The sequence below is a fragment of the Chionomys nivalis genome, chromosome 12 (assembly GCF_950005125.1).
Source record: "Chionomys nivalis chromosome 12, mChiNiv1.1, whole genome shotgun sequence".
Classification (NCBI taxonomy): Eukaryota; Metazoa; Chordata; class Mammalia; order Rodentia; family Cricetidae; genus Chionomys; species Chionomys nivalis.
This window is the reverse complement of record NC_080097.1, coordinates 18,203,473-18,491,830: the sequence shown is the minus strand read 5'-3', so window position 1 is coordinate 18,491,830 and position 288,358 is coordinate 18,203,473. Positions and strand designations below refer to the sequence as shown.

The 288,358-nt window shown below is 41.0% G+C and overlaps 1 protein-coding gene across 5 annotated transcripts; it reads right to left on the bottom strand.

Annotated features, from left to right (window-relative positions):
• Window positions 1–116,753: 116,753 nt before the first annotated feature.
• Window positions 116,754–274,040, bottom strand: Tbc1d4 (TBC1 domain family member 4). 5 transcript variants are annotated; one of them, XM_057786155.1, is made up of 20 exons: window positions 272,859–274,040; window positions 179,053–179,637; window positions 176,773–176,862; window positions 172,383–172,487; window positions 167,058–167,190; window positions 162,201–162,292; window positions 161,864–161,974; window positions 159,903–160,022; window positions 150,988–151,062; window positions 149,065–149,291; window positions 147,176–147,340; window positions 136,903–137,063; window positions 134,803–135,012; window positions 131,059–131,217; window positions 130,335–130,493; window positions 127,463–127,707; window positions 124,590–124,749; window positions 122,175–122,344; window positions 120,651–120,827; window positions 116,754–119,001 (listed from the first exon to the last, which is right to left on the bottom strand). In XM_057786155.1, the coding sequence occupies exons 1-20, from the start codon at window positions 273,354–273,356 to the stop codon at window positions 118,768–118,770; spliced, it is 3,876 nt and encodes a 1,291-aa protein (XP_057642138.1). In that variant the 5' UTR covers window positions 273,357–274,040; the 3' UTR covers window positions 116,754–118,767. The 5 variants fall into 5 exon arrangements, with proteins under 5 accessions (XP_057642138.1, XP_057642139.1, XP_057642141.1 ...); XM_057786156.1 differs by lacking the exon at window positions 147,176–147,340 and adding an exon at window positions 143,703–143,726 and having other exon boundaries at window positions 131,059–131,220; XM_057786158.1 differs by lacking the exon at window positions 147,176–147,340 and adding an exon at window positions 143,703–143,726.
• Window positions 274,041–288,358: the final 14,318 nt, after the last annotated feature.

Here is a 288,358-nt window from a genome sequence, read left to right as displayed (position 1 = left end):
TCTATTTTATTTATTTTTTATTTTTTTATTTTTTTTACTTATTTATTTATTTTTATTCTTTTTTAATTAAAATTTCCACCTGCTCCCCATTTCCCATTTCCCTCCCCTCCTCCCAAATATTGCCCTCCCCCCACTTCCCTCCCCCTATCCCCACTCCTCTTCTCCTCCCCCCACTCCATTCCCCCTCCCTCTCGATACTGAAGAGCAGTCCAAATTCCCTGCCCTGCGGGAAGACCAAGGTCCTTCTATCTACGTCCAGAAAGGTGAGCGTCCAAACAGGCTAAGCTCCCACAAAGCCAGTTCATGTATTAGGATCGAAACCTAGTGCCATTGTCCTTGGCTTCTCATCAGTCTTCATTGACCGCCATGCTCAGAGAGTCCGGAATCAACCCATGCTTATTCAGTCCCAGACCAGCTGGCCTTGGTGGGCTCCCAATAAATCAGTTCCACTGTCACAGTGGGTGGGTGCATCCCAGTATTTCTTACCATAGACTGTTTGCTTGGGATTCTTCAAATAGCCCCGTCTAGTGGCAGACACACTGGAGAAAACACAGAAGGAGGATTGGTGGGAACATCACCTGTGAATTCTGGAATTTGATTTAACAAGAGATCAAGGCAGGGTACGCGTGGCCTGTGAAGGACAGACTTGGTTAGCTTCCGTGTTTTCCTTTGGAAAGTAGAGAATGCTATTGACTATCTTGGCTGTTGCAAAGACTGAATGGACAGTGACTAGCAAAGTTAGGGCTCCAAGGATGTGATCTTTACTTCCTTCCACTTACAGAAATGTTACCATGTCCAAAGACATTCTCAAACTTGAAAGTGTTGGGCAGGTGATGATCACTGTGATCGTGACAATCATTAACATTTATGGAATGCTTATTATATTCCTATCTCTGTCATAACATTTTTGTTTTGTTTTGTTGGTTTTGTTTTCTTGTATTTCTACAGAGTCTGAGGTAGCCTCAGCCAGTCTCCAACTTTCTGTGTAGCTTAAGAAGACCATGAAGTTTGAATTTTCCCTCCCTCCCAAGTGCTAGGATTATAAGCATGTATCACTACACCTGGTATGGGTAGTACTGGAGATTAAGCGCAGGACTTCTGCATTCTTAAGCTACATCCCCTACCCTGCTGTCTTAATTTCTTTCTGTGTTACCTCACTTCCTCCTCTTCATCGTTCAAGGTAAGCAGTAGCATCAATCTATCCTATAGATTTGGAGACTGAAAAACAAGAAGTTGCTCAAAGTTACAAACTTACTAGTGACAGTGCTAGGGTTGGAACCCAGCTTTGAAATCCAGATTAATGGTTCATTAAACATAGCACCATCTTCCTCTGTGGGATAAAAAACAGAGAAAGCCATGGAAAAGAAAGAATTGGTCCAATAAATTCCTATTTAGAGCACCGATGATAGAGCACAATGGGGCATGTGGAAAAAATAGTCAGACTGTCCCAGCACATTTATCAAAGAATTGCTCCCAAGAATCATTTTCCAGCTTGCTCCTGGCACAGAACTCTGTCAGCACAGGCATGGCTGGGCAGGGAGTTCAAGGCCAGAGACTTCATGTTATTAGCGTGAGCAATGGTGTCCTATGGCCAGCCTCACTGCTGGCTATAGCCCTAGGTGGTGCTCAAATACAACTAGTCCCTCCACCATCCCCCCCCATGTTCTGTGAGTTACGGAGATGGCCAAATTCCATGTATTCAATACTAGTACAACCTATCCACAGAAACTTCAGTATCAACCTATGCCCCCAAGGAGCTGCGAAATTGAATGTGGATTCCAAAGGCATCTATTTGAAAATATTCTCCATGGTGATTCATCAAACATAAAACAAGAAAAATAGAAGGAAAAAAGGAGCATTTTGACACAGGCAGTGCATTCATGCTATACTTGGAACACTCCAATACGATTCTCGTCAGTTTTAATAGGTAATGCATGGTCATTGTAGATAAATTAGAACAATACTTGAAAATATTACCACACAGGGGTGATTATTATTAATGCTTTCTTTTTTTTGTTTTTTGTTTGTTTGTTTTTTTTGTTTTTTTGATTTTGTTTTTGTTTTTTGAGACAGGGTTTCTCTGTAGCTTTGGAGCCTGTCCTGGAACTAGCTCTTGTAGACCAGGCTGGCCTCGAACTCCCAGAGATCCGCCTGCCTCTTCCTGAGTGCTGGGATTAAAGGCATGCGTCACCACCGCCCGGCTCTATTAATGCTTTCTTATTTGGCCTTTTGAAAGGTTACTCTTCCTAGTCATTTAACTTTTAAGACAAATAGAAACTCATTTAACCTTTTTACTGTGTGCTGTGTAACTGTCTTTCTCATTTAATAAGACCAGTAGCATCATTCCCAGTACATATGGTACTATATTTTAGAGATCTATTTTATTTTACTTAGGTGTGTGTGTGAGTTTATACCATTTGAGCATAGATGCCCACACAGGCCAGAAGAGGGTGCTAGGTTCCCTGAGACTGAAGCTTTTCTAGAGGTTAGGAGCCTCTAAATGTGAGTGGTAGAAATAGAACTTGGGTCCTCTGGAAAAGAGTCATGCCCACATGCAAACTTAACCACTGAGTCATCTCTACAGCTCCATAGTGCTATATTTTAATGAGTATTTAGATTTGTTTTATTTATTAATTTGCATAATTTATTTCATCAGGTCTCAATGATTGGGTATCTCAGTTCCTCTCAGTATAAATTACATTTAGCAGATTAATCTGTTATGTAATATATAATTATTAATATTTAGTTTCTACTTTCCTTGCAACTTTACATGCAAAAAGTTGCTTTTAGTATTTCTAAGATATGCCTCCTTTTTAGCCAGAGTTTAAATGGAGTTCATGAGATTGATGATCTTCCAGCCTCAGAGTCCTGCAAGCTGGAATAACAAAAGGAGCCACCACATTTGGCCTTCTTTAAAATTGTTGTGTACTTACATTGCATGAGCAATTCAACTGTGAATTTATCATTTAGTACCATTTTTTAAGACTTTAAAAAAGCAACCCTTTCTGCTAATTACAGAAATATTCGTGGAAACATTCTTCTGATACTTCTATGGCAGTGGTTCTCACATGTAGGGCACAACCCCTTTGGCAGACCTCTTGCTCCAAAAATATTTATATTATGATTCATAATATTAGGAAAATTACAGTTATAAAAAAGTAGCAATGAAAAAAATTTTATGGCTGAGAGTCACCACAGCACGAAGAACTGTATTTAAAGGGTCACAGCATTAAAAAGGTTGAAAACCACTGTTCTGTGGCATTTTTCTTTCTTCATTAAACATTTTTGAAAGTGCACACTCATATAATCTTGATAAATCAGATATTATAAACTGACAATTTGTTTGTAAAACAGTGCAGGCATGAATCTGTTTTGTTGGGCAAAGCTCCTATAGAATATAAAAATTCAATTACGTCTGAGTTTCCTTTATAAGACAAAGGGCTAAGTTTACATCGTCTTCAAAGCTGATACTGTTATACAACATAGAAACACAGAAATGGGACTCTGGTATTGACATCCAAGCTGGGCTACCTCTCTTTAGCAAATGTATCCAGTTCCTTCCACAGGTGTTAGCACTGGCTTCAGTCCCGGGTGTGGAAGACAACACTGTACCCTCCAGTAGGTTCTCTCTGGTTTAGAATTAACCATCTCCCTGGCTTCATACAAGTCCTTTTTGAGTCCCTTGGCCAAAAAGAGAAAGCTAAATGCTTCTGCTGCTACTAGTACCAATTTCCAAAGCATGTAATTTGACTACAGAGATATAAAGAGGGTTTTTTTAGTAGCAGCTAAAAATCTGACATGTTCTGCACAAATTACAAAGCCTTAACAAGACTCTGCATGCCTTTCTCCTTTGCTGATTTTATTTCTAATGCAACTTTTTGAGGTCATACAATGCCTTCACGATTAAACGCTAATAACTTGAACATTTAGTCATTCTTTCCTGGCCACGCTTTGGCTTTCTGTTAGCGATATCTCCAGACTGGTTTCAGATGCTTTCCCCTTGGAAGAATCTGTTCGTTATAGTAGTTAGCAAGCACTCGGTTAGCAAAGAGCCCCTAAGACAAGGTAGGGAACGAGTTAATGGAGTAACAAATCAGTTGTTAAGCTAAATGGTCAGTTTGCACAGTGCGTTATTATTGCTTTATTGAACCCAACTTAAAGATTTACAGCAGTTACATTTTATTCCAGGTACAAGATGCACAAATGAAATACAGAAGGATGCAGGTTTGCTTTGTGCAGCTTTCATTAAGGACCCAATTGCACGGCCAAGTCAGTTAGAATATATCTCGTTCTGCGTGACAGCCAATTTTCCACCAAGATTGGAAACTCTTGGAGCTTTTTAATCCTTGATCTCACTCTGAGAGTGCAAGAGATGAGAGTTAGAGCATTTTTAACATTGTTTAAACCAAAGCTTCAATAGTAAAAAGCACTTGTCCCTGACTCCTGAACAATGGAACTTTCTGGAAGAATGGAACACGGTTGTGATGCTGCGTTTCCTTTGATGAGAAAACTGTCTAGGAAATACCTGTTGCCAAAAATAGAAAAGCATTTTTCTCTGGTGAATTTTTGCAGAGAAAATATGTAGTGTTATAAATGCATTTGTTACCAAAATAACTAGTTGACAGAGCAAATCTGATTGGTTTAGCACACACAGCTGGTCTGTTAAATGACTCATTTAACAGGGGTTGTTTGCACTTTGGTTTGGGAGTTGAGGTTTGTATTGTGTTTTGTGTTTTTGTTATTGGTGTTTGCTACGTTCTGAACAATTTCAAACCTTTCTCTGGGCAACGGCTGGTACCAGTCCTTATGGGGTTCATATTCTTCCAAAGAAGATAGGTTTTAAAAACATGATAACTATAATGAAGGAAGATACTTGCCAGTAATAGCAAGAAATTTTTTGATAAAATTGCTCAAGTAGAGTGGCAGTGTGGACTCAACTGCCGTTGTAAATGATTGGACGTTTGTTCTTTGGAGAACTGTCAAAATCAATCGGGTTGACTGTGGAAAGAAAACTACGTACTTCACAGAACGCAGATGAAACGCCTTCTGTAAACTTTCACAGCCTTGCTTGTTACTTTTCGGTTTCTCCTAGTATACCTTTCCATTAGGCAGAGCTACAACGGATTAAAGCTTAGAGTTTAACCAGTGTGTACTCAGCAAGCTTGCTCAGTGTCTCCACTCTATGTACAGAATACTTTTCAGAGTAGTCACAACAAAAATGAGAAAGGCCGGAAGAGCTAGGGTTGGAAATAATTGCTTGGTTCAGATCTATAAAAAGCTATTAAATCAGTCCACAGAGGATGCTGTAGTTGGCTGCTCTGCACCTCAGCTCACCGTTGTTTAATGTATTATGTCTATAGTGCAGAACCACAAACTGACTTTTAATTTCTTTAGTGACACTAAAATACCAAAAGATAAACTGTTAGACTATGTGTGTGTGTGTGTGAGAGAGAGAGAGAGAGACAGAGACAGAGACAGAGAGAGACAGAGACAGAGACAGAGAGAGAGAGAGAGGTGTAACAGCATCTGGCATCTAACAGCTAGACTGATGACTTGCAAGGCTGAGATTGAGAAATAATGTTCAAATTTCAATGTTTTAGTGAAACGGGGTTTTTAAGTGTTTTAGTGTCCCTACATGCCTTAGACCTTGGGAAGATCATTCAATGGGCATGCAAAAGTAAAGAGGAAGAAAACATAATGACAATTTCTACTGATAAGAAGGCAGCCACTCTGACGTGCCCTTAGAATTTTAGCTGTGAAACTGCCATCGCCCACTGCGACAGAAGGTTCCTCAGTATCTCTACCTGACTCTAAGCTCTTTGGAGGGAGACAGCTGTTTCCTTCCCTGCAGCTGTAGGGACGAACTCTGGCATCATATTGGAAGACTGCATCCTATGTGTTGGGAGAGACAATACCAGGGAATGTCAATAAGGAAGCGTCACCAAACATGGTACTTATAACCTGAAAGCACACTTCAAGAAAGAAAGCAATGACTCTCATGAGCCAGATGCTTACACACACTGGAGTACAATTCCCAGCACCTTGAGCAAACCCCAGGAAGGAAAAGGCTATAATGAAAACGGACAGCTGTAATTAACCTAGTATTATCAATCTGAGGACAGCAGTTGTCCCTCAGCATCCACAGGAGACCAGCTCCATGATGCTTTGAACATTCCAACTTCTTCAGGCTGAAGTCTTTTATGCAAAATGACGCAGGATTTGAAACTATGCATATATTCCTGTGCACTTTCAAGCCATAGCTAGATTATTTACAACACTTAATTCAAGGCAAATGCTACATAAACAGTTGCTGGATGGTATTTTAGAGGATGGTAAAAGGAAAGCCGGATACAATATGTTTCAAATATTTTTAATGCATGGTTGACTGAGTTTGTTCATGTGGAATCTGTGATTGCGAAGGGCCAGTTGCCAGCATAGTGACTTACTGTAGATAATAGATGCTATGGTCTGAATGTGAAATGGTCCCCAGGAAATTTGAACAACTGGTCTCCAGCTGATGGTACTGTTTGGGGGAAGCTGTGGAGCCATTGGGACAGTGGCCTGGTTGGCAGAAGTGGGTCACTATGGGCAGGTCTTGAAGGTGAGAGGCACTCTAAGGGCATTTTGTTTCCTGGGGACATGCAGCAGCCACACCTTCTGCTGGTGTGAAAAGAACAACCGGAGATGCCGTGCCTTCCACCACACAAAGGACTGATGTGGCCTGAAACACAAGCCAGAACAACCCTCTCCTCTCCTACATTGTTTTATTAACTACTTGGTCATAACAATTTGAAAGCGATCTAATACAGTAGGAAGTGCAAAAACTGTTGTCTCTCACTACAATTGTAAACTTTGAGAAATACGTCTCCATGAAGAACTATAGTTTAAAACTGTACCAAAAATGGCTATGTAATAAACTATAAACACTAATTAAAAGCATTTGATTAGTTCAGGTCCACATAATTTTGACGTTTATTTTTCCTAGGTTAATGATAGTCTTATATCAAAAACTCTGACTGCAGTAGGTCCTTCTGGCCAGAGCCTAAATAAGCACTAATATCTCTCTACCCTCGCGCTAGCCCAGAACAGAACCCAGGGCAGAGATTGACATTCAACTGGCACACAAAGACCTTTTTCCTCATTTCTTCATCATTGACTTCAATTACACACCCAATCCTCTTGGTCAGATGAGGGGCCCTAGAAGCAAATTACAAGTGGCTCAAGTCCTTAGAGTAGATGAAGAACTCTGTGAAGACCCAAACTTGCAAAGGAGGTGAAACAGAAAAAAATGAAGCCACAGTTTTGACAAAGGAAGTAGAGGTGTCTGGTGAACTTGAAGTCTCACACAGTATAGAAAAACCTATCTTACTGATGAGCATGATGATGATGATGATGATGATGATGATGATGATGATGATGATGATGATGGAGAAGGAAGAGGCAATGGAGAAAGAGAAGGATAATCAAACAGTACTGTGAACTTTCTAATAGAGTTCACACACAAGATTTTGGAAAGCTGGTGTTAAATCCCAAGATGTTTCCTCCTTAATCCTCAGTATTCCAGTTTTAAATGCAAAACATCACAGCTTTTCTTCTGAACACTGTAGAGTCATTCTAGAGACAGGCAGCCCTGCAACCCTTTTGATTCCACTTTGAGACCCCTGTGCAGACGCATTGATCTAAGCGGTTGGATCTGTTGCAAATATTTGCATGACATATGCTTCAAGATGCTGTCTTCAATCGAAAGCTTATGGCTAATGAATGAAGATTGCATTTGATGAAGAAATGATCTTTGCATGCTTGTTTCTTGCTAGTCCTGAGATATTGTTAGGTATTATCTAGCCCTAGAATCTTAAAAGCAAATGTGACTTTGCAAAAAAGACAAATGGCTGCATCAAACTAGAAGGAGGCTGACGTGAAGTGAATTCTCACAAAACTTTTCATCAGACTGACCAAGCTTTTCCAAGTTCTTGCAGGTACTGGACACAGAAGAGATGGATGACATCTGATAACCAAACGTTGTTTTTGAACAAGTTGGTCTCTACTGTCACTATGAGTTTTTGATTTACAAAGAATTGGCACAGAGAAGTCAGATAACTACAGAAAGTGGCCATAGCCAGCATGGGAACAACAGTCAGTAGCAACGGTGACAGTGCCACTGAATTGCATCAGGTCACTTCTTTATAGTCACAGGCCTGTTTTCAGAACTGCTATGATAGACAAGCATGCCTGTCACATACAAGAGCAGTTGGTCTCATCAAAATGACATTTGTCACAATTGAAGTCTGCTTTAGGCTACTAAAAACCCTGTGCAGTATCATTTCCTTATAGAGAATCCCTGATATTTTCTCTCCAAAACCACAATATATAGTTGCACAACATGATGACAGATTTCATGCCCAAAATTGGAAGAAAGAAAACAATTGTACTTGCTTCTGAGTAGTTTCAAATGCACACCAAGGACACAGGTGAGCTTTCTGTTGCACAAGGATGCTGGTTGCTTTGTAACTAGTATTTGAAGGCCACAAGCAGGGGACCTGCATTTTTAGCCATAGAAATTATTGTTGGTATAAATTATTTTCTCCTTAATTGACACACTGTACAATGTTCCCTAGAATCCAAGGAATTTTTGGAGCTTTCTAGTAACACAGCTATGAAACTTGAAAGTTCTTTCTGACTTTGTTATACACACACACACAGTCTTTAGTTTGCAATCACAAAAATGAAAATACCAGAAGTGGTTACTAAAAACAATCTTGAGTTTCAGAGAAAAGAAAAACACTGCTCAGTAAGACTACTTTATTAAAGGTTCATAGTTAAATAGTACTTTCTGGATTTTTTTTAAAGTTTCTGAATGTGTTTGTTAGTTTTCATTAATTCTTAAATAGATGAATCTCATGTTAAATACTTACTGCAAAAATAAAAATAAAAAAAAAAGAGAGATAACTTCACCAGAAGAAAATGCCTGTGGAATATTTACCTTGATTTAAAAAAAGGTACCCTTTCCCTCACCCCTGCCATTTCTCAAGAAGGGACCCTATAACACTGACACACTAACAGATAAGAGCAAGTGCCTCCTCGGGGTTCCATTGAAGTCTACTGACTCAAGATGTCATTCTGAGTTCTCATGCTCGACTGTACCCCCTCTACATATCCCATCCAACTCAAGAACTGCAGTCACAAGCAACCATCACCAGGAATTAGGCAACAGTGCCATCTACATGAGAGAAGTTCTAAGGAAGTATAGTACAGATTTCACAGACTAAAGCAAAGACCTACCAAACAGTAGCTACCAGGGATGATGCACAAGATAGAGGAGGAACTAAATGAAAGCATCTCCTGGGCCAGCTGCATGGCTCAGCAGCTAAAGGAGCTTGCTGCCAAGCTTGGTGACAGTGACCTGAACTCACATGGAGAGAACCTACACAAAGCAAGTTGTCCTCTGATCTAACATGTCACACACACACACACACACACACACATGCTGCAGCCACATATACAAAATAAATAGATAAATAAACATTTTTAGTTTATTTAGAGAATCATTCATTCTGACTCAGTGGTCTTCTTCCTTAACCCTCAACTCAAAAAGACAGTGAAGGAAGTTATTCGCTCTTCAAAGAATACAACCAATTGTCCCATCAAATCTCAGGGGGTAGCAGATCCTAGAACCCACCAAGATTTATGCAAAGTGTATCTAGCATCCACGGTGTATAAATAACTGGTAACTTGAGCAAGCAGGAAGCAGAAACCTTTGTTTTATGAGAAAAAAAAAAGATGATTTGTGTAAAAGATAATTGTGTTGAAGAGAGTAAGAAAGGACCTTCAGTAACAACTACAAAGAAATTATGTCTTGATAAGTAACCCAATGTTCTGTCTAATCACCAAATGATTGCATATTTACCCTTAAAACTCCCCAAAATGGCAGCAAACTTTACCTAAAGTAGGTCAATTCACACTTGATTACCCTTGAGTCTCCCACATAGCAGGTTATTTGAAAACTTATTTGGCAATGTCTGCTGTAAAGCCCTGTTTTCTCATGTGTCTTATTGTATTAGATGCTTGTCCTGTAAGTTTCTTGTCTTAAATTCGCACGTGTTATTTCATTTGAAAAATATGAATTCGGTACAATCATTCTCTCAAACTGCTCTTACAATAAAGCAAGAAAATACAAAGGGAATACAAGTTTTTTAGTGAGAATGGCTGAGAGTTAATCAGAAAAAAAAAACAGAATTATATGTGATTTTATTTGGGGGATGACATTGTGAGCATAGGAAGTCAAATCCTTCCAAATTCCCCTTAGATTGCAACCTACGAAAGTGAGCTCATAGGTAAAGAGCAGAAGAGTAGTCACTAAGGCAGAGAGGTAGTGGGGAGATACTGGGTGTCAGACCCAGCAACCAGGATAATAAGTTCATGTGGTTTATTGCCCAGAAGGGTCATTATGGTAAGACAATATTGTACTGTATAAATCAAACTAAGAGGCAAGATTATGGATGTTCTCATCGCAAAGACATGGCAAGTGTTTGAAGTAATGGGAAGGATCTACAGGTTGAGATGATCATGACATAAAGTGTAGATATGACTCTGTGCCCCAAGACGATGAACATCTAATGTTGATCATTTTGCATAATCATAAAAGTTACCTATCAAAGATAATAAATTTAATATAGAATTGGTGAAAATATAAAGACCCAAATCTAACAAATAAGAAGAATTCATAACACTCGAAAATACATAGATGATATTAACAATGTTGTCAAAGTGTCTTCAGCAGTTGTATATGTCTAACTTGAACATTTTAAGAATTACTAATATTACAGTGTCTGCAATGTTTAAGTACCCATAGCAAAAGAACAAAACAAAGCAAAAGGATTGAATCAGTTATCCTTTTACTTAACTGGTTAACCTCGCTGCAAAATAAATAAATAAATCAGCACACCAAACAAACAAACCATAAAACAGAGATATTAAGTAACTTTAAATATACGTTAAATATGTGAAAATAAAATATTAATCGCTTAGGAAATGGAGATGTTCTGACTGATAGCTTTATGGTTAGTGGAAAAAGTTTATCAGCTGTTTGGGACAACCAAACAACTCAGAAAACGTAAAAAATCACTTGAACTTCCATTATCATGACAAGAGTGCTCTTAATGTTTTGGTAAAAAACCCTCCATTTTCTCTCTAGATGAATGTGTGCATGTGGTCAAATGCAGGAAAGTTTGTGGGAGAGGATACGTGTACATAATATGTTTCAGTTGAGAGCTTTATTCAAATATGTTCACACACATTCATCCATGTCAATAAGTATAGATCTACACTATTTGCCATGTCACAGATGATTCAATTATACTTATGTGCTGTAATTCACTAAACCAGTTTAATGGGTACTTGGGTGGCTTCCAATTTGGTGTTATTATGAATAGTTCTATGATATACTCCTTGGGCATAAATCTCTCCCCATTTTGTGATTACATTCCAAAAGAAGGATTGTAGGATCATGCAGCAAACATATTTCATGTTTCTATTACTAGATGTTCTCTCAGAAAATTTAAAGCTCTTTTTTTTTTGTACTAAGAGCTATATGAAAGAATGCTATGGCCCCACTCTCAAATCAGTTCAGAGAATTGTCAATTATTTAGCATTGAATAAATAATGATTTGATAGAAGGCCAGCCCCATACTAAGTTTGCTTGTCACTCTTAATGTCTGTTTATTCAACAAGTAAGTATAGGTGCTAGTCTCTGGGCTAGGCACTGGGGAACAAAAAAGAAGTGGAATGTGGCCTGAACATACATCCATACATGCATACATACATACACACATTCATACATACATACATAAATAATCATATTAAGCCTATAGTGTACCTGGAGAAACAGTTCAGTCAGCAAAGTGCTTGCAAGTGAGTTCAATCCCCAGAACCCATGTAAAAAGCTAGACATACTAGCACTGGCATAACCAGAAGCAGGCAGATCCTACCGATCACTGGTCAGAGCCTAGCCTAAGGCAAGCCTTGTGTCTCAGAGGGACTTTGTCTCAAAGATCAATGTGAACAGCTCCTCAGGAACACACAGGTTTGACCTCAGACCTCTACTTGCACATACTTACACACACATGAACGTGCACACATGTGTGTGCATGCATGCACACACATACATCTTGCATATTTAAAGAATTAATGTTTCTGCCTGTGATTAAAATTATATATAAGGCGAAGTGTGTTCCGGATAGAGGAAATGGTGAGAGACATAGTGTAAGGCATGAAAGACTTTGGTGTGTTCAAGGAAAGAAAAGTGAGCATCGCTAGACTCCAGCTGAATGAAAGAAGGCCTGAGGGGGGTGGAAGGAACAGAACATGCTCAGGTTTGGGAATCACAAAATGAATTTTGAGCTGTACTAGCTCTGTGGAGAAACCCTGAAGGACTAAAACCTTGCTACAATCAGATGCAGCTTCCTGTTGTCTTCTATCAGTTCTGTGAAAATTAGATGCTGTCAACCTTGACTTAAGAAGAGGGGTTCATAGTGAGGCAACTCACTAATCAGGGGACAGAGCCTTGGATGAGAATGGATGTAAACATAGATGAGAACTGAGAAATCAACTTGGTGAGTCTTAGGGTAGACACCTTCACATGCATGAGACAGCCATAGGGAAACACCTTACAGCCAGATGACGTAACTCTCGAGTACAATGAAACAAACGGCACATGCGTTTGGGAGTCTTCAATGCAGGGTGGGGAATTCTGAAACTAGATAGGTCCTCCTAGGGAATGGCTAGCGTTGAGAAGAAAGGCTTTTTTAAACTGAGAGCAAAGCAAGCAGAGAAGAATTGAAAGATAAAGAAGTGAGGAAGACAGTTCAGTTGGGAAGTGCTTGCTTTGCAAGCATAAGAACCTGACCTCAATGTCCCACCAACACCCATGAAAATGCCCAGACTGGTATCGTACACACTCCTGGGGCCTGGAGAGGGTTGCTCACTGGGCAACCTAGCCTATGTGCTAAACTTTAGGACCAGTGAGAGACCTTTTCTCAAGAATAAAGATGGGTGGCTCCTGAGTAAGGACACTGAAGCTGACCTCTGGCCTCCTCTCTTATGTGTACACACACACACACACACCAGAGAGCTTTTCAGTGAAAAACAATTCAATGATGTAACACAAAAGCATCAAAAGGGGGTCAGTGGCCATCATGAATAACCCAGGGACACTCTCCTCATAAAGAAACACTGAGACACTTCATATACTAAACTTGACTGCTTGCTTTCAACTTTGGATGCCTTGGAACTGTTGGGGGAATGGGAAGAGGGGACCACTTCAGCGGCATGGTGTAGTCTGAGCACTCAGAGGGAGGCCAGCCACACCTGAAAGTCGACCTTCACAGTAAACAGTCTTCTATAGCATCTCCCCAAAGCAGCATATACCTTACAGTGACCATCGGCATCCTGTGTGTGAAAACAAACCCATCTTTCCCGCCGTAAAAGGAGGCAATGGTGCCACCAGGCATTTCAGCTCCACTGGAGCCTTCACTGGAATGGCCTTATCCTGTTAAGAATGTTACCGCTAATTGATACTATTTTCCCCCTCTTGACATAGAATTGAGAAAGAAAAGTTCCAGGAGAGATAGCTGATAAGGAACATTAGCCTGCATCGTAATATGATGTAACTAGAGATGATGGTCCTTGTCCAAGCAACTCTAGACATGGTAATACAACGAATTACAACATTCCAGCCAAAACAACATTTAGATAATGATCAATTCCTATTACACCGGGTCAAATACAAGCTCCAAAGAATGGAAGATAAATTTATCTTTCAGTGGCCTGTGTAAATTCCTTCATCAAGGGATGGGGGGGAATGAAATATCACTAAAAAAATCAATATCATTATCGATTAATCAAGCCACTGTGATTTATTGGGTGGTCACTCATTTGTTTGTTACAGTCATTTCATGCATTGCCTCTGGCTGTGATAAATGGTCTGGCCTCGGCTTTGGGAAGGAGGGGGACTTTTTAGCAGTACTCCCCCTAGGTCGAGCCCTCTGGGGGCTGGCATATCTGCTTCCATGTTAAATGGAAGTCTGTAAACAGCTGGGAAGCATGACCTAGAGATTGTCAGCCTCAACTCGTGGGAGAAGCCCCAGCCGCAGAGTACGCACTCGAGATTCTTCCAAAATGGCGCCCTAGCCAGGTCCTAAACACATGTGTGAAATTCAGGACATGCATGATGCTGTCTAGAGGAGCAAGGATGATTCTTTTTCTTCACCAATTAAACGATAAGCAAGAAGGGTGTAAGCAGAAATCTTGGAAGTCCTGTTAGAGGCACCATTTCATACCTGGAAATAGAAATTTACTCTTGGGGTTCTCGGCCTCATTAATAATACTAATTAAGAAGAAACTTAAACAGAAGTTTGAGGACAGTTCATGATACTCTCAAAGAAAAATTCCATGACAGGCAAACTGTAAATCTCCCAGCTGCGTGAAGGAGGAGGACAGGAAAGGTAAGATTTGAGGCATAAGTGTGGATCTACCTTGTCTCCATATACACTACAGATTGCCATGAAGACATTAGGAAGCCCCACCACTGATTGTAAAGACAGAGCATTGGCTGAAGTTGGTCCAGAAGAAACTTGTCCCTAGAACCTAAAAGAGAGCCAGAATAGTTACATAAGACACAATGAGATACTTTCATCTAGATCTTCATAAACAATTTCTCTTCCCTAGACTAATAATTCTCAGTCCTCTCCATTTTACATCATCCTTTGTCTCAGTAGAAGCTTTGAAAAAAATGCCTCTGCTTTGAAAAAAATGCCTCTGCTAGCTATTCTTTTTCTGAAGCAGCTGGTAAAATAACTCCATTATTACTAAAGTGACATGTGGGTTTCTGGAACTAGCTTGCCAGTTCCTTTAAAATTCTATCAAAGGCAGGAGAATTTCTTGGATCCATTTTCTTTCCAGAGACATGAATCCTTTAGCCACCCAGGCCCAGATTCACACGAGCTTCAGTTTGAGCCATCCCCTGTAGCAACTCAAATACCCAAGCTGCAGCTTTCCAGACATCCCTGTGAAAAATTTCAACTTCTATTCTGGGCTTGTAGCCAAACCCCCATATTTCATGACCTTGCCCCTTCAACCCTGAACATCTGCTCCTGCTTTGGGATTGTTTCTACAGGGAAGATTGCTCAAATCCTGCCAATCAGAAACCACGATTTCTTGGTCTTCCCAAGCTGTTTGCTTCTGCAAAGGAAAGACTCCACACTGCTCTGTAACTTCCTACTTTGGCATGGGTTTCATGTGGCCTCTCCAAGACCATCACACTCACCCTCTCGAATCTACTTAGACATTATTTGGGTGTGTAGATCTTCCTAGGAAGCACTAACAGAACAACAGAATTATCTAAAATTGAAATACACTACAATACTTCAGGCCACAAACAAATTCAGATGACCTCAGTTTTATATATGAGGTTATAAGGAGAATGATCAAGAATAAAGAGTTGGTTTCATTCCATATGCTGTATGCGCAGCCTGATGAATCATGTTCCTCCAACCAACATGCACATAGGTAGATGCCATAGTGATCCCAACATCCAGCTCTAGATGGCAGGGCAAAAAGCAAGGACCTCAAGAGATGCCCTGTTGTGATCCACACACTGCAATCTATACAGAAAAGTAAAATGTCTTTTGCAAAAGAGCATTGTAAAACACTGTAAGTAAACTTAAAGTTAAAATACAGAGGACCACAGAGATTTGACTTTTAGGTGGCACTGTTCACTGAGAGCCTCTGGATCTAAAATAAAATGAGTGTGTGGGGGGGGGGGGGCGGCAGCCCATGGTGCTTTCCAGTGTATTTAATCCAATCTCTGCTGCTGATTTTACACATACAGAGATTCCTTGACTATCACCCATGGCCAGACTCTGCCTTATTTTTTTCTATATTTCTCTCCCTATATGTACCCTTGGCTGTAATTATTTATTCAGTGCAGTGGACTTGACTCTATAGTGGACATTGGGCTCAGGAACCATATTTGTGCTGGCTTCTGCTTTGCTCCCACTTCCTGACAAATGCCACAAGAACAACACTATTTGATGAATGAGTGAGAGAAAGAACTGACCAAACCAAATGATCGTGTCACCGTCATAAACATTCAAGGTGTTTGAAACAAATGTTGACCAATCATTTGGATTTGATGTTACACAAGCAAGTAATTCGCCATTTAATTGATATCATCACACTCAAGTGTTGGATCTTTAAATTTACACATACCATCAAATAAAATAAATTATCAAAACAAAAAGCTCATGTGAACAGCATGCTAACTGTGCCTGCATCCAATCTACAAATATTCAATTTACTCACTAGCAGGGCTTCTTAGACATTTTTCCACTCACAATACCTTTCTGTCCAAATCTTATGATGCAAATCCAGGAACATAAAGATAGGTTCACAAATCAAACATCTACTTACAGCAAATCATAAGTTAATTTATTTAAAACAATTCCAGTAGAACTAAGTATACTGACTGTTTATGCCAATGAAATAGACACAATTGTTTATCTTGGCAGAAGAGTAAAATCTTGGTTGAATATTTGGTGCTACAGGATATAAAGTTTCTTCAGAATTTTTCATGGTTGATTGATATTTGATTTTATTTTTATTTTATTTTATTTTATTTTTTTTGCTGGTTAATTTTATTCCAATTTGAAACAGGTTACAATCATGTGATAGAAGGGAACCCCACTGAGAAAATGCCCCCATAAAAACTAACTGTGGGCAAGCATAGTTATTGATGAGGAAGGGAGTAGACTATTGTTGGAAGGGTTTTCCCTGGGATGGAGGTTCTGGGTTCTATAGGAAAGCAGACTCAGCAAGCCAGTAATAAGGATCACTCCATCACTTGTGCCTTAGTTCTTTTTTTTTTGACATTTTTTATTATTAATTAATTAATTTATTTAATTATTAAAGATTTATGCCTCTTCCCTGCCACCACCTCCCATTCCCCCCTCCCCCAATCAAGTCTTCCTCCCTTCTCAGCCCAAAGAGCAAGCAGGTTTCCCTGCCCTGTGGGAGGTCCAAGGACCACCCACCTCCATCCAGGTCTATTAAGGTGAGCATCACACTGTTCAGCAAATAAATAGGCCAGTGAGTAACACTAAAATTCTGATAACAAGTGTGTTCTGTCCCACTCATTTTAGCGAAATATACAGTGAAGATCTGTGGGGCTCATGCATTAGCCTACAAGTTGGCAGACATACTTCCTGTTGCCATATGGGGCAGTCTTCAAAAGGCAACCTTAATTTATTTGAACAGATTTATGTCATTGTCCCTCTTAGGAAAAGGAACCAGAAAAAATTACTACTTTTGTTCAAATGTATTCCCTTCCCTCAGCCGCACTTGAAATTGACTAAAACGCTGATCATTGGTCTTTAAGGATTAAAACATTGCTATCCAAGAAAGTGATCAGTAACACAGCTAACACAGTGACAGAGACTACTTAAAGTAATTAATAAGCCTTTGTCACCAATTAGTACATTATTGGAAAGTAGGATCCAAAGAAAGGAGCATTAGTCTGGGATGTGGGAAGAACCAAAGGGGATGAGGCCACAGGGTGGAAATTAACAAGGGATTCGGTAATAACAACACCTATCAGCGCCATGACAGCCATTATTGATGAGGACCCATGATCATTAGCATTCTTCATGCCTTCTCCTAATAATATTTTTACTTTCAAAATGCCACAAAAGGTGTTTTGTGGGAGGGGGTGTGTGTACACACCCACACCCACACACAAACTCACTCACCACACACACATACACAATTAACATTGGTATAGAAAAAACTCACAAAATATCCTTAAGAAATAGGTCATAGCATCCCATATGAGCATGCTATGAAGAAGGCACACTGAGGATTTGGTGACTAAGCAATGCCTCTGTCATGTTTATGAACTTGATTGCTAATTCTGTTTCTGACATCATAATAGTCCCATATCCATGAAGCAGGGTACTGGCTATGAAATGTAAGATAAAGGCAGAGCCAATATCCATATGTACCAGAAGACCTGAGTCTACCAACTCCTCTACTGGAAGTAGTCCACCTTCTGCCATTCAAAATTCAGGACTACACATCCAACTGGTCCAACCCAATTCACACTCACAGGCTAGAGAAAATATTAATATTTAACTTCTGGTAACTTTAAACAAGAAGAATAAAATGCAGATTAAACGGTCCTTTCAATAATAAGCCGTACACCAGATAAACAAGATACTAAAGAAAATATATGAATTTTATATTTTTAGAACAAAACGTCCATGTTTACTTCTCATTAAAGAATTTTAAATCAAAACCAGCAGAAATACAGTGTTCTATAATTTTAACAATATATCAATCATTTAAAGACCAGTAAGATGGGGGTATGTAGATAAAAAGCACTTGCCACAAAAGTTCAATGACCTGAGTTCAATTTCCAGGTTCCACAGATGAATGAGAGAAGCAATTACCAAGTGTTGTCTTCTGATCTCAGCATACATACTGTGGCATGCACACACCTGTGTTGGTTTAGATGAAAATTGTTCACATAAGCTCATATACTTGAATGCTTGATTCCTTGACGGTAGAACTGTCTTGAGAAAGATTATGAGCTGTGGCCTTGTTGGCAGAACTATGTCACTGAGGGTGGATTTTGAGGTTTCAGAAACTCAGCAAGGCCAGTTTCAGTTTCTAATTCATTCTCTCTCTCTCTCTCTCTCTCTCTCTCTCTCTCTCTCTCTCTCTTTCATACGCATCACGTGTAAGCTCCCAGCTACTGCTTGAGTGCCTTCCTGATACCATGCTCCCCACCGTGCTAATCATGAACTCACCCTCCAAAACTCTTAACAAGTCTCCAATGAACTCTCTTCTATAAGCTGCCTTGGTCATAGTGTCTCTTCACAGCAGCAGAAAAATAACTAATACTCACCAGCCAGAACTCACACATGCATTTTAGGCAGATGCATATACCATAACAATAAACAAAAAGAAACTATTTCTTTGGCAGCACATATAATAAAACTGAAATTATACAGAGACAACTAGCATAATATGCAGATTTGTGAGGCATTTTATATTTTTCAAAATAAAATATATTCACATATAAAAAATAAATCAATTATTAAATTCTGAAAAAAATGCAATGAGATAAAAATGGTGGTGTACTGTAAAGGAATAAATATACTAATATAACCTGGAAAACAGTTTGGCAATAACTGGTAACACTTTTTAAATTATTCATTATTTCATTCAGCAATCCTGTCCTAGGAACCTATTCCTAAAGAAGAAACATGATTTCCACTTTAAGAGCAGAAATGTTGGCAATGGGAGAGAATGACTATAATTGTGAAGTATGAGAAGGCAGAGAATAAGTAGTATCTAACCAAAGAGGGGCAGACAGAAAGAAACCTTATGTCATCTAGGCCACAGGCCTCTGCAGTGAGTACTAGAAAATATTCAAGTTAAAATAAAATAAAGGATAAAAAAAACTCATATAAAGCATGAAAGTTATTTTTTAACTCATAAACTTCATGCGGCAAAGAGAAAGTACCAGAAGAAAGCGCTAAAAGTTTGAATCTCTGGTAAAGGGAAATGCAAGATAAATTTTCATCATTTTTTTTAGTTTTCCCTATACTTCCAAATATGATATAGAAAGACACATTCCTTTTAGAATCTCGAAATTTAAAACAAAAAAAAATTGTCACTTAAATAACTGAAAGTCATCCTTTAAGGAATTAAATGTTTCCCCTCTGCCTTTATTGTTGGAAATGTGTACGTTTCTCTCTGAATGAAGAGTTTAATTGCAGCTTGTAATTGGAACTCAACGTGCTTTGCTTCCTAGAAGCGTGGTTTTTAAGATGGGATGGGATGAGCTGAGACATGGCAGAAACACTGTCAAGTTTACACCTGTGCATCTTCAGCCCTCAGAGCACTGCGACCCCTCAGTCCCCTCAGTGTGTGGCTCTCTCACATAGCAGAGTATGGTTCTCAACGGACATGCTTGGATTTTATGTTTTTCAGTACTCGACACTCTGAAAAGTGAGCAGGGAGTCTTTGAGGAAAGCGAAACAGAATGATGCAGATTCTTCATTGATGGGGAAAGTATTTCCTCTTACAATGAAACTACCATGAAAATATGAATCCATGCAATGTCACATTTATTTAAAAAATCTTTGTGATGGCAAATCTTGGTTACCAACTTGATCACATCTGTAATCAACTAAAATAAAAGCAGCTGGGTGTATATATGTGCAGTTCTCTTGATTGGATCATTTGAGGTAGGAAGACCCATTCTAAATATGGCCATCCTTTTTGCTGCTAACTCACGCAAAAGAACATGGAAGAAAAGAGCTTTTACTTTTTGTCTGTTTGCCCTAACTCTCCTAGGCAAGTTCATCTGTTCTGTAACCGAGATATTCCTCCCATGGTATTAGAACCTATATCTTTAGGATTCCAGCACAGGCTCAAATCTAGCAGTTCTCTAGGAATTACCTGGGGTTACAACATCAGATTGGGACTGCTGAGACACCCATCCTTATGAATTGAACAAGTGCTAGACACTTTGCCTTTCCCTCGGAAGACAGTTATTGTTGGACTATCCAAACCACAGCCTGTAAACTGCTCTAATAAATCCATATCTGTGTATGATATACATAAATCAAATATATATTCATTTACATATATATACTTTCCTTCAGTTACTTCTGTTCCTTTAGAGAACCCTGACTAATACACTGTTTAATTTTGTCATATTTGTTCTTCTGAGACAAGAATATGGAGTACCCAGAGTTGTCATAAAGACTAAGATCCAAAATGACAAGGAGTATTTTCCTGTACAAGATGCAAGCTAGCAGCAGCAGAAGCACTTTCCTTTTTGAAGACTTTCCACTCTGTTCATCTTGCAATCACTGGATCCTGTGCCCCGTTCCTATGTCCTCTACAACATCGAACTAGGTATGCCCACACACCTGCTTCTCACGAGCTCTTACCCCACAACTGATCGGGCACACTCTACCTCACTCCTCTACCCATCCAAGTCCCTGTTGCAGTCTGCACTGCCCCTCACCCCAACCAATTATAAGCAAACCTTTGTGTTCAGCTACATCTTTGTTATATCTAAAGTCTTCCCTGAGCTCTTTCCAGACCTTATCTAGGTTTTGGCCTCTTATCGTTAATTTGATGCCAATTAGTTCACATATCTAAAAGCAACCTGAGAACTACAAATTAAATGGCATCCAATTAGCTTCATTTCATCTTGCTACTTTCTTTTAAGACCTCTCCTCATTATATTCCAGAGACGCCTGGCACTGGAGGTGGCTCAGTTCCAAAAGACACAGAGACTCTGTCATAGCCTCAGGACAAGCTGGACAAGGTTTCTCTCGACTTTAGGCTCTGCATCAGTTCTGCCCAAAATGCTGTTCGTGCCAAGTCTAAAAAAATTGTCAACTTCATCTGACAAGTCGCCTTTCATAAAAGCTGAGATTCTGTTCTCCGTGTTTGGTGTTACGCATGTAAGGCAAACCACGAAGCCTTCAAATTTTCACTTTTTCATTTTCTTTTACTCTTGAATTAAACCATCACAGTTTATTGATCAGCATTGCTCTAACCACTTATGAACAATCATAACTAGATATTGGTACACTAATGGAACACAAACCACGGGGTAGATGCATTGGAACGAAAGCAGCTTTTCCTCATCGTGTGGATTTTACCTCAATAATAAGCCTCTGTGCATCAAATTGATTAGATTTCTTGTAAAAGAATAGCTGCCGTTGCAAATCCAAAATAATAGATGGTTGACATGTGACACTAATAGTAGCCAATAAAACAGCAAGAGGAAAATTTTCCCAAATGCTTTGTAAATTGATTATCTATAATACCCTGTGATAAATTGACCCATAATGTCATTTGATGGCTATTTATTTAGACAGAAATTCAGTCTGGGAATTTGAGAAACAAAATCCCAGCACCGTAAAGATGATGGGAATATATTTCACCATCTTCCAGAATGGCAGGCATTAGCAAGGTTTAAATAAGCTTTGTTTTTGCCCATGTGCTTAAAATAAGACTTTTACTGACATTACTTTGGACAAGTGATAAAACAATTGTGTGTAGATGTTTGATGGGATTTTTAGTTGCATCTCAAATCTGATTCTACGGAGGAGCAAGAACACAAGGAAGCGGGAGGATAAAGGAAGGAGAGCAAGAGAAAAGAAGAAAGGAAGGGAGGGAAGGAGGGAGAAGGGAGGGCTTAGTGGAAGAGAACAGGAGAAATCAAGTAAAGGAGGGGAGAAGAAATTAAGCTTTCAATTCCTGTATTTCTTTAACAGGATTGACATTGACCAGATAGCCAGATCAAAATGAATAAGACACAAGTTCTCCTTTGTGGTTAACTTAGTGTCCCATCGTTACCAAAACTAGTTCATTCTCTCTTCTCATTGTCTCTTTATGTGCCCTCAACCAGCAGATAATCTGAGTCAATGTCTTCTTTCTCTGTACCACTGCCCTCTACCACATGACCACTGTGCGTTAAGCCTTCTTCTCCAGCCTGGCATGAGTAGACTGTGCATTCTCATTCTAGTGACTGTTTCTCGGCTCATAATGCTTTGGTGGGTGTCTGTTACTAAAAATAGCAATTTTTAAATGTTTCTCTTCTGTTTTTTTCTTTTTTATTGATTTTTATTGAGTTCTACATTTTTCTCTGCTCCCCTCCCTGCCTCTCCCCTCCCCCTCAACTCTCTCCCAAGGACCCCATGCTCCCAATTAATAAGGAGATCTTGTCTTTTTTTTTTCCCATGTAGATTAGATCTATGTAAGTCTCTCTTAGGATCCTCATTGTTGTTTAAGTTCTCTGGGATTGTGGTTTGTAGGCTGGTTTTCTTTGCTTTATGTTTAAAAATTATTTATGAGTGAGTAATTGTGATAATTGTCTTTCTGTGTCTGGGTTACCTCACTCAGAATAGTGTTTTCTAGCTCCATCCATTTTCCTGCAAAATTCAAGATGTTATTTTTTTCTGCTGTGTAGTACTCCTTTGTGTAAATGTACCACATTTTCCTTATCCATTCTTCAGTCGAGGGGCATTTAGGTTGTTTCCAGGTTCTGGGTGTTATATATACGCACCATACAAACTGAAGTATAACACTTGGAACCTGGTTGTAACATTCTGCTCTTTACATGGTGGTTCCTTGCTGTAAAGGTTTGTCACTCATATTGGTTTAATAAAACGCTGATTGGCTAGAAGCCAGGCAGGAAGTATAGGCAGGGCAACTAGGCTAGGAGAATTTTGGGAAGAGGAAAAGCAGAGACACAGTTATCATCCAGAAGCAGAGGAAATAAGATGAGAATGCCTTACTGAAAAAAGGTTCAAGCCACATGGCTAAACATAGATAAGAATTATGGGTTAATTTAAGTTGTAAGAGGTAGTTAGTAATAAGTCTAAACAATAGACCAAACAGTTTATAATTAATAAAAACTTCTATTTGTTTATTTGGGACTAAATGGCTATGGGACCAAGCGGGACAGAAATTTCCATTTACAGTCCCTTGCCTATAACTACTGAAAAAAATGTTATCTCTCGCCAGGCAATGGTGGCGCACGCCTTTAATCCCAGCACTCAGGAGGCAGAGGCAGGCGGATCTCTGTGAGTTCGAGACCAGCCTGGTCTTCAGAGCTAGTTCCAGGACAGGCTCCAAAGCCACAGAGAAACCCTGTCTCGAAAAACCAAAAAAAAAAAAAAAAAAGTTATCTCTCTTCTATTTGTTCCTATCTTATTTTACTCAGATATGATCCATTGCTTTTTGTTATATATTGACTAAATTGACCTGCCAGACACAGTCTCCACCTCTACACACTGGGACCACTAAACAGCTTAAGAGGCAAGAGATGCAAAAACAGGACCTGAAGAAGGACACTTAAATCCCACACTAGCTCATAATTGAGAATAATAGAGGATTATTTATTTTGGGATAGACTCACCAATCAGAATCCTCTGCTGGAATGGAGAACAGCAACCGAATCCAGCAGCTGGAAAAGAGGCTGAGAGGGCTTTACATCGGCATAAATAGCAGTAGAGGCCACGCCCAAGTGAGTGGGTTACTTAAAGACTACTGGTGGTAAGAATTCCTACAGCAAAGACCAAAGCCTAAATACACTTCCACAGGCCAGACGTTGGTCTGGGTTAAACAACCAGGAACTGAAGTGTAATGGTTATTTGGGGATAGGTTGCTATTTGTTCCTTTGTTTATTTTCTTGTTTGTTTGGGGACAAGGACTCATGGTGTAGCCCATGATAGACTTGTGCTCATCGCAAAAAACAGAATGAACCTGAATTCTCCTCCTTGAGCCTCCCAGGTGCTGGAATCGGAGACGTGATAATTAAGCCTACTAAACAATGATTTTTAAAAAGTTCAAAACTCATCTCACCAAGAAAAGGCACAGATGAGATACATTTAAATCTATTGTACTTTTATTTCCCTCTGAGTCTTTTGCATATCTTATAAATATCCTTTAATAATCTTGCTTTCATTTTTATTTTCCTAAATAGACTAGATTATTGTTTGTATGTTTCTGTAACAATTCTATTGATTATTCTCTACTGCTTTTCTTACAGACAACTTTTACACACTGCTGGTGGGAATGCAAACCAGTCTATCCACAAGGAAATCAGTGTGTAAGTCCCTCGAAAACCTAAAAGTAGATTTACCCTATGATCAGCTATATCATTTCTATATTTACTGGGAGGGTGCTAAGTCAGTATAACACAGACATGTTTGGATATCAGTGTTTATTGCCACACTTTTCACATTACCTAAGCTATGGAAACAACCCAGGTTTCTGTCAAGACAGAAATAATGTGAGTGTGAGTGTGTGTGTGTGTGTGTGTGTGTTTGAAAATAAATATATAGCAAGAAAGCAGAAGAAAGGAAGAATATACACAAAGAACATTATATTCATTCAGGAAGAAGCCCTTAGGAAATGCAGTACCAGGTACAAAGACTTTACAGCAATTGGAAAAATATTAGTCTTAACTAAGAAGCCAGTCTTCAGTGATTCCCATTTCCTGATACATTTCAGAATGCCCTTCTATTGCATGTGCACTATACCCTGTGAGTTGCCTCTAACAGTACCAATAGCAAGCACAATGAGATTCCATCCCATGAGTCCATTCTTAAATACTGTGACTTCCACCTCCCAGTAACTTCTCTCTATTGCTTTCTCACTTTGGGTATTTTGAGGAAGTAAGACACTTGCTGTGTTAAATAAGATACTGAATAGATGGCAAGAACTGACAGTAGCCTCAGGCTAAACACCAGCAAAGGACTGAAGCCCAAGCACAAATAACCCTTGAGAGATTCTGAATGCTGCAGTTAGCTAAGGAGTAAATGTAGAAAAGGATCTGTTGGAAATCAAGCCTTCAGGAAAGGCCACAACTTGGGCCGATGCCTTGACTTTTAGCCTTGTGAGAGAGCCTGAATCACAGTGGCTTTAGAACTATGACTGGAGTCCTCATCCACAGACGCTGGGAGACCAAAATGTTTTTAAGCTGCTAAATTTATGTGGTAATTTATTGCACATAAGTACACCATCACATATTACCACACCTGCTTATCTATATAGCCTCCTCAAGGCAGATTCTAAATGGTAAAACTAGGCCAATATAAAAGTCAACACCTAGTATGCTAATTGGCAGTCTGATTAAAAAAATGACTGACTTTACTGGGCCAATTTTCCAGTTGCTGCAGAAAGTAAATATCATTTACCTTTCTCCATGGAGCTGAATTATACATAGTTTATTCTAACCTTTCGTACGAGAGGCGGTGTTTGGACTTTTGCTTGTGTCTCCTGTCATTTACATTTCCTTTATTGTTCTTAGAAGAAACACCTTCATGTTATCTTAATTTCTTTGCACCTAAACAAAGGGGTATGTAAATCAGAATGATAAACAAAAGAAAATGTAGATTTGCTTTTTAACAATGATGCCAAAATAAATAAATGTTTCTTCTAGAATTAATATATTTATCCTTATGATAAAAGGATAGAGATGCCATTCTTGTCACTTAAAAATGCTTTAAGCAGAAAATTACACAAAGATGAAACTCACTTGATTCTTACCAAGAATGTATTATATATTAATAATCCTGTTGACTTTCAGATTAGAGCTTTAAGTAGATAATCAAGAGTCATTTCTTTTCCCATCTTACAATCTCTTCTTCTCAGGGAGATCTACCATGTAACAATATGGCTGCTGGTGTCCAGATATGACATCCTGACACAAGAACATCCAATAGAAGGAAAATATCTCTTCAGGGTATTTCTTTTTAGTGCATCCTAATGACCAAAGCTAGATCTTGCAATATGTCATGAATTAAACTGTGTTAAGCAGACTAGAACAACATGATTGCTAGAAGAAGGGCTGAACACTTGAACAAAAATGAAGCTGCAAAATGTTCATTTACAGCCACAAAAGATGACATACATGTAAGAGCATGTGATAGACTGACTGCAGAAATGTGGCTATGTGGCTTCAGCAGAAGGGATAACTCCTGTCACATAAATGATTTGAGACTGCAATTAAAGCCTGACAAAATAGAATAGAAACCATCATTCATCTACACAATCATCCATTTTCCAATAATCCCCCTTAAACTCTGCAACTGTAGCAACCTAACCCTAACCTGAAAATTTTGGTTTTCAGTTGCTCCATTCTAAAGCACAATATTATGGCCTTAAAATCAGCTCTTGAAACATGGCGTGAATGGAGTCATGAGAATTCATAAAGTAGTGATCAACTGAGAAACATTTATGTTTTATTGAAAGGCGTATAGTATAAGAGAATGACTTCCCTTTTATTCTGTGTACCCTTTGTTGCATGGGCTTGTACAGGTTAAAACAAAAGAACAGGGCAGCCCCTGGAAACCAATGTCACAGCTGAAAGGCTCTGGAGGAAGCACAGCCTAGGATCAGATAAGTAGCCAAGTTCATTAACTTGTCTCATTGCCACACAGTGAGAAGAAATAGATCATGGTTGTTAAGAATGTGAGATCTGGGGTCAAACCTAGCTTGAGTCTGGGCCCCACATCTTATTTGGGATGCCTGATGAACCAAAAGGTCTTCATCTTAAAATGGGGATCATCGAGCAGACCTCACAGGGTTGTTGCAAAAATTCATTGAGAGAGTGTCCGTGAGCTACTTAATCAATGTAGCTGTCCACCACCATCACTACGTAAACTGTTCTTCAAAGCACTTCTCAACCCCATCTGATCAACTGATGTCTTCTGTCTTCCTGAGCCGAGCTATGAAGTAAGGCTGACAGCTAGACTCCCCACATGCGTGGAGCAGTGGGAAGGCTTAAAAAGGTTCCAGAAGCACTGTCTGACTTCAAACTGGGTTCCAATCAAACCCCTCCTCTCCTTCAGGTCAGGAGAAAAGGCTATGCAACACAGCCAGCCCCTCAGGGAACATACTTTTTATGTAGGTCCCCCATTCAATCTCCTCTAGAGAGCTCACGCAACTTTACTGACTGCCATGTTGGTTTGTCCTTCCAACTGAGGCTCTGTGTATTTATGCAGCCTTGTTCACCTGGTTCTCATAAAGCTGAAAACAGTGTTAAAATTCAGAATATATTTCAACCCATGATTCCTTGAGCAAATGTGAATAACCTCATAGAAGACTGAGTTAGGCATAGAGACAAAGATTTAAAGAGGCATTTATTTCTTTAGTTTTTATTCGGATTTACAATTGGCTTTTTATACTTGATGGATGTGCCCTGGTGAATCACCTTTACTCTACTTTAAAGGAATCTAAATTCATTCTCAGCCCCCTCATGATTGCAAAGTCAACCTGTTAAATTGTTTTTCCTCATCACAATCACAGGGTTCTGATCTTAGCCACCTACTTAGTAAGCTGTGAGGAGTGTGAAGCCAGGCTCATGTTATGCAGGGGACATAATCTCCAGACTAGATACAAGGTGACATTTTCTGGTATATCTTTTCTATTTTCATTCTATTGTTCTGTTTTTGTTGTGATCCCAACACAATTTCCCTATTACCTTTAATAAGGCTGTGTTCAGATGTTTGGGTGTACGAGATTCATCACCACCCATTTTCTGAAGTGGAAAGTAATTTTGCTTGTAAATACAGAAAGAAACATAGTAGCTTGGCATTCTATTAAAAAATTATCCTCCTTACTGTCATATTGGAGCAAAAGACCTAAATTTTCTTAGGCATTACATACTAAATTAGCAGAGTAGCAAAATTTAAAAGAATGGAAAATGAGAACCCAATGGAGCTCAGACTAAAATAAGAGATTCTATCCCCCTTTTCAGATCAGTGAGTTTACGCAGTTGGGAATATTCACTGGAAGCATTCGTGGTGGTAGACAAACGTAAAGATGGAGTACTGTCTTGCATTTAAACTGTGCTTCCTCCTGTCCTCTCTATTTAACAGAAAGGGACAATCATTTGGATAAGTTTTAGCCGAACCCTTAAGTTCACTAGAGGGTAAAGAGTTTACTTTACATTACAGAGGGTAGCAAAAGATGAATAGTTATCCCCCCATGAGACAAAGCAAGGAAAGCTTTGGTAGCTGAAGCACTCCTCACCGGAGAGACAGTAGCAGTGGAAGAGAAAGCCATGTGGTCAGAGATGTGTGAGTTCGGTCCTAATACTTGAGAGCCTAGACTCTGACTATTATTTCAACTGACCTAACCAGATGACAGAATTGAATACACACTGCGATTTAAACTTCCTTTTCATATGAAGTCTTATCAATTGTTCACTTGAATTTATCATACCCACTGCGTGATTCATGTCTAGTGTGTACCTTCAGGCTGTGAAAATCCAAGAATTTTAAGTAGAAAACCCTTTGGGCTTCTTTAGTTTCTTCATACCAAATTCTACACACTTGAGAGAATCCCTGCCCCTGAGCTTTTAACCCTTTCATCTGTTATATTTCTATCATTATTTAAGGCAAATTTAAGAATAATTGGTGAAATTACTATCCTTCAGATCCCAAGGAGCCAATAGCAAAGAGATTTTCAAACCTGCTTCCAGAAAAAGTGCCCTAGTTTGAATCAGTAAAAATTCATGTGTCACTCAAATTTTTCCCTACTTCATTTTCCCTCCTAATATTTATTTGAATATACCATGTGAAAATACCAAAAATAATATTCTTCTTGTTGTATCCCCATTTCCTTACCTCAGAGCTTTTCCTTTAGCAGGAAAGGGGTAGGATATCTTATACTTTATAATTTTGCATAGTTCATTTTTTTCAAAATGTATATTTTATATATTCATAGATGTAATTTAAATTGGTGACAGCTATAACCAACACAAAAGATACAGAAGGATGGGATGAAACATCTTCCTTGAGATTGCTCTGAATAGAACATGTGTGCTTTGTCTTGGTTATAGCACCTCCTAATCTAGAAAGTCTGAAGAAGGAATCAATGAGCAAATATGATTATAATATAAATATGACCATTAGGTTTTGACATTACTAATTCTCTGCATATATACTTCTAATCTCTGTCTTCAGAAATGCGTTTCCATATATAATTAAGTTACAAAATAAAATCAGTCCTTAGAACACTGTTGATAGTAGGAGCAACAATCCAATTCTGACAATCACAAAGTCAACAGGGTGAGTTGTCAGAAGTTTATTACAAACCAGAGGAAAGCCAATGGTTGAGTCATTTTCTTTTTTATTTACTTCTGTCTTTCAGGTCCTAAATTCTGTTTCCTGTAGAAGAAACAGCCATGTAATGTAAACCAAGTCTTTATAGTTTATGTAGGATCAAATGCATTTCCAGGACTCAAAAATGTAATTCACCACTTAATGCCACCTGCAGTGCCACCATGTTACATAGTTTGACATAGCTCAGATGATTATAGCTCTTACAATGCCAAAATTGTGTTTTAATAATTTTTCTTACATATTAACTTCATACATTAATTCTTTCTTGCTGTCCAAGACCACACTAATGTAGACAAAATCATGTAGAATAAGAATTATATATAATTGCTCAGAGATTTCAGAAAATGGCAATTGCTTTGAATAATGCCAGGTTCCTTTCTTGCATGCGGCATGTCTGTGGCTTGCATAAATCTCAGAATTCTTCATTTTGTGTCAAAGGCCATCTCAACATCTATTTGCCTCAAAGTTACCACTTATCCATTTTATATTTGGAACATTTTGAAATCTTGTAATGGCTTTAAGTACTTAATGGTACATTTTGAGAGACTAGGATGCAGCAAGAGCTGCAGTGAGAGCTAAAGAAATACACCAGACCCAGCTCTGCTACTCATGGACCTCATATTGTACAGATGGGAAAACAGATAGCAAAGAAGTAAACAAAGAAGCAAGCCAATTTTCAGGAGGTAGCAAGTGTTGCATAGTAAACAAAAACAGAAGCAATTCAGACTGGGAGAAATGCTTGGGTGGGGCTGGGTAAAAAAACTAAGGGCTGAGTGATGTAGACGCTGATACTTTGCTCCTAGACATCCAGCCTCTATAACAGTGTTACTATTTCTGCCCTAGCAGATAAACACAGTTACGAAATCAAACACATATTTCACAAAATAAAGGAATATCTCCCACATTAATTCCAAATCATACTTGCTCAACATAGGATTGAATTAGACTATTAATGTCAAAAGGGGTGACAGGATGGGTTGATAGGTGGAGGGGGGCTTGCTGCCAACCCTGATGACGCATGTTTGATCCCAGACTCACATGGAGGAAGGAGGGAACCAATTCTCTCGTATTATCTTCTGATATCCACATATGCCCACAGCATATATGCATTCAGCAAATACATATACATTCATGAAATTTGAAAGGAAATATAAAAGGAAAAAATCTATACACTCACCTCTACAATAAAACAACCAACCTAAACTGGTTAAGAGCAAACTACAAAGAAATATATGAAATATAATTCGTTTGTTTCCCTTTGATACATAGGAAGTATAAATGAAAAAGACAAAACAGTGGGATTCTAGCCATCAAAGGAGAATAACATATTTTAGATTCTTTAAGTAAAGCAAAAATTATGATCAAGAAATAGTTTCGTGTTGAAAAATGAAAATTAAGACATCATGAAATGAGTTTCTGCTAAAAACAGCAGCCATTCTAGAATAACTGGTGTGAGCTCGGAAAATGTGGTGCTCAGAACTAAAAATAGTGGGGTGGCCTGAGGCAGCCTGTGGAAGACCAGATCCCAACATTCAACAGAAGCCATGAAGGAGCTTGTATCACCTCAGCAAGATCATTTCTCCTGAGAATTTCAATAGAGGCAAAATAACATAAATACTTCAAAGTTTATGCAGAATTATGCATTGAATAAAAATAGAAATTAACCTACATCCCTAATATTAATTATATACCAAGGTGACAAAATATATGGTCATTGAAGTTTATATAAGAATTTTCAAAGGCCAACTGTGGAGTTCATATCACTAATAGCGGCACTTGATAGGCTGAGATAGGAAAAATATCAATTCAGGACCAGCCTGGGCTACATTTTTTTCTTGTTCCTTCTTTTGCCTGCAAATTTTATGTTATTTTTGAATACTTAATCCCTAGCTACTGGCTATATTTGGGAGAAGTAGTGGAAATTTTAGAACGTGGAACCAAGCTGCTAGAAGTAGGTCACCAGACTGGCTCCACGGGAAGATATATGTCTAATACTAGGAACCTGGTCAAAACCCCATGACATGAAGAGTCATAAGCAGCAGGAAGAACTGACTTATTTTTGTTTAGCAAACGTCACTTGGTGTGAAACTTCCCTGTAAATAATTATGCAGACTCTCAGCCTTAATCAGCAAAGCCCCTCTTTCCAGTGAGCAGTGGTGAATGCAGAGACCCATGGCTGCACAAGGTACTGAGGGTAAGTGATGATGTAAAGTACTAAGTCCTAAACTAGTCACTTACAGCATCCCCTCCAGGACTACTGAATAACAAGGGACATAAAGACTGTAAGAGCCAGAATATAAAGAGCAGAGTCGTGAATCTGCAACTTGACATCTGGGCAAGGCACAGCCCTTGCCATCACAAATGCATAACCGCTGCAGATGCCTGCACCGGGTCTGTGCAGGAATGACCCTGTCAGTAGTCAGACGTGAATGTGGGGAGGGGCGGCTGGGGACTCAGGAGACCCTACCCCTCACTTCTGAGCTAATTACTACTGATAAGAGTCACAGACAGAGGAAACCACGGCCTTTAGACATGTACCCACTAATGACTCCATCAAGCTCAAAGAGATAATTCCAATTCAGTTGTCACACAGATGGTCCTGGTTAAACTAAATAGGTCACAAAAACAAAACCAAAAGTCATGGATCCAGAAAGAGACTGGTAGCGGTGGGGGAGGGGCAGGGCGGCACAGATGGGAGGGAGATAAGAACAGAATGTAGGGAGAGAAGAGCAGAATGTATTAGATGCATGTAAGAAGCTGTCAAATAACAAAATTAATCATTTTCAAATGAAGATTTTAAAAAGTGATGTAGGTCAAATCCTTTGGAGATTACTATCCCCAGCCTTGCCTGCCACCCTCTGTGGTCCCTGGCCCTTCTGCATATGGACTGGAGTGTTCTTCTAACTTGCCCATCAAGAGCCAAAACCATAAGCCAAAATAACCCTGTCCTATTAGCTGTATTGAGGCAACAGAAGGGCAATGAATACATGAGCAACGTAGAAGCCTTCTCCATGACAGACTGCAGAGCAAGGTCTGAATGCAGGTTTGGGTGACTAGGAAACAGTGCCTTTACTAATCCCTTTCTGCCTTTTCTAAGTGTGTTCTTTCACAGACAATGTTTTGCCTCACACATTTACAGAGGAGGGACAAGTAGTTTTCATACGATTACTGGGATGCAAATCCCTACCTTGAGGAAAGAAGTGGCTGCGCCAGGGTGCTAATGGAGTTCAGCAGGAAGCCTGTCACCCAGTATCCTGCCTGAGAAACCCTCAGCTGGACAGCATGAGAGCCCAGATGCCAAGTTGGGGGCCTCTGTCTCTAGGCAGCACCATCTGCTTCCCTGGAAATTTCCCCGGGCATTTAGTTGGAGATTTAGGGTGGCCTTGAGGTCAGGGTATGTGTGATGCTGCAGGGAGGCTGTCTGGCTGCTCTTTCTACTCGGAAACTCATTTTCTATCATTTGCTACAATTAGCGTTTGATGAAATTGGCTTTCTTTAAGGACAATAGTAATGGAGGTCTCCTTAGTAGGAACTTAGCAAAAAATAAAATTGGGCTCAATTATCTCTCACTGTTCAGAGAATTGTGTTTCTTCCTGAAGACAGCCAAACACAGGCTTTTCAGAATGGGTGGAAGTCCTCAAAGTGGAAGTTTGCACAAAGGCACCAAGTGGGAAAAACAAAAGAAGGAAGGGAAAGGGTCCGGAGGGCCAGCAAGTGTGGGAGCCGCTGCACAATGCCGCTCCTGACAAGCTCCCTACACACATAAGCACCATCACGAATAAGTAACCATTAAAATCAATCATTTGGGTGCTGGGGCAACAGCTCAATTCACAGCATAAAGACATAAGGGCATAAGGACCCGAGTTCAATCCCTGGAAAATGTAAGAAAGTGAGAAAAGGGGAAGGTATGGGGTGGCGCATGGGCAAACAGGGAGAATTCCAGGTGTGACGGCCAGCACTAGGCAGGCACAGACAAGAGGATCCCTGAGAGGTGCTGGCTGACATAGACAACTTGTCACAGTCCGGGCCAATGGGAAAGACTGTCTTAAAAAGGTAGATGGCTGTACTTGGGAGATTTTCTTCCTGCCGCCATATGTATGTACATCCATACACATACGAACACGCATTCACCAAAACCAAATAAATAACTTTACCATGATGTAATCCACTATTTCCAAGAGTTTGGGAAATAGCATTTCAATTTAACACTAAAAGCTTACAGACTGTCTCCCTAAAGACAAGATGAGAACACACCAAGCCCCGTCAGTCATCCAAGGGGCTCCATGGACTAGGGGCAGTACTCATGAGCTGCACAGAAGGAAAAAGTGTACTCTATTTTCACACGCTCAGTAGTTGTCAAAACACCACATATACTTCAGAAGGTGGAGAGAAATCATTTATTTTTATTTTTCTCATTTAGGCAACTATCAGCCATGTCTATACTGACACTATCAAAGTATCAAAAAATGTGCACCAGAGCCTAAAGATGGAGGAGGTAAAAAGGCACAATACTGATAAGCGCACTATATGCAGAGTATTGTGATTTTAATAAAAGTAGTTCCCATAGGTTCATATATTTGAATGTCCAGTCACCGGGGGATTAGAAGAATTAGGAGTATGGCCTTGTAGGAAAAAATGTGTTACTGGGGTGGACTTTGAAATTTCAAAAGTCCATGCAAAGCCCAGACTCTGTCTGTCTCTCTCTCTCTCTCTCTCCCTCTCCCTCTCCCTCTCCCTCTCTCCCCCTGTGGGTCAGGATGTAACACTCAGTTATTGCTCTAGCACCTTCCTGCATGCTGCCATGATGATAATGGTCTAGGCCTCTGGAACTGCAAGCCCTCAGCGAGCTTCATCTCGTAATAGTTGCCTTGGTCATAGTGTCGTCTCGCAGAAAGAGAACAGTGACTCGGACACACAGCCACTTGCTCGGATCTATGCATCATCCATTCTCAGTGCTGAGGACCACCTCCAGGTGTGCTTCTAGTAACATACTGCATTTCTAAAATTAATCACATAAACATTCTCTCTCAAATCAGACCTGGGTTCCTATCTGTCACTTTTCTTACTTATTCAAGAAGTTGTCTTAAGGACTAAAAAGATAGATCAATGCAAAAGAGGGCTTGCTGTGTAACCATGGGGACCAAAGCTCAAATTCCTCACACCTACAGAAAAACTCAGGTACGAGAATGCCTATGAGCCCTGGGCTGTGGGTTCAGAAACAAGAGGAATTCTGGGATGGGCTATCTGCCAGTCTAGATCCAAGTGAGACATCCTGTCTCTTGGAGATAAGGCAGAGAGTGATGGGACAGGACACCCGACATCCTCCTCTGGCTTCTCTGCACTCTTTGGCACATGCTCAGACACACACAGATGCACATACCCTACACACATAGACATGTACACGCACCCTCTCACTCACCAGAGAGAACCATAAAGAATTTGCTCTGAAATTCAAACATCTCAGTGCCCGATTAGTGGCTTGTCCTCTATGTCTGTCTTTGTTGATGCCCCAGGTTCTCCCCTGCTTGCTTTAATCCTATCCACCTGTGTAAATGAACATGGCCCCATGTTACTCCCAAATTCACACAGATCATTTTGATACTTTCGTTTGAAATCTTCAAATTGGTTAGGAAATCAGAGGAGGGGAGAAAAAGGATGAGAAGTAGCAAAGCACAAAGATAAAAGCCATGATAGCAAATTAGTAAAGTAAATAGATCTGCTTTACTTTCAAGATCCATTGCTCTTCTTTATTGCAGTATGTCTTCTGCATAGCACATTCTAATAGGGCTATTTTCCCACAGAGCCAATGGGATTGCCCTTCAATAATATCATACATATGTTATTATATATGCTTATTACATATGTGTATATGATATATTTGTACATATATCATATTATATTATGTTATATATGTATATATTATGATAATATATATAATTAACATGTTATTAAATGCCTGATATAATACTGATAACTCCTCCCATTAAAAGATACACACCTGTAGTTAAGACAGTGCAAGTTGGTTCCCTAGAACTGAAGGTTGAATCTGAATCTCTCAAATGCAGTAACAGAAATGGATTGTTTAGCTGATACATTAGTGATCTTGCCAAAAAAATAAAAGAGTGTTCAATAATTAATCATTTTAAGTAGTTAATCAAAGAAATCAGGTTTACTATTCTTAGCAACCTCTGTGCCGATGCTGATATCTGGGAGACACTGGCTAAATGCAGGCCTTGTGTTTATATTCCGGCATCTCTAGAGAGTCGAAGTCTGGTTCAAATACAACGCCCCCTCCCGTTTCACATGAAAGGTGGTAAGAATCATTGAAGTGTCCCAAACTCAGTCAGCAAAAAAAGAAAAAGCAATCAAAGGTTCAAGACCCTCCTTGGAGCTGGAGAGACAGCTAAGAACACGGGCAAGCCTTACAGAGGACTTGAGTACAGCTCTCGATATCCACATCAAGAACTCACAAGCACCTGTAACTCCAGTCCAGGGGATCCAGCATCCTCGTCTGGCCTCCACAGGACTGCACACTCACAGCTTTTCCTCCACAGAGACATACACATATCCATAAAAGCTAAAATTAAAAGTAAAAGCTAAATATTTTCAAAAGATTGTTCTTATCAAGACAATTTTCTCACTGAAAATCTGAGAGGAGGCTACGTCCGAAGTTTTTTAAAATGACCAAACGCCTTTATGTGTTTCTATGGCTGCTCAAGGGTGTGAGGAACAGGCCTCCTTGCTGACTGTTATATGGAAGGGCTAGGGCTACAGAGTTAGGTGTCTCTCTGGTGACCCCTAAGGACAGACAATAACTCCCTTCTCCAAAGAGACTGCGCTGAGGATTTGTATTTCCAGGAGTCTGTATTTCCAGGAAGACAAGGAAAACATCCAGCTTAGTCCCTACAAACAGCAGTGCTCCTGGGCCTTTGTCAAGGAACACCGATTGGATAGAGGTTCCAGTCATGTGTAGCCACCTCCTGCTGGGTGATTGATGTCACCACTGTGTGCTTGCCCTGGCGGGCAGAAAGTCAGGCAGGAGGCTGAAGAGGGACCTGAAACTCCCCATCAAGCAAGGATGTGGAGCAGGATGGATGCTTGAGCAGAAAAATATGACAGTTGACAACTGGGGGGGGGGGGAAGAGAGGGACAAGAGAGAGAGAAAGAGAGAGAGAGAGGGAGGGAGGGAGGGAGGGAGGGAGAGAGAGAGAGAGAGAGAGAGAGAGAGAGAGAGAGAGAGAGAGAGAGAACAAATAACCAGACTGCTGGTTGAGATGAATCAATGATGACTCTAAGCCAATTAAACCCTTGCTAAAAAGGGGTGAAAAGCTTTTAAAGTACCCCAATCTAAGAGGCAGCTGAAGGTTCAAACTGTTAAAGCACTCTTGGGTGTTTTCCCAGCCCCAGCCTCATAATCTCTGTGACAATTCTCTCCCTGCTTATCCACTCATCTCATGCAGCAGGTGCTGGCCTTCTGCTGTATAAACAATTGCCTGGAGAAGAGAAGTGGAGCGGGGTGGAGCTAGCTACCTTTAACCTGTGTCTGTGGGCTCTGAGAGGATCAAGAAACTAAAACCCCTGGGTTGCCAGGGCCCTGCTCAAACCCACACAAAGCAGCCCACAGACATTTTTACAGAGAAATAAATGACACAAATACTATGCAGTCGTGGTTGAGGACCCTGCCCCTTCGTGTAGCTGTGACCACATAGTCATCTAACATACTTCCTTTGCCCCCAAAGGTCTATTTTCAAGACACTAGATAAGTGCATTTAAAAAGGAAAAAGACAAAGCAACAACTCTGAGGACCCAACACTTAACTCCCTCCCCAGTGGACACATAAAAGCCACTTAATAACATTCTGACTTGATTAATATGCTACTTTAACCTGACCTCATGATAGAGACCTTTGTTCTTATTAGAACATGGGAGATCACAGAGGTAGACATGATGGATGTTTGACTGAAACAAAAAGAAAAAAAAAAGCTCTGCTGTTTCCATCAGACTTCACAGAATTAGGAAATGATGGCAAACAGATGGGAAACATGTCCCTACATGGTCCTTCCTATTCACGGGGACCCTCAGAATATTAGAATTTGTCCAGTCTTAGGTTCCCAGTTGTTAGCTTATGGGGAGAGGTAGCTGGGAGGTCTCAGATACTCACATTAAAAAAGGTGTGAGGACAGAAAAGCAGAGTGCTGAGGCTGGGCTGTTAGGAGGACTCTTACTGTCCTGGCCCCACTGTGTCCACCCTGCTCCCAGGGTGCTCTGTGCGGATCTCCTCATGACATCTGATCTGCTGCAATCAAGTAGGTCAAACATGTGCTTACTTTTCTACAAATCACGCTTCGTCCAATTACTCAGCTGATGAACACTGATGTGTGTCCTCTTAAACACTGCAAAGATGTGTCACTCAAATCTGTTTAATAAAATGCTCATTGGCCAGTAGCCAGGCAGGAAGTATAGGTGGGGCAACCAAACTGAGTATGTTAGGTAGGAGAAGGGAAAAGTGAGCAGTCACCAGGTAGACACAGAGGGAGCAGGAGATGGATGTGTCCTACTAATAAAGTTATTGCCACGTGGCAGAGAGTAAATAAGGAATATGGGTTAACTTAAAACATAAGCACTAGTTAGTAATAAACCTGGGCCATCGGCCGAGCATTTATAAGTAATATTAAATCTCCAACTTAATTATTTGGGAAGCAGCCGCCAGGTATCAGGGAATAATTTCTCAAATTGAGAAATGTCCAATTATAGAACTCAACAGTCTAAGAAGTAATTATTTGGTATTTTTACCAAATATTTTACCAAATACTGAGGAGTTTTTTGTTTGTTTGTTTTTTGGTTTTTTTTGTTTTTTGTTTTTTTGTTTTTGTTTTTGTCACCCCATGTAGACTTCTGCTCATGTATTGTTTCAGTAGGGATTGAACATATAGAGTCATGTATGTCAGGTAAACACTCTCGCACTGAGGTGCTTCCCTAGCCTGTATCTTTAGAAAACACTTTATTCTGAGAGAGGAGCTCACTAAGTTGTCCATACCAGCCTTGAACTTGTGATCATCCTTAGTGTTCAAGTAGCTGGAAATGCAGACCTGCTCCATCACACCTGGTCAATGTAGGAGTGGGTAGAGTGTTAAATGAGCTGCTAAAGACACCACAGCTCAAACGCAGCAGAGAGAATACAAAGACTTAGGCTCTGATGCTTGCTCCAGGATGGTTTCCACTACAGGTTAGCCTTCCCAATTCTTTGCATGATGATTCACAGGAAATGAAGACGCTAAACCTCAAAATCACCCTCAAGAGGCTGAGGCAAGGACACTTAATTTGCTGTCTATTGCCTGATAAGAGATCAGCATTCAGATAAAGCTTTGTGGTAAATGACTTATATCATTGTCAACGGAATGGGAGCTCACCAAACATGTCCATCTCCAAAGCCCAGAACTTTGCTATTTTAATTCACTTTGAGGTGTGATGAAGCTGAGTTTTCCAGGTGGATCTCAAGCAACCACAAAGGTCTTCATAAGATGTAAGTGCAAAGGACAGGAGGCAATTCCACTACTGAAGGAAAAATTGGAAAGGCAATATGGCTACAAAAACAGGCTCAGAGAAGGCAAGGGAGCAAGACCTATAGTAATGACTTTAAAGATAGAGGAAAGTGGCTATGAACAAAAAGCTATTCAAGAAATCTCAAGAATATAAAAAAAGAAAAGGAAAGAAAGATTATGAACAGTCTTCAAACTGGACCTAGAAAACTGTGCGACAATACATTTATTTAATATTAAGACACTAACCTTGGAGTTTGTCACCGAAGCAATAGGAAACCAGGAAACAAAGGATCATATATAAGTTTTCCTATTTGATAGCTTCAAAATGTATTTTTCTGAAAGTCGTTCCTAATTTTCTTTTTGTGGCAATAAAATTTTAAGTGCTAAAGACAATTGTTTTGTCAAATAGAAAAATAGTAACTACTGATATTCACTGTATGTTTGTTACATATGACATGATTGTACATATCTTGTGTTTCTCTGTGTGGAGGAAGACATGCTATCTAATTTAACCACAAGTCACATGCTTCATTTCTCTCACTGTAAAATGAGTATGATAAAGACATATTTCATATATCCAAATATGGCAGCTAGCCTCCAAAGTGCCCATCAATGTACATGATACCTTTATGTTTACATTGTTATACCAGGTACCCTGTATACATGGTGTAGGCTGATATGTAGAATCAAAAAGATATTGAAATCAAAAAGATATGGCAGAATGTTCTTTCCAAGGTTAGACCATAGATATCATATCTTCTATTACGTGTTGATTCACTAACTCAGAAAGAAGTCAACTTCCAAGAGCCCTAGTGAGGGATTCATAAAGAACTCGAGCCTCCTACCAACACTAACTTGTTGGTCATGAAGTGAGAGAATCACCTTGGAAACCTTCAGATGACTGCAGCCCCAAGTAGTATCTTCATTAAGACCTCACGAGAGACCCCCAAACCACAAGTTTGTAACACACTGTACCCAGATTGCCAACAACTCTGAGACTTACGAGATAACTGCTCCATCCTGAGCCACTAATTTGTGGGCTTATTTGTTACATAGCAAGAGATAACCCATACAGTTGTTGTGCAAATAAAATAGTACTTAGAATACAGCAATGTATTTAATAGCTATTATTTAAATTGTTTGTGTATTAGTCAGCTTTCCATTGCAAAGTATCATTTCTGAGATTTTTTTAACTTCAAAAGTGGGAACATTAGTTTGACTCTCATTTTTACAGGTTTCCACGTAGAATCAGGTTCATCCATCACTTTGGAGCCTGTGGCAAGGCAGTGTGTCTTAACTGGAGTAGGCAGAAAACAAAACAACAAAAGTGACAATAAAAGCCTGTTCCCCTCATGGCCAGAAAACAGTGGGAGAAGAGTAGGGTTCGCAATCCCCTGCAGCAGCTTGTCCCAGTGACCTCAGGAAATCCACTGGACCACATCTGCTAAGGGTCCTACCACCCCCAAAAGCGCTGCTCTGGAGCAAGCATAGAGACCAAGTCCATAGCATTAGAACTGTGAATGATCGACTGTGAGGTGGAGCTTTGTGAGGAACGGGATCACATAGACGACACATAAGTGACCCTGCCATCACCTACCTTCAACTCGAGAGATGAAAGGGAGGAACAAACATATAGAGAGCTAAAAATGAGTACAGGCAAAGTGTAGATTTACTAAGCCATCATGATATGTACATTTCAGCACGTATGTCAACATAAAATGGCATGATTAGAATAAATGCGCCCAGTGGTTTAATTTTTCTGTAATTGCTTGTTTGTCTGTTTTCGCTTAGTTGCTTGAATGAAGCATGCACCAAAGGAACTAAGAGAAGATGCTCTTCATTGTAATTGTGACTTGTATCTCGTGATTAAAGGAGCTTGAATATTAAAATTGCTCTTATTAATGTAGCCTATTAGTTTGTGCATTCTCTTTCTTAGCACATGTGTTAAGCCATTAAGCAAATATCCTAGACAATGAATAGGAACAAAAAAAATCTTTTTAAAGCAAATGTTTGTTCTTTGCTTTCTTTTGCATAAGAACCATTTGAAAAGTGAATGCACCATACCAGGTTTATCAAGGCAATGCTGAAAATTAGGGACAGTCAGGTTTTTTTTGTGGAGCATGAATCAAAAACCGTATGAATGAGTCTGAATGAGGCTAAAGTACCATGTCCATATACCACTGCTTTTCTGTGCTGAGATACCCAGCAATTTAGAACAATGATATATGCAGCCATGGTTTAGTTATTATGATTTTTTTAACATATGCTAGGGGGTTTTCATTACTTCACGGAAATTCTATAAGTGATAGACACAAAACTAAAATATTCTTAGCTACTAGAGAGTATATACCTGGCATCTATTTTAGAAAAATTCTATGGAAAAGAGGAGAAAGAGGGCACCTGCGACTTCAAGGACAATCTTCTGTTTCATGGAACACTAAGGATGTAGGAGCTGTCGGTTCTTATCACACCTGCCTGCAGTTAATGTGACTTCTCTGCTCAAGCCAAAATGAATTCATAAGCAAGCAACCCAGTGCTTTCTATCTTATTAAATCAGTGAGTAAGTTATTCGCTCTGCCCTCCCAGTCATTCTCACTAGCTTCACTCCTGGCCCAAAGGTTTTAATTACATAACCAGCTGTTATTGTCACTTGAGGCCCTTCATGGAGTAATTAGGAAAAAAAGACTCTAAATCAACCTAAGAGAACTGGTAGAATTATACATTTTTCCCACAAACTTGCATAGAAACAGGGATACATACATGCATAATGGAAGATGTAGAGCTAGCCCCTAAAGATACACACACTCCCTCAGATGCATTCAAAGATGTGCACTTGGGAGTGGAGGTAATTCCCAGTTGGAATGTATGGATTCATCACGTGGGATGTATCACAATTTTCATATACTACTAAACACAAGAACAACACAGACTCATGAAGTCAGGTTGTCTGAGAATCATAGGTAAGAAAGTCTGGGTGGGAAGTTATAAAAACTCAAGGTACAAAAATATGTTCTCAACAGGACTGTGATAGGCTTACATGTGAAACTAAGGAGCTAGATCCTAAATCAAATATAATGGCAAGGTGTGTGTGTGTGTGTGTGCGCGCGCGCGCACGCACACATACACACACGCTTACAGATAGGGGTCATGTCTTGAAAAGAAACACTGACATTGGACACACCATAAGAAGACAGGAGGAATGCACAATGAAAGGGATTAGCAGTCCTGACCTGACTACTAACTGGGGTGCTATTTTAGTAACTAGAAATAAAAACTTTATTAAGTACTTGTGCTAATAAAACTAAAATGGGTTTTATTGCATTGTAGTTAATGAGGATGGAAAGAAGGGAGGGCGAGGGGAGGGGAGATGTATCCAGGTCCGAAAATGACATACATCTGTGAAACTCAGGAGGAAGTGGAAATGAGAGGAGTTTGATTTAAGAGTAGGTGAGAATACAGAAGACAAAAGTGAGGCCCTGGTGGCTCAGTTGAGCATCCGTCTAAGAGATGGTGATACAGCATGGAGACATGTAGCCGGAAATAAGAGGCCAGGCCAGAGGGGAGGTAACAATTAGACAGAAAGATCTAGAAAGCTATGGTGATTCAGTTGTCATTTACCTCCAAAAATGCTGGAAGAATTTACCCATTTTGAAGTGTGAATTATTTTACTTTAAAAAAGCTCATTAGTTAAAAACAATGATTTTCACAGCTGAAAGCTTCGTTTCAAGGAAATAAAAGACTGACTCAAAACCATATAGCTCTCAAGTCAGTGACGTGGTGTCCAAATATCAGAAGACATGCAGCCTAGCTGAGGCTTCAGTCCATCTAAGCACTTCAGAATAACTCTGTCTTTGGCCTTCAGGAGGAATAGATGTTGATTAAAGCAGAGATTGTTTAAAAATAGATGCATATTTCTCTTTGCCCGCGCACACACACACACACTCATAGGCACATCTACCAGTCTTTTCGTATGTCAAAGAATTCTTCATTTCCAGGTTTCCACCATCAGAGATAAGTAACCCAATGAATCACACACACAGACCATACCATTTCTTCAAATCATGTGATTTCTAGTTTGCATTTCTTAAAGGGAAAACAGATTTTAACCCATTCATTGTTCAAAGAAATATGAACATAGACAGAGTTCCCAATATGTCTCTGTTTCATTGGCTACAATTTGACAGCAATATTTAGGAACTCAGTTTTCTTAAAACTTTGAAAAGAAAAACAGCCTTCTCCTTTCTCATTAAGTCCAATAACTTGCTCAGTGTTTCGATAAATGATGTGACTACAGTAATTACTCTTCCGAAAAGTGGCTCAAAATAAATACAAGTGTGTAGGTAAGAAAACAAGATGACGATTAGACTATTAGTAGAAGAGTACACTACTGCTTATGAAAACGGTTAGTTGTGTCCAAGGGATGATCATCATCCCCAGGGTACCAGTCCTTATGCCCTAAAAGGAAAGGAGAGCATGGTTAACCTAGAAGTCCTTGAAACAGAGATGTGCCCAGAGATTCCATGTTTCTGTCAAGAGAATTATTCTTTGGAGTGATAATCCCAAATTACATTTTCAAGCACATGAATCATTTTATGGAACAAAAAAGAAAAGCCTCGTTCCTTTTTCTTAAAGAATTTACAATCTAGTCTCTAAGCTAAAAAGAGCTTTTTATATACAAAGTGTAAAAACGGCTATTCATTTTGTGACTGCTTCCTTATTTTCATTTTGTTTTAAATATTGTACCTATGCACTTAATAGTAATTATGAATGATAATGCTTCCCACGGTAGAGACTATTAAGATATTCACTAGATGTGCCAGAAAACTACAGCATGGGGTTGACTAGTTTATGTAAGATGACCTATTTGGTAAGTGATGAGCAAGTTTCAGATTCTGGCTGTCTAAATCCACAGCCACTCTAAGCTATAAACTAGCATTATAGGTTGATTGACATGTGCCAAAAACCACATGGTGCCACTCATCTATTTTTCTCTCATTTTGATCCTCAGATTTTCCAATTTATGTACTTATCATAACTTTAGTTGTATGCCATCTCTTGTATGTATCTTATACTATAAGTATATACATTCATGTCTGTGTCTCAAAAGTCTCATTTTGCATTACAGATATATAACAGATATAATTCAAATGAAAAATAATATGACTTTACTTTCCTTGTTTCTTACACTTCTGATGCCATCTTCCATTATTACTTACAATTAGCTGTGCTAATTGTCCCTGAAGACAGAGAAGCAAACAACTTTCTATCTATGTAACTCACTGGGCCAGCTAAGATGCGTGATAGAGTCACAGGGTATCATAATAGTCAGACTCGTTACTCCTTTTCTAAATAAAAAGACTGAAATTTTTCATGCTAAGATAATAAATATAATTGGAAAAATGGTTCAAAATAAACACAAATCTATTCAGTTTTTCTAATACGTTTTTTTCATAAAAAAAAGTGTGATAATGAGAGAAAAAGGCACCCATCATCCCATCATTAAATATAATCTGCTAATATTTTCTTGCAGGATCTTTCAAGGTTTTATGTGTGTTTACGTGGGTACAGGAATTTCTTCACAAGTAGGCTATTTTACATGAATTGGCAGGGAAGCTCTTGACTGTTTAGAAAACTTCACTGCGTCATGCGGAGGAACATTTTGTGGCTTTGTGCTTTGTTTATCAAATCCTTTCCTTGGCTTTCTTCCTATGTCCTCTGGTCCCTGCTGCTTATTTTTCTTGACTCAGTTCCCCTTCCTCTCAAACAGCTAAACTCATCTCCAAGCTGAGAACTGAGCACCCAGTTCTCTCTGCGTTTTTCTCCTTAGTGCTCGCCCGCACTCCCCGAGTTCCCAGATTTGCTTAGTGTTCCCACGAACTCCGAGTCTCTATATTCCCTCTTGGATGTGTCTTATCTGTAATGCTTTGGACTGGAAGTGTTTCAGATTTCTGAGATATTTGTATTTTCAAATATTTTCATAGATTTTGCCAGTTGAACATTTTTCACATGGAAGCCTGAAACAAAACAAAAACCTTCCAAAATCAGAAACTTTTGAGTGGAACTGACTGCAGATTTTCTGATTGGTTCCCTCAATCCTACAAGTGCTACGATGCCTGCAACTTTTGTGTTCTTGTTTGTTGTCTTCTGGGTGTGAGGTTTGACATCCTTAAGCACAGAGTTGATCCATCTGCATAGATTCGTAAAATCCATCTCAAAATCAACACCTGATATGCCCTCTTCACACCTATTTCTCCTGTAAGTGGGGTGTATACACGTGTATATTCATGGGGGATTTGTGTGCTCTGTGCCTGTAGGGGTCAGAAGTCAATGTTGGGTGTCTTCCCTGCCACTCTCCACCTTGTTTTTAGAGTCAACCTGAAACTCCATGATTTGAACTCTGATTTGACAAGACCAGCTGGCAGGTGAGCTTCGGGGTTCTATCTGACCCTGCTGTTGGGGTAATAGATACTTGGCACTCTGCTGAGCTTTAGCATGGGTGCTGGAGATTTGATCCCAGATCGTCATGATTGAGCAGCAAGCATTTCATCCACTGAACCATTTACCAGTCGCCTGCCCCCTCCTCTTGTCTATCCTCACCACTGGGAACACCAAGCTGTGAGAAGCATTTGTGATCTGTCCCTGTCGCTCACATCGCATAGCCAATCTCTCACCAAATATGTAGGAAATCTCTGATGTCTCCCTCCCACTTTGCCTCTCTCTTGCCTTTGAGTTTGTTCAAGGAACTGGGACTTATCAGTCTACTCCTTTCTTTTCAGCTTTAGCGTGTCCTCTCCAGACAGAAACCAAAGGGAGTGCTAGAAAATCAGGAAAGGATAGGGTGCCCTCTGCTTACAGGGTGTACATGGCTCTTCATTGCACCGACAGAAAAATCTGATTCTCTAACATAGTCTGCACCTCCATTTCACTCTGTGTGCCTTTAGTTCAATTCTTTTGAGATCTCATTTTCTTGTTCATCAAATAGAATTGACCCTCTTCTATCCTTGGGTTCTGTATCTCAGATTCAACCAATTTGGATCAAAAGTATTGAAGGGAAAATGTGTCAGCACTTAACACGAACATATATTTTTATCTTGTCACCATTATAAATATTATATATTATGTATATAACAATTATGTGTACATAAAATATATGTATATGTTTTATGTATATATGTGTGTATGGTATATGTATATATGCATATGTATTTATATAACTTCTGTACTAGTTTGAAGTTTTTTCTGTGATAAAACACTCACCAAAGCAAACTTGAAGAGGAAGGGTTTATTTGGCTCAATCATTGAGGGAAGCCAGGGCAGGAATTCAAGCAGGGACAGAGGAAAGCACCAGGAATGAAAGCTGCTTGCTGGCTCAGTCCCCCTGACTTGCTCCGCTTGCTTTCTTATACAACTCAGGACCACTTACTCAGAGGTAACCTCACTCACAGTGGACTGGGCCCTCCTATAGCAACCAACAATCTTGAAAATGCCCCCTTCAAACATGTTTATAGACTAATCTGTTCAATGCAGCTCCTCAGTTGAGGTCCCTTCTACCCAGGTGTCGCCAATCTGTGTCAAGATGACAAAAACTAACCAACAACTGTCATTTACATAGGATTTATACTGTATCACGTGTAAGTAATGTGAGTATTATTTAGAATTAAGCACATGAGAAAATAAATGTCACTTACATGTAAACGCCACACCACTTTATAAGGCACTTGAGCATCACTGAACAGTGACATCTCTGGAAGAATTTCTGGAACCAATTCGCAAAGTATATTAAGGTACGATGGAATACTAGCGTGTCTTCCAGAGCAAGGGAAAATGAAGAAGGAACCTTGTCAAAAGCCAAATAGTAACTTTCATCTAGACAAATGTTGCACTGTTAAGCACTGCAAACCTTAGAAATAATACAATAGACAACAAAAGAATGCTTAAAGATGGAAGAAGGTTAACATGCTTGAAACCACGAGACTCAAGGAAGAACATAACAGTCCCCCTTTCTACTCACCAGAACTTAATACCTCACTGAGATTCATGTTTTCAGACTTCCTAGCGTTAGGTCTCAAACCGGGACAAATGGCTAAACAGAGGTGCCTATATAACACACCAAACTGAATCTAGCCACCAGGCTCCCCCAGCAGTCTTCAGTCTCTATCTGCTACAGGGTATGGTTGGAATACCTCACCCCTACCCTAAACTCTTCTGCCTAGGAGCTAAACTGCCCTTCCCTATAAAATCTAGCCATTGTGATTAGCCAACCTCATTCTACCCTTTACCATCCTGGCCTCTCAATTTCCTGGTCTTCTGACTCTCCCCTCTCTCCTTTCATGGTCCAACTCAGGGTCATGTCCACTCTGGACTTTCCTAGATGTCCCTGCCTCTGGCTGTGCTGTCCCTTTTATCTACAATAAGCTATGTCTTTCACCATACTTAGGAGAATCATGTCCTTCCTTTTTAGTTCTTTTTCCTCATTCACCTACATAACAACAAAAGCTGGGCTACAGGAAACTCCTTTCCTGTGGCTGCATAGAAGACAAGAAAAAGACATAAAAGGATCTACATAGAAAAGGACATTAGTGGTTCCCTCTTCTAGATCCATAAATAATGATATATTGAAAATCGATTTTGCAATGCAAAGTAATACAGTCATGGGCTTTATGGATTAGAACAAAGAAATCTTGGAGCAAAGAACATTCTGCTTTGGGTATCAATGCTTTGGATACTTCTGTATCATAAAAACCTAAGTAAATCACTCTGAAAACTATGCAAAGTTAATGTCAGAGCCACTATGAATAAACTAAAGGATATACTAAAAAAATATTTAATTGACCCACAAGATGCACACAAAGAAGAAAATGAGAAACAAGAAAAAGAGGAAATATAACAAAATATTGCAGACTTAAGCATTAACAGTAACAAAAATCTCCTTATTTAAAAATACTCTAATCATACTAACCAAAAAATCATGATTGGCTAAGTAGATTTTTTTTGAATGACTCAATGTACACTGTTTACTTGTTTTGAACTCAATGAAATAGTTTCACTGAAAGTGAAAGGGTAGGAAAGGTTACACCGTAAAAACCATAAAAAGACCAAAGTAATAAAACAAGAATGGTTATATAAAAAATTGATGAAGAAAATCTCACAGCAAAGAAAATGACCAAAGATGAGTAAGACATGAAGACAGGCACAGGAAATGATGACACGCAGACCAACGAAGCTGAGAATCGCCAACAGCCACCAGAAGTGGAAGAGAAGAGTGGGAGAATGTTCCCAGGAAAGCCTCCAGAGAGATCATGACCCTGGCTAAATCTTGGTTCCAAATTTTGGACTCTAAAGTTAATTTCTGCAGTTTCAAGATGCTGAATCTGGGTTAATTTGTCAAGGAAGCACTAGCAGATTAATGTGCAATATTAAGACTTGTTCTATGGGAACAGTAATGAAGACTGAATGATGCTGGCTGAAAGATAATGACAAAGATCTATGGAACTTAACAAAGCTGTTGTGATTTTAAGCGTGCCCCTGAAACATGAAAACTGAAATGCAAACCCTATTGTGAGGTTTAAGAGGGGGAAGTTTAATCCTATGATCTTTAGAGGTGGAGTCTTTGGTAGACAAATAGGATTATATAAGATTCTTACTCTAGAGCCCCCATGAGTGAATCCTAGTGGCTTTATAAGAAGAGAATGATCAGAACACACACATGCAAGCATACATGCGTGCACGCACACAGCACAAACAACACACCTGTCTTTCCCTCTGGCTCTCTTCTGCCATGTATTACCTCATGACTCTGCCGACATGATTTCATCCCATGAATGGATTCTTCAACTTTCTACTACCAGAACAATGAGCCAAATAAAACGTTTTCTTCATAATTCACCCAGTCCGTGGTTTTTACAACTAGCAACAGGATATGTATTAATTCAAGAATAGAACCATATAAATATGCTCAGCTGGTCTTTTTGAAAAAAAATATAATATCAATTTAGCTATAGTAATAATAAACCCTCTTCAGTAAATACTTTGGGAACAATAACACTACTGGGGAAAAGAAGAATCTGGACCCAAACCTCACACCAGAGACAAAAATAAATTAAAGGAGTTCATGGGTTTAAATGTAGAACATAAATTAAATTTTTTAAAAAAATAAATTAAGATAAAATATTCAGGATTTAGGGTCAGGAGAATTCTCACATTTGAGACCAAAAACACAACCTATAGAATGACAATTAAGTGAATCAAATCTCCTGAAAATGGAAAGCTTTAGAGCGCAATGGAACGTGTGAAGAAGATGAAAAGGCAAATATAAGTTTGGACTATAGTTATAACTAGCGTGACTGATGAAGAACTAGTTCTGAGAACATATAAAGAGCCATCAATGTCCAAAAATTTCTAAGTGTAAGAGGAGGTCAAAAAAATATAAATGACATTTATCTGAAGAGGATGTTAGAAATGAAGTATAGACAAAAGTTTAGCATAATTCTTCATCAGGGAGCTGCAGCTTTAAATGACGGGTTACCATGATATAACAATTAAAATGGCTAAAACTCAAAGAGCAACACCATCAGATGCTGTGGAGAGTGGGGAGGAAGTGGATTACTCCTAATTGTTGTCAGGGTTTATGAAAAAAAAGTGCCTTCATTCTGGAAAACAGTTGAGCAACTTCTTGTCAAGCCAAACACTGAGCTGACAGACCTGCTGCAACATGGAATTCTATTCTCCCTAAATAAAAATGTGAGTCTCACAGCTACCTGAATGAATAGGCATAAAATCTGTGTGCCCAATAGCCCCATACTGGAAAGCAACCAGGTGTCCTGATAATGGGGAATAACAATACAGCGATACATCAGCTATATGGGATTCTATTCAACCAAAGAGAAGCAAAACGGTAGTAACTGGGTGGTTCTCCAGGGAATATAATAAGGAAACATGGAATTTCTGAAAATTACATGCTCTGTGATTCCACCTGGAAGCAAAATTTCTTTAAATGGAGCACAGCTTTAGCCTCAGGAACGTGAGGGGTGTGGGTGGGTAGTGGAGAGTCCATGGGCAAGGAGGCGGGAATAGTGATAAAAAGGTGGAGTTAGAAACGCTGGGGGAAAAGACTTAAAAACAAGCAGAAACTTGTGTTGTTAGAAGCAAAATGTATGCTGGGTTGTTCAACTCTTCAGTGAGTATGCTGAGGTGATTTGTCAGTCTATGTATATAAATGTTTTAAGATCGTGAGAGCCAACTACCATTATTCTTTAGGGACAGAGTGAATTTATATGAGTAAAATGTCTTCTAATAGATGTGCATGCTCTCGAATACAGACAAATCTAAAATAAACAGCATGAACTAGAGCACATCCATCAGAAGCTCCCGTCCATTTCCAGAGGGAATATTAATACTGTGTGCGTATTTCACTGCATGATACTCTTCATTTAAAATCAAATCGAATAAAATATCTTTGATTCCTGCTTCTGCAATTCATACAACTCTTATAATAGATCTGGGACTGCTCATAGCTCCAGGAAGCCTGCACTATTTCCTCTGGACTAGAACAATGCTCAGGCACATATCCTGTAATACACTTGTGACATTACTAAGTCAACATCAGTTGTTTGGAGGTCTTGAATTACTGAATAAAAAATGCCCTGCCTTTATAGATACCAAGACTTCTGATTGGTTAATTAATGTGACTCTCCTGTCAAAATTCTAAACAGAGGTATGCCATCTTAGAAGTTTCCTATTTAAGCACCCACTCTTCCCAAATTATATAAAATTTTGAAGCTTCTATGTTTTCTAATGTAAAATAAAATCTCATTTCAAAATACTCAAATAAAAATATTTTAATACAAATAAGTACACCATTTTTTTCTAGCCTTGGAAAGTCACTACAAACACATTTTCTATTATTCTAATTTGTTCTTATTCTCCTGTGTGTATGTTTTGATACTTACTTTCAGCAAAAATTCATAACTTCTTGTGTAAGATTTGATCATTTGGCTTCTGCTATGATTTGAATATGTAGTCACTAGAAGGCCAATGAGCTGAATGCTTGAAGCCTGGTCCGTGGCAGCTGTAGGTTATAAAACCTTTAAGGTTGCATCCGTGTGGAAGAAGTTTAGATGAGTCAAGAAACAATCTCATCCCCTCGTCTCCCACCACCAAGACTGGGCTGTCGCCTTCACTACACCCACAGCCATGACAGTTTTACCACAGGCTCTAAACAATAGAACTGAGCGGTCATGGACTGAAAGCTCTCAAATCATGAGCCAATAAACCTTGACTCTTTATAAGTCGTTTACCTCAGATATTTCTCCAACGCCATAAAAACTGAAAGTTTAGAATCTTTCCATTCAAAAAGAAATATTTATGTGCCATCTTGCTAACTTACTGAATTGAATCCCTTCCACAAATGCACTAATTACAAATTGTTGGGTATTTGATTTTTTACCAAGAATTAAAATTAAGTAGTTATATGTCATTTTTTATTTCCTTATGATACACTACCCCTAAAGTTGAATTGCTTTATACCTAGCTCTACAATACCTAATAGAATATGTAATGATGTACATTACCATCCATCAGTTATTTTTCAAAAAGCCAGTGAAGAGGGAGTGTCTTAGTAACATAGTTAGGATTACTATAGCTGTGATGAAATGCCATGACCAAAAGCAAAATGGGGAAGAAAGAGTTTATGTCACTCATAGTTCTGTGTAACAGTTCATCATCAAGAGCAGCAAGAGCAGGCACTCAAACAGGGCAGAAATGTGGAGGCACGAGCTGAGGCTGAGGCCACTGATGGGTGCTGCTTATTGACTCCCCATGGCTTGCTCAGTCTGCTTTCTTAAAGACCTTTGCACCCCCAGTCAAGAGATGGATCCTCCCACAGTGGGTTAGACCCTCCCACATCAATCACTAGTTAAGAAAATGCCCAACAGATTTGCACACAGCTACACAGCCCAATCTTATGGAGGCTTTTTTTTTTTTTTTTTTTTTTTTTTTGAGATGGGGTTTCTCTGTGTAGCACTGATTGTTGAGGAAATCACTCTGTAGACCAGGCTGGCCTTGAACTCAAAGAGATCCACCTGCCTCTGCCTTCTGGATGCTGAGATTAAAGGTGTGAGTCACCCCTCAAAGCCAAAGTGGTGTTTAGATGTGAAGTGAAATTTTAATTGTTGAAGAAGGCAGATAATGAGGAAGGTGGATCCAATAATTACATGAAAGCCATGGAAGCTAAAGCTCAGCTGTAGGCATTTTCTTAATGGAGGTTCCCTCCTTTCAGATGACATTAACTTGTGTCCTGTTGGTATAAAGCTATTCAACCCAGGGAATGATTGTGACTATATATTTTCTTTGATTCTGATGGTTTTGAGCATTCTCCTGACATCCTCACTGGTTATTTCATCACCTTTATATTTGTCTCATTGATCCATTTTTTAAATAACTGTGTTTTGTAGAGAGGCATGATGGATCATGCCTGTAATCCAGCATTCAAGTATGTGATACAGAAAGATTGCTGAGTTCAAGCCAAACTGGATATAAAGAACCTATCTCAAAGCATATGCTTTCATTCCATTTTATTTTATTTTTGGTGTTTCAAGACAAGGTTTCTCTGTGTAGTTTTGGATCCTGTCCTGGCACTTGCTCTCCAAATTCACAGAGATCCACCTGCCTCTGCCTCCCAAGTGTTGGGATTAAAGGCATGTGCCACCACCTCCTGGCTAAAGTATATGTTTTATACAATAATAATATAAACTATTGTCAAATATTGTTAATCTTTAATTTTTTAAGATTTTTTATTGTTTGAAAATTATCTGTGTGTTTGTGTATGTGTGTCTGCATGTGTGTCTGTTGATGTAGGTGTCCAAGGAGTACACAAAAGTACATTTTATATCTCCTGAAGATGGAGTTATAGGTAGTTGTGATCTGCCAAACATGGGTATTTGGAACTAAACTCAAGTCCTCTACAAGAACAGTACGCACGCTTAACACTGAGCTATCTCTCCAGCCCCTTAATTTTCCACTAAATTGTTCGTATTTGTTTACTGGATGCACCACTATGTTATAGTTTGTGTTGTGAAATCTATAAACTTTTTTTTCATTTTCTCTTGGGATAAGGAACATTCTTCCTCATCTTTAGCTTATATCCTTCCCTATATAAATGAGGAATTAGAAAGTACACTGGGATGTTATATAATTCAAATTCTTTATTTTATAGGTAGAAAAAGTGGGATTCTTGAGCAACTTCATTAATTTCCTATGATCACATCACTCATTTCTATGATTTCCAGGCTTTGGCACTCCCTCAGACCTTAGAAATTTAAGCATATAAACAATCCCCTTTTCTTCTTAAAAAAAAAAAAGTATGAATGAAAGATTTTAGACAGAGAACTGGGGGACTCTCCTGAACTGACTTCTCATAAGGGCCACCTGAATTCTGCTCACACTTTCTAGTCTTCTGGATAATGCCTGATTCAAAGAACCTCAAACATGCTATTCAATAGCATTTGAGTGAAGACGGGATCTTTTAGAGGTCATGTGTTGTCCCAGTTGCCTGGATATGTGGGTGTGAGTTATAAGGGATAACCAATACAGACCTTGTTAGGGCGAGAGTAGCCTTGCTAGTAGAGATAACCATGTGTTTATTTTAATACTTAATGATGACAGAGACAGCAAGAAATTGGTTCATGGAGTTAAAGAAGTTCATTATAGAAGATCAGTATTTTAAAGAGACTGGCAGAAATTTGATATCTTCTTCATTGGTCAACACATTCTCATTTGAGTCTGGTAAGCTGTTTCTTCCAGATTACAAACCACTGACCTTCCTTAAGCTTGTCCAGTGAGGAAATATTTCCAAGTTTCTGCTTTCCATGCAGCTATTGTATTGAAGCTGGAGCTCCATCCTTGGGCTTCAGAGATTGGCAGGGGCCAACTTTTCTCTGTCGCCCTTGTCAACCAGCTACCCAAAGAACACTGTCCAAGGACCATGCAATGCTTTAAAGACAAGGAATACATTAAAACCCAATTCAGTCCTAGTTTTCCAACCCTGTCATAGAGCAATAATGACGGATGTTTCTTTTATCTGTGTTAGGGCAACTCCTTCGGTGAACACTGGAGGAGCCTGAGGATAAGGCATCTTCAAGTCACTGCTGAACATTTTGCTTCCTGAAATCAGCCACCTCGGAACCTCACAGCCATTTCAATATTCTGCCGAGAAGGCTCACACTGTCAGAGCAGACATATTCCCGCTCATCAGGATTAGCCACCACTGCCCGAGACCTTCACTTTGAAGTGCTTGATTATTCCGCCAGAAAGAGAGAAATTCTCCCAAAGGTTCTACAGAGGGAAAATGTTTTCACTATGACCTGGCTAAAAACTAAGGTTGGATACAAGAAGTTCAGAAGACAGTATAATGAGCTGCTGAAAAGAAACAAGGGACCAGGTACCAAATAACTATTTAAATAAAACAGAATGAATCAGAAGTTAACTTTGCTCACCATATTTACTGTGCATATTTATTTTTAAATGGACAAATATCTGAACCAAACTAAATTATTTTCTTGCCTTCAAAACTTACATTAAAAAATACCCTTCTTAGACCCATCCCCGAACGTCTAATTATAGCACACACTGCTCGGTGATGGGCTTGCAACCGTTTTAAGGAGACTGAGATTCTCTTTGTGCAGTAGGGGAGGGGACAAAAAGGTCTATTTTTTTTCCAGGAAAATATAGATTGTCAAATGAATGTGACTTGAAATCCAATCTGCTTTAACTCTGCTGGAAGTGAACCCCTTGACCTCTGGCTTCCAGTCTCCACCGCCACACCCACCAGCCTCCATTTCATGTTTCACCCTGGCGGGTCCCCAGGATGCCAAGCTACAGAACTCCCTCCCATTAGCTGCAGGAATCCAGAATATCCATGGCAACCGGTCTCTAACCCCAGGGAGAAGGCAGCAGAATTGAAAGGCTCCATTCTGCTTCCACATCCACAGCTCAGTGAATTGACAGCTTGGTGGTTTCCTTCGTTCCATTAGACTAGGATGCACTCTTCCCTCTTCCTTTGTATCATCTTTCCATCCACAGAGGTAGATCCCAGCCACGGTTTAGAATTTTTTTTTTTTACAAAGGAGCATTATCCCTCCTGGTCACCACTTCTATACCATCAGGAAGTACAGCCTCTAAACAGACCTAGCACTACACGATTTATCCAAAGAAAATAAACCATAGTTCTGCTATTGGTCTTTCTCCCCTCCTATGCAAACATCCTGTGTTTAGTGTGCATGTTTTACAAATTACCGATGGGTATCTGATTTGGAGCAATGCAAGTCATGTGTGTGGCACGATTTTATAAAAGCTGGCAGAGAGATAACAGGAGACATACAATTTTATCATGAGATTAAGTTGTAGCATCAAATAACTATGATCATGTTGAAGTCATTGTTTGTGCCGCAGATATTTAGACAGCATAACAGATTGCACAGGGCGCTTGCTGTTTGCCAGTGGGGCCTGAATAACTAATTTGCACTCTATGCCCTGTGGAATGGCAGCTGAGTCCCCAGCGAATATGGGGAGAATGAGACAGAAGCAGACCATTTGGTCTGCAGAATCAAAATGAGGCAGAAATGTTATGTACCATACATAGTCTACAGTCATATGCTGAGCCCACAGTTGCTTGACTATTAGGGCTGCTAAAGGAGGTCAAGCTGTCTGTCAGTACTTCTTAACCCTTTGGGGGTATGGGAAACATTTGTAAAAGATAGTAAGAGTTATGGGATCTCCTCTTGGGAGAATATAGTAACATATGAATTAGGGAAGCAGACATTGTACATGGTTATAACTTCAGCATCCAGTAAGCTGAGGCAGGGACAGAGAAAGAGGGGAAAGGAAGAGGGAGTGGGAGAGAGAGAGAGAGCCTCAAGGTAAATTGGGAAGAAACACCCTCCTTAGTGGCACACACCTTTAATCCCAGAACTTGAGAGGCAGAGGAAGAGGCAGGCAGATCTCTGTGAGTTCCAGACCAGCCTAGTTTACAAAGTGAGTTTCAGGACGGCCAGTGTTACACAGAGAATCCCTGTCTCGAAAAAAATCAAGAAAAAAAAAGTAACTATAATCCCAGTATCCTTCGACAGTAGGACTTCCATGAGGAAGAATGGACTGAGAGGGTTTTAGCAAATAACTTTGACATTCTCAACGTCCTTAGATTCTTCTATTTCAGAAGCTATCCTCCTTCAAGAGGAGCAAATATCTCACCCATCCCTCATTCAGTCCTGGCATTTTGTTTGGTTGTGAGCAAACCCATGCTTCCAGATAAAGGGACGAGAGATCTATACCTGCTGGGCTGCTGCCCATCAACACACAAGGTTTAACTCCTACTGTTTCATGTGAGGGGGAAAGGACAGAAAGGCCCAGCTAACAGAATAAAGGGAAAACAGGGGGGGGGAGGTAAAATATCTTCCAGAACATTGCTTTAGAGTTCGTTGTTAAAAAACATAACTTTTAGTTATACTTCTTTTTTTTTTGAAGTTTAATGAGTTTTTTTTTTTTAATTTACCTGACCAAAAGTCTTAACCACAAGCACTTTTTAAGAAGGGGGCAGATAAGAAGGTGGGCAAAGAAACTTATTTATATTTCCCAAAGCATATATGCATACCTATGCCTGAGCCTGGCATTGTCCCAGCTCTAGATTTATATATTTAGTGTTATATTTTTCAAGATATACTAATAAGAAAGGATGGGTCCTGTACTTCCCAATGAGAACAGGATGAATTCTTGGCCATGCCAACAAACTGGCAAGCATTGCCAAACTTCCCACACTATGTTTATCTCCGACCACTTTCTTGCTGAGAAGTGAAACTGTGAACATGTTTTTCTATTTTATTGATTTTTATCAAGCTCTACATTTTTCTCTGCTCCCCTCCCTGCCTCTCCCTTCCTCTTCAACCCTCCCCCAAGGTCCCCATGCTCCCAATTTACTCAGGAGATCTTGCCTTTTTTTTACTTCCCATGTAAATTAGATATACTTGATAAAGCTCAGTTAGAAACACTTCAGCTGGCAGAGGTTTCTGTACCACCCAGTCTCACAGTCATTCAGTCCCAAAGAAACACACAAAGGCCTACATTAATTATAAACTGGTTGGTCTATTAACTCTGGCTTCTTATTACCTCTTATAACTTATATTAGCCCATAATTCTTGTCTGTGTTAGTCATATGGCTTGGTACCTTTCATCAGCAAAGCAATCTCATCTTGTTTCCTCTGTATCTGGAAACTACAGACTGAGTTTTTCCTCTTCCCAAAATTCTTCTCTTCTGGTCTCCCCACCTATACTTCCTGCCTGGTTACTGGCCAATCAGCATTTTATTAAACAAGTACAAGAGACAAGTCTTTTTTTTTCTTTATTGATTTTATTGGGCTATACATTTTTCTCTGCTCCCCTCCCTGCTTCTCCCCTCCCCTTCAACCCTCTCCCATAGTCCCCATGCTCTCAATTTATTCAGGAGATTCTATCAAGAGACAAATCTTCACAGGGTACAAGACACAACATACTTTATCTAAGTGAAAGGATGCACAAAACAGTCTCACAGTGAAGACTGAGTTCAACTCAGTGTGCAGTGTGAGCAAAGAGTTTATAACCTCAAGTCAGAATGGATGTTGGTGGATGAAAACCATCCAGAAGGAATATCACATTGGTGGTAAGAAAGACACTGGCTAAGCCAACCTAACAGAAGTCTCTGTAGAAAGCAAGTCATGTAAAAGATGGAGGAAGAAGCTGGTCAGACATCTACAATTGGTAGTTCTTATCACACTGAGAAAGCAAGGACTCTTTGTTACAGCTAGATCTCACAAATTGAAACACAGATGGGCCCAAGAGATGCTTAGCCTGTTATGTCTGGCCAAAGAATCTTTGCCGTTATTAAGGAAATAGTTTTGATTTTTGCCCAAAAATGTGGACCAATCTTAATATTTAATTGTTGTCTATTCTTATTGTCCCACATTGATGACTTCTTAGCTACAACACTTGTGTTTTCTGGGTTTGCTCGAAGGAGAAGCACTGAAGATCTCACTGAAGACAATGCCTGTGAGTTTGTGGTACTTCTGTGTCAGCCCGAATGTGTGCTTGACCCAACACTTTCTTTCATTTCTGCCATCGACTGCCTCAAAACTAGAAGAAGTGGGAAGACAAAGAAGGGGGGTAATAATGGAGGGAAAGAGAAAGAGAACAGGGGAGGAGGAAGAAAATGAAACCACAAGAGGAAAAAGATGAGGAAGAACCTCTTTTCTCCCCCTAAAAAGCTGTATTTCTGTGGCTGTAAAGAAGGCTCAGCAGTTCAGAGCACTTGCTGGTCTTCCAAAGGACATCAGTTTGGTATCAAACACCCATGTCTGGTGGCTAGCAACTAGTTCCTGACATTCTAAACCTTCTGAAATCCATGCCACCACACACACACACACACCTCACATACTATACACATGTGGAACACACTCACCAGACATAAACAGAAATAGAAATACATCTTTACAAAGTATATTTATGATCTTAGGAACACAAAATATACTTTCTTGTAAGAGAGCCATGAAGGAATGATACTCAGAACCAGGAGGCTGTGTTCTCAAAATAATGAGATATGGCCCAGATGATGATGGGCCCCATATGCCTGCTAGAGAAAGCAAGCTTAAAGTCCAAAGAGGTATATCTTACATTTCCCAGTGTGAAGCCATTTCTAAAAATGCACAGAAGTATCCAGGGAGAGAAAGAACCAACTTTGATACTGTGTCTCTTATAGTCAGAGTATCAACACAAGAACAAAAATTAAGTAATTTTTTTTGTAAAACCATTTTCCTGCTGGGTGATGGTGGTACACCCCTTTGATCCCAGCACTCTAGAGGTCGAGGCAAGCAGATCTCTAAGTTTGAGGCCAGCCTGGTCTACCAAATTCCAAGACAGCCAGGGATACACAGAGAAACCCTGTCTACAGAGGGGGAAAACACTTCCTTTGTAGGGGAGGGGGATGATAGTCATTAATGGCAGCTAGTAAACAAAGAGAAGCTACTTTCCCCTCCCAGGAAATTCTACTTGGGTACCACTGCGGATACATGGGAGCAAAGGGGGATGGGTTTAGTTATATATAATGAACCATCACACACCTATGAACACATGATTTTTTTTATAAAGAAGCATGCATACAGTCCTAAATTCAATCCTCCGAGGCGGTGTGGGAGGAGTCCCTTTTACCAGTCATCATGGTGGTGTGAGGTTGTAATCCCAGTACTCAGGAAGCAGAGCAGGAGGAAATCAAAAGTTGAAGGCCAGCCTGGTATACACAGTGAGTTTCAGGTCAGTCAGGAAAATATAATGAATTTTTAATACCTCTTAAATAAAAGTAATAAAACTACTGTCATCTCCAAGATTTAAACCAAGACACAACATAAACACTGAAAACACAAAACACAAATGGACCTCACAAGGAAATGTGAGCAAAAGAAACAGCTGGGTTCACCATCCTAACATCTCACAAAATGTTTGTCTTCTGTTAGACAGACAGTATGGCCCAAAGCTAGGACTACATCAGATCTATTCTATGACTCTTTGTCTCCACTATAGGATCCTGGCAACAAAACTTTCACAAGCTGACCAAGAGACAGTAACTCTCCCATGTGCAGTATATCCAACACCAACAGTCTAGCAATATATGAAGATAATAGTCAGATGTTGGGATATTTCTACAAAAACAAATCTTTCCATAATTGCTGCATATTGTCCAAAACCCCCTTCTGACAGTTTCTCAGAAATGGCTGTGAGGTAGTGGACTCGTACCAGTATGTCTGAGGAGAACAGAGAAGAAGGAGTGAGATTTCCCAGTCCTGTATTGCTCGTGCGCACAAAGAAAGACACACTTACAGGGACAGACTGTATGCTTCAATATACAGAGAGCCCACCAGGGACAGACGAAAGGCTAGACTCGTAAAATGTGCTCAATGCCGCTAAATATTGACCACTTAGCTGCTGAGCTACAGCACACAAAAGAGGCTATTATGTCACAATAAACTGTTGGGTTTGAATTACACATCTCAACAGAAAAGAAAAATTCGAAAGCTAAACAGAAATATAAGTCTCGCATCTTAAAAAACAGAAGAATGTTACAGAAATACTGTAACATTCTTTATAACTCTCTTTATAGTGCAGAGAGAAACTCATGTGTCCTGTCACTAGCACCGAGACAGCAGTGGGTTCAAGACAGAATTGTGCACTGCGACATTATTGACAGAACAAGTAAACATTTCTCACGGAACCAAAATTAACTTTAAAAGAAATCAGAAGTATAACTGCTAAAACCACAAATCCCATATACACTGTAATTTTGAGACTTCATAAGATTAAGAAATACACCTTTGGCCACTTGTAAGACACTATTGGTCAAACATCAAGGAATGAAAATTTTTACTGTAAAAATCCACTTAATGTTTCCAGTGTCCATGCATGTGTCAATGTACAGCTACCATTTTTCAAAAACAACCAAAGGTTGTACGCTGCCTTTCAAAAAGTTCCTGCTTCTGGCCATGCTGGGTGGAGCTGTTTGCAGGATTGGTTCGCAGATGTTTTCCCTACATCAGCAAAATAGCCTCAAGTTTTCCTTGTCATCAAAGCAAATTGCAGTCCTTCAGCATAGAACCCGTTTCCCCCTTCCCCTCCCGCCTGGAGTGAGGTCATCACCATACTGTTTTATGATGCTGCAGTCGGTTGCCATGAAAGCGATCGTAACACCATGAATTCAAAATTTCAACTTTACGACAGGATCAAGGTGGGAAAGATGGCAAAGCTGTTCACTTCATGATCAGGGATCATGGACTGGGAGAATAAACACAGAGCTCTGAGGCCAAGCCCTTCTATGTAAGCCACAAAACTGACTCCTACCACACCCATGAAGGTTTCAACACATGGCCACTTCTAATAATAATTATTGTGTGCTCAGGGGGAGATCAAAGGACATCTATGCCCTTTTTGTACCGAAGTACCTGTTCTTTGAGATCAGTACCTGAACTCTGCACCAAAGCTAGAGCTGAGGCAACAGTCAGTACTCAAGGTGCTACTGTTAAGGGTTTCCTACTATCTAATGGGGGTGTTTTAAATCTTGCGCTCATAAGGGTTTCCTGCTATTTAACGGGGGTGTTTTAAATCTTGTGCTCATAACTCACTTTAAGGAGATCAGTGAAAGTCAACTCATTAATTTACAGATAAAAATTCTATGGTCAGAAGGAAAGCACTTGGATCCTGAAAAGCAAACACTCTGCATTGAGCTGCCCTCCTCGATTGATGCCATCGGTTTACATTATCTCTGTGTATTATAGAGAGCCTGAGCCACCTGCAGATAAATGGCCACACCCTATCCACTCCAGTGATTCAAATGTACCTTAGATTCAACTCTTCCGTGCCCTTGTCATAAAACTGGCCTCCTCCCACAAACTCAGCCTTTTTCTAGGAGTAGCTTGCAGCAGATGCCACTGCCTCACAAATCAGAAGCCTTACCATAGATCATGCACCCACCATTGTGATTCCATTACCTTAATCACACCACATGACACTATTCTGACAGCACCAGGAAGAGGAAACATACTGACCTTTATAGCCAGCTATCACCCCCGTTTTCTTTTCTCCTCTGTGTAGCAGAAACCAGTTCAGATCCGTTCTACACTCTTCCTGGATAAACTCCTTCGTTTCTTTCCAGGTTCTCTTAAGCTAAGGTCCCATCGGTACTAGAACCCAATGGTCCTACATGAACTAACTGGTGCCCATTCCTCTTCAGTTCCAGTACCTGCACTTTCTCATCCTCAAAGGCACCTTCGTATTCTTGCCTCTTACTTACAATGTGATTTTCCCCTCTTTCTGAAATGCTGTCCCCATCATCTGTCACCGTCCAGCCTCCAGTTAGGTTACCCCATTCATCCTTTATCACCAATGGCCCGGCAAGCCTTCCCTGACTCTAGGCTTGGAAATCCACTGGCTTTACTATTTTTTAATATATAAAGTCACATCTTTTTTTCTTCAGAACACATATGTCAATGGATAATTACATAATTATTGGAAGAGTTGCTTAATTAACATCTCACACCTACCCATATTATAAGCTACATGAAAACAGGCAAGGCACCTAATTTTTTTTAGTTTCCACTGTAGTTCTTTCTTGGCATAGTAATTAATAATACTATAAGTTTTAGAAAATTTTGAATCTTTGTCTGAATCTTTGTCTGCTATCTAATACATTGAGATTATATCACAGACTACATTTTTAAAATTCAGAATACAAGAGTAAGCATAAAATTATATCTGCCCCACTACCCAGTAATTCTATTTCTTCATTATTTTTATGGTAGTTTTATTAACAATAGAAAATAAAATGGAAATCCTAGAAACAAGTGATTGTGCAACAAATGGATAAAGAAAATGTGAACCATCCATGTGAAAAATTAAGGTTCAGTAGCTTCATATCTCAAAGACGTATGTCCTACCCGAAAGATATTTTCAAAAGAATGAACAGTGATATAAGCAATAAGAATACAGCAATTCCCAGAATCTTTATTCTGAATGGGAGGATACAGCTACGGCAAAGACGCCCTTCCGATGTCGCTTGTGTGGATTGGAATGTTGATAACTGGCTGGCAACTGAAGAATTTTAACCAGGAAGGTCGTAAAACCGGGTCTGAACTTTTTCAAATGGCCTACACTATGAAGAAAAGAATACAGGGGATGAAAGATAGATGTATGAGGCCAAAATTTGCCTATTGGTGTAGATTGTAATGGTGGAAAACATGTCGATAATTAGGGGAGAATGAGGAGAGATGCCAAAGGAGTGTGGTGACACTTGAGGTTGATAGAAATCATTATCATCCTGAGTGTGGTGATCATTTCACACATGTGTGCCTATGCCAAATCAGGACATCCTGGAACAGCGATTTATTGATTGTCAATTCTACACTGACAAAAAAAAAAAAGCATACAGTGTATATACATTCAATAGAAATTACTGAGATTTGAATTCAGCTGCTGCAGACTTAGCAGCTATATAGAAGCATCAAAGGCTGGTATAAAAAGAGGGAAAAAGTTTATTTATTTCACAACCTGATCTTTCAAAATATGTCCTGTTTCTTCCTTCAGAAACCAGGACTGTAAACCAATTTTAAAATCATAGAACCATTAACTTAAAAGCATCTATAAGAAAACAATATTCTCTCTCAAGAAGTTGTAGGTAAATTAATAACAAACAAAAAAATACTTTTTCTGTCCTGACTTGCTGGCAACCGTTGAAGAATGTGATGTTTTAAGGCCCATAATCCTTGAGGATGTAGTCTATGTACTATCTGTAGAAACGGCAAGATCAGAATTCAAAAAAAAACATCAAGAGAACTCTAATTCTCAATTCAGTATTCCTCAAAATAACTGGAGTATACAATTCTTCTCCATTTACCTTCTCTCTGCTTTATTTTTTCACTGGAACCTGACATCTGGGTGTAGGTAAATGCTCTGAGCACTTTTTGTTACAGATAAAATTTTATATTCTCTTGGTTCTGTGAAACGGATGCATCAGCTGTTTCAAATTTTTGCAGACTAAATAGAATATTAATGGCCCTAATGATTTTTAAATACTATTCGCGGGGTTGTTTAAAATGTCTTAGCAACAATCAATAAGATAATGAACGTGAAAATACTGTGTACGTGGCAAAACGCTACCCCAGCATAAGTGAGGAGATTATAATATTTTTTGAAATTACTTTCTATGGAAATCAGTTGAAGAATAGGATAGATGGTAAATAACCCACAACTTGTTCAAGTAGAGGAGTTTATAACAATTAATAAAAACACAGAGACAAACATTGGGGTTCGACCTGAAGGTCAGAAAAGCAAAATAGCCAGTCCCTGGCTCTTACCCCACATCAGTTCAAAATCGCCACCCTGCCTCCAGGAATCTCAGAATGAGACTATGTGTGAGAGCTGTCTCCTCCTGTCCTATATTCTTCTCTAGGGCTGGGATTAAAGCATGCACCATCCGATTTCTATGGCAAACTAGTGTGGCTACTGGGATTAAAGATGTGTGTCACCACTGCCTGGTTATAAGGATGATCATTGCAGCTGTTTTACTCTCTGAATTTTAGGCAAGCTTTGTTTACTAAAATACAAATGAAATATTGCTACAGAGGAACATTAAAAATAAATCCAGACTGCCACAGATCCCTAGACAAATTGGAAACTCACACAGTTTGTTGTTTTGAAACAAGAAGACATAATTTTCCATAAACAGGAAAATAAACCAACCCAAGGTGTGTTACTTTTTTAAAGTGTCCGGAGCAAAACGTGTTTTAATTGTTTTTTTTTTTATTTGTTTGTTTGTTTGTTTTGTTTTGTTCTAAAATCCTTAAATCCAGAATTAAAATATTTTCATACAAGTTTTGTATGTAAGCAAAGAGAATTCGGGGTGGGGGATTGTCATTAGGGGACAAACACGGGCTGGAGCGAGTGCCGCGCGAAAGGATATTGAATGCCGAGGACGCCCATGTCGTCCTTTCGAAAGATGGCCCCATCTGCTTGATTAGTTTTCCAAAAAGCCCAGAGTCTAGCGTGGTGAGTGGTCAAACCCTTTCAGAAGAGTGTGTGTTCAAAATTCCAGAACCCAAGTAGGTGGGGCTTGGGGCATTGGGGGCGGGACAGTGGACGGACAGACACGACCTTGTTTAATCAGTGAGAGTTGATGAAAAGGTGATCACTGATTGTTGATGTAGCACGTGAAATGAGAAGGAATTTGGTCACAGAAAGTTCTAGGAAATGTCTATTCTAAATAAAAGAACAAATTGTGGAAAAAATAAAACCAGCTAATTGCACTGGTCAAAAAGCCTGGTTTGTGTGCAAAACCAAATCTTTAATTAAAGCAAATTCTAAAACACAGAGGAAGATGAGAATAGAGGGCACAGGAAAGCTACAGGTGAATGCTTCTGAAACTCTTCCCATGACTTCCAGGAGTGCCTCTGTGCACACCCTGGGCGAAATCGATCCTGCCTGATCCCAGCACAGCTGCTTTACCATGCACCAGTCTGTTCCTGGAGGCCCCACCCACACCCCAGTTCTCCTGCTGGAGAAGTTCATGATTTCAGAGCATCACAATAGAAAATAGAAGCTCTGCAAACTTATACTCAGGCTCAGGGCTTTTGTGTATGGCTGAGCTTCAAAAAACCTGGCCAAGGGAACAAATGGGTCTTAAAAAGCCAACTGCATGACACTCAGCATGTGTGCCCTCAGATTTGGGCGCTTCAGCTGAGCAAAAAGGAGAGACAGAGACAGATACATAAAGACAGACACAGAGAGCAGAGGGAGAGACAGAGACAGAAATATAAACAGAGAGACAGAAAGAGACAGAGACATGCACTTGGTGTTTGCAGAGCCAGTACCAACCAGACTCTTCCACAAAGAGCATGGTTTTTCTCTTAACTCTTGCACCCAGAGAGAGCATCTTCTCCTAATTCTCACAGTAGCATTCTATTGCATTCTGTTAGCCAGCAGTTGAGCCCAAGTTCCTCCCGCCCTTTTCAGAGAGTGGCTCTTGACTCCAGTGACCTAGCAAGACCAAATAGTTCAAGCACAACCTGCAACCCCAAGGGTGAGAAAGCACCTCATCCCCTTTCTTCACCTGGATAAAAACGTTGAGAAAACACAAAAATCAAACCATTGTTGCAGATCTAGGGCAGGCTCTGAGTGGGGCGGTCCTAGACCCAGTATCATCACCTTTGTCTCTGCCACATAAGTCATTTGAGGGCTGACTGGCTGCTGACAGTGGGGAAAGAGAAATGTCTTTAGAAAAAGTGAAGAAGGCTAGACTGAGATTCCAGCTCCTGGTGTCCTCCAGGCTTGAGGACAGTATTTTTATAGGAGTTAAATAGCCCTGGTCCTTTAACTTGCCACATTGTATTTCATAAATCACGACTTCTTGAACTATATAAATTTCAATGTACTTTCTGCAAGTTTAAAGTCCTTTTTAGGTGTGAAATAGAGAATTTTATAAGTGCTTTACTAAAGGTCTGAATCCTGAGATTCATGAGGGAGAATGGCTTGGTCATTTGTCTTGGCTTATGCCTGTTTGCTGTCCCTGATAGCAGGTACACCCTAAAACATTTTCTCATTGGTATTCTCTTTAGCTCCCCATAGGAACCATGGGAAATAAGCAGGCTCTTTCACCACAAAGAGGAGAACTTTGTGAAGGGGTGACTCCCTCCAGTTACTCCACAAATTCATCCCTATTCCTGACTTCTGAATGAACCTGAATACTATCTGGCATTCCCCCAACACTCAGAATGATTTTTTTTTTTTTTTAGGGAGAGGAAAGCAAACAAAAGATTCAATTAGATATGACAAAGCAATCAGCTTTCTCCAGCCCAGGAAATTAAAGCACTGTCATTCCGTGTGCCCGGTCTATGACAGAGCTCAGGAAGGAGCTAAGCGAGTGTGTCCAGAGCTCTTGAAGCACCACTTGAAGACAGTGAGGTACTGGTACGGAACAAAGGAGCTCAGAGAAAGAAAGAAAAGACAGAGGAAGGAAAGATGGAGAGGAGGAAGGGAGGAAGTGAAGGAGAAAGGGAGGGAGGCAAAGGGGGAGAGAGTAATGAATCTAATTTGCCCCAAGAACCCAATCTTCCCAGACCAGCATAGAATTTCCCCAATCTAAAACTGTGGTATGGAAATACACATAAGAGCAAAGTGAGACATCAAAAGGATGACCACAAACTTCTGACAGCACAAATGACACCAGGAAGACAGGCAGGCAGGGTCCTCTGGATCCTACTTCCTATTCCTTCAGAGAAGTGTGAGGATTTTTTTCCCCTTAGCTGAACACACATTTCTGGTGATTTCTCTGTGTGCCAGGACCCTGTGCCTTCGAGGATGGATGGATGTGCAAGGACGCCTCTCCATCGAAGAAACAAAGCTCACACCAGGACCGTGTAGAAGCACCCTTGCTAGATTTCTCCCCAGCAGCAGAGTCCGGGCCACTTGCAGCTCAGTCCTTTCCTACATGTGAAACAACCCTTCCTCCCAGCAGAGCAGGACCCATTTGATGAATGGTGGCAGAGGGCTAAGGTGAGAGCGGGTTTTGATTGCTTTGATTGCAAGAATCCAGGCATTTAAAATGAACGAGACAGCTTAACTCTTCATCTGTCTGTGCTATAGCAAATGATAAAAACGAAAGAAAATTTTGTATGGTCACAACATAAAGCAGAAGATGAAGCCGGTGTTTCATTCAGTGTGTCCGACATGGAGAGATGAGACGTGAATTCTTCAACATCTATCTTATTACATGAATAATGCATTCATATACTTCAGCAAAAAAGATTCAAACACTATAGAGAATAAAGTAAGACAGGTTCATGCTTTTAGCTTTACATACGCCTATTGTTCTCCCCAAAGGTAACCAAACCTAGGGTAATGCGAGTTCAGTCGTTTTTCTCTATATTAAATGAACAGCAGATTATTTTTATAAATATGAGTTTTTACCTATTGCTTTTCTTTTTCTGCTTAAGCTCACACCTCTGAAGTACCCGCTCCATGCTGGGACACAGTATTCTGCTTTTCTTTCATAGCTGCAGCTTCACTGTGGTTGACATAGATGAACATTATAATTGCGCTTTTGTGGGATAACAGGAGTTTGAAAGTTTGTGCAATACCAGGCTGGTTTTGCTGCAACTTTTTAAAGCATGAAGTGTTGGCTTGCAAGTGCATGCTTAAGTCGTTAGTCATTGGAAAGCCATTCAGCGAAATAAATCACACTGCTCCCTGTTCAGGAGCAGCCTGGAGGGCGTTCTGCCTCAGAATCTAGCTAGTGGTCGGCAAAGCTCTTGGTTCTCTCTCCCTCTGGCGTAGCGACTTGAAACTGGTCACGGTCAGAAATTCTCCAAATCTGACTATGTTTTGTATGAAAGCTGTGTTACCCTGTGACTCTGTACGCTTTTTAACACAGCAGAAGGATGTTGGGAAGGGGACAAAAAATAGGAAAGAGATGAGCTGAATTGCTTCAGGGAGGTCTCTGGCTTATTGTTTACCTCACACCTGATTGGCTGGGAGGTGTCTTACTAAACTCCATGTTGGTCCTTGGATGACTCACCTCACTGCTACATGGTCTCTCCACTGTGAATGGCTACTGTCTGACTTTTAGCCAGTGGAAGACTCTTTAACCTTTTCGATTATCAGTTTATTGGCTATTGTGCCAATAAACAGGCATCATTGGAGGTTTTCTACCATCTTTTTCCCTTTAAGAAAATGAAATCAGCCAGAGATTTAGAGACAGGGAAGAATATTAACAGTATGTTGCTCTCAAAAGCTTAAACTTTTAAGACAAAGTGTGTTTTAGCTACTCCCCAGGAGCTAAAAACATGATCATTTCATGTCAGCTTGAAATGAATTAGCACAACTCTTTGATCAAAGCCATCAAAGGCTATCAGCGGCACCAATATTACAGATGTTAGAAATTTTTGCATTGATTAAATGCCTGAAATCAATCAACCTTTTACCGTCCTCTCCCCCTCCCTCACTCCTGCAGAACTGAAGTGATTCGGATGAATTCAAATCCGAATCCATACAGCATCCCATGAAGGGAAAAGGGAGAAACAGGATTAGCGGGCAATCTACTCCTCAACTACTGGATCTGAATGCACCAGAACCCAAAATAGTAACCTCAAGCATGTTCCTTCCCCATGGACACATCAAAACCCAATGTCTGAAATGCCTGTGTTTATAGAACTTCCTAGCTGTGCTTCTTGTGGTCTACTGTGGTTCCTCTACGGCATTGCAGTCAATAGTTAAAGTCTGAATGCAGCGCAGGCTGGTGTCCTTGTTCTGCTTGTTCAAGTAACTTTTCCAGGACTCTGCAGTCAGGCCAATTATCTCAGAAACAAGCAATTATAACCACATTCACAGCTCCTAGAGGGATGAGTGCATTCTAGCAACAATTTCTCATGAAAGAAAATAGTGATTGAAGGATTGGCAAGGCTATTGCAGCAGATTAAGACCTCGCTCTTGCTCTCTCCCTCCCTCCCTCCCTCCCTCTCTCCCTCCCTCCCTCCCTCTCCCTCCCTCCCTCCCTCCCTCTCCCTCCCTCCCTCCCTCTCTCTCTCTCTCTCTCTCACACACACACACACACACACACACACAGAGAGAGAGAGAGAGAGAGAGAGAGAGAGAAATCTACACTATGTACTCGTTTTCCCACTGGAGAAATTGGTCCTTTCCATCCAAACACACTAAATACAACCTACAGGCAAAGAATACATAGCCCCAGTGAAAATGAGGAGTTTGACATTCTGGATTCTGACCATGCTGAAGTCTTCGATATCTGTGTGTTCATCTCTTGCTTACACATTGTTGAAGGTAAGCCCCTTGTAAAGCATATGCGGTGTTTGCTCCCCGAGGAAATACATGTGGAGGTGCTTTAGAAAGGCCGATTAGCCTGCCGACCTAAGGTAAATCTAGTCCTTTGGGGAAATAATTCACATCTTTATCAGTACAGCATAGTGCAACTCAAATCAAGCATAGCGAGTCTTCGAGGCACCCAAACCACCCTATATTCATTGATAGATACCATACTTTGGATGTCTAGAGAAGACCTCAGCCTCACATGAATATAACATACCAGCACACAGCTGCAGCCCAGATAGAGACATTCAAATGCATGTCCACACTGCCTTAGCTCTATCTGCCCACAGTTATTTTCTTGAACTGCGTGCTGAGGTCTTTGACATTAAGGACTTATCTTTGCATCCCCCACAACACGGAATAAAAGCCTTTCTCCATCATCCTAGTCAGTACCTAGTTGTTACATTGATTAACCATCATTCTTGATAGTTTTTCAGATATCGGTCCTCTGGAATGGCAAATAAACACACACTTGTGGCCAACGATTGAAAGTCTTGTCAAACATTTTACCCAAAGGAAAGAAAATTTTGCTTACTGGTATTTATTTATGCCTTTCCTTTGGATAAAAGTAAATGTAGACTATATATGACATTATTCTCATCAGTTTGTACACACACGTATGCCTGCATATATATTGGGGCAGTGAGACCACTTATTCCATTTGCTTCTGGAAACAAGGAAAGCACATCGTTGTGGGGGAGAGAGCAAATGTCTAGCCGTGCTTTGTTTTTCATGCATCCTACCAGAGTATTAGAACAGAAGGGAGACAAAAGGTAATTGAGCTGGGATCCTGGGGAAGCATTTTGTAAGTGAATAAAAGGCCACAGTGATGAGTTCAGTGGCAGAGGGAGTTCCCAAGCACATCTCCAGAGACTCCGGAGTGAACCTAAAAAGAAAGGCTTTCTTTCTCAAAAATGCATGGAATGTTAGGTTTAATATTTGCCTCTTGCCTGCGCTGGTGACATCCCTTTGGGCCTCAGAACTCCTCCAATGCTACACAGGGCTTGACGCATGGCTGAACGGAGACGGAGCGCCATCTACTGGCGACGAGAACAGGGGTGTCCTTAAGTCTCCAACGCTGCTTCTGGAAGCAACCCTGCATCTTTTATAGTCCTACTCCTCCAAAAAGGACAAACTGCATATGCTTCTTACCCCTCCCTTAGCTAGCCTCTCCCAGTTAACCTTAAAAAGAAAGCACAAAGGAAAGACACTATAAACATTCTTAGAAAATAGAGTAGCAGGGATTTTGTTCCTTTGAGGAGGAGTATGGCCTGTTTTTTACCTATTTGGTAGGGCTCATGCTGGGGACTTCTTATCAATGCCCTAAGATCCTCTGACTAAGGTTGCTGAATACCTGGAAACTCAGATGGTGACTGTACGAAGGAGTGGTTTTCCAGTCTGGCTCCCCTGCCCAGCAGCATACAATCACTGGATGTTCACTAGCCTTGCTGTCCTCTTGATTTCTGAGGAGGGTGACAGTGATTCCTGAAACATTGCCACATAATTCAAAAAGCCATGGGATTACCTGTTTCTAAAAAGATAGCATAGCTAAGGACGAATCCACTCCAAGACCCTTACTAGGAACATCTTAGTCACTATCAAATTGGAATAACAATACAACATAGCACTTTCTGCGAGGTTGCTGATGTGAACTCTGCTGAAATAAGAAGCCATTTACAGATAGCACCTGCTGGAGAGTGCGACATGGACACAGTGCTTCTCATGGTGTCTCCAATGCACCCTTCCCCGATTCGCCTCCCTGGGGAGTCCTGCCTCATTCACTCTGTTTCTCAGCAAAGTCCCAGGAGGACGTCTCCAAGGCTGAGTTTTTCATGACCACCACAGACTAGGGCAGCCATTTTAAAAGGATAAGAGTAGTTAGATGATGATAGTGAGGGGGATGGCAAGAATGGTGATGAAGATGATGAAAGTGATGGCAGTGATGGAAATGGTGATGGTGACAATGGTGGTGGTGATAATGATGGTGATGGTGATGAAAATGGTATGGAAAGTCCTGTATATGGGTTGTTTTTATTGGTTAATGAATAAAGCTTTGACCTATGGCAGGGCAGAATAGAGTAAGGGAGGAATTTCAAGCAGATAAAGGAGGAAAGAAGGCAGAGTCAGTGGGACACTATGTAGCTGCCAAATGAGACAAACATCCCAGAACCTTGCCAGTAAACCAAGAGCCTCATGGTCATACACAAAAAATAGAAATGGGTTAATTTAAGATGTAAGAGATAGCTAGAAATACTCTTAAGCTATTAGTCAAACAGTATTGTAATTAGTATAGTTTCTGTGTGATTATTTCTGGTCTGGGCAGCAGGGAAACAAACAAGCAATCACCATCAACAAAATGACGTACTATACATGGGTCAGTTACATGGACATAAAACTTGAGAGAGCTTCGAAAGGATTTCTAGATACACACACACACATACACACACACACACACAAAAGAAAAAAACAGAGTTAAGCATGTCTTCATGACAGCAGCATTTTCTCAAGTGTGGTCTATTTTCTAGAAGCAAGCAGAGGTACGATTCCTTTAAAAGAAGGCTTCCTGGCTCAGCAGTGCAGCAAAACTTGCACGGCTCCATGAAGAAGGCTTCCTGGTTCATGATAGTTGCACTAACAGCTCTGGTTCTTTCAAGAGACCTAACACTTGAATGGGGTTTGTGGGGAGCATGCTGCAAGTTACTTAGTGGCAGCATAGGCTAACTGCTTCCCAGAATTGAGGTAGTAAGTGTTGCTCCCTCCTGGTAGTCCCAGAACTGGTGGTGCCTCTACTATGTTGGATGGGGCTGAGCAAGCACGCAGGGCTGCAAAGTTGGTCCTAGCCATGCCCGCTTAGAATTTAAAAAAAAAAAGAAAAGAAAACAGCAATCCTGGTCAGAAAATAATTACAGATACGCATACAATAAAGACAGATTCAAATGAAAAAGACCTCTAAATGGGTCACAGTGTTGGATAAATGTACATAGGCTTGAGAGAAAGAAGAAAAAGACTATAAACAGTTATAATATAAAAGAGTACAGATAGTTGTAGATTAAAGGAGAAATAATAATAAAATAAATATTACACTTGTAGAAAATAATAGAGTAAGAAAAATAAGCCACATAAAGATACACACAGAGTCTATATTTTATATATTATTATGTTTTCTTTCAATTTTTTGACTGAATGAGCAAAGTACAGAGAGAAACTTCATTGTACAGACTGCTAAGCTAAACCTACATACATATTTTAAAGGTATCTTGACTTCAAAATTTGGGTCTAAGGATATATTTCTTTGGAAAAGAATTTCTGTTTTTGTTTCCACAGAAGATAGAAAGCTAAGGATTCACTACTGGCTAATATGGTTTGATCAAACCAGATCTGTTGTAAGAAGAGGACTGCTCATTGGTTTCAGCCACCCAGCCATGAAATAATCACACAGAAACTGTATTAATTGAATCACTGCTTGGCCCATTAGCTCTAGCTTCTTATTGGCTAGATCTTATATTTATTTAACCCATTTCTATTAATCTGTATATCACCACATGGCAGTGGCTTACCAGCAAAGATTCGGCATGTCTAACTCTGGCAGCTCCATGGCATCTCTTTGACTCCACCCATTTTCTCCCAGAATTCAGTCCAGTCCTCCCCATCTACCTAAGTTCTACCCTGTCAACAGACCAAGGCAGTTTCTTTATTCATTAATTCACAGCACACAGAGGGACTCCCACATCACAGATCCTCTGAAGCAATGCGCCAGATGGATCAATATCCATGCCAGCCTCAGGACTGCTGGCTGAGATGGACCTACCACACAGGATACCCCATGAAAAAACCTGATTAATAATACCCTCAATAAGCAAAAAGTAGTTCAGAGAACAATGCCCATCCCTAAATGATTGTTCATAAATATTTGTTTTCATTTAAAGGGAGATATGATATAGAGATGAATACTTTTTGCACTGGTATGGATCTTGGTTTATTGATACAAATTTAAGAACAATTTTGTTATATGTGTATTTCCACTTTTGTTTAAGGTATTTTGTTTGTGCAGCTCATTTTAAAATGTAATATATAGTTAAGAAATACAAATTAATAGATAGTCACCTATAGTTTAATCATGTTAGTTAGGTTTTCTATATGTACGGAAATATATTTATATGGATGAGTATTCTTCAAACCTTTCAATGACTTGCATAATATAGCATTTAAAAGGTTTTAAAAACTTAGACCTTTCATGACAATGAGACTCATCTGCTTCTGGAAGCACCAATTACTTTAAGAGGATGATGGGCATCAAAGAGGCTCCTTATAGAGTTTGTTAGCCAATTGGGCAAGAAATTGTTCTTGCACAGACTGCTTGATAGCATGCTGTATGAACTGGACATGCAGGAGACACAGAAAAAAATGACTGCTGAACTTGCCTAAAGATGAGACAGTCCTTCAGGATTCTTGCTTCATGAAAGTGTCTGTCAGACATTCTGCAGGATACAGAAGAAAGTGGCTGACAAACTGCCAATATAGGCAGAACTGTCTTTGAATCCTGCTTCGTGGAAATGTCTGCCAGATACTATGGGCCTGTAGGCTGAAGATGGATGCCCCAATGTTACAGAAGAACTTTGGATAACTGTCCAGGTAGCAAGATGCCTCTGTCAATTATAGAGTTTTAGAAGTTACTTACTTCCTATTTACTTAGGGTAATATTATAACCTTCTGGTGTCTTTGATGAAGTTGAAGAAAGATAGTTATAATTATAAAAGATAAATTGGATATAAAACTTTATACTCACAAAGATAGAATAAATAATATTTTCCTTAATTTGCCAAATGTAAATGGACTAAATAATATAACTATATTTCTTGCTTGAACATATTTTGTTGTGTGTAATTTTACTATGTTAAAGTTAAAACCTTCCTTTTTATTTGGATAGAAAAGGGGAAATGGGAAGTCTTTCTGTATATGTGTTGCTTTTATTAGTTAATGAATAAAGCTTTGTTGGCCTACTGCAAGGCAGGATACAGTAAGGTGGGAATTCCAAGCAGATAGAGGAGAAAAGAAGGTGGAGTCAAAGAGAGGCCATGTAGCTGCCAAATGAGACAGATGTCCTGGAACCTTGCCAGTAAACCACAAGTCCCATGGTAAAACACAGAATAATAGAAATGGGTTAATTTAAGATGTAAGAGCTAGCTAGAAATACACTTAAACTATTGGCCAATGAGTATTGTAATTAATATAGTTTATATGTGATTATTTTGGGTCTGGGTGGCTGAGAAACAAACAAGCAATCTCCATCAACAGGTAATGATGATGGTGATGATGATGATGGTGGTGGTGATGATGATAAGGATGGGGAGATGATGATTCATGATAGTGATGATGATGGTGGTGATGATGGTGAAGGTCATGATGATTGTGATGGTGGTGGTGATGGTGAAACAGAAAATCAAAAATTTTTTTTAAAGTAAAAAATTGATGACAAAATTTTAAAGAAATCAGACAAAGTACTCTGCATTTTCCAGGTTATCTTGTAGGATCCAAATCTTGGCTCAGAACTTCATAGAACAGAAGTTCTCAGTGGTGCTTTGCTCTTCATAGTGTAGTCTACCTCGATTTCCAAGATAATCCACACTTCATATGGAAATATGGAACGTATTTATCTTCAGTGAGGCCTTAGGTGGCCATCTCCAATACAGAAGCATGTAACGTGAGCAAGGCGAGAACAACCACCTGCTCTAGTTCTCACAAAAATATTATCCCTAGATGACTGACATCTTGACCTATAGGGATATTGTCCCTTCTTCCACTACCGTCCTCCAGATGGCCCTTGCCATATATGGGTTTCAGCTATATTTCCAGAGCAAGACTGATAATTCCAAATCATATCTGTATTCCTTATGTGTGAGGAACAAGTGTACCCTTGTATGAATGAGCATTCATAACAAGAACATTGCCAGATTAAGGACACCAAAGCCTCAGAACCATGGAAATAGAAAGGTCTTACCCGGATTAGGCTCAGGAGAATGGCAACGCCTTCCCTGTGTCCCAGTCCAGATTCTGACAGTGTGTGAAGTGTCAACCACAACTTGTTCCTCTGGGATGAAGATAGCCTGAGATTGCTCCCCCACCCAGAGTAGCTAATCTTCCTCCCCACTCAAATGTACACAAAAAGCAGTTTGAGTTTTCGGGCTGTTATGCCCCTCCACCAGAGTGCAGAGCCCATCAGACCTTAGTTTTCCTGTACATGAATTTACTGTTCATTTCCTGTCACTCCAGTCAGGTCTATTCCAAAGCCCATGAAGGTCTAGGTACTCATAGGCACAGGCTTATTTTGTACTCATTGTGGATCCCTGAGCTCAATTCCTGCACAATGATGGATACCTGCCTGCCTGAACTGCTATACACTGGTGTTCCCTCTGCTTGGTTTGGGCTCCTTGGGCTTTATTTAAATCTCACTTTGAACTCTTGGTTATAAATGACTTTTCTGCTTTGAGATTTCTGGCTCACTTCCATATTAATTAACCATCAAGACAATCAATTCCCCAGAGACATGCCCATAGTCCAATATGATGTAGGAAATCCTTCTGAGATGACTGTGAGCTATATCAAGTTGACAGTGAAAGCTAACCAAGACACTAACCAAGAGAGAAGGCAAAAGATACTTCAGCAAAGGCTCAAACATACACCGAATATGGAAGTACAGATGCCATGCCACCTAGTTCATTCACCTATTCTGTGCCCCATCAGAGGCAGTTCATTTGGACCTGGGAGAGATAATGGAGATCCTTCAGCTGAAGGGGAAGACTGAGGTAGTGGAGAACCAAAGCAAAGACAGATTGGTGAGTAGCGTAAGAACTGAAAGTGATGGATACAGCAGGTGCTCCTGAGGTGGGGCAGGGGAGAAAGAGAGAAAGAGGCTGGAGAGATGGCTCTGTCAGTGGACCACCTGCTGTGCAAGCATTGGGACCAGGGTTAGGATTCCTATGTGGTGAGACTTGAATCCCCATGTGGGGAGTAGTAAACGGGAAGGCAGTCAGGAACGGCTGCTGAACTCATGCTGTTTGATTGGGTGAACGATAATACCTTCAGCAAAGTTTTGGAAAATAAACTCAGGAGCAAGCTTAAGTCAGAGGGAAATGGAAGTGATAGCTTACTTCTCCTTGGCTGAAAACACAAAATGATTAGCTATGCCATGCCCCTTGAGCACACGTGCACACACACACACACACACACACACACGTAAACAGTAGAGCCTTTACAAAATTGCAAAATGATCTGAAAACAGTTCAGACCTTCTGAAATTTCCCTTTACCTAAAATTTGGTTATATTCTCCTCACAGGATCATCCAAATATATCACTGAATGCACAGCATTACTGTCACTTAAATGATTTCCCATTCTAACTCACACATGGACACAATTAGCCCTCCAATAACTGGGGCTGTCCTTCCAGGCAGCAGAGTCCATGAGACAGGGGCCCATCTGTACTCCAGATTCCTGTTTGTCTCCCCAGAGGCTTCCAGGAGACCAGGCTGTGACAAGAAATTCCTGCCAGGCAAGTCCCAGGTGTGGGAAACAAGCACAAATATGGTTTGTACCTTATGTGTGAGGGAGAGGGCCAGCTGGGCCTTGTTCAGAGGGATTTAGGACTGAGACCACAAGCATGATTTAAAGCAGGCCACTTCTGCGGTAAAAGAATCGCAGGCTGTAATGTTGGAATCATGAGTGGAATGATTCCCTAATGATGGAAACATGTATGAGATGCTTCCTACAACCTCAGCTGGCTGCCAGTGGGAACAGCATCAGATATGACCTGAGAGGGAGAATTCAGAGCAGCTCTAAATGCGACGGGAAATACAAGGACAATGACAATAAACTTCAGACCCACTTCCATGGAGAGAGTAGCCTGAACTGGTGGATAAACAGCTTAGAAACACACTCAATTTTTAACAGGTCTTTCTTTCCCTGTTCCAGCCCACGTAAGAGACACACCCGTGGAAACACTCTTCCTGCTACGTGTACCCAGAGCCATTGAATAAAGAGCCCATCCTAGTGTTCCGTGCCACTTAAATGAAGCTAGGAAGTTAGTTTTTCTAACAAAGAAAAGCGATCCTTCCAGTAAAATCTGAATTTGATATGAACAGTGATTTTTCAATAGCTATATTGAATGCATAGACATGAGCTTATTGTACAAATTATCTTTTATAAACATAAACATCAAATATAGTTAGCTATTAAGTGTTTTAGTTCACAATTCTGCATTTTAAATTCAGTATTTTTCTATTTTGACATATTTGACACATAAAAATCAACTACACGATTCTAACATGAGTTCTCACATGAGTTGCAAGAAAATAAAAAAAAAATAAACAACTTGCTGCTAAATACAATTTTATGGAGTACTCCAAATTCCTGTACACTGAAATGCTGCCAGAAGCTTCTCTTCCTATCTCCTTATCTTAGCAGTCACTAATTCATCCATTCACTCTAATAGATAACCTAAGGAACATTCTGGACTCTACTCTCAGCCCCTACACTCACTGGTCCACAAATCCATCTCTTCACTATAAGGGACTCAATGGGCTACCATATTCTTCAGTGGAGAGTTATTATACATGTATCTCTTCATAGCTCAGCATCAAGTGATACAATGTTGGTAGCTCAAATGTAGCTAAGGTAGGGGCATTTACACCACAGCAATCAGCAAAACTTAAAAATCTAAGCATTGTTTCCTTTGTGTGTCCGTTGTGTGTGCGTGTTTGTGTATGCACATATGGAGGCCATAAATTAACACTGGATTTTTTTCCTCTACCGCTGTCCACTTTACCTTCTGAGGCAGCATCTCTCACTGAACTGGAATGTCTCAACTGTCCAGCAAATAATCCTTTTGTCTGGAACAGGTGTGATCCCAGAACTGCCACACACAGCCTTTATGTAGGTGCCAGGGGCTCAAACTCCGATTCTCGCGCCTGCATAGGAAGATCCACACTGAGCCATCCTAGACACCAGCTCAAGCAGTAGGAATAAATCCTGATCCCACTGCCTGTGGCCCCACAGACTGCTCAAGCCTAACAACTCTCCCCCACATTCAGTAGACCTAGTTTGGTCCTGTGCAGGTACCCCCATTATCAGTCCAGAGTCAGTGAGCTCTATCTTAGGACTTTCTTAGAACACAAGGTATTAGGATCCACCCCTAGACATACTGTGTTAAAAGTTCAGGAGTTGTACCAATCTGTTATAAAACCAGAAATTCAGCAGATCTGTGCTCACCAAAGTTTGAGAGCTAGCGACTTCAACCCCATTCTCCAACTGTAGACTTTTATATTAACTGGGGATCTTACTGAAACACAGGTCTAGTTTAGCAGTTCTGGAGCAGAGTATGAGCTTCAGTGTTTCTAACAAGCTCCCTGGTGGTGCCAACACTGCTGTTTCCCCAACCACATTTTGGAGTAGCAGAGATTTCAACCACAAAGAAATGTGTAATTTGTTTTAAAAGTAGATCAGAAACAAACAATTCAGAGCTTGTTTGTGGCTCAGTGACTTCATCATACACTTACTCCTATGCTTCTTTTCCTTCCCAGAGTCCTTGGCAGAGTTCTCAAAACAGAGAACTCTGAGAATTCACAAATATCACAGAACTCCTAACACTAGTTCCCCTCTGTCTCTTTCTTTGGCTCTTTGTGTCTCTAATGAAGGCTCATCTCTCAAGAAATCAAAGTGGGGTAATTTCCCTTTAAAAAAGAAAGTAAACAAGCAATTGGTTCCTCAAACTAATATGAACTCTGTCATACAGTTGTGGGCATGGAGGGCTATGAACAACACATGATGGTCAGATCGTAAAAGGTCTTAAAGACCATTCCAAGGAATTTAGAGTTTGTAACACTGATCAATAGTTCCCAAACTGATGATCCATAGGACTAAGCCCACAAGAATGACTATATGGAATAAAAACAGGGATTGTGAAGAGGGGTTCTGAAGGTCAATAAGAATGGATGCCATAGTACCCAGCAGCTAATGCTGGATACGCTCAGAAGCTCAGAGTAGAAACAAGCACATCTACAACTCATTTATTTCACTTGTTCTTTGGTAGAAGGTCTGATGGCTACTTATGCCTTGTGGTTTTATATTATGCTCTCTGATATCTGCAAATAGAAACTTCTTTGGTTGTTTTACTTTTTAATCCAGTATCATCAAATCTTTTAAAACATTATGTTGTCATGCAAAATTATCATATTTTGTGGTGTTTTAACAGTATATTTTAGGAAATGCATTTAAGGATGTTAGTTACAGATTTGGTGAATAAAGTTGCCTAAAAAAAAGAAAATTGTGTAACCAAACTAATAGACTTGGGAAAGGAAATTGCAGTTTAGAATGCATTGAAGAAAAGGGCAAGAGAGACCACCAATAAGAGAACTTCAGAATGTTCTGAACAGATAATGTATGCAGATCAGGCAAGGAGGAAGGATGAGAACAGAAAAGAAGTCTGAAAATTGATAGTTACGGTTGACAAAGGTTTCTGTTCCACCTGGTGCCACAGTCATTCAGTCCCAAAGAAACACACTGAGGCCTACATTAATTATAAACTGGTTGGCCTATTATCTCAGGTTTTCTTATTTACTAGCTCTTATATTATATACTAACCCATTATTCGTGTCTATGTTAACCACATGACTTGGTACCTTTTATCAGTGAGGCTTCTCATCTTGTTTCATTGTCCCACAACACTTCTCCCTGCTTTATAAAGCTGTGGGACAATGATCTTATACCCTGTAAAGTTTTGTCAGTTGTACTGGATAATAAAATGCTGATTGGCCAGTAGCTAGGAAGGAAGTATAGGCAAGGCAACCAGAACAGGAGAATTCTGGGAGGAGGAAAGGCTGAGTCTGCAGTCGTCACAGAGAAAGCCAAACACAGAGGAAGCAAGATGAGAATGCCTCACTGGCAAAGGGTACCAAGCCACATGGCTAACACAAACAAGAATTATGGGTTAATGTAGGTTATAAAAGTTAATAAGAAGGCCGGGCAGTGGTGGTGCACGCCTTTAATCCCAGCACTCGGGAGGCAGAGGCAGGCGGATCTCTGGGAGTTCGAGGCCAGCCTGGTCTACAAGAGCTAGTTCCAGGACAGGAACCAAAAGCTACAGAGAAACCCTGTCTCGAAAATCAAAAAAAAAAAAAAAAAAAAAAAAAAAAAAAAGTTAATAAGAAGCCTGAACTAATAGGCCAACCAGTTTATAATTAATGTAAGCCTCTGTGTGTTTCTTTGGGACTGAACAGTTATGGGACCAGGTGGGACAGAAACTTCTGGCAAAAAATGGTGCCCAACGTGGACAATTATATCCACATAAAACCTTAGAGAGCTTGGCAAGTAATTCTAGACATGAAAGAACAGAGTAAAGCATGGCTTCCTGGTAGCAGCATTTTCTCAGGTGGGCTCTGTTTGCTAGGGGAAAGTGTGTCTCATTTAAGAGAGGCTTCCTGACTCAGTTTTAGTGCTAAACCTTGCAGCTCTTTTAAGAGGCCCAGCCACAAAACACTTAATGTTTATGAATAGCCGACAGCATGCTACTTGGTGATGGCAGCAACTTTAAAATGCCATAGAGTTGTGGCAATAAGCCTGGCTCCTGCTGGTACCTCTGCCTTGAAGCCAGATTCTCAGAAAGCTAAGGAATAGGGTGGATCCAGCTGTCAGAGTCATGGCTCTAATCATATCACTTAGCAAATTAAAGACTCATGTGGTCAGAAAAAAGAGAGATATACAGTAAAGTTAGATTCAGATGAAATAAATGTATAAACAGTTTACAGTGTGTTTAAAAATATATGTAGGCTTGGGAGAGAAAAGAAAAAGGATAAAGTCCTTTTTTAAAAAAAAGGAAGAGAGTGGTTGGGTATGGCAGCATACACCTTTAATCCCAGCACTTGGGGGGCAGAGGCAGGCAGATCTCTGTTGAGTTCAAGGACAGACTGGTCTACAGAGTAAGTTCCAGGACAGCCAAAGATACACAGAAAAACCCTGTCTCAAAAAACCAAAAAGTAGTTTCAATGCGGAATTCTACCAGAACTTCCAAGAAGAGCTAATACCTATACTCCTTAAGGTATTTCACAATATAGAAACAGAAGAGTCATTGCCAAATTCCTTTTATGAAGCTACAGTCACCCTGATACCAAAACCTCACAAAGACTTAACCAAGAAAGAGAATTACAGGCCAGTCTCACTCATGAACATTGACGCAAAAATTCTCAATAAAATACTGGCAAACCGAATCCAAGAACACATTAGAAAAATTATCCATTATGATCAAGTAGGCTTCATCCCAGAGATGTAGGGCTGGTTCAACATATGCAAATCTATCAATGTAATCAACCATATAAATAAACTGAAAGAAAAAAACCATATGATCATTTCATTAGATGCTGAAAAAGCATTCGACAAAATCCAACACCCCTTTATGATAAAGGTTCTGGAGAGATTGGGGATACAAGGGTCATACCTAATTATAATAAAAGCTATTTACAGCAAGCCGACAGCTAACATTAAATTAAATGGAGAAAAACTCAAAGCCATCCCACTAAAATAAGGAACAAGAAAAGGCTGTCCACTCTCTCCATACCTCTTCAATATAGTGCTTGAAGTTCTAGCAATAGCAATAAGACAACATAAGGGGATCAAGGGGATCCATATTGGGAAGGAAGAAGTTAAACTTTCATTATTTGCAGATGATATGATAGTATACATAAGCGACCCAAAAAACTCTACCAAAGAACTCCTACAGCTGATAAACACCTTTGGTAATGTGGCAGGTTACAAAATCAACTCCAAAAAATCAGTTGCCTTCCTATACACTAAGGATAAGGAAGCAGAGAGGGAAATCAGAGAAGCATCACCTTTCACGATAGCCACAAATAGCATAAAATATCTTGGGGTAACTCTGACCAAGGAAGTGAAAGATCTATTTGACAAGAACTTTAAGTCTTTGAAGAAAGAAATTGAAGAGGACACCAGAAAATAGAAGGATGTCCCTTGCTCTTGGATTGGGAGGATCAACATAGTAAAAATGGCAATTCTACCAAAAGCAATCTATAGATTCAATGCAATCCCCATCAAAATCCCATCAAAATTCTTCACAGATCTGGAGAAGACAATAATCAACTTTATATGGAAAAACAAAAAACCCAGGATAGCCAAAACAATCTTATAAAGGATCATCTGGAGGCATTACCATCCCTGACTTCAAACTCTATTACACAGCTACAGTATTGAAAACAGCTTGGTACTGGCATAAAAACAGAGAAGTCGACCAATGGAATCGAATAGAAGACCCGGACTTTAACCCACAAACCTATGAACACCTGATTTTCGATAAAGGAGCTAAAAGTAAGTATACAATGGAAAAAAGAGAGCATCTTCAACAAATTGTGCTGGCAGAACTGGTTGTCAACGTGTAGAAGAATGAAAATAGATCCATGTCTATCACCATGCACAAAACTCAAGTCCAAATGGATTAAAGACCTCAATATCAGTCCGAACACACTGAACCTGATAGAAGAGAAAGTGGGAAGTACTCTACAACACATGGGCACAGGAGACCACTTCCTACGTATAACCCCAGCAGCACAGACATTAAGGGCCTCATTAAATAAATGGGACCTCCTGAGACTGAGAAGCTTCTGTAAAGCAAATGATACTGTCACTAAGACAGAAAGGCAACCTACTGACTGGGAGAAGATCTTCTCCAACCCCGCAACTGACAAAGGTCTGATCTCCAAAGTATATATAAAGAACTCAAGAAACTAGACCGTAAAAGGCTAATCAACCCAATTATAAAATGGGGCAAGGAGCTGAACAGAGAATTCTCAACAGAAGAAGTTCAAATGGCCAAAAGACACTTAAGGTCATGCTCAACTTCCTTAACGATCAGGGAAATGCAAATCAAGACAACTTTAAGATACCATCTTACACCTGTCAGAATGGCTAAAATAAAAAACACCAATGATAGCCTTTGCTGGAGAGGATGTGGAGAAAGGGGTACACTCATCCATTGCTGGTGGGAATGCAAACTTGTGCAACCACTTTGGAAAGCAGTGTGGTGGTTTCTTGGGAAATTCGGGATCAACCTACGCCTGGACCCAGCAATACCACTCTTGGGAATATACCCTAGAGATGCCCTATCATACAACAAAAGTATATATTCAACTATGTTCATAGCAGCATTGTTTGTAATAGCCAGAACCTGGAAACAACCTAGATGCCCTTCAATGGAAGAATGGATGAAGAAAGTATGGAATATATACATATTAGAGTACTACTCAGCAGTAAAAAACAATGACTTCTTGGATTTTGCATGCAAATGGACAGAAATAGAAAACACTATCCTGAGTGAAGTAAGCCAGACCCAAAAAGAGGAACATGGGATGTACTCACTCATATTTGGTTTCTAGCCATAAATAAAGGACATTGAGCCTATAATTCATGATCCTAGAGAAGCAAAATAAGAAAGTGAACCCAAAGAAAAACATATAGACATCCTCCTGGATATTAACCTTCATCAGGCGATGAAAGGAGACAGAGACAGAGTCCCACATTGGAGCACCAGACTACAACCCCAAGGTCCAAACCAGGAGCAGAAGGAGAGAGAGCACGAGCAAGGAACTCAGGACCGCGAGGGGTGCACCCACATACTGAGACAATGGGGATGTTCTTTCGGGAACTCATCAAGGCTAGCTGGACTGGGTCTGAAAAAGCATGGGATAATACCGGTCTCACTGAACATAGTGGACATTGAGGACTGCTGAGAAGTCAAGAACAATGGCACTGGGTTTTGATCCTACTGCACATACTGGCTTTGTGGAAGCCTAGGCTCTTTGGATGTTCACCTTAATAGACCTGGAAGGAGGTGGGAGGTCCTTGGACTCCCCACAGGGCAGGGAATCCTGACTGCTCTTAGGGCTGATGAGAGAGGGGAAGTTGATTGGGGGACGGGGAGGGATATGGGAGGCGGTGGTGGGGAAGAGACAGAAATCTTTAATAAATAAATAAATAAATAAATACAAAAAGTAAAAGTAAAAATAAAAAAATAGAGTTTAAAATAAAGCCACATAAAGATGGAAAATACACAGAGAGTCTGAATACTGGATGTTATTGTGTTGTCTTTGAATTGTTTGATGAATGAGGGTGGAGCAACATCTGCTAAAGGACATTTGACTATAAATGCTGCTGGATTAATCCAACATGTGTATTTTGAAAATGCCTTGACTTCAAAATTGAAGTCAAAAGATATTGCTTTGGAGAAGATGTTTTGCTTTTATTTCCACAGAAAATGGGAGGCTGTGGATTAATCCTGGGGTAAGAAAAATCAGGCTTGACCAAGGAAGACCCCTGAGAAAACTCCAATAGGAGCAGATGGCCCAGATGATCAACATTTTAGAGGACTTCCATTGGAGTTTCCTCTGAGTTCTACATCAAAAACAGCCTCAATACTGCTGGTTGAGATGGTCAAGCCTCACAGAATACTCCAGTCAGGACTTGATCATAATTCTAAATTTTCTTTAGGTCCAAATAAGATAATCAGCACCCCCAATCAGCAGGAAGTAGCCTAGAAAACTACGCCCACATTCCCCCTCAAAAATGAATTATGGATGTTGGTCTTTGCTTAGAGTGTTGGTTACAAGTTGCTATGGATAATGATCAGGAATAGCTAAACAAAGATTAGATTCAGAGTTCTTGCTTTGGAAAGAAAGAGGGATTACTGTGGGACAATGGTCTTGTACCCTGTAAAGATTTGTAACTTGTATTGGTTAATAAAATGCTGATTGGCAAGTAGCCAGACAGCAAGTATAGCTGGGGCAATGAGAACAGGAGAATTCTAAAAAGAGGGAAGGATGAGTCTGCAGTCGTCACAGAGAAAGCCAGACACAGAGGAAGCAAGATAAGAATGCCTCACTGGCAAAAGGTACCAAGCCACATAGCTAACCCAGACAAGAATTATGGGTTAATGTTAAGTTATAAGAATTAATAATAAGCCTGAGCTAATAGACCAAACAGTTTATAATTAATGTAGACCTCTGTATGTTTCTTTGGAACTGAATGGCTGTGGGACTGAGTATGATAGAAACTTCTGGAAGCAAGTCACAGTGTATTCCAATAGGAAGAAATAACTTACTGACTGAAATTAGGCAAAAAAGGAGATTTTCTTAAATGAGTAGCAAGTTTCTGATTATAAAAATTATGTCTGGCTGGGATAAATTATTAGAGAGTGAGGGTAGATTTGATTTCAGATGTGGGTACTCTACATTCATGGCCTCAGAAAACTAGTCTCTTGTTTCTCTGTGTGCTCCCTGTATTATCCCCATGGTGACATTTCAGTGAAAATCTTTTACAAATGAAAAGGGCTCTAACATTAAACTTCAGTAAAACATGCAAGAAAGATGTGGGGATTCATTTAATCAGAATAGTGTTGACCTTGTGGGAAAGCTCCAGAAAAGTTAAAATTGAATCATCTTGGTTTTTGCACACCATCTCATTCTAAATTTACACACAGAATGGGAAATTAAAGGTCTTGTAGCCAGAGAAAAAGATGATGGAGAAGGAAGGCATCCCTCTTCAAACCCTGGGTTGCATTCTAGACAAGATAAATGGGAAAGTCAAATAAGCAAAGGAGATAAAAATAGTCATCAGTAGTGCATGGGGTGGGACAGAAAAAGCTAACACAGTGATTGAAATTATGTCAAGAGGAAAAAATAGAGAAAACAAATGCCGAAATGCTTGATGTGGGCAGGAATTTTAAATATATTTTACATGTGCAATATTTGGGAAGCTTATCATTTTTTTTCTATGTGAGAAAAAAAAAACTCCTCCTCAAGAAAGAGGGGGAGGGGAAACACTTTTAAAATTGTTTTAGGCAACCTATTGTCTGCCAGCATCAAACATGGTATTTATTTGAGTCCATATTCAGCCGTGTATGTTATTTCAGTACTGCCACCTAGTAATCTAAAATGACAAGAAAAATAACATAATGGGTGCATGCCTGATTTCTCTCTCTCCCCTCCCACAATAAGGGTGAGGTGCCAGGAGACTCTTGATTATTGTCTCAGCAGAAGTTGAAAGAGACTTCTGCATGAAGAAAGAGGATTTGAGTTCCATTTGGATGTTTCCCTGTAGGACCTGTAATATGTGTATTCACTCTGCTAAAAGAGAAGGATGTTCTAAAGCTATGCCTCCAGAATGATGGGCTCGTGGTGGCATGGCCTGAATATTTGAGTTGACATATCAGGAGGTAGGGAGCTTGACAGCTGACTAGGTTCTGATAAGAAAGCTATTCTCATAAAAGAGCCTAGGGAAAATTCTTCCTTCCACCTTGTGAAGAAACAAAGGGAAGTCACTGTTTATAAAGTAGGATAGGCACTCACCAGACATTTAACACTGGCACTTTGATCTTAGACCCTGTGGCCTCAAGTACAGTGAGGAATATTCCAGCCATGCATAATCCAGCAGCTTGTTTCATTTTGTTACAGCAGGAAGAACAGACTCAGACCAAGCTATCTTGTGTTTCTGGTTTCCCCACAGGGAAGTGTTCAGAGTACTAGGACCACATTTACCCAGGTGATCTACCCTAGTCACTGATGAAATGCTTTTAGAGAAACTAAATGAGAACCCTGCTGGAGCCCAAGTCTTCATCATCCCCCAAGCTCATGTTCTACTGTTCTTGCCTGGAGTTTCCTACCTAAGCAATGGATACACTCACAGTTTATGGAAAGAAATCCTAAGACTCGGGCTCATTCTTTCTCCGTGTCTGGGAATTCTTCCCACTACCTGGGATTCTCCTTTTTGCCAAATTCTGTCTTCTTTGGGAGACATATATTGTTCACCACCACCCAAGTAAACCTTACCATTCCACCATAAATGTAAGACATGGAAAGTGTTCCACCATAGCCATGAGGTGTGCAAAGTGGTCCGTCATAGCCATGGGATGTGCAAAGTGGTCCGTCATAGCCATGGGATGTGCAAAGTGGTCCGTCATAGCCATGGGATGTGCAAAGTGGTCCGTCATAGCCATGGGATGTGCAAAGTGTTCTACCATAGCCATGAGGCAACAAAGAAGAGAAGAGAGCTAAACTTAAAAGGATATGAGGTTGATAATATATAAGTAAATTGCAGCTCTTTGCTTTAAAAGAAAAATGTTGGTACAAAAATGCATGCATGTACACATACACTCAAATGCATATAAACACAAAGATATATGAATCCAGACTATGATAATGACTGCTAACATCAAAAGAGAAACATTCTTTCAGGCTGTATCAATAACCACCACCTATGAAGTATTCTCACCAAAACACATTGGTCCCAAAGGTACTCAAGGCTCATCTTCTGAAATCTGTCCATAAAAATCACTGACCACAATAGCACAAGGATATTATCAACAAAATTCAGATTTTAGAAAACTGTACTAGACAAATAATGACACTTTGTCAATGATGTGATTATCAGGAAAATAGAAAGGATGCTGAGGGCAGTTTTTATGAAGAGACTTGATATAGCCATAAATTGCAATGCACAGACCTTTAAATCTTAATTCTAGCAAACTACTTGAAAATAAAATCCCCAACTACCAAAGCAAGAGAAATTAAAAATAACAGTTGTTGTCACACCAAGGCAAGTTGGAGAAAACTCCATAGGTTTTATAATTCCTAGAAATTCAAACTCTACATGGGACCTCATTTTTATTACAAAGGCTGAGCTGGTGACACTAGCATTAGAATGCCTGTCTGTAAATACCTAGTTATTTTTAAACATGACTTTTTTCATATATTTTCCTCCCAGAAACAAATGAGTCATATTCAAAAGATAAATATACCCAATAAGCAGATTAAGATTTCAATCAAAAGAAATCTTCCACTGCTGATGGATATGTTGTAAGGAGATATTAACAGAAGCTCCTCTCTCATTCAATTAAATACATAGTATGATAAACCTTGAGAAGAAAAGTGGAGCTAGGTTAAGAGACATAGAAAGTGGCCTGTGTTAGACTGAGTATTCAGAGGACAAAGTGGCTTTCTTGCTAAGTTACTTTTCTTTTGCTTTAATAAGATACCATTTCCAAAGCAACTTGAAGAAGGAAGAGTTTATTTGGGGCTTATGGTTCCAAAGGGTTGGAGTTCATGACTATCATGCTAAGGAGCATGGCAGCTGTCATGTGATGGAGCAGTAGCAGAGGATTCACATCTTAAGATACAGCCATAAGGCAAAGAGAGAGAGGAGAGAGAAAGAGAAGACTAGGAATGGTTTGAATTTTTGAAACCTCAAGCCTAGACCCTAGTGACACATCTCTTCCAATTAGACCACACCTTCTAATCCTTCCCAAACAATTCTACTGACTGGGAGCAAGTGTTCAGATATATGAGCCTATGGGGTCCATCTTCATTCAAACAATCACAGTAACAAATGGAGAAAAAGAACAGGCCACGGACTACCAAAAAAGAGTCTAACCAAAAAAAAAAAAAAAAAAAAAAAAAAAGAATAATTATCTCAAAACCTTTGTTACAAGTGCTCAAAATAAAAAATAAAAGGAAAAAAAAACAACAAGAGCAAAGGTATCTGGAAAGGCCAGACAGAGCTAGGAACAAGACGAACAGGATGGTGTGGCTTACCATGTGTTTAAAACAGAGGCTTATGTGTTTAATGGAATGATTGTTTAGCATTTGTTTTACCAGCCCTGTAGATGTGAGTGGACCAGGACACAATGGAGTTGGTGAAAGATTTCACAATGCAACAGAGTCAACACATTTGTTGATAAGCTAAATATACAACATGAGGGAAAGAGTCAAGACAACTAGACGGTTCACCTGGAATTACCATTTGTTGAGAACCATGTTTTAAAAATGCATCTTGTCAAGAAAACTAGGAGTTTTAAACTGTTAAGTGGGTGTTGGGGAAAAAAAAAAGTTCTGCCTAAGAATAAATAAATGGAAGTTACCCTCATGTGGTATGTCCTTTATTAGTTTGAGGTTCCTAAGAGGAACTTTTTCCTTGAAGGCCTTCCACAAAGAATGTCAGTGTATTCCCTGAAATACATACATATATATATATATATATATATATATATATATATATAACTTGTAGCAGAAAGACTTTTAAATCTTTCACAACTGCCTTAAGTGTTTCAGTAAGATAAGAAAAATAAACTTTTCTATCCTGACAGATAGTTTCCCAGATAGATGATGTCAAAAACTCCAGAATTCTTGAAAATTTAAAACCAGATATTGACATCTATCTCCCTTCTTACAGCCCTTCTCCACTCTATGATATATATTTTTAAAAGTCTCTGCTCTGTTTTCAGAAGCAGCCTAGAAGAAGTATCAAAGACACAGCTGCCAAAAACATCCAGTAGGTACACGTAAAGTGTTAGTCATTACCAGTTCACAGAGTCGTTAAAGCAAATACAAGGTAACAGATGAGAAAATCCATGTCCATGCCCATGCTGTTTGTGTGTGTGTGTGTCATGTCAGCACTTCACAGAGTCTGAATTTACTTTTGACACTTGAAAAAATAATTCACTTGGGGGCAATTAATTAGACTGAGTTAGGTCCGGTGCTTGGCGTTCCAATATCTGCAACATAATGCCATTGTGCATAAACAGTCATACTCGGGATAAAATGGAACTTAACATCAGAAGCTGCAAAGCAGTCTTTCGCTAGGTACTCTCTGCTGTGACCATCCAAATAAGGGACTCACCCCACTGTAGCCAATCAAGTTCTTTCTGTGCTCAGATCTGATCACTCTACAACAATCCCAAAGCGTATGACCCTAAGGGAACCATCTTCATTCAAACCATCACAGTAACAAATTAAAAAAGAAGAACAGGCCATGGGCTGTCAAAAAAGGGGGTTTTACAATCATAAAGAATTATTAGCTCAAGACTTAGTGTTACAAGTGTTTAAACAGTTTGGACCTACTGGCTTGATCCATCTCTCGAACAGACTCTTAAGTATTGCAATATGTCTCCATTTCTCTTTCAGCATTCTTGCTCAAGGTTTTCATGAATAAAAAGGAACATTTACTAACCGTTCACTATCCAAAGGGGCTGTGTGATTTATAATTTCTCATAGATAGCACGCTGTAAATGAGTGAGATCATCTTGAATGATCAAGAAAAAAACTGTATTTGTGTCTAACCTAGTCAATTATAAAAATTTGTATTAAAATTAATTTTTATAATTCATAGAATAATGCTATCATGCATTTTTCTGAAATGAATCAATATACAGATTAAAATCTTAGTTGACAGTGTTATATAACCTACTGAAATTTTTGAAAAATGCTTTATTATTATTAAATTCGAGGTTAGTTTTCAATTTATATAATAAATCTTCAAATTTGATGTTAAAAATACAGCATTGACATAAGCCAGAGAATTTATTTCTCTGGGACATGTTTCTGACGTACATATTTGGCTCTGAAGTCCAATTAATGCTTCTAAAAAGTATAAAACATTTCAATTAGTGTCAATTGAATATAAGAAATAATTTTGAAAAGGAACAAGCCAGTAGCAGGCATCACTCTTCCATGACCTTTGAATTAGATCCTACCTTGTATTTTTGCCCTGATGAAATAAACCTTTCTATCCACAAGAAAAAAAAAAAAGAAATAATTTTGATACTCAATTTTGTTTTTAAAGTTTGGAAAAATTTAACACATGTGAAGTTTTAAGCAGAAATTTCATAAAATACTAATACAAAGAGTGTTGCCAATGAAAATTCTACATTCAGAATATAAATTAACATGAGCTGTAAATACAAATGATAGACAGTCTCAAAGACTCAGGAGAAAAATCCACTAATGTTTTTGCTGATTAAATGTTAAATAATAACATATTGATAATACATATTGTTAAAATTGATTTTGCATGTCTATTTTTGCCCTTTTAGTTTGGCTACTATAAAATTGAAAATTATGTATACGAGTTGAGACTGTGGCTCAGTGGGAGAGTGGGTACTCAGAATGTAGAAAGCACTGGGTTTGATTCCCAGCACAAGGCGGGGAGTGGGAGACTTTAGTGTGAGTTTCTAAGGTTTTTATGGCTACAGTGAAACACTATATGACCAAAAAGCCAGTTAGGGATGAAAGCGTTTATTTTGACTTACACTTTCAAATCACTGTTCAACACTGAAGGAAGTCAGAGCAGGCACTCAAACAGGGCAGGAATCTGGAGGCAGGAGCTGGTGCAGAAGCCTTGGAAGGGTACTGCTTACTGGCTTGCTTCCCATTGCTGACTCAATCTGCTTTCTTAGGGAGCTCAAGAGCACCATCCCAGGCATGGCACCACCCACAGTGGGCTGGGTCCTCCTACATCAATCACTAATTAAGAAAATGCCCTTACAGCTCAATCTTATGGGGACATCTTCTCAATTGAGATCCCCTCCTTTCAGATAACATAAAACAAGACAGCACAGGGAGCAACAATGAGTACATTCGTCATGGTACAGCAAAGGGCACCTAAATGGTAGTTAAATGCAGGCTGCATTACCTGACATGTTTAGATTGGAGCTATGCTGAGCAGTTGCTTCTTGTTTGGTTCTTATCCACAAAGCATTCATTTCCTACTGAGTCCTTAAGTAAGAAATGGTTTTCCTCACACGAAATGATCACATTCATTCCTCAACATTAAACTTGACAGTTTGGCAGAAAGAACGGAAAGCTAAAGTGCATGGATATTATTAAGCTATTAGAGTAAAGAGGCTCCAAGAGCATATGCCTTATACTGTGCAGTGATCCAGGGGCTCTGCCTTTTACAGGAATTCATAAAGACATCAACATATGTGAACAAGACTTCATACGCAGCTATTATACCTTGAACAAGTACCACAGCAAATATCAACTTCCCCCAATTTCCTGTGAGTAACCAGCCCAGGATAGGATACGAGAAGCTAGAGAAGGAACTAAACAAAGACAGAAGGAGCAAAGAGACAGGCCAGAGCAGATGCCGAAAACTCAGTCAGGCACACTAACTAAATATGGCCAGCACTGATTCAAGAAGGCTGGAGTTAATATTAGAACTCACCATAAACCATGTGTACTGATACATATTTCATGTAGTTATTACTTATAAAACACAACAAATAGTCATTGCTCAATAATATGATTTCCTATATTCAAGGCTTAAATTTTTAACATTTTCATGAAAAGCTAAACAGGACAATTACAGAAAGATACAGGGACTGATTGGTCCCTCCTTGTTGAGGATTTATAGTGCTGTCATAGAAGGGAAAATGACAGGAATGCCACTAACCAGCTCGCTCATCTTTAAAACTTGGCTGATGCCTGCTTCTGACTGAGTATGCTACAACTTGACCCAACACCTTCCCAAAGCAGCGAAGAGCCACATGTGATTACTTCAGCACTTGGATTGTATCTGTTTGTTCCAAAGAACAGAAACATATTGCTGGAGAGGCAAATTTACACTTAAGATCCTCAAAAGATTTACAAGAGAAATGCCCTGAGAATTAGGGATTTGAAGTTGGTGGGAATCTCTCTGTCTCTCTGTGTGTGTCTCTCTCTAGGTGTCTCTATGTCTCTCTCTCTGTCTCCATCTCTCTTTGTTCTCTCCATGTGTTTCTGTCTCTGTCTGTGTGTTTCTCTTTCTCTGTCTCTCTTTGTCTGTCTCTGTGTCTCTCTGTTTGTCTTTATGTATGTCTCTTTGTGTCTCTCTGCCTCTCCCTGCTCCTCTCTCTCTCTCTCTCTCTCTCTCTCTCTCTCTCTCTCTCTCTCTCTCTCTCTCTCTCTCCCTCATTCATAATGCTCAGTATTAAATAGTTTCCTATCCTATGTAGTTTCTATTAATAAACATTCTTACCTGGGGGCAGGCAGTGTCATCTGTCATGATTCCAGGAGGCTGTGTGTCATCTGTAAAAGGAAGGTAGTTATGCCACTTTTGAAAAAGTTGCCAAGCAGAGTTCCCCAGGTTTTTCTCATTGTCCATTCCTTCCTCCACCTCGGTTCTCTGCTAATTTAAAACCCCTGTACTAGATAAATCAACACAGTGCGTTCCAACCAAAACAGCCTGAATTCTGACTCATTGAATCATGAAATAATATAATGGATGTGGCACAATATAAAGGATCCCCTGTCCACTGGACTCACTGACATTTGACCCCAAACAGCCTAGAGAGGGTAATGAAGTTGCCATGACTGAGCACTCCCTTTTCTAGTCCCTTCAAAAAGAAAATAGTCTTAACTCATAATTATTTCCCTTTAACTTTGGCAAATTAACTTCGCCCACCAACCAGAACCAAATTATGACATGAAACCTTGCACACAGAAAATTCCCTACACATTTGCAGAATAAGCACATGGAAAGTACAAAAATCAGTTTTTATTATGAAATTTGTAAGAGCCCCTCGCTTCCAATTTGAAACCGACTTCCTCGTGAATCATTTTCTGCATCCTTCCAGCTTTGTGGGAGGGAGAGCTACCCAGCCTCCCTGCCATAACTCCAGTTGTGAGGAGGTGAGAGGAGCAAGTGTCCTGCCCTCATCATACTGTACTCACTGAACTGATTTTAGGTTTCCCTTCCCCCAAAGTGAACCCTGCATGGGCTGTCTTTCTCCAGTGCCATTTGCAGGTATAATGAAAGGCAATCGAGCCAACGAGTGTCTGATTTTTCCTCTGGTCTCCTGTGGAGTCAGGTGTTGCTCTATTTAAGGGCTACATTATTTTGTCTTTGAGACTAAAACAACACTAAAAATTGCACTTTTAAAAATAATGTCCTAGATAAAAGAGATTGTCTGCAATGTTTTGCCAGGCTTTGTGAAAATATGCTGTGACGGTCAACATAATTTTTTGTTTTTATTCATAATTTCTTGCCTTTTAACCTTCTCCCCAAGGAATGCCATGGGACTAGAATTCTTTTTCTGTGAGACATTAAAATCTTAAGAATTTCATTCTCGCCGGGCGGTGGTGGCGCACGCCTTTAATCCCAGCACTCGGGAGGCAGAGGCAGGCGGATCTCTGGGAGTTCGAGTCCAGCCTGGTCTACAAGAGCTAGTTCCAGGACAGGAACCAAAAGCTACGGAGAAACCCTGTCTCGAAAATCCAAAAAAAAAAAAAAAAAAGAATTTCATTCTCTCTCTGCCTTGGAGGTTGACCCTAAAGAAATCTTCCGACCTATCTTGTCTGATGGCGGATGTTAAGACTCTGTTTGAGAGAGTATCTTGGCCTGTGTGTGGAGGAATACATGCTAGGCATGCAGGCAATAGGAGTCAAAATAAAAGGGCCTTGCCAGGTCTCCCCACCCCTTCTAATCCCGTTGTATAGACAATGAACTCTCCATAAAATGTGAGTTCGGAGACAGCTGAGCGTGCGGACACTTCTGAAGACAAGTGGAGGACAGCATGGAAGGGCTGTGACCCTTCACACTCCCAGCCCCGTGCATTTCCTCATCTGGAGCCTTCATAAAACCTTTCCAACAAATCAGTGCACAGGTTACACGGAGTCTTATGAGCACCAGACAAAAATTTAGTGTGGAAACATCCTCCCAGACAGAAGCTCAAGTACAACATCCTAGGCCTTGTAATTTACATCAGAAGTGGAGGATGCAGTCTTGGCTACTGTACCCCCGACCGCAGATTGCCTCCAGGTAACACGACAGTTAAATTGGCAGGCACCCAGCTAGTGTCCACTGAAAAACTGCTTGCTTGCTTACGGCTGGGGAGAAACCACCACACCTTCTGTAGTCATAGAAGAGACTCGTGCAGTGAGCATATACTATAGTGGTTGTCTATCTCAGCTGAGCTTCATTTTTTTATTGCTCCTTCAGATTCCAGTAGATGAGGTGCCCATCTTAGGAAGTTTTATACTGACAACAAAGTATAACCCATAAACACAAATGAAAGTAACATTTCCACCCTCTTTGCAACAATGGTTTTTAAATTACTACACCATTCATATTCTTTATAGATAATAACAACAAAAATATCAAAAGTAGAAGGTGAATATAATGTAAATCTGTGTTTATCCAAAGTACCACAGGAAAAAGAGCAGAGCAAATATCTCTGTGTGCATGATTTCCCTAGTATCTGCTTTTTAGACTATAAGCAAATTATGTCCATAACCATTACAGAAATTACTATAAAGATTCTTAAGAGTGGAATGAAAGAAATAGAAGATTAAAACCTATAGACAATGCCATGCTCTGTTGCCAAAGATAAATTCTAGGAATGTGTGTCTGTGTGTGTGTGTGTGTGTCTGTGTGTGTGTGTGTCTGTGTGTGTGTGTGTCTGTGTGTGTGTGTCTGTGTGTGTGTGTCTGTGTGTGTGTGTCTGTGTGTGTGTCTGTGTGTCTGTGTGTGTGTCTGTGTGTCTGTGTGTGTGTCTGTGTGTGTGTGTCTGTGTGTGTGTGTCTGTGTGTGTGTGTGTGGTTTACATATTCTACTCAAGCATCGTTTGCTTTCTTTTTGCTAACATTTAATATTTTATCACCCAAATAGTGTGTACTTGCTAAGAAAAGCAAGAAAGTAAAGCACTTTCTACATTATCATCCAGAAAGAATTTACACTTTCTGTGAACTTTTGAAAAGGACGGTTAAGAAATGGGGACCAGCATTAAACTGATCGTATTCTGAACAATCCTTTCAATAATGGATAATACACCTCTGGGTTCTTGAACAAATGTGGTAACAAAAGACTTGAGGAACTCAGTAAAACTGCCCTAAAGCACAGTACTGGGATCCCGGAAGATTGAAGGAAAAGGATGAGATTACGTTTGCAAGCTGAATAGGATCCTACATGCTTTAAACCTAAAAGTCTATATGAAATATAAATTCATATAAATGATTGGTTTTTTTGCTTAGGTTTTTATATGTTGATTAAAATATTGATCCACTTATTAAGTAAACATTTATCAAACATCTATAATGTACCTGCACTGCAGTTATTAGGTGGAGTAATAACTGTCTAGCTCTCAAGGGTTTCATAGAATAGTAGACGATAATAACCTATGACATAACATGGTAAGCGCCATTAATGAAAAATGAGCAAAACATTATGGGAGCCAGATTAATATCACAGAGAAACCTTCTACTTCTCATTTCTCTCAGCACAGTCCTACCTCCTTCATGTCTCTTTTCTGCATTGACCATAGGGCAGGAAGGCGCTAAAAGAGAAGAGGATGTGGACACTCACCAATGTCAAATGGTTGAGTCAGTGAACTCTAATGATGCCATTCATTCGGGATTTAAAGATCACTGGTGAATCACTTAAAATACTGTTTTATATTAGGCAGTGGTGGCGCATGCCTTTAATCCCAGCACTCTAAAGGCAGAGGCAGGTGGACCTCTGTGAGTTTGAGGCCAGCCTGGTGGTCTACAAGAGCTAATTCTGGCACAGGCTCCAAAGCTTCAGAGAAACCTTATCTCGAACCCCCCTCAAAAAAATATATTGTTTTTAATATTTCAGCAAATAGGGACTCAACATGAAGATGCCTTCTGGTGCAGTTTACTGAAGAAAATTTGCCAATCTTTTGCAGTAGTCTACAATGATATTTATTATTCCAACTCTAGCTTTGCTCTCAGAACCTCATTGTTCATGCAAAGAGGTGGCTAGGTGAAATGTGCACCCTAGGTCCCTTCACAGGCTTATAGATTTTGCTTAGGGTAAATAAGTCTGTTTATATGGGCATGGGGCCACATAACAGGAATCTCAACCCTTAGGAGGTTGAGACAGAAAGATCATAAGTTTAGGAAAGGTCTGAACTACAAATGAGATTCCCATCCTGAAACACAAACAAAAGACCCTGTGTCATTTATGGCAGCAAAGGTCTGGAACTACCTTTGAAAAGACAAAGACAGGCAATTGCTTCTTTAATTCATTCTGTGACTTTCTGTGTTTGTATCACCTGGCTCCTCTCTGGGGTTAATAAGGCAGGGAGGGTGAAGATGGAGAAAATGGTTTTCAGCTCTCCCATCCTCTGGACGAAATAACCCTTCAGCTCCTCCCCATTGTCTTCCACCTGTTCTCCAGGGAAACACATAAGTTTAAGGCGGGAAACAGTCATGGGTCTGGTCCTTGACAGGCACAACAAAGTCACTTGATGGATTCATTCACTCACTAGATTTAACCTTTGTATAATGGCAGCTGCCACCCAATTTCCCTTTTAAAAAATTCTCAGATGTGTGGGGCAATCAGTGTAAGGCCACCAGCAGCTGATCTGTTTTTACAACGTGCAGGAGTCGCTATCTAAAACCTATAACCTGTCACAGTATGTCATCCTGGCAGAGATGCAGCCTTTATTTAAATTAGACTGTGAATGGTTTTTTTTTTCCTCTGCAATGGCCCTTTCAGTAGTGATATGTCATTCTCGGCCACCATAAGCTGGTGGTGAGCATTCTCAACATATTAGTTCTGCTCATAATTTGCTGCTTTCAGAAAACCATGCTGGTGATAGAAAGAAGATTTTGTCTATGTTTATGCCTGGCACAATAAGAAAAAGAAGAAGAGGAAGAATCCAAAGAAATATATTGGACAGCATTAACTGAATATGAGCTGGGTATTATGGGATGCAGGAAAATGTAAAATAGCTTCACATACTGCCGGCAAGAATTGATCCTTGATGAGATGCCTCTTTTGAATGGAGGAAGAAAATAATTCCTGGCATTTGATTAGTATTCAAGAGTTCATAATGCCTTAAAGAGACATGATCTCATTTAATTTCTGCAGCACAGCTTTGCACTGGTCAAGGATATTGTCTCTTCCTTATTTTCCTTTTACACAGGGGGAAATACGCTCAGAACACTTTTGGAGACTCACTCAAGGATACAAAGGGTTCATAAATGATGAACCAAAACAAACCCAAAACTTCAGAGCCACTTCTAGGAAAAGTCTGCTGCTCCTGGGCTAGTGTTCCCACCTCTAACCCCCACACTCAAGAGGCTCATGACTTTCTGACCAGCCTGGTCTACATAGTGACCTCCAGGCCATCAAGGGCTGCACAGCAAGGTTCTGTCCCAAAACAACAACAAATGGGACAGAGTATCCTGACAAATACCTATAATCCCAGCCGTTGTGGAGGCAGGAGGATCAGGAGTTCAACATTATCCTTGGTTACATAATAAGTTTAAAGTCAACCTGGCTACATGAGACCCTATCTCAAAAAAAAAAAAAAATCAAAAGGCAAGAACATCAACAACAACAACAAAAAAAATGCTTTTGAGTTGCCCTGGCTTCAAGCTATTTTCTGTAATGCTTTCATTTCCAAATGTTTGAAGACAAGAGCAGTCAAATTGAAGAGATGATACTTGGGGCTTGTGAGATGGCTTAGCTGGTGAATAAGCGATGATCCTGCAAGCCAGAGGACCCTAGTTCAAACCCTAGAACCCGCATAAATGTGGAAGGGAAGAACTGACATAGACATGGAAGCAGATGCAGAGATCCACAGCCAGGCACCAAGCTGAACTCCAGGAGTCCAGTTGAAGAGAGGGAGGAAGGATTAGAGGAGGAAGGATTGTCAAGATCATGATGGAGAAACCCACAGAGACAGGAAGGGGAAGGAAGGAATAGGAAGAGGGGTGGAAAGGGAAACTGTGGTTAGTATGTAAAATAGATTCAAAAGTTTAAAAAAGAACTGACATCAAAGTTGTCCTCTGACCTCCACATGCATATGCACATATATACACCATATACATATATACATACATCATATACATACATAATAATAATAAATGTTTAAAGACTACAAAAAGGAGACAATATCTAAGTTCGGTGTGGGTCTCACAGTTTTCAAGCTATGTACTAGACTTACTGGGAAAAGCGTAAATACCCTGGTTTCCAAGATCCCTCAGCTCAAGCAAGTCAGATGACCTAGCATAGGAGCAGAAGCCAGCATCTTTGTAATTTCCCAGGGAACAGTGAAAGTGTAGACCAAGAGATTCATCCTCAAAACTGCTGTGCACTAATCTCTGCTGAGAAACATGTCAGATAATAGCCCTTTCTGCTCTCCAATTTGGATAAATTCGATAGGGGAGGATCTCAGACACCTGAGTGTTAACAGATTCTCCTATTGACTCTGATGTATACAACATTTGAGCACCTCCAGATGAAGAACAACCTTCAAGTTAAATAATGTCTGACAGTCATTTCCCAGTTATATGACTCTAAATATTTAACCTCTCCAAGCTGCCGCGAAGCTTTGGGATCCTTATCTTTAAAGATAACAGCACTACTGTTCCTTCACAAGTGTCCTGACACTGAGGCAACTCTACTTACAACACAGCAGCTCTCCAAACGTCTTCCCTGGACCAGCATAGCATTATCACCAGGACAGCCTCACATACACAAAAACGAGCAAGTGCCCCATGACACTTCCTGAATAAGACCCTCAGAGAATGAGCCGAGCAGCGTTTAACAGGGAGCCCTTTAAGACAATTGTTGAGCTTGCAAAGATCCGATCAGTGATCCCATGTGTAGACGGCCCAATGCCCTGTAGACAGCAAGTATGTGCTTGGCACATGTCACAGAGGGTGCTGCGATGACACCATTGCTGTCATCATCCTCACTGGTGTGAACTCTAGTTTCTCATTTCTGTTGCTGTTCTAAAATACCATAACAAAAAATAACTGGAGGGAGAAAGGTTTTATTTGGATTACAATTCCAGTTTACAATCCATTACTGAGGAAGCCAAGGCAGTAACAGAAAGCCCCAAGTTCACAGTCAAGAAACGACAGAGATGAATGCTATCCATCTGCCCATCTGCCCGCATTCCTGCCAGCCCGCCTGCCTCCTTCCCCCATGCCTGTCCACCTGCCCACCCGCCCATCTGCCCCCCTGCACTCCTGCTTGCCTGCCTGCCCGCCCAACCGCCCGCCCGCCTGCCCACCTGCCCACTTGCCTGCTGTCAGCTAGCTTCCTTTTCCTTTCTACCCTTAAGTACCCCTGCCCTGGAAACAGTGCTGCCCACCTTGGGCAATTAACAATCAAGACAACCACACACACAGAGATGCCCTCAAACTGATCTCATTTAGCTAACTCCTCACTGCGCTTCTTCTCGAGGATTCTAGGTTGTGTAACGTCAACACATAAAATTAACCAACACAGTAATAAAGACTTTTAAAGCCTGGTTAATAATAATAATAACCTCAAAATTGACAGCTGGAGATCAAATCAGCAAGGAAGAGATGATCCAGTATCAGGGTTACTACAATAATTATCAACATAAACAGTTTTTACCTGCATGCTCCATTCAGCATTCTTGATGAATTTTAGGTATCTGACTGTATCATTTCCCTCTTGAAAATCCTGTCCATGGTGTTGATGATTTTAGGTACATAGTCTTATAACCGTATCTCTGCTTTTGTATGTGTAACTGGCCTATCTTAAAAAAAAAAAAAAAAAAAAACAGATCTCCACATGAGTAACGTGTCTGTCTAGTTCTTGACTCCTGAGTGTTTGTCTGTGAAGACCAATTGCCTCTTCAGAAAATGCAAAGTAAATTGAGTAGTCTGAAATAAAACTTCCGAGATCCTACTTTGTGCTGGAGTATTGTAAATGAATAAAATGGACCTCAACCATGGCTTAATTTATCTAAATCAAAGGGGAGACCAGATATTAAAACTACTCATAAATAGTTGAGTAGCTAAAAGTGCACAAAATTCTACAAAGCAAGAGACAGGTTCCTTTGCAGATGGTCATGGGACTTGTGGCCTGGTTTGCACAACAGCAATCCGTGGGCACGTTAGGAAGTGACTCCTGAGAGAACTATGCAGATCCTGGGACTGGGTGTATAGAAACTATACAGGATGATAGCATGCAGGGCACAGAGATTACGATGATCCCGGTTGGAATAACAAGTTTAGACGGGCAGTGGTTGAAAAGCACATGGTGCATTCAGAGCCTTGCATGGGACAAGTCGGAGCTGATGAAGACCTGTGCACTGAAACTCCATTATCAACCTCAAGATGTGGTGTGATGATTTGTGTCAACATGAGCTTCAGTCTCCGAATTTCAGAACCTGAGAAGCTGCTGAAATTTTATGATTAAAAACAAAGGAACTGGACATGAATAAATTATACTTTTTAAAACTCAGTATTTTAGAACCCAGAGACTAGATCTAACTGAAAATAATTAAAAGTAAACAGAACACCTGGGAAAGACCTACAATGTTTTGAGAATACGCTCCAGGTCCCAAGCTCAGTTTTCAATTTTATCGTTTAGTCTGTTGATGTGTACATTTTTTTTTAGTTCTTCGTATATTCTACATAGCAATCCTCTGTCGGATGTATAGCTGGCAGAGTTGCTCTCCCATTCTGTAGGCTGCCTTTCCATTCAGCTGGTAGTTTCCTTCACTATTCAGAAACTTCCTATGTCTGTGAAGTCCCACTGTTTGTCAGATGCTGAGCTTATCTCCTGAATTTCCAGAGTACTGTTTAGGAGGTCCCACCCCTGCATCCTTATTGTATTCTTTACTTTCCCTCTCGTAGTTTCAGTGTTTAAACTTTCTCCTACATGGTTAGCTTTTCTTAATGGCAGAAGTTACTATAGAGGCTGCCAGGGCAAATAGAGCATCATGGTGTAACACAACTGTGGACCCTAGGAACTATAATCCCAACCTGCTAGTCAAGATATGCCTACTGGTGCATGATTTTATGTGGTGACTAATTGGCCTCAGTTTGAATTTTAGGCCCCATACAGAAGAGGGAAATATTGAGTACTCTAAACCCCATCAAAAAATCTGTGGCTCTGGAGATTATAAGCCTTAGGGGCAAACTTACTAGTTCTTTTTTTTTTTTTCTCAATTGGCAAGGCACCAAATGACCTAACTGTCTATGCTTGTTCTCATGAACAAATGCTACTCTAGCCTCAATCAGAGAAGCTTCACCTTGGTGTGAATGATAGAGAATGCAGCAGAGCATAGCTGCTCACAGTGTGGAGAATCAGTGATAGTTGAATGCTGAGCCCTGAACAGGATGTTTATCTGACTACTTCTAAAGTCAGAGAACACATGGAAGAGGGAACAGATAGAATGAATGAATTGGAAGACGGGAAAAATGACTGGGAAAAACAATCTGTGTTCAGCTCATGACACAGCCACTGAGAATACGATCTCAAAGCAATTATGGCTCCTTGCCCTAGTCCTGCATACCACTGAGCCTGTCAACATTGAATCATGGATTGAAGATATATATCATGGGTCCCTTGCCTCCTGCTGAGCTAATGGACACTGATAGATTCTGAGACAGGAAGAGTCATTGTCTTCAGTTGAGTCCATAGTAGTGAGCCCACCACCTCCAGTTGACAGTTCCAAACCCATCATCACCCAGACTACTCCAGATAAAATTAGTGTGTGGGGAGGTGTGTGTGAAGTCTTGTGTATTGGAAAGGAACTTGGGGGATAGCACGGAGGGGATATAAGAGAGAGTGGGGTAACAATACATATGCACACACATTTCTGTTGGTCTTGGGTTTTTGGAAAAGCTTTTATATATAAGGTCTGTTCTGCTTCAGCTCCATTGAGAACAGAGGAAATAGTTAAGATTTTAAACAGCAGTGGAAACAGAGATTCAGTGTGAAATATTTTCTTGAAAACAGACAGAATCATTTTAAGGTTGTTACAAAGGTAGACTTGCATGGCTCCTGAAGGTGTTGCTAAATTGGTACATTTTCTGATTTGGAGTCTATTTTCTCTGGAAGAATGGTCAACTCTGTAATTTCCTCATAATACAGCACTGCCCTAGGAGGGTCATGCCAAGGAAAATCATGAAATCAAAACAATACTGCCATCTAGTGGTAATCAGAAGAATAGCATTCAATACACCAATCTAGGATTGAGCAAATAAAACCTATATACTTAAAAATTCAATTAACTTTTACAAAGAGATGCAGCTTGTTTCAAATTTTTGCCTTCACATTCATGCCTTCACGACACACACTGATGCTAAAGATAAGGCCAAAACCGTCAGGCTGGCGGGTGACTAAATCCTTGGGGAATGATGACAGTTTATACCATAATCCAGAAGTGTAAGGGTTAAACCTAACAGAAGTACAATGTTTGCATTAAATTCTTAACACATACCTTTAATGTTTATCTTCTGTTTTTCAGATCTAATGCAAATAGAAATCTCTGGTTCTAAGACAAAATGTGATTGCTGATTGTTGGGACCATTTGGAATCCTGCCCTCCAGCTGCCCTTCCCTGCTAGAGATCTTTACTTTCCTTCTGATTTGAGTTACCGACAGCTGTGTCAGAGTTGTTTACCAGTTCTGCTTCATGAGGATGTGTTCCCGTGGTCTTGATCAGAGGATAAGGTTTTCACCTGTTGGCTCACCTGACTGTGTTGGGTAACAAAGCCTCTGTGGTGATATTAAAAGGGGGGCTTCTTACCAGTGACTTAGAGGTCCATGTCTCTGTCTGTCTGTCATTGTGTGTTTCAACCTCCAGCCCTCTGCCCGAAGCTCGTGAACTGTATGGTAGTGCATAGAGCGCAGACAGGCGTTGTGTGCGGCAGCTGATGACTTACCAGAAAGTGAAAACTATAACACGGTGTAAAGTGTCTTCCAGTCCTTTATAAACTAGCTGACCTCGGGCAGTCTCGTAGCCTCTCATACAGGCCTTTCTCACAGTATATTCGAATACCTGCTGCATCTAAGCCACGAGGAATCCCTAAACTGGTCAGTGTCTCATGCTGACAGCAGTTACTTGAAACAGAAAGGAATCTGAGGAAAGTTGAATGTGGTAACAAACATGACCTAAATATAGAAACTTCATATGCCAATTAGCCTTTCAGCTCTTATTCTTTGCCTGGATCTTACATTCCTTGTTTTTAGTTTGGATAATGATGTAATCTAACTTTGATGGAAGAGGGCTCAGGAAGGACCCAGCAGGAGGAAGTTATGCCTTTTGTTTCCATGGTACTCCTCTGGGCAGACACCTGCATCTGTTGCCTTCTCCACTGCACCTAGCTGCCAGGAACCTGGCTCCTGGGGTGCTCGCTGGTTGGCACTGAGAGATTCTACCCATATATAACTTATCTGCATGCTCAGTAGACATCTCTCTGTAAGGTGCCACTGGCCTGGCATCAACCCATATGCAGTTCCCAAGGGACCTTTGGGGAGGTTTCATGTTTCATAAGCCTTCTCCACTCTGTAAAGAGCAACAGCCATTCCTGATCCAACTAAGCACAGCTCTGTGCTTTCTGGAGCAAAGGTCAGGGCTGGAAGGATGCCTTTTCCAGGTTTGTCCTTCATTAGGGGCCCCCTCCGAGTCCCCACACCAGCTATTTAGTAGCCTTGAAAGTTCTTTTCACTTTTCATTCAACAATTCTTATTACTTCCCATTATAGGTAAGAAATCACTGTACCAATTATTCCCTGTATAAATTACTCTACGTCTCCTGATTGGGTCATAGGAACATCACAAGATAAATGGTAACTAGGGACAGACTGAAGTTCTGTGGGTTCTGAATTTCACATCACTTGGTATCCACCTTCAAAAGGAATGCAATGAGATATTGATAGAAACTCTTAGAAGGATTTCATGTAAATGAAGAACCCTGAAACAATGGCATCACAGAACATCCTCCCCCAACAGTGGTACTGTTTTTTTTTTTTATCATAAAGAGTGTGTGGGACTCGTTGACCTCAAGCTGACAACTAAAACCACCCATCTCAATAATAAACACTACTTAATAAGCGCTCTAGACCATTGAGATTTCTTCCCTGCAACCACCATGTCATCCAGCCAATCAGACAATAGAGAACAATGGTAATCCCAGTTCTCATCTTAGGAATTCCACTTTCTAATTTGTGGGTCCTTCCTTTCTGCACATTCTTGCTCAAAGTAGAGCAAGTCATTCTTTCTGTCGCACATCTTACATGCCCCTAGAAGCCACTTACTAATCTTGTGTCATTATCTAGGTTTCTTTCCATATGCACAAACATTGAAATCATGGCAGATAAACTCAATTTATGGTCCCTTTTGGATGGATGGATGGATGGATGGATGGATGGATGGATGGGCAAATGGACAGATGGATGGACAGACAGATGATGGAGGGATGAATGGATGAATGAGTGGATGAATGGATTTAGAACATGTTTATAGTTCTATTTCTCTCTCAGTACATTACTCTTACATACTGTGTTTCTGCTTCCTTTCCTATGAGGATCATCTTCCTGGTCAGAACCATAGTGTGAAACCAGACAAGGACAAGCTGAAGCATTGAGCTGATGGAAATGAGTCCATTTCATCTCCATATCTTTCCCAATGTTTACAGAGTAGAACACCATGTAGACTTGGAAGTACAATGGCACTTGAAAGATTATGTTGGGGAAACCATCCTTAGCATTTAATACAATTCTATTGAGACATAAATTGTCATTTCCCTCATTCATTGTGCTGAGAGTTTAAGAAAACAATACATCATTCAATGTATAAGTTTATTTAAGTATGAGCATCCAATTAGACAGCAGGAGGAGTCCACAGTCCTCTCTGGCTTTATTCAAAGTTTTCCTCATAGCTCTGAACAGCTCAAGTCATCAGAAATATTATAATCATTCATCCCCCATCTTTCTCATACGTAATCTTTAAATACCCTTCCTTCCAGCTCCTTAAATTGCTTATCATAGTGAAAGTTCTCTTAACAGAACAAATGTAGAACACACACACAGATGAATATTTTTAAAAACATGGAGATAAAGTGATGTAGATTAATCTGGATCTCCCTTGCTTCTTATTGTTTAGGTATAAAATGTCCCCAAAAGTCTCCTGTGTTTGAACACTTGGTTCCCAGCTAGCGATGCTGTTTGCAGAGGTTATAAGGACTTTAGTATATGGAGCCCAACTTAAGAAAGGGTGGGTTACTGAGGGGGTGGTATGCCTCTACTTCTTGACCCATTGCTGCAAGAACAAACAGCTGCCATTCTCTGTGGAAGCCCCAAAATACGAGCCTATTTCCACCGTGACCAAAGGTCACTTAGTTGGAACTTATTTCTATTTATTCAAGGTTAATGTGTTTCTACCTTAAACTAATGTCACACCTAGATTTAGATCAGAGAGTTCTGCTCTCTGAAGGTTATTGTCAACAGGTGTGGCTAATATCCAGACCTTGTATTTCAGGTCTAGAGAAGTAGATATGTTTCTACACCAAACAAAAGTCTACTATCTAAGTTCCACTTCCCTTAAGTAAATAACATTGGATTCCACCCAGTGAGTGGTTTGCCTACAGAATGTTTTGATCTAGGGTGTGAGTGTGACTTGTTTTGTTCTAGCAACAGAATGTTTAACTATGTATGTAGCCCACAACCTTCAATGGTCTGTTCACTTCCTTGTGTCCTGTTATTGCACTTAATCCTACCTTTTGAGGTCAGGGGGATTTTAAGCCATTAGAAATTAAATGCAGGTGGATTCAGTATTCACTGGAACTCCCTCCCAAAACTATCCTATGCTTTTCTGTTTTATTATTTTTTAATGCATCTTTGGATTCTTTGCTAATTTTTATGATCCCCTCACCCCTATGCTGGCAAGTGGTAATTTTGTCAAGGCTGGTCCCTTGCAAATGGTGGCCCAATGTGATGGGTCGCCAACAATTTACTCCAGCTTTCAAGGATCCACCCACTTACATGTCTTCTCTGTTCTGGCAGGCAGCTTCCCACAAGCTGTAAGCCAAAACTCCCTTACATTACCTGTAGTCTGGGATTTACACACACAATGGAAAAAGTAACTGGTCCACTGCCCACGCATGGCTCCCTTAAGTTACCTGTTGTCTGGGATTTATACATACTATAGACAAGGTAAACTGCCTACACATGGCAAGGGGGTGGAAAGAGCCAGTTCTTCAACAGATCATGCAGATTCGAGGCCCAACCTCCCTGATTTACTTGATATGTCATTTCATTTTCCTTATCTGTAAAAGAAAGAAAAAAATGTTTTAGTCTATAAACCATTGCAAAAAATAAATGAAGGGGTGAATATAAAACAGCATTGCTCTAATAAGTTATCCATAGGCAATAGTTCTGATTACTGCTTTTCATTCATTACTACTACTACTGTAACAATAGTCTTTCCCTCACCATTTCTTATCAGAAGTGATGATTTATGACATTTTAGAGAAGTCAAGTTGTCAAAGCAGAATAATCAATGCTAATAAGTTCTTAGTTACTCTTATCACTAGTCAGAGGTAAGAATTAATCTGTTTTGCCTTCTTGGTTCCAATTTATGAATCAAGTTGTCAACAAACTGCAACTCTAAAGGCCCACAGTAGCAGCAGGGGCAGTTTTGTCTACAGATGGGACAAACTGGACACATCCTATGGACAGCTGCATGTAGCAAAGCTGCCTTTATGGCTAGTGTATTTCTCCTCTTCTTAGGAAGAATCCATTTCCAGATGTTTGTGTGCATGTGATTGCTGATGGTAATTAAGATAGTATACGTCTGAGGAGACTTGGGTTTGGGGTAAAACAGGGTCAAGAGTCAGATACACGTCTCTGTATTTGAACCCTGTGTGACCATTAAGGGGGCAAACGATGAGCATGTTTATAATCTTACTTGCATTATCTCTCTGGTTTCTTGACCTACACCCACACCTATATAAGCGCACACTGCTGATTATTATTTTTTGTTTGGTCTGTTGTCAAAAGCTGGAGTAATCTAGGAAGATGAAGCCTTAACTGAGGAATTAGCTGTATCAGAATTGCTGTAGGCAAATCTAGGGCATTTTCTCAATTAATGGTTAATGTGGGAGGGCTCTGCTCATTGTGGGCTGGGTCATCCTTGGGCAAGCAGTCCTGAGTTACATCCAAAAGCAAAATGAGCAAGACATGAAGAGCAAGTCAGTAAACAGCATTCCTCCATGGTCTTTGTTTCAGTTCCTGCCTTAAGTCCCTGTTTTGACTTCCATTCAAGATCAACTTTAAATTATAAAATAAAATAAACCCTTCCCTCCCCAAGTTGCATACAGCAATAGAAACCTAACTAGGATGTATGCATATATAAAGATTAAAGTCTAGGGTCCACACATATATAAAGATTAAAGTCTAGGGTCCACACATATATAAAGACTAAAGTCTAAGGTCCACACATATAGAAAAATTAAAGTCTAGGGTCCACATAAGAGACAAAACATGCACTACCTGCTTAATAAAGTAATTTCCAATTACATCAGTTTTCCTGGAAATACAGTGATTTCATTTTGTTTTTTGGTTAAGCAAAAGTCCATTGTGAATATGTACCACATTTTCATTATCTATTCATCCATGGACAGATATCTGGGCTGATTCCCTTCCATAGCTATTGTGAGTAAGAAGATGTGTGGTATCTCTTTGGGAAGGATCTTTTGGATAAAAGGCCATTGGGAGAGCTGAGTCTTGTGGTTGATCTATTTTTAGTGTTTTTGAGAAACTTCCATAATTATTCCATAGGGCAGGACTAGTTTACACTTCCGCCAGCCGGGAATAAGTATCCTTCTCCACATACTCACCACCATTAGCTGTCAATTATTTTGCTGCTCTGATGGAATATGAAATGGGATCTCAAAGAAGTTTTGAGTTCAAGTTTCCCAACGGTTGAGATACTAAGCATTTCAGAACAACATTTACTGGTCATTTTTATATCACTACACTTTAAAACAAAGGTTGTTGATCAAAAGTCAGGCCCAGTGATATGACTCAGCCAGTAAGGGTGCTTGCCATTAAAGCTGATAGCCCGAGTTTTGTGACCCTGTGACCCATGTGGTAGAAGGAGAGACCTGACTCCTGCAGATTCTCTTGTGACCTCATCGATGTGCTATGGCATGCTCCCAGTCACACAAACATGCAAAAATTAAATATGATAAAAAATGAGTTTTTAAAAAGAATCATTAATCTATGTAGCTTTAGAAAATAAAACGAGAAAATTATTTTTGATTCTTTGAGTTTGTGGGAAGTCCATCCAGAAGTAAACACCGTGATTGTAAGGTGAGCTTTAGGAAAAATGGGAAGAAAATCAAGCGTATCAGGGCACCTCTGTTACCGGTGCTTGCCTCTCCAGTTCGCCTCGTGATTTTAAATGTAAGTACTAGTAAGCCCCAGTGACTGCTCTAATTGCATGAGCTGCAATTGACTCAAACAGTGAACGGTGCTTTCTCCTCCTGGGTATCTAATTTGCTATAGAAAGGCTAAATGGGGTTTCAGGGAGGGAGGACTGAGGAATTATCTGCTAGACAAAATAAAGCACAAATATAAAAAGGAAATTGAGTACATCTGAGCTGTTGAAAGTCAGCACAGAAAATGCTCTCATTTCCTTGTGAAGGGTCTTATTTCAGAGACATCCTTCAACATAAGAGCAGAAGATGCATTTTAATGGCAATAATTATTTCTGAATGACATCATGTTCTATTGAGATTAACAACTGTACATTTGGCAAATTAACTCAATTTGGGAAGGGAAACAATGTCAGGCCACATAAGGATTCTACTTTGCGAGAGATAAACATGAATCTCAGCAGCATTTGAATAGCTTGTTGAAAGAGAAAATCCTCTTGTGTCTGCAAAGTACCCGCTATTACCGTGAAAACTAATTTGCCAACACCAGCCTTATACATTCTTCCTTCCATGTAATAATAATAACAATAATTCACCCTAAAGCTTCACTTACCCTAATACATTTGCTCCAGTTTGGGATGTTGAAGGCTCAGCAATTTGATTTCATAGAGCACAAACTACAGATTCATTTATCATGGGTAGATTCACAAAACCCAAGTTCTTAAGACAGTTGTATTTATATAGCAACTATCATAGCAGCATTAATCAGGACAACCAAAAGAGCATAAGAAAAGCAAGTATCCAAATACAAAGGTTTTAAAGAAGAAAAATGTGGTAGAAGTGTATACTATGGGACATTAGTCTTGAAAAGAAAGGAAGTTTTGGGACCAAATTGGTGGTTCAATGAGTAAAGTGTTTGATGTACAAACATGAGGATATAAATTCAGATCCCCAAATCTATATAAAGCTGTACACAGTAGTGTGCACCTGTAAGCCTAGCACTTAAAAAGATAGCAGAAGTGACAGAGACAGTAGGATCCCCCTAAAAACTCATGGGGCAAACTACTATGATGTACACAGCAATGAACAAAAGATCCTGTCTCAAACAAGGTCGGTAAAGACCAACACCCAGGGTTGTTCTTAAACGTCCACATACATGCTGTGGCTCATGTGTAGCACCATTCACACCATACACAGACACAGACACAGACACACACACACACACACACACACACACACCAAGGGCCAGGGCAGGGGAGAATATTTTAATGGAAGCAGTTGATGTTTTCCAAGAGAAAAAGAATGAATAGATATGGATAGTGCATACACAACAAGGTGGATTTAATTAATGCCATTGAATCTTATTTTTAAAATACTAAGATACTAAAGTTTACTTTGCATATTTTCACCAGGATTTTCAATAGTAGAAAGTTCCTGTTTGTAATGCATTTAGAAGAATACATTTATCACAGGGCCTTCGATATTCACATTATATACGTAGCTTCATATTTCTCTGTAACAGAGAGCGAACTGAATAAATAGAAAGATGGTTGCTGGGCACAGACTTTAAATAAAGGGACAGCATTGAGTTGGGTGTCAAGGGCACCAGTCCAACACAGATGGCACAGCGATCTCACAATGGGGAAAGACTTGTCAGAAGGGCCAGACAGGGATTACAGAGGCCAGAACTCTGTATTCACATTCATAATACGGACATTGCCAGGGGTCTTGGAAAAGGTTACCTCTAGTTGTATCTGCCAAAACCTGCCATGTTTTCTTTCTTCTAGGACTAACCAATTCTTTTTGGATTAACCTAATCTTATTCTAGATATGCAAATATATTCAATTATATCATAGTAAAGTGTTTGGGTCCCAAGGCTCTGCTGCCTAGAAAAACCTCACAGATGAAATCAAAGCACGCTGATAACACTTCAAATATTCTCACACTGCCCTTACTTTCAAAGTTTCAGAAATACTTCATGGTAGTCCCAGGTATTAACCTTTATAGCCCTTCTTCCTGTAATATTAAGTAAGATTTAGTTCAATTTCTTCTGCATTATAACATTTGTATCTCGGTACACTGCTCTGTACCAATGAGTCACTAATTATGGATTTCTAAGAATTATTGAGCCGTCTGAAACAGATGGGACAAAGAAAAGAAGTCTAGGGAAAGTGAACAGTCAAGGATGATGTACAGGACAAAGCAAAAGGAGGCAAAACAGCATGGATGTGGTCAGGTATGTATGTGCACATTAGACATTATTATCAAATTCCAGGTCTTATCTAGATGTCCCCAGTGTGTCTCAATGATGGGAAAGAGCTGAAGATATTTCCTGTCCGGGTAGAGGGAAACACAACCTGTAGAACAGAGGTTCTCAACCTTCCTAATGCTACATCCCTTTAATAGAGTTCCTCATGGTGTGGTGACCCCATCCATAAAATTATTTTGTTGCTACTTCATATTATAATTTTTGCTTCTGGTGTGAATTGTAATGTAACTATCTGATATGCAGGATATCTCATATGGACCCCTAAAGGGGTTGTGCCCCACACAGTGGGAATTAGTGCTCTACTGTTTTGACTGCATTCAGGTGAGGGAAATTGGTTTAAGGTTGCTATTTCTTTCTCTCTTTTTTGGTTTTTTTCGAGACAGGGTTTCTCTGTAGCTTTGGTGTCTGTCCTGGAACTAGTTGTAAAATTATTTTTCCCAAAACCCACTGTCCTAGATCGGCATTCACTTAAATTTTTTTGGTTGGGTATTTATTGCATTTTCTCAGTCCATAGTTCCTGTTCAAATGGCTCTGTGGGTTGGAGCCATCCTGCCTCTTCCCAAGTTAGTGGCCAAAATTATCTCAGGGCCTGTACCTCAAGGCCTGTAGGACAGGGAAAAGCCTGGCTCGAGTTTGAGGGAACTGAGTGAGGATGAGACAGCAAAATCTAGATAGACACCCCTCCAGCCAGAGGGAGGGATTGGATGTCTCTCATTGGCTGGAGGTACCCCCACGTCACAACATGTCACTTATCCTATATAAGCTGACACTCACAGTAATAAACTGAGTTCCTGCTTTGACTTGACTCCCTATCACATCTGATTGTCCTGCATTGTGGGGCTGTGGAACAGGAGGATAATGCACTCACATTTTCCTGGGGAATTAGGAGGCTAAGGAAGCCTAGCAACTGGCGTCCCAGGGCAAAGCAGTCGTCAAGGTGAGTAGGACCCCACCATGGGTAATGCAACTTCACATAAAATTGATCCAGAGCTGAAGGCATTGAGATATATGCTACTCTCCCAAGGTCCGGAATTGTCAGACCACATGTGATCCAGGCATGAGAGGATATAATTTCCCTGGCACCCTGGGTACCCACTGGGAATCTTTTTTCATGGGACACGTGGAACTGGGTGGAAACTCTGGCCAGAGAAAGAGAAAAACACTTTGATATACTCCCACCATTGCTGAAATAAAGACACTGAAAAAATCCCATACTAGTGAATTAACAGAACATGTCAATACTCTAGAACAAAAAGAAGCAAATTTACCCAAGAGAATTAGATGGCAGGAAATCATCAAATAGAGAGCTAAAATCAACAAATTAGAAACAAAGAAAACAATTCAAAGAATTAATGAGACAAAGAGTTGTTTCTTCAAGAAAATCAATAAAATAGACAAACCATTATCCAAACTATCCAAAAGGCAGAGAGAGAATATTCAAATTAACAAAATCAGAAGTGATAAGGGGGACATAACAGAAGAAATCCAGAAAATTATTATGCCATATTTCAAAAACCCATACTCCACAAAACTAGAAAATTTAAAGGAAATGGAGAACTTTCTGGATAAATATCATTTACCAAGATTAAATCAAGACCAGATAAGCAAATTAAATAGACCTATAACTGCTAAAGAAATAGAAACAGTCATTAAAGTTTCCCAACCAGAAAAAAGCCAAGGACCAGATGGTTTCAGCTCAGAATTCTACAAAACTTTCAAGAAGAGCTAATACCTATACTCCTCAAATTGTTCCACACAATTGAAACAGAAGAAACATTGCCAAACTCTTTTTATGAGGCTACAATTACCCTGATAGTCAAGCCACACATAGATGATACTAAGAAAGAAAATTACAGATTAATCTCACTCATGAACATTGATGCAAAAATAGTCAATAAAATACTGGCAAATCAAATCCAAGAACACATCAGAAACATCATCCACCAGTGCCACAGCTACTTTAAGAGAGGTGCAGTAAAAACTGTGCAGCTTCTTTTTTTAAAAAAAGTGATGGTTTCCTGGTTAGCCAGCACAAAGGGCTCTAACTCTTTCTAGGAAGGTTCAGCTAGGGAGCATTTAAATAGGGTCTGTGAGCAGCATGTTACATACAAACTGCTTAATGACTCAACATAGATCTGCTGCATACTTGGAATTGGGGTGGTATGTGCAGCTTGCAGAGGCATTGAACATGCCATCATCATGCTAGACTTGGCGGAGCAAGCAGGCAGAGCCCTGTTGGCTCTAGCCACACCCATTATAAAAAGGTGCTGGTCAGATTCAGATATAAAAGACCTTTAAATGGGTCACAGTGTGTTTTTAAAAATGTATGTATGCTTGGGAGAGAGAAGATAAAGAGTATAGAGAGTCATAAAAGGAAGTAAATGGTTTAGAAAAAATAAAACAAAGTCTTTAAAGAGACAGAGTACAGACATAGATTAAAGGAGTAAAGATAATAAAATAAATACTAAAACGAAATAGAGTAAAAAATAATAATAAGGCTCATAAAGATGGAAAATGTACAGGGAGTCTGGATTATGTATATTTTATGTTTTCTTTCTATATTTTGACTGTGAAGGAGCTAAGTAATCAACATATGTATTTTAAAGGTATTTGATCTTCAAATTTTTGTTATAAAGATATGTTGCTTAGGAAAAGAGACTCTTGTTTCCACAAAGGATGAGAGTCTATGGAATCCTTACAAACTAATGTTTTTGATGGACCAAGAACCCCTGAAAGGTCACCTTAAACACCCCTCAAAAAATTACTTCACTCAATAAACAGCAGGAAACAGTTTGGATAGAACTACGCCCATATTACTTCATGGAAAAGTCTGCTGGATACTATGGGCCTTTAGGCTAAAGATAGATGCTCCAATGATACAGAAGAACTTTGGGAGGCTGTCTAGGCAGTGAAATATCTGTCAGTTCTAAAGTTTTGGAAGTTGCTTACAATGTACTTCCTATTTACTTAGGTAATATTATATCCTTCTGGAGTCTTCTATGGAGTTGAAGAATAGTTACAATTATAGTTTCCCTTAGATATGATAAAAGATAAACTAGATATAAATATTGTTACTATAATTCTTACTTGATACCTGTTTTGTTATATGTAATTTTACTATATTAAAGTTAAAACCTTCCTTTTTATTTAAACAGAAAAGGGGAGGTGATGTGGATTCCCCTCTGTATGTTGTGAATGCCATTAGTTAATAAAGGAACTGTCTTGGGCCTATGCAAAGCAGAATAGAGATAGGCAGGGAAAACTAAACTGAATGCTCCACCAAAGACAGACACATTGGAACCTTGCCAGAAGGCCACAAACCTGTGGTTAAATATAAAATAATGGAAATGGGTTAAATTAAGATGTAAAAGCTAGTCAATAAGAAGTTAGAGCTGATAGGCCAATAGGCCAAGCATTGATTGAATTAATACAGTTTCTGTGTGGCTATTTTGGGAGTCTGGGCAGCCAGGAAATGAACAGGTGGCCTCCAACAACACACCATAATCAAGTAGGCTCCATTGCAGAGATGCAGGGATGGTTTGACATGCAAAAATCTGTCAATGTAACACACCATATAAAGGGAACACCCCTGCATTGCTAGTGGGAGTGCAAATTAGTACAGCCCCTTTGGATATCAGTATAGCGATTTCTCAGAAAATTAGGAAACAACCTTTCTCAAGACCCAGCAATACCACTTTTGGGTATATACCCAAAAGATGCTGAATTGTACCACAAGGACATGTGCTCACCTATGTTCATAGCAGCATTGTTTGTCATAGCCAGAGCCTGGAAACAATCTAAATGCCCCTCAGCTGAAGAATGGATAGGAAAATATGGTACATTTACATGACGGAGTACTAAAGAGCAGAAAAAAAAAAAAAAAAACGACATCTTGAATTTTGCAGGAAAATGAATGGAGCTAGAAAACATCATATTGAATGAGGTAACTCAGACTCAGAAAGACAAATACCATATGTGCTCACTCATAAGTGGCTTTTAGACATAAAGCAAAGAGAATCAGCCTACAATTCACAATCCCAGAGATTCTAAACAACAATGAGAACCCTAAGAGAGACATACATCTATGAGTAAATTGGGAGCATGGGGACCATGGCAGAAGGTTGAAGGGGAAAGGAGAGGCAGAGAGGGGAGCAGAGAAAAACACATAGCTCAATAAAATCAATAAAAAAGAAAAAAGAAAACTTCCAAATATATTATGTAAAGTATGCTCATATTATATCTATCAGTAAGTGCTTTGATTCTTAATTATTTGGAAGTAAACCTAATAGAAAAACTCTGCAATTTTATAATCTCTTTCCATCTTACAATAGGACCTAAACAATATAAGGGGTAAGGTTAAAGAAACAGTTCAGTGATGAAGTACTAGCATGCATGACATCTTAGTAATAGTCTATGTAGTACCAGCATGCATGAGGTCTTAGCTTCCATCCACAGAACTCGAAATAAAAAGAGGGAAAGAAGAGAGGGAAGGAGACAGGAAGGAAAGGACAGAAGGAGGAAAGAGAGGGAAAAAAGTCAAGCCTGACAGCTCAGCCTCCCTCTCCTTTATATAGCCACTAGTAAAGGCTTCATTGTGAAAGAAGTTGGAAATTGGCAACTATATTCATTCTTGTCTTAAATTATATTTGTTGTCCTAGATTCCTTTCATGAGAATGTTCAGCATTTTAAGGTTTAGGTAGCATCAATCAAACCCAGGCAAGTTTTGACTTCAAGTCTCTAAGCAAGAGCTTGAGTCACCCCCATGCAATAATAATAATAACAACAACAACAGTAAAGTTCTGGAAATGGCAGCAACATATTTATTGAAAATGAACCAGACATTCCATGAACCATGGAGATGTAAACTGATATAGCAGAACTGGTGTAACATTTTTTAAACCATAAATGAGAAAGTCATTTTCACAAGAAAACACCATATGCACATTGTCTTAATTGCTAACTTTGAACATACAGAACATAGTTTACTTTTAACTGAGAAACAGAAAGAAAATATTTCCTTCTCCCCCACCACCTTTACATCACACCCTTAAGGCAATTTCTATCATCAGAAAGTAAGACTGTGCTGCCCTTCATCCTTATAGGAGGATAGACGATAATACACAGGAAGGTATTTTCAGAAGATTCAAGCAACTGATCAGCTAATGGCTTTCAATAGAATGGAGACTCTAGAATGACAACTCCGTAGAATCTAGAAGCTATATCAACTCTCCTAAGTAATAAGACTTGGTTGTTTGGGGAGGAAACCTCCTGGATCCAATAGCATCCTGATCCCAAGACTTGTGACATTTAAGTGGGGAACAGCCGAGAGGGGTATTTACTTGGTATCTACTGACCAATGTCTTCTGAAATCTTTACATCTTGACTTTTGAGCTCTAGAATAAAATTTCTTCTTGCATACAATAAACCCTCTCTGGGGAAAATGATGCCCAAATAACCTATCTGCAAAAGGACAAGGACTGCAAAACGCAGTGACAATAAACACTGTTTGAAAAGGCAAAAATGCTGCCTTCGTGTTCTGAGGCACTATTGTAAAGTCATCTCTGCTGTAGGAACCGAACTTCTCCTGGGAAAATCAATGTACCCAGTATGCATGAACATTCTCTAGTAAGCTATCTGTATGTGGTAGAAGCCAGGAGTCCAAATACAGAATTGTGCAGGTTTTAACTGGGCTGGAGACATTTCTCTTCCCTTCCAGTGTGCTTTACACAGTTCGTTCCTAAACATTTCACAGTTCTAAATTTTCACATGAAAGGGGAAAATGATTAATACATTGTTCTGTTATTGAGTAAAACATAAAAAAGCAATTCAAGATGGTATATCATCTTTGGAAAATCAATCATAATTTAAATTCCCTATTCTAAACTGAAGGTCACAAGAACTCCATGGAAGGCTCCCATCATTTTGTGAGAAAATAACCAATCCTGTCACTTGGTAAATACGGCACCAAGCAACTGTTTACCTCTGCTGAGGTCAACTAAATAAAATGACAAAGAGCTACTATAGACAATTTAGGAGCTTAATTGTATTTTTGAGGCCTGATATTTTCAGTTTGAATATCAATGCTGGTCTAATCTGCTAGAAAATTAGCAACATTCCTCTTCACCTTGAGGTGGGTGAACTCGGCCACAAGGTCCTGCTTTGTCCCTGTGTGTGTTAAGCAAAGCCTAACCAGACTCAAGATAAGTGAAGATTCGACATGCTCGTTGCCACACAGGGGCCAGGCCAGAAGGGCCCCACCATCCTAAGAGACTTCACGGAGCAAGACTGGCAGCTAGTCATGTCCTTTCCATAGACAGACACATAAAGCTACAGAAATGTGTCCGCCTACAACACTAGGTAAAACATGCTAGTCTTTGGGGGGAAGATACATTCATTTTTTTCAAGTATATTTCAATATACAAAGATGTTCTAGATTTGTTTCACTAGAAAAACAAAAGGATTCCACCTCTGTCCAAAGGGAAATCTCACTTGAACTTCCTTTGGGTGTGGAATTAATTTGACTGAAAAACAAAAATTGCTCTGAATACATATCTACCGTTTGATTGGAAAGCACGAATCTTTATGTCCACTTATATATATATTTATGTACAGAGTTGACAACAGCCACAAGAAGATGCAGTCTGGATGTCTGTGATGGCTTAGGAGTGGAGTGCTCTGCGGAGAGCTACATCACCTACTGATGATCTCAGCACCAGTAGCAGGTGTCCCACCAGACTTCTGGTCGACCTTAGACCAGCAGTGCACAGGTACCTCCTTCCAGGTATTGTAAGGAAGCTCCATGCCGAGGCCACTCTGGAACTATGGCTTATTTCCTGTCTTGGCTTTGTCATTACTGGGGTAAGTTAGGTCTCTCAGCAGCAATTCATAGTTGGCCAGCGCATCAGCTGGCAGCAGCTTCCGGATTTGCTCCACTGTCTTTTGATAAGCCATCTTATCTTGTTCCAAGGTCCGGATTAAAGTCTTCATTTTGGTCTCTCTGGTCAAAAGAGTTTCTAGGTTGGATTCCAAGGCCTGGATTTTAGCGTGGGCTACCTGTAAAGAAAAAAAAAACACCTCCATATTAAAAACTTGAGGGGTCTGGCTCTTTATTACAGTAACAGCCATGCCTTGCATTTGTTATGAGAAAATTACATCACATTAATTCACAGAATATCATTTGAGCACACTGAGAAAAGTGCATTTTAAGTATATTTTAGAATACAAAAAATTCTCTGAAATGGAGTTTTTTTTTTCCTTAGAGTGCTCAAAAATCTAAGTATTGGAAACAGAAGATATAACTCAGTGATAGAGTACGTTCTGAGTACATTCAAAAGATTCTAAATTCAAACTTTAGCAACATATTAAATGTGTGTGTGTGTATATGTATGTATACATACATATGTTTAATAGACATACATGTCCAGGCATATATATGTACACACATTATGCTCACATGATTGCTTTCGTCTCACTAATGACCGCAGCTGTGCAATATCATATTGTCACCCCATGATGCTGGGTCATCACTCATACCCACTAATGTCCCCTGTCCCTCTTGACTGAAGGCAGAACAAGGATATTCCTGACCAGTTGTTGCTATGTGACTCTGTTTATCTCACAGTTTTAGGAGGTACCAGTCTAGGCAACATGGAGCTCACACTGGCAAGCACTTCCCCTACCCCTGCTACATCAGGCACCATAGTTTGAGCACACTGATGAAGAAAAGTTCAGGAGGTAATCTAAGTGATTGGTGGTTCTGGGCAGTCCTTCTCTTTGGTAACAACCCTTTGTTCCCAGAAGAACAAAGTTGGGTGTTATGAAAATTCCCATAATCCCTTCTAAGAGCAGCACCTTCCACAACCTAAGGACTTCTCAGGAGGTCTGGCTTCCACAGACAGACTTGGAGCTCTGTTCCTTTCAACTGACTGAGAAACTTGATAATGACTACCTGGAACTGTCCATAGAAAGGTTGTGGCAAGTCTGTTCTGGGTTCACTTTTAATTTACCGAGAAGCAGCTCCACCTCTTTTCCTTTCTGTTTTACTCTAGACAAATAGCAGGCAAAAATCCCGGGCTGGATTTCACAACTGTCTCACTTACTTCACCCCAAAGTGTCATTGGTTTATATTGCTCTTTCAAATGTGAGACTCAAATACTTTGAAGAGGCTTCCTTCTGAAGAGGGACACATAAAACTGTGTCCTTAGACAGCAAAGAAAATCTGCTGTACTCCATCCTCTACCCACTCCTCTCAGCAGCATGAGGCCTGACATAACACTATGTTCACTTTCCTCTGCCACAGTCTTCTGAATGAAGCAACCTCCTCCCCTGGGCAACACAAAGGCCTCCTCACTCACTGCTCATCCTTCAGAGCTCAGTCCAAGTGTACCTAACTACATACCTTATTCCTCAGGTTTTCTTCTTCCTCCCCTGAACTTATCTAACTTACATAATATTCAATAAGGTGAACCCAAATTCTGCTTTGAATTGCCATTCTACTATTGTGTGTGTGTGTGTGTGTTTGTACCCCAAGTGATACTTAAGCTCCTGATTACATTTGTAGACCTCCATACACACGAAGCTAAGGAGATACCTAGGCCATTGGTCATCAGGGGTTCAACCCACATACATATCCCAATCATTCTGAGCAGCTCCATGCAAACAGGGCTACATGCTCACAGTTGATTCAATCTTTATTTCTGTACCTGGAGTTTTTCTAGAAGGTCCATGTTCTGTCTTTTCAATTGGTTGTTGGCTCTCTCCAGCTTCTCCAGGGATTCTGTATCCTCACAAGCATAAGAAGATTCCAGAAACTCATCCTGTAGCACATGATATTCTACCTCATAGGCATGTAACTGTTTAGAAATATCCATCTCAAAAACCTGTTGAAGCACCATGAGTTAGTTAGTCTGGTCTTCAGTATCGACACAAGATACAAGTCGTGTATAATGGTAGACTTCATATCATACTTATTTCCCAGCACTATTCGGAACCTTAAAATACACCAAAAGGGAGAAATAGGCCTGGCTATCCATACAAGAACAGTTGAGATACAGATCTAACATTTAGCACACAGAATATTTCTATGCAGTTGAAACATCTTAAAAGTACATCCAAGTCACAAAAATAAACTAATGTTCAAGGGTAGTTGGCCACCAAGATGACTATAATTTAGTAACTGTCTCCTGAAATTTAGAGTACCAGGTTAACAATTGTTGTTGAGCAATGATTATTTGTGTCAGAGACAATCACTGCTGAGTAGTAAGCAAAGCTACCTAGGGCTATTTGAATGTATGTGTTAATGGAGCAGAAAGGTCTTATAAATGGCTTTATTTATTGCTAGTCCTTATGAGCTTCTCTCAAGATCAGCAATCTCGGTCAATCGACTCTAATCAGGGAAGCAACCCATAAGTCAGGCAAGTCACATTAATTTCATTATTTTGAGATTTTTTTCTTTCAAATATATTATTTTCATATATGATTTCAAATTTCCAAAATAGTGATATTTAACTGCTTGATAATCATACAGGTTATTTCATCCAGAAGAGCATGGCAGTCCATACCTACAATCCCAGCACTTGGGAGACAGAAGTAGGAGAAAATCAAGTTCAAAGCCAACCTAAGCTCCACAGTATGACCATGATTCAAAACAAATCAGAAAATATGTTTCCAAAGAATTGACAAATAATAAAATGTAAACAAAAGCTATATCAGTTAACTTAAAGCTTTTAATAATTAGAAACTACTGATTACTATTCACATAATCTGCATATGAGTTATGTTTTATGGTGTTAGGGATCATATCCAGGGCTTTGGGTATCTTGGACAAACTAATGCTCAATCACTGAGGTAAGATTAAACTTGGGATTCCCAAGAAGCTAGAGTCACAGGCCTGAACCTTCTTACAAATTCTGAAACATTTGGTGATACTGCAAAGTTAGTGAGCTTTGATTTACTTTCTGGTCATCTTGACTCTTCAAGTTCTGACCAAGATCTCAGCATTTGTTTAAATTGAAAAGATTTCTGGAAAACCCACTATGCATCACAATAGTGAATTTTCTGTGCATGGGCAGATAGATAATGTTACAATGTTGAAATTGTATAATCATCTCATTTCTAAACAAAATGTGCCCAATCAAACAAAAGGAGACCTTAAAGAAAATAGATATTAGGCAAACTACATTTTTATAGGAAAGAATTTAGTACATATTGAATCATATACATCATACCTGGGTAATAATTTTTTCCATTTCAGTGGTATTCATATCGGGTAATGTGTTTTTGAGAAATTCAACAATATTTTCAAAGTTTTCACACTCCATTATAAGTGCCTCCTGGCTGCTCAGTAAACTGAGGGCAACTTTAAATATAACTTCAGTTCCCTGAAGAAAAATAATATCTAGAAAAAGAAAGAAAATTTTCACAATCAAAGTTGTACATCTATTGTTGCAAAGAGCACATTTTTTGTTTTTGTTGTTTTAGTATGGCACCAGAACCAGAAAAAAATGTAAAAGAAAACTGGTCAAAAATCAGATTTTATTTTTAAAAACAAGTTAATATGACTGAAACAAATAGAATGTTGTCTATTCACCTTATTAAAGATCTTGGATATGGCTAAGGGAGCAAAAGAAACATTATGTATCTGTCTGTCTATATATTGTTTACAGTTTTTATGGTAGTTTAATGGATTCTAGATAAACTTAAAATAAATTTATTCAACTAATAGGCTTTTCATCACAACATAATATAACAACCAATCAATGCAATCAACTAGTACTGTTCAACTATTCATAATCCAAATGCAAATGAGCCAGCTAAAATGAGGTTAATCAATATTCAAGGAGGAGATAAAAGAGAAAACTTGAGCATACACAAGACCTGTGCAGGCCAACCAGCTGTCATCTTCAGTCTCAGTCTCTAACAGGGAACAGACTGCTACGGAAGGGACATAAGATCATGAACTCTGACATTGAATCCAAAGCAAATGACAGAACAGCCTTTCCAGTGGACACAAACACATAAAAGGGTTTTAAAGAGACCCATTATAAGAATCCAAAGCGCCAGAGAAAATGTCACTGGAAAAAAGTGGTGTGTATCCTGCAAGCGAGAAACACCCAGGCTCATGAAGTATGATGGGATGCTGCAGTTTTGTCAGAAGAGGGCATTAGAGCTCGCATTACAAAGGTTTGCAAAATCACAATGTAGAGTATGTAGACATAAAACACATACATGCTCAAAACTCAAGCTTCTCCTAACACTTTCTATTTGATATAATCTGATTTTTTCCTGAGTTTTATACCAAGTCTTTAAAAAAAATATGTTAATGACCTAAAGTTAAATACCATTTAAAATTTGGTCAAACACCACAAAGCTCCAATTTAGCATAGTGGTACATAAATACTGAGTTTTTTGCCCCTGCCTCTAGACAGATGTGTAGAACCCAGCAAATGTGGGAACCCCACTCTCGGTTTCTGATGTCCCAGCCGACATCACTGAATAATTTTCTAGTAAACAGTAATTGCTGATGTCCTCCTTTCCTTTCCTGTTTATAGAAGCCGTGCTGGCCTGTTTAATGTCAACTTGACACAAGCTCAAGCTACTGGGGAAGAGGGAACACAACTGAGAAAATGCCTCCATAAGATTGCCTGTATGCAAACCTGTAGTGCATTTTCCATGAGAGGCCCCAGGTCACAGCGGACGGTGCCACGCCTGGGCTGGTGGTCCTGGGTGTTAGAAGAAAGCAGGCTAAGCAAGCCATGAAGAGCAAGTCAGTGATCAGCACTTCTTCATGGACTCTGCGTCTACTCATGCCTCAGGTTTCATGCCTCGATTTCCCTCAGTGAGTATAAGCTGAAATAGACCTTTTCCTTCCCATGTTGCCTTTGCTTATGGTGTTTTATCGCAGCAACAGAAACCATAACTAAGACCTATGGGGATTTGTTATGTTGCTAACACAGGCTCCAACTCACAATCTTCCTGCCTCAGCGTCTCCAAGTGCTGAGACTACAGGTGTGCACAGTTATACTCAGTCTCATGCTTTGGTTACTAAATGTTACTTTGATGAGCCCATTTAAGACCTGTGAATAGATGTAAAGGCCCCCAGAGAGCACACAAACCTTGCTAGACTCTCCTTTCTTCCAATACCAGCACTGTGGTTGGAGCAAGGCAGCTACTCAACAATGTGCCTGTCTATATTCAGAGATTTTTCCTCTTAGCCATAGTCTCGGGGATTGTCTCGGCTCCTTCAGTGCCAGTAAATGTAGCCATGAAAGCCATGAGACAGGAACAAATGTTACATGTTAACAACAGAAAGACTAGAACATGCCACTAGAAATAGCACCCATAATATAACACAGCGGTTATGTTCCCTTGTGTATCTTGAATCCAATTTAAAGGAGGTGATGAAAAATGAAAGACCCAGAAAAATAAAAATCCAGAAAATGGTACAGTCTGTCCCTAATCCAGATTTGAAAACTGTGTTTTCTAGATTTTCTGCACAAATACACACAAGCTCATAAGAGCCCAATTCTTTTCCACTGCATTTGAATAATACTTTGGACTCTCCTAGCCCTATGGGGACTTCAATGACAATGATCTCTGGGAGATAGATAATACTGTCCCTACTAAAAACAGACACCTCTTACCAAAAACTCTGGCTACAAATCCTAAGGGAAACTGAGAGGCAAAGAGTGTGAGGAACCAGGGCGCAGCATAAAGACTGGGGCTGATCTCATTCTCCTCCAGATGATTGTAGAGTTCTCGGTGGTAGTCATGAAGGAGTCTGGACAGCTGGTACATCTGGATCTGCAGTGCATGTAGAGAAGAAAAACAAAACCTGCAGGAATCTGCATGTGTGTCCAACATACCAACGTTCAATAACTCACACACATTTAGTAAAGTAGCACATCTTTATTATTGTTGTTAACTTTAAAGACGATGTTCACATCCAAGTTCACTACATTTACAGCATAATTCATGAGTGTAAAGTCAACTAAGTCTCATAAGCAAGGGTGGTGTAGGAGGTCCTTTTGTATTTGTGTTGTTTTTATTGGTTGAGTAAAGAAACTGTCTCGGCCTTTTGATAGGGTAGCCCTTAGGTGGGCAGAGTAGACAAAACAGTTTTGGGAAGAAGGGTAGAGTGGCAGGCGTCAAAAATCTCCTGCCTGAGACAAACATAGGTTAGAATCTTGTTGGTAAGCCACAGTCATGTGGTGATATACATATTTAATAAAAATGGATTAATCAAGATGTGAGAGTTAGCCAATAAGAGGCTAGAGCTAATGGCCAGGCAGTGTTTAAATGAATACAATTTCTGTGTGATTATTTTGGGTATAAGCTAGCAAGGCAGCTGGGACAAACAAGGGGCCCCGCTCTTCACCACACAAGGGTTTCTGCTATGTTGTTGGTATGGTGTATCTACCTGGAAAGAACAACATTATTCCAATAGAAAGGAATTGTATTGACTCTCCTAACAGATTCCCAATATCTCTTCTTGAATGTGAACTTTTTCCTTATAAAAAAACATAAACTAATGAAAATGCTTGCTAACACCAACATGTTGTAAATTCAAGAATGGTTCCCAGAGCATAAACTAAAAATCGAGACAGTTCCTGGGGAAAAACGAAATCACCAAGTGCTATACAAAAACACTGCAGATTTCACCTGAACCTTATCTACCACGGAAATCTTGGAAACTAAGTTTCCACACAAACTGTAAAAGGAAGGAATCGAGGTCACAGGAAGTCATGGTTATAAAATAAACAGTTTGGCAGGAGGCAAACCCAAAAAGAGGTTTTATAATGAGATTACTATCTCAGTAAGTCATGGCAAAAAGGAAATCATACATTTCCCTTAGGCCGGCTCCGGCTTAGAATCCAGACAGGGTGGGCATTCATCAGCAGAAGAATGAGCATTTTGGTAAGCTCAGAAACAATCCTAAATATCAGAGTAAAAAGAAAGCATGCTGATAAAGACATTCTGTTTTAGTTCAGTTGTGCCCATAATGAAGAAACAAAGGTTTGCCATTCCATTACTTTCTAGGATCTTATAATCTTCGCCCTATGTGCTAAACTTGAGGCTAGGGATATTTCCTCTACTGAAATAGATTTGGTCAGAGATGAAAATTCAAGGTTCCTACAATAATAAAGTCTTATTTGCTAAAAAAAAATCATTCTTCCATTTCATAATATATTTAACATGGCCAAGCTCCAGATGGAAGAGACAAAACAGGAGGAAGCGATATGAGAAGGGCGGGAAGTAGAAGGGGGCAAAGGCCACACAAGACTTCAGAGAACAGACAGAAAGCTTGTACATCCAGCACAGACATCAGCAGAGACAGAATGTGATGAGACAGATATCGACGCTAAGGAGACCAGCCCTTGGTCCCAGTTCAGGACACCAAAGCAGAGCCTAAGTGTCCACACTCGACAATGGAGCAAGAGATCAGACAGCCTCTCAAAGGAGTCAGGTTCACTGGATGCCTGTGGCATCTTTGTAACCTTAGGGAACTAACCTTACTGGCATCCTGTTCTAGACAATGACAAGGTGTCACATTTCACTTTCCGAAGCACAGAGTTCAGTGCTCCTAAAATGATGACAACCCTAGTGTCACAGGTGGAAGGAAGGCTGACAGGCAAGATGTTACAACACCTGCATTTCCAAAATTAGAAAGAATATTCTTAGTAATTATAAAGATTGTTTTTATGATTTTCCTTGAGAATTTCTGACATAGTACCCTGTTGACATCATTGCAACCACCCCCTCACTCCCACTTCTCCCTCCAACACGGATTCATGACTTCTCCTATAATTATTATTGTAACATACATATATACAACATATATACATATATACAACATATATACATATATACAACATATATACATATATACAACCCACCGAGCCCATTGAATATTGCTCACATGTACATGTGTTTAGGGATTACCACTTGGAACTCTTCTATGATGTTTCCTGAATCACAGTAATTAATATATGAATCCAACTTACCTATGCTTATGCTGGGATAAATTTTTATTAGGAATTCTCTAATGGAAAAAACCTACATTGCATTTTAAATTTATAACTAAATCTTTCTGCCTGTGGACCAAAAACATTGTTCGTATGCAGTTTCTATTATCTGAAACTCTAATAACAAAGAAATTATTTTTTGGAAACCAGAGTTAATTTAATTTTTAACAATGATATCAATATTTCCTCTCTGATATAAAGGATAAGTAAACTGTTTGAAATAAAACACCATTCGACTTACTAAGTCAATCTATGCACAGCTTCCAAAAGGAATTTGAATTACTCTAGTTATTCACCTTGGTGAGCACTTTCTGTATGCTTTCCTAAGTACATGGGTGTTAGCAAAATCTCAAATCCTCCCCTATAACAACGATGAACACATATCTAAATATTTGTCCAAGTTCTCTGAACTGTGATTCACAAATGGCTGGAACTGAGATTTCTGATGAAAGCCTCCTTCACACCTGACTCATCAAGACGAACTGCCTCACCTGAAGTGACATCATATCCGGTCGGTACTGCTTGCGGAAGCCCAGGTCGTACATAAGGAACTTCAGCATTTCAAAAGCTTGCTCCTCGCTCATGTGCAGAAGCAGGACTCCGGCCACAAAGCTGATCCCCTGACAGTAGCCCACCTCTTTGTCCAGCAAGGAGTAGGCTTTCAGCAGGTTAAAGAGGGACAGCTGTCCCGCCCCAAGCTGTACTGAAAAGTACGGGTGAGTGGGAAATGTCCTCCCTGTGAGGGAAAAAGAACCACGCTTAGAAATCAGAGGGGAAACCCAGCATGGTGACCTCTGGGATTAACCAGCATTCTACTAACCCCGGATTGCTGGAAATGTACATCTAGGAGGCTCTCCCCTCCCTTGCCCTCCCTCCTCTCACTTCTCTTCCCCCTTCCTCTCCCCTTCCCACTAACCACCATGTAAGTCCTATGGTTCACACACATGATACGGAGGCAAATGTATGCTAAGCAGCATTGCTTTCTACAAAAGCAATACTGTTCAACAGAAATCTGTCCTCGATGGTATATATCCAAAAGGTACCACAGAGGAGAACTCAGATTTATTTTGAGTTTGAATCAAAACAAAGTCTAAATTCATGTAAAGACCATTCTAGCCTAAAATCAAATTCTATAAGGTATCATTGTTTAAGGCAAAATCTTGGTCATCTACAGCCACATTTACTTTTTTATTTCATGTGTTTGTAACATGACACTGGAGGGAATTTTTTGTTTTATTTTGCTTTACTTAGAGTCTATCATTTATGAATTCTGATTTTTTAGATAATTCTATCTGTTTCCAAAAACCATGTAAACTCTGTTTAAAAAACATATACAACATATAAATAAAATATATTCATATATTTACATACATATACACACACATGTCGAAGGAAGACAAAGACAGGAAAAGTTCTATATGATTTCAAGTAAATTTCTCCCTAAAATTTACCTCTGGATAGAAAATTACCATGGAGACACCAACAAGCAAACAAACCCAACCCTGCATTTCTCAAAAGCTGGTGCTTGGTACTGCACAGACCCACCCACCCTCCACGCCAAAGTTGTTTGTTTGCACCAGTTTGGGACTTTCCTTGACCTGCCAGCACATGAAACGCCCGGTGAGCTTCCTGGTCAAATGATAACTCGGGTCAATTAGAATTTGCAAGACTGTAAGATTTTCAAGTGTTTTTAGCACATAGGCTTAAAAGTGCTTTCTGTTTTCCTTTTCTGTTTTTTCCAGGAACTGATAAGATTATTTCTGCAGAGTAAGGAGGAGACACGAGAGGAAGCACACCAGAGGGAGGGAGGAACACAGATGGCCTCCGGCAGAGGCAAATAAGCAGTTTTTAAAATTAGCAATCTAATTTCTCCTTTAATCTTTTGCTAGGAAAAAATTATAAATATAGTGTGTATGCTAGAACTTGATCCCCCCTCCACCCTTATCCGCCATTCCTTCCCTGAAATCTCACTCACCGCTTCCCTGTTTACTGGGGACATCTAGACCGGGCGGGCCGTAACTCTCCAGTCCTCCAGTCCTGCATCTCAGCGCCCGTGTACCAGCACAGATCTATAGCCTGACAGGGACCACGGGGAAGGCCAAGCCTAGTTCTCAGTTAACAAAGGAACAGACTCGGGAGCAAAGCAGTCTGTTGAAAACCACAGACAGGACAACTACTCCAGTGTCCAGTTTTCTATAACATTCCACTTTAATACAATTGGAATCAAAGTATATTAATTGAGTTGAGTCCTCCCCACCATGAAGAAAAAGAAGTTTCAATGAAAGGAACAGAGGTAAACACTAGTTTTTAGCCAGTGGGTTTTTTTTTATATGCCTAATATAAACTGACCCCCAAATATAAGGTACCCTTTCTTCACTGCCAGGGACTCAAATATCATATCTAAGCACTTCACATCTATCAGTTTCTAAAAGTATAGATTAAATACTTAAACATCAATATGAAATATTTAGATACTTCAAAATAGTAAAATATATATGATAATGTGCTTTAAGGAAAAAATGTTTTTAAAATCATACTATCTGGGGCTGGGGAATGTATCCAATTAGCAGAGTGCTGGCCTAGCCTGAACAAAACCAGGGTTAGTGATAAGGATCCAGAATCCCAGCGTCAGAAAGATGGAAAAGATCAATTCTATCTACGCAGAATTAACACAACTAACCTGTTTCCCATCTGATAAGGATACTATTTCTCCAGTTTAAGTGATTACTAGAGTCCTTCTCTTCTTTGGGGTCCTCCTTGTAGAAAGCATGATCAGCCCACCTGTCCACCCACACGGCAGCTTGCTTTCTGATTTGCTAGCCATCGCTGAGTCCCTACTTGGATGACTATGGTATTACTTCTTACAGGGATTGCTAAAAGTTGGTATTCACGAATGTCTGAAAGTCTTCAAACCCATGTTAAATATTTCTTTACCCTTTTAACCTATTTAAAAATCAGCACTGATCATGACAGAGTTGCCTGGGTGAGGGAATAGCTCAGTGGAGAAGCCCTTGACTAGCACACACAAGGCCTTGGGCTTTATGTCCAGCACTATAAATACACGCACACGCACATGCACACGCACACACATATGCACACACACAAACACACATCAGTTGTTCAAAATTTAGTAACTGAGAGCACTCTATAATATGACCTTCATAATGAGTCCCATTTCAGAGGGTCAGTTTTGGGGGTGAATATTCTACTCATGGTTCTTTAATCAGAATATAAGACCAACTTCCTCAGACAAAGTGGTCAGCAGTTCAGTAGATGCCAGACAGTCTTTATCAATGTTAACCAACCAACGACCACTAAGACACCTTTATATTTTGTCAGTGATGACCCACGTCAGAGACATACCCAGATCCACGAGGATGGCATGCTGCTGCGCAGTGAGCTGCTTCAGAAGTTCCTTATAGGAGGTGTCTGGAGGCTGGTGTTTGTTGGGCAATCTGTGTCTCAAGCGGTACTGTAATGCTAGAAACTGCCAAATTTCCCCTCGCCGACTTTTGGGGACCCCTGCAATCCAAGAGATACAAAAATCAGATCATGAGTTTGGGAATAAAGCCATTAAGCCACAGTAGAAGAGCTACGCCCCAGTGAAAATCGCAGCTCTCCTTTCTGTACGTCACCCTGAGCTCATGCTCTCCCGTGTGCTAACAGGAGCACATTCTGACAAGTTTTCTCCCATTGGCCCTTCGCTGTTATTATATGTGAATAAATATTCCTGATCAAACAATAGTGCTGAGTCAAGTTGCTAAGTCTGCGTGATTCCATGGCAACAATTAGAGATTTCTCTTAAAGCATGCATCTCGTCTTCAGGAAACAAGAACACCAAGCATCAGAAAAGTTGTAATGAAGGTGTAATAATAAAGCCAGTAACCTCTATGGGGACATCATTACTGATTTCTCATCAATCCTATTAGCAGGATATAGGTGGAAAAAGAAAACCCAAGCATTCACAAAGCACTATACTGTCCTTTCTTTATAAACAAGTTACAAGACAATATCATGCTTCTACTTCACACATCAAAAGCATCCCCACAGCTGTCCATATATGACAGGTAATGGAAATGGCAAATACCTTCTTTAAGGGATGTATGAATGTCTTCCATGTCGCATTTGATCTTAGTTCGACAATTCAACAACTTCTTGTCCCATGTTATTAAGACTTCCTTCTGACAGGTACCAACTTCTTCATAGTCCAGCTTCACTTTTCTAGACTGGAGTTCATCTCTTCTTGCTTGAAAAAAAAAGAGAAAGAAAGAAAAACAATAAATAAAAACCAGTCTGTTGTTAAAATACAGCATTGTAAATGTTGGATACATTATCCTTCTATACCCGATAACTTTCCTCTGGGGAAGGGGAACTTAAAATTTTGAGAAAATGCGGCTAGAGAGATGATGGCTCACCAGTTAAAAGGGGCCAAGTTTAATTCCTAGCACCCACATGCCAGATAACAAGCATCTGTAAGTCCAGTTGCAGAAGATCAATCTCCTATTATAGCCTACATGGACACTGCATGCAAGTGATGTTTGGACATACAAGCAGGCAAAAAAAAAAAACCCATAAACATAAAAATAAGGAAAATATTTTAAAATTTTGAGGAAAATATAGGAGATTTTCAAATGCTGAGTCTTCCCTGTGAAAAAATACATGCAATAACTAAGGACGTTTTATTGTCTTAATACTTAGCAATTTGGGTAAACATAAAATACAAACTGTGGCTGAAGAGCTGGCTCTGTGTGTTCAAGATATTTGCTACCAAGCCTGAATTTGATCCCTGAGAACCACATACAGGGTAGAGAGAATCAGCTTTCCGCTGACCTCCATAGTCATACTGTGACAGGTACGTGTGCACACATGCACACAGGTAGTATGCATGCACACAAATACATGCATGTTATCTATGCTATAAATTTTAACTCTGGGTCAATATGAAACCCTTAGAGTAACAGCTTATATCATCTTAAACATCATTAAAGTAGGTCAAGAGCCCTGGCTGCTCTTCCAGGGAACTCGTCAAGGACACTGGCATACATATAGTATACAGAAACATGTGCTGGCAAAACGCTCATTGACATAAAAATAAACTTTAAAGCCCCATTAAAGCATTAATATTTGATACAAGATGCATATATAGTGAGGCAAAACCTCATGCATTAACCTTAATCTGAAAACTATTTTACTATTAGAGTTCCCTACATGCTAATATATTCCCCTTAACACCAGGCTATTTTCTCCTATATTCAACTTTAATAAGTTTTTTTTGCTTATTTGAGGTGCTGGAGATTGAGTACAAGGCCTTGTGCAGGCTAAGAACATGCTCTACCACTGAGCTTTGCGTGCAGACCTCTATTCCTAATAACTTTAAAAAGGAAAATTCATTATATTAAAATCAGCACTCATTCCACATTTTAAATCATACAGGATTTTCTCTTATTTGGTGATCTAAAACACAAGCCTGGACTCATTAAATGAAATACCTACAAAACACCCACTCTCTCGACCTGTCTTTATGTCAGATAACTAGCTGCAGAAGAAAAGAGACACAGACACGGGAGTGGACATTCCCTCCTTCCTTGTGGTCCCAACCAGCTTACCTTCTGCAACACAAATCTTTGTCAAGCATCCAAAGTCCTCGACAGCACAAAAACAGTAGCAGGAGGAATGTTACTCTTTACTTAATGCAGTTGAAACCATCCCCCAAAAAGTAAGATCTTAAAAATGGACTATTCTTCAAGCAGGGTGGTAAAGATTCCTATTTAAAAGTCTGGACAGATCAACTACAAAGCGATTCCACCTGGAGTCCACTAGGTGGCTTTCTAGTACCGTTCAATCTTGCTTCTCAGTATTTGCTGGGCGCATGTCTGAGATAATTCTTTCAAAGAAGTAGGTTTGCCAGCGCTAACAATAAACACAACTCTGTATACACAGGGAACTAATAATATTTCCTTAGCTAGCTTTCCTTACTCTTCCCAGTCAGTGTGCATCCCAAATACTCTTAAGAGCCTGCTATAAGCTAGCCACAGGCCCTGAGGACAAAAGGATAAGAACATTGATTTCTATCTCCCATCAACAGTTTAACTATAAGGAAAGGTTGAGAAATGATACCTCAATCGGACAAGAATTTTATCCTTTTTGCTAAGCTACAAGTAAACATGGGGTTGACAAAGCCTTTTCAGAACGGTTCTTATTGTCATCTCTGTCCTTAACCTGTAAAATTATATAGTGTAGCTAACCTCGGTGTGGACATGTCATCATTCAATATTAAAGCAGGCCGTTATTTCATACTAACACTCACAGTTGGGAAATATTGCTGAATACACATATACACACACAGAAAAAAAAAAAGCCTGGGAGGTACAATAGGCAGTCCTGTGTCCTAGAATTTGTCCCACTTCTGTGTCGTCATGTGAATTCCTAGTGTCCCTGCACCAGCCACTTAAGGGGTCTGTAGAAAGAAGACTGAGCTAAACAACCTACAAGTCCATTGTCCGTTCAAACAGCCTAAGATTCTAAAACTATCCTTTGATATTTAATATAAGATTTTATTTTAGTATACTCTCAACTGAAATACAAACCATCCTTTAACTGTTTAAAAGAATATTAATCATCTTTTTGTCAACTTCTTTTTATGTTCATTGTATTCCAGATAAAACCAATGGCTGAAAAATATGAATTCTAGTCCTTCCAAACTCTTTGGAAGTGCCAGAGGGTGGATACTGTGTGTCATACCACTGCTGAAAGCCACAGATGTAACAGCTAACGGAGTTTTTAATTTTACACAAAAGACTTATTTCTTATGGACATTTAGTAACTTATGTACTTTTCATTCTGGTAGAAAAATAATCGTAAAAGTAAACTAAGTCTACAAACTAATTAAGTGGCGTCAATTTTTTTAAAAAAAAATTAAAAACCTGAATTGCATTGAGGTACAGTAAAGAGGATCTTAAGGCAGGAAATGAACTCAGAAATGTGAACACCTACATTTTCAAAGTATCCTTTGGAAGACAAAGCAGCAGAAGCAAGTGAGAAAAAAAAGTATTTGTTCATCTGCCAGAAACCTGAGAAGTCAAAGGCCCACTTAAGCTAATCATTCATTCCACAGGTGGAAAAAAAAAAAAAAAAAAAAAAAAACACCTTTAGGTGAAGTGATTTGCCCAAAATAATGGTATTTCTGTATGTTTTGGATTTGAGTACTATCTGAGATCTCTTTGTGTGTGGAGCTATTAGAACTCAGACAAATTACATCATCTTTTCCAGAGGCTGAGAAACATAACTTAAACCATTTAGTATGTACAAACTTAGCAGTCAAGGGCCACAGCCAGTGTACCAGCTCTCACGAATACTGAATTAGAAGTTAACTGATTTGAAAGTTACTTTAAATAGAAAATTTATAAAGCCTAAACATGTTGATTTGGTTATATTTAACTGGGGAAACAACACAAACAAATTTGCTTGAAATAGGAGTATTTCTCTCAGAATGAGTGAATATACTGGGAGTTGACAAATCACATTCAAAAAGAGAAGATTTTCTTTTTTCATGTTCCAAAGGTTTTCTTAAGAAATGTATAATAATAGTAAATTTCTATTCCGGTAAATACAAGGATCCTATGTATCTATACTCTTTATTACATGAAAAAGGCTATTTTCTTTCAACTCATGAAATAAAAAGGTAAATAGGTTCAACCATTTTTTCTCAAGTCACAATGCACAGAGAGAGAGAGAGAGAGCGAGAGAGAGAGCCAGTCAACATTCAAACACAGAATGTATCCACCCAAGGAAGAGTGTGTATGGAGCCATGAGCCCGGCTTGAATGGCTAACCTTCCAGTTTCTGGTTTTCTTTCTCCATCCGAAGCAACAGGATTTGCTGGTGTATAGCTTTTTTCCACAGACTCTTCAGTTCCTTTGATTTCTTTTTTTCTTCAGCTTTTTCTGTGTCCTCATCACCAGACAAGAATATGACGAGGGGCTCTTCCTCCATGGTGGGAGTGAGAGGGGATAACGGGAGCAGCTCGGCCCTGTCCAGTCCATCTGCAGAGAAGAAGACAGTGAGAGGCATCCCTCCGCCGTCCCCACACTGGGCGGCTTCCCGGCAGAAGGCACGCTGCTCAGTTCCAGCTTCCACACCGAAAGGTGCTCACACACCGCATTCCCAGTAGCTCTGGATTGCGTGGAACTAGTGACTTAAATAATGTCAGCCTGAATTCCCCTCCAGGTTTCCCTCTCGCAGTGAAACAAGAACACGCGTCAGGCCACCACTTCTTCTTTCTGCCCAGAAAGATACACGAGCCAGTGGCTGCAAATCAAACTGGCCTTTCCCCGGGGGCTGACACTTCTGCAATTCATCGGTGTGTGTTCCCAGCCTGTACAACACAGGGCTATGTGAGTAGGTGTGGAATCCTGAAATCCCTGTCTACAATAGAGTTCCACAGGATACCGCAGCTGGGCAATGCGGGCTTTTCCAGTACCAAGGCCACTGTCTCCCAGCGGAGTCTCCTCTACTGGCTTGCCCAAGCTATTTCTCTTCCAATACTCCAGCTCTTCTCTGCATATCCCAAATATTTTTCTATTAACAGAATGATCCTATATCTTAAAACATTTCAATAATTCCTGACATCCCAAAATGATGATGATGATGATGATAATGATAATAATAATAATGATGATGATGATGATGATGATAAGCAGCTGTGGCTCTCTGGGAACAGCATGTAAAATCTGTCAGGGCCACCCCAAGTTGATTTTCCAAACTCAGGTCTCAATCTCCCATCCAGGATGCCCTTCTCACTCAGTCCCTCATAATCCTCTGGCCTGAACAATCTCTCAATATGAATCTAGAACTTTCCTGGAATATGTGTCCCCCAAAGATGAGTGTAAATACTTGATTTTTTTTTTCTGTGAAGCCCTTGTTATCTTTAGCAATGCCAGTTGATTCTACTTTTCAGTTCACTGATCTCTGCTCTTAGGCCATTGCTATACCTTTGTCTGTCTACTGGTGACTGTTTCCAGCTCCTTGACAGCTCAGGACACTTAATCTCTCATTTTTTGTATTAGATAAACATAGAGTTATCATCATCTCCCCTTTCCCTCTCTCTTTCTTTCCCACTGGGATCAGAAAATGAAGTACATATGATCACAGCTGTGTGATACTTCCCAGCGAATTTATAAACTTTGGCGAAATCCATAATTAATGTGTGTTAGTGTTTCCTATTGTGCTCAAAATGGATTCATTTTCTCTACAGTGGCAAATTATTTATCAGTGTTACAGGAAGCTTGTTTAATCGCACTATTCAACTATTACAGGCAATTCACTTTCCTACACTGAATTTTCAGAAAGGAATTTATTAAAATCTCCATTTTGCACTATTGGTTTAATTTTCTTTTCCTTAAAATTCTCTAGCATATCCTTTCCTAGCTCTCAGGTATCACAATAGAGGGGGCTCTTTTTACACTTACACCTTGTGTTTACTGTCATTTTGTTTAGGCTTTGCTCTGGTTATTAATAGGTCTAATACATCACAGAAAGCTGCCCATGCTCCCTTCTAGCTACCATGTGTCCAGTGGGATCTATCCATTTATTTATTGTTTGACTTTTTGCCACTTTGTGTGTGACTCTGGCACAAGCTTCTCTTTGCTTTCCTTCCACTTTGCGGTGGCTTTGTCATCATTGTAGCTCCCTAGTCTCATAAAGTAGCATCCAAGTCAGAAATCTTATTCCCCTGTTCATCCACTCAAGCATGTACCAGGTATGTATATAGTCCAATGTGTCATCATGATCACTTAACATAACCTGCTACAGGGCAAACAGGAAGCTATGATGCCCCATATTCTCCTAAGTTTCTTCATGTTGAGCATCCTGTCCTGTTCCCCATACTGGGACACTTAGGAGGAAGAAGAATTCGTGCCTGACTGCACACAGACCTTTCTGCTGCATTGCTGATGGGGACTTGTTCACAGGAGATGCGACCCGGAGGAAAATACGCTGCCTCCAGGAGACTCTGCGTGGAGTGACAGGCGTTCCTCCAGCATTTAGGGACTCGTTGCTGCAGGTGGATGAGGTCCTTTTTCTCCCTTCTCCATCACTGTGGAATGCCAACAGAAATGTGACTGGTAAAGAAGACACACCCTTCACAAAGAAACAGGAGCACAAGCCATTCCAAAGTTCTGCCGCAGGCAAGCACAAGGCACAGGCAACAGGAGGAGGGGCAGCCACCACATCTTGGGGAAACTGCAATCCAGGCCACATCCCAGTCACAGAAAGTCTGCTGTTTCTACTCCTTCCTTAGAAGGCAGCCAGTTCTGGTTCTAATCTGAGGAACATCAGGCCTTATGCAGGGAAGGAACCTGAATACTTGATATAACACTTAAGTAATGAACCTGTGCACTGTCTGGGAAACAAAACTGATTTGATATAAGCAGTCTGTACAATGCCAGAAAGACCTTAGCTTACAGCTCATTCTAGGTTTATACAAGATCATAAATCTTAACGTGACTGTTAAAAATGATAGTTACCAAATATGCAGATCATGACAGAAAACAACCTGAACATAGACAGAAGGGTCAACCTGAGGGTTATTGTTAAGTTATATATATATTTTTAAACAGTTAAGCAGCCAGGTGTGGTGGTACCTGCACTAGGTGATACTAGCACTAGGGAGGCAGATGCAGGGGGATCTCTGTGAGTTCCAAGCCAGCTACACAGTGAGACTTTATCTCAAAGAAATAAAAAGTTAACTAGATTTGTGTGCAAAGTGACTTAAAGATGATTTAATATGCTGGTGTGCACTGAGATTCCCTGTCAGGGAAATAGTGGACAGATATTATCAACTTAGTTAAGCTAACTGACCTAAGATCCCTAACCTTTGGGTGGGAGGAAGGTCCTACCACTGCACCTCGTTGCTCTATATCACATTTAGAAATCCGGTTCTGTTAGAAGAACTTTGTTTGTAAAGAAAAGGCCACTTCTGCATTCGCTAGGCTGTATGCAGATGAAGGTCAACGTGACTTAGTGCTCCTTTTGAGAAAACTCTGTTTGACCTTAGAAGACCATGCAATGACGGCAGCTGCTGATGGTGGTAAGACTATTTCACTTTCAGTTGAAGTTTTGTAGTCTTTGATCTGTTCTAACAAAGATGGCAATATTACAGGCAGTGATGCCCTCAAAAATTAATCTTAGCTCAGAAACAATACTCAACTAGAAAAAAGCCACTGGCTCTCCGACCCTCAGAAGAACTCAATGGTGTTGAAGCATTTAATAAGAGGAGAGAACTTCAGTACTGGCCATTATATTCTCTCTCACAATTACTCTGTCTGTCTGCACTTATGGTTTTCAGGAAAGGGAGTTGCTGCTATTGCTGCTTTCTCCTCCTCTTCCTCCTCCTCCTCTTCCTCCTCCTCTTCTTCTTCCTGTTTTCCCTCACTCCGTTTTCCCCTCTTTCTCTTCATTCTTCACCTCCTAATTTTGGTTGTCTTTTTTGTTGTTTGTTTGGTAAGTTTCATTTGTTTGTTGGTTTTTGAGATTACTTCTCATGCAGCCCAGACTGGCCACAAACTCTTAATATAGCCAAGGATGACCTTGAACTTCTGATGCTCCTGCTTCTGCCTCCTGAATGTAACAAGTGTGTATCACTATGCCCAGTTCACATGGTACAGCAGATCAAACTTAATGGTTTCATGAATGCTGGGCAAGTACTCAACTAAATGAGCTATAACTTTAGCCTCAAGAACACTTAATTTCTAATCTGGACTTACCATCTCTTACAAATGGTACTTCTGGATTCACTAAATTAAGGGTTACAAATGACATAAGGATGAGCTAATTTGTATATGGCAAGTGTTAGGCGGTCTTATTTTGGGAAGTAGCTGATTCATGCATCTCGTCTACTCACATCTCCTCTAACATGAATCCTGAATAAGGCCATAACCTCACTGTGGACCAATGTTCAAAACTCCCTGCAACACTGGGATGCTTCACCTTAATGTCCGCTTGGGGATGCCATAGTTCAAGCATTTCCCCTGAAGCGTTTTATAGGTGAATATTCTCATATTCCCGATGAATGCTCATGCACTCTTTCTATAATGCCACCTTACTGAAGTTACTTGTTCACCACTCAGTTTGTAGGCCCATTACTAACTTCTGGCAGTAAACAGTCAGGGGTAAGAACCCTACTACTAGTCATTGAATATATGGGTTTTATATAAAACTATGTGAATTTATGTAGAAGGTTAAGTAAAATGAACACGGAGAATACTGATGATCTAACATGTCCGGATGAACAGAAGATCTAGATCCTTCAAACCCTATGTTGCTAATCTATCTAATGTCTTTCCGGCACAAAGTTCTGGAAGCTATTCCCAGAAAGAAAAACAAAACATTTTTCTCTTTCCTATTAGGCGTCATCCCTCATCAAATTTGTAATCTATGTTTTGAACACTGTGAAATACTGAGTACGGACAGACGCCTAAGGCAATGTCTTGCAGGCAAATGTTCAACAAACACTATTTAACTTTTTGATTTTTTTAAAAGTAGTTCTACCAACAAGACTAAAACAACCCAAAGGATTCTGAAATATTTCTATTTTGAGGAAGAAATTAAAATACATTTTAATAAAAATCACCCTGAAACGTTTGCCTAGAGATGTATTGAGTGTTTAGAAAATAATGAAAACAAAGATGAATGAGCCAGGTGTCTACTGCCTTGTTGTGTGTCATATGAGGCCCTTACAGTGTCTATGTTATAAAAAGCAGCCTGGAATTAGCCCACCAGTGTGCATTCAATAACTTGCCAGCATCTTGTTTCAAGCATTGTGGTGTAAATAAAGTAAATAAACTGTCAGATGACACATTTCCCATATCTGAAATTCAATTGCCAAAATTCAGTCGTTAAAATGTGTACTGATAATATGGGAAGGAAATGCGTACATGGTAGAATACGGACCCTTGACTCATAGGCAAAGCCTCACTTTATGAAAGCAGTTTGTTACAGAGATGAACTGAAAGCTGCCCTGCTTTCCTTAGTAAGAGAAGAAGTGCATGCCATTGTACATGCAACTGGAAGGCAGCTTCTACGGAAAAGCTTAACCAGACAGTGTGCATGTCTCCCTGCCTGGCCAGCGTGTGGTCAGAAGTTTGCATGGTAAAAGTGGTCACTTCAGGAACTGAAACTGAGTGAAACATTATACACTGTTATGCCTGTATCCTGACTTGGGATGCAGGATAAATTGTAGGATGGAGATGAAGGATAACTTCTTTTTTAAAAAATTTCTCTTGTTTGTCTTTTTGCTTTAACTACATTGGTTTTTCACTTTAACATCCTTAAATTTAAGAGTTAGAACAAGGATAGCATCAAAACTAAATGGCTTGTGATGTCTACTACAGCAGTGATGACACTGAGGAAGACAGAGGACACACACCACACACTATGCACTGATCTGAACAGTTCCAGGCTTGCTTAGTTTCGTCCTTACAGTAACTGCACAGGGTGGGTGTTATGATTTCCATCGCTAACTAGAAAATGGCTAAATAGCCTGCCTACTTCTGTGACAATGAGGGATGGAGTCAGAACTTGGAGTCAGAACTCAGAGCCATGTGTCCACAGTTCAGACCCTCAAGACACTATGGTTGACTGTGAAAATGTTGATGACCTTCGTATCAGTTCTTACAAAGCTCTAGAGTCTTCAAACACAGAGCTGTCAGAGATCCAATGATCCTTTGCTCTTTTAGCAGAGGAAGAAAAAACAGTCTTCAGTTATCATGAAATCTTTCAATAGCTCCTTTCCAATATTTATTTTGAGAAATTTATTCCAACAGAGAAATAACTTCAAGTACCATAACTGACATATTTATGTAAATGTCTCACTACTTTGCTTTGCAATAAATGTAATTTAAAATGCATATGCTTATTTAAATAGAAGGAGGAAGCAAAAATACCTTAACATGGTAGAACATACATGTATATATTCAGGTTTTTGGAAAATAATCAGAGACTGTATATCCACATTCCCCTTATATTCCATATAGCTCCAGGCCACCTCCTTTCATGACTGATAATGTAAACATGACTGGTGTAAAGCACTTCATAGGACATGGTCAGGAAAAGCATTCCGTGCCAGGGCTTCCTCTATCAGGAATTTGTGAAATTAAAAACGAATAACTAGGAAGGAAGCACAGCTTGGAGGGCATGGAACCATTGGGAGGTTGGTGCATTCTTTACATACTTCTACTGCTAGGAACCAATTCATCAAGAACCACAGTTAGTGAGCATTGTAAGAAATTTAGGTGGGGGGCAGATCTTCTGTGTGGATCACCCCCGGGAGGAGAAGCTAGCTCCAGGCACTCTGCACCCAGCACTCATTAACCTATGGTTATAATGTGATAGCTAATGCTTAAAGTTGTTTTGCTATACCCTCGAGCAAACAGGTACAGTCCTGAATATCAGCTACTGTTAACGTTGGGCTTCTGTGAACATAGGAATTTTACTACACACTTGCTTACTTTGTGTGGGACAATTCTGTATTCTGTCAATTATGTTTTAAATAAATGCTGATTGGCTAGTAGCCAGGCAGGAAGTATAAGCGGGACAACCAGACAGGAAGTAGAGGCAGGGCAATGAGAACAGGAGAATTCTGGGAAGAGGAAAGCCCATTCCTCTGCAGTCCTGTCCAGACACCGGAAAAAGCAAGATGTGAGACTACCTCAATGAAGAAGGTAGCGAGCCATGTGGCTAACACAGATAAGAATAATGGGCTAATATAAGTTGTAAGAGTTAATAAGAAGCCGGAGCTAATGGACCAATCAGTTTATCATTAATATAGACCTCTGTGTGATTTCTTTGGGGCTAAACAGCTGTGGGACCTGGTGGGAGGACAGAAACCAGGCGGGACAGAAAACCTCAGACAACACTTACTTTACTAAGTCTCAGTCCACTGGGTACTACACGGAATGAAGGTGTGCTGATGACAATTTCCCTACTTAGGCAAGAGAGCTCCACTTCTATCTAAGGTAAATTCTCTTCCACTGAGCAGCAAACTGTCCCCTGTCCCTCCTCCACCTCCTAGCACCCAACAGAAACCACAATCCTAAAGTTTAAATCTGTGACTGCCTGCTGGCGAAATCTTTATCTAAAGGATAGATAGCCCATTATAAGTTGAGCGAAATAACGCAACTCCACTCATCCAAAAGCAGCTACTCAACAAAAATGGAAAAGCTTCCCCTCCACGAGTGTCTTGAGAAGCCTGCACAGGACAGCAAACTGGTGAAACTAGTTCTCTCCTACACAACCCACAGTCCTTGCTAATTTAGAATCACCTCAGCAGCACTCCCAGGGTGTGAAAGTTCTGGCTTTCAGCTGGGCAAACATTGTGTCATCCTATGGAAAAATCTTTACCTACTAAACAGAACTAAGATTCCACCTCTCTAGCGGAAATCACTACGGTATCTGAGTGTGAACCAAACATGTGAGATTAGTCAGTGGAACAACACACAGGAAGAAAGAACACAACAAATGAGGAGTTCTGTGCCCTGAACTCTACACACTGGACGCAGATAGTGGGAAAATGTTTTGCACATTGTAGCTCTGGATAGGTTATCTGTTTATTCATACCCCCAGAAATATAAGATAAATAAAACCATACCTAATAAAATATACAACCTCTCCCAGAATCAGTCTAATACGATGTTAAAGAAAAACTGTAGGCTAGACAATGTTCAAAGGACACAAGTCAAAACATATTAGACTTACAACATTCTTTCCTTTTTTCTTTTCTCCGATACTAGATCTTAAACTCAGAGCCTTGCACATGCTACGCTACTGCTCTGCCACTGAACTATGCTCTTGTTTCTCTGTTGACTTCCGAAATGGGAAATCAGACTTTAAATGATCACACACACAGCTACCAAAAAAAGTGCCATCAGTGGCAACTCTCAGAAGAGTCTCTTTAACTTAGCATTGTGGCCAAATGATTCTCTGAAGACGCGTCTGTTTCTCTCCCTGAATAGCTCATCATAGTGCAGTCTTTCGTACTTTCATTGCAACCACAAAAAAAAACCAAAGTGTTAGATTTTGGCCAGGAGATGGGCATGTAATATCATGAGACTGGTGTGAACAAAGTGTAGAATGTTGGAGAGGCAGACAGCAGCTGCTCACAGCGACACTGGGCTGCACTGTTCTGGATGTTTTCCAGAGAAAGTGAGTGATCCTCCACGAATAGGTAAATAGGAACTTGGTGTTTTCCTGACTGTGGCCAATGGGACATCTGCAAGGCATTAGCAATGTCTTACAGAAGACAATATGGTAGCAGTTATTGTGTCTGTCCCCAGATCCCACTGCATTGGGTGGCTTCCTGAAGGATGCTCATCTCTCTATCTTCCTAGGATCAGAAAAAAAAAAAAACCCTGCTCATCTGCACATTATATCTCCCATCTATCTAATATACTGTTGAAACTTTAAATTCCAATTAGCGTTTTCTTGGAGACTTCGGTATTAAAGGAATTTCAGTACAGAATAGAGTAGAAACAGGACTTGAACTTGCAATAACATTTTACATGGCTCTCTGTGATCTCTGATTACACCACGGGGCACAGTTTCATTTACACAGCCCTCAGAGAATGCAGAAGGACAGCATGCATTCAGAAGACAACCAAAACTGTATCTTTAACCGAAGCGCCTATCCACTGGGAAAATCTGAAAATTTATTAAATGAAATGTTCAGAGTGTTAATCACCTTGATTCTGAAGCAGTGTCCTGTCTAGTAACAGGAAAACAAGAATGTCATTAGCACAGAGAGATAATTGCCCCATATCAGGAGTTAAAATAAAATGCATTTCCATAAGTCATTAAAATGTCACAGGCAAATTAACTCAATAGTGAACCATGGTAAATAATTCTATTTAAAGTGAATACAAGTGAAATATAAAATCAAAACGATATCACAAATGCTTTATCATAAAATCTTATTAAAATTTTTATTAGGATAGAAATAATGAGTATCCCTTTTTAAAATAATCATTTACTTTGAGCAACAAACATCAATATAAATAATTCTTAAACATAAGCTTAACACTTAAGAAACAACTCCTCACCAACAAAGAAGCCTGTGGCTGGAAAGGAAGTATCATATTTGAGGAATATACATTATAAAAACATGAATCATCAGGCACAATTATGACATAACTACAAAAAAAATATTGTTTTCAAAAACTAATTTGATTTAAGATATTAATAATAAAAATACACTTATTCCTTTTCCTTTGTAATTTCAACTCTGTGCAAATAAATCTATCAGCCAACAAACTATTTTCTTAGTATCCTAACATGATTTTTATAATTCAGAACAACAGACTTGTTTTAAAAAGTAACATGGTTGTTAGGTTATTACCTGCTATGTTCTATGAATACTTAGAGATGAATTTGTGCAATTAGAAAAATATTAGGTTCCCAAATGATGGGAAAATTATAACTGGTACTATTATATTCTTCTTTCCTTCATCATCATGAATAGTTGAAGATATCACAGTAATTGCATGTACATGATGTTCTCTCTATAAAAAGTGATAACGAGAGATGTAGAATTCAGATGCCACTGAATTAAAACCATGCCCTTGAATGCCATCATTCCTGGGACAGACACCTTGATGTACTAAGAGCAAAGGATGTAATAGAGGCAATCTACTCACACACACCCTGAAGAATATACGTATGCATTTGTGCATAGAGAGAGCTTTGTAAATGGATATGTACACAGCAAATGCAACAAGTGTTTAAAGTTGATTAATTGAGATAAATGATTAAAGGGAATCCTCTAATAGTTTTTAATTTTTTTATAAATTTGATAGTTTCATAGTAGAAAAATATATACTCTCTTAAAATTGTCGGTAGCATATTTGTGTCTAAGTGACTAGTTAGCTGAATAAACAAACATAATGATATACATTCTGTCCAATACCTTCACTGCGCAGATATCCATTAATGATGCATATGTATGCACAATGATAATGTGTACAATAATGGTCACAGCAGCACTGTAAGAAATTAAAATCCTATAATCACCTGTCCATTCATAAGAGCATAGATGGACTGGGATATTTTATGTAAAATACTACATAGCAATAAAGCTAAATATACTGAAGCATGCCTAAAACCAGGAATGAATCTGTATTAAAATAAGGCAGATACAGAAACAAAGGATGTTCTATCATCCCATTTATAGAGCATCCAAAAACAGCAAAACTCAGCTCTGCTCTGTGAGGTCAGAAGGTAGCAATGACCCAGGGAATGAGGGTTGTCAGCAGACTTCTGGTACCCTTCAACCTGGGGTTGAAGGAACGGTGACATAATGGTGGTGTCTCCTTGGTGTTCCACTGTGCTGTGTGTTTAAGGTTAGAGTGTTCTTCAATTAAAACGGTTTGGGATTTTGTTTTACCCAAACTAGAATTCAGACATGCTCAAGAACAAGACTGCAAATAACAAGGCTACTAAATAGTGACATTTTTCAACCCCAAACTCATGGTAACTTCTGTGTCTTTCCAATAGCATGAGGTATGGAGAGCTGTGGGAAGCGACCACCAAAAATAAAACACACAAATAAGCATGAATTCCTGAAGACAAATGAACAAACATTAAACAATGGCAGCAACCTCTACATATTCATGGTAAGCTCTAAGAAGGTCTATGGTCCACATCCAGTCACTACTAACCGTTACTTCAACTTTTTAATGACTATCTCTAACTGTCATTTGGGGGGATGCCTGCTTCCTACTTAGGGAGGAAGCTCACAACTTCCCTGTATGTTTATTTCAACTAATGCAGCAGTTAAAGCCTGTGATGCACTTGCTGAGTGGCACATTTCTGTGAAAGCATAGTGTCAGAGATACTGCGATGGTGAAGACACTTGGTTCTCTAAATTCACTGCGCAGTTCATCTACATTCACTATTTTGTGAGAAGCATCCTTAGACACTCTCCCCACAATGTTCCCTAAAACCTCTATTTCATTGGCCTTATGTCACCAGCAATGAAATTCTGTTTGAGCACATTGCACTAATTCAAAAGAAAATCTCACAATCCTAATCCAGTGTGAAGAGTGGGCACATATGGACACAAGATGCTCAGAAATAACTCTAGGTTGCGTCTAATTTATCTAGCTAATGAGGTCTATCTACTTGAATGCTAACTTTTAGATGACCTTACACCTAAAGGAAAATAAATCAAAAGAGTGTTTGAGAAGGTCTCAGTGTCATACATGCAGGCTCACAGCATGGATTCCTCTACTTGGCCACAAGGATTGCCAATCACCAAGCAGTTTAGAAACGGTCATCATGGTCCATCAACAGGGAAGGAGGTAAACTATGCTATCTTAAGCAGAATACTAGACAATGGTAATAATGAATGAGTCAAGATAGAAACAAAAGCAGGAAGGAAATTCACACTGTTGAGTCCAAAGCAAGCCCTTTAGAAGAGTCACACCTTGCCCCAGAGACTGACAACACCTGACAACACTCCAATAATATTTTCATAGCCAATATGACCTCAACTTACAGACAGTTCTCCAATGCTAACTGAATCAAATTCTGTGAAAAGGGGGTGCCATGAGAGTTATGTAAATTTCCTATACCAAGGACAAAAACTGAAAGAAAAGCTACAAGGCTCAGATTTTTCTCATGTTCTGAGAGTACCTCATACAGTAAGACTCAAAAGTGTAAACCTGCCATTGCAAAAAAATCAAACAAATGCCTTGGAGATACTCAATTACTTACAGATGCTGCACCTATCCTGTTAGCAAGCTGCACTAGTCAGTGGCTTTGGGGTGCCAAGAAACATACCCAGAGACTAAAAAAATAGAAGCAAGACTAAGAAAGGTCTTACTACATAATGATACCAGATCCTGTTCCCAACAACACAAAGCTTAGATTCTGGGATGGCAGCAAATAAAGGCATTTATTAGATTAAAAACTCAATTCAAAAGGATACAATCACATTATCTAAAAGCTTTATAGCTATGAATTCTAATTATTTTTTATTAATAAAATTAATTTGAATCAAAGTCAACACATAAGACGCAGATTAGAGCAAGCACTCAGATGCTAGAGCAAGCACTTCAGATGCACACGTCACTCAAACATTCCCCGGGCACGTTTTAGTAACATTATCAATGTATCACTGGAGAAAATGGCGCTTGGCAAAGAGCACACCCATCTCACCTGATTTCATTTTCATACTGTGGGGACAGTCTACCTGAATTCTGGTAAAAGCTTTTCAGGAAAGAGGGGGCAGTGAAGGAAGGGGCAGAGAAGGAAGTGTGAAGGCTTGGAAGGCTGGAGGAAGAATTACTCTCCTTGTACATGCGTCGGGCTGACGGGAGAATGCTGAGTACAGAAAATACAGCAAATTTGTCTTAAAATGAATATGTTAGCAAAGTCTTCATTTACTAAGAAAAAGCACAGAAATAGATTCTTGCTATTAAGTCACTCTTCGTGTGAATGCTGCGAGCTGGAGCTTCCACAGACTCTCGGGACGGGAGCATGCAGTCCTATACTTAGGGCTACTCTGATACTTCTTCCTCTCACAAGATGTACGTCTTCACACTTTGGAAACAAAATGCATGTTTACATGCAAAAGAGACTTCCAGTCAGGGTAAGAAAACACAACAGTTACAGGAAAACAAGTTCTAGAGGGTAAACTGGTCACGAAGAGTACAAAGATGACTCTACTAAAGGTACAAATCCCTTCTAAAAGTCTATGAATAAACTGTTTGCTTGATGTCGATCATCAACATAATGTCTCCAGCTTAGCAAACATTAGATTCGTGTTATTTCCTGTGTGGGCCTGCAGCACTGTTCATCCAAAGCCCTGAATCTGTCAAATACCTTTTTCTTTTTTCATAAATGGAGATTTTAGTGGAGAATGCTTTTACAGAATATAAAAGACATCCTTTTATGCTGATGACAGTAAAAATTATCAAAATGTATACCATACAACATATGAGAACCTCAGGGAAGAGCTGAGAGAGACGTCATCTACAGTTTAAAATGACTGGCACCTCTCACTCCTGACCATACTTCCCTCTTCAGGGGGAGGGGATTTATTGTCTTGAGTAAAAATAAGTGAAGTAATTATTCATAAAATCTTTGTTTTCTTGTGAACACTCAATCTTCGCACACACAAGATCTCAAGATAACTAATTGCTTTAATTTTCGTTACTTTTGTAACCTGTGTGCTTTATAATCTACTGGGTTTTTACACTTCAAATCAATCAGAAAATGGCAATGAAAACTATGTGGCAAGAGTAAAACAAGATAAAAACGTGAAAGTCAATCTGGCGACGCTTCATATTAAGGCTGGCCTTTTTTACAGCATGGTCTACTTTCAGTCGGCTTTATTTATGTCTCTGACAAACACCGATAGGCCACCCTACATGAAACACGCAGGGAGGAAAGAGAAACAAAATTAGCTGCCAGACATAAATCGGAGCCAAATGGTAAGAAGCTTTACATTTTACCTTTACTCCTTCCTACTAATCTTCTTACATAATTTTTTAACAGTACTTAAGGACATTCTAATCCTGCAACTATATAGCCTCTACCATAGATACAGTTTTTGACAAAATATGCGGTAGTTGTCATGCTTAGCTTTAATTTGCTATGTAGTAAAATACGGCCAAATGTTGTCTCCTGCATGAAGGGAGCTTAGCTGACTCCTCAACCTGGTATATTATTGCAGACTGATGAGAGGCTCTGGGCCTGACCATTTATGCTGACAACTTCCTCGGAGCCAGCATTTAAAACACAGTACATAATGTGTTTTAATGTGTGCCAGTACATTTTCAGGCAAAATGATTGTATGCCATGTTTTCTCTATTTTTTTTCTGGAACAAAAAAATTAAAAACTTCCATTTAAAATGTCTTAGAACTTTATCAAGGTGTATCTTAACCTCACCCATCTTCCCTTAACTCACTGAGAAAAGAAAAATGCATCTCTTACTTTTCTGTTCCTCTGAGCCCTAAACATAACCCATATTGACTCCAAAGTGACCCAAACAGAATGGCATTAGACTATGCTGTCCCGTGGTGGGGGACAGGCCAGGACCTACCTGCATTGCTCACTGGAACTCTGCCTCAGCAGAGGGGACCTTAGGCCATGAGCCCTCCCATCTTGCAAGTTCAGCTTCCTCCTTGAACTTGAAGGTGGGTGGCTGAACGTGTGAGCCCGTCTTCGAAATTGTGGAGAGTCCGAATCCTCCTCAGGGAAGGTGTGCCAGGCAGAGGACAGCGGGGAGGCCGGTGGTGTCCCGGGAGGCGAGTCCCCTGGTGAGAAGTCCTACAACACAAATCGGGGAGGTGTCTGCCCCTACCAGGCTCAGGACAGGCACACAGCTACCCAGGGCTGAGCAGTAACAAAGGAGTCCTCTTCCTGACTCATGACAAAACTGTTTTGTTTTTCTTTTTACTCAACCCTGGTGCAGACTAATCAGCTTCACCACAACCCACTACTGCTGATAAGCAGGTGTCTGTCACAGAGCATCCGAAAAGGGCAGGAAAGTGAGAGTCTGATAAAAGGTACTCTTCCCCTGAGGGCTGAGGTAAAACGCTAGGGCTATTGTACTCTTCCCATTGTTGCCAGAGAGATGAAAAGAGGCCGTGACCACAACCAAAAAAAGGGCAGAGCCTCTGCTCAGAGAGCCCCTAACCTCTGTGACCTGCGGTTCTGCATGTTTCCAGTAATGTCAAAACAATATCACAATGCCTTCGTCCCTGGGGCTTGGAGCAAAGCTTTTGGAAAAGTAAATTAAAGCCTGTGAATTATCTTCCTCCCCTCTGGATGTTTCTCCCCAGTGGCATGATCCCTGCTGTAAGTTTCTTTTAAAAGACATGAAAAACAGGAAATGAACAAAGGGAGCCCTCTGGAATGCCTCTCCCACCCAGTGAAGATACAGCATAAATCTTTCAACACAGTCAGGTATGCTACTTAAATGAGCGTCATGGTAACTAAGCCATCCGGCTTGCTGAGCCAGGCTACGGATAAGACACATAGCTGGACTAGGACTCTGGGGGCAACAAAAGTTTAATAAAAAATATTTTAAGGTTTTCCTACTAGGACAACAAAGGTTGATCGTGCCCCAAGTTGCATATTGCAGAAAACAGGAAACAGGAAACCCTCACTAGGGCTGTCTGTGTGAGAGAGAGGATGGTGTTACAGCTGAAATGAAGAAAATCAGAAAAAGAGGAAAAGAAGTGACATGGAGAAAAAAAAACAAGTTGTGTGTGGAGGGAGTAATGTCCCTGCCTGTGTGTATGTGAGGTCTGTGTGTGTTGGGTATGTGGGGGGGAAGGATAATGTCCCTGCTTGTATGTGTGTGTGTGTGTGTGTGTGTGTGTGTGTGTGTGTGTGTGTGTATGTGTGTTGGGTGTGGGTGGGATAATGTCCCCACTTGTTGTGTGTGTGTGTGTGTATATGTTGGTTATGGGGGGGTTACATCCCTGCTTCTTCTATGTGTGTGTGTGTGTGTGTGTGTTGGGTATGAGGGGGTTACATCCCCGCTTCTTCTATGTGTGTGTGTGTTCTGTGTGTGTTGGGTGTGTGTGGGGTAATAACATTCTTTTGTGTGTGTGTATGTGTGTGTGTGTAGTCTGTGCATGTTGAGTGTGGGGAAGTAACATCCCTGATTGAGTGTGTGCGTGTATATGTGTGTGTGTGTTGGTGTAGGGGGCTAATTGGATGATTCAGTTTGTTTAGCTTTAGATTTACAGTTGCTCCAATAGTATATACTCAGGGCAAAGCATCAGAGCAGAGTTGGCCAATGAAAGATGCAACCTGTCCCCCACAGAAAGGAACTTTGCAGGGTGAAAAAGAAATTGGTAACACCCAGAATCATATTTAAAACAACAGAACATCAAGTATTTATTTCTTAAAGGCCATAAAAACATCTCACCACAACACAATCAGGCATGCATGTTTTCACGTGGCTTTGGCTAAGCAGCCGTGATTGGTGAACTGGGGAGTTATGACTAGGTACCTTCTCTGAAGCCAGACTGCTGGACCGTTCGAAGCCGTCCACGCTGCCAAGCCGGCCTCTCATTCTGTTAGCTCCCTGTGTGCAGAGGTCAGATAGAATCATTACGACTACAGCTTGAGTTGTACGGGAGAAATGCAGACGGTATTTGAAGTTTTCACTCCGCCTAAGCATTAACTTAATGCCCTTGGTTCACACAAACTTGCCAGCTGTATTAATGGCTGCGAGAACATGGTGTGCACAAGTCCTTCAGACCCCCAGTGTCGCTAACTCAGCTGCTAGGTGACCACATGGCACACTGAGGTTTCTGAAGTCTTAAAGGTTACTCATCTACAAGATCAGTGAGAGTGCCAGGAACTCCGACTTCACACAGTCAAATTCAAAGGTGGACAGACACCAAGCAAGTTATATATATATACCTTCCATACAATAAATCATAGACATCACAATTCATATAATGGAACGTAACAAATATGTTAAAACAGAATAATGTATTCCCAAGACTTGGGGGCTGAGGCAGGAGGATGAAAGTTCCAGGTTTGAGACCAGCATGAGTTTCATAGTGAGTTCAAGACCAAGCTGGGAAAGCCTTGTGTCCAAGACAGAAATGAGTACCACCTGAGACTGCGCAGAAACCAGAGTTCCCCCTTCACAGTGAAACAAAACAGCATGGGGAAAAGGCCTCCTGAAATTTATTAATTTTGCTTTATCCATTAATCTATAATGCTTGCCAATGCCAACAAGTCACTGCACTTTATAAGATTAGGTGTCAATCAGTGTCACTGTTGATAACTGGTTCTTGGTAGACATCTCAACACAATGTAAAAGGACATAGTGGATGGCTACCTATCCTCTCACAATGCAGATGAAGAAACTAATCCAAGCGAAGGAAAGAAAACACAAGAGTTGTGAGTGGGAAGCGCATCACATCCCATAAAGCAAGTCTTGTAAGGATTTATACTGATGCTTCCTGCAGCGCACTACGCCCATCTGCACTCCATGCGCCACCAAACAGTCCGTAAGCCAGGCAAGGGATTGGAGATTGAAACACACAGAGACAGAGACACAGGTCATCCTTGATGCAAGAATGCCCCAAGAATGCCCCCTTTATTGTGTCCAGGAGCAGTTTATATAGGGATCCTTAACTGATAGCCACAGCCCAGCCAAACCCACCAGAAACCACTCTCCTGCCATCGGGAACTCATGAAGGTCTCGTGCCCAGAGCAGCTGTAGGCTGTCTCAGATCAGGGGAAAACAAGTTGTTTACAAGAAATTCAGGATCTGGGGATTCACAGCTCCTAACAGCTCCCAATATTCCACTCATAGTATTATTCCTTAGTCTTTCTGATCATGTCTAATTCAGACATGATCTGGAAGAAGAAACAAGTACTCTTACTTTACCATACACACACACACACACACACACACACACACACACACACACACTTATCCCAGTTAAATCGATGTTCTCTGCTTTGATTATCCATCCTGCCTTTGTTAGTGCTATCTGCAGCTAAGCTACATAGTTTCTATGGTTACGTCTGATTATATTTTGTGTCTTGTCTTTTTTCTTTTTCAAAGGGTCAATGACCTTTTGCTCAGTAATCACAAAATTTTCCAACAGATCATGGTATGGTCAAAGATCACATGATCCACCAATTACAATCTTCATCCTTGAACTCAGTATCAAGATGCTTGTCTTCCTGCCCTGATCTGGACTCCATCTATAGGTCTTCCTGGCCCCCGCTTTACCAGCAATCTAAAATTTTCCTTTGTCCACCCCCTGGCATTAGAATCACATCTTCCTCTTTTTCGGTTCACTTCCTCATTTTGGTGGCACACATTCATCAGGTACTTTCTGAGAAAGTGGAGATTGGAATGTAATTCACTTTAATTTACATTTCCGCAAATGTCCCTATTCCATGCTTATGTTTCATTGGTAGTTTAGTTGGATGTCTTGAAACTTTCCTTCATCTTTCTGCAGCCTCGCTCGCTGTCCTTTGTCCAACAGTCTAAAGGCTTTCAGACTCTAAGGCATCTGCATACATGGTGCTGCTTCCTTTTCAAACAGTGTTCAGAAACGTCTTACAATGCCTTGGCATGAAGCTTACTCGGTTGCTCGAACATGTCTTTTCTAAGCCCAATAGACCTAGAACGCCATACTTGATAGCTCTAACATATTTTATTTACTTATTTCTTTGAAAACCTATGTTTTCCTAGTGGCAGCTCTGTCACTTGGCATTTGGATTTCCAAAGTAATCTTTCAGCTTTTACACTGTTCAGTTTTTCCGTTGAGCCGCCTTTTTGTTCAGCTTTCCAGATGTTTTTCTAGCCTTCCATTGAAGTTTTGTTATTGTCTATTACTGAAAGTTTTAAGACCTCTTTCTTACTCTTGGTTGATTGTTTTAGACTTGTGGTAGCCTGTCTTGTTTTACAATGTAAACCATTCTCTCTCTCTCTCTCTCTCTCTCTCTCTCTCTCTCTCTCTCTCTCTCTCTCTCTCGGAAAAAAGATAAACCTTTAATATGCTTTTGAGAAAGGCTGTACCTCAGAGTAACCAGAAACAAAGCTCCCAGTTGAGGAGACTTGTCCCAGTCAGCAACATCTTTTTTTTCTTGTGTGTGTGTGTCTGTCTCAGAGAGATTTTATTTATTTACTTCTTTTTCTTTATTCTTCCTGAATACCATACATCGCCATACATCCTCATTCCAGTTTTCTCCCACTACCCTCCTCCCAACCCCCAACCTTTCCTCTCCCCAGATCCACTGTTCCTTAAGAAAAGAGCGACCACCCTGAACACACGCAGTCTCATCTGTAAGTTATTCATATCCATGTTCTGTGTATTGATTATAGTTTTAGATCCCCATAATCCCCTTATAGACTAACAACTACACCAATAATAAAAGTCACGTCCACAGACTATGAGTCAGATGGCAGTAAGCATTACACACAGCTTAGTAATTCCGTGAGATAGTGTTGGTCACTGAGTTCACGTACAGAGACTATAATGCTGATAGATTATTGTGGCCAAGTTAACTTCACAGCTCTAAAGCACAGGCAGTGATGTGAACTTGGGAGAACAATTAAAAATGACAGAGAGAGAGAAAGAGAGAGAGAGAGAGAGAGAGAGAGAGAGAGAGAGAGAGAGAGAGAGAGAGGGAAGAGTAGGAAAGGACTCTGTCATCTGTTTTGGTTTGGGATGAATGAAGAGATGTTATCTTGATGGGTCTCCGGCCAAAAAGAAAGGTCAGCTGGTTGCTTCTAGGCCCCTCTGAGCTAACAGGTCACCCCCCCCCCAAAAAAAGTGAGTCCTCTTGTATTTTTGGTTGTGAGCCTAGTCTTTAATGACTGAGCCATTTTGCTGGTCCCTCCCCTTGTTGAGGCAGTACTAGAGAGTTGACCCTGACTGCACGGCATGAGGAGAGCAGGTCCTACCCTTTGCCAGCTACCACAATCAGGAGAGCTAGGCCCACCCCGCACCTGGGCAGAGTGGGAGAGCTGGCCCTGGTGGCACATGAGCTGACCAACTCAGCTACCCCCCAGTCCCAGATCCAGAGCTTTGAGTTAGCTCACTCTAGCATGTACCCTATCGATGAGCTGCTGAGGCATGAAAGAACCAGTACTGCAGACCCAAAGTTGCAGGATCTCTGTGACACAGGGCACAACAGGATATCTGAGAGACGTCCCAGTGAGGATCCAGTACTGTTACTGTAGCAGAAGCCGGGAGCCTCAAAACTCATTGACTCATTGAAATGAACATTCACAAGTAAAGCTGTTTGGGAAAAGCAGTAGACTGTGTGACCCACCAAGACATACTACGGCTTCCACAGTGAGATTTTTTTTTTCTTTTGGAAGATTGGTTGCAAGGGCAAAGAGCAGATATAGAGATATGGGTCGATGAGTAGGATTGGGGGGAATGATATGAAATTCACAAATAACCAGTCTTATTAAAAATAATAAAAATAATGGTATTATTACAAGGAAAAAAGTGAGTCCCCAAGTCCCTTCTCAGTGCTGCCCTCCTGTGGTCGGGCTTTACAGAAGAAAGGTGGAATTACAACTAAAACACATTTTCCAAAATACCTAGCACCTCACTGGGGTTCCTTAAGGCCTTCAGTTCTGCATTACAGCAAGCAAACATCTAGTAATAAAACATATTTACAACTAATAAGTTGTGTCAGTGTGCAGCTGAGAGACAATCAGAAAAGCTGACTGACACCTGCTACTTTTAACTGCAGCTTCTATGCCAACCTGCCCAGTGTCTCAACAGTTGACAGTCACACTAGAGAAAGCAGTCACACAGCACTAAAACATTTTCAGGAGCAAAACAATTTAAGTCATGTATTGTATTTTGCTCGTTGTGGTGTTCTATCCATGACTGTGTGCTTGTTTTCATGTAAAATAAAAACAAGCTTACTTTAGAACTAAACTCTACCACAAGCGTTAATTCTCCCACTTCCTCAGGGGCACAATGGACATTTCTCTAAAGAGAGGAAGAGGGGGACTGTATTCAGAATAAACCACCCTCTACACTAGTGAGGATACTGGAAACTCAGGAAGCAGCAATAAACGAGACACAAGGTTTTGTCTTTAATTCTTAACACAGAGCTTTCTAGGTTTTACTGAATGACGTCTGATAACTCATATATGAGTCATTTTCCTTAGGCCTACTTTTTACTGTCAATGAGCTGAGTTTCTAAGTAATTTCAACATGGATCCCATCTCATAAACAATTACATCTCACTCCGGAAAGCAATTATTCCCTAAACGCAGGCTGGATAGAACTTCCTACTGGACACAACCCAAAGGAGGAAAACAGTGTGGTGGAACACAAACTCCTCTAGATCCGTCTCACTTGCACCAGACAGATGGGGCGCCAGCCTTCTGTCACAGTCGAAGCACCCAAGACCTAGTTAGGCCACAACATTTATAGCATTTGGCATCTCTCCAGGACACAAAAGCTACCGTATTCCCTGAGACCCAAAATAGATGGGCTGTGTCCTTGCTTAGAGCCATCCCAACAATTCAAGACATACAAAAGAGACACTGCCAAGTCAGCCTGCCAGGGACTGTGCAGAGCACCAAGGTCTAAATGGAGAGTAAAGCCAGCCCTTTAGCTTTTGTTGTAAGCAACAGGTTCCAGTTTGCACTGAATACCCACCTCAGATCTACAGTGTGGCACTTTCACAACGCTAACTTACAATGTAATTCAGTACTGCAACGCACATTTGGTAAGTGGAGAAACTACACTTTGTTGAATTGGAAATAAAGCTGCCCACGTTCATAGCTGCCTGGCTATAGAATTAGCCAGGGCCAGGTCTTCCTTTCAGGTCCTTTGACAGCCTGTTTGTCCATGCTAATGAAATTGTTGCTAAATATACCATTCTGTTGCTTGGCAGCTGACATCGGCAGAGACCAGTCCCCTACCGACCTGGCATGTTAGAGTTTCAAGCATCGTGCTTGTCTGGAACAGTAGCTCTTAAACTTGAGGTTGTGTCGGTTTGACTTGGGGGCGGAGGGCTCTTAAAGTCCACACTAGTAACCCGACTCCAGAACTTCTGATGAAGCAATTCTGAGATCAAACCAGGCTTCCGCATGACTGACAATGTCTTGGATCAGTGGTTCATGGTTCTCAAGCTGTAGGTGGCAACCCCCCTTGGAGTCGTATATCAGATATTTACGTTATAATTCATGACAGTAACAATATTACTGTTATAAAGTAACAACAAAATAATGTAATGGTTGGGGGTCATAAACATGAGGAACTGTATTAATGGGTCACAGCATTAGGAAGTTGAGTACCACTGGCCTAGATGATAGTAAAGATGCTCACGTGTCCACACTTTAAGCATCAATGGCCATCCCAGAGCATGAAAGATTGCAATGGTGAGTTAAGTAGCAAAATTCATACTGTACATCAGAATAACCTGTGGAGCCTCTTTACCAGAGAGGCCTCGGCTCACTACCAATATATTGTGATATGATGAGCTCAGGATACTGCTTCTGAAAAATTGCTAGCTTACAATCATGACCGAGGAGACTGGCAGAGAGGTTCAGCCCACTTCGCTACTTATTCTGGAGGTCCTTAGTTAAAGTAAAGGATTGCTCATATTCCAGCAGGTGGGATACAAATATATATCCACAGTAATAGAAAAAGAGATCATTGATAAGCAAATCAACAGTGAGTTTATAGTGAGCCATTTTGGTTCTGCTCAGCTATCAGGCATGTTCACTCTGGAGAACTCTGCTCAGTGTCTTTCTACCATGCACTCCATTACAGGGCAAGAGCACCAAGGTTTATGCTGTTTAAGTCATGCTTCCACAGTGGTACATGACCTCATTAAGATTCCCCTCCTATTCTCTCCTAAGAGAGGTTACATTCCACTGTGAGTTTTGGGTACGAAAAACCATAGCCCCCTCATGGTAACAGGCAATCTAGGTTCTGATCAGTGTGAGCGAAGTAATAGGCTGGAGTCTTTGTCATGTTCCGTGATGAACATAGCACCACTTCTGGGATGCAACAGCCACAGAGGCCATGCCTGAGTCCAATGAGGGAATGTGTCAGCAAACACAAGCTGAGGGAAAGCATGCAAAAGAGCAAGCCATCTAAATTCAGGAGTGTCAAGATCCAGAAAATGAGGGAAGTCTGATGTGGGATTCCCCTCTGTATGTTGAAATTACCATTGATTAATAAAGAAACTTATTTGGGCCTTTAGCCAGGCAGAACAGAGACAGGTAAGGAAAACTAAACTGAATGCTGGGAGAAAAAAGGTGGAGTTAGGAAATGCCATGTAACCGCCAGAGGAAAAAGACACGAGCTGCCAACTGAAACCTTGCCAGCAGGCCATGAGCCTAGTGGTAAAATATAAAATAATGGAAATGGGTTAATACTAAATGTAAGAGCTAGCTAACAATACAAGCCAAGCAGTTATTTAAATAACGTAGTTTCTGAGTGACTATTCAGGGTCTGGCCAGCTGGGAAATGAACAAGCGGCCTCCCACAACAGAAGTCTGAGGAGCTTCTTGAATAGCAGTTATGTCCAATCTGTAGGTTATAGACAACATGAAACCCATGATAGCCATGTATGTGGCCCAACACTATTTGCCATGTATAAACCCAACTCCAGAAATTAAATGTCACTCTCACAGGCTTGTTGTCAAGTGTGGGCCCCCGGTTCTATTGTTGAACAAAGCCAGGGGCTATATATAACATGTATATTCATGTGTACATGTGCACACACACAGAGACATAATTTCATGCTGATAAGTCTAAGTTAAATCCAACAAAATATAGTCCTTTCTGAATTCCTCCATTTTCCTCTTTGCAATTCCCTTCTTTCCTGGATGTCACGAACATTAGTATATTTATATATCTGATCATCCCCTGACTGGGTCCATTCCCCTGTATGTGGTCTAACACACTCTTTACCCCACTGAGGCTATTACAGTCCCACTGGAATCAGTACCCTACTCAGACTCTATCTCCCACGTAAGGCACCTCTCTCTGTGAATGCTTGCTTCTCCCCTCTGCCTCACATACCTGATGTGTTAGGTAATATTATATCCTTCTGGGGTCTTTGAAGAATTGAAGACTAGAGAGTTACAATTATAGTTTGCCCTAGTTATAATGAAGGATAAATTAGATATAAAACTTTAGACTCACAAAGATAGAACAGATGATAGAGTACTTTCCTTAATTTGCCAAATGTAAATAAATATTATAATTCTTCCTTGATAACTGTTTTGTGCATGTAATTTTATTATGTTAAAGTTAAAACCTTCCTTTTAATTTATACAGAAAAGGAGAAATGCTATAAGATTCCCTCGGTATTCTATGAATATGTTTTATTACCTTTGGTTAATAAAGAAGCTGTTTCAGTCAATGGCTTAGCAGAGCAAAGCCAGGTGGGAAATCCAAACAGAGACGTAGAGAGACTAGATGGAGTCAAGGAGATACCCTGTAGCTGCCGAAGGAGACAGATGCTCTGGGAACTTAGCAGTAAGCCACAGCCTCGTGGCAATACATAGATTAAAATAAATGGGTTAATTTAAGATGTAAGAGTTAGTTAATAAGAAGCCTTAGCTAATAGGCCAAACAGTGTTGTAATTATTATAGTTCTTGTGTGATTATTTGGGCCTAAGTAGATGGGAAGTAAACACACAATATCCATTTTCACATCTTCATTTCGCAGGCTATACCCTCCTTCAATACTCAGGCTCCCCAGACCAAGCAGGTACCCTCCTCTCCTGGCAGCTGCCTCCTATAGGCTATTGCACCATGCAGGCAACACTCATATCCTGAACATGGCACCCAGCCCTAAGACCTTATGATTCAGAAAGAAGAAACCAAAGTGCAAGGGGAAACATTTTGCTAATATTTAAATGAAATACAAAAATTTACTAAGTAAGATAAAAATTATTTCTATTACTTTATACTGTCTTAACATTTTATATCAGCCTCTCATAATGGATAAAGGAAAGGCAAGAATTTTAAAAAACATTATGAGATAGAGAAATGTTGAAAGTTCTTATAGAACTGCTCATCAGGATTGGACCTCCCCCCATTCTAAACATATGTGCCTCTACTTAGAATCTATTCAGACGTATCAATACTTACAATCTCAGTGGTTTCATTTCCGATATCAGAGGCCAGAGAACAAACCTAGACCTTTAGAAGGAAATTTATTTATGATATTTTTTTAAAAAGATAGTATAGCTATATAGCCCAGGGTGGTCACCAACTCCAGCCTTGTTTCTGCCTCTCAAGTGCAGGGATGACAAGATTATCTTACTGCAGAATTAATGAAATTAAAGTTATATTGCCCACCACCACCACCACTGGGAAACCTTCAGTGAGATGATCATGAATGAAGCAAGAAACTGATGTGTTTACCTAAGATAGCCCAGTCCAATCTTACCCTAGAGAAGATGTTTTCCAAGGAAGAAGTTAAGGATCTCTTTGCTTTGTTTTTCAGAATGTCAAGCTTGAACCTCCCACCACTTGTTGAATTTTCTGGGACGGTACTATTTGGAACAACCTAGAAAAAGGAAAAAAAAAAAACGAATAGCAAAGTTATAGTGCAGACACACTCGGGTTTCAATGAGGCTTTAAATGAAGGCTTAGGAGTAAGTCATTAAAAAACGCAAGCAACCTTCAGTAGCTCAATTAAGAAGTAATAATTTATGCTCCACACTGTGAATTGCAAAGATTATAAGGAAAGGAATTAACTATTGTAAGTAATAAAAAGGACAGAAACAAAACCTTTTCTCCATGCCTTTCCATTTCACTCACATATTCCCACTTCGTTTACCAAACATTAAACTCAGGATGTCAATTTTTATGCTGCTTTACAGCTGACTACAACCATCCCTTTCTAAGGTGACTGTTTTGAGTACCAATTAGAGGGGACAATTAAGTTTTCAAAGAGCAGAGCTCTCTGTATGTCAAGTGCAGTCCAACAATGCTTCTGCTAAGCTCCAGTTTCCAAGGCTCGAGAGTGGCTCAGTCATTAAGGGAACTGGCTGCTTTGGCAGAGGATCCAGCTTCAGTTTCCAGGACCCACAACCTTCTATAACTCCAGTTCTAGCGGATCCACAATGCTTTCTGGCCTCCATGCACACACATGGACAGACAGAAATACATGCAGGCAAAACAACCGCACACACAATAAATAAATCTTTAGGCCTCAATTTTCATTTGTATATTATCCTGTACTTTTCAGATCAGAAAAGCTTCACCAAAAGCATGAATCAATGAGGTGTCGACTGTTAGGTCCTTTGTGTATTTAATCCAATTCCAGTTCTCTGATGCCATGAGCAAGTGAAGCTAGGGAAAACCCTGAATGGGCTCTCAGGCACCAGGCAAATGTGGAAAATGTTGGTGTAAATGCTAAGAAGAGACATCTGTGAAAAACTGATGTCTTAGGGGAATCTATCTCCCAGACATGTTAAAAAACAGGCAAAGGTCAGGGAAATCAGAGACTGGAACAGTCATCTCTAAAGGCTGCTGGTTTCAGGACCATACAAGAGACCCTGAAGGGCCACGCCTAATCATCCCCTGCAGCTTTGGAAGGGAGGATGAGCTGGCTCAACTGCATGCCTCACCACCTGAGTTAGATTCCTGGAGGTTTGTGGGGAAAAAGAACTGACTGCTGCAAGCCCTCCTCTGACCTAACGCACTGCTGCACGCTCAATGTAAATGTATTAGAGACAGAAGCAGTGGATTCGGCTGCAAAGCAAGGTGTGGTGATACAATTCTGCCCCTGGAGGGGCTGAAGCAGGGGGATTCAGTGTTTGGGGCAGCCTCAGCTACATGTCAAGTGTCATACAAAATAATGTATGATTTTAAAAAGTACTGTGAACTACAAAACCAGGATCTATGAGCATCCTCATGAGCTGCGCATGTTAGAAACCTCTTCGATGCTCTTGTAGAGGTATATTTTTGTTTGTTTGTTTTGAATCATTGTGTAGCTGAGAGTAAGTTCAAAGCTATGGGTACGGACATGCCGTTCCTCAGTTTACAGGGAAACTATTGTCCTTGTCACCATTCAGATAAAACAGGCATAGAAATATGTAAAAGAAAATAGATTAATGTAATTTTTAAATCATGAACATATATCACGAATTTTAGGGGTTAGGGTTATTCCTACCCAAAATATTAAATTATTTTATATTTTGAAAAAAATATTTTTATCTCAATGTGCCAATGTCTGCTAAAATTTCCCATAAACTCAATAAACTCTAAAATTTTGGAAGTGTGATAGACTTTCACCCTACAAGAGAGGAGAGCACAAAGGAAAGGAATTTCTTCCATGTCTTGGTGATGTTTGAACTACATGAAAACAGAGACAGGCGTAAGACAGGAGGAAGCGGATCTCACCGCTGGCCCTTCCCCGATGTGCACGTGGGTCTTCTGCTTGGTTTCACAGAGCTGGCGCAGGTGCAGGATCACAAGTTCATTCTCTTCCTGGTCACTGATGGGCTTCATTTTCTGTTGAGCAGAGAAAGCAAGAGCATATTAGGGCAGAACAACCTTGCTCTCTTGTCATAGCCTCAGATAGATTTATACGTCCAGAGGATAAATGTAAATCTAGCTTTCCCGTTCTGCTAACTCTGGGCATGGGCATCTTAGAGGCAATGAAATGGAAATGAAAATTCAGTGATAGGACCCGATGTTGTTCCTTATGTTTCCATACAGGAACTGTGAAGAGCGTTACCTGAACACGTTCAAAGATGTCGGCTTGCTCGTTATCGGTCAGTGAAGAGAGATGCCTCTGGATGACCAGCTTGGCTCGCGGTGGGTAGAGACCTAAAAGGAAAGGCAAGGGAAGCGAGAGGTGGAGGCTGGCTGCAGAGACCCAAGTGTCCATCGGCCATTACACTTCACCCTCCAGCAGCTGGCTCCTAACTTCAGTCTTTCCAAGAGGAGGCCCCTGGAACATGGAACCTGATATCAAACCACTTCACCTAAGCCATCAGATCCCACAGCAGACCCGGACAGAGAACATCTACAAAGATGCGAACACTACTAAGCACAGACAACTTCCATCCGCTAAACTCATGAACTGACCACTATGAGAATTCGCACGGGAACGAACACGCCAGCCCAGAGCCTCTGCTGGTTAGAAAGTTAAAAGAAAGTCAAAGGCTAGCCTTAACCAATCTGCTAAGCTTCTAACGTCAGATCATAAATATAAACCAGCAATAATAACACTGAAATACAAAACAACTGAAACGGGTAATCCCCTCTCGGGGGCTCACATTCTGAAAGAATAAAGCTTCATGTGGGGCAATTATTTTTTGGAAAATATTTTACTTCTCTGTATTGTGATATTTATAAATCTTTCCAAATTTTTGGTTGTTGTTGTTGCTGCTGCTGTTGCTGCTGTTGTTGTCGAGAAGGCTAATTTTGTAGCCCAACATAGCCTCAAGATCTCCTCACCCCAGTACCCTCATTCCTGTGTGGCATATCTTTCCAGATGTGCAGTGGTATGTGGCAGCTTTCCAGATGTGCAATGCTGTGCAGCACATCTTTCCAGATGTGCAATGCCTTGTGGTGCACCTTTCCAGATGCACAGCGCTATGGTGCACCTTTCCAGATGTGCAATGCCATGTGTGCACCTTTCCAGATGTACAGCGCTGTGGTGCACCTTTCCAGATGTGCAATGCCATGTGGTGCGCCTTTCCAGGCATGCAGTGTTGTGAAGTGCACCTTTCCAGATGTTCAATGCTGTGATGTTCATCTTTCCAGATGTTCAATGCTGTGCAGTTCACCTTTCCAGATGTTCAATGCTGTGCAGGTCACCTTTCCAGATGTGCAGTTCTATGCAGTGTACCTTTCCAGGTGTTGAGGCCATCAATTCCAGCTAATATTCCACATTTTAAAACATAATTTATACTAAGTCTTTAGAGAAATTTCCATAAGGATGCTTCCACTTTTAATTTTTTTAAGAAAAGTTTAATTCACAGTGACAATGATCAAGTGACCATCCATTCTGAAAAAGCAGGTTCCCACTGTGTGGTTAGCTGCCGTGTGAAGTATTGTCACTAGATGTGGATTACAAAGAAGATATTTAGCTACATATAATATATAAAAGCTTTTTAACAATTTTTAAAAATAATTTGATATTGAGCAAGATGAATCAGAGGGTAGAGATGCTTGCTGTCAGAAAATGAGAAGCCACTCCTCCAAGTTGTCATCTGACCTTCACGTATGTGCTACGGCACAGGTGGACCCACACAAACACCCACACATAACAAATACATGGATAAATATAATTTAAAAACTAAAAATAGTATTATTATTCTCAGACTGTAGTAAATACATTCTATAACATTAAAGTGCAATCTTGATTTTTCCATGCATCCATTATTTTTACTTATAATGAACAAGCAAAGCAGTTGACTGAAAGTATTTTCTTATGACTTAATTTGGTATAACAGAGTTTGAATACAAACACTATCATCAAACAAAGCGTGCTGTCAAGCTTTCTAACTGGATTTCTAAGAAAAGTGCAAAGTGACAACTAACTGAAACATAGATTTGATCACACTTTTGCCACGTGTGTGTGTGTGTGTGTGTGTGTGTGTTGTGGGCAGGGTTGTTTACCTGTGCATGTGCTGGGGAATCCAGAGGTTGTTCTTAGACATATTTTCTCTCTTCCTTCCACCTTATTGTTGCCATCTGCCCCCCAAGGCACAACTGTCTCTGCCCCCTTCCATCCTAGCAATGGGCTTGCAGCTAATGCCACCGTGTCTACATCTTAGAAGGGTGCTGGGGATCCAAACCTATGTCCCCATGCTTGCACAAAAAGCACTTTAACCACTTAGCCACCTCCCCAGTCTCTACATTTTATTTACTTTTTAAAAACTACCTGGATCTCTGCAGACAGCATGGTAAAGAAGCCCTTTAAAAATTGTTTCCAAAAAAATAGTAGAATTTGGTTCACAGCTACCAGGATTAGTGGACAGCTGGCTTGCATAGGCCTGGTTACAACTGTGCCTGTTGTAATTCACTCTGTGAACAGGGACAAGCACAGTAACTTTTCAGCCCCACTTTTCTTGCTGAAGCATACAAGAGTCTGTGGAGAGTCACATAGGGTACACTGAAACCTATTTCAGTGGTAGGAAGCACTCAAAACGTGGCTTAAGAGTCTCTCTGATTTAGAGCGAGAGAGGCTCTCAGACGATGTGTTATGATATTGATCCACATCCCTGAGTGATTAAAGGAGAAACCCATGAAAGGCTACATGCAGGCTGTGCCAAAGCAGAACATCAACTTTTTATACTAAATACTGTGGGACCAGAATTGGACCCTAGATTTACAAAAAGAAAAAAACAAAACAAAGAGTGGTGACGGTAAATGAATGTTTCATTTGGATGCTAGTTAATACTGATGGGAACTTCCCGTTCTGATCATTGTGGTGTGCTACAGAGGACATAAAGGATGGGCATGAAGCTTCAGAAAACTCTATAGCCATTCTGTGAAACCAAAAGATCAAAGATTCTTCAACTTGTCCTTTAACAGATATGCTGTCTCTGCTGGTCAATAAATTAGTTTTTTCATTCATCTTAGGATGTAGCTGGGCATGGTGGTGCACGCTCTTAGTCCCAGAACTCAGGACACAGAGGCAGAACGATCTCTGTGAGTTAGAGACCATTCTGGTTTAGATGATGAGTCACTCCAGGACCAGCATCTCTCTCTCAGCCTGTGGATCAGGGTGTAGCTCCCAGCCACTCCTTCAGCGCCTGCCTGCATGCCACTGTGCTCCCTGCCATGATGATAATGGACTAAATATCTGGAACTGTAAGCCAACTCCCAATGAAGTGTTTTCTTTTCTTATAAGGGTTGCATTGATTATGGTGTCTCTTCAGAGCCACAGAACAAGCAAGGTTTCCAGTCCCAGCCATGACCTCCTTCTTGTTGAGAGGGTCTTACGTGTAATTTGAGAGCTGTTGGTTATCATCAAGATATGTGAGTCACATGAGAAATATTACAAGAATGGGTTCCAAAACTTCCTCAGTAGTTTTACCTTTTTCTTATTGGTGGAGTTTTGGCAAGTTTGGTTAGCAATCTATGTATCATTATTTCTTCCAAGTAAGCAGTTACTGCTAAACAAACCCCTGGAATAAGCAGGCCCAAGTTGTTAGTGATTGCTTTTAATGCTTTTGCTTTGGTTTGGATTTGGTTTTATTTTTTACTTGTTTTGTATCTGAATACAGTTTTCCCCTCTTTCAGGAATAAAAATGCTTTTCTCTTTTAATGCTTTTATTATTTGGTTTGTTTACACTGAGGACTTTCTTTGATCCAACTGGAATATCCTGTGACTAGATAAACGGAAGGACTCTCTCTCCCTCTGTACACTTAGCTAATCCAATGCCATTAGCTCCCACATAAATTTATAATTCTCCCTTCACCAGCCACACACACATGCACACACACAGGCATACACAAACACACACAGGTATACACACAGAAATACACAAACTACACACACACATGCACACACAAAGGCATACACAAGCACACACATGCACACACACAGGCATACACAAGCACACACAGGCATACACACAGAAATACACAAACTACACACAAACATACACTGGCACACATAGGCATACACAAACTACACACACACTCACAGGCACACACACAAACTACATACATAGGTATACACACACACACATTCTATTTTGTAAATGTTCCATACGTTTTAAAGTAACAACCATTCTGTAAAATCATCCTTAAAAACTTTAAAACTTGAGTATTATCTTAAAAATAGCTTTAGATAGTTGTAGTTATGTGGATATTCAAAAAATCTACAGTTTGGCACATGCTTATTTGGAGCCTATGGAATAGAAATTACAAGTAGGATCTACAGCTCTGCCTTACTGTGGAGTTTGCCCTGTTTCTATCCATTACGGCACCTATCATCCCGAGCTGCATTGCTCTGCTTACACTCCTGTCTTCTCCTCCAGAGGGAAAAGTCTCTGGAGGCACGGTATGTGGCAAGCATTTCTGTTTCCGCAGCACATGCTGCCTGGTCCACAGCAGACACTCACTCGACAAGTGTTACGACATTGCATCTCAGCACAGATTAAAAAGAAGAAGAAGAAAACTTGCTTCATGATACCACCTCCATTATCTCAGCTTTTCCAAGGACCCTGAAAAACCAAGCAGGTTTCACCACAGCGCTCAACGTTCAGAATACATCCCCAAGTGAGAGAGGAAAGAAAAGGAAGAAATGAACAATCCGAGGTGCGTTTGCCTCTCGTTCATTCAGCAAATGTTTGCTCGTTCCCACTGCGCACATACATAACTGGTCTTAAGAGCTGTGGGAAATGCAAGCCCTTCATGTGAATTTGCCTTCAGAAGAAAAGGGAGTGAGACAGAGAGAAAGTCAATCATGCACAAGCGACTGATAGCTCAGTCGGGTTTGACTGGGCCAAAGAAATGCCTTTACGGTTCTTGCTCACAGCAAAACAAAGAACTATTCAGTGATGGTGGGGACTTCAACATGTCAACATGCCAAAGCAAACTCTCCTCACGCCAAGGCCACACTCTATGGTACCTTCAATCCTCTCACAGAGCTTATGCAAAGAGTGCATGGGGCAGGCCTCACACAGCTTGATCTGGGTCTTGGCGCTCTGCAGTGCAGCGGCCGTGCTGAAAGCTTGCTTCAGAGTTAGCATGACCTCATCCACCTACAAGAAGAAACAAAATTCGGGTCTATAAAAGTTGGCTTTCATAGAGACATTAAAAAAAATATCAGCAATGTGAGCCTTTTATCGATGGCTGACTAAATAATAAATAATAGAATTCTGATGACTAGCAGAGTTGGCAGAGAGTAAACAGCCGTCTTGAAGTCAGATCTTTCAGCCATATAATTAAAAGCTGGACGCAAAGATGATTGCAGTCTGTGGCGTATGATATGGATCTGTTACTCGGATGTTATTTTCAAGTCCCACGGGCAGCTATGCTATCACAGAGAGTTTAATTAGTAAATCAAATCTTTGCTTAATTGAATGAGTTATCAGATAAGCATGTCTTTGGAAGTTTTCTTGGATACATATCGGGAGCAACAAACTCGAGTCAGCGTTCGGTTGTCTTAACAGGCATCCTTCTCTTCTAGGCAGCTGTTAGTGTAAAAGCAAACAACGTTGTGCCTGGGTCAGTTCTGAAGGGAAGTGATCTCAAGTAAAATACCAGTGGGGAAATCTATGCATACTGTTAGCCGTGTTTCTACACTGTCTGACTAATGCCATTCTACTTATGTTTGTGATTTTAAGTTGTGGTGTCAAGAGCTGGCTGTCACCATGGGGCCAGCAGCCCAGGATGTCCAGCCTGCTTCCTCCTTGCTCTTGCTTTGGCCTAGCATTTGAATCAACTATCTAGAATCCCCTGGTTCCTCTGAAACCAAGTATCTCCTCATCTTCCTCAGGCCACAGCGCCTTTTCTGTGACAAGGCTGCTCATGGAAGGGGAGATGTTTCCACACTCTGTAGGACTCTGGCCACATTCGAAAACCCTCATGGCAGAGATATTGGATCCTAACAGCCTCGTCTCAGCCAGGTCTGGTGAGCAGAGTCACCTGTGATGCTTAGGGCATCCTGCTTCCACTTCTAGGTCCCTCTTCTCCTACAGCCTGGCTTAAAAAGAAGTTGTTTTGAAAGAATATTGATCCACTTCTGCATTTGAAGCCTCGTGAAACTGAAAGGAGACCTCAAAACCCTAAGCAAGCAGCCGACATTGCTACATTACGCTGTATGACCAGCCTTAGAAAAGTACAGAAATAATTTCACAGCACTCCACAAATAAAAATCAATTTTTCATAACATGCTACTTTATACTACCATGAAAAGAGTTTTCATTTTTAGAACTAGAAGTATTTGATATCTTTACATTTTACTTACTTCATTTAGCATTCAAAGAAAATGTAAGTATTTATGTATAATACTCCTTTATTCTATTTCTTATTTCTCATTTATGTCAGACATTGATGGGGCTAACAATAAATTTGGTAGTATAATATGTAGTATATATGTTTGTGTATGTGTGAATATATATACATATATATATAACTTGTACATTAAATATATAACATATAAATACCTTACATAGTATGCATATGTATGCTTTTTGCCTTTGGAAATTAATAAAAATTAGCCCTTTGGAAATATTGGATGTTTGTGTTTTCATTTGTGCATTCAGATGGTTGTAGCTGACAGCTAAAAGGCTGGGGCAGACTGAGGGGACACTGGCAGTGGCACCGGGATTTATCTCTATCGCATGTCCTGGTTTGGGGATCCTATTCTCTTTGGATGTATACCTTGCTCAGTCTAGATGTAGTAGGGAGGGCCTTGGACCTTCCACAAAGCAAAGTACCTAACCCTCGTTTAGGATTAGATGGGGGTGGGGTGGGAGGGTGTGTGGAGGGAATGGGAGGAGGGAAGGGAGTGGGAATGTGGATTGGGATTTTTTTTTAAAAAAAAATCTAATAAATTTTAAAAGAGGAAATTAATAAAAATTAGCCCTTTTTAAATATTAGATGTTTGTGTTTTCTGCTCTTTTTCTAGATGAAACAAGGAGCCATTGCAAGGGTTTCTGAAATGTGACCTTTCCTTACCACAAATACTATGAAAATTCCATCTGTCCTACAAAATATTGTATTTTTTCTAAAACCCACCACTTTTTCAGATGATGTAAATTCTGCCACAAGGTTAGTGTACTTAAAAGTTCAAATTGGAGCATGATGGATACAAGAGAAAGCATCACGGGTCATGTCAAAAAAGGGCAAAAGCAGGGGAACAGAAAGAAATGTCAGGCACATGAATGAAATGCAAGTATTCTTGGCTGTCACCCCAGCACAGTTCCTGTCTCACAAAACAGCATGAGATCAGACAAAGAAAGTTGATTCACATTATTAGGACAAGAGATATGTATATAGATATCATATATCAAATTTAAGGATTATATTAACTTTTAGATTAAAAATAATAACTGAAGACCACCTACTCTTCTTTTGTTAGGAAACACCTTCAATTTTTCAAGGTATCCAGTGAACACTGGCATCTTAACAACTGCTGATAAAAGGCAATGCTCAGCTTAAGAGCCTAACCAGCCCCATAGTGGAGAGCCCTAAATGTGTTAGGTTGAAGCCTATGAATCATGCTTATCCTGTGTCTGAATGCTCACACCACTATTTATATGGCCAGTCCTGTCCCATCCCTCCTGAGACCAAATGATAGCAACACTTGTATTTTCTTCAAATAAAAAACTTTTATAAATTAGTTCCATTTATTGAAAATACGTCTCCCTTCCTTACCATTTGCAGCACAACCCTCAGACTGAAATCTGTCCCTTTACCCATTCTCCACACATTGCTTGTTTCTTACATATCAAAAATCTATTTTAAAAAAAAAATCTATTTTTACAAGGACTGTTCACATCAGATATGAGAGAAGATAACTTCTAGAATATGAACCTCATTCTTCTGTCACTATGCCAATATTTCATTAACAATATTACTCTTATTATCTCACTAACTCTTAAGTTCATATAAACTCTAGATCAGGAACAGCATAGATATTTTTTACTTTTAATTATACTGTCATAGACTACTTTCTATGTGTGGAGTTTAGGATGGTTGCTTAGACACTGTAACTTTTTTTTTTTTTACATTCTCGAAATCAATTTGGAGAAAGTACTGTAAGCATTTGTGAAACACTATTAGCTGCTTCTCTAGGGGCAAAGAAGGGAGAATGTGGAGGGAAGTAGGTAAATGTGTGCGTAGCCCCGGAGGAAGAACACATCTTAGAACAGCACAGTTCGCCACTTCATTACATTTGGTACAAAGAAGCAGAAGACCGTGGAAACTGTGTAGCCGGTGCTCAGAGGAGACAAGTCAGCAAGTGTGGTCTTGGAACGTTCTGTCTTCTACAGCTGCCAAGCCACAGCCCTCGTCAAGCTGCCAGGACAGGTATGACTGACTCGGCTACTTCCTTCTCTTCTGTTTGTCAGGGCTTGAGCTCCCCTCTATTACACAGGAAGTGCACATTATATTTTTCTCTTAACTTTCAGTTCTGGTGCCTCATAATGCAATGAAGAAGCTGATTGATAAACTCTGAACAGAGGCAGCTTTAAAAAGATACCATCGTAGATTTGATCTAGTCTTTAAAATAACGAGGGCCAAGCTCAGCCAGTTAGTGCCTCGTGGAACAGGAGGGCGCACAGCCAGTGTGGTCTCCAGCACTGGCCAGGGAATGCAAGAGGAAAGGCTGGGTAGCCCACATCTTTTATCTTCATTAACAGTTTCTAAAGCAAACAAAAACCAAGTAAACCCTAAAATGAAATAAAAACCTGTAAACAAGACCCCAAATAAGTGGGTTTTATCGAGTTCTTCCTCCTGGACAAGAGATATTAATGAGCACATTTGATTGTCTCTGCACCGTGATAGATAGCCTCTGCCCTTATGAGCAAGGTGACAGTCATGTCATCTAAATGTGAAGGACAGCAAGAAAAAGAGTTGGCCTAACTGTGAACATCTATGAGCATGTTATGTGAGGGCAGAGACCAGCTACCCACCATGACCATCTAAGAACAACTCCCTCAAAGTTCAGCCCTGGTTCCTAAACGGAACCTATTCAGCTAAGAAGAAACACCTGGAAAGGTACATGCAGATAGTTATTAAATAACATGAATTATCTAAAAGGAAAATGAAGCTCAAATGGAAGTTTTTAGAATAAGAACTCACTAACCTCAGGCATTTCATATGCCCTAGAGGGGAAAAAAAAACTGGAGACTCAGAGGAGAGGGATCAGAAAGTGCCATTGCGCCAGTTCATGCCCAGGCCTTCGGGAGTTCAGTGTCCTCGTCAGGCATGTGGAGGGCAGAGTTAAACGTAACAAGCCCCAGGAAGCATGCACAGTTTGGCCTGGGATAATGGTATATGGAGAAATGCTGACAGCACGCTTATGTGTTCAAAAACCAATGGTGCTGGGCTGGGAATGGGTTCATTTGATAAAGTGCTTATCTCGCAGAACCCCTGTTAAAATGGTGGCTGTGGTAGCATCTGTTTACAATCCCCATGCTGGGGACGGTGACAGGAGGGTCCCTGGGGCTCCCTGGCCAGTGAGTCTAGCCTAAATGCTGAGCACTAAGTAGACAGATATCGTTCCTGAAGATGACACCCAAGACTGTCCACTGCTCTCCGTTCACATAGGCACACATGTACACGTGCACACATATAGATAAATGCAGCCACCTTGCACACACAAGCATGCACACACATAATAAAATTATAAAAATCAATATTTTCCGTAAATGCATCTCTGATAATGGTGATGCACACATCTGAATGTTTGTGTGACGATGGATGAGAAGCTTGCATGTGTGGAAGGACAGGAAAAATCTTTGAAGAGAAAAAAATGTCAACATATTTCTGGGCAAAAAGTAACTTGCAAATTCCAAAGAAACAAAATAAATGATGTGTTTTGAAAAAAAAAGACAGGGTAATTTAAAAAAATGGGGGAGGACAGTTCTTCTCCTGATGGAAGTATTATCTAATTTGTGACCCATAACAATAAACAAGAGGTCAATGGTCTTTGTCACCATCTATAAGCAACAGGAAATATAACGGTTTGTCTCTGTCATTATTATTCCACCCTTAAAAAAATAATAACCATGGTAATACAGTAAAGCCTGTTAAAGCCAAGGGCATACACTCTTAAAAGTGTCACGATGATCTGTCTGTGGCTCTCAACTTCTGCTCATCCTTCAAGGGGAAAAAAATCTCTAAATGCCATCTTCTTTCCAAACAGGGGACTAAGTTCCTAGCAGATGAGACTGCAAAGACAGATCCACTCGCAGAAGCAGCGGGCGTCAACAGCCCCACTTACCAGGGACTCGTTGGCACACTGGAACACATAACAGATGTACTGGCTCAGCCCCGGCTCTGGAGACTCCCGACAGATGAAGCCAAAGTGATCAACGTGCTTTATTCCCTAGATAACGGGGAAAACACAATACAAGCAGTGCTTCTGGGGTGTTCCCTGATGGAGACTGACATAATTTCTACACTTGCCTAACTCCACCAATTTCTTCTTCATGGCAATGTGACCGAAGACATAATGTCATTTTACATAAAACATAATGCTCACAGATGCCTTGTTGATGCAAGAGATAAAGAGGGACATCCACTTAGACCCTTTGATTTTTTATTAAAAACAAAAAACAAAGCGAAAGAAAAAAATGCTAGTACGGTCCATTATTTTTTAAAATGAAAACATGATGTTTGCCTGTAATGAGTTTTCAATTTATTATCTTAGCATGGTAGCCAGTGATTCAACATAAAACCTTTCCTAGTCTATATGAAAATAAGAATCTCAGAAAAAGTACAAGAGACAACCCTCAAATTAAATACCGTACGGTTCTATAATGTTTGTATGGAAATTGCTGGAATATTTGTCAATTTACAGATATTCAAGGAACCATAAAAGGAAAGATTGATATTCTTGTTCATGTGCTTGCTGCAAGTGCCAGTTATACACAGTCACAAACCTTCGTACTTTCTGTACCCAAGTTAAATGATTTCAGCTGTATTTATTTTAATTAAAAATTCAGGCTAGCAGTTGTGTGGCTTGGTCTTCTGTGGAACTCCTAACAGTGGGAACAGAGGCTGAATCTAACTCTTTTGCTGGTTTTTGAGACTCTATTCCTCATACTGGGTTGCCTTGCTCAGTCTTAAAACAAGATGAGGAGCTTAGTTTTTCTGCAACTTGATAAGGTCATGTTTTGTGATATCCATGGAAGGCATATGTTTTTCTGAATAGAAATGGAAGAGGGGTGAATGGGAGGACAGGGGAGGGGCAGGGAGGGGCAGGGAGGAGAGGGGAAACCATGGTCTGAATGCAAAATAAATAAATTTAAAATAAAAAATAAGTGAAATAAAATTTATATTTAAAATAATTCAGTCTAGGAGTGATGAGATGGCTCAGCAGTAAATGCACTTGATGCTTGAACCTGGAAAACAGAGTTTAATCCCCGGAGTCTGCACAAAGGAGGAAGGAGAGAAGCAACTCCACAGTTAGCCTCTGACCTCTACACGTGTACTATAGCATGCACACGTACATACACTAATAATAAATAAATACTCTTTCTGCCAGGCAGTGGTGATGCATGCCTTTGATCCCAGCACTTGGGAGGCTGAGGCAGATGGATCTCAGAGAGTTTGAGGCCGGCCTGCTCTTCAAAATGAGTTCCAGGACAATCAGGAAACTGTGTCTCGAAAAAACAAAACAAGATAACAGGAGACAGAGCACGAGCAAGGAACTCAGGACCGCGAGGGGTGCACCCACACACTGAGACAATGGGGATGTTCTATCAGGAACTCAGCAAGGCCAGCCTGGGTCTGAAAAAGCATGGGATAAAACCGGACTTGCTGAACATAATGGACAATGAGGACTACTGAGAACTCAAGAACAATGGCAATGGGTTTTTGATCCTACTGCACGTACTGGCTTTGTGGGAGCCTAGGCAGTTTGGATGCTCACCTTACTAGACCTGGATGGAGGTGTGTGGTCCTTGGACTTCCCACAGGGCAGGGAACCCAGATTACTCTTAGGGATGATGAGGGAGGGGGACTTGATGGGGGAGGGGGAGGGAAATGGGAGGTGGTGGCGGGGAAAAGGCAGAAATCTTTAATAAATAAATAAACAATAAAAAGAAAAAAAGAAGATAGATAGATAGATAGATAGATAGATAGATAGATAGATAATAAATAGATAATAAATACATTTTCAAAATAATTTTCTAAAATTATTCAGCTGAGTCTGAATGCACACACCAGTGAGTAATCAGTACCGTGTTTCAGTAGCAACACAGCAATTTGGAAAAAAACTAGGTTGACGGAAAATATGAAGTGTGCCCGACACCTCCTAAATGCAAATGAGAAGAAAAGTCTTTGGGGTCAGATCTGCACTTCCGTGCTGCCTCAGCTACTGACTGAGGTATGAGATACTATGCTGAGCGACCAACTGCTGTCTCTCACTTTATTTCTTTTATTCAGTACCAAAGAGCATAAATCAGCTACTATGGGGAAGGTGTGGGAGCTAGAACTGAGAAACAGTGACCCCGTCCTTCCTTGCTATAAAATATTGAACCTATCCAAAGGACATGGAAAAATAAATGAACTCTGCTGGTTTTTATGTAAGGGTGAGGGAAGCAAAGAGGAGTCAGTCTGGTAAAATTAGCTCTCTGCGCACAACTCTGGTGAGAGAGCTTTCATTACTGCCTTAGTACTAAGTCGGGGACCTCACAGGGCCTCGTTAGCTCAGTGTGCCTTCAGTTGAGGACAATGCTTCCAGAAAGAAATAAAGAAGAAGAAGTGTTTGTAGGTATAAGGTATTCAAAGGGAGGCCAGTTCCTGAACACAGCCACCTTGCATCCCTTCACCTCCTGTGAGGAAGTGGTGGGATTGGGTGAGGAGTGGATGACTCTGCTGTGGCTGGAAGCCTTCCTACCAGGTTCCCTCTGGCTGCTGTCTGATTGTTTCCTGACCTATAATATCATAACGCAGAGCCTGACTTCCATAAAAGGAAAAAAGCAAAGGAAATCAAAGTTGAGCTTCCACGCCCACAAGTTTGATTTGGATCTGTTCTTTGTCTTTGTGTGTGCTTACATTCATTGGATTATCAATGCACATTGGGTAGCTTAGGAAAGTGGGGCCAGGAGGTGCTACCTTGGTGCCGAGTATGTCATGAACTAAACTTGGGTAACACATCGCTTTTGCCGTAGCCTGTGGCCAGCCATGGAGACAAGTTCATTCGCATTGGTCATGTGTACTCAACACCTAAGGGCTCCCTTTCAATACATGAGAGTCTAATGTCCCACCAAAAGAGACATGCTCACACCATAAGTCAATTAGTCACAAACGCCCTGCAAGGTTTGTGACCTTGCAGGAACCTCCCAATAAATGGACAACTACTAAAAGAGTTTAATATTTTGAGGGTTAGAATCATATTCCCACTGAATTCCTGGGTTTCTTAAATAAGAATTTCGAAGTCTGTAATATAATCATCCTAGATTCAAATGCTACTGCTCTCTACATTGCTAGAGTAGAAAATATTTATCACTCAAAAATTCCTATTACAGGAATTTCTGTATAAATAAAATAAAAGCACATTAGCTAAAGCAAATGACTAATAAAACATACAAAGAAATCTTTGCCATCAAAAGAAAGTCTGAGTGTCATACCAAGAGCAATGCTGACTCCAAAGTTCAAAGAGAAGACCCTACGGTAGAAATGACTTTCTCGTGTAGAAGTGTGACCCTTTGTCTTTAATGGCTGAGCTGACCCTCTAACCTGATTCTTCAACATCAAGATGTAGGGACCCTGCAAAAAATATATTCCTGAATGCACTTTAAGCCACCAGACCAGTAACAAAAGATTATTTTCAATCCCACAGAGATGTCTTTATATGTAATTTCTCCACATTTTGACTTAAGCACTCTTTCTTTTCTGGCAGGTATATATTTTCTTCTCATATTTACAGTGTGTTCAGGCAGCTCAAACTTTGGGGTAGATATTCTAAAACACTACAATAGTCTATGACTAATATTATATACATTTGTCTCTATTGATGTTTTAAATCATAAATACATTCTTTGTTGAGTAAAAATTTAAAAAAAAAAATACTCCTCAAAGTTGACCATATATGGTAGCAGGAACTAAGAAGACTACTTCTCCTTTTATTACCTGCTGTGGGATAAAGAACAAACTTATCTTGGTGACACCCACAAGACCCACAGCCCACCAGTCTGAGGAACATTTGCTGTGAGGTATTTTCAAAAGAATCCACTACCACAAAACCTCCTCCAGCAGAAGGGTTTGGTGAAATATCACTGAGACAAAGGGCTGAGGAAAGCAAGGGGAAAATGGAGTGACAGACAGTCAAGGTCCTGGGAAGGATTCCGTTGCCACAGAGTCAAGCAAACGAACACATTTTAATTGTAAGGCACAAATGTTCTTTAAAACATTATTTCTCTTAAATTTGGGCTCAGCGATGGAGCCACTATCGGGCCAGTATGTGTAAGAAAAGATCTAGGTTCATTGCTCGGGGGGAGGGAGGGGAGAAGAGAGAGGAGGTGAAGGAGAGGAAGAGGGAAATAAAAAATACTTAAGTTTAAAATAATAATGTGTGATTTAAGGAAGCACAACTGTTGCTGTGGCTAACTATGGAGCATGACAATTGGTTTCTTCAAATGCTGTGCTGTGACCTGATGGCATACCTGAGAACAAGAGGAAATATCTTTGAAATTCTTCTCCAGCACGACCGATTTAGTGTCTGGACTGATGAGGTTAATCTCAAAACGGCCAACCTTGAAAAGGAAGAAACAGCTCGTCAATCACTTCAGCGCTTGAGGACCTCGGTCTTCGTGGTTAACGAAATACGTAACAATGGAGATTCAAATGATGTGGCCCAGACAAACCTATTTCACATGTGTTTCACCATATCATCCAACCGAAAGTCAGCTCTCTCAAGTCATTTCTTCCCTCTGTCTGGAAATTAAGCAACCCTCAAACTGTAGAAAGCCAAAGAATACAAATCTTTTTAGCAGTTAAGAAATGACTTCCAGCCGGGCGGTGGTGGCGCACGCCTTTAATCCCAGCACTCGGGAGGCAGAGGCAGGCAGATCTCTGGGAGTTCGAGGCCAGCCTGGTCTACAAGAGCTGGTTCCGGGACGGGCACCAAGGCTACAGAGAAACCCTGTCTCGAAAAACCAAAAAAAAAAAAAAAAAAAAAAAAAAAAAAAGAAAAGAAAGAAATGACTTCCTTTTCAAAAATGTGCCACCTGCGGTACACATACATGCGTGCAGACAACACACTCATACACATAGAATCAATACATCCAAAGAAACCTTTCTAATATGTAAGCTTTCCTCAAGTCACTAATCTTACATCAGCTGACTGGCATTATCATAAGATGCTCTTCAAAACAGTCAATAAAATGATACATGCAGAACTGGGCTCAGTTAAAATTTTGGAAAATAGATATTCAAAAAAGCTAACATAAAGAACTCCAACTAGCAGAGAACAAGTCTGGCAATCCAAAGAAGAGGGGAAACTGACTTCACGCATCACCACACAAAGGAACAGAGCCAGTCTGCCCACAGGTCCAGGCAGTGATGCGACAAGACAATGACCAAACAAAGGATGCAAGTCGGAGATCAGATGCAGACTAACTACAAACCTTCTCCAGGACATCATATATTCAATTCTTTAAGTGAAATGACATTTTCCATAACCCTGGTAAACTATTTTTAAAATAAAAACATCTCATAGAGGAACTAAAAAGATGGCTTGTGGCTAAGAACACTGGCTGTGCATGCAGGAGGACTTGAGCTCAGGTCCTAGAAGACACTTAAAAAGCTGGCCTTGGTCTTATAGGCACTGTAATGTTGGCACTACAGGGGTAGCGGGAGGCTAACACAAGAGGATGGCAGAGGCTTGCTGTCTGCCTGTCTACTTAATAAGAGAATTCTACATTCAAGGAGAGGCCCTGTATTAAAGGAATAAGGCAGAGTGTGATAGAGGCTCAAACCTAACTTCTTCACAGATCCGGGCACATACGCACACACCAGAAACCCTGCTCTCCCTCATCTCTCTCTCTCTCTCTCTCTCTCTCTCTCTCTCTCTCTCTCTCTCAGAATTACCTTTTACATTTAATATAGCTGTATCAAGTTATTGAATAATTGACCCAGTGAATCATCAGGACAATCATGTTCCTTTACTCCTCCATTTCTGGGGGAAGAGTACATCAGTGTTTATATCAATGACATCTTTAGAATCTCTCTCTCTCTCTCTCTCCCTCTCTCTCTTTGCCAAAATCTACTTCGCCAAAACTAGCTTTCCAAGATTCACGCCTTACAAGCATTGCTAACATTCTGTAGCTTTATTAAAGAGTGTATTTGGGAATTAACCCAAGCCAGACTGGTGACAAACATCTTATATCTATTGCCTGACTCTTCATCGCTGCTATGAGAAGTTTTGCATTCTCTCTGCCTCCCTGAGGTCCATGACTCCTCTGTGTTCCTTCATCTGGTCCTCCTGCTTCTGAGAGAGAAAATCTGAAGGCCAGAAGGGCTTACTGTGGCTACGGGGGTGAGCAGAAAGAGAAGACTGGCAGATGGAGCCAGGACTACAGGGAGCGTAGCTTAGTCCCTCACATACAAGAAAGAGGACCTCAATTTCCAGAGCCCAGTTTTATTTTGCTTTTATAAAGCAGAGCATAGCCCAGTGCTAGTACAGCCCATGCTAGGAAGAAAAGCAAATCCCAGGAATTCTGCTAGCCAATCAACCTTCCATACTTCCAGAAGAGACCCTGCCTCAAAACAAAACAAGGAAGATGATGTCTAAGGAATGGTACCCAAAGGTTCATCTCTGGCCTCCACCCAGGCACACGTGGGCAACACACACCCACCGCACACACTCAGGCACCCACTGACCAGGGAGGAGTTATAGCTGCTCAACATCTTAAGATGTTGAGCAAAACCCCCTGCCAGGCTACCTGGAAGAGCATGGTCCTGTTCTTCTCCGAATCTGAGGGCTGCACGTGACTGGGCGCGCTTGCGTGCCTCCTCCTTGGCTGTGGTTTCCGGTTGTTGTCGTGGACCTTCTTCTGCATGACGCCTGTGACGCTGCTGCACCGCGATCGGAACTCCTGCTGTTCATCAAAACCACAGTCTTCCAAAATCCTCTCTGGGAAGCAAACCCGAGAGCTGGCCAGTGTGGGCTGGCTGGCCAGGGAGGGCAGGGCATGGTGACTGTTGACCACACCGTCTGACTTCTCAGGCAGGATGTCATCTGGAGACACAGGAGACTCAGCCTCAAAGACACCCAGCTCGTCCCCAGGGTCCCCAGCCTTCTCGCCCTGCAGCCTCAGCCGCTGCTGCTCGTGCAGGCTGAACTTCTCCTTGCAGTCGTCAATGAGACTGGAGGGTGCCTTCTTGTGGGTGACGATCACCCTCCCACAGTAAAGCACTTCAAACTTCTGGGAGTTGTAGAAGGCGTCCTCATTGTCTTTGCTGGGTTTGGAATCCTCTTTCATGGCCGCCTTGGACAACTGCCTGATGCTACTGATCACATCTGGAACCTGGAGAGACAATTGAAGTCCTTTTAGTGGCCTGTCCGGAGACTGTTTCTGTTTCAGGTACATAGACTAGATTTTCATCCTGAATGAGACGAACACAGAATGCACTGTGGTGCCTACAGGAGGCAGAGATAGTAAAGGGGTACAGTACTCTGACATAAACAAAGCATGATATTATTCAGCTCATGGAGCCTACACAAAATCCATAGGTTAAACATTCCCGTGCAACTCTGCTGGGATGAGCTGAAGTTTCAACGTGAGATAGAAACCAGGTGCCCTCATCAGCATTAGCCAACTAAACCCACCCAAGACGGGACTTCACTGCCGAAGCTGGCGCTGAAGGACTAAATGCAGGAGTGGCGATTCGCAAGCACCTTATGCGGGAATATTAAAGGACACAGGACTTTTGCCCGATGTCCACCACCACAGTGCGCGCGCGCACACAGACACAACCAGCACGCCCCGGAATTAGTTCTTGCCCTAGCACTCCCTGCTGCCTAGTGCCTTCAACATTGGGTAGAATTGGTTACATAAGACAGAATTTATGTTCCCAGAGGATGGAGACATCTATCTCTATTTTTCTCCCATTTTCCCTAGTTTTCTAAGCATCTAGAATAATTCCTGGATGATAGCAGATCCCAATATATGTATTAGTCTCACAAAAAATTACTTCCATTATTTTAGGGAAAGGGAACAACCATCTTATACTCAGGGATGCTCTGTATTTTGATGTGTGTGCCTTGTCCTTAAATTTTCTAATAACTGTGTCAAGACCAGGATTCCTTGCCCTTCACATAGCTACTTGGGATTGAGTGCCAGAAAAGTCACTGGTTTAAAACAATACAAATGTCAGCAGGCAAACGTGAAGATTCTCTGTGGAGGACAAAGTCCCTAGACTATCTCTTCTGGGACTCACCCTGAACTTTTGACACATTTCAAGAATGAAGTCAGGTGTCTGTGCTAACAGGTGACTCACAGTCTCTGGCTCCTTCTATTTGTCTGAGTTCATTGCTTACCCTACACAAAGAGTCTACAGTGTTAAAGAGTGAGCTAGCTGACATTTAACCCTATGGCAAGGTACACTTATTTCAGTAGGTTGATTGCAGCCTTATGAGAACAATCTTTCTCTCCTTGTCAACTCTGTCCCAGTAATCACTTCATCTAATTACTAACCCACAGATCCCTAAACCTCAAGTATCTACAGTACAAAATCAGAAACATTATCTGTAGGAACTCTTTAATTTTTTTAATTAATCGTTTTAATTTCAGGTGTATATGTAAGGCCTACATGTAATATATATTATATGTGTATGCATTTATGTGTATATTATATGCACATATATAATTTTATATATTATATATGCATGTGTATCATGGACATGCACACATTACATAAGTGACTGAAGCCTATAAAAGCCAGAAGAGAGCATCAGATTCCTTGGAACTGGAGCTAGAGATGGTTGTGAGGCACCAAGTAGGTGCTGGGAATCGAACCAGGGTCCTCTGCAAGAACAGCAAGTGTTCTCAACTGCTGAGCTATCTCTCCAGTTCCTTGCTGGAACATTTTCAGCTTTTTTTTATTTTATTTCATTGCTACCATATAAATGACTCAGGTCCAGTTTCAGTGTTAGATTCTACAAAAGAGACTGAACGCAGCCAGCTCCTTGCTACTTTCTGCCAAGTCCTCTGGACTGTTTACTTGATATTTCTTTATTGTAGTATGGAGAATGGAGATCTCTTCAGGGAAGCCTAACCAGTGGCTGAACTTCCACAACTGCTGGAGTTCCTTTCTGTGACCACAGAGAAGGTCCAACACCTCAGATAAATTCAGTAAACGGCTCCATTTACATGAGCAGAGCCTGTCATCCTGAATTGTAAACTGAGTGGGTAATTTAACCTTCCAGTAATTTAACATGTTTACACCATAAACCTGATTCCCATTGCCTTTAATATCTCCTTCCAGACTGTGACTCACCGCAGCGGCAGTGACCTAGGCCACAGATGCTAACCACAGAACCTAGCTGAGGAGAGCCAGCTCTGTCTATGCCTCTCACTATGTGAAAGACACAGAGAAGCAAACCGAGCATCATACACCCCTGCCTGCACACCTGTCGTGCATAAGAGAGGACACACTGTCCCTTTTCATTACTGTGAGGATAATAAGGTATCCACAGTAGAGAAATGTTATCAGAGAAACACACAAACACACACACATATACATATATACACACACATACACACACGCATATATACACATACATACACACACATACACACATGCATATATACAATACATATACACACATATGCATATACACACACATATATACACACTCCTTTTTGGCATTTGTTTATGGGATCCACCAGAAACATTGTAATAGGAATAAAGTCTTTTTCCAACACTGGCACAGACCTGTTTTGGTAGAACTGAGTGTTCTTCTGTAGCACAGCACTAAATGGTGTGATCTATCTGTGCAGTTATGAATAAGTGAGTCCTCTGGGCATATGTTACATCTCCATCTCTTTCCTGTACCATGACACATGAGTTTTTATTTGAGGAAAATGTAAGCTGCAGTAATTTGTGTCTTACAAGAATTCTTCTCTGTGTGTGTGTGTCTGTGCACGTCTGTGTGTCTATGTGTGTGTGTGTCTGTGCACGTCTGTGTGTCTATGTGTGTGTGTCTGTGCACGTATGTGTATGTCTATGTGTGTGTGTGTGTGTGTGTGCACGTCTGTGTGTGTCTATGTGTGTCTGTCTGTGTGTGCTGCACAGGAGACGTGGGAAATCATAGCTTCTCCCTTTGCCCTTTGCTCACCAGAGTAGGAAGTACGGATGCATTTCCAGTGCCCCCCCCCCCAATGCTGCCGAGCACCCCACCACATACACTCTAGCTGTGCATTCCAGGTTTTTGTGTTCTGGCAGTAAATATCTGCATGCTCAGGCACTGCCTGCAGCCCACGCAGCCTGATTCAGACTTCGAGTCAATTCAAGGCGCCGTCTTTATTCTGGGCAACACCGACTCTCTAACCAAAACAAAACTGGAAAAGACGCCAGCGAGCCAGACACTAGGAAGTTTATATTCCACAGCCAGCTTGGCTGATGTTCTGCTCAGTTCCCTCTGGAGAGTGGCTTTTTTGCCTCTGCAAACCAGAGTTGTCTCAAGAATGAAAAGTGACATATGCTCAAAAAGAGTTCCCTTAGAGAGCCAAAAATCTGTGACTCTGTTCCGAGAAGGTGCCAGTGTAGGTGGAGGGGGAAAAAAGATAATTTGTATCATTTTAACATTAAGTCAGAAAAGGCCTACATTGTTGGAAATATCCATTTATCAGTTTACGACAATAAAACAAAGGAAGCTTCTTCAAGTGTCTTATATCATTTAGAAACATCACAGTGCCAGAACTGGAGAGATGGCTGAGAGGTTAAGAGCAGTGACTGCTCTTCCAGAGGGCCTGAGTTCAATTCCCAACAACCACACATAGTGGCTCACAACCATCTGTAATGAGATCTGGTGCCCTCTTCTGGCCTGCAGGCATATATGCAGACAGAACATTGCATATAAAAGAGAGAAAGAGAGACAGAGAGAGAGAGAGAAAGAAAGAAAGAAAGAAAGAAAGAAAGAAAGAAAGAAAGAAAGAAAGAAAGAAAGAAAGAAAGAAAGAAAGAATAGCACGGTGCCACCTTTAGCTGGCATTTTGTTGTTACACCTCCAGGGACTCAATAAAACAACAGATTCAAGTACCAAGATTCAGACATTAAAGCAATGCATACCAGTTCCTTTGATGCCAGGAGCTATTTATCATCAATTAAACACTATTATTTAACATATTAAAAATATTTGTACTTTCAAACTATAATTCGCCTAACTCAAGAGAACACCAATTCCACCACTACCACACATGTCTAAAACAGTGGTTCTCAACCATCCTAACACTGTGACCCTTTAATACAGTTCTTCCAGTTTTGGTGACCCCCAACCATAAAATTATTCTCATTGCTACTTCATCACTGTAATTTTGCTACTGTTATTAACTGCAATGTAAACATTTTTGGAAATAGGGGTTTGACAAAGGGGTCACCACCCACAGGTTTAAAATCACTGGTCTAAGGAGTTAAAAAAACCCTAGATAAAACCATGGAGTGCAAAAAGCAATAAGGAAAGATACCTTTGATCAGGAATCCAGCTGACAATATCATCTTCGTAGACAGTATGGAGAATGCTAGACTGTGAGCCTCTCCAGCTTTCCCCTCTGTCCCTCTCTCTTTCTGAACAAGCCAACTGCAGTTTTAGTGTTGCAGTTTAAATCCACGTTATCACTGTGTGGCCAATGAGAAGACTTCCCAACCATAATTGCTTCAAACATGAAGTATTGCCTGAGTCTGCAATCAGGAAAACACGCAGATTGCTGGAGATGAAGGCGCCAAAGCTTCGGCTTTTTTTAAAAAAGAAGAAATGCTTTATTGTTGATGACTTTTTCCTTCCTTTCGCTCATGTGTCTAACATTTACTAATTGTACAGATAAGAGAAAATTAATCTATAGTATGAGGTCATTCTCCTAACAGATGCTCATCAGTAAGGATTGTTAAATGATGCAAACAGGAAGGTAAGAGTATACTCCCTAAAAAACACTAAAAGATCAATTAGGATCATGTTTATAGTTGGTATGATCCTAGTTGATTGGTTTATTATTGATCTTTTTCTAATAGTTGTAACAGAGACTTGCCTTCCTTTTCTGGCTGCCCAGACCCGAATAATCAAACAGACACTATATTAATTACAAGATTGCTTGGTCAATGACTCAGGCATATTTCTAGCTAGCTCTTACATATTAAATTAACCCATCTCTATTAGTCTATGTATTGCCATGTGGTCATGGTGTTACCTCATTTTCTACATAGCTTGTTCCCTCGGTGGCTGGCTGGTGTCTTTTGACTCTGCCTACTCTTTTTATATATCTCTGTTTGGATTTCCCATCTGGCTCTACTCTGCTAAGTCACTGGCCAAAGCAGCTTCTTTATTAACCAATGGTAATAAAACATATTCATAGCATACTGAGGGGAATCCCACATCAAATAGTTACAAGTGAGTACAGAAATATTGAAAAGGGGAAAATATAAAAGCTGAGGGAAAATATTACAGAACATATCAAATAAACGGAAGGAGCAGTCGACTGGGAATAACACTTCAAATTAGCCTCACCCACATAGACACAGCATGGCACACCATTGGAGGAAGGCTAGTTCTTTCTACTCTGCTTAAGAAACAAGATTCTAAGGGCAGGAGAGATGGCTGAGGGGTGAGGAACACGTTTGCTCACACAGAATTGGCTCATAGTGGAGTTCGGTTCCACCACCCACGTAGGGTGACTCACAGCCACCTTTCTGATGGCCTCTTCTGACCTCTGCAGGCACTAGCGCTAATATGCACAAACACACTTTTAAAATAGACAGAATATAGGTTGTCTAGGCATGGTGAGATGCTAGAAGTAGAATGGCATAAGGTGAAGTTGAGTATTTTAAGAAAGAGTAGTTTGGTAACTCAGTGTTATCATTTCTATTGAGCTCTTCAAAATCATCGTCGCCAAACAATGGAGGATAATAGGAGGTGAGCATCCCATGAAGCAGTTTATTTATATTAGAAGCACACAGTCTTAGCTTCTTTTCCAGACACTGTTGCCTTGGCAGCACATCCAGTTCAAGCTGCAGTGTGAGGTGAGGCTGTCTGAAACCTTCATTGTCATAGTTTAAGATGATATCTCCCTGTTCCGCCCAGGCTGATCTCGAATTCTGAAGCTCATGCAATCCACTACCCTCAGCCTCCCAAGTAGCTGGGACTACAAACGTATGCTATCACACACAACCTCACTCACAACTTCTCCTCACAACTCCTTCGGATTCTTTGCATTTGGTTTAAAACCCTAACTTACTGTATCAAAGAAAATGTTGCACTTTGCAATATTTTGTAAGATAAACCTTATTTGTAAGATAAAGTTGAATTTTGAGTGGGTTCAGATATGGAATAAACTAGAAAACTTATTGTATCAAAGTGAATGTTGCACTTTGTAAAATTCTGTAAGATAAACTTTATTTGTAAGATAAAGTTGAATTTTGGGTGGGTGCAGACACAGAATAGACTAGAGTAATAGAGTAACTTTAAAAAGTCTTCCTCAAGAAGTCTCTGGTCTACTCCATCTTGTTTCAAAACAAATGCCTTAACATCAAAAGTTAAAGCAATAAAGAAGATGAGATTAAAAGAGTCTGTTCGGGGCCAAAGAAAGCAGAGCACAGTAGCTCTGACTTGGACCAGACTCCTACAAGCAGTTTTGGTTTTGATCTCTGGGCTCTGAGCCAAGATGGTTTCCTCTTAGTCCAGGGTTGCTTTATTTCTTAGCAACCCTCAACTGCTTTGCTCCAAACCCTAGGAACACCCCAGCTTTTCTCTCACCGCTGTTTTCCTGAGGTCGAGTTAGCGTGGAGGCAGATGTGTTCAACATCTTTATCCTATTCTGTCTTACCACTCAGAGCACTGAATTCCTTCCATGGGAAGTTTAATGTTTTAGGTTACTTCTACTTACATGTTTGTGAATGTACACATGGATGTGTCCCCCACAGAGGCCAGAAAGGGACATCAGAGCCTTCAGCGATGGAGTGACATGTGGTTGTGAACCGCCTGATGTAAGCCCGGGGAACCAAACTCTGATTCACTGCAAGAGCTCTTAACTACTGAGCCAGCTCTCCAACTCCAGGTGTATCTTCTTAGCCTATGACCATTACAAATTGCAGAAGCGCAGACCGCACACAAGAGTAACTCACAGGAAATATTGGGGAATTATAGGATTCGATTAAGAGTAGAATCCCATTAGAAAGAGTAGTGTGCAATGACGGAGGGAAGGATAACAGGACACAGAAAAAAAAGTCATTTGTAAACAAACCGTTGTTTTGAAAGAGATGCAAGTCGTTACATGGCATCGAATGAAGGCACAGAGCATAAACTTCGCCCTCGGCCGCAGCCCCATTCCAATACCTACTAATGCCTACAGTAGAGTTTGCATCTGTTGTGTTTTCTATCTCGAAAGTGTCAATCACAAAGCTTAGCTTAGAACTAAACTGGGAACTTTGAATAAAGTATGTGACTACGCCTGAATATGTTGGGACAGTAAAACAGCCCATAATGCTTTATTAAAGCTAAAGTATAATTCTGTTCTGTGCTATATAAGGAAATGAAAGAAGCCATGACGACATAACCATCCTGGCCTTCAAGAAATAGGAGAGGTGAGAGAGATGGGGAGAAAAAGGTACTGTGCAAGGGGAGTAAATATTTGAGGAGTTTAGAGAGTCAAAGTCTCAAGAAGTAAAGGACAGACACAAGGAAGGAGGAGGAACTGGAAGGAAATCTGTGCAGACTCCTCCCAGTTGTAGATAGAGAACTCCCTATCATGGAGCAACAGTGGTGGCCAGTACAGACTGTATTCCTGCAGCTGTCTGGGGGAGGCACATTCCAGGCGTCAGGAACACCAAGTCCAAGGCTCCGAGCCACACGCTGGCCTGATGTGCCCAGGGAACTGCAGGAAGTCCATGTGGTTGGAGTGAGTAAATGAGTAGAGACTATGAACTTAGGTGACCCAGGTAATTGTGGGGATACAGAGCTTGACATCCTACAGGCCTTGAGAGGACTTCAGCTTCTATTTTTAGCAGAGAAAAGACATGATCTAGGTTATGCTTTTCAAAAGACCCCTTTGGCTACTCCATGAAAAACAGACATCTTACGTTGACTCAGGATGAGCTACCAAAGGCTCACACACCAGGGTGTGTGTGGGGGCGTGGCAAGCAGCAGCCAGCGTCTCCGTATAATTTTAAAGGAACAGTGTGGGTATTGATGGGCACAAGTGGGGAACAGGAGACAGAGAGGTCATGATAACTTCAGGTGTGGAAGGCAGAGAAATTAGAGAAGCAGAGCTGCAGGGCACCGGGCTGGGAGGAGCAGCTTAAGGCATCGGGAGCTTGGTTTAGGCTATCAAGTTTTGAGATGCAAGTAGACATCCAGGGACAGTGTCAGCAGGCTGAAATCTGTCCAATACTCAGAATAGAGAATAGAAATGACACAGGAACAGGAAAAGCAAAACTATGAAGGCTGGAGAGATGGATAACAATGATGGGGGCTGGAGAGCAGGCTCAGCTGTTACTTGTTGCTCTTGGAAAGGACCCAGGTTCTATTCCAAGCACCTACATGGTGGCTCCCAGACATCTGCAACTCCAGTTCAGGAATCTGATGCTCCCTTTTGACCTCTTCATGCACCAGGCACACACTTAGTACACAGACATACATGCAGGCAAAACACCAACAATACACATAAAAATAATAAAATAAATCTAACGAAAACATCCTAAATAATTTTTTAAGACGGTGTTCAGTGGACAATGCTTAATAGTAATGGACAACCTGGTAGGCTGGGAAAAGATGGCGGAAATGCAGGGACAGTGTCCTCAAGGGCACAAAGGGGAAGAGAGGACGCAAAGGAAGCAGGAACAGTTCCATGCATGGGGAAAGGGAACTGCGGAGGCCCCGGGTATGGGCAGATATCGGGGTGGTGGCAGCAGCAGGCTTCCTCCTTTCACTCCTTTACCCTCCTTTGCACGTCAGAAGGCACGCTCTCGAGCAAAGCTGTGGAAAGGGAGGAAGACCCAGCAGAACATTAAATGGGAGACGTTAAATTCAATGCAAAGTGATTCGAAGCCTCGTTGTAAGGCAAAGCTGTCTTGGAATCTTAAGGCTACCCTCTCTGAGATCTCATGGGGGTAATTATGATTGAAAGGAAGATTTCACTAGCGAGCTTAACCATCGCAGGAGAAACCTGGTAATCAGGAAACAGAAAACAGGAATCTGCACCGTTAAATGAAGTCACGGAAATAAACTACATTTTCAGCACAGGTTGCAGCTGGGAGCGATTCTAAGGAGCATTGTATCGTTCACTTTCGTGTTGCTAAGACTAATTATCCACCCAAAACAACTTAAAGAAGAGTGCATTCTGGTTCCTATCATAGAAAGGAAGGTGTGGAGGCAGAAACGTGAGGTATCCAGTCCCATTGCAAGGGCAGTCAGTGAAAAGGAGGGCAAAATGGATTTCTCTGACTTGTTTTCTCCCTTGTTCTGGAACCGCAGCCCATGGGATGGCACCACCCACACTCAGGGTGGGTCTTCCCTCCTCAGCTAAATCTCTTGGAAACACTCCCACGGACAGGCCCAGAGGTGTGTCTCCTAGGTGATTCCAAACCCAGTTGGGTTAAGACTGAAGATTAATATCACAAATGTATTTTGGAATATGTCTACATAGATAGGACGTAGAAGAGAACATTTTGTATCTTACCAAAAAAGATTTTTTAAAAAAGGTCTGGTTATCAAGGTGTCACTTATGAGAAGTAATTCTCTACTACTCAAGAAAGTTAATCTTTTTTCTAATTGTAGCAACAAAGAGCATGGCACTACGAAATACTCAAAATTGCTGTTGTTTCTAATGGCACTAAATGGTTCTGGATGCTGCATATCCCTACAACCAACACAAAACAGCGATATGTACTTAACGCTGTTTTAATACTACCTGCACTTACTGTAATGACCACAAGGGGGAGCTTTCTCACATGAACTAGTGTAAGATAAATACAAAATAATAATACTGAAAAAAGATAGTTTATAAAATATTATTACCACTGCTTTTAGATTAGGCTCATAAAATAAATCACTTGGAAGTAAAATGACTAGGCATTTGAATATTTAAGCAAGTATGCCAATAAAAATAACAAGTTAATAAAAGTAAGGTTACTTTGAAAAAAAGTATTGTAAGGTCAGAATTTAATGACTTTGAACCTATTAAACATGTTCACAGAGGTCATAAAAAATAGTAAAAATATTTTCTTGGTTTTTACCAAGATATATGAAAATACAAAGCCTTCTAAATAAAATGTCAAAAGGGGACAGTTAATAAACGTCAACGCATGAAATGTCTGAACTCAAGAAAAGAGCAGGTTTTGAGCAAGGCATAGTTGTGCAATGGAATGGGGGCAAGGGTGCAAGCTCTGAGCCCAGAGGACCTGGACACACATGTCGCTAGATCAGTAGATAGAGCTGTAATAGTATCAGGAAACTAAAACGCCACACATTTCTCAGAAACCTATTTCTGTCCTGGCGCTCCATATCACTCCAGATATTAATAACAGCACAACAGATCTTTCACATTGTAAACAAAGTAACAGTTGACATCTTTGGTCATCTTTTCCAGAGATTTCGGTTGTTTGCCAACTTTATCAATAATCACTAAAGGTGCATGTGACCCTCTTCTTCCAAGAAGAAAAACAAAAGCAAAAATAAAACAGTTCCATATCACCCAAAGATAAAAAGAAAACACACAATTGCCTCTGTCCAAAAATAGGTCAGAAGAAAGGGCAGCCACCAGCAGCCAGATGCCTGCTCTCTGACCCAAGCTGGCGTGTTCCATGAGTGACAGCAGGTTGCTGGCCTCCCCACAGTCACTATGCATACTGGAGTTCCATATGACCCTGTCTCCAGCCTCACAGTAGATTTACCCCCACCCTGGAAACAGCAGGACTCATAGTGAAGTGTGTCTGATACAGCTATTCCAGCAAATGAAACTTAACAGTATGACGTCTTCCGGCAAGGTTGCCTTTCAGGCCATCAGTACAGGTTCAAATCTGGGAGCACAATTACCATCAATCATATAGCGAGGACTCTTACCAGAAAAGACACCTCCAGCTTTCACATCGGCAGACCTGAGGTATTCCTCGCTGCTCATTAAAAATCGCAAAGCCACCTCTCCATTCCACTCCTAAAGAATGGCTCAAAGGACATGATTTTGTCTGCCACCTTTAATGGAAGGAGGAAAAAGAAGAAAGAAAAAGAAAGAAAGAAAGAAAGAAAGAAAGAAAGAAAGAAAGAAAGAGGAAGGAAGAAGGAAGGGAGGGAGGGGAGGGGAAGGGAGAGAGAGGGAGGGAGAGAAAGAAAGAAAGGAAAGGGAAAGAAGGAAGGAACGAACAAAAAAAGAAAAAGGAAGGAAGAAAGGAAAAGGGAAGGAAGAGAAGAAGGAAGGGAAAGGAAGGGAGGGAGAGAGAGAGGGAGGGAGGGAGAGAGGGAGGGAGGGAGAGAGGGAGGGAGGGAGGGAGCAAGGAAGGAAGGAAGGAAAGAAGGAGGGAGGGAGGAAGGAAATGAAACTTTCAAGATGTCTGAGAAGTAACATACCTATGTGTATGCCACTAATTTAAAATCCAATTAGTGAATGTAATACACACTGTCACAAGCAATAAGGCTCTACCCCTGAGGTCTCTGAAATGTCACCACATTGCTGGGGAGACACCTAAAAGAGGGTTCTTCACCCAGCTAATACGAGGCTCTACCCACCTTTGGATGCTATGCTCTAATAGGTCGCCTCTCCCATTCAACAGAACTCAATCTTGCTCCTTCTGACGTGTTTGATAACAGTATAATCAAAGACCTCAAGAAGATATTTCTTTTTTTTTTTTTTTTTTTTGGTTTTTCGAGACAGGGTTTCTCTGTGGCTTTGGAGCCTGTCCTGGAACTAGCTCTGTAGACCAGGCTGGTCTCGAACTCACAGAGATCCGCCTGCCTCTGCCTCCCAAGTGCTGGGATTAAAGGCGTGCGCCACCACCGCCCGGCTAAGATATTTCTACTTATGAAATTTCATGAATACCACACATTTGTCACTGATTTTGTTCAGGAGCTGTACAATGGAGTCAGTGAATTTTTAAGTCTGTTCATTTCTTCCTTCTTAGAAACTAAAACAGATTTGCGACACTAACATATTTGTAAGAAAAGAGTAGCCTTGGGCTGGGGAATGACACATTGGTAAGTCCTTGATCCCCAGCACCCACTCAAAAGGCAGGCACAGGAGTGTCTGCCTGTAATCCCAGCATTAGAGGAACTGAGACATGAGGGTACTAGCCCATTGGCCAGCTCGCCTATTCCGATGTCAACCCTGGCCTATATAGGCACCTGCAGGCATGCATGCATGCACACACATGGGGCGGAGGAGGTAAGTCTAATACATGAATACCCTGAGGGTTAATGAAGCCAGTGCTTCAATGTTAACATTACAGTCAACATGACTTGAGATAAAGAAATGAGTAAAACCTGGTTACTAATAATTAATGTGCATGGTGTGATGCTGCCGACAGAATTCAGTTGCATCAGCGGCATTCTCAAACAAGAGCTGTATCTAAGCAACTTCAAGTCAGAAGCCACATTCAAAACAAACCAGGAGCTCTATTGTTTACATGTGAACTTGTTTGTAAATGATCTGTGAATGATTTAGCTGTGTTGACATGGCTTTGAGTCTAAACAGCATTCACTATAATTTAGAACAAATGTTTCTGTGGAAACTGCCAATCATTGCACCCTCCCCAGTTCAGTCTCTATGCCTCATGATGTAGCCACACAGGGCATAAGGCAAGTTTTTCTGGTTTGGGGTGTTCATGCAGTCCCAGCCAGGTCAGTTTACGATGTTCCCTAGAGTTATCATAATAGACAAAGACGGTGCAGTTATTTCTCCCCTGAGGCCTCCAGCAGTTAAGTTAGCTGGGTACCATAGGTATGCATCTGCTTTCCCTGGAGAAAGTTAGTCTGCAGTAAAATGAAATGAAACCAAGAAGAAAAGAGAAATAAAGAATGAAGTAAAATGAGAAAGTCCTTGTAGAGTCAAGTCCCTGAGTGCAGGATAACGATATCCTGGGAGGGGTAGCTGATGAGCTCTCGGTCTCCTACAATCCTGGGCCACTCCAAGATTCTGTCAAATTATGGCCTCCACTCTTGCCTAAGAGTTGCAGTTAACAATACCAGTTTGTGAGACTAAACATTAATATATCAGTTAAGAAACTATTAATATTCCATAGATATGTAGAATTTGATGATTAGGACTGGATTTATCAATCTTGATTAAAACCAAAATACAGTAACTGATTATACAACACAAAGTTGGTGTTCCTCTCATTTAAAACCCAGCTGAGGAGGATGGGATTGGGCGTGGGAAGATGACTCAACAGTTAAGACTACTTCACCTTCAATCATGAGGATCAGAGCTCAGACCCAGCACCCACATAAGGAGGAGGATGCTCCTGCAAACACCACCCAGACCCCATCTTCTAGACTGGCCTAACCATGATCTACAAGTTCATCCCTCAACTATAAAGGCAGAGAGAGATAAAAGGCAGACACCAGATGACCTCTTCTGGGTCTCCCTGAAGAAGCAAAAGCACACACACACACACACACACGTTGTAGGAAGTCTTACAGCCAGTGGTTACATTGGCTTATATATAGTGGCCTCTTATACTACATAAGCCGATGTACAGCATGCGTCCGCTCTCTTTCTCCGGCTGCAGGATTCAGTTTCTGATCTCCGTTCAAGCAGAGGATTCTGATTTGTGAGTCTGCCCCTAAATAAATAATCATCTATTTCTCAATTCTGAGCTAGTGTGGGATTTCTTTTAAGCATCCTTCTTCATTCACACACACATGCACACACACACACACAATGAGAGAGAGAGAGAGCCTACACACATAATTTTTTTAATTAATGTTGTTTATTGAAAGTGCAGTTAAAGGCTAAGGTCTATTTGATATTATTTATTGTCCTTAAATGCTGAAGATCAGGTTCTTTCTATTTTGCTTATCTCTCTTGGGGACTCCAATTCCTTGATCTTAAATAGTGTCAACTGTACTCCAGACTGCATGACACAAAGAGAAAAATAATGAGAAAAAGAAGGACATCACTCCATTAGACACACACACACATGCATACACATATACACATATAGAGACATGCACACATACATGCATACATATACATACAAATATATACACATGCACCCACAGGCCAGCACACATGCCATGGACATTCTCTTAAGCAAAGTTTCTTAAGGAAATAGTGCACAATAAATCTGCTTACACCCTATGCACTGGAACAAGAGTGACTTCTAACAAAGGCATAACTAATAATTATTGTCCTGGCTCTATATGGCATTGTGCCATGTTTAAAATTCTATCTCCAAAGAAAGGAGAAGAGGCGTCAGGAACAACTTGTGTTTCTGCCATAATTGCCAATGATGCACTACAGATAAAGCATCAGCCAGTGCTCTTCAACAAGAAAAACTGTGATAGTTTTAATAGATGATAGATGACCAAGCCACAGAATGACCTAAAAATCAGGCCAAGGGTACAGAAATGCGCACTAAGTAAGGGTAGATTTTACTGGGTTCATTAAAAAAAATTCCCAAGTTAGGATTATGGGATCCTGCCCCTCCCTGATGAACTGCTGAGTAGTAATGTATTCAGGGAGAGGGAGAATCATTATCTTCAGATTTTCCCCTCTAGTGAACCCCTCAGGTTCCCCTGAATCATTCGAGAGCCATCATGACTCCCACCATCCTGGTTAAACTCAGTGGATCACAAAACAAAGCAAAAAGACATTGTGTTACATATTTTTAAATGTCAGCTTTCTACAATACAGAATCATCTAGAACAGTGATTCTCAGCCTTCCTATGCTTCAGCCCTTTAATAGTTTCTCATGTTGTGGTTATTTTGTTGCTACTTCATAACTGTAAATCTGCTACTGTTATGAATCATAATATAAATATCTGGTATGCAGGATATCAGATGCACAACCTCTGTGAAAGGGTTGTTTGACCCCAAAAGGGGTCGAGACCCACAGGTTGAAGAACACTAATCTAGGAAGTGAGCCTGAATCGGACTACCAAGATCAGTGTAGGCTGTGGACATTGGTGTAAGATCTAGTCCATTGTGAGTGCTTCCATTCCCTGCACTATAGAGGACAGGTGAAGCCTAGGTGAGAGCAAGCAGACAGGAATAGACAGCCTGCGAGCATTTGGTTCCCTGTGTTCCTGACTGTAGATGTGTGGTGACCAGCTGTCACCGGTTCCTGCTGATAAGACTTCCCTACATATTGGGCTTAAACTAGAACTGAGAGCTAAGTAAACTTCTCCTCTGTTGCTTTTTTTTTTTTCAGAATACCTTGTCACATTAACAGAAAAGTAATGACCTGATCATGAAGAAGAGACATGTAGGAACAAGGGACTTACGAGGGTGGGGGATAAGAGCGGAGAAGGGTGAAAGTAATCAGAATGCACTGTATACATGGATGAAATGGCCAAAGAGCAAATTTAATTAATAAAGAACAGCTTTCTCTAGTTAAAGAAATAAACACAAAGACAAATATTGAAAGGCAATAATGGGACTATTCTTCATTACTCAAAAAGAGCTGAGTGTTTCAGATGGTGCCAATAGCCACATCCACAGCCCTCACAGAGGGAAGCATTAGTCCGATGCTCTTCCTGCTCTTCCAGTAATTTTTACGTTGCTACAGGGGCAGCAAAAGGGCAATGGGCAGTCACTTAGTGTAGGAGGAGGTTGCTTGTTTGCTCCCGGCTGCTCAGCCCCAAAATAAACACACAGAAACTGTATTAATTAAATCACTGCTTGGCCTCTTAGCTTTAGCTTCTTATTGGCTAACTCTTACATCTTAATTTAACCCATTTCAATTAAATTGTGTATTGCCACGTGGCTATGGCTTACTAGCAAGGTTCCATCAGGCATCTGTCTCTGGCAGGTTACATGGCATCTCTCTGACTCTACCTTCTTTCTCTCAGCGTTCACCTAGTTTTCTTCACCTACCTCTATACTTCCCTGCCAGGCCCAAGACAGATTCTTTATTCATTAACCAATAAAAGCAACACATACACAGAAGGACTTCCCACACCAACTTAGAATGTATGTCAACGCGCACTATGTTTCTGTGATGGCGTGGGCTCTGGTGCTATCTCAAAAGAGTGAGCTTAATAGATAAACTGAAATAATAATTTAAATTTCACAACTGCTTTTTAGCATAGGAAATACAGATTCATTTCATTCCAGCAAGTCAGATACAGGAAGATCCTCCTATTTGCAGCCAGCATTTGTCTTGTCAGAAGAATTTACTAAGCAGTAGAAAGTCACCTGTCATTGGCTAGAGGTTTCCATTTCAATCATGCAAGGTGTGCATTATATACATGTCTTCACAGACAGCATGCACTATCTGTAACATAAATTTCTGTCCAAATCTAGTGGGGGTCCCATGCTTTTATTGTAACACAGTGGGGTTCTCCACATCCTCCTCATTTGCTAAATAAATCTTAAAAATGGTAGTAGGAAAGAAAGTCTACAACAAAGTGAGACAGCTATGTGTCAAAATATACCATCAGTTCTCTGCAAGAAATGCACACGTTATCACAGCTGGAGTTGTATGAAAGGAATAGCTATGACTATCTCCTTGCTTTTATAGACTTTATTCTTCAAACCTATAGAAAAATGACACACAAATTGCTTTTTCTATTCTCTACCAACCTCAAACTCTTTCCTAAAAGGAGCTGTCCTAGCAATTCCCTTGAATGTCAGCTTTAAAAATGGCTCTAAAAGTCAATAGGAGCCAAAAGGCCCAACAAGAACATGAACGCTCAGCTGAAATTGCTATTCAATGCAACAATACTGAGCTACCCTACAGGCTACAAGTCTGTCCTCAAAGAGATGAGCAAAACAGATGGCCACTTACTCCAGCGTCACTCAAACGGGATGTCACTGATGGGCCAAGTCCAGGCACTGCACACAAAAGCTTGAAGTATAAAGCTTCCCTGTCTTTCCTTTTCTTCTTCTCTTCTGTGTCTCTGTGTCTCTGTCTCTCTCTGTATGTGTTTCTGTCCCAGCCTCTCTGTGTCTCTGTCTCTCTCTGTGTCTCTGTCTCTCTTTGAGCCATGGTCTTATATAATCCCAGCTGGCTTGGAACCTGGGTGTAGACTCGGCCTCAGACTCACAGAGTTCCACTTGCTTTCCAAGAGCTAGGATTAAAGGCAAGCTCCACAATGCCCACCTAACATTTTAATGTTCCAATTTATAAAACACACATACACCAGGGCATGGGTTGGCTTAGTAATAGGCCTAATAGAGTTTTGTGGGAAACTCCATTGGTAAAATGAGTACATGTAAGTAGTGTCCAATAGTATACGAAAGGCATAAAAATTATTATCCTAATTGCTGAGATTCATTGATTGCATTTTTTTCTTTTAACATAAAACAACCTTGCGATCTGCGAGTTTTCTACCATAAAAGTTCCAAAGCTATAAATTATAATTTTCAAAATAAGAAAGAGTGGGACCTAATGCTACAGTCATGAACGGCATTTTGTTAGTATAAAACCCGTTTGATATATTTTTCAACCTTTCCTTCTGATTTCTGCAACTACTAATTTGTATAGTATACTTGGGAACATGGGTTTACATCTTCTGCTGTGGAACAATCTTTTTGCACACTGTGAATATGTGTTTCTCTCATTGGTTTAATAACAAGCTTAATGACGTAAGGTAAAGCTTAGGTGGGTCTTGCAGACAAAAAGAGAGCAGGGGCAGCCCTTTGAGATGAACGAGGGGGCAGAGTCACCAGCCAGATGAAGAGAAGGCAGGAGATGAATACGCCATGCTGAGAAAAGGTACCGCCATGTGGAAGAGCATAGATACGCAATACAGGGTAAGTTTAAGAGATAGTGGGACAAGCGTTAGCTATCACCGAGCATTTATAATTCATAAGAAGTCTCTGTGTGGTTACGGGGGGACTGGTGATCCCAGTGAAACTCCACCTATATTCTTCTCTTAAAAGCTGAGTTCTCTGCCTATGCATCCTCAGTCAGGAAGCAAAAAGAAAACAAAGCAGGTACTCAGCTTGCTTTCCTGTTTTTACTTAGCCCAGGGCCCCAGCTCCTAGAATGGTTCTTCCCGCTGCTTTCAGGGTAGGCCTCTCTGCCTCATTTAGGGATGACCAGACGTGTGCCTGTTGGATTTTAAATCCAGTCGAGTTAATGATTAAGTCAAACCATCATGTTCCTATTAACTCTTTACTAGATGAGCGCCTCATTCCTATCCTTACACCCCTAGTTGACACTCTCCCCCTCCCCTGACTCTCAATCCCAATGATCCAGTCTCAGGTTAATTTGCCTAAGTCAACATTTGCTGATCTCATTGCCTCATGATGCTGTGCCCAAGAAGCTTCTCTAATGACCACCTGAGGCCTCCTAAAAGAGCTTCTAATCTGGAGGCTTAACTGGCGCTCCTGTTCCCTTGTGGACACAGCATCTCTGCATATGGAGGCATTCCTGCTTACAAAAACTTTCTTTTTAATCTCTTCAAATAGATTATGAACAATATGCAGTTTCGAAACGTATACCCTGGCTTTTTTGAAAAATATGGGCTCACTGGGTTGTGCAAATCTTGACATGTTTTTTTGAGACGTCAAAATATAATGCTTGTTAATCTAACCACCAATCCATTCAAGGCTTTAGTGCTGGCAAGCCTTCAAGCCCCTCGTGACAACACAAGCTCTTCCCAGATGCTAAACGCTGGCAGTTCTTTTCCTTGAAAATGCGAAACCACTTTGTTCATTCTCAAGAAAATGCCACTGACTTTTTGCTGTTGAGTCATTCCATGAAATAAAAATGTTCCGAGAAACAGTAGCCGCTCTTTTCACTTGTGTTAGCTTCAGCTGTTGCCTGGTGGAGAGGGGCAGGCTCTCCTGACCCCTGGCAGCTCTGTGGGTCAGCTTTCAGTGTAAATCTTTCCCAACTGACATCCCAGTTGCTGGTGACAAAAATCTTCACTCAACTCTCCAGCGAGAAATACTTTCCATTTGTTCAGAAACTGCTGTTCCCATTTTCTGGCTGTCACTCAGCAGCTATTCCTAGCCTCCAGTGGGTCTCTGCTTTCCATGGAGAATCGCTTCCTTGGGCTACCTTCAAAGCTCGCAGTATTAGGTGGAATCCATCACACACTTCATCCTCAGCCACTCCGTCGTCCTTCGTAAAGACCCAGGGTGACATGGTTAGGTTGTACCCACCCAGGTGACCCGGGATTATCAGCCCGTCTCAAGGTCCTGAGCTTTAAACAGATCTGCAAGTTACTTTTGACACATGAGTAAGACAAAGACAGACTTCTGAAATCAGGGCATGGTTACATTTGCAGAACTGTGAGCGCTTACCACTCAGCTGACGCAGCGACACTTAGTGATTTTTCTCCAGACAATGGCTGTCTGCAGTATATAACTGAATTTATCACATAGTCTAATAAAAATGGTTGAATTATCATTGGGTAATTTTTCAAAACATTCTTAAGTGAATTTGGCTTTAATTTCCTTGCTTATAAGTATTTATTTATTTGCTTATTTAGACGGGACTTTGATATGCAGCTCAGGGTGATTTGCAACTCATGATCCTTCCGCCTCCACCTCCCAAGTGCTAGAACTACAACCTCCCCTCGTGCACCTGATGAATTATTTTCTAAAATAAATACTTTTGTTTATTCCTTGAGAATTCCATACAGTGTTTTGGTCATATTCTCCTCCATCTCCTCTTTACTCCTCCCTGTCCACCTACCCAACTTTCCGTTCTTCCTAATTTTTTTTTCAATTTAATAACACATTGACTTCAGTTTGTATGAGTCACGTACTATTTCTAGGAGCATGTCTACTTGCTCATGGTCAAGTCATACCATTAAAGAAAACGGACTCTCTCTCCCAGAAAAGTCATCAGTAGTCCACAGATCCCCATTCTATGCTAGAACATCAGCTCATGTAGGTCTCGTAAAGGCAACCACAGGTGTTGTGGGGTTCATGAGCCCAATAGTCCTATCATGTCCAGATGATACCACTCGAGTCCCCCTGGCCTCTGGCTCCTAAAGTCTTCCCACCCTCTCTTCTGCAATGATCCCTTAGCCTGGGGGAGAGGGTGTGGCAAGATGCCCCATATGTGGCTGTCTATGTGACAGTCACAGTCTCTGAACTATGACTGGTTTTGAGTTTCTGTGTTAGTCACCATCCTAAACCTGTGGATTCTTGAAGGTAACAAATACAACCAAAACAGAGATTACTCACTCGTGTTGATGCCTGTCAGTGGCTTGCTAGCTATGGCTAGACCATCAGCAATGCAGTGTGTTCTAAACACTACCATTAACAATCATCAAGGCTCTCTTCTTACTTTAGGTCCATCTTATTACCACTGCTCATTTTGCCTCTTCTGTCCTCCCTCGGGTGCTCCTCCTCCATGTTTATTTCTTCTCTGACCACTCTGCTCTACAAATAGAAGAGAAGGCCAGTCCTCACAGGTAACCAACCACGTGCAGCCTCCCCATGATACAGACTCTTGAATTCTCTTGGGTACTCTTCTTCTCTTCAGGATCCCCCTCCCTGCAGCTCTCTTCTTATCCTCTTCCTCCTCCTCCTCCTCCCCTTTAACTCCTGGGATCTTGTTCCTCCCACCTCTAGAGTAAATCCTTTCATCTTTTCCAAGACCTGTCTACCTCTCTTTCACAACCACCCCAAACCTTAACATACACACTTCCAGTCTTCCTTAGGATCTCTAGCCTTTTCTTTCCTATGAGCCTCTTCTCTCTCTCTCTCTCTCTCTCTCTGTGTGTGTGTGTGTGTGTGTGTGTGTGTGCATGCATGTGTGAGAAATGTGTCTAAGGAACTGATGTCCCTTTTTTTCTCCTTCTGTTTTTTTTCTTGGTGTCCAGGAGTAAAGTTACCACCATTTAAGATCAAAGGGTTGGAGTCCCCAAGATAGCTTCAACTCTTGGCAATGTGAAATTTCTTTAATTTAAATTAAGATACACACATCCATAGAGAGCCTCTATTTGACCTCACTGCTGAACTTGGTTTTGTACTTTCTTTTCTCGTGCTGCCATGCTCTGTAACCGTGAAGGGAAAGGTCATCTCTTGAACAGCAGCGAGGCCCTCCTGGCCTCCTTTGACCTTCGTTGTGCATGGCTGTGGAAAGTTAACATGGAACCACCATTCTATAAAAACAATTTATAATTCCATAGTTCATATTTATATAACAAAACTACGTAGGCCATATGGTCTGCCAGGCTACGTTCTAAACAATTCATTGGTGGTAGTGAATAGCTCTCCTTCACCTCACAGAACCCAGTAGATAACACACTACAAACTAACAGCCACTTGGCTTGCTATGCACAGGGCATATCTACAAGGAAGAGGCTTTCCAGTGTAACAACACAGAAGTTTGGGGTTACCCACCCCTGGGAAATTTGTAAGTTCCACATTCCTGGGTAAAGGCTTTTTTTTTTTTTGATTTGTTTTGTTTTGCGTTAAGTGGCATAAATAAAAATCATGGGCAACACAGATGTTTGCTTCCAGAAGGAAAAGTTGATAGGGGTCAGACTGTCCCAGCGAAATGGTTTCCCAGGTTGTCTACATGGGTGACTTTGAAGCCGGGATTACATAAGAAGACCTCATAATTATAAGCTTACATGTGCAGCTTAATGGCTTAAAAGGTGCCTTTCAGCTAGTTTTAAGTTAACTGCTACAATTACCTTATGAAGAACAAGAGCAAATATAATTAAATCGGGAAAGCAAAGGTCACAAAACTAGCAAACACAGAACCGATCCCCAAACTCTGAAGTTTTCAATTTAAATCTACCATCATCTCAGACCTCCTGAACTTAAGCTAAATTCATATAACCATTTCACTTCCTTGTTTATTCACATAAGTCTGGCCAGACCACAGTTTAAATTCCACAGGTTTCCTACCTTGCCATAACCCTTACAAATGCTAAAACGGAAATAACACTGCAGAAAACCATGAGGCCATAACGGCACTGACATTCAGAGGGAAAACAATGGCAATTTGAACTGTGTATTGAATTAGTTTTTCAGATGCTCCTGATATATTTTTAAGTTTGTTCTCTGAAAAATTTCATATATCAAGACAACACGTCTTGATTAAATCCATTTCTTCCCTCCAAATTGCCCCAAACATTGTTCCCTCCCAACCTCACAACACACACACACACACACACACACACACACACACACTGGATGCAATTAGTGCTAACAGCATATACACAGGTGTAGGCCTAGACAACCACCAGTACCCTCCCCCCACCCCGCAGCCAACAACTATTGACAGCTCAGGCTGGGGACTTGGTAGCCCCTCCCCACTCCATGTCCAATTTTTTTTTTTTTTTTTTGGTTTTTCAATACAGGGTTTCTCTGTGGTTTTGGAGCCTGTCCTGGAACTAGCTCTTGTAGACCAGGCTGGTCTCGAACTCACAGAGATCCACCTGCCTCTGCCTCCCAAGTGCTGGGATTAAAGGCGTGTGCCACCACCGCCCGGCCTCCATGTCCAATTTTTAACCTCATCTTATGCACACAAGGACAGCTGCTGTCAATTCATACGTGCAATGGCAATACTATTTCTCAGCACTCTTCCCCATCCTCTGACTCCTACGTTATTCCTTCCCCTGGCTTCACATTGCTCCTTGAGCCTTGGTGGAGAATTGGTTCATATGGCTGTCCTATCTGCAGATGAGCAGCTCCTTACTCTCCCCCTCTGAACAGTCCTGAGTCTCTACATTAATTGTTATCCACTAAAATAAGAAGCTTCTGTGACAGCAGTTCAGCTATACACACACATAAACACATATACACGTGCTTGTGCGTGCATGAGCGTGCACGCATGCACGCGCGCACACACACACACACACACAATGACAGAAAATTATGATGGAGGTGGGTCTTGTATCTATCTGTTGCTTTCATTGGTTAACTAATAAAGAAACTGCCTAGGCCCATTTGATAGGCCAACCCTTAGGTGGGTGGAGTAAACAGAACAGAATGCTGGGAGAAAGAAGCCGAGTCAGTGAGTCGCCATGATTCTCCCACTCCATTCAGAAGCAGGTTAAGATCCTCCCTGGTAAGCCAGCTCGTGGTGCTACACAGAATATTAGAAATGGGTTAGATCAATATGTAAGAGCTAGCCAATAAGAGGCTGGAACTAATGGGCCAGGCAGTGTTTAAAAGAATACAGTTTCCGTGTAATTATTTCGGGGCATAAGCTAGCCATGTGGGCGGCCAGGTGCCAGAGACGCACCCGCCGCTCTTATTACAACAAAATTCAAATAAAAAAATACTTAGCAAAAATCACTCCCTGCCAAATAAATGCCAGAAAACGTATCTTTTATTAAAATAGCACAAGGAATCATATACAGTAGAGGTCATATTTGTCAGTCAGTGTTTTATAAATTAGAAGCATACAGCCAACTGTTTTGCTGTGTTTGTTCATTGTTGTATGCCATGAATTAAATGTGTTCTTGGCCATGATCCTGAGCACTGAAGTCTCCAGTACTGTGTTCCCAACACAGCAGATGCCAAGGAACAGAGACACAGGAACAGAACAGCACCTAAGTAATTTCATCCAACAAACACCTACTGAGTTACTACCATATACAAACCCTTGCTAGTGTCTGGCGCAGAATATATTAGGGGAGGGGAAAAAAAGACTCGCCATACTCTGACAGAGGGAAAGCATCTAATCTAGAAGCTGCCAACTGAATACAAAAGTACCCGCTGACATTCAGAGCATAGACACCGCATATAGAAATGTGTTTGCGAGAAACAAATAAAGTGAACATTTCACAGTTTATCCTCTAAGCAAAATGTCCTATAAACACTAACGTAATCTTGTAAATCTGAGGACAGAAGCAGGACATCCCTGAAATACACTAGTCACCATCGCAGCACCAGACAGGGGCAGACATGAGAGGCCCTTCATCCGCTATCACTGCTCACCATGAAGCTGTTGGTCTTAACCAAGAGCATCTAAGCAGCAACAAATGAGGCAAAGGCTGAGTTCAAACTACAATATTCCTCTCATAAAGTCTTTCTGAAAATGAGTAGTGACATGCTGGGGTCATGATATGCAATCCACTCCTCTAACTCTAGAATAAAACCTCTGTGTAGGACCAGGAGCTATTTATAAAAATTCCTTGTATTGCTCAAAGAGTTACTAGAAATAGCTAACCCACAAACAGCTTGCAAAGCTCATAGTCTGCTAGTGAAAACAAATGACACCCTGGTATGTTCCTTGGCTCCATAGCACTCAATATGTGTGTTCCCTCAGTCTTAATCGGTTGTGCTGTTTATATATGGGACCAGGCTATTCTTGCAACTTGTTGATCAGGGACTCCCTGCTGAGTCCTTCATTTATCTCATGTGCTGCTATTAATAGCATGGTGCCTGATTTCAATCATTATTTTGCACGGGTTTCTTTTGCCTGGTTATAATTTTCATTAAGGGTGAAAGTTTAACTCAGACTCTCATTAAAAAACACATGCTGTAAACCTCACACTTCCACAGGAGGTAGAAAAAAAAGAGCCATGATGACCTCCCAGACAGTCCCATGCATTACTCTAATGTTTTTCTTCCAACGATGAATGTTCATATTGGAGTTGACATCTCAACCTTTACCGAATCAGCCGCTATACAAAGGCTGGCAGAACTGGTCTGAAATACTGTCTGCCCCAAGCTTGCAACTTCCCCCAAACCCTGTCTGAACAGTCAAAGCCCAGATTCATTCACAGAAGGCCCTTCCTCTTCAAGCAATCCAGGCCTGTCTAACCAGATGGAATCTGAGTCCTAAGTACTAACAAGTGGGGGAACTCTGAGGGGTTATATGGGCTCCTCTGAAAAGGGTCTGTTTGCTTCATGACAAGTATTTTCCGAAAGTCATTGAAGAAAATTTCACACAAATGAAAACAACTATGGCTATCAGTTTTTTTTAAAAAAAAAAAACAGCAAGTAATGTTTGATTGTAATTTCTAAAACTTCTAAAACAAACAGGAATAATGAAAAAGATAATGTAATATAATGTACATTTTGGGGAAATTACAAAGACTTGAGATTATATGATCTTACATGGTAATCTTAGAAGACAATGGTCAGAGCATTTAGAATTTTTTCTTACAATATTAAAAAAATATCTCATCACAAAATAGTTTCCATTCAAGGAGGAACTCGAAGGTCACTCATGAATGCATCTTGAGAAAACATTTGAAAATTGATGGGATGAAACAGAAGAGAAAAATCAGAAACAGGAAGCCAGAAAAAAAATGAACAGCACTAAAGACTGCATCACAGACTCCAGCTTAAGTGTTCACTGAGTCAGGGGAGCCGCACAGACTAGCGAAGGAGCAGCTAGAATGGATTTCATAAGCTCTCAGTATTAGAGATGTTGGAAGAGTTTAAAGGTCTAATTAAAATGGGAAAGTCAGAAAAGAATGGGCAATGTAGACTCCAAGAAAGAAAAAAAAATGAAATAAAGAAAATAAAAAAGGAAGGAAGGAAGGAAGAAAGAAGGAAGGAAAGGAAGGAAGGAAGGAAGGAAGGAAGGAAGGAAGGAAGGAAGGAAGGAAGGAAGGAAGACCTACACACAAAAAAATCTAATCATGGCTCTCACTCTTTAGTAAATGCACAACGTGTCCTGCTTAGGGTTACTATTGCTGCAATGAACTGCTTTGACCATAAACAAGCTTGGGAGGAAAGGGTATGCCTCCACATCATTGTTCTTCAAAGGAAGTCAGGACAGGAACCCAAACAGGGCAGGAACCTAGAAGCAGGAGCTGATGCAGAGACCAAGGAGGAGTGCTGCTTTATTGGCTTATTCCCCATGGCTTTCTCAACCCGCTTTCTTATAAAGCCCAAGAGATATGGCTGTAGCATGGTCTTCTGGAAGCATTCTGTCACTTGAGGCTCCTTCCTCACTAATGATTCTAGCTCGTGTTAAACTTACATAGTTGGAAGCACAGCTTGACACAAAAGCACATCACATTAAGCCACAACCTTTCCCTTCTTGTTCATCCTCAAGATCAAACATTAATAAAAACATCAGATTATAGAACATTTTACAAACTTTCAAAGTCTGTGTCTCATAAATTGAAGCACTACACAAGTTCTCTCTTTAAAAATATCCAGTCTCTTTTAAAATTCAAAGTCTCCGTGAAACACCCAAGCCTCACTTTTTTTAAGTTTAAGCACCCTCAAACTGTGGGCATCTTTGAAATCAAAGATGAGATAGATACTTTGTGATTTCAACAGGGAAGAATCAGGGCACGGTCACAATCAGAATAAAGAAAAGCCAAACTCTAGCAGTGTAAATAACTAAATCTCCAAACTCTGGGGTTTACTTCTGGTCTTCAAGCCTCCTCCAAGGGGCTTGGATCACTTCTTGGGCTCTGCCCTCTGTAGCACACATAGCTTGCTTGCTCCACTTCACTTCAGCTGCTGTTCTTGGTGGCCACCATGGTACTAGCATCTCCAAGATGCTGGGGTCTTCTGCGCAACCAGGCTGTACTTTAACCAATAGCCTCTCTTAGGCTCTTTTCATGGTTCCCAGCCTCAAATTCTCTACCTGACGTGGGCCTCCAATCGCCAGTGAGAATGCACCATCACCAATGGCTTCTCCTGGCCTGTCACCGTGTTAACTCTCAGCATCTCTCCACGACTCCTTCATGCCTTCAAAACCAGTACCACTCAAGTGACTCTAACACTACCAAGTTCAACTGCCAGTTTCTAGCTACAACCAGGCCTGCCATTGTACGCAGCTCCTGTGTACTGGCCAAGGAAACACTTCCCAGATTTCCCCCTCTAGAGTGGTTTAAATGAAAATGGCCCCCATAGACTCATAAGGAGAGGCATTATTGAAGGTTTGGCTTTGCTGGACTAAGGGAGGTTGTCTTTGAGGTTTCATAAGTGCGAGACAATCCTAGTGCCATTGCCTGCTGATTCAAATGTAGAGTTCTCAGCTACCTCTCCAGCACCATGTCATGTCACCATGCTTCCCACCCTGATGATGATGGACTAAAATCCGAACTGTTAACCATCCCTAATTAAATACTTTCCATTATAAGATTTACTGTGGTCATGGTGTCTCTTCACAGCAGTCAAATACTGACTAAGACAACCTTAATGCTGCTGGTCTCTTAACCACAGCTAATTTCTCAGTTCCAGCTGACCAGCATCAATTGCCCCAGTAACAAAGGTTTCATTTCATTGGTGCTGGTGTTTTCTTAATTGTGACGGACTCTCAGTCCCAGCTGATCAGAACAACAGAATGTTAATTCACAATAATAAATGGCCCTGAAGAAGCTTTAGGCTTCTTTCTGAAACTTTATAAGCAAGGCTTCCATTGTCCACATTTCCCTCAACATTCTTATCTTCCAAGCTTCTAAAGAACATCTCCCTGAGCTCTGAAAGGCTTTTTTAGCCTAAATTTCCAAGTCCTTCTATAATCTTCCCCAAAACAAATGTTTAAGTCTGTCACAGCTATCTTCTCTCATTCTGTCCTAGTTGGGGTTGCTATTACCGTCATGAAACACTACGACCAAAAGCATGTTGGGAAAGAAAGGGTTTATTGGGTTTATAAACTTCCACCTCACTGTTCATCATCAAAGAGAGTCAAGACAAGAACTCAAACAGAGCAAAAACCTGGAGGCGGAAACTGATACAGAGGCCTTGGAGAAGTGTTGCTTACGGGCTTGATTCCCCCCCCCCCCACACACACACACACCTCCGTCAATCACTAAATTAAGGAAATGCCCTACAGGTTTACCAGCAGACCCATCTAATGGAGGAATTTTCTCAGCTGAGGCTCCCTCCCCTCCAAAGAGTTTGTAACAAGTTAACATAAAACTAGCCAGGTTTCATCCACTACAGCAAAATTCCTATTACTGAATGATCAACCTCCAACAGAAAAATCAAGAGCAGATATGAGGAACCAGAAAGTAGGAGTAGAAGAAAATATATAGAAGGAACAGTGAGCAAATACCTGGAGAGTAAGGGACTCATCCATAGCTGATGGAAGAGGAAAAAGATTACAGGCAAAAGATGAACAATCTGGGGAAGATATGAAGTCAGTCCACATACACAAATGTATGTGTACTCATGCGCGCGCACGCACACACACACACACTTTCTGCTATCATTTTGGGTTTTGTCTTGTTACTGCTATTGTTCTAAGTTGTTTGCTTTGAAATGCATGCATGAGTGAGTGACGACCTCTCCCAGAAATTCAAGTCGAAATGAGTAACATTAAAATCTACTAAGGGTTGCCTAAAGCAGAAAAATTTGGGGACTTCATGAATAGGTTCTGGGTTCTGTCCCCGGCTCAAAAGAAAAAGAAGAGGGGGGAAACCCACACAAAACCTGAGGATTTGCCCTAGTACAATGGATTAGAGGAAACAATAATTCTCCTAGTTCTCTTAATGATAGCTATTTACTTTCCCTAGAATACAAAGCAGGCCCAGTGGCCACTTTGCACAAAAGATTTAGCTATTGGAACATTTTGGAACCTCCCAGTTCAGACACTAAGAATGCCTGGTGGCTTCCTTTGCAAAAAAAAAAAAAAAAAACACATGAAAAATGAAAACATCAGCTGGCATGTCAAAATAATTTGTGGGGCCCCATCCCTAAAGGAAGAGCATAGGCAATTAATGAGTACCGAGAAATAGAGGAGTCTTCCCCAGGATTGGCCCTCTGATTGGTTATCCATACCAAGTGGTCTGTCCTAAAAACATGCATCCAAACAACACTAAACAGATACCGCAGATTGCATTTATATATTATAAATATATTTATTCATAATACATGTATATGTTTGTCTAACAAAAATAAAAAAAAAAACGAGCTCATGAGCTTGAAAGGGAGCAAGGGGCAGGACATGGGATAGATTAGAGGGAGAGGGATGATAGAATATTTGAATTTAAAACAAAATAAACTTTTTTTAAAAATCAGCTATGTGAATAGCCCACCTAGACACACTGGTAAGGAGTCTGAGCTGGTCCCAGGAGAAGCCTCTAGGAGACACAGACATACGTGGCCAGTGCCCGGATGTTTCATGTGTGCAGCTGAGCCTGTAGCCCTAACAAAGTCACTCTGACAATCCAGTCCCAGCAGATGCCATGTGGTACAGACATGAGCCCTTCTCACTGCGAAAGAACTCGGATTACAGAATGGTTAAATAAACAAATACTGTTCTGGTTTTCAAACCCCAAGTGGTATGAAATTTCTCAGGCCAAAAAAAAAAAAATGCAATAGAAAATTCAGGATCTGGAATAAGGTGCTGCCACAGCAGAAGCCCATAGCTTGTGGCCTTAGCTTTGGGAATGGTCACGGTATGGAGGTGGGCGTGGCCTGAAGGAGAGAAAGCCCAAAGGGCTGGGAGAAAGCTGCTCCAGAGCCCTAGAGAGCAGGGTACTCTTGGGCAAGACTGTGCTCCAGAGCACATGACGAAGGTGTCTCACGAACTTGAAGACTGAGTTGAGTCTTGTAGACAGAAAACTGAAAGAGCCACTGTCACCTTCTGAGAACTTTCTGAGGAAATTAGGAGATGCAAGATGAGCTATGGAGGAACTGCTGGGTTTTCAGAGGAACGAGAGAAAACATCACAAGTCAGGACTCCGCACATTCAGAAGAAAACCTGCTTCCCATCTCAAGTCTCCCCCAGTGCAATTAAATGCTGTTACGGAAAAAGACTAAAATAGAGCTCTACCAGGGAAAAGAGAAAAACGCCCTGGGGGCGGGGGGGGTAAGTCTGAAATAAGAAGCGATCTAAGTCAATGTTATTTCCAACGTGACTTCTGTCAAATAGATTTTAATTGTATGTACGGGATGCTCATGAGGATGTCCGGAGCTGTGCACACTTTGACTAAAAAAAAAAAAAAATGAGACAAGAAGAGGACTCTGAACCCCCTAGTCCCAGATCCTCTGTTGGCTGGTGGCAGAATGAAAAGATCAAATACCAGTACCCGTTTTTCTTATTGGGAAGAAAGGGCGACATGGAAGATAGAGCCAAGAAGCCCAGAAAACCAATCCCAATGAAAACTAGATCCTACAAAAGGATATTCTCCTGTCTGCTAAAAAGCAGGAGTCAGCTGACTTTTACACTTGCTGTGGACCCTTTCTGGTCACATGACTCCATAAACCACTCCTACAGATCATTTTGAACAGGGAGTCTAGCCTGCCAATCTGGTTCCTATGTAGAGGGGGATGAGAGAATGCATTGCTTGTCCGTTCATAGCTCAGGTTTGTGTATGCGAGGAGCCACAGCCAGCCTAGCTTCTTTGCACCCAATATGACTTAATGTGTAGATTTCTGATATTTGTGTCTGAGCCTCTTGCAGTAATGGGAGAAGACTGCCAGGCACATGCAGAGTGAGTATATTTTGCCTGTAAAGGAATGTGAATATTCATGGCCAGAAGGCAGGCTGTAGTGGGTAAAATACGAGCCCACAGATTCTGTGATGAAAGCTGCTGCCTAGTATCATGAGGCTGTTCTGATCCTGGAACAACGTTAACCAATAAGCGTTTAGAGACCGTCCCAATTCCGTTCTGAGAAAGCTTTCAGTTTTAGCTTTTGAACTCTAGGAAAAGGCATGAAAAAGTAAAAATAAGAAACTACTACGAGATCAGCATCTTGGAAAGCAACTCAAGCCAGTCCTAGAGACAGGTCAAAGTAAGAGATCCAGCCAGTTCCTTCTAGGCACAGCCATCTCAAAAGAGAATCAGAAAAAGACAGCTACCACCCTGAAAATCCTAGCGGCAACAGATGCGGCGTGAAGTCCAATGGAGAGGAACCACACAGACTGCAGAACAATGGACAAATAAAGAACTGCCACTGGCTGCTTAGTGATGGCTGGTGGGTTAAGCCACGGTTATACACACCCTTGAAAATCAACATTGAGCTGGGTATGGTGGCACAAGCCTTTAATCCCAGCACTCAGGAGGCAGAGGCAAATAGGTCTTTGTGAGTTCAAGGATAGCCTGGTCTTCTGGTCCTCAGAGAGTTCCAGGACATCCAGGACTAAAGAGTCAGTCTCTCTCTCTCTCTCTCTCTCTCTCTCTCTCTCTCTCTCTCTTCCTCCTTCCTCTCTATCTCTGTCTCTCTTCCTCTCTGTCTCTTTCTCTCTTCATCTCTGTCTCTCTTTCTGTCTCTGTCTCTCTTTCTCACACACACGCACACACACACACACATTCACAAAGAAAAAAGAGAACCAACACTATGTGTCTTTTCATTTCTTTCTGTGGATACCCAGGTGGCCATCACATCCTTTATCTATGGCTCTTCAGCATTGCTCTAGCCCGTTCCCGCTTCTTTTATCACCACTATGTATATTATGTCTTCATTTTCTCAAGAGTAATTCTCAGGGGCTTCCTAATGTGTCATTTCCCCCAATCATACACTGTTACCCTCCCCAACACTATTAAAATCATAAACAAAGTGCTCTTCACACTTGCTATGGAGTAGTCCTGTCACATGAATTTATAAACTACCCCTGCATATCGTTCTGAATGAGACCACCTACCACACTGATCTTGTCCTTAGACTATGACATTTGGAGAGTACAAACATTGTATTGTGAGAGTGGGGACAGAATGGCACATAACTTGTCCTTTTATGGGACTGCCTTCGTCAGTGTTCTACTGCTGAAAAGAGACCCAAGACCAAGTCGAGCATTTAATTAGGGCTTGTTACTAATTCAGAGGTTTAGTCCACTATCAACACGTCAGGAAGCATGGCAGCATGCTGGCCAACTTGGTGCTGGAGAAGTAGCTGAAAGTTCTACTTTCGGATCCACAGACAGCAGGAAGCAAAAGAGAGAGCCAATGGGCCTGGCTTGGGCTTCTAAAATCTCAAGTCCACCCCCAGTGACACACTTCCTCCAACAATGCCACACCTCCTAATCCTGTCAAATAGTGTCACTCCCTAAACATTTAAACATATGAACCTGTGAGGTCATTTTCATTCAAATCACCATAATAGAGGCAAAGTTTTTTTTTTCCATGTTTAACAAATCTAATATAATTTTCGTTATAAAAGCTAAGGTCATGTCCACGCTGACAACCCTCACTTGCCCTTTGTCACACACAGGATAAAAAGCAGTTCTGCAGCCTGCTTCATAGAACCACCCCTTCTCTAGTTTCATGACTGTTTTCCAGGAGCAATGAACCAAAAAAGAAAACAACCTGAGGTTTAACAGGAAAAACTAAGAGATGGTTTCTAGACTCTATGTGTATGCACACTGACAAAATTAAACCTGAGAACTTGCACAACTCACTGTAACCAAGTACTTACTAACAAAAACCTGTACCTAGATGCTCCCCTGTCCACGTTCAGCATGACTGTAATTCTCAAAATCACCAGAAGAAGTAAGTCAGAAACAAAGACTGTCTTCCGCATGCCTTGGCTGGACCCTCAGTGTACTTGAGAGCTCATCTATAGGATCAGCTCTCTTATCTGTCCTGAAGCTCCCCCTTCTTTCTCAAAAGTCACAGTGTTTTCTCTAGTCCCTAGATTCCCTGCCACCAAGACCTGCTCCTGCAATAGAGAAGGGAAATGACAGCTGCAGTCGTGAGTCTGCACAAGCTGTTTGACGCCAGAGGCTCCCCCTCCACCCTGTACCCCTCCCCACTCCCGAAGGACTATTTGAACATTTCTCTCAGTCCTAAAATTAATGATCTTGGTATCAGGCACAGTTTTGTTGATTGGTTGTTGTTGTTTTGTTTGGGGGTGTATTCTTTTTTGTTATTTTGTTTTTAATAGCTGAAGCAAATTAAAATACAAAAACATTAATTTACCTTCACTTAAAACTGCACAACTAATTCTTTCGTACTAAGACTTGTACACAAAATGCAATATTCTATTCTTCCCTCCAAAGTGCAATTCTCTCTTGACAATAAATCTCTTTTTAGCAATGATTATTTAAAAATGCAGATTCTCAGACAGCAGCAGGCTCACATTCCAGAAAATGAAGACATTGCTGGTCTGAGGCTTTGGGTTGTGATTTCAGCTACTAGAGAATAAAGGAACATATTCAACTAGCGTTTTATGTATCTGTAGAACTAGAAATTATTGGGGAACAACAATGGACTCCACGAAGACTCTTCTGAAGTCCTGGAGATTATAACATTTGCCAAATGCAAGGAGGCTGAATTAAGGTCTTACGTCATAAACACAGTGTTCAAAAGGATATGCAAATAAACATTCTGCTTGCAAACATCTCAAACACTGGGATTGTGAGCTACTTCCTCTGTCTAATCTAAGGTTATTTGCCCAAGTTCTGCTCACTCTGGAGGTAATCCCGTGCCAAGGGTGTCCCAAGATCAAAGACAAAAACAGCACCTATTTTCTACTCATTTTGATTTGTAGGGTGGAAAGAGAGTGAAATTATTTTACTGTCATTCAACTTAAAACACATTTCACATTAAAAGAGAATGCACTACAGAATAAGATGAAATCTACAACAAGAGGTCTCAGTGATTTAGAGCCTGTGACAGACTGCAAGCAGACCACACCCTCAGTTAGGAATAGGTCTTCAGCCTCTCCTGTCCTGAGCCTTTTAGAAAAATTCCAAAGTAATAATCAGAAGTATCCTGTTTATTAGGGAAGTAGTAGACTTCCCTGCACTTCCAATAAAGAACTGATAAGATAAAACACATTTTAATAGTATAATAAATACTTGCATTCTCAGGTAACAGCTTCAGAGAAAAAGATAAAACAAAAGTGACCTGGCCACAAATGGGACATCTGTCTTACACACACACACACACACACACACACAGATACATACACAGACACGCACACACATGCACACAAACACACATACAGATAGACACACACGTGTGTGCACACACACATGCACACACAGAGACACATGCACGCACACGGAGACACAAATGCACACGTACACAGACACACACACAGAGACACACACAGAGAGACACAGACCCACACGCACACACATGCACATACATGCACGCACACACACACACACATGCGCACACATGCCAAGGCTCAGGAGCCCTCAGAGAACAAGAAGAATGAAGAGTGTAAGGGCTAGAGGTAGAGAGAACCAGAGTGAAAGAGCATCTCCTGGGCACGGCAGGACCGCTGCACTTGTAAACTTGGTTGCCTCCAAGAACCCTGAATAGGATCAACCTAGTCAACATTCTCAATGGGGCAGGGGCTCATGAGTCCTAGCCCCTAACTCAGGCTAACAGACAAATGATGGTTTCTATGGCAGGGAGGGGAAGTCAGTTTTCCTTAAGGGTAGAGCCCTAGTAGGTCAACCACACTTCAGTGGGTAGTGTCATACCCATAAGTATGTGGTCAGCACAAATCAGACTCGATGGGTGATTTAAAAAACAAACAGATAAAAATTGGGCATGAAGTTGGGAGGGGGTAGGAAACGGGGAGGGGTTCTCTGAAAAGTGAGAGAGAAGCAATGATAATGATAAAAAAGAAAGAGAGGTGAAAGTGACCCAAATACAATGCATGAAATTTCAAGGGACAAATAAATGTTAAGAACAAATAAATTTGAGTATTCTGATCCCATTACTCATCTAAACAGTGTTCTGCCTGTCTCACTCCACACATTTTATTTGGAACATACAATTTTACTTTTAAAAGCATTTTAACTTCCTTGCATTCTTTCACCCTTTGTAAATACATGCACTTTTGTGTGTATTTTAATTCAGATTACCAAAGAGGAGAATATAGGTGTTGGGATACCTAACTAACACTAAGTGTTTTAGTTAGAGTTTCTATGGCTGTGAGAAAAGACCATGACCAAAAGCAAGTTGAAAAGAAAGGGTTTATTTGGCTTACACTTCCACATCACAGTCCACCATGGAAGGAAACGAGGGCAGGAACTCAGGGCAGAAACCTAGAGGCAGGAACTGAAGCACAGGTCATGTAAGAAGGCTGCATACGGGCTTGTTCCCCATTGCTTACTCAACCTGCTTTCTTATACAACTCAGGACCAGCAGCCCAGTGGGCTGAGCCCCTCCAATGTCAATCATTAATCAAAAGCTTGCACCACAGGCCAATCTGGTGAAGGCATTTTCTCGGTGAGTTTGCATATCCCAAAAGACTCTGGCATGTGTCAAACTGACAAAACACTCACCAGGACATTAAGAATGTTGGAAAAATCCACAAGGAGACCAACTATTTTATAGTAACTTCTTTAAAATATATATAAGAACCAAAGATCTAAGAGGTCTGCGACAATATGTTGTCTTCTAGACATAAGAGGAGGCAGGAGCCATGGTTGCCTGGAGGAAAGCAAGCCAAGCAACATTCCAAAATGGCTGGGGGAGGGACTCATCATCCCCCACCTCAAGCTGAGGAGTGGTTGATGTTGATAGCAGCTGGAGGAGGAAGAGTCGGTTCTCTTGATGGGGGTGATGTTTGGTAGACTGGTCATTTTCCAGCAGATGGCCTTACACGAATGCTACGTGGGCAGTACTAATTGGACAAACTGAACTTCATAAAAAACAAAACAAGACATGAAGTAGGGAGAAAGGGGGCAGAGATTTGAGAGGAAGAAAATGGGTAATGAATATAATTGAAAACTTTGTGTACATGTATGAAATCCTCAACAAATAAACTTAAAATATTGCACCAAAAAAGGTGAAAGAAAGGAATATAAAGTAAATGAGATGTGTTACATCTACAATTATATACTTTCTCAGCACCAGGAGAGACAAGTGTGCGAGCACACACACACCCCAGATGTGAGAATATCCTCTCCCCTGTCACGCAGGAAGCTGAGAAGCCTGACAGTCATCAGGTTCTGGTTAACGAGCCCCACAGTTCAAGATCACAGCACGTCTGGCATCTGCAGTCATGAGGAAAGAACACACAGCCCTTTGCCTGAGGACAGTCTCTCAGGACCTGTTCCAAAATAAACCAAGTCAGGAGACAGGACGGCCTCTCACCCACAGAGGGTGATGGATCCCATACCTGACCAGGTACATGTGCACTCAGAGCCAAGGAATTTATAAATTCCTCATCTTCTACCAGGTCCTAAATTTCACAAGATCATTCATTCCACTTTTTAACTAAACTGACCTTCTCTAGTTACATTTGTCTTTTAATGGTTACAAAAAGCATAAAATTTTACATATAATGGGGTGCTATGTGATCTTTAAGAGACTTGCACATGCTTAAACGTGGGTAAACATCATCATTTATTTATGATAACACTGAAGTCCGTTCTATCAGGTTTCTGAAATCTGCACTAGCTTGCTCTTCTCTACAGGCCCCCTACTGTGTTTTTAGCGCTATCTGCTCATCCAATTTTTAAGAAAAATGCTTTGGGTTAGGGGAGGAAAGATTAACATAACTATCATTCTGTTTTCAAAGCCACTAATGGAATAGCTTACAAACAACTAATATATTATGATTTCCAATCTTGGGTTTTTATGGGATTTCTCTGTGTTTGAGTGTGTGCGTCTCTGTGTCTGTATGTTTCTTGTATTTTCTTTTAGCTCTTTATTTCTTTGTTTGTTTTGTTGTGTTCCGGTTGGTTTGTTTGTCTTTAGTTGCCTGTTTTTGAATGAGAGAGAAAGAAGGGGTGTGAATTTGGATGGGTGCGGAGGTCAGAGGATCCAGAAGAAGTTAGAGGAAGGAAATCACGATCAGGATAGTATGGTGATATTTTGTTTGTGCTTTAACAAATAAGGCTTGCCTGAAGATCAGAGTGCAAAGCTAGCCACACTAGTTAGCCACAGGCCAGGTTAATGGTGGAGCACAACTTTTATCCCAGCATTCGGAAGACAGAGGCAGACTGATCTCTGTGAGTTCATGGCTACTCTGGGCTACGTGAGACTGAAATAGTCTAAAACAGAAACAGAGCTTGGCAGTGGTGGCTCACACCTTTAACCCCAGCATTAGGGGGTGGAGACAGGAAGTCATATGTCTGGGTGGAGAGAGAAATATAAAGTGGGAGAAGACAAGAACACAGGGCATTCAGTGGTTTCTGCGGTTTCATAGAGACAGATGTCCCATTCAGCCTGAGGATTCAGTAGCAGTAAAAACTACTGGCTGGCTGCTCTGTTTCTCTGGTCTTTCGGCATTTATACCCATATGTGACTTGGGGTTTTATTATTAAAATCAGTTTGAATTTATGCCACAGGATATAATGTATAAAAAAATCTACTTGCAATAAACATTAAAAATATTTTTAAAAAAATAAAATCTTTTGAAAGGAAAAGAGGTTTTTTTCTTGTTAATTCCCCCCATTCTGTGTGTGTGTGTGTGTGTGTGTGTGTGTGTATGTGTGAGAGCGCATGCATGCATGCAACCCAGAATTCAGTGGATCTCCCTGGAGCTGGAGTTACAAGTGACTGTAAAGCACCTAACGTGGGTGCCCAGAAGAACAGCGGGCTCTCTTAACTGCTGAACCATCTCTCCAGCTTCAAGTGCATCGTTACTCCTAAACGTTCCACTCGTATTGTTCCAATAAATCAATTTTAAATGTTTTAGGGTTTTCCTGTATAAAGGAAAGTCATGTAATATTAGTCAGAATAGAAAACCACACACAGTAGCATTACAACTTGTGACGCTACTTTGTTTCATTTTAAAAATAGTTTTAGATTTTCAGAAAAGATTGGATGACAGTATAAAACATTTCCTTAAAAATCTAGCTTTTTTCCCCTATTTTAACACCCTCCTTTTGTGTGGCACAATTAACTCATATTGACATATTTTTATTAACTAATGCACATGTTTTTATATAGCTACCTTAGGTTTTTCCTAAATATTTCATCCAGGATACAGCATACTTGTTGCCGTGTCTCTTTAAGATCCCTCTGCTGGGAGAGTGTCTCACACTTTCCTTATCTCTGACCATGGAAGGTCTAAGAATTACTCACCAGGCATTCTGTGGAACATTCCTTAACTGGGGTATTCGCTTCTCATACAATTCGAATGGCATGGTAGTTTGGGGAGGAAGGCTATGCTGGTAATAGCCATCTCTGGTCAGACATTTAATAGGAGGCATTAAAAGAGAAGTATAAAAGTATTGATAAGTGACTGGAGGATACGATAATTATTTTCTTCTCTAGATTTGTATAAATCACTCCCTAAATATTTCGATAATAGACATCTGTCTACCTGCTGTCTTTCCAGCCATGCTCAGGCATGGGATGGTCACACTTGTCCATCAGCTGCCAGTCCTTCTCATGTCTCCAGCATCTGTGCCATTGGTTTGACAGCTGCAGAGTGACTTCTAGGTACCAGCATACCATTGAGGCTAAGGGTTGAGAAAAGCAGCCACAGTGGGATGGCTGTGGTGCCCCTGACATCTTTCTCACACATAGGCCATCCTTTGTCTAATGCACTTAGGGACACTTACTAAATCCCATCAATCTGGAAACAAAACCATTAGATTTTAAGAATGTTTTCAGTTCATGTGGTAGAAACAGTGATTACATTTTCACAAAAATGTATAATTTATATATTATAATATATGGGTATATAATCCCTAGGAAGAGCACGTATTAGAAAAGAAAAAATAGCATGTGGAGTTGTTTCCTTTTTTATATTTTATATTGGACATATTTTACCAGCATCATCTTTTATTTGTAAAACGTCATAAATATATTCTGAAGATTTATGCTGAAAGTTCATTCATTTAGAACTGAATTAGCTATGGTATACGTCCATGCGTGTATGTTTGTATGCCACCATTCTCATGATTATACCAAAACAGAAGACATTTTAGTGTCTCAAGCATGACAGGCTAAGAGTCTTATTTTTCTTTCACCTTTTTCAAATCTCTGCCACATTTGTGTGTGTGTGTGTGGTGTGTGTGTGTATGTGTGTGTCTTTTCCTCTTCAACTGAAGTGAACTGTAACCAGCTACATTCTTCACACATCTCCTTCCCGCAGCCACTTCTTCAAGCAGTAGTATGGGAGAGAGAGCATGCTCAGTCATAATTAGCAAGGTTACTCAGGCCCTTTGAACAGCTGCAGTGTCTAGGACCTCCAACTAAACAAGCTGACTGCAACGACCTCTACCTCAAGGGAATCTGCTAAGAAATATATCCAAGTTTCCTAGGTAGAAAAGTGCCGTGAACGTTTGCACACACATTCAGAACCCTAAGCACAGTTCCACTGTAAATTCATGAATTGCTCCCGTGACTCAGGGCCAAGAACACTGGGCATCACTTGGATTTGAAAGGTAGCAAGGGGATGGAGTTTCCCACCCAACTTCACTTGAAACTGAAGTATCCCTGGATTTCGTCACAGCAGCAGCAATCCTCTGGACAGACTGCCCATTTCAGGCCTTCATCCCTCATCAGTTCCTCCAGAAAATTTTCTCCAAGAAAATAAGCTGAAACCCCAGAGGACAAAGGAAATAAAACTGCGGGAGAGTTGATGAAAATATGAGGATCAAAACGAATTTAGCACGCTCATTGGCTGGCCCAGGGCAAAGGGGAAGCGGTTCTCAAGTACAGAGCTTTGGGAAGTATATCTTGTGACAGGTCTGTAGCGCTATTTACTAACATTCATGGCTTTTATGAGGGTAGAATAAACAAAAGCAGTGAGACAAAAAGAGCTCAGGAACACCCAGGCGGTTTCCCTTCCTCTCCCCCATCAGAGCAGAAATTTGGCATGACTAGAATCTGCAGAAGATTTATTTACCCACAAGCACGGTTTACAGCAGGAAATTAAAAGGAAATTGTGAAGCTTTAGGTATTTGGAACACAAGCTCAGCAAATAAGGTCAAATAAGGACATAATATGTTCAGTCTGGTACATGCACAATGGACAACTCAGAACCCCAACATGGTGGCTACATGTCATTGCCAGAAGTTTTTGAGACACCTAGGAGTAGAAAGCAGAACGGTGAGTTACAGATGAAGATTCCAGGGGTGTTTTGGATCTGCACATGAAAACAAAACCATCTCTCTGGTGCCCACGCAGCAAGCTAGGAGTTCAAGCATACCTCATCCCTGCAGCCACTCATCTCCTGGCAGACTTAGCTGGCATACTTAGGTACTTGCTAATCCCAAGACCTGAGCCAGGTGACGGATTTCAAAAGAGTAGTAAAATACACAGTTTTTCTCAATGACGTTGTGCTAGTCTTTGCTACCATCAGCTCCTTCTAAACCTCATCTCCAGTTGTCCAAAGAATGGAAGCACGGATGGAAACCTAAATCCTGGGTCTCCCCAAACCTACACGAAAAAACAAACAACTGTGATCAAAATCAAAACCCACAAACAATAGCCACAACAAAATTAGGTTTAAAAAAATTTCTCTGGAATCTAAAAACAAATTGTACAACACACATACCTGACATGCACAGTCTCAGCATCACTGCAAACAAACAAACAAACAAAAAAGAAGTCAATGAAAATAACAGTTGTCTGACGGGTCCAGAAACCAGACAATCCCACACCAGCCAACAGAACTCACAATGAGAACTGGCTGGGCAATTGGGGCGAAGAAACTGACACTGAAAGGTCTATCCTCTCCAGGCCCTGGCAAAATGGCCTGCAGCACAGTACAGGGAGGTCAACTAACACAAGAACCCACAGTGTCAAGAGACTATCAGGCATCGACTCAAACTTGAACAGGGCACAGAGCAGAGAAGGAAAAGGACAAAGGACCAGATCAAAGAAAAGGGGGACAAGCGGGAAATCTCAGAACAGGGATCCAGCTTCCTTGGCATATCTTACTGAACATGGTTCTTCTGAGGAATTGTCTTGACACTTGCTGAAAACCAACTGATGCTAAATATGATGGAGTTCCACTGTCTGTCTATCCTGATCTAACTTTCGCATTATCTCATTTATTCTAACTTTGTAGCAAATTTTGAAAAAAAGTAAGAGCTTTCTCTCCAGGGTGCCAGACGACTTAGAGTATTATTGATTTCCTGTTTCCACATAAATTCTTAGATTAACTTGTACATCTCTGTAAGAAAGCTGGCTGAGAATCATACAGGGATTGAGTGCCTTGGCCCTGTTGATCAACTTACAAATGCTACTTCATCGACACATTGCTTCCCATCCACGAACATGTTCCACCTTTCCATTTACTTGGATCTTCTTTAATGTTTACAATGATCTCTACATTTTTATACAAAAATTTTACACTCCCTTTGTTAAATTTCTTCAAATATTTTAGTATAAATAGAATTTTCCATAATGCCAAACTTATTTATTGCTAATGTATGCGAAGACAATTGATTATAGCATGTTGGTCTTATATTCCACAAATTCTAGTTTACATTGTTCATAGTCCAATAATGGCTAGTTGTGGGCAAATTTTTCCCTTTTTCCTCAATTTAACTTTGAATTTTTCCACAATAAATTTAGCTATTTTAAACAGTGTATTTTCATTTATTCCCAGGGAACTCAGACCTCAGTTTACTAGTAGGAAAATAATGGTTGCTGTCAGTTTCTGTTGTTCTATTTCAGCACTGTTTTCAGGCAACAGTTAATTCTTTCCACTGTGGGCTTATTCACAGGAATTCATTTGTGGTTCCTTGTCCTGCTTAAAAAACCATAGTAGATAATTTATAGTATTAAGTTTTGTTGATGTTTTATGAGTAAATCCAGTTTATTCCATAATTTAATTCAAAATAACCGTAAGGAAAACTTCCCAATCAAGCAATCAAAATCTTAAGTACGTGCCAATGAACAAAAGCACCCACCCACCACCACCAAAGAATTCTTCTATTGTCATCAAAGAATATAAATGTTCTCTGAAATTCCAGATTTCAACACTTACATAATGTCAGTTAGTAAACTTAGCAAACTCCATTCTAAGTAGCTATAAAATTTCCCCTTAAGAAAGGTGGGGCCATGGTTGGAGAGATGGCTCAGAGGTTAAGAGCACTTGTTCGATTCCCAGCACCCACATGGCAGCTCACAGCCATCTGTAACTGCAGTTCCAGGGAGTCCATTGCCTTCTTTTGGCCTCTATAGGCACCACACATACATGTGATGCAGACATACATACAGGTAAAATACTCACATGCATAAAATAACATTTTAAAAATTCTAAAAAAAAAATCTTAAACATTTTAGTGGGCCAGTGAAATATCTCAGCAGGTGACCCACATGGTGGAAAGAGAAAACTGACTTCCAAAAGTTGTCCTCTGACCTCCCTAAGTATCCTGTAGTGCATGCTTGTGTATGCACACATACAGACATGCAAGCAAACAGACAGACACACACACACACACAGACACACTAATTTTTTAAATTCTTTTGATTGTTCTAACCCAACCTGATTAAAACGGTTAAACAATTTCCCAGAATCTGAATTTTTACATTTGTTCACCAAATGAATTTCTCATCCTAATTTTCACAGACCTTTAAAACTTTCTCGCCTGATTTATACAAAGGAAACAGCAGCTTTCTCGGTTGTTCTGTTACAAGATAAGTCCACTAAGGTGTGCAGGTGCTATCCTAGGCATAATATGTGCTTTGGATAGCTGTTCAACAAATTATATCTACAGTTAATAATACTTGATGCATTCTTCTCGAACATTCTTCTAGAACAATTTTTCAATAGAACAAATGTCTACTCTTATACCACAAGTGCCCATGCCTCCACCCTCCACTGCCGTCTGTCTCAACGACAGCCACAAGGCATGGGTGATCCCGAGTAGGACAGTTCTCAGCAATATACAAGGTTAGAAAGGCTTTCTTTTTCTGTCTTCTTCTCCTCAGCTGACCCCAATGAATTATTCCCCAAATAAAGTAGATGCCAATGATGACAAGAGGTCAGATTATAAATAAACCACACACATGGCTAGATTGGGGGTCATGATGTGTTACATCAGATTAGTGCCTTTGTGTGGTGAGAAGACCTATATTTAGTTAACAAGAAAATATGTGTTATTTTGTTTCAGAGATAATACATGGAAATTTAAGGTAAAAATTACTTCTGCCGATGACCTACAGGTAATATTCATAAACTGTATTCTAAGGATAGATATGAAATATTTCAACCAATTTTGAATCTCAAACCCTTCACATACACACAAATCTAAGTGGCATTGGCTTTATGAAGACAGCCATAAAGAGCCTAAGTGTCACTGTGCCACATATCCTACAGCCAATGCAGGAGTCTTTGCTTCTGGGACTCAGAATGAGTGTGAGGGAAGTGTGCAAATAGTTTGAATCCCAGGGCACGCAGGATAAAGATACACACCATTCTTTCCATTTTTGATGCAAGATAATACAATGGAACTAGATACCACATAATATTACACAGGTCTGAACAAAACTCAGTTCTCAGTATGTCTGTCCTGTGGGTCTGTGGGGTCATTTTCACACCCACAAACATTTAAAGAAAGGACTTTCCCTAGATTTAGGAGCCTGTTGAGTGTTCTGAAGACCAATATTGAAGTTGTATGAGGTTGTAGTGACAACCCCAGCGACGGCGCCGAGCAACCAAGAGACCCCTAACCTTTTAGGTCTTTGAGAGCTGTAGCAGCACCGACTCCATTTGTAACACTGACTTTAGTTATTGTCTTGGTTAGGGTTCCTATTGCTGGGAAGAGACACCATGACCATGGCACTTCTTATAAAGGAAACACACTTAACTGGGGTGGCTTACATTTTCAGGGAATCAGCCCATTATCACGGCAGGGAGCATGGCGGCATGCAGCATGATGCTGGCTACATCTTGATATGCAGGCAACAGGATGTGGACTGTGACACTGAGAGTCATTTAAGCATAGGAGATCTCAAAGCCCACCCCCACAGTGACACACTTCCTCCTACAAGGTCATACCCACTCAATACAACCCTAAAGAGCCACTCCCTCTGGGGGCCATTTCCTCTCAAACCACAACATAGTAATTCATCCTCAATTTTTATAAGTCACTAGGTCTTCTCATGGCATTACCAGAAAAAAAAAAAGGTTGGTGATTCAAGTCATATAAGTTCAGCAAATAATACAGGCTTTAGAATTAAGTCCCGACCTATTAACAAACCTACTTCCCAACTTGTCAAAGAAGCCAGCTGTCATACTACATGAATAGCACAATTCTTAAATAGGAGATATAGTTTCAATGCTCATTCAATCCACAAACATCTACTCTGGGTCCTATAAGCTAAGAAGCACTGCACTAAAGGCAAAATGATGAATAAGACAAGCATGGTCCCACACACCATTGAGGTTAGAATGCAGTAGGGAACACAGAAAGAAAGGGGATGGGGTATAGTTCAGGGTGACAAATGACAAGATGGGGTAGCACACAAGAAGAAATGTCAGAGAAAGCACCAGAACTACCCAGAAACACTGACTGGCTAAAAGCTGTGGTGTTTTTAGCTAAAGATAAAAGCAATTGGTGTCCAAAGAGAGTGGTTTGTATTTTAAGTGTAAATATTAAACCTAAGTACTTGGAATTGTATGCACAAAATTGATGTCAAGAATGCTAATGGTAAAGAATGTCCAAGGATAGGACCCACTATGTCCACACACCCAGCTATGGATACCCCGGTATTGGGTAAATTTATGTGACCAGACTCAGAAGACAGCCAAGGTCACAGACAATAATCTCATTAATTGATGGAGGAAGGTCATTGGTTAAAAAAATAAAGAAACTGCTTGGCCCTCATAGGTTAGAACATAGGTGGGTGGAGTAAACAGAACAGAATGCTGGGAGGAAGAGGAAGTGAACTTAGACTCGATAGCTCTCCTCTCTGGGGCAGATGCGATGAAGCTCCGACTCAGGATGGACGTAGGCTAGAATCTTCCCGGTAAGCGCACCTTGGGGTGCTACACACATGAATAGAAATGGGCCAAGCAGTGTTTAAATGAATAGAGTTTGTGTGTTGTTATTTTGGGGCATAAGCTAGCTAGGCTACCAGGAGCTGGAGTGGCAGGAACACAGCCCACAGCTCCCATTACAGTTAATCCATAGGCAAGTTGATCTCAAGTTCAAAGGTAGCTCACAAGGAACACCAGCAGCCAGAACTGGCCTCCTTATGTACCAGCTACTTTATAGAAGGATACAAAATTTGAACCAAACGAAGCGCCAGAATTTTATCAAACATTAATACTGTTTTTGAACATCAAACACACAGAAATTCTACTTCCAAACCTGAAGACTGTCTACTTCAACTGTGTCAGCTGTGCTAAGGCCGTGAGCATCTGTGTGGGTGTGGAAGTTTATCAATGAGGGGCTAGACTGTTAGTTTTAACATGACAGAGTTCTTTCTGCTACTGGGCATCATGGTGGTAGAATACTTCTTATTACACTTCCAGATTTTGATTACACTTTAAAGATGTAGTGTGAAAATTGATTCTCATTACCTCAGCCTATAGACCATGGGCATCAGCATCCCTGGAGTATCCCACTCCAGTGGCTCCAGGGTTCCTGGTTCTCTATTGCACCTCAAATAATCAGAAAGAATGTGGTTCTTCCTCTTCTAGAGCTTTTGTAGAGTTGGGTTCTCAGCTGAAGTCCCATGATATCAAAAGAGATTCCACAAGAGACTGTGTTTAAGGTGAAGAAAAAGTATCATTTCTTAAACTTCCTGTGGCTCACATAATGCTTTTGCTCCTAAGGCAGCAGCCACCTTGGCAACTTTCATTAGTATGAAAGCCTTAATAAACAGCACATAATTCTCCCACATATAGAAATCCAGGGCATGGCAAAGAAAGGATTCACACCCAAGTGAACCAAATGGTAAACTATCTTCACAGTTTGACTGTGTTCAAACCACAGTCTACAACATGAGGAAGCATCCCCTAGACGTGTTACAGTGTGCTGTAATGATGGGTAGTCTTCAGGATGATTGATCTGATGATAACTGAGAACAATTAAAGGTATGGGGTGGTGGAGGTGGTGGTAGTGGTGGTACTGGTGGAGGTAGTGGAGGTGGAGGTGGAGGCGGAGGAAGCAATGGAATTTCAGGAACATGCCTTTGGTATGTATATTTGCATATTTGTGTGTGTCTGCCAGGGGAAGAAAACTGAGGAAGATGAACCAGTTAGGATGTTGCAATTATCTGGGTATATTATCCAACTTTAAACTTGGAATATGGGAAAGAAAAGGGCAAAAGAATTCATAGCAAGGCCCTTCAAAAATAGTAACATCAATATGGAGGTGGAGAAAGAGAAAAACCAGGTAGGTCAAGTATGAAACTTCAGGATAAGCCACTGAATTATTTTCTCACTGAAATGGGAGTGTCAGTCTTTAAAAGGTGAGACTTGTTTTAGAAAGACAGAGTGTGGAGTAGAGAAAAGGCCTCCATTTGTAGGCGTTCATCAACATTAGTGTCCAGTCAGCTGCAGAGATCCGACGTGTAATGTACTGAGAAAGGGGGGCACCAGAAAAGCAAAATTTCCCTTATGTAATTTCTTTGCAAAAATAGGCTTATTAAGTCATTATTTATCAGGCGCATATCTGGGAGGACCTCTAATCTCAGAAGTTAAGGGTATTGACTGCTCTTCCAGAGCCTGGGTTTAATTCTCAACACCCGATGGCAGCTCACAACCTTCTGTAACTCCTATTCCAGGGGATCAAATGGCCTCTGCTGGCCTCCTTAGGCACCAGGCACATAAAGCAGTCAACACACACACACACACACACACACACACACACACACAGAGATTTATTTTAAGTTACAGTAAAATAAAGTTCATGATGTTGCTTAGATTTATTAGGCGCTCTTTGTATTTTCAATGTCGACAGGCTTTTTCTTTGTAAGTATTTTTTGAGGAAGACCACACAATTTCTTTGAATCAAGGACATAAAGGCTGAACTGTACTTAGGGAGGTGAAAACGTCCAGGATTAAAAAGTTTTACTTCATCACCTTCTGATATTTTGTGGATTTGTACACAACCATCCAAAACAAAAATAATCTATTGATTCATGTCACTTCTGTCTACAACATAAAGAACTACTCATAAAGATACAGTTCAAAAAAAACAGCAAATAAGTCACATAATCTCTTCCAAGTTTGTCAGTCTTCTATAAACAACTCGCACAAGGAGGTTGTTAAACTTCTGTGAAACTGAGTCCAAATTGCATTACATGGGACATAACAAATTCCCCATTTTTGCTGAAGTACTAGTCAGGGTCACTATTGCTGTGACAAAAGCACCTTGGGGAGGAAACAGTTTATTTAGCTTATGCTTCCACATCACTGTTCATCACCAAGAGAAGTCAGGACTGGAACTCACAAGCAGGGCATGAAGCAGGAGGCAGGAGCTGACACAGAGGCCATGGAGTGGGTGCTGTCCACCATCTTGCTCCTCATGGCTTGCTCAGCCTCTTAATTATAGAACCCAGGACCACCAGTCCAGCCATAAAACCACACACAATTGACTGGACCCCTCCACCCCATAATCACTATTTAAGTAAATGCCGTATAGTGGGATCTTCTGGGAGTATTTTCTCAATGAGGTTCCCTCTCTTCAGGTGACTTTAGCTTGTGCCAAGTTGACATAAAGCTAGCCAACAGAGTTGACAACCATACATTAATGTCACTATCACTATTATTGAAGATACTGTTAAATGTATCTCCTGGAATCATAAAGAGTCAAATAAGTTAAGGACTGGCTTGAAATCCTGCTAGGATTCACTTAGAGCTTTGTTCTCATTTCCATAGTTTTTCATTCTCACCCATGCAGGTTTGTTTTCTGAGTGCCACCAGTAATCAGTCCAGAAATGGACTATTTGGGTATTTATCGTTAGAGTCTTCAGGGAAATGAAAATGGTAGGAAAGCTTATAACCAACATTATGAAATGACCTGTCTAAATCCGAGAATCCAGGTGGATGGACAGTCATTCCCCATGCTGGAAAAGGGGGGGATTTGAAACCAGCACATGAAGCATGAGTTACTGCAGAAGTGGGCCCAGGTTCATGGAGCAGAAGAAGAAAGAGGCTGCCTGTCTAACCAGCCAAATGTCCAATCAACACCAGTGAGCAACAGTGGTAGAAACCACAGCGATTGCTTTCACATCCCAAGTGCTGTATTTGAATTACTTCATTCATTCACTATCTGCTCCCTGCTTACCCCCAACCCTACCAGGGCCCAAAATACACATACACCCTGCTCCTATTACAGAAGCAATTCTCACTCTGCCCATTGCCTAAATGGTCAGGCCACAAGCAGGATGGCAGAAACCCTAGGGCCACTAATACACCTTTGTCTCTGGTACCTAATTCCTGCCTACTATTTATCTGTCTGTCTATCTATCTATCTATCTATCTATCTATCTATCTATCTATCTATTGTCTATCATACTCCCAACCCATCTCCTGTCACTCTCAAGCAGAGATCATATAATTCAAAGCACTATATAAATATGACCGTATTCAGACTCTTTACTATAGACTACTTTTTCCATGATTTCTCAGATAAGTGCTTGAGAAAATTTGGCTGGTGTTGGTGTTGCTGGTAAAACTGTGTTGCAATCTGAAAGGAGCTGTTAGGCAACTATTTGGCCTCTTTATAGCTCTGCCCTCTTCCCACTCCAGGTCTGAAAAGAAAATCAAAGCACTGTTGAAGCATTGTGCAATATTCTCACATAGTCCCTGGTGTCTGTGCAAGGATAAACGTGCTAAAAGTACAGAGAACCCACCTTTTCAATGGTAGTATTCTATTAGCAGCTAACAGGAAACACAAAATTTAAAACGATAAATAACTAGGTTCTGATTAAGCTATCTTCAAATTACATGGAAAACATTATTGAAATAATAAATGAGGGAGAAAAGTCCTTCTGGCTAGTCTAACAGTGTATTTCTTAAATCACACACACACACACACAAAAAAAAAAAAAAAACGAAGTGAGAATATGCAGCAACACCAAGGAGCACAGAAATTTAGTCTTCCAAAGCCTGGGGCCAAAGTGCAGGCCATACTTTACTGCAGTCGTGCCGACAGCACTGCATTCATAACCACACCGCTGCAATCACACATTTCATTCAGCACAGATGTCTTCACCGAGTGCTCAGTGTATGCCTGGCGTCACGCTCCAAGCTCTGGAATCATAAAAATAAATTATATGATAGAATGTCTCTCCTCAGGAGTGATAAGACAGACACAAATAACCACAGTAAGTGTCAAATATGATAAGTACTGAAGAACACTGGGCCCCTAGCACAGATCATAACTTCTAGAAGGACCAGAAAGGCCATGCAGGCAGAGGCCACAGATTACAGTTTCTAGAAGAATCAGATGGGTCATGTATGATGAGGTACTTGGGCTGGATGGCAAAGAGCAGAGTTTTACTTGGCAAACACGAGAACATTTTATGTGCAAATGAGATTAGGAAAGAATCTGAAGACTACTGAATAACACATTTTGGCACAGAGACAACAGGTGAGCCTATGATATAAAAAGCCTGGATCTGGTAAATCCTTCAGTGAGCAGCGAAAAGGCCAGAAGACGCGCACGCTAGAAGCGGGAGAGGACGGACAGTGCCCATGGCAGCGGAAATAGGAAAGCAAAAGGAGTCTGCTAGCCAAAGGACATGGGGTTCTGGAGACGCTCCTATGAATGAGGACTGCCACCAGTCCGCGTGAGCCATCTAACGACACGGCCTCCTTCAAGGGCAGTGGAGAGAGCCAAAAATAAAAATGAGAAAATAAAAACACCTGAGGTAAATTATGGTACATGGCGCTTGAGCCTTTGGCCAACATCATGACTGGATATTTTTAAGCTTCAGTTTTAGAGTGCCATACGGGTGAGGAATCCACAAAGTGTACATGTGTGTCCTTCCTTCTTTCTGTTCAGTTGTCATCTGCTCTGTGTGTGCGCACCAGTGCACACTCGAATGCATGGGAGAGTAAGTAGGCACATGAATGCTGCCGGATGTGCGTAGAGGATACAGGACCATTTTGGGGAGTGACTTCTCACCCTTTAACTGTTGAGGCTGGGTCTGTCTTGTCCTGTAGGGGTGCTGACATTAAAAATGAATACCATAGCAGCTGCTTTTCTTTTCTTTTCTTTTTTTAATATGCGTTGTAGGAAACAACTCAGGTTGTCAGGGAAGTACAACACAAGCCATTGACAATGCTCGCCCCAGCCTGCCATCTGCTCCCTATCCTTACTTCTACAACTTAAAACCCATATGGACCCCAGGGGGGTGTTTGTTTAGGGTAATAAGCAAGGAAACGTACGTGTGCTTAGCACAGCCTGAACAAAGACCTTCTGTTTCCCCGCTGATAAGCAAGAGACATCCCAAAACTTCCTTGATTATAATCAGAAAGAGTTTCAAATAAGGCTGATCGGTTGTCTCTCATGGGATTCTTCTGAACTATCCAGATCTAGTGGAGGATGATCGCTCCATGGAGAGAGAAAGAGAACAACAGTTCAGGATAGTGTTTAAATAGAGAAATTAGGGGCTGGAGAGATGGCTCAGTGGTTAAGAGCATTGCCTGCTCTTCCAAAGGTCCTGAGTTCAATTCCCGGCAACCACATGGTGGCTCACAACCATCTGTAATGAGGTCTGGTGCCCTCTTCTAGCCTGCAGACATACACATTGACAGAATATTGTATACATAATAAATAAATAAATATAAAAATAAATAAATAGAGAAACCATTCACAAAATGGGTAACAAACTCTAGCAAAGACATGTAACGGGTAGTAGAGCTGCGTGAATGATCTTGAGATGACTGCTCAGGAGAGTAGGCCAAGGTCGGCCTGACTATACTACATACTAAAAAGTAAAGGAAACAAATCAGGGAGGGGAGGGACCAGTGAGCAGGAGGGAAAAAAAAAAAAAACAGCCTTGAGTAAGACCTAAGTGCAAAGCAGTCATTAGAAATGGGAAGCCAGGCATGGTGGAAATGGGAAGCCAGGCATGGTGACACAGATAATGCAGGTGACACAGGCCTTTAATCCCTGGCATACAGGAGGTTAATGCAGGAGTTCCAGGTAGTTCTCAGAAACAGGATGGGAAGGAAGGAAGGGCAGAAGGAGGGAGAGAGGGTTAAATGAAAGGAATGGGAGAGAAAAGAAGGTTGAAATGATTTAATACAACTACACATAGCTATTAGGAACCCAACTTTAGGAGGCTAGAGAGATACCCAAACAGAACACTTGCTGCTCTTACAGAGGACCCACATTTAGCTCCCAGCATCCATATGAGTCCACTCAAACTTCCTGTGATTCCAGCTCTGGGGGATTTGCAAGCCTTCTTCTGACTTCCATGGGCACCTGCATGTTTATGGTACACATACAGATAAACAAGCACACACAAACACATAAATCACAGGGTCAACATTGGGCAGTCAACAAGGAAAATGGCCTCTTTGCTTAAAGTGCAGCGGCTTGCTTATCAGTGGAAAACCAAGGCACACACCTGCCTTGATGCTCTGCAGCCCTGACACATTTACTCTCGTGTTCTTTGGAGAACAGTGATTAACTAACTGGAAATGGGGCCACTGGCCGGGACTCAAGTACTGCAGGGCCTTCAGCATGCTTCCCAGAATGCATCTATCACTTCAGAACAGAGACAAGGCAAATAAACAAGCCATCCTCTTGATAAGCCTGTTCTAATCCTTTAGACCACAAGCTCTCATTAACCACTCTTGGCTTTAATCTCTCCCACCCTGTTCGCAGTCTCCCTATGTGGTCTTGGTTCCCAGTTTAGTTCACAAAAGTTCTTGAAGATAAATTGAGTTGCACTCACTCTTCTTCCCTACCCTTGGGACCTGGGTGTTCCCTGGGAATTAGTCGGATTAGACACTCAGTTGCTGAATTTTTCTTGGGAGAGCATTCATACACCCTTTCCTGTAACAAAATGTTCTGGAACAAAAACTCCAGAATGTAATCATTTTTGCTAAGAACAATCACACTTCAAAGGGGCACTGGTGGTTCTGTGTAGTCCTGGGAGAAAAACATGAGTCAGCACATTGTGGAGTATTTGCTGAAAACGCCTCCAATAAATTAGGATGTAACTGTTTTGGGCGCCAAATATATGTTTTCCTTCCTTTACTACCAAAAGAAGTGAGTATTCTAAAAGTAACAATTTTCTCAAAAAAAAAAAAAAAATATATATATATATATATATATATATGAAATCTACAAAAGACATTTGCTTTCAAGTTACTTACTGTGACTTAATTATTGATGATGGGGTAGATGAATCAATTATTTATGTTCTTTGTCCTTCCATTTCTGCCAATGTTCTCCAGACAGTTTTTTTTTCACTATCTGTGTGTGCAAAGGTAGAATGCACACATGCACTTTTCATGTGCTCAGTACCATTTTGAATGTCATACTGCTATAATGTAGTTTTCAGTCCAAGAAGCTAGTGCAGCTGACCCACATTGTAAGATACTGAGCAAAGATGAGCTGATCTTGCCCCCAAATTCAACCAAGTTCCTTGGCTGCTACAGAAACACACAGTGCTAAAACTCAGAATATGAAAGAAAAAAAATACATACAATAAAATAAATACTTCCAGAACATAAGAAAGCTCTGCTCTGGGATCACTACAGGGTGAAAAATGCAAAATGTTCTTTCTTCACAACTGAGATAAGAAATTCACACATATAAATTCAGAGAGAGAGAATGGGAAAGAAAGCAACAGTGAGAAAGAGGAGTGGGGAGAAATAGACAGGCAGACATAAACACTCACAGAGACACAGACACTCACATACATGTATTTGTTCATTAATCTCTGACACAAACTCTTTGATTAATTACATTGCCTTGGTGTCAAGCAAAAATTCATCCGCTAGGAAAAAAGTGGAAAATTAGACATTTTGAGGCTTTATGCCTGTTACACAAATGTTGCCCTAAGCTACAGACCCAATGTAGAAGCCTAATTTCACTGTGGAAAAATTTCTACTGTAATGATTTTATTAGAGAAAAAAAATGCTTTCAAAAATTCAGTACTGCACAGTACATCTTTCATAAAATTGTGGTACTTGTTAACATTTATTGAATGAACCCTTTCATCTGTGCCGAGAAGACTGGAGAGCATCTCTGCAGGCATTTGTGCTAAGGCATCAGCAAAAGCTTAGTGGCGTAACTGTGACTGGTGCCTCTTTTTCCTAGACCCCGAAATCGAAGCAACAAAAACAAAAACAGATGGATGACATTACATGAAACTAAAATGTTTTACACATCCAAAGAAGCAACCAACAGCCGTAAGCGACAACCAGAGAAATGGAAAAATATATTTGTGAACCACATATCAGATAGGATCCACACTGTATGTAAGAAGCAACTCACTGAAAGACCCAAGAGCCCACTTCCAAAATGGGCAGAGGGCTTGAAACAGACGAGCAAGTGATTAACAGACATAAGAGGTAGGACTTAACTTTAAACTGTCCAATACCGGGAGCCAACAAAGAAATGAAAATTAGAAGGACAACGAGAGATGGCTTCAGAGTTGTCAGGACATCAGTCCCAGAAGGGTCAGTGATAACCAATACTGGCAAGAACGTGAGAAAGGAAGGAAAATCACTTTCCATAATGCTGAAGGTGCAAGTCAAGTTCCCTGTTCTAAAATAGTAACTGTGAGGTTAATGAGTGATTCCACAGAAAACAAGCACAGGCGTAAAGAGGAAATTTACTGTTAGAGAAATATTTGGCTCTGTCTATGCTTATGGTTCAAGACATGTTACAGTTATTGTACTTAAATTAAATAATGTTTGATCATAATAACCTCTCATTTAATGTATTTCCTGGCAACAGATATGAGAACCTAAGAACTAATCCTTCCTACTCTTCCAACTTACCTACAAATTCCTACAGATATCTGGAATCAGACTTGTATGAGCCAGTATGTGTTGATGGTAAACAGCTAAGGGTATCAAAAACTAAAGAAAATGGAAAGACATCCCAGACCAAATATATATATATATATATATATATATATATATATATATATATATATATATTTTTTTTTTTTTTCAAACAAAAATAAATGAGTAAGTAGACACAAGACACTCTTTTTCAGACCTGTGCACATTAGCAATAATACTGAGACTGAACTTTCAGAGCAGGGAGTTAGTTAGGGTCATGCCACTGAATCTTCATCTAGAAGCCAGAAGCTTCCCTGCAACATAGACATCCTTAGCACTTGCCGTTTCTCCTGCACTCACTCTCAAGGGCATCACCTTGTGACTCTCATCTCTGGACATCAGCACCTGGAAGGACTGGACCTCTCACCCTTGCAACTGATTACTGTCCAAGTAAACAATCTTAAGTCTAGCTTTCTGTCTCCTTGTTCTGCGTGGATTTGAATAACAAAAGGAATCCGCTCAGTTTTTCATCAATTTATTTTATGAAGTTTTCCTTGATTTCTGGTGCCCTTGGGAATCATTTCTTTTGCGGAAATAAAGCTGAAATACGGAAGTAACTGTTAAAGAGGAAGGACCTTAGAAATAAAGGCAGGAGGCAGGCACTTACATTCTCTCTGTGATCCAACTCACCATAAATCTGCTGGAGAGTGGAGGCCCATGCCTTTAATCCCAGCACTCGGGAGGCAGAAGCAGGTGGATCTCTGTGACTTCGAGGCCAGCCTGGTCTACAAGAGCTAGTTCCAGGACAGGCTCCAAAAACTACAGAGAAACCCTGTCTCAAACAACAACAACAACAATAATTATAAATATCATTTTAAAAATATTTTTAATTCTTTTAAAGAAAACCAAAACAAACTATGTATAAAGATGCCATAATGAAACCCATTACTTTGAGTGCTAATCTAATAAAGGATAAGTATGTACACTAACTAAAAGGACAGGCATGGTCAAGTGATGCCAGTAGCTCCAGAGCTTGGGGACAGGGCACAAAAGGACTGCTAAGGCCAGCTTGCTGGCCACCAGCCTCACTTCACGTTCAATGAAAAGCCCTGTCTCAAGGGAAAAAGGCAGAGAGCATGGAGCAGGTCACCCACCATCCTCCTCCATCCTCTGTATGAACGCAAATCCACACACCCACACACAACTGCACATTATCATACAGACACATCATGCTCTCAAATCCACACACCCACACACAACTGCACATTATCATACAGACACATCATGCTCTCAAATACACACACACACACACACATATATATATTCATATATATATAAAGAAAAACAAAACAAAATGGCAATATCGAACAGATTAAGCAAATATCTAGTGAAGTAAATGTTCCTTAAAGGAGTCAGTATATAAATAATCTGGTGGTCAAGGACAAGGCTTCTATTGCAGCCCTTCTCAACAGGAAGGAGGCAACCATAAAGCCACAGGGCAGACTCAGTTGCCAAGCTGACTCCCATAATGCTCTCCCAGGCTCTGTTTAGACAGACAGAAAGAGGACACACTGCCCATCAGAAGGACATGTTTTCCTGACAATCCCCCTAGATAACTAGTGAACTCACCAACTCAGCCTTCTGAAACTCCAGTGTAAAAATGGTGACAGCACCCTCTGAAGATAAACCAGGGGGAGGGAAATGGGGGGATGGAAGGAGGTGGAAATTTTTCATAAATAAATAAAATAAAAAGATAAACCAAGTGACCAAGGCTTACAATGCCAGCACCGTAAGGAAGTGCTTTTCCACTCTAATGGAGTTCTCTGGCTTTCTATGAAGTCAGTGTTCTCCATTGTAGAGGGAGCATGGCTTACTGGAACAAAGGTCAGATCTGCATCCTGGCTCTTGCCCAGTCCTGTCAGCATGTCTTCAGCATGATGCCTACCTGCTGATTCGCACAAATATCAAACTGGGATCAAGAAAGCTGCCCTGACAACGTAGCAAACTGCTTTGATGGTCACGTGGCATGGAGTGATTTAGAAACCCAATCCAAAAGTATCAGCCACTCCTTGGACTCTCTTCTTTCAGTTAGAAATGGCACGGTCTGCCAAATAAAAGTACACAATTTTAACAAAGACTGGGCAAATGTTAAATTGTTATCCCATACCCATCCATAAAAAAAAAAAATTCCACAGCGAAACTAAAGCAGAACCAAGAGAAGGTGGGATACCACACTGCACAAAGAGCTAAGGAAGGGATGATGCCCAAAAATGTGATGACCAAAATGTGACCAAATGTGATGGCCAAAAATCACATTAACCTTTTGTCATCATTAATATGTGACTTAATGATTTCCCCTTTCAGGTAACCTAGCAAGGACATTAATTAGTTCATGTCTTATCCTACTCTGCAAATGAATCAGTATGAAGATGAGTAGGCTTGTGATGGCATCATAGAATAATTCGTATTTTCTAGTCACCAAGTGTCTACCTCTCTGGGTTGCTAATGCATTGAAAGTCCTAATATGGAAAAGAACTTGAGGACTGTGTCTACAAAACAGTGACTCTGGCTGACCCAACGCTTCCTGGATCTTCCAGTCTCTGAAGACAATATCAAGGCTTCAGAGCCCAAAGAACACGGCGTTTTCCACCTGCAAGTTAATATCTCTGTGGGGAAGAATGTCTAAACAGTTTTTCTACCGAAAGAGAAGCTGTGAAAATTGCCACTTTTGAGCTAGACCACATACACTGTTTAATCAAACAAAGCAGAACAGTTATTTAAATTATGCCATTTTTTAAAAATTTATGTTGAAGTGCTAATGGTGATGTAGGAGTGGAGAAGAAAGACAAAACACATGAAAGAAGCCAGGTAGTAGTGGCACATGCCTTTAATCCCATCACTCGGAAGGCAGAGGCAGGCGGATCTCTGCGACTTAGAGGCCAGCCTGATCTACAAGAGCTAGTTCCAGGATAGACTCCAAAGCTACAGAGAAACCCTGTCTTAAAAAAGAAAGGAAGAAAAAAAAAAAAAAAAGGAAGGAAGGAAGGAAGGAAAAAAAAAAAAGAAAAGAAACGAAAATGCTCTTGGGATTTTCTCCCAGAAAACTCTTATGACATGGAAATTGTGGAGATAAATTTAAAACAAACAAATGAAAACCTGTGAAACTATCAGAGTATAGGAGATTCCTTCAGAACTTGAGTAAACAGATCTTTAGACGAATTTCACAACCTACAGGATAATGAACCCCCAAAACAGCCACCTGGAGGAGGGAAATTCCAGAGTGTCCCAGGAAAACAAGATTAGAGAAAAGGGCTTCACCCTAAACTTCCCAGCAAGGGGATGAAGAAGGACAATTATCTCCTGTGAAGGGGAACTTGAAGACAAAATGAAAAAGAAGAAAAGAAAAGAAAAGAAAAGAAAAGAAAAGAAAAGAAAAGAAAAGAAAAGAAAAGAAAAACCGTGACATGCCTGTCAGTTATGTCCCCATCGTTCCCCGGCTCCACAGCTGTGTCTCCACAGACACTCACTCTGCAATGAGAAAATACGAACTTCACTCTGTAAATGGGAAGTGCCAGCAGGAGACTTCCTCTCCATGAAACAAACACAGAGCTTTGGAGGCCCACAAGTTGCTACTCTGGAAAAATAGAAAAACGGCTGATGTGCCATTTGTTTGAAATATTAAACAAACGGCCTTTCTCTGAATTCTAAACTAAATAAGCCTTTGAAACAGCCCCTGCCACTCCCTCACACCCTTGCGAGTGTACACCCCAAATGATCTCTTCTTTCTTGATGTCCTTTCTTCCCAAACATGACCTTCTTCCCAGACATGACTGGCGTTTATGGAGCAGAATGGAAAGCTGGCACGGCAGGGAAGGGAGAGGGGCGCTGCTGGGCTTCTCCTGGATTGTTGCTTTCCATTAGCTTAGTGCTCCAGGCTCATGGAGGACAGATGGGAAAGTCGGCGCTCACCAAATGTTTATTACAGGTACAGATGGCTGTTTCTGTCTTGAATCTTCCAGTCCTCGACTTTCTAGCTCGTTTGTATAATTACGGACAGTCACTCCCTTAAGATTTTTTGGTAGGCAATTAGCCCTCCTCACTGGCTCCCTGATTGCCCCTCCCATGGAATAAGGTAAGTTCCATTCCTAGCGCACCTGTTCATGCTCTCAACTTCCCAGACTGCTCCAACCAGAACTGGCAGTATCCTTGCTGATTCCCCAAAGGAGAAGGGAGTCCTGGAACTTAGAAGGAGCTGGACTCGAACTCAGCTCCTGAGGGAGTCTCAGCAAATGGACTACATGGCAAGCTTAAGCTAGACTATTTCGGGATGTGTCCGAGAGATAACAAATGGGATGTCAGAGACTGCCAAGTGAGCTTTGCTACAACTTTACCAAATTCCTTCTTCAAGAACCAGAGGTGGAGGCTACCTAAGATTGGGAGCTGGCACAATCTGCTAATTGATCTGTAGAAATGATATGAGCAGTATGACTTCGGCTTTGTTCCCCACTCTGGGATTTTCATCCTTGAGAAAATAAATGCACACCAAAAATTTTTCAAAGAAACGGTTGGTAGAATTATAAGCATCCCTGTACAAGTTTCTTGAGTGGTATGTGTTCTCTAAACAATCTTTATTAATTTAAAGACCAGATCTGAACAAGGATATAATGACAAAAATGAAAATTGGGGCATTTTACTGCTAAGCCAAGATCTTTACTAAGGAACCCTTGGCGCATCGTGTAGTTCAGGACGACGCAAACCGCAAACCGTTACTTTGTCATTGCTGTGTATTTAATAACCACCGACTATACTGCACCTAACCTGTGCTGTTACTAGGGAACTCTACAATTTATAATCAGGAAACTCAATATAGTGAGAGACACAGGCTTACACACAAATCTTGAAATTATCAGTACACTACAGATTGAAACAAAGAATTGAATGACGGAAACATTCAGAGACCTCAGGGTGGTTTAAGAGACAAGAACTGACTTTTGCTGAAACTGAGCCTAAAGGAAAGGGGTAAAATGGAAAAGATGATGAAGGTTCCTGACCAAGTCCATACTTAAGTGAGAAGTAACAGACACCCAACCCGAACTAGAATAAAGAAGTAGAGTATTCGTTTTCCTTGGAACCAGAAAGAATCAGTGTAGAGTTGGCTCTAGAAACAGCTGGAAACATCACCTTCCAGCTCTGTAATCAAAGGGTGGGCTCAAGTATAGAGCATCGAGGGAATATGTTTATCAGGTTGGTCCTATCTCCAGGGCAAGCACTGAGGCCAAGAAGCACAGATCAAGTGACTGAACTAATGTGTGCGTTACTAGGGACCTGGTGGGACACGGCAGAAGTTACACGGAACTACATGTTCTGAGGCAGCAGTTGCCTGTAACGTAGTGTGGTCGTCAGCAGCTAAAACAATAAGGTAATCAACAGAACAGCAATGTCAACAGCCACCCGGAGACAGCAACACCATGAATGGATGGAATGACTGAATAGACAACACCTGCCGACACCACCAGGAAGGGGCCATTCACTAGCGAGGCAGAGCAATTCGAAGTGTGTAGGCTATAGTATCTACAAATGAAGAGGCAGAAAGGAAGAACTGATGCTTCTGAGTATCTGGGTTTCCCGACACCTCAGGCACTCCATAGACAAGTACCATCATCTTCGTGTTATAGTTAAGTAAACTGAATCACTCAAACAGCCAGGACACTAAAACGTACCCAGCCTAGGACCACACCTGTCTCCTTCCCTTGCACGTCTTGTCTCAGCTCACACTCACCGTCCCACACTATTCAACAACACAGAGCATCTGCTAAAAGTAAACCAGGGGACCCCCATTGTTGGGCCACCCACTGGCAGATGCAGTTTCGAGATCAGAGCACAGCTCAGTCTTACTGGAGGACACAGGAACCTCTTCCTGCCCACTTACTCTAAGAGCTCGCTGAAACAAACTGCCTTTCTATGTAGCATTCCTTGCATACATGCGGCAGGAGGACTGATCAAGGGGCTGTTATGGTTTGGATGTGAAATGGCCCCACAAGGTGCATGTTTGAAGCATCTGGTCCTCATTTTCTGGTACTTTTTTGAAGGCTTGGGGCCTTTATGAAGTGGGATGGAAGTAAGACATTGGGACCCAGCTTTGAAGATTACACATGCCACAGGTTCCAACCTATGATCTCCGTTTCCTCTCATGTGAATAAAGCACACACACTCACGCACACACGCACGCACACACACACACACACACATACACACACAGCCATAGGCCCAGACGCTCTACTTCACCTTCTCCACTGTGAGGAACTGTGATCCAATGGAAACCATGAACTAAATCAGCCTTTCCCCCCTTCAGTGGCCTCTGTCAGAAAAGTGACAGACGCAGAGCCAATGGGCTCTCCACACCATTAGTTCCTGTTCCCTTCTACTCAAAGCATGAAGACACAGAGAACATAAAAATCATACAATGAAAACAATAGGCTTCCCCTTGTTAAGGGATAAAAATGGCAGCCACTTTTCTTTATTGCAGATGCTGAGGCAAATGGGTGTGAGCGATGCATATTGGTGAGCGTTAGGTAAATCGCCAGCAGGAGCGTCAAGTTCTTCCTAATGCAATTGATTCCTCTACTACACTACACATAAAATTCACACCAAATTTGAACTCATATGAGAAGCAAAAGAAATTCAATGAAAAATTAATAAGCTTCGTATAGCCAAAAGTGGTTCATATATACGGTGCTTTTAAATTTTATCTGAGTTATCATACTCTCGTGTGTGTGCATGTGTAAATGCAAGTGTGAACACACTACACCATGCATGTGGATGCCAGAGGACAATTTCCAGGGATTATTTCTCCCCTCCCCGACACAAAATAGGCTCTACATATCAAACTCAAGTCATCAGCCTGTGGGGCAGGCACTGACATCCACTGAGCCATCTCGTTGACAAATACATGAGATTTTTAAATGTTTTAATAATGTAGACTCAATCAAACAAGGAATCTAATTGCATATCTTCAAATCTGTAAGGCCAAGAGAGTTGTAAGAATTTCACTGCCCTAGAAAGAGTTGTTTTCATTGCATCTAATTATATCCACTACATTAAGAGAGGGAAAGGCCAACCAAGGCATCACAATAACAACATCAGAAAGCACTTTGGGAGCAGAGATGGAACTAAAGTGCCTTTGAAAAGAGGGTAGGATTCACTCAGCATCACTTCAAAGTAAGACATCAGCAATAATAAATAGCCGAGTTTCTAAGTCCATCTATACAAACTTGAACACTAGATAATAAAGAACTAAGGCAGATAATAATCCTTTTTACATCATGTTGATTTTGTTAATAACTTCAAGCACATGGGACAGGGTCTGGGGATGGAGCATGGTGGCAGAGTACTCAGTACTCTGAATCCCGGGTTCAATCTGAAGAGGGGAGGAGACAAGGGAAGAGAGGCAAAGAGAAGAAACAGCGAGGAGAAGCAGGAGTCTGGGGGCTGAAGTTCAGTGATAAAGTGTGAAGTTCACATGCATGAGACCTTGGGTTCTATTTCCAGCACCATGGAAAAAAAAGAGGTAGATTAAAGTATCCTGATGTAACTAGTTTGAGCCACAAGAAAACCTTCTATCTTAATCTTCTTTAAACTTGGTTTTATGTATTATTTGTGGGGGCTGGGGCAGGCACGTGTGTGAAGGACAGAGGACAACCTTAAGAAACAGTCTCTCTCTCTTTATACCCTTCTGTGGGTTCCAGGCATGGAACTCAGGTCATCAGACGGATCATTGAGCAGAAAGCACCTTGGCCCATTGAGCCACCTCATGGGTCCTTAATGACTTACACACTACACATTTGCACACCCATGTGGCACTATCAGGCTAGCTCTGGACTCAGCTGGTGTTACCGGCATGTCTAACTGAGCCTTGGCTAATCTGTCTGGGGTCGTGGGGCATCAGAAAAAGTCAGGGAACTAGAAGGATGCAGCAAGGCGAGCCTCTGACCTGATCACAAGGCCCATCACACGCAAGAAAGCGAGCATCAACGCAAGTGCAGCAAGGATAGCGGAGGCGTCTTCCAGGTTTCCGCTCATGAAACAGAAAGGACCAAATCAGAACCCTAATGGACAGGCGCTTTTAAATGCCTGCTCAAAAATAATTTGTACTCGCCGGGCAGTGGTGGCACACGCCTTTAGTCCCAGCACTCAAAAGGCAGAGGCAGGCAGATCTTTGTGAGTTCGAGGCCAGCCTGGTCTACAGAACTAGTTCCAGGGCAGACTTTAAAGCTACAGAGAAATCCTGTCTCAAAAAAACTAAATAATAACAATAATAATAAGTACTCTTCAAAAACAAAAGAGAAAACCAAAAGTTCCAAATTTATAGGGTAAATTTGGTGAAAATGTTAACAAACATGAAACTTGATCCAAGTAAGTTAAATAAATAAATAAATAAATAACATTGTGCCGTTCTTTCAGTGTTCCTATAAGTCTGAACTTACTTCAGAACAAAGCAAAGGTGCACACAGCATACACATGGCAGGCCCAAAGGAAACCTATTCACATTGAGTACATTCCTTGACAGCCTCAGTCTCATGGTTATTTCTAGCTTCTCCAGAAAGCAATGGCCCACACCTTTTATAAAATTTGATCCCCTAAAAAGTAGCTGATGTCAAAACTCTGGCAGTTCTCCAGTGGATAAGTGACTGTCACACAGCAACTAACTCCCCAGGAACACTCAACTGCTAACGCCAGATGAACAGCTAATTCCTCTATAAAACTGAACGAACCGCTAAGTAGCTCAAGTTCCCAGAGAGAAGCCATCACTGTCAGCTGCTGGGCGGTACCCCACCTTTGGCTGCTAGCAGAACGCCTCCCCAACAGAGTTGTGTTCAGTATGATTAATAAATACATTCTAACATTAAGAGACAATGTAATCAAAGTTCCGACACTGTAGGGAAATGTTCTTAGCTTCCTAGACGAATAAACACTCACAGCTCAAATCACGGATTTACCCATTATACTCTCAGTTTCCAACATGGCACAAACCTTCTCTCACTCGGGTAGATGTAATAACTACACGATGATACATAAGTCTTTCCATAAGCAACTTTTACCCTCTGAATCTTCACACCTTTCCTTTCTGAAGCACAACCCTCTTCTTGTGAACATCCCACTAACTAGGTTTACCTAGGAATTCTAGAAACATGTGACTGACGAAGAACACAGGAGATAAGCATCTCTATTACTTAGGCACGCTATCTGAACAATTCCAAAGGAGTCGTTTGGCAAATGTGCAAGCTCTACTACATTTGCGTGCGTACATTCCATATCTACGCTCTGGAAACTCACCCTCCTGAGATACCTTTCTTGACTAAAGCCTAAAAGCTGCCGTAAGCAACTAAGGATGGAAAGCCAAACGGAGCTCCATCAGAAAGGCTCAAAAAGAAGCAAACATAGCTAGGCAGTGGTGGTGCATGCCTTCAATCCCAGCGCTCAAGGAGGCAGAGGCAGGCGGATCTCTGTGAGTTCGAGGCCAGCCTGGTCTACAGAGTGAGTTCCAAGACAACTAGAGATACACAGAGAAACCTTGTCTTGAAAATAAAAACAAACAAACATAAAAGAAGAAGCAAATGCCATCTGTGTCCTCCAGAGTGCTCATCCTCTGAGGAAGCACTGCTAACGGTACTGTGTCTCCTGAGAGGACAATGACTAAGGGAAAGGGATACATGAGCATCCAGGCTCCAAACATCACCCATCGAAAACTTTTACTATATTAAGGCCTTTCAGCCGGAACAGGAGGATGTCTCTTCACTTATCCTGTGTGACAATTCGAAGTCGCTGCAGATAAAAGGTGACTAACCCATGTCCTGAAGACTCCTACTTTAGAAAACCTAGTTTCCCACAGTTTTGTACCTACACAATAAAGAGACATATGTCACAAGACAAAAGCAGTCATAGTTTCAGAGGAGTTCAGAGGAAAGTTACATATTTTGAGTATCAAATGTTTTATACGGTATTATGTTGACCATCTAATTTTTTGTATTATTTTATTTAACATATTTTAATTAAAATATAATTAAATCACTTCTCCCTTCCCTTTACTCCCTCCAATTCCTCCCATAGTGCCCCTCCTTTCACACTCACACTGAAAATCTTTTTCTTTGATTTTTATGTACAATATATATATATATATCCTATATAATGTAAATATATGTAACATATATTATATATATAATAGAAAGAGGAAGAGGGGTACACAAATATGCAAACACAACCTGCTGAGTCTGTTTTTGTTGTTTGTGTGTATATGAATTCAGGAATAACCATTTTGTATTAGATAACTAATTAGGGGGCTCATTCCTGGGAGAGGCTAATTCTCCCTTGCTATGCAATCATTAGTTGCCTATAATTCTTTATCTGGGAGTGGGACTTCATGAGGTATTTCTCACCTTCTGCATTAGCATGTCTATTGATATTATCATTCTTCGATCCGGGTTCACCTCAGACTTCCTGGTCTTCTGGTTCTTGCAGCCATTCCACACCCCTCCCAATGCCCTTCATTGATGCTCCCCCTAGCCTCAGGGGCTGGAGGTCTGTTAAAGATGTGTGTACTGGGGCAAGGCTCCCACAGCCCCTTGGTCTCTGTACCATGTCCAGTTGTGGGTTCCTGTGATGTAGACCATGTATCCTGAGGGCAAAGGTCTTAGCTCCTACAACTGAAGAGAAGCTCAACATGGCATGGCATTTGTGTCTGTGAGACCATGGAGAGCTTCTCAAACGAGGAGTTGTACCAGGTCCTCCACAGAAATCTTAAGTAGAATTGCTATTGCTACGTTTATGTTAAGTTTTATTGATAAAATTTCATTCAAAAAGTATTTTGTGATGATTTTTATTCATTTAATGCCCCAAATAGAACAAGATCCATAACCTCTATATTTTACAATTCAAACTCAATGCTTTGTCACCTACTTGAATATGTCACTTGTAACTCAGTAAACAACATATTTGATTATTTTTATTGTATTGTGTGGTGTATTCCAGAGGTTGACATGGATATCTTCCACTATCACTCTCTGCTTTATCTTCTGAGAAGGGTCTTTCCCTAAATCCAGAGTTCATTGAATGGCTGGTCTGGGTGACCAATAAGCTACAGGGATCCATTTGTCTTCACCTTCCCCCAACTCTAGGATTACAGACATAATAATGCAACCACACCCCGTTTTCATATGGTGCCCGGAATCTGAACTCAGGTCCTTGTGCTTTGGTGGCAGACACATTACAGATCAAGCCATCTGCCCAACCCCAACATACTTGATCTTTTAAACTCATGTTCATCCTCCCATGCAAAGCATACTTTTTGATTGTACATAATTGTGAGATTTCTCCACATGGAGCATATTCTATAACTGGCCATACTCAAAACTCTGTGTAAATGGATAAATATTCCACTCATACTCATAGCACATCTGCAGTCTGTGTTATGAAGTTTGGGGCTTTTTGTTTTCTTTCTTGTCTGTTTGCTTGTTTTGTTATTTGGTTTTTCTTGTCAATTACTAATTTGGTTCTACACTCATTTTAGGAAAATAAGTGACTCTCAATTTAGTCCTTTTAGTGGATGCATTAATGTCCCTGAAAAGATGTCCATGTCCACTTAATTCAGTTTGGGTTGCTTTTGGTTTGCTTTTGGTTTTTGAGACAGGACTCCATGTAGCCCAGGTAGGTATTAAATTGGCTGTGCAGTCAAAGATGATCCTGACTTCCCAAACTCCTGTCTCTACCTCCAAAGCGTGGGGGTACTGAAGGGAGAAACCACACTCAGTTTCATGTCCTAATTCCTAATGAACCACATGGCAAAAGGACCTTGAAGGGTTAAACAAAGGGTCACGAAATGGGGGAGGGACTACCCTGGATATTCTCAGCAGGTCATGAAGTGGGGGCTAACCTGGGTACTCTTAGTAGGTCATGAAATGGGGGCTATCCTGGGTACTCTCAGCTATCCTGTGTATTCTCACCAATCCCAGCCAGTGCAATCACAGAATCATTTCTTGGGGAGGCAAGAGAGTCAAGGAAGGAGCTATGACCCTTAAAACATATATCAAAGTGATGCAATTTCTGGAAGTGGCCACAAGCCAAGGAGTACATAAAACCTCCAGGAGCTATGAAAAGCAAGAACAGATTCTCCCCTGGAGCATCCAGAAGGAAGAGAGTTCTGCCAACTCACTGCCTTTAGCACCATAAGACCTATTTCAGATGTCTGACCTCCAACACTGTCAAATAATAGACTTCTGTTGCTCTAAGTTTATAGTAATCTGCTACAGTAGTAATGGCTGGTTTTATTTGTTACAAATATAAACAGAGCTAATATGAAAGCTAACTGACATATGCATAAAATATCCAAAACTACTTAGAAAAATAGTATGCTGAAAATTACAATTAACATTTGATTTTAAAGGGTATCATTTATTAAAGGATTCTTGATAAGCATCATAATTACGTAGGGCTCGGGGGGAGAATACACAATCATTAGACGAAACAATCTTTAATCTGCAATGCATCAAACACTGATGATCAAAAAGATGAATAATTAAGTATATCACAGTTGAAATTTCTACCTTTAGATCCACTGATACACACAAATGAATGAGCATTTTAGAATAATACATATCCTCTAATTGGAGAAGAAAAAAACAAAAGGCAGGTGTGGTAAACACACAAAAAGAATTCCTCCAGTGGGGGAGTCATGGCATGGGGAAGCCTGAAGCTAAACTGAGTCAGGCTACAGCAAAAGGTAGATAACAATTCTGAAGGAGAGCAGACTTCATCCTCAAACAATGAGAAATTCGAAGAGGCTACTAAGCAGCTGTGTGACTGGCACAAACATAGAAGACCAAGGAGCTGGACAGATAGCTCTGCAGTTAAGAACACTGGCTTCTCTTCTGGGAGACCTGGGTTTGATTCCCAGCCTGCACATGACAGTTCACAACTGTCTGTAACTCTAGTCCCAAGGGATTCAGTGCCTTCTCCTTGCCTCGGTACCAGGCACACATGTGACGCACAGACAAACACGCAGGCAAAACACCCAAACACATTAAATAAGCAAATAACTTGAAATACTATATTTTCAGAATGTCACAGTACTGCCTACACTGTGACGTATATGAAGGCTATGTAGAGGTAATGGAAAATATTGACTCTAGAGCAACACAATTCCACCCCATCCTTTTTTCCCTGTAGAGATCCAACTTGACCTTATTGCTACCACCATGCGTCACAGCCATCATGACTGCCCCTGGTTACTTTTCTCCACACAGGTTCCCACCTTACTATAAATACATAAAGTCATTAAAGTGGCTGGAGATTTATGATGGGATCCTGGCACCGAATGTACCTACCATTTTGGATGTCACTTAGAGATAAGCTGGGTACATTCCAGCGAGGATGAAGTCATTTTATCTCTTCCCTCCTTTCTGACTCAAATCCTATGGGATGCATGGATCTTGCTGCCGCCTAAGACATGCTTCTGTGACTAAGTTCTCCCAAGAAATTGCACTCTATGTAGGCTTGATTCTGTCTGCTTCTCCCTTTGTTCTCATGGCACCCCCAAACTGGTTCTCTTACACTGGACCCAGGTCTTTTTAGAACATCACCAAATCTTAGTAGTCACTCAAAAAACTCAGAGATAATCAGAGATAATTATTTTCGATCAGGTAGGTGCTTCGTAAAAGACTAGGTGATTTAAAAAATAAGATGTGATTTGCGCCTATGAGTTATATAAAACTATAGAATTGTACATTTAGTATGCAAAAGGAATAGGACAGAAGCGACTGTTATGTAAAACTCACCTAGAAGCCGGGCGGTGGTGGCGCACGCTTTTAATCCCAGCACTTGGGAGGCAGAGGCAGGGGATCACTGGAGTTCGAGACCAGCCTGGTCTACAAGAGCTAGTTCCAGGACAGGCTCCAAAACCACAGAGAAACCCTGTCTTGAAAAACCAAAAAAAAAACAAAAAAACAAAATTGTATGCTTTATTAACTTTGTATTAGATGAATTTCCCCATTTTTTTTTTTTAGTATACAACATAATTGTAGCAAAGAACATGCGATCATCAGCGGTATGATCATTCCCATCCTTTCCTTTGCCGCTTCAGAAGGAAAGCTAATCTCTCTCCTGCCACCTGCAGCTCCTCTCCCAAGCAATCCCTTCCCGGTGTTCTAAGATAATCTCCTATCGCTCAGCTTTTCTTAAATATCCTTGAACATTCTGTGAAGCTCATGGGTTCTAAGATGGCCTGTTCGCTGTTTGGACTTGGAATTACTTTTTTTCAAAGAACGCCTTTCATAGCCTGTATTTCCCTCAGTACATAAATCAAATGAAACCAGCTGTTCTGGTTCAGGGAGCTGAGCTGGAAGCCAGGAGACACTATTTCCTCTCAAGTTTCCCATTGCACCAACAAACACACAGAAAACAAGAGGCAGAGACTTTGCTGAGAGTCGGGGGTGGGGGAGGACAACTTTTGTGTGATATCTCTAGATAAGCACAATGAAAAGAGGTTGTTAGTGCATGTGAGCCATACAATTGCTTCACTCCTCCTCAATCATACATAGGGGATGCAAGCATTTTAAAGCAGACTATAGTTCAACCTCCCCCGGTTTCTTTGGTGGCAATTTGTGACACCCTCTAAGGCACGGTTAAGCAACAGAAGGGGGCTAATACATAATCATGGAACTGGCGGGTTCTTAGAAAGAACCATGGAATAAAGATAACTTTTCTATAAACTCAGCAAAGATGAGTAAAGTTGATAAACTGCCACCATTAATATGGTATGCAAATTACATTTCCCTGTTTTTAATTGGCGTTTTAAGTCAACTTTGTCAGTGAACATGACATGTTTTAGGAAGATGGGCTTACAGTTATGCATTTTTGATTGGTGTTTTAATTCAGCTGTGTCGACCAGGGCGACAAGTTACAAAGAGGCTCACACATCACATGTGAGCACTTCCTGAACAACAGGAGCTTTCTCCTGTGTGATCCGGATCGCCTATGTGACCACAGACTTCAGTACAGGATCTTTATTTTCTGGGGAGAAAGTGGAAAAGAAAAGGTCATCTAATCTCTGCTTTCTGGGCAGACAGCAAAACGTAATGAGCAACACCATATATTGTACACTGACTAAATAACACTTGGAATAAGCTGCTTCCCCAAGCCAGACGCGAGTACGCCTGCAATCAAGAGGCACAGACAGGATTGCTGCAATTTGAACCACAGCCTGGCCTAGTTAGCAAGCGAAGCTCTAGGCCAGCCAGACCTGCGCTGTGACAAGAACTGGTCTCCAAAATCCATATAATAAATACATAAAACAAAAACAAAAAATGGTTTTTGAGAGGAAGGATCAATGCTGATACATATCTAATAAATTGAAACAATTGACAAAAAAACCAGGCAACGCTTAAGTAAGTGGTATAAAGAAAGTATCTGGAAAAAAAAGATACAAAATTAGTCAAAATGTGGACCAAAAAAGATTTAATTGAAATAATAGCCTACATTTAAGAACTAGTTTACAGAGCCAGTGAGACAGCTCAGCGCGTAAAGACAATTGCCACCATGTCTGGTAGCCTTCTCCCCCAAAACCACATGGTCAAAAGAAAGAACTGACTCCCACAAGTTGTCTTCCGACTTTTACATGTGCAAACACACACACAAAATAAAAATAAAACAATTTTTAAAAGTTTACACAGGTCATCCAAAACCAGGAGACTGAATTATCCTGAGTGGCAAGAAGTCATTGTTTAGTTGGCCTTGTACAAAATCAGCCACATATCTGCATAACCATATACCTTATATAGCTAGAATAGATATTTTATATTTTTGGTTGTGAGCCTAGCCTTTAACGGCTGAGCCATCTCTCCAGCCTAGAATAGATATTTTATAGAACTAAAATAAGGTACACTTTATTCACATTTACATTTACTAGATATAATTATATGCATATATGGCATGCATGATATTCTAGAATGTACATATAAAAACAATGTGTTGTAAATACTGTTATATCTCGTAAAAACTATAACATACACAATACATGCTACATACATGTTACAAATGCCTAACTTGGATGAAGACACAGTCCTAACTGCTGTATGTTTATACATGTCAAGACAAAAACTATAGATAGCTTTTTTTCTTTTTTTGTTCTAAGACAAGGTTTGACAGTATAGCCCAAGCCAGCGGAACTCCAAAATCCTTCTCAAATGCTAAGATTATGGGTTTGCAGCATCAAAGGAGGCCTATATGAATTCTTACATACAGCATTCAATTATAACACAAATATGTACATTATAACAGCCCTTATCACTTACAGAGCACATCATGTGTGCACCTGTAAAAATCCTGATTCATTCTCTAGCGAGCATATGCTATTAGTTCCATCACAGATACACTTATTAAGGCTCAAACTAGTGACTTGTCCGAGTCACACTAGCCTGGCAGAGGAAGAGCTGAATAGCCTTCACATCCACTGCAACCAAGCATGACTTTATTTTTTTTTTTTTAAGAAAAAGAAAGACAGGTGGTCCAATCTTGCAGGTGCCAAATAAAATTACAGCATAATTTTTAACGGAACAAAAGGAAATAAAAATTTGTGCCAGCTTCTGAGAGGTCACTGTGAAATCCTTTCACTTCCCAGTTATTGGTAGGTAAGTATCTTTGTTATGTTTGGTGGGCCCCTTTAATTGTATTTGAGGGTTTATGCTAAATAAGGCTCTCATTGTGAGTGCCAATTTATTCTAATAAACTAAGTTAAAAACGGGGCTGCGTATTCCAGAAAAAAGAAAAAAGAAAAAAAAAAAAAAAAAAAAAACAACCTTGGTATTGCAGGGCAGGATTTGGATCCACCTAGGATCAGCCTGACCGGCAGCTAAGGAACACTGCCCAATGAGTAGACCAGCGCTACCTGGCTAATGAAGCCTCAAAAAACACACGAGACATGCAGGTTCTGGTGAGCAACATTCTATGCATACTGTGAAAACAAAAACAAAAAAACACAGGCTGTAGTTTTGGGTAGAAAAATCAGAGTAATGAACATAATGTTCAATACTTGTACAAAGTGTGCCAAGCTCAAATCAATCAATGCCAAAAGTGCAACTGCAAGGCTCAACACTGGAATAAATGAGGCCACTGTAAAATCTGACACGCTTTCAGTGATAATTGTGAAACGCTCACCTCTAATCAGCAATTAATAACAATAACATTGTACTCCTACAGAAGATCAGGGCTCAGTTCCCAACAACCACATGGTAGCTCACAACTGTTTCTAACTCTAATTCCCAGGAATCCAATGCCTCCAAGGACATCAAGCCGGCAAGTTGTTCACGGGCATGCGTGTATATATATATAAATATATATATATATATACACACAAATAGTTCATACATAATAATTAATATGATTCATATTTAATAATATTGAACAACAAAACAACAAAAATCATGTGAGGAAGTTCATACTCTGCAAGGCCAATAGCCAAGACAAAAATAATAATAAAAGCAATGTTTGATGACATGCAACTATTTCCATATTATCCACTCTCTAATCTTTATTGTAACTGAATAGATCACTGTTCTGTTCTGACATGTAGCATAAAACATTTATTTACCTTATTTAATAGGGTTCTTTCCAACGTTTAATACAAAGATATAAATGTTAGTACTAAGGTTCTTTACATTCTTATAAGACTGTTATATTTATATATAATACATATTTTATATATATTTAAAGCATTATTTACATAGAATTAAATCTGCACAAAGAAGTTTTTCAAGTTTTTTAAAGTTTTTATAAGTTTTTTCATGTTTTTAAAGATTCATTTTATGTGCATGAGTGTTCTTGCTAACCTGTATGCATGTGTACCACATGTAGCTTCGATTTGGCAAGCTGCTTTCCAACAGCATGCATGGGGCAGATTCCAGCATGTTGGTGCAAGGATGGCTTCAGCTTCAGGGAAACAGGACCTAACAAGTTCCCAGGCCTTTTCCCAGGGTTTCCCTTTGGAATTGGGATCTGGAAAATTCTCCATGTAACTGCACTGGAAATAAACTCAAAGAAAGCCTTTGTACAGGCCCTATTCCTCCATCTTCTAGAGGTGAGAATTGGGTACTCTCTCGAAAGCAATGGAAGCCTGAACATGAGCTTTGCTGGGAAATGCACAGCTGCTCCCTCGTCTTCTTCTGGCTCTTCAGTGAGAGAAGGCAGGCACTGTTCCCGTGTAATACACCAAAGCCAATGGGTCTTCTGATTTGTTCTCCCACTCATCTCTATTTCAGACTATGTGTGTCAGCTGGACTCAGAAGTTCTCACAGTCTGTTCTGTAATGAGCCGAGTTAGCCCATGCTCTTTGCTATGCCCACTACATCCATGCGCCCACTGCCCACAAGCTGCTACTGGTAACTGTTGCTCTCCTCATTCACCAAAGGGCCTCTGTCCTCTAAGTCAATCCCCATATTTAAAAGTCTGAGGTGGCACAGGACTAGAGAGATGGCCCTGTGTTTAAGAGCACTGGCTGCTTTTGCAGAGGACCCGGGTTCAGGTCCTGCATTCATACTGGGTGCCTTACAACCACCTCTAACTCCAGTTACAGGAGATCCAATGGTCTGCTCTGGCTTCCGTGGACAGCTGTATGCACATGGCACACATGAACTCATGCAGGTACACACATACACATTAATAAAAACAAAAATTGTATGGCGAGTCAAGCTAACCCTTCCACAGTGGAGAATTTTATGACTTTTTTTTTAAATCCCAAAGCAGCTTTATTGAATAACCCAACCTTAAAACAAGAAGGCCCATCTACAGTTTAAAAAAAAATGGTAACCGTATTATGATATACATACCAAGGAATGAATAAAAACGTGAAACTTCTGTTACATTGTAGCAATATGACTGCCTCCCAAATAACAGGCTGAGCAAAAGAAGCCAGCACAAAACAAGGCCTGCCTGATGGTTCTGAGGCTCAGACACAGGCAATACTTAACGTATGATGAAGAAATCAAAGCAGTGATTTTTGAGAGAAAAATGAGAATATTCCAGAAAAGGGTGCAGGAAAGTCTGTGGCTGGAATTCTTCTGCATATAACATATACTACAATTTAAAACTTCATTTGTGTTAATAAAGCCGTGGACCTAAACTAGGGTTTCTCAGCCTCGGCGTGGTTGCTATTTTAGATAAATCATTGCTATGGGAGGCTGTCCTGCCCACTGTGGAAGGGCCAGCATGACTGCATCCTGTCTGGTCACTAAAAAGTCTTAGCTCCAGCTTCTGTCAGATTCGCTTGGCATCCACAAGTATCTCCAGATACTGCTGGATGTTCACTGGGGAGAAAGGCACCCCCAGCTGAAAACTCCTACATTAAACTACTAGTCTAGTAGGGTAGGAGCTCTCAGAGGAAGAATCACGGTACAATAAGGCTATAGCAGAAGATTTAAGGGCTAGAATCCTCGACCTGCAAGAAATTATGTCTTTCATTAGACACAGATGATAGTTGTTAGCCCAAGCTGCCCAGGTGAGGTGCCTGGGATGCGTAGAAACACAAATTCCAGGGAGCTTGTCCTGGAGATGGAGTCTTAGTAGCTACAGGGCAGGACCTGGAAATCTCAATTGTTCAACAGCTCTGCTGAAGGTTATATATCTACCCATCTATACATACCACGTAGGTATAAAAACAGATGATGAAGATAGATAGGTAGATACATGCACACATAATACGTACATACATACAAAGATTACAAATGGATAGATACATAGACGATAGATACATAGATACATAGATGATAGATAGATAGATAGATAGATAGATAGATAGATAAATAGATAGATAGACAGATAGATGATAGATAGATAGATAGACAGATAAATGATAGATAGATAGATAGATAGATAGATAGATAGATAGACAGATAGATGATAGATAGATAGATAGATAGATAGACAGATAAATGATAGATAGATAGATAGATAGATAGATAGATAGATAGATAGATAGATAAAAGACAAACAGATAATAGATGGGCAGCCATAAGCAATTCTGACAGCAGAACGCTCAGATTGATCTGTTTATTGTACAAAATATTTGAGAAAGCCTAACAAGAAAATGTTGAAAATTTCCACAAGCGTAGTAAATGACTATTTTTCTTTCATGATTTACCACTGGAGACAGGTTGACCAAAGCTGGAATAATATGCATAGGACTTGTCTGATACTGACAGATTCATCTCTCAGGAGGCTTACACCCCCTTCCTACCCAGAGGCCTAAGGAAGTAAGCAGCCTGTGATCAGGACTTTCTCCTGACTAGGGCCTTCGAAAGGAAAGTGCATCAGACATTCACACTGGGCCCTTGCCTCCTAATACTCCTTTCCGTCTCAACTGTCTACTTGAAGCCACCTTGGCTCTATTGTCACAGTCTATGCCTGCTGGGGTTAACCTAATTATCAGCTCCCATGTCTGGCACACAAGCTTTTCCCAGGGCTGGTCACTCTGCCGTGGCTGGCTCCAGTCCCAGCAGGAACTTAACTGTGTTTTGGCAATGCCTCAGCCTCAAGGTTGTATTCTTTTCACTAGTAGCCTGTGGTTTATTCTCCACTGCCCTTCAAAGCTCCTTGCTGGGCCGGGCGGTGGTGGCGCACGCCTTTAATCCCAGCACTTGGGAGGCAGAGGCAGGCGGATCTCTGTGAGTTCGAGACCAGCCTGGTCTACAGAGCTAGTTCCAGGACAGGCTCCAAAGCCACAGAGAAACCCTGTCTCGAAAAACCAAAAAAAAAAAAAAAAAGCTCCTTGCTGTTGCCTTGCCTTCCCCAGCAGTTCCTTCCCATTCCCTCAGGCTAATCAACTTCCCCATCCACACCTCCTGTCTTCTCTGGGGCACCTGACTGATTGTCTGGATCTGCCTTGGGCTCCTCTATATTGTAGTCCTGGCCACTGCAGTCTAAGGATAACAACTATAATGATAACAACTGAAGGACTGGCACAAGCCTGTGATCCCAGCACTCAGGAAGGAGCAAGACACTGCTCCCCCTAAAGACAACATGTATTGCTATCATGTGAGTTCTTTCCTCAGGCATTACGCTATCCCAGGAATCAGCACATTTCTCCTCTATGATTCTGTGAGGTGAGCACTGATACCTCTACAAATGGGGAAAGAATTTACTAGTTACTCTTCTCATCACTGAAACAATAAATATAGATAGAGAGATAAATGATAGATAGATAGATAGATAGATAGATAGATAGATAGATTTAGATGACAGATGCATAGATAGATGGATGGGCAGACAGAAAGCTAAATAGATGACAGATACATAGATAGATGGACAGACAGATGATAGATAGATAGATGGATAGATAGATAGATAGATAGATAGACAGATAGATTTAGATGACAGATACATAGATGGATGGACAGACAGACAGACAGAAAGCTAAATAGATGACAGATATATAGATAGACAGATGGACAGATGATAGATAGATAGATAGATAGATAGATAGATAGATAGATAGATAGATTTAGATGACAGATACATAGATAGATGGATGGACAGACAGACAGAAAGCTAAATAGATGACAGATACATAGACAGATGGATAGACAGATGATAGATAGATAGATAGATAGATAGATAGATAGATAGATAGATAGATAGATTTAGATGACAGATACATAGATAGATGGATGGACAGACAGACAGAAAGCTAAATAGATGACAGATACATAGACAGATGGATAGACAGATGATAGATAGATAGATAGATAGATAGATAGATAGATAGATAGATTTAGATGACAGATACATAGATGGATGGACAGACAGACAGAAAGCTAAATAGATGACAGATACATAGACAGATGGATAGACAGATGATAGATAGATAGATAGATAGATAGATAGATAGATAGATAGATAGATTTAGATGACAGATACATAGATAGATGGATGGACAGACAGACAGAAAGCTAAATAGATGACAGATACATAGACAGATGGATAGACAGATGATAGATAGATAGATAGATAGATAGATAGATAGATAGATAGATTTAGATGACAGATACATAGATGGATGGACAGACAGACAGACAGAAAGCTAAATAGATGACAGATATATAGATAGACAGATGGACAGACAGATGATTGATAGATAGATAGATAGATAGATAGATAGATAGATAGATAGATAGATAGATTTAGATGACAGATATACAGACAGACAGACAGATAGATTTAGATGACATATATATATACACAGACAGACTGACAGATAGATGGATGGACAGATAGATAGATGACAGATACATAGATACATAGTTAGACAGATGGACAGACAGATGGATGGACAGATGAATAAACAGACAGACAGACAGGTAGATAATAAGCAGACAAAGGCTTCCTATGAAATGACCAGTTTGTCTGGCTCAGGGCTTGAGGGGATAGTCCTGTGAGCGCAGAAAGTCATGAGGCAGCCAGCTGGTCACAGGGCACCTACAGCGAGGAGGCTGAGAAATAAGCAAAAGTGCTCAGCTCACTTCCTTCTTTTTATTCAGTCCAGGACCTTGGCTTATGGGATGGTGTCCCGGCCCACATTCAGGGTGGGTTTCCCTCCTAGAAAAACCTGGAGGTGATCTCCGAGGCGATTCTAAACCCACTAACGTTGGTAACAAAGATTAACCACCACAGAGGTTTAGATCAACTGCCTGACTAGTTCTCCACATTCCACCCAGACTGTACTCTGGGTACGTGCGACCCTCTGCCTTCTGACGACACTCCTTCTCTGCATAGTGACACTTCAGAGAGACTGAAGAGGACTGAAGTGTGCAGTACAGGAGAAAGCTGGAAGATGGCAAAGCCAGAGGAAGGAGCTCGGCCATTCCCTCAGTCACTACAGTGGGCATAAAAAGGAGAGCAGAACTGACGGAAGTAGCTAAGCAAAAGTCACCCCACAGGCAACCCTCAGAAACTTACAGACTGTAAAAACCAGCCATACGAGATGAAGGGCACCCATTCACAGTGTGTACTCCATGAAGCCCCTGGCTTACACAAGGTGAGTCTAATTATCCTCCTGTATATTTGCAGGGGATCCAATGTCTATCAGCAAAGAGAACAGATGTTAAAAGTCTGCTCAGCCTCTTTTTCTACCTGTTTCTCCTTTTACCTGTTAAGAGTCTGTGACACTTTGTAACACAAAAAGAAATGTGCACCGTAACTTAAAAGAAAGAGGATTTAAAGGCCATCTGTGCCTCATTCTGGAAAGAACTGCAAAGGAAGGGCTGTCTGTGGATTGCAATGATCATGTGCTACCCACCACGCAGTTCCCATGAATAAGGGAGCTATACATCACTTTAATACCGCAGCTGTGAAAAATTACTAGGTGCCATAAAGTTCTCGCTTCATCGAGATGTTCTTGCCAAGTAGTATGATTACATTTCTGAGCCACTTGGAAATCACTAGGATGCCACTAATAGGACTTTTTAACTTGATTGAGCCCATAAATGCCACATTCTTTCTAAAATATTGAAAATGACGGGAGGAAGAAAGTAGTGCCATTAAAATTTCCCTATCACCGAGTCCCGTAGTTTAAAGTCAGATTAAGAGATTTATTTAGAATGTAACTCTACAAAAAGATTAAATTTTAATTACTTACCACTTGTCCCTAAACTCCTGAACCCAGACACTAAAACCTGTATTCCCTGAGACCAGTCAGTTGTTGCTGGCCTGTCGTAATAGAGAGCCCCTCAACAACAACGTGCCTTTTCTCCCCGGCTTCCCCCGTAACCATCATGAGTTTATGCCTCAGTCTGTATGTCTACCTATCTCTGCAGAAATCATGTAAAGCCCTGGCTTCTAGCTTGCTAATCTGACATTTGATTAGCTCTAGTCAATACTCACTAGGGCTGTCCAACTGAAGGTAAAGGAAGTAACAAAGATGATGAAAACCCTGACCACTATGAGGTTCTCAGTGCTCTTGTAATAATGTAAACAAAAATTAACTTCTCCAACTCCTATGCTGACACCAGCATCTTCTGTATTATTCTTACTCACATCAACCTGTTTGTAAATACCCAGGCCAGTTTAGCTGTTGGATCACAAAGAATCCAGAAGAAGTGTGTTCAGGGCTGTGAGGCTCCACATGAGATCACCTCCAAAACAAATCAGCAATGAGAATGATGTTGCAGCTGACATCTTGCTTCCTGGCAAACAGAAACCCACCACAACCTGCTAGTCTATCACTTTGTGATAGAAGAGTTAACATATTACATCCTCGGTTCCTCGTATAAATAGAACTCCCATATGATCCAGCCATACCACTCTAGGGAACAGAGCCAGCCTACTACAAAGATGCCTACGCATCCATGTTTACTAAGGCACCATACATGAGAGCAAGCTGTGGTACCAGCCTAGCTGCCCATCGACTAAGGAACAGATAAGGCAACCCTAGAGTTCTACTCAGCCAGAAAATCAGAATAAAATTATGTCATTTTCAAGAAAATAAATTGAACTGGAGATCATCGTGTTACGCAAAATCAGCCAGACTCTGAAAAGAAAACATGTTTTATCTGATGTACAGAACTCAGGCTTAAGAGGGGGGTGAGCTATTTTGGAACAGCAAGGGGACCAGAGAGAAAGGAACCAGTGATAATGGAGGGTATGATTAAAGTATAATATACATGCATGAAAAGTCATAAGCAAGCTCATCGTTTTGTACAATTAATAAACAGTAAAATTGTTAAAGAAAAATATGGTGCCTCTTCTTGAACTCATATTTTCTCCTCCCTTCACTCATATCTAACCTGGAAAGGTGGAAGGGAAAAAGAAGGAAGGAGGGAGAGAAGAAAGGGTGGGAGGAAGAGGAGAGGAGGGGGAGGGGAGGAAGAGGAGAGGGAAAGATCTAGTAAAGCAGTTAAGTATCTTCCTCCCTCCCCCTCCCTCTCCCACTCTTCCTCCCCTTCCCTCTACCCCTCTCTCTCTCCTTCCCTCCTTCCCTCCCCCTCTCTCCCTCTGTCTCTCTCTGTCTCTCTCCCCCTCTCTCCTTCTCTCTCTCTCTCTCTCTCTCTCTCTCTCTCTCTCTCTCTTTCTCTCTCTCTCTCTCCCTCCCTCTCCCTCTCCCTCTCACGCACACACTGCACCTACAGCATCATCAAATCAAGGCTGTCCTTACCACCATGGGCAACCCAGCTAGCTGCCAACGCACCCTCAAGTGAATGCAAATAAAGTCTCAGTTACAGTAATTAATTTTGCCTCACTATTTGGGGTACTGGCTCAGCTTTGGACTCATCCATATTATGAAAAGAGAACTAAAGACTGTACCTACTGAGCAATTTTGACTTCGTTTCCTTTTTCAATTCTTTTATTTCCATTTCCTTTTCCTCCATGGTCCTAATCACAAACTGAAATTTGGCATTTCTAAGTATGTAGCTTATGCTTATACAGCCCTTTTATAAACGCTTTATATGAGTGAGCTCCCTTCGTATTCACAAGGACCTTGTGAGGTTGGCCTAGTTTACTACCTCTACATTGCAAACAAGGATATTAGGGTGCAGAGCAGTGTAGGACCTTGCACAGGGCCAAAGGCAGTAGAGTTGAGAGTTCCAGAAGCTGGACCCCAAAGCCACAGTCCTCAGCTGGTACAGAAAAACAAAAGTCGTGCTCTGTTGTTGCTTGCTTGCTTAGTTTATCTCATTTAATACTGTTAAATAAATAGAGTAGGGGTGACATTCATTTTGCCTCTGTATCAGTGTGGTGATATTTTTGTTTATGTTTTAACAAATAAAGCTTGCCTGAAGACCAGAGTGCTGAGCTACCTACACTAACTAACCATAGATGCCAGGCAGTGGGGGCACACACTTTTAATCCCAGCACTCAGAAGACAGAAGCAGAAGGATCTCTGTGAGTTCAAGGTCATCCTAAGCTACACAAGATTGAATCGGTCTAAAAGAGAAACAGAGTCTAGTGGTGGCTCCCACCTTTAATCCCAGCATTAGGGAGGTAGAGATGGGAAGTGATATGACCCAGCAGGCAGAGTAATATAAGACAAGAGGAGACAGGAGCTTGGGATTCAGTCTGAGGTCTCATAGAGATGTCATTCGGTCTGAGGATTCATAGAGACAGGATCTTGCCCCCTTGGTTCTGGAGGATTCCGTAGAGGTAAGAATTAATAGCTGACTGCTCTGCTTCTCTGATCTTTCAGCTTCCACCCACTAATATATGACTCCAGGTTTTTATTATTAAGACCAATTAAAATTCACACTACATATCATTGTTCAATACACCATCAGTCACATTTATTCTGTACAAAAGAAAATGAGGTGATGGGTACAGGAATGAAAAAAGTAACGAACAATGGACCAACTAGAAAAATACTCTTTCTAGGGCTGGAGAGATGGCTCAGTGGTTAAGAGCATTGCCTGCTCTTCCAAAGGTCCTAAGTTCAATTCCCAGCAACCACATGGTGGCTCACAACCATCTGTAATGACGTCTGGTGCCCTCTTCTGGCCTGCAGACATACACACAGACAGAATATTGTATGCATAATAAATAAATAAAATATTTTAAAAAAATACTCTTTCTATAACCAAAGGACCACTGTGTGACGACTCACTACACAAGGATGGGTTTAAACACCAGGGTCCTAGGTCCGCTCTCCCTGCTCTCTTTAGAGCCTTGTTCCCATATGTCACCAGCAACAGTAACTCTCCTTGTCCTTGACCTCGTCACCAAACAGCAAATGACAGCTCAACCTGGGTTAATCGAGTGTGAGGCAGATCGCTGTGGATATACTCGGAGCCGTGAAGGCTGTGGGAGGTTGTTCTCCATATTTACCCCTCCACTTTACACAGTGAATGTTTTATTCACTAAGACCAAGACCCAAAAGCACAAAACAACTGTACTGTAAAAATCTGTGTGTGTGTGTGCCTGCTGTTTGTGTGTGTGTGTGTGTGTGCGTGTGTGTGTTCATGTGTGAAAGTATGAATGTACATGTAGAGGCCAGAGGTCAACCTCGGGTGTCCTTCCCCAGGATACTATCCACCTTGTTATTTTGAGGCAAGATCTCACATTGGCCTGGAACTCACCTATTTGGCAAAGCTGGCTGGCCAGCAAGCCCCAGAGACTTGCCTGTCTGAACCTCTGAGCCGTGGGACTAAAAGGAAACAGCACACCTACATCTCCAGCTTTTTGAACATGGGTCCTGAGGAATGAAACTCACATCTGAAAGCACTTTGCTGAATGAGCCGTCTCCCAGCCCAAATTAACAATATTTAAATAAACTAACAAATTTGGTGTCTCCACATGGGATTAGGTGGATATAGACACAGTCAAAGTGCTGTGCTGTAATTCGCTTTCATGATTAGTGGCAGGCCTTTCGAAGAAAATCACCTGGAAAACATAAGCAGCTCAAAAAAACTTACTGGGCAAAGACATGCTAACTCTCACTGTCCAAATTCATTTCTATTCTCAGAGAGGGAGGAAAAAAAGTCATAGCCAACAGGACTTGAAAATGAACTGTTACGTGAGACAATCACAAGCAGAAAAACTGGTTCCTAAATAAACAGCAAATGTTCTGGGCCTCAAATCCAACACCACCAGGGATCAGCTCTTGTCCTGAAGTGTGTGCGTGGAAGCTCCCCACATAAGGAAGTGAACTGGAACCAACAAGCTCAATCAGTAGGTGAAGCTCCTGCCATCAGGCCTAATGACCCGAATTTGATCCCCAAAACAAAAGGACAGAAATCCCACAGGTTGCTCTCTAACTTCTACACTTGCTCCCTGGCTGATGTGCATTTGCATGCACACATGCATGTGCTCACCGACACTAAAGAAACAAACAATTTATTTGAAAGAAATGACTTGTGAGTGCATTGCTCCAACACAGTAGTGCAAGGAAATAGTTCTAGTAAAGAGGTAACTGTGTTATGGAATGTGTTTACCTTGTCGCTTTATTCAGGAATTGTATTGTGTTGTTTGCATGATGCACCACCAACAAGGACTGCATCATCAGGCCAGGCTTATTCATGGAAGTTGGGTGTCAGAGACTATTTCAGTCACTACAAATGACAAGAGAAACATATATCCAACACATAACAGTTTGTCAAGGAAGTGAAAGAGAAAGCTGTTTAGAACTGCTGATAGTTAATCTCTCATCATCTGTCAACGTGGATTGAGAGGGGGATTAATAGATCATACCTGTGTGTGTATCCAAGCTCCCCTGAATCACAAGGGTTCTGGCTGATCAATGGCATAATACATTGGTGGATTCAAACTCTGAACAGACTACTGGGGAGAGGAAGCCTCATTGGAGGATGTGTGCCTTCGACGGACGTATGTTGACCTTGGCCGCTTCCTGTTCCTCTTTCTTCCTTGTTTCCATAAGGTAAATGACTTTCTTCTACCATACGCTTCCTCCACAGTGCTCCTGCCTCTCTACAGGTCTAAAAGCAATGGGGCCATCTGACCATGGGCTGAAACCGCGACCCAAAATGAGTCCTTGCTCTTTATGATGATTTTCTCAGACACGTTATCAAACAACGAAAGCGTGACTAATACAGAACCCATTATATGACAAAGTCTCCTGCCCCCTGCAAGGGACCAGGTGCTGATGAGATGTTGAGGCGGGTGTTGCTCCGAAGTAAACAGGCTGGAAGAAGGAGAAAATGCCCTTCACGGAGAGGATGGAGTTAGAGAAAAGGACCTGTGCTTGTAAAAGCGCATGATCACCATGGCACTTTTAGGGGGAGAAATGGGAGGAAGAAGAGGAGGACATCATTTCAAATTTAACCTACAAAATACTTTCAGAAAGTACTTAAATTACTTGTTTGAGATGTGATCGGCCCATGCTTACAGTCCTAGCATACAGGAGAATTACAGGTTGGAAGCCAGACCCGGCTACACAGTTAGACCCTGTCTCAAGACTCTTTTTCAGCTTCCATTTAAAAACGCGTTTCATCATCCCACTTCACATTATGTGCTGTATATATAATTTCTCTGAAATTATAAGTATCCATGTGGGAAAATACCATTGTACAAACACAGTACAATTGACATCTGTTAAAGATGATGATAACTAAAGGTGAGGGATTTAGGACCACACATGTATTCTTGCTGGCGGCCGGCATCTAGCTGTCGATTTAAATTCCCGAGGACAGGGACCAGTTCAAACTCATATTCTGTCAGTGGATTGGAATGAACTCCTCCCACTGAACTAGGTCCTGGTCATACGACCATGAACAAACAGGAGTTCCCAGCACGGATCTTGCATTCCACAGGTGAAGATATCCACACACAAGAAAAGCAACCAACATGGTAATTTTTAAATGTCAGAAGGAAAACAAACACCTGACACAGAAATGGAAAACCGTGGTACCAACCTTCAGCTAGAGATGCACTGGAACCTGAGCTGAGTAAGTGGCATTTGTCACTCAAGCAGAAAACTGGAGGGGTGGGGAGCTAAGGTAGCAAAAAATAGGAAGCATGCACAGGCTTTAAAATTATCTGAAAACTGGACTTGTTTTGAACAGGACAGCCAATTTGCACATCAGAATCGCGGAGTACACACATGAGTGAGATTCCATGACAAGGCTCCATCACCCAAGACGTACAACCAAGAATGTGCCTACGCCCTGAGCTCAAAGGAAGCCTGGCTTGTGCTTCGGATGGGCCACTCCTTGTAGCTCCAGGGAAGAATGTTGATAGAAGTGTAAGAGCTGAGCAGGAACACAGTCTCAACCAAAGATCCCAGCCGTTACCTCAAATCTGAGGAAATGGTGATTAGGGAGATGTGAGTGCACCCTGGAAATAATTTCAGTGGGACTGGGCACATGGCTTGATGGGTAAAGTGCCTCTCATGAAAGCATGGGAAACTGAGTCCAACCCTGAGCATCCAGGGGAAAAGCTAGGCACAGTGACATGTGCCTGTAATCCCAAACCCAAGGAGGGGGAAACAGAGAAGCCTTGAGATGTGCAGTCAGCCAGTCTACCTACGCTGGTGAGCTGCAGGTTCAGTGAGAGACTGTGCCTTTAAAAAAATTAAATGGAGGGACTGTAGAGATGGCTCAGCAGTTAAAATCACATGTTGCTCTCGCAGAGGACTTGGACTCAATTCCCAACACCCACAGTGTGGCTCACAACCATCCGTAACTCCAGGTTCAAGGGATCCTATGCCCTCATCTGTCCTCTGAGGACACCAGGCATGCATGAGGTACACATGCATACATTCAAGCAAAACACTCATGCACATAAAAAACAAAATAAATAAATTTAAAGGAAATACAGTAGAGGGTGATTGAAGAAGATGCTGGATGTCAACTTCTGGTGTAGGAGGTCCTTCTGTATATGTGTTGCTTTTATTGGTTAACGAATAAAGAAGCTCCCTTGGCCTGTGATAGGGCAGAGTAGAGCTAGGCGGCAAGGAGGGGAGGTAGGGAGACACTAAAGCGGATTCTGGGAGAAAGAAGACTAAGTTGCAGAGAAGCCATGGAGCTGCCAGAGGAGAAAGACACAAGCCACGAGGCAGAACCTTGCTGATAGGCCACGAGCCTTGTGGTAAAATATAAAACAATGGAAATGGGTCAATACTAGATGCAAGAGCTAGCTAGCAATATGCTTAAGTGATTGGCCAAGCAGTGTTTTAAATAATATAGTTTCTAAGTGATTATTTCAAGTCTGGGCAGTCGGGAACGAACAAGCAGCCTTCATACTACAAACTTCCAGTCACCAAGTGCACAAGCATTTGAGTCTAAGTCTTCCCTTCTAGAAAACGGGGATTTTTTTAATGCCTGCTCTTCTATAAGATTATCTAAGAGTAAACATCAGCAAGATTTCCTTTTAAAGAGACAGGAGAATAATGAGTTTAGCCTCTGGCATAGATGGGGTTAAGAATCAGGGGATCTATCTCAACTGGTAAAGGACTTGTCTAGTGTGCGTGAACCCTCGATTTGATCCCCCATAGTGGCTCACACCTGTAAACCCAGAATGTGGGAGGTAGAGGCAGGACGATCACTGTAAGTTTGAGGCCAGTGTGGTCTACATAATGGGTTCCAGGAGAGTCAGGGCTATGTGGAGAGATCCTGTCTCTAAATAAATAAATAAAAATCTCTATCCAGGGACTAGACAGACGGCTCAGCAGTTGAGAGCACCGACTGCTCTTCCTGAGGACCCAGGATTGATTCCTAGCACCCACATGGTCACTTGCAACAATCTGTAACTCCAGTTTTAGGGATCCAATATACTCTTCTGGCCACCACGGGTACTGCACATGTGGCACATGGGCATATGTGCAGGTAAATCACCTATACATAGAAAATCAAAAATACATCTCTAGTCAAATGTTTACACCTCTGGAAGGAGCTAGCTAAGGACTACACAGTGGATATTTGAGAAAGAAGCCGAGTCAGGGAGTCGCCATGATTCTCCTACCGGACACAGACGCAGGTTAAGATCTTTCCTGGTAAGCCAGCTTGTGGTGCTATACAGAATATTAGAAATGGGTTAGATCAATATGTAAGAGCTAGCCAATAAGATGCTGGAGCTAATGGGCCAAGCAGCGTTTAAAAGAATACAGTTTCCGTGTAATTATTTCGGGGCATAAGCTAGCCATGCTTATTCAACAGATATTCTCTCAGATGAAAGACAAACACATCCACAAACAGAAAGATAACCTATCTGACTACAAGAGGCCGGACACGAAGGGCAAGAAGCAGACACTGGGAAGAAGCAGCGGGGTTAGGACTAGGGAGAGCCAACAGAGTCATGAGCTTTCCCAATACGCATCCTAAAAAGAACACCTGTGAAGAATCAATGTCCAAAGAGCCAAGGAGAAAGACCACCATTTTAATTTAGGTAAATCAGAAATCCAGACTGACCTAGAACTCACCCCTAGAACTCACTACATAGCCCAGGCTGACCTAGAACTCACCATGTAGCCCAGGCAGGCATCAACCATGCCACAACCCTCCCGCCTCACTCCCAGGGCTGGATTAAATATGTGAGCTATCATGACTGGCTTAATTATGGTTTCAAATAGTTCATATTTATATAACAAACTTCACAATCCAATTAAAAAAATATCCAGAGGGTGGGCCTTAGCTATTCTTAAATACATATCCTAATTCTTTTCTTTCCTAAAGTAATGTGACAAAGGTTACAGGCTCATGATCTAGTCTTAAAAACTAAAAAAGAGACACATCAGAGTTCAATTCTTACAACATAAGATTAGGATACAGCCTGGCATACACAAGGCCCTCGGTTCAATCCTCACCACAGTAAAATAATCAACCTACGTCACACAGAGTTTTTAATTTCCCTTAGCAGAAAAGTACCCCAGGTATAGTGGTGCAACTTATGTACCAACTACTCAGGAAGCCAAAGCACTACCATCACCTGAACCCAGTTCAAAACCAGTCCTGGACAGTATCAAAGGAAACCATCTCTTCAAAATAATTTAAGTATATATTAACATAAATACACTCAAGCATAAATATTAAGGCGCTTAAATAAATAACAATGCTAAGTAAATATTTTTACAAATTTAATAAGCATATTTAACTGAGAAAAATCATAAGGTAAGTAAGAAAAAGCAGCAGTGTAGAGGTTTATAACACTGACAAGCAAAAACTTGCTTTCAGGTGTATTCTAGAGCAGCAGATTCAAAAAGAACCAGTGGAATCACCTGGAGTGCAGTCAGCTTCTAGTATGACATGTCTGCAGACTTTTAGGGAAAAATTCACCTTTCCATACCTCAGTTTTCTCGTCTGTGGATAAAATACTGATAAATATTTTTGCACAGTTACTGTGATATATTAAAATCACAGAAAATCAGCAAGAGACCAATAATCATTTAGAGTGTGTGTGTGTGTGTGGGTGTGTGTGTGGGTGTGTGTAGATGAGCTTGCTCTTGTTTGTCCAAGTGGAATCCAGTGATTGGCATGGATAGAAATCTATTGCTTTCTACCATGTTTTATCATTGTTGCTATTTGAGGAGAGTTGGTGATTTCAGCTACACTGGCTGAACATCTAGAAGTCCAGGATCTGCCTATCTTTGGCTCTGTAGATCCATTCATAATGCTCAGATAGTTTCTTGGTTAGGATTTCTATTGTTGTGAAAAGACTCCATGACCATGTTAATTCTGGGAAAGGAAAACATGTAATTGAGGTGGCAGTTTACAGTTTCAGATGTTTAGTCCATTATTATCACCGTGGGACATAGCACCTTCTGGTCAGACATGGTGCTGGAGAAGTAGCTTTCACTTCTACATCTTTCAAGAAACAGGAAGTGTACTGCCTCACTGGGAGTAGCTTGAGCATAGGAGATCTCAAAGCCCAACCCTACAGTGACACACTGCCTCCAATAACACATACTCCAGCAAAGCCATACCTCCTAATAGTGCCACTCCCTTTGGGGGCTATTTTTTTCAAACCACCAGATTCCATTCCCTGCCCCCCGAGGCTTGTAGCCATGTCATAATGCAAAAATGCATTCAGTACAACCTCGAAAGTCACCATAGTCTATCACCATCTCAACAGTCTTTAAAAATTCAAAGCCAGCAGGGGCCATGAGAGGTACAGCAGGTGATAACTAGTGTTCAACAGGCCGACCTACCAGCCGGGTGATTCTCTGGTAGGGAGCCCCACGTGGTAAGGCCCTGGAGTTACTGACTGTGGAATCCAGTTGCTCCTGTCTGTAATTTCTCTCATGAGTAACTTCATCGCTTCCCTAAGAACGTCATTTCTTCCCTAAGAATAGCTTTGGGTATTTTCCTTCTGTTTATGTGCTTATCTCATGAAATTATTTTATCAGCTGGGCACATATATCTGTGGGTAGTCAGGAAAATGACATTTCATTTAGATATACAGTTTTGATGTATAGAATATATACTGGCACATGCTTCATAATTGGATCTATTTGTCCCATGAGGATTGTAGACACTTAAAAGCCTGTTTTGTTCCTTTTTACTCAGACTAATATCAAAAAATAACAATTTTATCTCAGTCTAACATAAACTGCACATGATTCGCTCACTTTTACCTTAGAACAAGTTCAAACCAGACTAAAAGTTTTTGTAAATAGATCATAAGTTTAAAATCTTACACCTATGTGCAAGGTCAGAGCTGCAGATGTCCAACCAAGGTTACTAAGGAAAGCATGCCAATTCTTTGCTTGCTAATCAGTTAACAAAAGACTTATATCTCAAAGCTTATCTCACTGTACCCCCCTACCCTCTGGTCACTTCTGTAACCTTGGATCTTTGTGTTGCCATGGCAATAGCTCAAGTCCCAACCGCTTGCCCTGGGAATGAGCTCTTGAAAGATGAGAAAAAAAAAAAAAAAAAAAAAAAAAAAACTCTTATAATTACCATTTCAAGGTTTCTGAATGAGAAGAGGTTTTTTTGTTTTTTTTTTTTTTTTTAGAATAGAAGAAGAATTTAGAAAGGAAGTTAGGAAAAGTTAGAAGTAGGACAGGATAATTAGAATTATGGAAGAACAATATTAAAAAACTGCCGTGGAAAAGTATATAGTGGGGAATTCTTTGCCCTTAGATTTTTTTTCTAAGTCTCCTGCTTGCTGAAGCATCCTATTGGGACCCTGAGGGGGCATTGAGGCTGGCACTCACTAGCCCTCATTATAAAGGTCAAAGTCTCTTCCGAGATTCATTCAATCCCTTCAGTGTAATTCCCTATAAAATCAAAACACTAATCACATACTTTCAACATATAATTGCACAAGATATACATTATCACCCCAAAATATAGGGAAGGGAGCATAGTGAGAAAATACTGGACCAAAAAAAAAAAAAAACCAAAAACCAGCTGGGCCAACTTTAAACTCTACATCTCCATGTCTGATGTCAAAGCACTCTTCAGATCTCCAACTCTTTTCAGCTCTGTTGACTGCAACACGCTTCTCTCTCTTGGGCTGGTTCCACTCCCTGATAACAGCTCTCCTAGGAAGGTATCCTAAGACTCTGGCATCTCGAACATCTTGAGGTCTCCAAGGCAACCCAGGCTTCAACTTCACAGCCTCATGCAATTACCTCTCTTAACCTCCATTCAGGGACACCCCTGACACATGCCTAGCATCAGAGGCTTTCCTTAGTCTTGGGTGCAGATTTCATAGCCCCTTTCTTCTATGCCTAACTCCAGAACCGTGAGGCCAAAGCTGCAAAGCTCTGCTACTTGCTGGGGCTGGAACACGGTCCCCTCATTCTAAATCTTTGTCTGCTTTCTGGCTTTCAATGGCTAAGTTTGGCTGTCTTGCAACTTGTTCTGTACACCAGGCTGTCCTCAGACTCAGAAGAATCATTCTTCATCAAAATATCACAAGAATAGTCTCCAGGCCACATATTAATATTCTTCTCCTATGTAACCTCTTGAGCAAGGCCCTCACAGTTCATTAAATCACACTCAGCACCACTATCTTCCATGTTTCTACTAGTGTGGCCCTACTAGCATTAGCAATGCTTCAAGTATTCCAGTGCTTTCTTAATCGGAAGTACTCAAGTCCAAATTCCTCCGAACCAAAGCATGGTGAGGCCTTTCACAACAATACCCCAGTCCCTGGTACTAATGCCCATCTGAGTTAGGGTTTCTATTGCTGTGAAGAGACACTGTGTGCTGGAGAAGTAGCTGAGAGGTAGTGAGCTGTCTCACCGGAAGTAGCTTGAGCAGGGAGACCTCAAAACTCACCCCTATAGTGACACACTTCCTTCAACAAGGCCACACCTCCTCAGACAAGGCCACACCTCCTAATAGTGCCACTCCCTTTGGCAGGAAAGCTTATGCTTCCACATCACAGTCCATCACTGGAGGAAGTCAGGACGGGAACTCAAGCAGGACAGGAACCTGAAGGCAGGAGCTGATGCAGAGGCCATAGTGGGGTGCTGCTTACTGGCTTTCTTCCCCATGGCTTGTTCAGCCTACTTTCTAACAGAACAACCAGCCAAGGGTGGCGCCACAATGGGTTAGGTCCCCATCAATTACTAAATAAGAAAATGACCTATATGGTCTAGCTCAAAGCGGGCTCATACCAGAAAACAGACAGGTTTGTGAGCCAGAGTGAGACAAGCATCCTAGGGATGTTTTCACCCCCACTGCTCTAGGCTGCCTTGTAGACTTGCTCCAGAGAATGCAGGGAACAGCAGGCTCCCTCAGAGAGGAGTTCAAGACTCTACTTCAAGGGGCTAGCAGGTGTCCAGGGAGATGTCCCCAGCTGGTACCTTGGGCAACTGAGGAGAGGGAACCTGAAATGACCCTATCCTATACTGATGAATATCTTACATATCACCTTAGAACCTTCATCTGGTGATGGATCGAGATAGAGACAGAGACCCAATTTGGAGCAACGGTCTGAGCTCTTAAGGTCCAAATGAGGAGCAGAAGGAGGGAGAACATGAGCAAGGAAGTCAGGACCACGAGGGGTGCACCCACACACTGTGACAGTGGAACTGATCTATTGGGAGCCCACCAAGGCCAGCTGGACTGGGACTGAATAAGCATGGGTTGAAACTGGACTCTCTGAACATGGCGGTCAATGAAGACTGATGAGAAGCCAAGGACAATGGCACTAGGTTTCCATCCTAATACATGAACTGGCTTTGTGGGAGCTTAGCCTGTTTGGACGCTCACCTTCCTGGACCTAGATAGAAGTGAGAGGACCTTGGTCTTCCCACAGGGCAGGGAATTTGGACTGCTCTTCAGTATGGAGAGGGAGGGGGAATGGAGTGGGGGGAGGAGAAGAGGAGTGGGGATAGGGGGAGGGGAGTGGGGGGAGGGGGCAATATATGGGAGGAGGGGAGGGAAATGGGAAACGGGGGAGCAGGTGGAAATTTTAATTAAAAAAGAATAAAAAAAAAAAAGACTCCACTTCAAATAAGAACTTAGGACAAAGCAAACAGCAGGCCACCTTCTTTCACATTCTAGGGTACCCGGACCTTCTAAACCCTGCTTTGTATGAATGAAACTCACAGCTGAGTTTCATTGAGTTACAAGGCTGGTCTCAAACTCAGAAAGAACGCCTGCCTCTGCCTCCCAACTGCTGGGATTAAAAATGTGTGCCATCATGTCTGGCTTAATTTTTTTTTTAAAAAAAAAAGGCCATATATGTAAACCAATAACTCAACTAGGAATTTACAATAAACAAAAAAGATTTTTTTATCAAAAAGTCATGTGATTTTCACTGTTTTCTCTTAAATAAATGGTGGGGGGGATTAACCTAAACATTTTATTTGTAAATTAATAGCACATTCAGCCCTCTTAACATTTAAATACATGGTGGAGGTAAATTCAAGGATGTGTGTAATTGACTCTAAGTCCTGTATCCAGGAGAGACGCCATAACTACTGTTCAGAGCACAGAGTGCCAACACCTGCAAGGAAAAACAAGGCTATACCCCAGAATGTAGCATAAACCGGCCAGCCAGGGTCACTAAAAAATCTCTCTCCCTCTCCTCTCCTCAACAGGGTTTCTCTGTGCAACAGTCCAACAGCCCTAGCTGTCCTGGAACTCACTCTGTAGGCCAGGCTGTCCTCGACCTCACAGAGATTCCCTGCCTCAGCCTCTCGAAGGTTGGAATTAAAGGCGTGCACCACTATGGCCAGATACCAAGAGTCTCTTAAAAGCCTGGAGACAGTAATGTAATGTTCTTCCTTGTTGCCAGAGGCAGAACACTGTATTAGACTGCAACAAAGATAGTGATAATCTCTGGAATTTTCAAATTTCATTTGTGAAATGAGTCTTAAATAAATAAGCCTGAACCGAAACTCACCGGCCAGCCATGGTAGCAAATTTCAAGTGATTTGCAGTGAAGTATTCTGTTGCGAGCGTAACAGTGAACACAAATTAAAATTGCCACCAGGAGGCCTCAACCCTACACAGAGAACTGCAGGCAGTTAAGGAATGCTGAGAGTGCAAGAAATATTCTTCCCTGGAGACAAGCACACCGATTGGTTATCCAACACCAAATGGCGGACCCTGAAAACACACATGCATACTAGTAACATTACACGGCTACTAATATTTCATATATATGTATGAACTAATAATGAAAAGGGGAAACATGAATTTAAAAGAAGGGGCATATGGTAAGGCTTGCAGGGAGGAAAGGGAAGTGAAAAATGATGCTATTATAATCTCAAAAATAAATGATTTTTTAAAAAAAAGAAACTTATTTTCCCTCTTCACATTGACCTTTCTGGTTGTTTAGGGTATTTGTCGCTTGGGGGCTGGCATGGCTGCCAGTGTTCAAAAGCACTTCCTGTTCTCCCAGAGGACCAGAGTTGGGTTCCCAGCACCTACATAACCACCTAGAAGCACAGCTCCTCAAGGGGATCCAAGGCCCTCTTCTGGCCTCTTCAGGAACATATTTGTACACGCATGTGTGGGCACTCACACACACACACAAATAAATAAACAAAAATAAATTTTAAAATAATAAACCAAAAGATGTTTTTCTCCTTTAGAATGCAACAGACTGGAAACAACTGTCTTTTACTTCAGTTTCGTTAGAGGGCTTTTGTGGAATGTCAGCAGCAAACAATAATATTACGGTTCAATTGTGGAATAAGAATAAAATAAGAACTTGATACAGGATGTTTTTCTAATCTATTCTTAATTTCCCAGCTACCTAAAGGACACCATGTGATAGAACCTGAGACTTTATTTATTTTTATTTAGTCCACACGAATTCCCCTAAAAACCCAAATCTCTTTGAAAATACAATTTAAACACACACACACAGACACACACACACACATGCACACACTTTTCTTTCCACACTTCCAAGCCTGTTTCCCAAGGCATAGTTAACTACGCTGAAGTTCCTACCTCTGTGAGAGCAGTGGTTCTCAGCCTTCCTAACGCTGAGACCCCTTTAATACAGGTCTTTATGCTGTGGTGATTCCCAAACACAAAATCATTTCACTGCCACTTCATAACTGCATTTTTTGCTACTGTTATAAATCATAATGTAAATATCTGATGGGGGTCACGGCCCACAGGTTGAGAATCGCTGTGTTAGCTAGTTCTATGCCTGTTTATGAAGAAAGTCAAGGTTTCATTTAGTAACAGAACATTTCGAGTTGGTAAACTATGGAGAAATATTGGACACTAAGCTAGAAGCTTAGAATGCCTTTTAAAATGACATGTGAAGCCTCTTCTATCACAGTGATTCTGAAGTCGCTCACGTACGCACTTACTGTCATAGTGGCTGCGAAAACAACAGCAAAGGTCTTCTGGCTTCAAATTCGCAGAATCCCACTCCATTGACAACCTAAGTTCGAACTCTAACCCTAAACTGTGCTCTGAAATCTCACCTCCCAGGCTCGGACACCTGGAGGTGCTTTGGTGACAGTGACGTGCCCGCCAAGCAGGTATAAATGCAGGACGACCAAACGGAGAAGGGGGGGGGGGGGGAGTCTCCTGTACTTCTAATAAACACACTTGCACGTATCACTTGCACGTATGCACTCCTTGGCGAAAGCCAGGCAAGCCAGCACCAGTCACCAGGTTCCTCCTAGGATCCGCGCTTTTCCTTGAGTACTCAGCTGACTTGCCATCTCCTCCAGGCCACTCAGCATCTACTTTCCTTTCTCCCACTCAAGTCGGCCAGCCCATCCCGAGGCTAACTCAACCACCAATTACTTTCCCTCCCACTCCCAGATCCTAAATGCTGAGCAAGAGGAGCGCGCCACGTGGATCTCGACCCAGCAGCCAGATCCAAGAGGGGTCCCTGTCTCGCCAGTCCCCGCGGCTCTACTCCCGCCCCGGGCGCAGGAGACTTGCCTGGTTAGGGTCGGTGGCTCGGAAAACGTGGCAGGCCATCTGAGACTCGGGGTCGTCTGGTTGCGCCTTGATCAGGTAGGCAAAGTAGGTGAGGTCGTGGCTGTTGTGGATGAAGCGCGAGATGTGCTGCGCCTTGTGCTCGAAGATGAACACCCCGGTGTTGGGCTGCACAGTCCCGGAGCCAGCGCCCCCACCGACCCCGGCACCCGGCGCGGGGACGCAGCGCAGGAAGGGCGCGCTAAGCACCAGGAGCACCTCGCGGGCCGCGGGCGCCCCGCAGCCGCCCGCCTCAGGCTTCTGGCTGCGCCGGCGGATCTCGGCCATGAGCCAGGGTAACATGGGCAGCGTGGTCCTGCGATCCAAGCACGACCCTCCCACGTACCATAGCCGGAAGCGCTTGTCACCGGGCTTGGTGGCACCTGGCTGCGCTGGGGTACCCGACTCGGGCTCCAGAGGGTGCGGGAAAGGCTCATCCTGAATGCAGCTAGGCGACTCCATAACTCGCGCCTAGCGAGGGCGCCGCGCCCCCAACTCTCACTGTGCAGGCGCCGCGGAAACTGCCAACTGTCGCCCCAGGCCCCGCGCCTGCCTTGGTGCCACCGTGGGAGCCCTTAAAGTCCGCGCTTCAGCGGCCCTGCCCCATGCGACACTTTCCCGGGCGCGGCTAGGAGACTCCGGCTGCAGCGCAATGGACTAGAGGGGAGACCGAGGCTCACGCGCGCATTCTCCTTCCTGGAGATTGCGCTTCCGGACTCCCCTGTCCTCCTGCCGCCCGTCCTCGGGATTGGGGACCAAGCCGGCCGCGGTCAGCTGCTCCCGCTTCTGCAGCCCGCTGCGGCCGCGCGCTCGCCCAGCGCTAGCCCTGGAAGGCTGGGCGGAGAGTGGGGCTGTGGGCGGGAAGGGGTGACTCAGGGCGGAGCTGACTGCTAGCAGGGTGACCGGCTGTCACCTGGAAGGTCGGGGGCGCGGGGTTGCGGCCCGCTCAGTCCCGGAGAACTATTCCAATGGAAAATAACAAAAACCAAGGTGGCCTCTCCCGGGCGGCTCCTCCAGCCTCCGACTCTGCAGCCCAGCTCGCTGCTCCTCCTCAGGCGTTCCGCTCCTCCCTCGTTTCTTCCTTCCTTTCTTCCAGGCCGCTACTTTAAAGCCGGCTGCTGCCCTGCCTCCAACCCGGGCGGGTGGCGAGCTACGCCTGCAGCAGCAAATCTGAGGTCTCCTCCCAGCCTCTTCCTCCTGCCTCCGCCCCTTACCTCGCCTCAAGGGGCAGCCCTACCCAGCCTGGCGCGGGCACTTTCCGGACCAGCTTGGCCTCTCTCCTCTTCTGGAGACTCTACCGCCCCCTGGAGAGGGGCCATTCTCGGTGGGGCGCTGGGAATTTTTTTTTTAAGCTGGATTTTTTTAAAGCAGTATTTGCTTGGTTTTATTCCGTCTAAAGTGTGAATATTACTATATTCTGTAACCTTTTTCCTACTCTCGCCACTGCTTGTGTTTTCAATCACAATTTTATGACAAAATAATTTAATTGTGATATTCACTTTAAACTTTAACACTGGTGTGAATCTCCCGTTTCCTAATGCAGCTAACTTCCTAAAATATAAGGAAGGTATACGTAAACTTTTTTTACATATCTCCACTTCAGAACTAATGTAAATTTCTTCCCTTTTATGGATGAGAATACATATTTCGAAAAGCATTTCAGGGTTAATTTGATTACTCTATTTTTAAAGTAGAACAGTAGTAATATAATTATGTTTTCCGTTTTAGCAAATTAAACTGATTTTGTTACTGCTGCTACGTGTTTGTTGTTACTATTTTAAGAAGTCCCCTTCCTGGATACCACAGGTTCCCTTACAACACTGCATCTTCCTGCCTGAGGTTTCCGAGCCCTGGGTCACAGAAATGTATCGCCATCCTGGAAGAACTCTCGCTCTCTTCACACTCTTGTACTTCTCTTATATTTTGTATTTAATGGTGCTCTTACTTTCTCTAATATCCCGTGGTCCTTTGCTTCGTTTTCATGCGATGTCAGTATGGTCAAATTTGCTGCACCTCTGGGGCCACCAACTAGCTAGCCTCTTGTGAACGATCATATAAGCTTCAAGGCAGAGGAGTTATTGATTGATTTAAGTCGTTTAACTTAACACCTAGAAAACCTCTGTGCAAAATAGAGCCCAAGTCTTCAAGGAGTAATGAAACATCTGAGAACACAGACTGAGACATCCTCAGACCTTAACCGGATTCTTAATGGTTCTCCTTTCCCTACGCTGCACGTCTGAGGACTGTGAAAGAGAAAGAAAGGAATAAAGACATGGATCAATTACAGAAGCCTTATAGACCCACCAAACCAATCAGTGGGGATTAGGGTTGTGTTTGGAGCCTTCCTCAGCCAGTTCCTACAGGCAAAATAAATTCAAGCAACAGAGAATAAATTTTCAGTGATTGACAAAAAAATGGATATTGTCTTCTAACATATAACAAGTTGAAAGGGTTGTTTCCTGCTCTGAAGCCCTGGGGTGGGTCTTTATTTCTGTGTTTATCTTTTGTTTATAACTATTACTGCATGGGAGGATAGTTCTCTCTGCCTTCCTCAAGTTAAGTATGGTCATGTGATGTGACTTATTTTGACACAGACACGTGAACAGAAGTGACTTGGGCTGTATCTGAAGAAGAAGCGTTTAATTGGAATTGGAATTTAATTATATTAGAATGGTGGACACTTGGCCCACTCCTGCTCTCCAGTGCCCGTGGTGTAAACAGCTCGCCCGCAGGGAAGTGCCTCTCTGCGGACAGCTGTCCTGGAAAATCTGCCAGAGACAAGACAGATTCCTCACACATACATAATAAACTGTTTTCGTCTTAAGCCATTGAGATTGTGGGTGTGTTTGTTTCCTTATTAACCTGTCCTAGGCTATCAAATAAAATGCATTCACTAGCACACATTTATAACTTGTTTTATAATTACTGATGTACTTGACTCTGCACTTACATGAACTAGACGGTAAACTATTAGTTTCTTACAATTACTGTTTTACCTCCAGAACTCACAGAACCATTCACATATAAAAAGCACTCAATTGCATGCATAATCATCACTTGAATTTTGAAGACAATATCCATCTACAACATAGAGGAATTATTGCACAGAATATGAAGTGGATGGTGTTTACTATACACTGAGGCAGAGATCCATCGATCGCCTCCAGCCCTTGCACTCTCAACCTCAACCGCCCCTCCAAACGAAGACCCAAAGAATATGTATATAGACAGCGTTTCCAGAGAACTGGTGGAAGGCTTTCTCAAAGCCAGAAGTCAACTTCAGATGCAGCTGAAATGTTCCTCTACTCATCCAAATAAAACTGTGCCAGTACTACTAAAAGGCTGCAAGGCGCACTCGGTCCTTAAATAACTAGTACATGAGAAGCAGAAGGCCTGAGTTAGTGCGATGGTGTAAGATTAGAAAGGTTTAAGGGTTTGTTGTAGTCGTCTATCCTTGTTTCTTCGTCCCAAATACAAGGATCTTTTCTCCCTCTCCTCCCCTGCTCTCCCTCTGTTTCTCTGTCTCTTTCCGTCCCCTATCTATCTATTGATCTATCTATCTATCTATCTATCTATCTATCTATCTATCTATCTATCTGTCTAATCTCTTACACACACACACACACACACGTTTGGTATCCACACACACATGCACTTTTCTTTCCTGTTTAAAAATCAAGGTATGGGCTTGGAGAGATGGCACACTAAGTAAAGCACTCGCTTCGAAAGTGAACTGGAGTTCTCAGAACCCACATAAAGCCAGGCACAATAACAACGTGTCTTCCCAGAAGTTCAGAGACCAGCTAACTGACCTGATGTACTCAGAGGTAAACAACAGAGACTCTTTTTCAAACAAGGAAGAAGGCTGCCTTCTGCACTCTGTTCTGTGGTATGCATGTACACACACAACATACATACCAAAAAGATTAAAAATAATAAAGATAAATAAATTCATGCTCATGCCTTTATGAGGCTTTACCAGTCTCTCTCCAACTGCCTTCTCTTCCTGTCGCCCCACAACACGAGCCTCTTTCATCCTTCCTTTAGGACTTGAACACCTCAGGATTCAAGATCCAATACAAGAGCCCTATCTCCTGAAGCCACAGCTGGTACCTGCTCCTCTTCGCTCCCTTTCCTGTGTATTCCACTTACGACAGTCTTCATAACTACTGAGTGACTCTCTGTTTTCCTGCAATGAAGCACTACCATCAGGATGGTGCCATTCGGGGGTCCAGGAATTCATCTACTCTGCTGACTTGAAGAATTAAAAAAGCAAGAAAGACAGCAATCTGTCAAGTGTTGTCGTAATGAAAACACATACAGAGCACAGCACACAGAGACTCCCACCCCTGCAGTCCGGCAGCCACATCTTCCCAGGCGACTGAGATTCCTCTAAGTCTGGGGGCATGAAAAAGACCCCCTCTCTCCCTCTGAATTGGCTGGCTTTCGCTACTGCTAGGGGATTGGGGAATGCGAACAAAGACTGGGATGTTGTTTGGTTCCAGCCAAAGGAGCCTGGCAGGAGATGCGAAGGTTATGATGAACAGTTTCTACTTGGAGGGCTGGGGATGCGGAAGAAGAAGGAAGGTTGGCCTGATGGTACATGTTTTTTTTTAACCTTAGGCCTCCTTTCTGTGTCTTCCTACTAGCAAACGCTAAGATTCTTAGTCCCTCAAGGCCCAAATGAAGGGTTTGATTCCATTCCCCTCCCACGGCAGCACAGCGGCTGGTAATTAGTGGGTAGTTAATAAGTATTGAATGAATGAAAGAGTTGAATAAGTAGCCAATTAGAACTTCAGAAACGAAAGAGTTTTACTATCACAGAGGAGATACGCCAAGTTCCTAATTAGATCGTTTCTGATTAACAAATAGACCCATTGGATAATTACAAAGTTTAGAAAGTAAAAGAATGCCATCTCCACATGTATGGGGGAGTTCAGCCTGGGGGTAGCACAAGCCTTTGTGGTTGAATGGAGTTTTGAAATATTACCAGGGTTTCCCCTACTCCCTGTGACCTTGCCCCAGCCCAGGCAGCTGGGTCATCCTATGTTATGGCTTCGGGGAAAGGATGACACAGCAGAATGCACAGAACAAAAGAGCCCGTTCTTAGCATTTATGTTTCAAAAGCCAGAGGCTGGCAAAAGCCAAGAGGATATTTTTTTTTCTTGCTCTAGATAGGAAAGAAAACAAAAACAAAAACAAAAAAAAAAAAAACTCCCTAATGTGGAAGATGGAAAAGCAAAAGCCTTGCTACTTTCTCTGAGATAAGCCCAGAAATATATATTTTCCCAAGCCAACCAAGGCTAAAACACAGGACTGGGGGGGCAGATAGACGGAAGACGGGTAACGGCCTGTGGAACAAACCATTTGTCTTTCTCTGCATGGCGAAGGAGCTGCAGCTTTTCTCGTGCAGGGGGGCGTGCAGAGACAAGCCATTTGGACTTGCTGTCACTAGCAGGAGGAGAAAGAGAAAGATGAAAAATTACCAGAAGTGATAAAAGACTTTCCAACGCGCAGACCACCCCCAGTTGTGTACTTCCTCCAGCAGGGATGCGCGACCTAAACCTCCTCCTATTTGATGTTCAAATAACCAAGACTACGGACAACATTTCTCATTCTTAACACCACCACATGAGACCATATCATAACATTAAAAAAAATGCATTTGGAACAATTTCCAAAGTCCCCATAGTCTTTCATAGTCTCAACATTGTTTAAAAAGTCCAGAGTCTCTTCTGAAACCCAAGACAATCTCTTAATTGTAAGCTCTTGTAAAATCAATAAGAAGTCCCATGCTTCCATCATATAATGACACAGAACATACATTCTTATCCAAAAGGAGGAGTGAGGATATGGTGATAAACACTGGACCAAGACAAAGCAGATGGAAAACACCCAATCTGCCATGTTTTGTGTATATCAAAGGGCGTAGACGAATCTTTCTTCCAGCTTTACTTCCTTCAACAAATATTTCTTTCTTAGACTGATTCCACTCCCTCTATGCGGATACCCTGTGCCCGTGACAGCTCCAACATCTTGCAGGCACCTCTGCAACTTGGAACTCACATTCACGGTTTTCTAAAATGTCTCCTCTTGGTGACATTTTGTTTGTGTAATCGAACAAATAAAGCTTGCCTGAAGATCAGAGTGCAGAGCTAAGCAACTAGTTAGCCATAGAGGCCAGGCAGGGGTGGCACACACCTTTAATCCCAGCACTCAGGAGAAAGAGACAGACGGGTCTCTGTGAGTTCAGGGCCACCCTGGGTTACACAAAACTGAATCTGTCTCAAAGAAAAAAGAGAAGCATAGCTTATACAAAGGTGATCCCAACGTGTGGGGTCGCATGCCTTTAATTCCAGCACTCAGGTGGAGACAGAAGTGATATGACTGGGTGGAGACACTTGGTAGTGTATGCCTTTAATCCTAACACTCAGAAGCCAGGCGGTGGTGGCGCATGCCTTTAATCCCAGCACTCGGGAGGCAGAGGCAGGCGGATCTCTGTGAGTTCGAGACCAGCCTGGTCTACAAGAGCTAGTTCCAGGACAGGCTCCAAAACCACAGAGAAACCCTGTCTCGAAAAACCCAAAAAAAAAAAAGAAAAAATTCTAACACTCAGGAGGCAACAGGCAGCCATCTTGAGTTTGAAGCTAGCCTAGTCTACAGAGTAAATTCCAGGACAGCCAAGACTATACGAAGAAACCCTGTCTTGAAAAACAAAAACGAAAAAGGCGCTGTTCTCATTGACCCTTTCAGCATAAGTCATAGCTGCAACTATATGCTTCCTGGTGCTCTTTTTCTCTTAAAACTGGACATTTTGTACTTCTTTCTCCTCCAATGATCTTTTCCATTATAGATCTGCATCAGAGGTACCGAAAATAACCGTGAGACGAATTTGATGCTTCCTTGAAATTGCCTCTACCAAAGAAATTAGTTTGTCACTTATTAATTTAGCCTTAGGCAAGTTCTTAGGACAAGGACAGAAGGCAGCCGCATTCTGTGCCAAAATTACACAGAAATGGGCTCTGACCCAGTTGCTATTTTTATTATCTTCTGAAACCTCTTGAACTGGGTCACCATAGTCCCCATTGTTCTCAGAAGTTCTACAATCCAAGTTCATACTAGAATGGCCTGCTAAAGTCCGCTTACAGAGTTCAACTACTGTCCTACTCCGAAGTTTCAAAGTCTTCCTCATTCCTCCAAAAAAGCAATATGGTCAGGTTCTTCACATCAGCCCCCTCTCTGTACCAGCCTCTGTCATAGTTACCTGTATGTTGCTGTGATAAACACCATGACCAAGGCAACTCAGAAGGAGGAAGTCTATTTGGGCTTATTGTTCTAGAGGGATAAAAATCCATCCAGATAGGGAAGCATAGCAGCAAGCAGGCAGGGCAGCAGGAGCAGAGAGCTGAGAGTATACATCTTCCAACTCATACATGAAACAGAGAAAATTGAAAGTGCCATGAGGCTTTTAATCTCAAAGCCTACCCCCTAGTTCATACTTTCTGTAGCAAGGTTTTACCAATGAAACATTCACAAAAAGTGTTCAAATAACCAACAATATGGGGAACATTTCTCATTCAAACCATCGTGCATACAAATGACAGATGGCTAGATAGAGCCTTTAAATAACTATAAACAAGAGACATAAATTTTCAGATGCCGCTCTCCTTCTTTCTGTCTCCTCCTCTGCCTCCTCCCTAATTCCACCTTCCTCCCTGCCATCAGACCCCAGCTTCTTGGGCCTTTCATTGAGAACTAAAGACCACCATAGTCTCTAGGAGTCTTCCAAGTCTGCAGTGTCTGGTTGGGGCTGCTGAGAGATCCAGCTTCACGGGCTGAGCAGCTATTCAGGTTCTCTGATTCTCAGGCATGCAGATGACCTGGTCCCTACTGGGTAAGCTGTTTTAATGAATCCCCCTTTCTGAGTTGCATTCTGTTGGTCCTGTCCATCAAGAGAGCCCAGCCTAATACAAATGTTAACTGGAAATTGGTTGGTGTTACTTTTCCTTTGACCATTCAACCAGCAAAGGCATAGTTTAAAGTTAAGGGTGCAAATACCCAGAAGTTTGACTTAAATTGAAAGCTCTTAGTTTTTATTCTAATGATGAGTCATGTCACAGGATCCTAGCATCTCAGGAAACCACCCTATTCTCCTCAGAGGGCATTCTGGTGCTCCAAATTGGGGACTAACACATTTAATACATTTTACTTTTTTTTTGTCTTAGTACAACCATGAGGAGGCTCTTTCCTTTCTTCCTGAGTTGACGAAGATTTGTAGCAGTTCTAACCTAGTCTTCAGAGTAGAAAATTGAGCACTTCCCTCTTGCTCAGGAAACTATTAAGACTTGACCTTGAATGTTGTTCCATAAGCAGCAAGTGGATTTAGTGCTCTGAATGGCCAAACCTAGATTGCATGGGCACCTATGAAGATGCCACTCGGGTAAATTTCAAGTTTCTTGTGTTATAATAAATATTCTTCAGTTGGCAAGAAAAGCAGTCATTCGTGTCATTCTCATAGCCAAAATTAACCCTAGAAAACAATGGAAAAAGAAAACAAAGAAATTGTAAGCCAACTTTATGTAAATATATATAATTCTATACTAGAACCCAAATAACATGCAACACAGACACACACACAATCGCGCGCACACACAAATGTGTGCGTGTGCCCCCCACATACACACTGTGGTGGGTTGAAAAAAATGGCCCCTAAAGGGAGTGGCACCACTGGAGCTGAGGCCTTGTTGGAGGAAGTGTGTCACTGTGAGGACGGGCTTTGAGGTCTCTTTTGCTCAAGTTTCCGTCAGTGTTATTTTCAGTTGACTTCCTGTTACCTATAAGATGTAGAACTCTCAGCTATTTCTCCAGGACCACATCTGCTTACACACCACCATGCTCCTGCCATGATGAAAATGGACTGAACCTCTGAAACTGTAACTGAGCCACCACAATTAAATGTTTTCTTTATAAGACTTGCAATGGCCATAGTGTCTCTTCACAGCAATGAAAATCTTAAAATACACACACACATACTCCTACACACACATAAATATATAGATAATATATGTAATATTTGTCTTTAAAAAGTAATATTGTACAGCATGAATAGACTGTATGTCAATCAGACATATAGTACCAGTCACACAGAGGGTGGTTCATAAATACCTTGTGAATGGATTAATCTAGAGCTCTGTTGGATTCCAAATAATAGAATCAGCTTGTTTCAGTAGCTGGAAATTTCTCTAAAGAAAAAAAGATTTTCCTTTTTGTCATACTGCATAGTTCAGGAATATGTGCAGTTAAGATATAAGCACCCACCATGGTCTGCAGCTCTAGTGTAGTAAACCTTATTTAAAGGATAAAAGGAAGCACAAGGTTAATAACACACACCTTCGGGATAAGTAGCCCCACACAAGCCATACACAGGAGCACAAACTGCAAAATACTGTATCCTAGCACAAGAATATGAATGTGGAGATATTAAACACGCCTGCCCTCTACACTTTGCCACTGAGTGAAACCTCATGCTTATGCATCTTGTATAGGCAAATTGCATGCTTATATTGGCATCATGACTGGTTTTCTCTACCCTAAGGAAAACCTTTACAACTAAAAGCACTATTAATGTTTCAATAAAACTGTCCTCTTAGAAACCTGATTTTGCTTGATTGCTATTTCTAATAGGCTATAAAAAATTTTAAACCAATCTATTTAAATTTTGGCAGATTAATTGTTCCTAGTTTGTACTGATGGTTTGAAATATTTACTTATTTGCTTATTTACCTTTGGGATTTTTAGACAGAGCCTCGATCTATGTTGCTGAGGTGATCTTGAATTTATGATCCTCCTGCCTCAGACTCCCTTTCCTAGTACTCAGACTATAGACACTACCTTGTCTCAAAATTTTATTGTTGTCTTAAATATATATCCTTAAACCTTTCTGATATGCTGTGTGCAGTGCAATTGCCACCAAGATGCAGATTTTCATGAACACGGTTACAAGAAGACCATCTTGTTCACATCTGAACCTTTGGACTCGAGAAGACGTAAAAGTTGCAATCCAGGATGAGAGAGGAATAGCTCCTGTGCAGCAGAGACTGACCTTTGTTAGTGAACAACAACAACATAAAACCAACCACAAAAGCCAGGCGGTGGTGGCGCACGCCTTTAATCCCAGCACTCGGGAGGCAGAGGCAGGCGGATCTCTGTGAGTTCGAGGCCAGCCTGGTCTACAAGAGCTAGTTCCAGGACAGGCACCAAAGCTACAGAGAAACCCTGTCTCGAAAAACCAAAAAAAAAAAAAAAAAAAACAACCACAATGGACCTAAGAGAAGAGAAAGTGGAAAGTACACTGAAATACAACAACACAGGAGATCACTTCCTAAATATAACCCCAGTATCACAGACACTGAGAGAAAAAATTAATAGGACCTCCTGAAATTGAGAAGCTTCTGTAAAGCAAAGAACATGGCCAACAGACAAAACGGCAGGATAGAATGGGAAAAGATCTTCAGCAAACCCACATCGAAGAGAGGACTGATCTCCAAAATATACAAAGAACTCAAGAAATTGGTCATCAAAAGAACAAACAATCCGATTTAAAAAAAAAAATGGGGCATGGACCAAAACAGAGAACTCTGAACAGAGGAATCTAAAATGAATGACTGAAAGACACTTAAGGTAATGCTCAACATCCTTAGTCATCAGAGAAATGTAAAACAACTCTGAGATTCTATCTTACATCTGTAAGAATGGTCAAGATCAAAAACTCTGATGACAGCTTATGCTGGAGAGGATGTGGGTTAAAGTGAACACTCCTGCATGCTGGTGGAGTGCAAGCTAGTACAGCCCCTTTGGATATCAGTATGGAGATCATAAAATTAGGAAACAACCTTCCCCAAGACACAGCAATACTACTTTTGTGTATATACCCAAAGGATGCTCAATCATGCCACAAGGACATGTGCTCAGCTATGTTCATAGCAGCAATATTTGTCGTAGCCAGAACCTTAAAACAACCTAAATGCCCCTCAACTGAAGAAAAAATAAAGAAGATGTGGCACATTTACACAATGGAGTTGTTGTTGTTGTTGTTTTTTTTTTTTTTTTTTTGGTTTTTCGAGACAGGGTTTCTCTGTGGAACTAGCTCTTGTAGACCAGGCTGGTCTCGAACTCACAGAGATCCGCCTGCCTCTGCCTCCCAAGTGCTGGGATTAAAGGCGTGCGCCAACACCGCCCAGCCACAATGGAGTTCTACACAGTGAAAAAAAAATTTGTGGGCAAATGGATGGATCTAGAAAACATCATATTGAGTGAGGTAACTCAGACCCAGAAAGACAAATATAATATGTGCTCACTCATAAATGACTTTTAGACATAAAGCAAAGAAAAAAGTAGCCTACATATCACAATCCTAGAGAGAACCTAGACAACAAAGAGGACCCCAAGAGAAACATACATGGATATAATCTACATGGAAAGTAGAAAAAACAAGATTGGGAGCATGGGGATCATGGGAGACGGTAGGGGGAGTATGGGAAGGAAGTGGAGAAAAATATATAGCTCAATAAAAAAATAATAAAAACCATTTCTGATTCTTTAGTAGTTTTACCTAATCCACCTATGTGGTATTCCTACTTGATATGTAATAGATGCCTCAAAATAAACATTATAAACAGATATATCTATATAGGTAGAGAGCTGGATCAATAACTGTCAATAAAGTCCTTGCTGCACAAGCACGAGGACCTTAGTTAGATCCACAGAACCAATGCCAAAGGCCATTCATGGTGGCCCTAACTTGTCATCCAATTGCTGAGTAGGTGAAGGCAGACAGATAATTAGGAGTTACAAATCACATTATTTGGAATACTTTTTGAGTGCCTACTGTGTACCATATACTGGGACAGACTTGCCATCTCATGGCACTTTCCTGTGAAGGAATGTAAGTAGAGGAGGGAGGGAGAGAGGGAGGGAGAGAAGGAGGGAGAGAAGGAGGGAGGGAGAGAGGGAGGGAGGGAGGGAGGAGGAGGAGGAAGAGGAGAGAGAGAGAGAGAGAGAGAGAGAGAGAGAGCGAGAGAGAGCGCAATTTGCATGCCTCACAGAAGCAGAATGGTGCCATAACAAAATTCTAAAATGTGTGTCACTGACTTCAGGAACATGTGGCAGATAGAAAGGACATTTTCGGTAGACTCCAAAAATAGCAGGGAAACTACTGCAGGGGGCTGAGGAAAATTGCTAAGGGCACTTAAAAATGCAGTGACTCATGAGGCAGTAAGTGCCACTTGATGTACTTTTGGATTTGCACAAAGATATTTCAAGCAGAAAAGTAAGGGGGCATGGAATACAATAAGATGCTTCAGCAAAGAGATGAATTCCGAAAATAAGCGGTTAATTTGAAACCAAGAATCATAGCGGGATTAGAATTTGCTGGTCTGGGAAATAAACTCCCTCTTGTTTCCAGATTCTCAAGAAAATAAAAGACTCTCAAATGAAGAAATGGCACCACAGGGCTGTGGAGATCTTCAGTGGTTAGAGCACTCACTGCACACGAGGGAGGGTCCGACTCCAGGCACTCATTCCAGGACTCTAGAGGTGGAGATGGCAGTGTCAACTCTGGTGCAGCTACAGAGCTTGTCTCAGGAAATAATGAAGTGGACATAGTTCAAGTAGATCAAGGAGGACACCTGAAATCGACCTCTAGCATCCTAAGTATTACATGGATACACAGGCACCCATATGCGCACCCACACACATATGCATACATATGCATGTACATTACACACATTCACATATGCAAAGAGAAAATGGTCTCGCAGCTGGGGATGGTGGCTCAGGCCTGTGATATGAGGTCTCAGGATGCTTTAGCAAGAGTGTCCTGCATGCTGCACATAATAAACTTGGTGAGAATCTGTGCATCTCCATCCTAGTGCACAGCCCACCCTATCCTGCTTTACGTTGCTTATGTCCGTTTTTCTTAATCTCCCATTGCTCAGTCAGGTTTCCAGGACCTGACTGCATGGGTCATGGAATCAAGCATGGGTTTTGAACAGGTTTATGATACCAGGTATTCATTCATTCTGGGGAGCAGGCCTCAATCTATCTATGCAGAAAGCAGTTAATTACCCCATCCCAGTCATGCTCCTATTGTTCCAAGGTTGGTGATGAAGTATGCAGAGTCCAGCACAGGGTAAAATCGCTGGTGTCTGGTTTTTCAATAGAACACAATTTGGAATGTGTCCTCTCTGATGTTTTCTCAAATTTTTCTATTGGAGATCTTTTAGGGAAAAACTGTGCCTTCTTCCTAAACCTTAACACTGTGGAAAAATTCACTCAATTATCAATTCTAGAAGTAGTACATCTTTCTCTAATTTTCATCCAGTTTTTTGTAGGCTCTTCTGTGTGGTTTAGAAGAGTGGTGGACTTTTGAAGCCGCCTTGCTGAGCTCTGCCAGAGCACCACAATACCACATTCTTGAATGAGTGATAACTATTGCACTTGTGTTTTGTTTCCTTTGTAACTTTTTTGTATTTGCTTTGTTTGGTTAGCTGGCTGGTTTTGTTTGGATTTTTTGAGACAGGGTCTTATGGTAGAGCTGTAGGTGGCCTGTACCTCACTTTGTAACCACACTGGCTTCCCAAGAGCTGAGTACACCACAGGTCAAGCCTTTGTGCTTACTGTTTTCTTTATTTTTGTTTTTGAGGCAAGGCCTTGGTAATTAATATAGGTGGCTTCAGACTCACAATCCTCCTGTCTCAGCTCCCAAGTGTTGGGATTACAGGTCAGGTATGCACTTCCTGCCACACCAGGCTGTTTCCGGGTTTATTCTCTATGACACTTGCCACTGTACCAGGACCCCTGCCTTCAACTCTGCCGCATGACATGGACTCATCCTTCTGCTATGTTCTTCTCTAAACATGTTGTTAAAAGAAAATTTCAGAGTTTCTTTCTTATGTCTGGTAGGGGACAGAAAGAAGAAAGAATTTAGAAAAAAAAAATTACTTTTCTTCATACCTACTTTTGTCTGTATCGTACCTTTCATTGAATACATATCTGTATAAATAATGTTTAAGTTTTCCACAATGAACAATGAATGTTTCTGAAGTAATCTTTGAAGTTTCCAGGAAGACAGGGCCCCACAACTCCACCTGGTGTCATGATGCTGATAGCACTATTATAAGACCTGTTTTGTGTACCAGCTGCTCAAGATAGGTTCCAACTCAGCTGAAATAGTGCACATTTTTACAGCCTTCTGGCCAGAACTCCAAAGAGGAACCTCAGAAAAACCCTACCGAATACTCAGAGACTGTTTGCAGTTATACCATGACAGCTGAAAATAATTCTAGAAGACGATGTCCCCTTTCCCAACAAAGTTTGTCTTCAGGGATTCTTTCAAGCTTCTCCAGCAAATTAAACCAAAACCAAGTGAGACAAAGTGCTAGAAGGGATGCTTTTTCTCTCTTTAGATGCTGGGTGTCTGGTGTAGGTTTTTCTGTTGATGTGTTACTTTCATTGGTTAAATAAAGAGACTGCCTTGGCCTTTTGATAGGGCAGAAAATTTGGTGGGCAGAGTAGACAGAACAGGATGCTGGGAAGAAGGCAGGCAGAGGGAGAGCTGCCATGGAGTTGCCAGAGTCAAACATGCTGAATCTTTCCTGTTAAGCCACGACTTCGTGGTGACACAGATTATTAGAAATGGGTTGAATCAAGATGTGAGAGTTAGCCAATAAGAGGCTAGAACTAATGGGCCAGGCAGTAATTTAATTAATACAATTTCCGTGTGGTTATTTCGGGTATTAAGCTAGCCAGGCAGCAGAACACAGCAGTTCAGAAATGGAAGGCATTTATGCATCTTGGCAGCCAAAGAAATACAAATTCAATCAGATGGGAAGCCTCCACAGAAGACAGAAGGTTCTGTGAGCCTCTGGGGACATTACTGTAATGTGGGATTTCCCCTAAGTATGCTATGAATATGTTTTGTCCCCATTGGTCAATAAAGGAGCTGTTTTAGCCAATAGTTTAGCACAGTAAAGCCAGGCGGGAAATCTGAACAGAGATAAATATAGAAAGAGTAGGTGCAGTTAAAGAGACCCATGTTGCTGCTAAAGGAGACAGACACTGGAACCTTACGAGTAGACCACAGACTTGTAGTAATACAAAGATTAATATAAATTGGTTAATTTAAGATGTAAGAGCTAGCTGGGAACATGCCCAAGTCGTTGCCCAACTAGTGTTGCAATTAATAAAGCTTTTGTGTGATTATTCGGGTCTGGGTGGCCGGGAAACGAAAAAGCAGTCTTCCTTTACATTACTGCATCACTTGCACTCTTGAATTTGAAATCCACGTCTTGAGAGGATCATCTATCTTTTAAGTTCTAAAGCAGTGAAACTTATTTAGTTTCCAGGGCTAAGTCAAGATCATCATGGCAAGAAACATGGCAACAGGCAGGCACACATGGGATTGA

What these genes read in the sequence shown, in the direction of transcription:
- Tbc1d4 (XM_057786155.1), bottom strand. Translation starts at nt 273,356, where the DNA reads ATGGAGTCGCCTAGCTGCATTCAGGATGAGCCTTTCCCGCACCCTCTG. An exon ending in ATATTTCCTCTTGTTCTCAG is followed by an intron (nt 172,488 to 176,772) that starts GTATGCCATCAG and finishes CCCGTTATCTAG; the next exon opens with GGAATAAAGCACGTTGATCA. An exon ending in TCATACATCCCTTAAAGAAG is followed by an intron (nt 130,494 to 131,058) that starts GTATTTGCCATT and finishes CTTGGATTGCAG; the next exon opens with GGGTCCCCAAAAGTCGGCGA.